Source organism: Limanda limanda, chromosome 12, assembly GCF_963576545.1.
Source record: "Limanda limanda chromosome 12, fLimLim1.1, whole genome shotgun sequence".
NCBI classification, from domain to species: Eukaryota; Metazoa; Chordata; class Actinopteri; order Pleuronectiformes; family Pleuronectidae; genus Limanda; species Limanda limanda.
The window spans coordinates 11,194,943-11,479,822 of record NC_083647.1 but is presented as its reverse complement, the minus strand read 5'-3'; the positions used below and the strand labels follow the sequence as shown (position 1 = coordinate 11,479,822).

Here is a 284,880-nt window from a genome sequence, read left to right as displayed (position 1 = left end):
TTTCATCGTCGTCTTCTCAGCTGTGTGTGTATTATGTGATTCTCCGAGGCAACTATTACCAACAGCTGTGCTGGTCAGCACTGCCCCCTCTTCAACGATCCTTTGTTTTAATTATTCAGTGTGGGTGCAGAAGGTGGATGTTCTGGTTCTGGGACTCTTAGCGACGTTCACTGCCGTGTGGGTTGTTAACAGGATCTGGTACGGTCCTGTCCAGCGTCTGTGTCACCCACTTTTCCGCCTTAAGTCCTTCACTATCACCCAGTTGCCGGGCTTCAGGCCATGAAGTGGTCCACTTGCCAGTTTAGGGAGTGCGTCTTTAACCTGTTTGTGGATGGCAGATAAGGCAGAAGAGAGATTTGAATAATAACGTCGCATTTCATCTTCAAAGAGAATTGTTGAGGGCAATTGTCTTTTAACAGGTCCAATGCCCCAATATTTTCTTAATTATTTTAGTGCCGCACTAACAAATGGAGTCCCATTTCACTGCTGATTTTACTTGGGATTCCCCATCTGGGAATAACTTCAGTGATCAACGCTTTAGCTACGGCAGCTCTGTCTTTCAGAAAACATATAAACTATAACCAACCAATATTTTTTCCCCTCACTCGGTGTTAGCTCAATTAAATCCATCTTCGATCCTTTTAAAACATGATCCTTCCCATGCATTTACTTTGCAAAATGAGGAAACAGATATTTTGGCAAACAAGGTTTCTCATCAGGGCCCACCCACACCCCATGTGTGTGTGTGCAACCACTTCTCTTCCAAAGTCCACGCTCTTCAGCTGTTGCTCTAAGTTGAAGTTCTTGTAGGTCAGCCGTGGGGGTGGTGGGGTCGACCTGTAAGAGAATGTGTGAAGAAGATAGAGCCGGCGAGCAAATGCTTTTGCTGCTACATCCTCCCTGGCATTTCCTTGTGATACTTGGTCATTATTAGAGGTGTGAGCATCACATTTACATACTGCATCCTGTTTGGGGAGGAGGACAGCATCAAGGATCTGAGACACTAGAGCATGATGTGCAATTGGTTTGCCTGATGGTGTAAGGAATTCTCTGTGTTTCCAAATCGTGCCAAAATCATGTACTTTACAAATGCATATCTACTGTCAGTGTAGATGTTAACCCTTTTCCCCTTAGCCAATCTGCATGCTTCAATGAGAGCAGTGAGCTCTGCTGCCTGTGCCGACAGGGAAGCAGGGAGAGGTCGTGCAATCAATGTATCATGTGCTGCTACCACAGTCAAACCAACTTGATTTGCTCCTGTGTCTGAATTGCGGGACGCTGATCCATCCACAAACAGTGTAAATCTTGATTCTGCAACGTTGTTTCCTGTAAGTGTGGTCTGGGGGAACAAACTTAGGTTATTGTTACTATACAATTATGTTGTTCACCATCTCCTTCTGTTGGAAGAAGAGTAGCTGGGTTAAGAACATTACATCTTTTCACAGTGATGTTAGGCATTTCCAACAGAATAGCATGTTATCGATAGCATCATACACATAGCATTTGGGATCAAGTTTTGCTCAGAAAAATGCTACACGTCTCTGTTTACCCCCCTTGATCTGAGTAGCACTGATGTCATCTACTCCCCCTTTCTTGTCATCTGGTTGTGTGAAAGGTCGGTCATGGTCGTGTAGTCATAAAGTCGAGGTCATCTGTAGCGTCAGTTTCAAGTCAGTGAAAGCTTTCTCCGCGTCATCAGTCCATGTCACTTTGCTATATGCTTTTAAGCCCGTGTGCGATTGCGCTGAGGGGCTCCTCGAGGACAGCATAGTTAAAATACATTCATAGGAATGACATCACTTATTTCTTTGTAACAGTTTTAGGAATCTTTGAATTACTGTTACACTATTAGGGGAGAGGGAATTGCCCTCTGCTGTGATCACATGCCCTAAAATTTTAACTTGTACATTTACAAACCTATACTTTTACAAACTTATACTTTTACGAACCTTTGCTTTAACAAACTTATACTTTAACAAACTGCAGTTTTTCAGGCTTGCCTTATGTCCTTCTGCATTTAGATGTTTTAGTAGAGCTACAGAATAATTTTCACAATATTCTTCAGTTGGAGCACAAATCACTAATCCTTATATTGTCAACATATCGTAAATGTGCACTTCCTGGTGTTATCTTTAATGATCTTAAGCTTTTTAGTGCCTGGTTGTAAATGGTCAGTGATTCACAATAGCCTTGACGAGGCATGTGAATGTATAACTTTCTCTGTTGAACTCAAATGTAAACCAGTATTATATGTCTTTATCAATTTAAAAACTGAAGAATGCATTTGCCCGATCAACAACAGAGAATCATTTATAATCCTTCAGAACTTGCTAAAGGATTGTTTTAAGAATTTGGAACCGACGAAGCGCATTGTTGTACTGCGGCGTTGACAACATACAAATTTTGGATGAATCGCAAATCATCAGTTTGTGTTTTATCAAAAATACTTTCCACCGGAAAAAATCAGAGTGTGCACTAGTAAATCCTTGCAAGGAACAATTACACCTGCTCTCAATTGAGAGTTGAAAACTGGTGTAATACCATCGATGGCTTTCTGTTACAGTAGATATTGTCAGATCATGGTGTAATAACCACAGGTTCCATGTGTTAATTAAACCCACATCATGATTACCTCTGAGCCCTTAAAATGTTGTTTGTATAAACTAAATATGCATGTGCATATTGGGCTTCTGTATTTGTGTCTGGTACCATTTAAACAACCTTGAAAGTGTAAATAACAGATGTAAATCATTTTCTAAACACTTTAAAAAATTGATTTTACTTAACCACGGGATCTGATATCTTTTCCCAAATGTCAGCATTGACACATTTTTGTATCCACGGTCGCAAGTCTTGCCATTCATCATTTTTGTTTTTGACAGCAAGTCATGTGAGTGTGAACCAGGAACATCAAAAAAGGAAAGCATCCTCTGAACATCTGTGAAGGAACTGAGAGGGTGACTACAGTAACAGCACATCTATGTTCTTTCCAGAACATGCAACTTAGTGTTGAATTTTCTTTCACACTACTTTCCCTACAACTTATTTTTTCAAACCTGCATCTCTCCCTTTGTGTTTGAGTGCAGTGAAGTTTAAATCTTTTGGATGCATATACGTGGTGTCTGTTCTTAATGTGACTGAATATGCCTTGTCCACTAGATCTTTGTCGATTTGATGTGACAACAGATGAGCAAAGCTTCCATTCATACGCATATAACAGTGAAGCAGCATTACACTTAATATTATCTCTTTCCCTAGCACTGTGAGTGTGTGCATTGGCATATTAGCATAATCATCTCATTGCTATTTAAGCTATGTTCCTATCAGTAGTTTGTCTTTCTTCTCTAAAAAACAAAAAAAAATCATTTACTTCTATGATAAGTGTTTGTGTTTGTGTGGTGCATTCACCCTCTTGATGTGTGAGGTGTTCCTCATGGTCTCGTTCTCTGCTCAAAGATGCTGGTTCCTCCCTCTCCTCCATCCCCGCCTCGGTTCATTCAGCCTTGTAATTCATCAATCAATTTTTGTTTTGCCCAATGTCCCTTCTCTCCACAGAGAAAACAAATGTCCCAATCATCGTTTCCACATGCGTCCCCCCTCCTTCCTTGAAATCCTCTTCTTCTGCATCGCGATGTACCTATGAACATCTTCAGTGAGGCTTTATGCAGATCAGTCTCTCTTTCTTCTTCTTATTCGCATGAACTGTATGTGCTTTTATTAAGCTCTTCCTGAGTCCCACTTGATGCCTGTACGTTTTAACAGGCTGGCAACTTCAGGTCACTTCAAGAATTCGCGATTCGGGCTGGATCCTGTCCCAGTCCATATAGCCCACTTGTCTGGTGCGAGGTGAAGAGAGGAGTTATGGGTCTGGAACGTCATTAGCTGGAAAAGGTTGTTGTGGAACCTGGGCTCCTGCCTGTGGAACATCCGCTTCTGGTGGAGCTTGGTGTTGTTCTGGTTGTCGTCTTGTCGGCGGGGAAGAGTCGAGGTCGGGAACCTGCATTTTGAGACACTGAGACATTTGTGAGGTGTTAACTGTCCCTGCCAGTGTATGTTTTCTGTCCCTATGATGCAATTCTTCTAACCACATTCAACATACATTCCTATCTGCCTGAAATTTTAAATTTACTTTTCTGGCCTAACTTACTATTTCGTTCTCCTCTAGATTCAGTCTCAGCTGTTTCAGCTGTCTTAAAAAACTCTCTCTCTCTCTGGAAACCCACAGTCTCTCATTCCTCATTCACACTTGAAACAAACTTAGTGCTTTGTCACCATAGTTCTTTCACATGAAGTTCACATAAGGATTACTCAGTTCAGTTCCATAATCCAAATCTTATATTTTTCATTTACCTATGTAAAGAATTTTTTTTAAATTTTATTTTAAGTAGTTACCTTAAGTCTTCAATCAATCTCCAAAACGCTATCGTAAGGAGCAAATAGGAAACTTGTTAATATAAACATCATCTAAATAATGTAATACCTCCAATATTATATAACCAACAGTAATTTTCTCTTGTAATAACTTGGTTGCTGTTAGTTTCTCAATTCATCTCTTTTTTTTTTTTTTTTTTTTCTTTTTTTTATATCTTTTTTTTTAAAATACACCTTCAAATATTCTGCCTCACCAACACAAATCATAGTGCCTTAAAGAAGTTCTCTACATGCGCGCGTCTTCGAGACTTGTTTCACACAATGCAAATACAACTCAGTATTATGTCCTCTCTGTGGTTGTGTTATTTAACAAACTCGTTTTTTAGGTACCTCGTCAGTCTACCTTCCAGGTTTCTTCTAAACCTTGGTTAAAAATTTACAGGGCTTTCACCTGTCTGGAGGATCCCGATTCCCTCTTAGACCAACTTCTCTGTAACACTATGTTCTGCTTGGTATATATTACACTTGAAATCTCAGATTCTCACCAGATAGATCGCAGCGCTGAGACAATCCGGCTCGGGTCTAGGTCCCTGCATCTCACCCGTGGGGAGGTTAAGGTTGGAAACTTTTTTCCAAGATGATCAGTCAACCGTAGACACCGAGTCCAGATGCGTCCAGACGTGCGATCCCACTTCTGACACCAAATTGTGGTAGAATTCTGGAGATACAAGAGGCTGGAAACAACAAAGTTATCTACGTGTATTTAATAAGGGGCTTTCTGCAGAAAGGATCAACACAGGGAAACCGCAAGGGTCTCAGAGTGAAGATGCAGAACAGTCAGATACACAGATCTTATATACCAGGGGATAGGGCTGTCTCTCTGAGCCAATCCAGACAGGTTCCCATAGGTGGGGGAAGGACAGGAAACTAAACAAAACAGCTGATTCACATGTGTTTCCTAAGGTGATTATAAGAGATACACTCCTTCCTTTGATGGGTAATTAAGTCGCAAAAGGTCTCACTGTATTGACGTCATAAACAGTTCCCACCAGAAAACAGCTCAAGTCATCAAACATCTGTTGTATGTAAATACAAGTCATACAAGTCTCTTGAGAAGCTTCAAACACTTACTGTCCAAAGACGGCTTGAGCCGGAGCGGAGGTGCAGATCATAAAGAATAACACAGCGGGGATGAAGGGTGCTTATGGAAATGCTGGGGCTAAAACAAGGTTCCGGAGACACCGTTTACTCAGCCTGCCAGCATTAGAGCAGTTGGCCGCTGGTTCCTCTCTTCCTCCTCCTTCCTCCTCCTCCTCCTCCTCCTCCTCCTCCTCCTCCTCCTCCTCCTCCTCCTCCTCCTCCTCCTCCTCCTCCTCCTCCTCCTCCTCCTCCTCCTCCTCCTCCTCCTCCTCCTCCTCCTCCCAGCGCGAGGTGCCGAGCTTCGTCCCACTGAGGGAAAAAGTGAGAGGCCACAGAAGCCGGGCATGTTCTGACTGTTTATGCAGTGGCACCAAATCAACTTTAGTATTCCAGAGAGAAATTTATCTGAGGTGTCAGAGTCATGGGTAAGCAGTATTTTAGATTTGTTAAAACGGGAAAGGGGTTCTGCATACCAGTACATAACCTCTGACTCGCTTGACTTGATACTGGGAGAAAACTGTCAGGTTTACTGGAGTGTGAGGCCATGCAATGCGGCTGGTGATAATAAGTAATATGTGTTAGAGCATCTTTGGTGTGGGATCATGGCATTATGTAAGACAGCAGGGCTTGTGCCAAACTCTAACAGAGAGCAGAGGAGAGATTCAGGTGCATTCAACTATGAGCACGCAGCTCTCCTCTCTGCCTGCCTTACTTGGAAATAGTTTGAGTCTGTTTACTCCAATAACAATCCTAAGCCGGGCCATTAAAAGATGGTGGGTAGTAAAATGTTTTTGGGAAAAGTTTTAGCTTTCATGTTTACAATAAAACATAATCATGAACTCAAAAAGCTTGAATCGCTAAAATATCCTGCGTGGGTTCACTGGCACTGGGCGATTACATAATTCAGTTTAGGCAAAGAAGGAGTTAACACGTCTGAAGTGAGCAACCTCAGTCTGAACCACCGTGCCGGCTGTGGGACGTTTCACATGGGGGCCGCAGCTCAGCTTTCAAATACAATTACACATTCGTGCAAATTATACGCATTGTGTCCAAACCCATACCCAGTAAGATCACTTGGAAAAATATTTGATCCTGACGTCCTCAAATGAAGACAAATGACTTGATTAGGAATCACAATAAGGTCTCGTTTTCCTCTCATTACCATTGTGCATGGGTGCAGAGTATGAAGTAGAGAAGGAACCGTTTTTGTTTAAATAAAGTCAGGAATCTGGAGACAGTGAGAAACGTATGTACGTTCAGACAGGAGTCAGAGAGTGGAAATAATTGTTCAGAAAATATGATCAAAACAATTTTATCAAGTTCTTGCTTCTAAATGTTTAATTACACTGTGGTTGTGAACTTTGACAATAAATAAAGATGGACGACACGTCTCCACTTCCTCCCACTATACAAATACTGCCATCTTGTGCATTTGGAGCCAGAGGCCGTGTCATAAATTACTCACTAATCACTAAACAGTTCAATATATATAGGTTCGCCATTTCTTTACCAATGTTTAGTGACCTTTCAAATCCCTATATAGTGCACTCATTGCTTCCCATAATGCATCATGAAAAATAGTGTACAACCAATGGTCACAAGCCGAGCAATATCTACCATCATGCATTGCTCACGGGATGGAGCGACGGGAGGAGAGAGAGCACACCAATCACAAGTCAGTCTCAGTCATCAAGTCATCAAATAACTAATTCAAACCATCTAATCAGAAACAACAACACTCAGCCACATTGTGACATGAACTATGTAAAATGACAGCAACTGTCTGTGGGGAAATAGTCTATGATGTGTACTTTCATGTCCTATCCAGTAATACTGATGAGATTGAATTTAAGGTCTATACTATAGCGAGCCACCAGGGGGCAATCGAGAGGCTTTGGATTCACTTTTGGGAGCCATCATGTAGGACATCCTGAGATACAGTCTATAATTGCATATTTCATCCCAAGAAAACAGGGTGTGCTTTAGTAAATGTCTATCTGCACTTGAAGAGGAAATATGCTCTCATCAAGTCACAAGTGCAGTTTCACATTTGGGAGGCGCATCGCTGAAATCAGTCAAGTGCCATGCGATGACTCAGAGGAAGAGGGAGCTCTGCTATGACTCAGATTGCTGCGCACGCACACAGGTGGCTTTGGTTTTGTCAGCCGGTGCCTTTCCTGTGATGAGGAGACACCAGCGATGAGAGGAGCATCCACGAATGTCCTCGCCCCGCCCCCACTAAACCCACCATCATGCACAGGCCAAGCTCCAGTAGGCAGATCAGGGGAGTCAGGAGTCCGGGTGTCTGCTCCAATTCTCCAAACTAGGATCACATAACCGAGGAGAACCCATTAAGCAAGTCCTGGACTTTGGCTGACTCCCCAGCAGCATTGGCCCCCTCATCATACCCCCCCTCCCCTCCGACAGCCACCCTTCTCTCTCTTCCTTTTTACTCCTCCCATGAGCACTTCCATCCCCCCACCCCCCCAACGGCTGGCCTGCCAGGAACTAAGATGTATGGGCCTCTGCAGAGAGCCGCCTCCAAGGTAGCACTTCTTTCCTCTGCCAGCAAAAATAAGACATTCTGCTCTCTCTCTCTTTCTCTCTTCCAGCCCCCCCCCCATCCTTGTCTCAACAATACAACACGTCTCACAGTGGTCAGAGAGCTGCCAGAACCAGCAGCCAACAGCTACACTCGACTTTGCCCCCTTTTTCCCCTCTGGTTCTGAATAAAAATATACTTTGCCCAGAGAAAATCCATGGAGATCCAGGTTGAGCGGCAACGTGTGTTCTTTGAAATAGGTTGCTATGTACACACTGGAGCAGACCACTTGTTGCGTTTGTTGTTGTTATATTTCGGAGATTGGAAAATGACATGGGCTACAGAGCATCGGGAGTTGGCCACGTTTTTAAAAAACAGACAGAAACAGTTCAAGATTGCACATTAAAAAACCCGTCCAACTATCTTTAGCACCGTGCAAAAATATGGGAAGAACAAAACGAATTTTGGCATGAGGATGAAGAGATGGACACACACACACAGACACACAGGTTTGAGCAGCTGTCCTTATTAGGACTTTGCATTGACTTCTTTGAACAGCCCAGAAAACCTAACTCCTAACTGTACCTAGGACCTCAGAAATGCCTCTTTACGCTATGGTCCCCATGAGGTTTACTGGTCCTGACAAGGTCAGTGTTTATACGTGATAGGTCTGAAACAGGTAACAAAAATGAGAACACACACACACACACACACAAACGTAAATTTTTCAACTTTGCTAACTACTGATGTGGCAATTTTGGTTATAGTTATTGATTAAATTATTAATCAGAGTTCCACATTTGTAGATAATAATTTAAAGTGACTGAATAGTGGGTTAGGGTTAATTTCCTTGGTGTGTGGATACAATTTTATCTTATCGTATCTCTAACAGAAGTGTGACTGAATCTTGTGCTTATTAAATATTTTCTTTGATCATCACACAAATTTAAAAAGAAGAAAAACAACACGTCATTTTAGGCTAGAGCAAGTGGAGATGCCACCGAATCCTTTTGCCTTTAAATGATCTTAACGACCAGCTCTGACCTATAATCAGGTCGGCATCAAGTCGTTTAATGTCTGCAAATACGACAGACTTTTACATCCAGCGAGTACGTTTCTAATAAAAGATCAGAAGGCACTTATATATTTGACAACATCCATGCAGCACGGACAATCTATAAAGCAAATTGGCGTAGTGCGGTGTCTGACATCTGTCTTTGTACTTATAGGTCAACAATTGTGGGGCAGACCAACTTGAACGTATTGAAGTGTGAAGGTCCGCTGACGTAATGGATACATCTGCATTTTCAGGGCCAGTGTGAACATGTGGACACTGGAGTGCAAGAAGCACGGCCGCCTGCGTCCTCCTGACTGGCCCAGCTGAGAAAACACTCCTGGCAGCTCCACTCCACAACATAAAAACTGAATTCCTTCAGTCACATCTCATGGTACTCATTTGCTTTGGCCTGGATCTGACATCACACCTACTCCTCATTTCATAACATACTGCGAAGGAAGAGTTTAACGTGCAGTACATCACGGGCTGATTTATGTTGAGTCGTAAAAGGTAGTACGGATCCTGATGTAGCATGTAGGCTTTTGAGTGAGAAATACAAGGTCGTCAAGATATTTTTGCAGGAGAAAAGTGTACTTTATTACGGCGGTTCAGTCATATCCAATTCCATCAAGTGAAATGATTGACTTGGGTAAATGCACTGTGGTGTGTTAGAGGACAGCCAAGATGGGTTTTATCAAAACTCAGCCGCAACACATGACAGGAGAAAGTCAGGAATCTATTTTCCCCAAATAACCTGGTCTTCTTTTCTCAACCTGGGGACGGGGTTGCCTGGCAAACAAATTATTAAAGCTGTACAACTGAATAGTTTTACATCAACAAAGGGTCCAAGGATTGTAATCTGTGAGGGATCACTCACACAGATAATTGTCACCCATCTCTTTGCTTCCCCTCAGCTTGAATGTCTCGATCCTTTAGACTTACTGATTTGGTTTTCACTCTCAATATTCTTCCAGTAGGAAGCTCAGATAAACTCATTGTAGGCTAACTGCCCCTGTACAAAACAACACTGACACATTTAGCAAACAGTCATTGTACATAGTAGAGCATTTAGCTGCTAACAACCCAGATATTTCCCTGAGGTGTTGGTGGAACAAAAAAACAACAGAGCTGAAAGGGCAGTAATTGTGTTGAGTCGTGGGAAGTCCGGAATGAATGGAGACCTATGGAGCTCTAGTTCTAAAAAATAATGTTTATGGTATAAAAAAGAAACAATGTTTTGTTTTTTACCAGTTATATCGAAAACAGGGACATTTATATAGTGAAGTAGTGGCGCACTTTTTTACTCTACTTTTCTTTTCGGTTAAGAATTTAGTATGTATTTTACCACAAGATACTATATAACATCCACCAACATCCGAGTGGGGACTATAGCTAATAACAGCACCATGACCAGTGAGCAGCTGTTATGATAACCAGACTAACATTTGGCTATCATGCATCAGATTCTCCTGGTGCTCGCTCAGAGGCTCATGCAACTTCATTCACTTTCCTTAAACTTCTAGTGCCAACGAGGACGAGTGTCCCTTCACAATCAGCCATAAATCCTCAACTCACCCATCAGCATGCTATGGGCAGATTGCCCTCTTTGTAAGAAGAACAAACGGACATTAGTGCTTTTCTTTTATTTCAATCCTAATTTTGTATTTACCTCGTGACTTCGCTCTACGTGCATTGACGCCAATTTCAGTAAAATGGCATTAACAGCCGGCTCTGTTTGAAGAAAATACAGCTGAGGCTCATGGGAATGTCATTATCATATATGAGTTTTCCAGATATATGGTCATAAACCAAAGTCTCTGACAAAAGGATATTTTAGATGAAAAGTTAAAGGATCACGACAAATTGTAAAATTTATTAGCTATGGGCCTTGAATATCACGGCAACCTATAATAAAAAGAATATAAAAACAAAAACGATCGGGACTGTGGGGAATATTCACAGACGAAAACAACATCTTTTAGCAAAAGTGTAAATACAATTTATTGGACGTGCAGTTGGACACAATTTATCACAAAGCTGTGGTCAAAGATATTTTCAGAATTACAACATATAAATGATTTCCCCACACATCAAGAGAGGACAAATGTCTGTAGCTGGAGAAAAGACTTGATAGAGCTGAAAACAAGAGTTTGAATGAGCCCTGATGAAATTTGCTGTAGCTTCAGTAATTCTTTAACTATATCTACCGCTTATCAAGGTTATACATTACGTAGGAATGGGATCACACTATTAGAAACTGACATTATTGTTAATAGCCATGAGATCTTTTACTGTACAAAGGGGGAGAATACAGATTAATTTAATGCAGAAGCTCAGACACAAATCATTGAACTGAAACAACATATTGTAAGAGAACCACATATGTTAATCACTACTAATCTTGGTCCTTAGCTTTTATCCTCCATGCCTCTGTTTCCTAACAGCTCTGGGAACTTGTGGACGACCATGTCCCTGCTCATAAAGCTTGTGTGGTCACACAAAGTGGTTTAAATAGCGTGACTGAAATGTTAACCATTATCCGGTGGCCTTATTAAAAAACATATGATATGATGATTTTAAAATTTGTATGAAACACTCATCAAATCATAGTTTGTCGATGAGAACAGGCTCTATTGCCAAGGTACTTATTTTCACAGATTGTTTATTCTTCTCACATTGCAATAATTAGGCTTGTGTCAATTTGGCCTTTTCAGACCGCATTGGGGGATAGATGGGATTGATACAGAACAGAAGAGCTGGAGAAAGAGCAAAAGCATGAGCTGGGACTCACTGAATCCTCAAGCTCTGTCTGACAGAGGAGGTAACCAAGGCATGGAGCTTTTGTTCTCAGCCAAAAAAAATGGCGATCAATAATTCTAACAGATACATTTGAGGTTATGCTACTTCAAATGGTTTGAAGGTTTTTTACAAGGTGCTGAGCAGTCTGGCTTTCCTAATGTGGGACTCCTGAATTTGACATCTGACATCTTCCACAGTCTTTGTGAGGTTGTTTCCATTTGGTGAATACACCTGAAAGGGATGATTTAATCAAAATAAAAAAATTAAGCCAAATATAAGTATATTTCTTTTTAAATATTTTTTTAAAAAGAGCCTAGAAAAGAGAGGAGAAGGATACAGAAAGCTAACAGGACTCTTGGTTCACCACATTTCCTGGAATCCCGCTCATGCCAGAATTGGAAAAGAAGGAAGACATTTGTTTAGCACAAGGAGCGCTAATTTGCTAGAGTGAAAATTAGACGTAAGCAGACCTCGTTGCGCGGCACGCCAACCACAACACACATGGGTAACGATGCACTCCCAGTGAGGAAACAGCCCGAGCTGGACCGAAGGAATTCCACAAAGGCCAAGGACATTTATCACTGGATGTAGAAACGGCTAAACATGAGAACGGTCTGATGCCAAGGGGCGAAAAGTGCGTGCGGCCAAAAGTGTTGATTGAACGGGTGGGGGTTTGAGGAACAGGACAAGGAAGTAACTCACTTGAAAAGGAAATCGAAAAAAATCTTGAGGCATATTTCACTTTGGCAGGTCCTCACCTTGGTAACACAAGAACGGAGAAGCAGCGGGAGAGGTTTTCAAGAGTCTGGCAACGAGGCCAACCAGGCATTTGCTGACATTTCATTTGCATTCGGACTGAAATTCGAAATCCCTTGGATCGCACTCGGAGCCGCTGCATGTCATGTAATGCGGTCAAATAACTGGTGATGAAAATATTGTGTGTGATTATCTGGCAGTCGCTCGTGTCTCGTAGGGTATTTAGAGGCGTGACAAAACGGAGACATATCTTCACGTAGATACTGCGTTTAGGTCTCGCTGACCTGGGAGAAGCAACTGCTGCCCAATTTTCCGGATAAACTTGGGACGTCTCTTCAGATTCAGTTGGGAGCAAACAGATAAAAGCCTTCCATGTGGCATGTTCTTTTCTGGCTCATGCCTCTGCCTCGCTGCCAGAGACCTCTGCTTAATGGAGTGGTACAGAGCAGACCAGGGGGAGTAAGTGGAGACACTTTTTTGTGGGGGGGGGAAACGCTGAACATGCAAGAAGGAAAACAGTCCTCCCAAATGACTGTGATGACTGGGGGACAGAATGTGCACAGATCTGGGTGAGCGGCCAAGCCAAACAACCCGAGGGGGTAAAGGGGAAGCCGCAGCCAGGAAGAGGGGAGTTCAAATAACATATATGTGGAGGGTGGACGGGACAAGGCGAGACAAATGCCATTACAGCGGCGGAAAAAAAAAATTGAGAAGCCTGTAGAGAGTTGTATGAGTGTTTCCTCTGAGGAGGGGATCAGGGTCTATTTGCACAGCGATATGGAGCCACCTGTTTAATGGTGCTTAACGTGCACAAACTCAAACATGCTGCACACGCGAACTTGCCTGCCCTCATGTGAGTTGCGGTATCTCTACCTCGGCTTTCCCTCTTTTTCTCACACACACACACACACACACACACACACACACATGATGACCTCCTGGGTGCTGTGCTTTCTGCACTACGGCATGTGCTGCCAAGTCACACAGCTTGAGCTGCAGGGAGGTCCAGAAGCCCAGCGGGAGATGATACGTGACAGAGAGCAGGCTCTGTCCGATTCGTGTGTGTCGAGTTGGAGGAGCCGGAGTGGATACTCTAAAAAAAAAACGTCTGTGAGCTTGCGTGAAGGTATACATTCTGATAAGTGGCAGCGTGGTTGGGCAATTACATACGTGCCCATGTTTGTTTCTGTGGAAGGAAAAGGACGCGACATCTGATATCCACATGGCTAAAACCATTTTGACCACGTTTTGCGGCTTCATGGGGCCTAAGTAGCGGGCCGGTAGAATAAAGAGTACAACAAGAGACACACAACGTCTGCGGCGCTCTCTGTGTTGGTTTGTGTGCGTGTGTGACCGGTTGCATGCACATGTGTATACAAACTGTGCCTGGCTCCACCACAGAGGCGGGGGGGTGGGGGAGAAGAGAGAGGCGAGGGCATTTTATGCGCGTCACGCTGCATCGATTGCCCGCTCCGAACTCTGAAAGTGATTTTCTCACCGTATCTTGGAGGAAATTATTCATTAGGCCTCGGCCCCAGTTAGGATCGGGCCAACATGGAATAAGAAGCAGCCACTCACCCCGGGCTGGTGGATTTGGAGCGAGCACCAAGAAGAAGGGGAAGATGGGAAGCAGCCCATGAAGGCTGTGATGGGAGGGAGGGGGGTGGGGGGGTGGTGGATGGATGCAGAGCGGTAGGAGATGGAGGGACGGAGAAGGGGGAAAGGGGAGCCTCTGTGGCTTTGAGTCAACAGTACAACAGCTCCCAGACAAGATTGTCTTTCCTGGAACACCACAGGGCCACTCAGCACGAAAGAGGAATAATGCGACGTACTTATCTTTTCAAAGGTCATCTTGAACACATCTTTGTCAATTGTTGCAGTATATCCTGTCCCAGTGCTGCAGCCTTCAGGGAAGCTTTTGCCAACACAACGTAGTTTCAGACGACGAGTACAATGTGGTCGGATTCGTATTTAAATCAGGAAACTCAAACCAGAAACGCAGCCACTGACTGACACATCACTTTAGAGGCTTTTCTTTTCAGTTTTCTCCCTCGTTTGATCGCTTTAACACTAATCTATCAGGCTGATCAGCTGGTTTTACTTTAGACTCTGCATGATGTGTGCGAGCTGCGTTTTGTGGCTGGGACTGTCAACATGACATTATTAATTAGACTCCCTGTCATCATATTGCATTCCGTTTACCGTCGAACATCGGACGTTCCCTGTTGAGTTTTCTGACCTCGTACCTCTGTCGTCCCCAGTGTTCGGGTGGAGGAGATACACCCATGTGATGTTGAGCAGCTGCAGTCTCTAACTAAGTTCACATCTAAATTTGATGAATAACCAACATATGAGCGCACATACTTTTCATTATTAAACCACAAATGTAACCGGACAATGTGTTTCAAAAGCTTCAAACCACTGGTGTACAAAGACATATCAAGATTGATGTGATCATGGAGGATTAAAGTGTCTTTTGTTTTTTTAAATCAAACCAGAGTTAATATTTATTTCCCCCCAGCGTTTTGCATCATTCAATCTTGCAATGAAATTCTATGTCTTATTATGTCCATGTGACAACTTGTCAATGACACTGTGGTTATTGATCAGACTCAGAATGATGTTTCAATGTTGTTTTCTATGGAGGGGAATGTCTGTCCCAGTTCTCTGAAGCACATGCAGGGTTATTTTACAGCCAAGTCAAGAAACCAGCCATAACTCCAGATGTCCCAACAGTAAACTCAGTCAAGGTAAGATAAAATAAGATAAGATAAGGTAATCCTTTATTCGTCCCACAGTGGGGATATGTGCTTATCAGTAAGTTATAAACATGCAATACGTCATAATTGTAGAGGAATGTAAAGGCCACCGTATTTTTTACAGTAGCCCAGACTGGACACACTAAACACCCTTTGAGTTTTTATGACAACTGAAGCTCACCACAGGTTCTCTTTCATGTTTGGAAGGGGAGGGTCAGGTGAGGGGTATTCAGCTGCAACATGACACTTCACCACTAGATGTCACTAAATTCTACGCATCGAACCTCTTCTTTTTTTTCCTTATAGCCCTTATACTAAGAGTAACTAGTTATTATTTGGCAAAAGCATCAAGCTTTCAACTCCAAATTCTCACCAAGTGTGGATGAGGTCACGATGGACACGGCTTAAAGACGACTTCCGTCTGGGACGTGTCAACATCCTGGAGTGACCCATGGACATCAGTGCTGATAACAGATAGGAGGGTCTGATTAATGTGGAATGTAATGTGATCTTAATGGAACAGAGGAGTGTTGAAGATAACCAAGGCTCCTCCAGAAGTGGTTAGAGCTGCAGGGGAAAGAGAAAAAGGATGTGGGTGAATAGCGAAGAGGAGAACCAGCACAGATAAAAAAGGGAGGCCTGGATTACATGTAAAGCCTCATTACTCAAACTCCCACTCGGTTTAATAAAGTATGAGGCGGAGAAATGGAGTGAAAATGCAAACGTCAAAAGCACAGAGCATGTAGTTGTGCATGTGTGTGTAGCCGTGTGGGTGTCCATGTTTTCCACACGACCTCGTGCTTCAGCTGAAGCTTGTAATAAAGAATTATGAATTAGATAAGTGTCAGTGAGCCATTGGTCTGGGAACAGAGAAACCATCACGACCACACTACATCTAAGAATGTGACTTTCTGCCCCCAGATTCATCTATCATCTTGTAAAACCATAACGGCCCATGTGTGTGAGCACATGTGTGTTTGTGTGTGTGCGCCCAAGAGTTTCCACTGAGTTCCTGACGTTAGTCGGAGCCGTCTTCATGTACCTCAAAACCCCCAAAACGTGTTAAATGGTCAGATTCCGGATGCGTGATGGTAATTTACTAGTTATGTGTCGCAGCGAGACAGTAAAATCACACGTAATTTATCGTCCTGCTGCGCTGAAGTGATGTTTCTGGTGATGTGTAACTTGTTTACTGATATGTCTGAGGTTTGTAGCGCTGCGTGCGTGCATCATCTACACTTCCAATCACTCTCTGTCAGGAAATCCATCCTGAAGCATTGGGAGGGAACCCCCCCGTCAGACACGTGGCCTCGATCAGAGCGAGCTGTGCCATGACATCATTGTCACATAATCGACTCTCATCGTCCACTACTCTCTTCCCTGCTTTGTTGTCAGGACAAGTGAAGGCCGCGGGTATTGAAGTCGTCCCCTTTCACGTGATTATAGTGCTGAGTGTGCGCTGCGATGTTAAAAACTCTGTCTCTGGATATTCTGTTCTCGTTAAAGCGGATCCGTGGCAGACAGTCGGACTCTTCATTTCAATTTATTAATGGAAAATCATGGGATGTAACGTCTGCTCTTCTAGCTGACACACACACACTTGTCAACAGTCATCATAAATCCAAAGCACTTCTGCCTTTCATGCGGTGAAGCTTAGCATCCAATAGTAAGTAACCATGGCAACAAATGATCAAATTAAGTCATCAGGAGAAGATGTTATTTCATCCTCTTCATCATCAAACACATCATGTTAAAACAACCAGTGAAACTTGTGTGCTATCAGTGCTGCTGCTGCTGCTGTTGTTGTTGTTGTTGTTGTTGTTGTTGTTGTTGTTGTTGTTGTTGTTGTTGTTGTTGTTGTTGTTCTGCATTCGCAGCCATTCCTCGTGTAGTGAGGCTGCGACGATACTCTGAGCGAATCACCTCTCCAGGACTCGTTCACAAACAGCAACCACATGCGGCAACATATAATAAGAAACATGATAATAACCACAGGCCTGATGGGAACTGTGATCTGACTCAGTCCTGGCGGCGCACTTCCATGTTGTCATTGTTCCGTTCAGTTAACCATTCCATGTTAATGTGCTACTTCCTGTAGAGATGTGATAATGGTACATTGAGTGAAGAGTGAATTATTATTTTTTATTAGATGCTACTTCATACTTCTATTCTTCTACATTTCAGGGCCAGATGTACGTTTGTAGTTGTGATGCAATTAATTTGACATTTATACTCACTTTCCAGAATAAGATTTTGTACGGTTACTGAGAATTGTTCCTTGTCATTAGTGAGTCATCCTCAAACAGTTCTAGAATATATTGTTATTTATTTTGTTTGTGAGCTGGACCTTGTGTTCAGAGCGTTTAATAAACAGTTTATGGTGCAGAGTGAAGATAAAAAATGACGTGTTCATCCTACCTGGTTTATCTGCAGTGAAGATTTTTTATATTCAATGTTTTTCATAAAATGAAACCAGATTTGCTTTATCACTGTTTGCATGTGTCTCTTATAATGGAGTTTGAATGATTTACTGACCTGAAGTTATTTTTTCATACATTTTGTCACACATGACCATCTCCTCCTCTCCCCCTGGTGCTGTCCCCCCTTCTACGGAAAACAACACCAAACTGGTGACCTTCACACTGAGAAAATAAGGTTTGAACAAATATATTCGAATCGTTCAGACACACAGTCCACATAAGTCTTTTAAGATTTTTTATTCAGCTTTCCATCAAAACCATCCCCACCCCCTGACACTATTAGGCAAAGGCCCTGTCACTGCATCCGGGGCTTAGTGCTGCCTAAAACAGTTTGATTGGTTTAAAGACATAGAATGAAGCCAAAATGCATTCCCCCCCCCCCCCCCCTATAGTAGAATGATGTGGGTGCAGCAAGACTATACTATAGTAGCAGCTATGCCAGACTCATCCAGCTGTGGCAGTGGTGCAGCCATATCGCCATCCCATGAGCTTTACCACTGGAGACTCTAGAACGGTGATTATCTAGATAACAGTATATTTAGATATTAAAATACTGAACAGTTAAAACATTCTAAATGTTGAGTGTAGCACTGTAGTTCACTTTCCATGACACTTAAAGGGTGTGCATTAAAGTTTATCGATATTATTATTAGTTTTCCTTGGGACATTCAGACAGATGTTCAACTTTGGGGGACAAAATGTAGGAATAAACACTTTCACGATGTAGCAGAGAAAAGAAATATAGCTTAATGAATAAGCTGACAAGCGATGGTCAGGCTGGAGTCTAAAGATGGTTCAGATGTTTGAGAAGCCTTGCCTTATTTCTCAAGAACTGAGAGTCTTTTCAGTTCATCGAAAAACTTTAAATCACAAGGGGGAGAAAAGCGGAAGTTGGGCTGAATAATTAATGTGTGAACAAAAACGTTTACACCAAGATGTGATCAATCATCCGGTGAGAAAGTGAATGCCGAGCGGGGCAGCAGATTTTTTGTGTTGTAAGTTCATAGCGGCTGATTTGGTCATAAATAAACAGCTGTTCCTGGAACTTCTTCTGATGACTCCCAGATGAATATAACTTGAACAAAGAGGATAAATTGTTCTGTCTCTGAAGCATCCGAGTCGGCTGTACTATACCTTAGTAGTGATAATTAGTCCAAGCAAATGCACATTACTGTGGTCGGACTCACTGGGACACAACACAGGCAAACATCAACAACATCCCAGGATTTATAGCTGGATACGTTCAAGCTCTCCTCTGTTCCTCTGCGTTCATTACGCATCGTGTTGTTTCCTGTTACTTACAGACTAATGAATCCCCAGAAATCAAGCTCTGATTCAAGGTGACGAGAGAGAAGAGGCAGCGTGGGAGGACACATAGATCCATATTTCAGATGACATTATTCTTAATCACAGGAAGAGAGCGTCCACCAAAAAAACAAATCCCTCCAATACATACCCACAAACCACCGAGACCGCATCCTGGTGTTTCTCAAAAAATTGGTTAACCTGGTGACAGCGATGTGCACCGCCACCATAATACGTTGTAAAATTCCTGAGGCCGGCGGTATCATCTATCAGGGAGTGCGGCACGACAAAGTAGGAGGCGAGGAGTGAGGTGAGGTGAGGTGAGGTGAAGAGAAGAGGCAAACACAGGAGGTGGTGGAGGAAGAGGAGGAGGAGGAGGAGACCTGAACCTTGCCCGATGCTGCTGGGTAATATCGGTGCAGCTCGGAGACACATTATGTAAGAGGCTGGGTGTAATCTGGAAAACAGCAGAGGAAAGGAGGGCAGTGAAGTATCTTCTTGCAGGAGGGACTGAGTGAAGCTTGTCGTACCGCACAGGCAGACAGACACACACACACACACAGGTTTAAATTCACAAGTTTGAAAGTCTCAACAATAACCTGATTCATTGCAATTAAGCGGATGTATATATATATATGAGGTGTAACCCTAACACCCAATCTATCCACGAGCTGCCTCTGCTCCCTGCTCTCCCACAGTTTAAATCCCCCTGCGGAATATTGGAATATCACTCTGACATACACCTACAGTAAATCTTCATATAAACACACACACACACACACTGACTTACTGATGTATAATTCATTCCCCATTCAATCCCCACTCAGGGATCTAAGGTGATTGCTTTAGCAGGGCAGCTCTCCCACCACAGGCCTTCCCCCACACGTACTCACAGCAGGTAAATCAGCCAGACGTATTTATCACAGGGAGCTCCAGGTTGCGTGTGGGATGTCTGAGGCATCGGGAACAGGACATGACACAGAGTTTATATATTCTAGGAATTACTGTTTTTATGCAGAACACCACATGTTAAAGAGGTTGCCCTACATTCAGTACTTTCTACTTCAATATTTTTTATTTTTTATTTTTTATTTTTTATTTTATTGTATTGTATTGTATTGTATTGTATTGTATTTTATTTTATTCAAATATACCGGCTGCTATGACAACTTAATTTCCCTTCGGGGATGAATAAAGTACTCTATCTATCTATCTATCTATCTATCTATCTATCTATCTATCTATCTATCTATCTATCTATCTATCTATCTATCTATCTATCTATCTATCTATCTATCTATCTATCTATCTATCTATCTATCTATCTATCTATCTATCTATCTATCTATCTATCTAAGCAGACAATCGACTGTTTTTCCTTTTCATTAGCAGAAATATTGATTTTTAAAGACAACAAAGGATTGAACTTTATGCCAAATAAATCCTGCAATTAAGTCCCTATTTTTTGTTTTGCTCTGTAGAGAAGGTTATGTTGTTACCCATGTCTATTTGTTTGTTGATTTGTAAGCAAGATTACGCAAAATGCTTCTGCACGGATTACCATGCACGTGTGTCTTTTATCATACTGCAACAGGGCATCACACTTTGGCCGAGGATGCCAAGGCGAAGGAATCATCAAAAGATCCAACTGCTTCCTGCACAAGCACCAGGGACGTGCTCCACTGTCACCAGCAGGTCACAGAGGAGGTGACCCTGGACTCCAATAACCAGCAGCAGATGAGCCGGCACAGGAAGACACTGCAGGAGCACAGAAAAAGACCACAGCGGGAACTATGTTTGGAGAGAAATGTTTTTTCTGCGGCGAGGTGGATGGGGGGGTGAGGGGTCGCTCTATGGTTTGTTTTCAGGGCCTCGGCAACAGCCCCGCTGCTTTCCTGTTTTCTTTCCTGGAGGAGGTCTCAGGTTAATGGGGACAGATAAAACATGAGAGAATGGACGCTTCTCTGGAAATCCCTTTCATTCGTCCAACCTCAAATGCTCTTTATGTCTAAGGATGCCAGAATATTAGTTTGTCAGTCAGCGAGTGGCAGGTTTCCAAAGTCAACGCAAGAAGACAGATCTTATCGATTTAAGTGTAAAATATTTGGAATCTGTGTTGGAGCTGTGGTGCACAGGTCAAAGAGATGACACACAAGCCGGGGATGACATTGATCTTGGGAGCCAGTAGGTGGCAATCTTCTCAGCAGTCCTCAGCCAGCACCTGCAGTCAGACACAGATTGCAGAATCATGGCCGACCCATCTGCCAGTAAACAAACAGTATCCATGTCATCTCACAGTGCAGAGCTGTATCAAATAGCAGCATAACGTTTACAGAAAAAACACAACCATTTTATTAGTGGGAAAATAGTTAGGTTTGCGGTGAAGGACATTTCTGAATGAGATCTGCTTTGCTCATACTCCCGGCTGCCTACTATCATAACACGAAGCTGCCATCAGGCTTTTGAATTACCCTCCCCACCGAGCATGACATGCAAAGACTCTAACCGAAGGGCCGCCGGGCTCCTTCTGGCATCGGTGCACGGGACATTATTTTCATATTGCTGATTTTTATCAGAGTCGCCGCCATTGTTGTTGGCCTTTGGTCTGTGCCTTTCATTTCCCGGCGTCATAAGACTGATCCAAAAATGATTATTACTGCAGCAAGGAGGAAATTAATAAATGTCTGGGGAGGAAATTGGAGTTCCAGACAGTGTAGGTACAATGTGATACACCTACGTGCATGTAGTGACTTTTATTGTAGCAATAAATGTATTAAACAATTAATGAGTCGGAATTTGTGAAAACACGAGAAACTGAATGTGGTATTTTATTTATTTGTTTGTCATGTATTGTGTGTTTTATATTCAGGAAGCACTTTGTAACTTTGTTTTGAGAAGTGCTTTATCATTAAAGATAAATGTTCTTTTCATTAACATTATTATTATCAACATTATGATTTTGATTATATTATCTATATCATTAACATTATTATTACCATTACAATAATAATTATTATAAGTAGCAGTAGTAGTATTTTTATTTTTTGTGTAATTATTATTATTATTATTATTATTATTATTATTATTATTATTATTAATAATCGTATTATTGTTATTATTATTAACTTTCCTAGCCACAGAGTCAGTTGGATTTACAAAGGACTTGTGCACTGAGGATGTAATATTCTGAAAAAAAAATAAAATAAGAAAGTCTTGGCTTGTAAAGGACACAGACTGAAGTCCAACAGTTCCCATGTCAACAAACCACTGTTCCCAGTTGTGCAACAAGGTGCAGCGCGGCCTGCTGACAGATGCTGAGGAGGGGAGCGTGTGATTGGTCCGTCGCGGTGGGCGTTTCCGCATTCCGCGCCGAGCTGTCAGCAGAAGCTGCGAGTTCGAAGACGCGGGGGGAAGCGGACCTGGATAAAGCTGCTGAGTCACTCTCTCCTGGGGGGGGGGGGGGGATCCACGCTGCAGACACCGGAGGGGACGCGATGCCGTACATCATGATCAGCACGCAGATTCGACTGGTGCGTAAAACAAGCGCGCCCGTGGAGGAGGAGGACGCGCGCACCGGCCGGAGACTCGGGGATTTATTTATTGCTCCTTCTAATAATCAGAGTGGATCACTGCAGATTGTAGATGTGCAATGTTCTGCAAAGAAGAAACAACAAACAGTTGCAGGCTACAAGCGGTGCAAGCTGCGTGCGTATGTTTGTGCGAGTGACTGTGTGTGAGTGTGTGTTTGCTTTGGTGCCCTAAATCAAAACCACATGTTGCCCAGTTGTCGGCCTCTTGCTGCTGCACGTTCATTCTGCAGCCTGCACATGGAGCAGCCTAATTCTACAGCCTCTGAGTATTGGATCATCTATTTATAGTCCGTCCAGATAGGAGAGATTATGGTCTGCCACAGAGCTGCAGGTGTACACTCAGAAAGATGCTGCAAGATATACAGGAGGCAGATTGTGTTACACTATGAGCTGTGTGGTTAATGTGTTTAATATCTGTCTTTCAGGAGACTGGCCCGACAAATGTGGGGGATGAGTTCTCCGATCCAGATGTGATGCTTTACCTGGGAGCCAGGAAAACAACCGTGCTGGGAAACAATTTGTGAGTATTGCCAGTCAGTAATTGTAGTGGGTGTTCACACAGTAATTGGGCAGGTAGCTGCTAAAATGGGGGCAAATAGATATTAATATCTGTATATAAAGATGGACGACGCATCTCCACTTCACCCCCACTATCCAGAAATTAGGCAAAAACCTCCTGGATGTGAACGCTGCCATCCAAACATAATTTAATTTCAAAGGTCACCATACACTTCCTTTAACATTTGTGAGTCTGTCACAGCTGTCCGTTGGAATGTGGCTCTCAGACCCAATTGGACGGGCTTGGTTTGAAATGATATCCGGGTTTGAATTGGTTTTGGTCGAGTTGGCTTGGGTTAGGGTTAGGGTTAGGGATAGATTTTTTTTACACTCCACATGCTTTTATTCTGGGAAACATTGAGCCCTGTTTTTGTATCATCAAATAACTAAGTAAAACCAAACGTACTGAACACATTTCAGCTTGAACAAACATCAATGTGATAAGAACTACCTAAAATGACAGAAACCATCTTTGAGAAGAATTTATCCGACGTGTATTTTGACTTTCTGGGATGGAAGATGCAAGATTTATGAGCTACACTGCAGTCAGCCACCAGGGGGCAATTGAGAGGCTTTGGCTTCACCTTTGGGGAGCTGTGCTATCGTCCATCTATTTATACAGTCCAATGATTTATATCGATCCTTCAGCTCAGAGTTTCATCCACAAAATCACTTTAACGTAAATGTCTTTTAAACGATGAAGAGTTTCCATCTTTATTTGATTAATTTTTGCAAAGCATAACTCCCACCACCATCCCACAACATGGAAATAGTAAACCATAACAGCACTTTTCCAAAACGGACCTCCACACACAGAGAACCGACTCCCAGGTGCACTGTAAATGTGCTCTCACCGAGCTCCATTTCCATATTTAGGCACTTAACGCTGGTGATTCTCTCGCTTTTGGCAGAAAACGTGTACATATTGACGACAGCTGAGATCAAGTCACATGGCGCGAAGGGGGGAAAGAAACCTGGTTTGCAGGTCTGGCATAAACCACTCAAGCTGATAGAACACAGATCAGGGAAGTGTTGTCATTGGCAATCGGATTCAACTGTTGCTGGGAAATGAACCAAGGTGTGGGAGGAAGTGAACAAGCAGCAGAACAACTTACAGCGTTCTACTCTCCGAGCAATGTTTACTGACAGACCCGAGAAATCCCACATCTGTGGAAAGAGGAGTTACTTTGTGTTTATGCTCATTTAGCTCCGAGTACCATGTGGACGAGCCGCCACGTCTCGTGTTGGACAAGCTGGAGAAGATCGGCTTCCGCGTGCTGACGATGACCGGGGTGGGACAGACGCTGGTGTGGTGCCTGCACAAGGAGGCCACGTCCTTTTGAATGGATGGATGACTTGTGCGGAAACAGCTTCTATTTTTCAATTTTTTTCTTCTAATGTTTGTGTTAACTTTGGTTCTCTGCTCCGTGTGTGTACCACTGACATGAAACTTACTGAGCCAAGTCAGACAAAATATCTTAAATTTGAGATTATCCCAGACGCAAGGTTCCAGATCACGTTGGATAGTTGACGTGTCAGGGGGAACACCGAACTACATTCCACAGATTGTATGAGGCTATTTGTTCATGTTGTTTGCGGTTTACTCCTGATGACTGGGTTTAAGTTTACGGACTGAGGGGGCAGAATTAGATCTTAATTAAAGGAAAGACTGTAGAGTCATGAAAAGGCCTCACCCAGTACATAAAAGACTAATAGATAGGTTTGTACTGACAGAGCTGTGCAAGGATGATTTTGTAAGTTTGTCATGATTTAATGATATGATATGGTTTGCTTGTATAATTAAAAAAAATAATGAATAAAATAATGAATCCTTCTAATATACTCAGATAACACTGTTTATATTTATTACTCTTTATTATTGTGAGCCCTTGCACCTGACAGGGATGTTGCATGATCAAACCTGCAGGCACACAGAGCACAGGAGTCAGCCAATGAGAGCCAACAATCGCTGGGTGGTTTGGTTTCAGAAGCAGCTCTGCCAGCACATGTCTGGGGCCAACCCCGGATCACCAAACCAGAAACCTTGCCAGTGAGCTAACAACCAAACTTGAGATCTGCAGCCTCACACATGACTTGGTGACCACAGGGATTCCATTCATCCTTTGACTACACTGATATGGCTGCTTTGGTTGGGACAATCTACGGAAATTGCGGAGGAGGAAGAGGAGGATCATATGAAGTTTCTAGGAAACTCTGCTGCAGTTGATGATAGGGCAGAGCATCCTGGTTCGCATGCAGCACAAGCCACTGTGGGCTCAGGGCAGGGTTGGTGGTAAATGTGTTTCCTGTAAGTGTATTTCCTCTGTTGTCATTTGGACAGAGTTTGTGTGTTTCTGGGCTTTTTTTTCTCACATTGCCGGGATATGAAAAAGGGACACGCATTAAACCAGTCCATGTGATGAGGGGATTTTGCAAGAGGAGAGGAGCAGATGTCTCCCACCACACCACTCCACAGCTGGACATTGTGTAACAGAGCCACGGCGAGGCGGAGGAAGGGGTGGTAGGGAGATGGATGGCTGGCTCAGATGTTGCAAAGCTGCCATGCGTCTCCTAAATAACACAATGACAAGAGAAAGCGCTGCTACGCAAGCCCAAAAGACACAGACACCATTCCACCATAGTCCCCCAAGGAAAAGGAAAATTAGACTTTGGATGAATAGATGTTCCACAGGCAGAGGACCTTGTTACAAAGCCCAGGGCGACCACAACAGTCTGGCACTGTAACGTCTGACCTAATGTGGGTCACAGAGCGGTAGCTTGTCACTTCGGAGAGCATAAACAGGAATAAGGCAAATCTTCTTGGTATCGGTTGCATAAGATTATTGTGAAAGAGCTTAAACAGTAACTAAGATGTTATTTGTTGAGGTCAGTATCATAGGACATAGGACAGATGGTTTTGAAGAAGGTGGCATGTTCTTCAGTTGATAGAGAAATATTGAAATGTCTCAAAACAAGTAAACTCATCGGTGAAGAATCAAAACTTTATCAATAGGTGCAATAAATGCCTGAGGGGAAATATTCAAGTATTCCTGAGATAAATGTTATCACAAGGTATAAGCTGTTCATTCATTATTCCATGACTCCTTCCATCAAAGTTTTTCAGTTGCTGATTGAAGCAGTAGTTCTTGATTTTCCGTAGAAAAATGTCAATATTCTTTCTCAATGAGAGTTAGAAGAAAAGATAGATAAGACTTGAAATGTCTGTCCATTCGATCTTAAGATGGAGCCACATGCAGTGGTAAGGAGGAGGACGCTTGTGCCAGACTGCTTCTTGGCTGAGAGCAGTGATTTTCCCAGAGTCTCCGCCGGTTGCCTGGCAAACTCACGGTGACAACGAAACTCCAGTAAACAGCTCAGCACCCAACCTGCTGTCAAATCTCAACTTTTTATAGGTTGGTTGTTAATCAGATTCAACAAACTAGATAAAGTGCGCTACTTAATGAGCTTTAAAGATGCTGGTTGGTGGATTTAGTATCTTTGGGTTTCTAGTTCTAACTCTAACCCTTTTTTCTCTCGATCTAGATATATGGTGTACTTCAGGGGCTGTTAGGATCCTTTGTGGATTGTTTAAGTTGAAGGGTTTTTAGGGTCACAAAAGAAGTATCTCACAGAAAAAAGCTGAGAAAATAAAAATAACCTTGTGACCCCCCTGGGACCCCATTGAAAGGTCTTGATCCCCAGATGGGGAACCCCTGATGCTCATCATTTTGTGCATGAGATGCAGAAGGCTGCTCATTGGTGACATGCAAATATAATAAACACTATGCAGCCATGAATCTGTCGTTTCATGGGAAATGATTTCTGCAGTTTAGATTACTACAACCCTCAAAATTGAAATGAAGTTGAAATAAAAATCCAGACAACGGAAAATCATTATTTTTACATTGCACTTGGTTGGCTGCAGTGATGAGGTAATGAGTTGTCACAGTTAACCAGGCGATGGCTGACAGATGCAGATTACGTCATTGTACCGCTTTGATGAGTTGTAGTGTTGCAGGGCCAATCTCCTCTGGCTCTTTTACAACACAGTGAACAAAGACTAAACACTCGCTGATGCCTTAAATCTCTGAAGGTCTTATTATCACAAACTCATTACAAATCAGCAACACTGCAGTGGATGTAACCATGTTATATGGTATGATGCTGCATGGGCCATAAGGGATTACTTTAGAGCTTCATACTGAATTGTAATAAACGGAGTGAAGACACCACAGTGCAAACTCCAAACTTTGAATTTGGCATGCATACAGAATATTGGTACAATATATATCACAAAGTGTGTCGCAAAAACCGGAGCAGTCCTGATTCAACCCTGCAAGCTGAGTGATGGAACCTGTCACTCTGGGACCACACGGCTGAAAACTCATTCCTGACAATGCTTTCCCCCTCCAACAGAGACAGCAAGGCCTCAGCATAACAGCAGTTATCTTCAGTCTTACCCAATTATTAATGTCGTACAATAACCAACGAATTCATTGTACTAATGATTTACAAATGAAGCTTATAAAGCTTGTCTTTGTAACGTTGTATTTCATTTAAATGTGAGTTATTCCCTGTGAACGCTGACATTACCTTGACTTGATAACTGGAGCCTGAAAGCACAGTGGTGATGTGTGGAACGTCCTCAGCAGCGCAGCCATCTCTCAAGCTTTTGCAGAACCCATGAATTGGTCGACTTGTGATAAAAACCACAAAGTGGAAAATGTTTCTTTTTAGTAATTAAAACATATTTATTTTACCACAGTGTATACATACAAAAACTAATAACAGAACACATGGAGCAGCTTCATGAAATAGTTCATTTAATTCAGGCTGGTCCCCGGCTGGGTCGTGCTGTGCTACGACCGGACACCCTCGTCATCGTCATCCTCTCTTTGCATTTGTGCGATGAGTTTCTGTCGCTCCGCGGCCTGCCTCATCCTCATCATCACCACACTCTCGTAGTCGCGCTCATTTGTCAGGGCGCCCTGCAGAGGAGACAAGGTAACACAGAGAGGTCATTAAAACATGGAACATGTTCAAACCAATGCAAGTGATTAAAAGCACATACAATCTTTGTGATATTTCGGACAGGAAATTAGGGTACAACATAAATAATTGTGCGCAAGATTCCTAGGATTATAAAAAAAACATCTCAAAAGTTTGATATGGATCATTCAAGCTAAAATATTGAATGACTTTGTGTTTTGGACTGTTGGTCAGACAAAACACCCAATTTTTGCATTTTTCCGTTACATGTCCATGTCTTTTAGACCGCACAGCTTCACTTTCTAACGCAGACGGACTTTCCATGAGTCTCTAAACGCAAGACGAGATAACCCTGAAGGCAGTGGAGTGGCCCTAAATCTAACTTCAAGGAAAATGTCTAACGAGCTCTTGCACAAGCAGCGGGTCACACAAAAGTGAAATGTCTGTGTTCATTCTCATCACAGCGGGGACACGGAGCAAATGACTCCACTGTCACCGTCCAGCGTGTGTTTGTTTTCACGACGGAGCGGAGGAGAGGGAGGAGAACTCGGACGGACGATCTTGTCATGGACGCGGCGGCAGGGGTGAACGTGCATGAGACAGCGGCCTGCAGAGCAACTGTGACAGGGTAATTCCACTGCCTGAGGTCATTAAAGCCCAAAATGGGGGCTGGGATTAAACCTGGCAGTCTCGAGGCTTCTCACTGTGTGTGTTTATATGTGTGCGTGTGTGATTTCTACGAGGGGCTTGAGCTTGCATGAGGATGGCGAGATATTTTCTTACAGTGTGTGTGTGTGTGTCTGTGTGTGTCTGTGTGTGGTGGTGGGGGGGGGGGGGAGACCATTGTGCCAATTTGAAAGGGGGATGGCCGGGGGTTGTGTCCACAGAGTACGCCACTGTTTTATAGGATTATATCCAGGAAGTCTGCCGGGCCAAGGAAGTGTCTCTTTAATAAGACAGTGAGCTGCAGGAGAGACCGAGTGAGTGTGTGCATGACGGACTCTGAGGGAGAGAGAGAGGGCGATTTGAGGAGGAGAGGTGGGTTTCTGTCAGTGCACTCGCTGAGCTAAGGCATCTGGAAAACATCACGGGGACTCCAATGTCCATGTGCTGAGAGAGAGAGAGGGTAAGCATGGAGGAAGAAGGGTGGAGAGGAGAGGGTCGGCGAAAGGGGAAGTTACCCCCCCAACTCCCTCCCTCCATCACCCAAACCTGGATTGAGGAAAGCGGCTATTATCATTCCAGTAATGTGAGCTCAAGCCCTCGGCTAACGCATAACTATGGAATATCACGCGAGCGTCATTAGGTAAATAAGTGATTCTGATTCTCGCATCTTCGAATTAAACAAAACACAAGTACCCAACTAAGCTGGTAAAAATGCCCTCATGTCCTCAGAAGGTACCACATCTCCACGCTGCCCTGCCCTCTATTGGTCACTGCAGTGAAATGCACCTGAACACTCACTAATTGGTCTGACCTATTCTCCACCCGGTGTGGTCACGGGTGGACTGGCCAGTGATGTGGGGGAGCGCTGAGCATTAGCAGGTGCTTTATGGGCAGGATGAGGGATGTTTCCTTGCCCCGGGTGTTAACTTACAATGTACATGTTTAGCCAATGCATCACTCTGTAACCAAACACTCGCTGTGTGTATGCATGCGTGCGTGCGTGTGTGTTGCAGTAACACTGGGGCCCAGACTAAGTAGGAAACCGCAAAACACAAACAATGGGCCCCCGTACAAAGCCAAGAGCGGAGGGTACAAGGCCACCGCAGAGGTGGGATAGTAGTAAAACACACACAGGCACGCACGTACACACGCACACAAACAAACTCAGGATTAGCAATGTGACATCAGCACATGGCTAGGGCTCTAAACAGCACATCCCAGTCTGACCCCAGGCCAGAAATGACATCATGAATACCAGCAGTGCTGTGAGTCAGTCAGATAGTCAACAACACACACACACACACACACAGCAGGAGGCATCTCGCAGTGCAGGTGGCCACTGCGCTCCCTCAGCATAACTTGTCCTATCAGCTGCATATTACAACATTCTTTTATGCGCTGTTGTGTGAGACTTAGTGTGAGTGTGTGACTGTGTGTGAGCACGAGTGACGGAACACCGAGCGGCGTCAGTGCTTCCTGGTAGGAATTTGATAGATATCTGGTGCTCAGCCTGAGGGATGAACACGTTTCTCTCTGTTTAGGATCATTTACACAATCAGCAAACATTCCAGTCTTCATCCCTGCATCTCCATTCATTACATTTGAAGATTGATCGCTGAACCTTCACTGGAAACAATCATTAATAAATGAAATAAAGCTAAACTCCCATCTGCCTTTGCTCATTCAAAGCTCTTAGTTAACTGGGATCATACAAAGGTCACGATTACTCTGACTACCCCCAAAGGTCTGCTGGACTATTACACTGTTTTTGTTAGTGAGGAACAAAAACTACACTGAGATTAAGGCCCAAATCTACTTCCTGTATTTAACCCTTTACAAGCACGTGTCCTGCCAACATCTGGTTTCTGAATGGAGACTGGACGAGACCTCCTTTTTATTTGACAGCAAAATCCTTGAACAGGAAAAACTCTGCAGACATAGTCCTGGTGAATACATTCACAGATCACTGATTGTGACGACCACAATTACACGGGTCGATTATTTTATATGGAAGGGGCAGAATTTAGTTATCCTTGAAACTACACCAGGCAGGATGTTTAGTGCATTTAAATAATAAATCTATCATAAAAATAAAAATCACAAATCCAGCTGCAAGATAAAAAAAAGGGACACTGCATATTTCCCTATTTTCACAAACTGAATATTAATATTTCCGTGGAGCAGTGACAACCACCTTGAGCTAAAACCCATGTCAACAAAACAAAACCCTGAAAGAAGACAATAGAATATATGTGTGGACTGCAGATTCAGCAGAGTAGCATATAAAGGTGAAGTGTAGGAGAAGAAAAAGGCAGCGAGTGAGTAGATGTGAGTCTATGTATGGAAGTGTATGCATGTGGTTGTACGTGGTCATGGTATTGGCCGGAGAGGAAGCCTATTGGACAGGGATGGAGTGCCTTTGGAAACTTTTTAAGTAAAGGAAATAAACAGTGAAAAGAGAAATGGCAGCAAAGACCTGAACTCCTGGTGCCCTGGCATTTCTCTTTTTGACGGATGAGCTCTGGGATCCTGGACTAGGGGAGGTGTGGGAGTTCGGCCTCTTTAATATCCAATAATACGCCATTGTAAAAGCAAAATTATGTCTTTCACGTCCGAGCCTTCCGGGAAAAGCCCTCTGATTGCAAAAGATTTCCCATTAAAACAAAAAGGGGCCACGGGACTGGTAAGAATGCAGCCTGAACCTTGGAGATGTCAAAAATAACTCAGGCATTATGAGGGGAAAGAAAAAATGAAAATGAAATCAAGCTTCCAAATACAAAAAGGTCTGTTCTCTTTGAGTATATACATATGTGTTCCCATATTAACAGGCATCCATATCTACAGCGTTAAATGTGCAGAGCAAAGCTGCATATTTTGAACTTCAAACTAATCTGCATACATCACAGCCATGACTTAACAATAACTAATGATTCCGTGCCAAACAACATACACATACATTCAGTTCTTAATGAGCGCTTAATTCTGCTGCATAGAGAGCAATAGTTCCACTAAATTATATTTAATGTGTTTAACAAAGATATCAAAACAATTTTAAGATTTCTCTGTATAACAGCACAAAACTGCTATTGTATCTGTCCTCTTATATTTTAAACAAGCAGAAATAATTTCTTTCACAACCTTGCTGGCACGTCGCAGAATTTTTCTTCAATAGAAGTCTGCACGGCCTCCCTCCATCTCTCCCTGGCTTACAGATGTGCTTTCTCACGCTCGAGGAGAAGTACTTTCTAACGGGGTTCGAATGATGAATTAGGTACTAAATTGCAACCGTTTACATTGTTCAATTCCCTGCAGAGGCTCCCTTCAGACGCCGAGCTGTAACCTGGGAGTGTTCCCTGCCACCGACGATGTTGTTCAATCACTCACGTATTTACGTTACTTTATTTCTTCATCGCTAACTCATACCATCTGATTTGGGTTGTGCATTTGTGAATCATTACATGGGTGACAGTGTTGTAATATGTTTAACTGTGTGCTTATGGTTACAATTAGGGCTCACTTTATCACTACCTTTAGCATGGAATGGTCCTCATAATACTTGGGTCTTTTATGATGTGTATCATTTTCTTTTTACTATTTTAGTCACTATTTTCTCTTTATTCCCCTCCCACAACCTGTCTTGTTACAGTTATGGGGTGGGGTTGTTGTTGCTTGTAATGCCCTGTAATTATTGTAAAATCACCAATAAATAAATGCATATTTTCTTACCTCTATTGGACATTTGATGGATGAAAATGACAAGAGAGGGGAAGAAAGTATGACTTCTTAGGTTTTACACCCGTAGCCCACCACAAACACCATGTGATACGTTACATAATATATTATATTATACTTTAAGTACTAATTGTCAACAATAAAAAACTGCTTGCAAGACATTTCAGTTACATCACTCCAATAATTATCCAGTCTCTTTTCCTCCATACTGTGTTGGGTTTAATGTGACCTTTTCGTTTTGATTAGATGTGCTGTGTCTTTCGTCATGTGTGGACGAGTCCACACTTGGTTTCCTGTAACATCACACCTGGACTTTGTCTGGTGTCAGATCTCTGTCATGTGCCAGTCATGCAGCTGAGTTTCTACTCTTCCTCTTTACAGCCAGGCTGCCAAGTTTCATTTGGAGCGTGTTCAAAAAGCCCGACACTGAGTCATAAGTTTGGAGCCAACGGTTACAATGACGACAAACTACTAACTTGGATGTTGTCAGAAGAATTGATGGAAAGACATTACAAAGAGAAGCTACTAGAAATTGTCTTTAGAGACAAATACAGATAAGAACAGTGGACTGAACTAAATTAAATTGTCTGGTCTCATGGGTTTTCATTCTCTTTTCAATTCGAGGCAGAATCTGCTTTGTACACTATGTCCTGTGTTTGTCGTCACTGAACAATGTTTTTTATATAAAAGAATGGGACAGTGTAAATCTAGTCTAAATGCTGGCTGTCTAAGGGCCTCGATATAGCGGAAGCTGGAGAACACACAACAAAGAGACAGAAGAATATCCACCAAAGCCTCAGTTTGGGCTTCTAGCGCCAGTCAAAGCAATATCTGGAAACACTTTTTATCCTGCAATAACAAAAACATGCAGCATCCCAGATTTCAGGCCCAGCATAGCTGCATCAAACCACACTGCCCGCTATGGTCAGACCTTAGAAAAGAGGCTTACACAGAAATCCATCCAGGGCTAAATGCATCAGCTCGGAGGCTACATAGCATGACAACACAATGAGCAGAGTAAGCCCAGCCTCGGTGAGACGGCAGGTCCTGTGAGGTCATTCCCAAATACCGCAGATAACATGTGATCTTCACCCTAATTGTCTTCTAGCATGAAAGCCGTTTTGTGGTCGTAGGTTGATATTTTTCTCCGAAGAGCGATGTTCAAAATGATCTGTTGCAGGATTGAGTAAATGTTATGATAATTTCATTTGCGTGAGTAATTGTGTCTGGTCTTGCAGACTGCTTTGGCACTGGAGTACAGAGGGAGAGAACAGGAAAGGATCAGACGGCATGTCTGTTGTTTATTGGATCAATTTGAAAGGACTGGAGGAGCAGTGAAAGACATGATTTGTCCATTTCCTTCACACCCTGTATTTTCTAAGCCGAGCAAACAAGGGGAGGCATTGGGACTGTAGACAAAGGGAACCCCAGCCGTGTCCTCCTTTCTCTTGGAACACAGTGTTTATTGTGAGATATCCAAGTGCGACGGCATTTTAATATACTGTCTTTACATATACAGGGTTGTTGAAGATTGCATAAGCTGTGTGTCACTTTAGGGGCTGCATCCTTCAGAGGCTCCTGCAAAAGTGCCCTTCCATCCCCATGAAACGAAGTCTCGGACGGGTGGATGCTTCTCAGGCCAACCAATCACAATCAAAGGGATAATGGCGCCAACAAGCGATGAGACGTCCGATGCTTGACTTTTACGCTTCAGCTCAACTGAACAGCTAACGGTACACAGGGTGACACCAATCAAGGAAATCCTCACGTGTGGAGCAGACCGTCTCATTTCGGTTTGACCTTCACAGCTCCTGCAGTCCCCAAAAAACAGCCTCCTTCGTGGGCGGAGTTGACCTCGTCCTCTGAAGGAGGCGGACCCCCCAATAGGAACACAGCTGCATTTTAAAAAAGCATCTTTCTACATAATATCAATAAGGGCAATTTCAATGTAAGTGGCACTTGCTTCGAGGGAAAGCACAACAAAGTGCTCTAACCCTCTTATTTTAAACACAAACAAATTCCATAGACATGAAAAAACGTTTGCTGTTGCGAAACAATTTCCATTACTGTATTACTATAGAATTCCAACGGCAAAGAGAACACGTTGGAGGCATGCGAATTGGAAAATGCAACAAGTTATCGTTCTTGTGCAACCAGCGTTCCTGTTCATACATGTCTGTGCGGGATCGTGTGCTTTGGTTACATAGAGCAGCAGCTATAGGCCTCCAGTCAGGCAGAAGGGCCTATGGAGTGGGGCGGACTCAGCAGCTTTAGACAAGCAGACAGTCGGCAGGAAACCAGGAAAGCAGCAGAGCATAGGGACAATGACATGGAGATTAGAGATCAGTTAACCTCCTCCCCCTGGACGACCGTGTTGCTTGCTCGCTGACTATCACTTCCTTTTTTTCCGTACACATCGACACCACAAAGGCAAGAACACAACCTGTTCTAAGTGCACTGACGAACCAGTCAGCGCTTGAGAAAATGAGCTGTGCACATTTCTGGTATATAGTTCAAAGGAGTTCAATCGGCAGCTCCTGTGCTTCCCACAGGTAATGGGTGCAGCCAGCAGGGATTGCATTATCCTTTGTGACTAAACGGCCGGCTCACACAGCAACCTGGATGATGTCATCTCATGGCAGGCAACCAGTCTGAAGTGGAGGTGACAGCGAAGTTAGACTGAGGAAGTCTTGAGGAGAAAGAACTGAAGAAATGCTTCCGACCAGGTGCCTTAATGCTCTTGTACTCTGACCCCACCTGCCTTATCTCTTAGGCAAAGAAGACTTTTGCCAAGCGTCACACCTGGAGGGTTCTACACTGCAAGCGGTAGTTTGACAACAGGAAGGATTAGCAAAAAAAAAGGATCAAGTGTCCAATGACCCAGGCAGCAGTATGAACACAGGTAAGAAACAGCCTCTTTGCAGTTACAATGGAGTGAATCAAGTTAATGTGAAAGACGACTCTGCCGTGTCCCTGAGGGAAAGGTCATTCTCAATAATGTTGTTTGTCTGTTTCAAGGCTGCACAACGAAGGCTTCCCTGTAACAGCTCAACAAGTCCCTTCATGTCAAGGACAAGTTTGTCAGGGTGTACAGGTAGAAGCAACCTAGTTTCCTGACAGAGACGTGTGTGAGTGAGTGGGATTCAAATATCCTGTATTTGCTCAGCAGGACAGGTAAGAATCAGCTCATCATTCTTTATTTATTCCTGTGTTAATTCTATAGAAAACTGCATGAACAGAAAACTGCTTCATCTCGTGACTCAAGTCTCCATCAGACAGATTCCTCATCTGTGTTAAAGATTGACCATTTATGGCAGCGTTGGGAAAGATCATTTAAAAGGTGTTTCTCGGCCAATCTATTTTAATGGACTTCTTTAATTTTTTACTTGGCTACGGAGGGCGTTTCCTGAGCGTGATACTCACGGCTCAAACCCCGAGACCCCTCCTTGGCCAAACTGACATGTTGGAAAAGGAATGCTGTTGTGTCCACGCTCTCCAATCTCCCGCTGCTACTAAAGTGCCGATAAAACCTTTACAAGCTAACAAAACCTGTTTGCTGTAGTGACTTACAAATTTACAGAGAGCATGTTTCAAGTCATGAACACAGACCTAATGTGGGCCAAGCTGTTTGAGACCATAAAATCACAGACACTGAGCAGATTATCTAATCGGCATGCCAGCGCTGATGAACTGAGTTCTGTTTTACTCAATAAAATGATTATAGGTCACGAAATGGAAAACGTTTTGTTTTTCTGTATTGAAGTTTGACTTGAATTTCGAATGCTATTTTATTGTTTCATTTTTACCAGAGTCTTTTTGGCAGAAGTGAAATTTTAACAACCTACAATCCCCAAACTACGTTGCAAACATGAGATTTTTTTTAAACATAGTGGCTGTAGCATGATAATATTCATGGATCAGGAATATATCATTTTTTCTGACTTCCACATCCAGAGTCACTGCATAACTCTCACACCACAGCAAAGTAAACTCACTGCATCCCAGCTATTTGTACTTCTCAGAAAATCACAAACATGTGTTCATAAGTAAAGTTATCATGGTGATTTCTGAAAGAAATTACAGTAAAGCCTCAACCTCCCAGAACTCAACATGAAGAGACACAATTACCATTTGCGAATCTGCAACTTTTGTTACTGGAAGTCTTAGGCAAGCTAATGGACTTCCTTTGCAGGATATGCGGCAGACCACACCTGCATTTATGGGAAAACTGTGAAAAGTAAATATTTAGAGAGGAAAGCTTCAAAGCATTGTTGGAACATCCATCCGCTGCCAAATAATACTGAACTTCCATTAAACCAAAATCAAGTGGAGCAAGTGCAATCTCTAAACAATAGCTGCCGATTCACATAATAATGATACAGGCCAATGCTTACATCTGGTGCAATATAACGTGACAAGCACAGACCTGCTTCAGATTCTAGCATATGAGGGAAACCTGGATTATCAAAGGTTTATTTATTCTCTAGCGTCATATTATCTACCCTCACAGAAAATTCGTTTTTTTAGACTCACATATGTTCAATTATAATTTCTCCTCTTTTTGTTTTGTTCCAGATGGCAGTATGCTCTTAAGCTTCACAACTTCCTAAGGAATTATTGTTGATCAAAGGAGGAGATACAAAAGGATACAAAGACTTTTCGGGACCTATAAAAACGGATACATTTAATTATTTAAGTCTCTCTTAACCAGATCTCCCACAATGCCGCTGAGAACATCATTATACAGAAAGCAATCCTCTGCTCGTTGGCCCAGCAGGAACACCAAGCGCCGTGAGTCTCTGTCCGTCAACATGATAAGCCTGCCGCTCGGTGATTTCCGCCATATCACACATATTGGCAACGATGCCCACACAGACAGCTTTGGGGACCTGTCCTTCCTTAAGATGGGCCACAACCTGCTTCTACAAAGCTCCCAGAGCGAACAGAACCTCTTCCTGGCCTGCTCTCCTCCGCCAAAGCCCCCTCGTCTCAACCTGGACGGGACAGACGGTTCGGAGAGCCCTAACTGGTCTGCTGGTCACCACGTCAGCTCCTCCGAGAGGAGGAAGAAATGCAGCTCTATGCCGCTGCTGGACAATGATGAAGTCAAAGTAGACATAGCAGAGAGGGATGGGTGCCAAAGAGGGACTAATGTCGCTTGCGGACCAGGTCGGGGTAGTGTTAGTTCTGACAAGGATGTAGACTCCACAGATATCTGGGAGAAAAATGCTGGAAAACAAAAGGAAGAGGACAATGGCTTTTCTTTCAGCCTCGACTTGGGCCCGTCAATCCTGGATGACGTTTTACAGGTGATGAACAAGCAGCACAATTAGACACCACTGTCAACAAGCATCAAAGGAGGGTTTAACGACATGAATGGAATATAAAGAGGAGATCCAACTCAACTTGTTCTGGGGTACACACCTCTGAATTTATGGACAATGCTATATCCTAAAGAGATGATATCGTTCACATTCACTTGGAGATGTATCTCTGATTTCATTAAACTGAGGAATGAAAAATAAGCTGTGGAGAGAACTGACAACAGCAATGTTCCGATGGACGCAAACTAACACACTGGAAACACTGATGGACAGGAAAAAGAATTCTGCCTTTTTTCAGCATTTTATTAAAACGTGTTAACTGTGGATAAGATCATCACAGCAAAGTTAATATGAACATCTTTCTGTCAAAGGAACCAGATATGTGTGCATCCGCTGCGGAACAAAAGGTTAAACTAAAGAAAAGAATAAGTTAACAACACTAAGTTAATGTTCACCTTAGTTTTACCTCTTGCAGAGTTAGACACAATAGTTAGGTTAATAATTGAACCCTGTCAGATGAAAATGTCCAACTCCAAGTTGGACATTTTGACCTCCTTTTACTTCACTCCTTCCTTTGACTTTGTGTAATCCCCTTAACCACACAGTACTGTGCTGAAAACGGCTGTTAAGACTTAAAGAGTGTTGTGTTTAAGAAAAGAAAAGCTGCGGCTACAATCCAAGGTCCTCGAGCTGTGATGTCTTGGCTCTTGGCGTGCTTGCCAATCTATTGTGTGCGGAGCGCAATTTCTCCTCCGCACGCATCCCAGAGGCCCCACTCAAAGGTAGACCAAGGTACCCCCCATCTCTCATTCCCAACAATGCAGTGAAAACAAACACTTAGCTCTGCTTCCAATAAAAAGCCAGGCAGTGGTGGCAGGTTGGGCTGCAGACCAAGCCAGGCCACAGGTCCAAGACCTCAGAATAAAAAAAAGCTAGGGCAAACTGTTTTCTTAGCTGCAAATCGGAGTCCGGAGCTCTGGTGAGTGGCACACGAGAAGGAAAGTGGTAAAGGGATATGTGATACTTCCACATATGCAGGGGGTGTCGAGGGAGGAGGACCAGAGACATCCATTACTGCAGCACAAGTCCTGATGAGGGTTTAAACACTACCTTCTGACCAAACACAACCCTCACACGTGAAAACGACATGCTTGCATCTCACATAAACTGACACACGAGTGAAGAGCAGCACAAACGTGTACGAACGTGTGGTCAAGCGAGGATTTGTGCAGACAATCTATGTCCATTTTTCTCCCGTCTGGACAGAAGAGAGTCTGTGTCTTGGTAGGAGGTTGCCAGGGAAGGCTGTGGGGCAAACCCAGAACCAGTCAAATTCCTAGGCGCCCAATGGATCGCGCCGGAGAATACATACAAAACCACAGTTGTCTCGGTTCTAGCAATAGATTCAGAAATCTATCTCTGTCTCAACAGAGACAGCAATGTTTGTGGGTACATCTGCACTGTATATCTGTTTTGGCATCTTCTATTTTTAAGTGGATATCATTGCCCCTGTTCCTTGTATATGTTGTGACAATAACACATTGTGAAATCTTCTTTTTTTTTGCATAGAATTTTTTTTACGGTTTTGTATTTTGGGAAAGTAAAGAAAAATATCTTTTAAATTGCAAGATTGGTGGTTTTGTGGATTGGAGTGCTCGTGTTAACATTTTAAGAACTCGTATGAGATTGTTTACACACCCTGGTGGACCGAATTTATTTGGCTTTTTAACCACAACAAGCCACTGTGGAAGAAATAAGCCTTGTCTGTCACTAATAACTAACTGTTTCTGGAGAAATTATAGCCTCAGACTATCCGACACTACGAGCAACATAATATTATTTTAAAGTGAGGAAACACATAGGCCTAAATTAGACAGGCATGTCAAGCTGGATTTCATAGAGTCGCATTGGTACAGTAAACCAGACTCTGACACAACTGCGGGCATTTAGTGCACTGAAGCTCAAAGAAGTGAGACTCAATGGCTAACCAGGGTGTGTCTGCAATTTGTTAGGACTTTTCTGTACAGATAAGCATAAAGAGGTGTTCACAGAGGTTATATAGCTCAGTTTACCACCAGCTACAATGGCCCTTAATGAACAAAGCCTCATTCATGCACAGGAAAAAAAGAACGGCTCTCAGATAGCAAATGCATCCGCTAAGGCTCAAGAGTCCCCTTATAAAAGCACTATAAAATTCAAAATTCATTTGGAACTGCACCAAGTTGCACAAACTCATAAATATTAGTCCCTTAAATGTGCCAGAAATAATTCATCAAGATTAATGAATTATTCTCTGAGCGACCATGGAAAAATTTGAAAAAAATCTTCACAATGTTAAAGAGAAAAACATCCTGAATCTGCCCCCTGATCTGGAGCTGCCTCAGAACTTTGATGGGTTCTTCCTTTGGTCATGTCCAACCCCTCCGCAAGTTTTGTTGGAAAGTTGTGCAATCCTTCTAACAAACGCAGATTAAAACAGAACCTTACACAAGGGTGAAAAAAAAAAAGCCTTCAACTTTTAAAAACATATATATGTGTTTTAAAGGTTTTGGTATTTTATCTACTTCAGAAAGAATACATTAAGGAAAACCTTTTATACAATACCCTGTACATTTATTGCTTTTGCCTTTCTTCGGACAAAGAGTCCTTGGCTGCCGTGAGAGTGTCGTTGACACACGAGCCCTTGGTGTGAAGAATCTGATGGACTAAAGCTCAACAAGACTTCAGTTGCATGACTGATGTGAGAAGAAAGAGCCTGTAATTGAGAACAAATTATCTTGTCTCCACTACACAAACTGGTTGAGCTGTGAAGTATCCCAATCCCATCTGTTACCGCTTCGCTGTCTTCAAAAAAGCTAAACTTGCTGTCATAAAGAATACCAAGAAGCCCTGTCATCTCACTGAAGAGAAGCAGGTTATGTATTTTGTCAGGTACTAACTTAAAAACTCAAATTATTGTTTTGGTAAATAAGAGATGTGTCTTCGGCTGTAATTCAAATGGGTTCCCAAAAAAGGAGGTTTTGAGAAAACAATGCTCCCTGTATCCTGTCAGAATAATTCATCACACTGAAGATGGTGAGAGCAGAGCCGGTCCACAGAATCGACCACCCACACCAGACACATAATGAACTGGGTTTATTTATGTCAAACAATTATTGTGGAATTCCAACCACACACTTATCACAGCAGGCATTTCATTCTGCATCTAATGAGAAAGTGCAAAACACAAATCTGTATATGTCAAGGTATCTTCTACCAAGGAGTATGGGGGCCACTTAAAGAGAAACAAATATTGGAGATTAGAGTTGTAATATTATGAAAAACAAGTTGTGCATTTATAATAATGAAGTTGCAATTTTACAAGAATAAAGTTTGGATTACCATTACAACAATATTATTGTTATCATTATCATCAGGACTCTGAAAAGATTGTGTAAGCCACATTTTATTCTAAAATAAAAAAACACACACAGACTTGGAGGAAATTGATCTTTTCTGGAGGATTGGTAGTAATGGACTGTATATAATTGATATTATATTATATATATATAACTCCTAGCTGCTTATTTCTTAATTTTTTTTTTTCAACAAGGAATTAATTTTACTCTCGAAATCCTACTTTTTGGTCTTTATTAGTTCCATTATACAAGGACAAAATATCACCAACAGCTCCAGCCTCTTATATTTTCTGTGTATCACTCTCAATAAACTATTCAATCCAACCTGTCACACAATATTAATATTAGGAAAATATTTCCTGCCTTTGCTTCTGGTCATAGTTAAATACCGAAGCTGACTGGTCTGCTGTCTGGGGGTCAGGCCAGGGTTGAATGGCAACATCATGGCCACATACAGTGCATCTCTTCCAGAATCAGGGGCTATTTTAGGTGAGAGTGCACTTTTTCGAGCACCAGCAAACTTGTGGACGGGAAAAACAATCCCAGAATAGCTGATCTGCAGCATCTGGTCTGTGTCGTGACAAGCTCACGATGACTCTTTGGCTCTGGATGGAGGAAGCATGCGTATAAAGCTCAAATGTTAATCCTTTATGATAGATTCACTTTAAATAATATAGGCTATGCTAAACTACACAATAACCCTTGAATCAAGACGCAGTGATTAATGATCAGATCTCCGGGGGGGACGCAAACATGATGTCTGGCAAGAGAAAGCAGATGGTTTGATGCTTCCAGGTCTGAGACAGTCTTTGAAATGAGATATGAATTATTAGTCAGACTCTGTGGAATCCATACAGTTGGCCACATGTGAAATCCTATTTTGATGCAGCAACTATTTAGAGTGCTAAGCAAAAACAGGGCACCAACATGTAGTATTCGAGCTACAATAAACATTAAAAAAACGTTCACCGTGACTCACTCAGATTCACTGAGGTTTGACAATGATGAACAACTGTTTGCACTTCTTTAAAAAGCCTGTCCATTTCCTGGTCAACAGCCTGCAGAAGAAACTTGATCATTTCCCAAAAAAGAGCAATGGGAGCAATCCTGCACGGTGTGGAAGATGTGCCCCCTAACCTTTTTTGAAATGTTCAATATCCATGGTGAGACAAAACTAAGTGCGCAACTAGACAAGCAGAATAAGAAGACAGCCAGCTGTGTTCCTCAATGTCTCCGTGAGAGCAGTCGAAACCCATCACAGCGTAGTTAGTAACACTCAAGGTCTATGGACCCCGACATCTGGCCCTCGCTCCATTAGGCCCCTCGCATTGGCCCCTCGCATTGGCCCCAGATTCATTTATTAAGCTGGAACTGAAGCCGAGGCTGAAGTCACTCGTGTGCATCTCTGAGCTCCCTCTAGTGAGACCCTGGCTCTCCGTTTGGATTGACAGGGTTAAAGAAGCAAGTCCTCGGCCAAGCTGTTCCTGTGTGAGTGCAGCTGGCTGATGTGGGGGAGTGATGGAGGGCTAGACAACTGGAGAGGGATTTGATTTTTATGTCCAGATAGACAGCGAGCACATGGACCTCCAAGGCTCTGGCTTCTCATTACCCCTATCTCTCTCTTTCTCTAATGCTAATGTCTACACTGGTTCAGCCAATATGTCACGTGGGGCCAGTTTAGCGAGAAGTATTCTTGCTGAGGGCTAATGTGAAAATTACAGTCGTAGTAATGTTTTCATTCTCAGGTGCAAGATGAAGCAATCAACTTTGGATATCGGCGAGGCAACCCGGGTTACCATAATAACATTTGAAGAGATTAGCGTGACAAGTCCCAGTGCGCGGGCCGAGTCTCACATACTAACCCGGACAAGGGGATCTGAGGGGTGAAACCCAGTTCAGCAGCAGCTCTGGAGACACAGATAAGTAGAGGGAGAGATTCTGCTGATCGACAATCCCCCACACAGACAGATCACAATATTGGAGAAGTTCAAATGAACACGGTGGAAACAAAACATTCCCTCATACTAATCTAATGACAAGAAGAACTGTGCAGATTTCCAGTGCACGTAGCTGAAATCAGACTAAATTGTGAGGATTGGTGTGATGGTTATTTTCGTTTTGGCGTGTGTATATTGGGCACACAGAAAGTCAAGACTGCGATGTGGACTATTGGGATTTCTAAATCACATGAGGCAACACATGAGGAAAGTTTTTAAAGTAGTTGTTCCTCAGCATTTCAAAGCTGTGTAGTTAAGTGCCGCAAACATTTGGTCGGCAGAAAGTAAATCCTTCAGATTTAAAAGAAGCAATCACATGTTCTGAACTAGAGGGGCACTCAGAGAGAACATACCTCTGCCAAGAGGGAAACAAATCTTTGATCCATCACTATGTTTGGAACTTCTTCATAGTTCATCTTGATATACTGTGTCTTTGACCATTACAGATTATGAAAGCTGCTAGTACCTTACTGAATTTCAAATCGCAAAGGTTAATAAATTGTTGCCAGTTCCTTCCAGTGTTTGTTACAGTACAGTAACTAAACAGAAATAACCCCCTTAAAAATACTTATTTTAATTTACAAAATCCATATCCATTATACTGATCTCCACCACCTGCCTTAGCCCATAAACCACACTTCCACCAGGTTTAAATAAAATTGCTTCTGTAGTTTTTGTGTAAGCTTGTTCACAGACAAATGGCAAAGGAAACATAACCTACTCTGAGAGATGATAAATGATCAAAATGAAAAAAAAGAATTTCTTCATTTTTCTATCATCATTAGGAGTATAACCATGCGGGCTAACTTGCCCCAGTGCAAAGATTTGAAGTATTCAGTCTCGTGCCAGTCTACCATTACTGCATTCTGTTTCTCCTGCGTTGCTATGTGAAGTGCAGCATTCCTGGCTTCTCCCAGGTCAGGTCCTGTTAATGAGCGGCCGACCAGAGGCTGTGGGCCGGTGCCGGGCCAGCGCCTCACCACTCCAAAGTAAATAAATTGAGGTCTATTCCACCAAACACATTGTTCTAGGATCGATGATGGGAGTGCAAGCGCCGGGGAAATATTTGCGCCAATGATGTGAAAATAAAACCTCAGAGAGTTTACATACCTCTCTTTGTGGAACAGCGTTTTAGGCAATAGTATTTGTGTTGGAAGTGGTGGACATTGTGAGATTTTATAACTTAGTGTCAACATGCTTTATGAGACAAGAATTCAAGACTCTAATGCATTTTCAGTGTAAACTGGTACCTGTGTTGACATGAAGTTTCCAGGTTGAGATACTGGAACAATAACCTCAGGCTGTCCTTCAAGCCACGAAATCTTCAAGGGGTTTTCATTCAGGCCACTTTCATATTTCACAGCCATCTCCTAGGAAACATATAATAATCTGTCAGTTTAATTTTAAATAATTTATCTCACAATATTAGCTCAGTAAAAAGTCATTCTCTTTCTTCTGGTATGTGTGAAGGCTGCATCGTGCCAGTTTTAAACGTGGGTATTTGTACAGGGACAGTTGGTAAAGCATACATATGAAAAACACATGCAGACAGAGTTGAAATATAATTGGACCAACTCCCAGAGCAAAGCTAGAGCTTGGAGATGGGCAGGAAGAGACCGCAGACCCTGCACCCAGGTCTTGGTAGACTGGCATTAAAGGATTCCTGGAGGGAAACCACATACTGTGGTGAGGAAACCACAACAGAAAAGTACACCATCAGGACAGAGGCCCTGAGGATCCAGACAGGGGTGAACAAGAGACAGCTCACGTCCTTTCGTGCGATGGTTTGAATCAGCACGAAGTTCTCGACACTACAGAACGACCCAAACATCAGTTAAAGTCTCAGAGTTTCTCCTGAGGCTGGGAAGTCTCTGACAGGTGTCATTCTAAGGACGAATCAAACTCAGCAGGTGACCAGAGACTTCAGGAAAGTGATCAGTCAGCAAATATGTTTTCATGCAACAATCTGGTTTGGATAAGATTTTCATTGTGAAGAAACAGAATAAAGACAGAGACTGAGGAAAAGTTTGGTACGTACGGCTGCTCTTGTTGTTGCAAACTCGACCAGAGCGCTTCCCTTCTTCTTACTCGAAAGAATCACGTTCAAAACATCTCCATACTGGAGGTAAGAAAAATTTCAAATTAGTATTTCCTTTCACAGCACAACCGATAACAATGAAAACACAAAGCATATGCAGACAAGAAAACTCAAAACACTGGTGAATACAAAAAAAACATTAGGATTCAATATGGGTTTGGTTATTACACCTAATCTCTAATTGGAGGGTTTGTATGTTTGGGAATGAGACAGTAAAGCTGCAAAGAATACTCAAGTAACATCAGGCACTAAGCTGAGACCTCTTGAACTTTTTGAAAAGAGGCTATAGAGGCAACACTTTATCATCATTTGAACTACTCCCTGCACTTTTGACAACACTCGAGGCTGGAAGTGGATGTGCCTCTCATCCAGCTCCCGGCCACAAATCAAAACAGGGAGGAAAGGTTGGCCAACAGGCCAATCAGAGCGCAAAGCATCTCAGCCATTCCCTGACCTCTGTTAAACTCCTAATGGGCTTTGCCTCTGTCCAACAGAGATGAGGATGAAGGCTAGAAACACGACTAAGCAGGAGAGGCAAAGGAATTGATCACTGTTGAGTACAGTCATTAGCAGAGCAAAGGGAGTTTTTTTTTTTATTTCCTTTGGTTGGGTTTCACCTTAACCACTGTCTTTTATCAGTAACCTCTCTCTTCCCAAAGCAGAGGCTTGGGAAGAATAAGTAGGATGTACGAGACCTTGTTTTTGAGTCTTGTTCTGTGAAACTGGAGCTTTCTGGGAAGTGGAAAGTCCAGGAAAGCTCATGCTTGCTAAGGACACTCTGGAGCAAGCCAACAGTGACAAAGGAGACTCTCTAAAGGCCTGTGTTTCTTAAAATATAAATATCTTAACATATTTTTTTTCCCCCTGAAGCGAAGATGTATTATTTTGGACGGCCAAAATACACAAGTCTGCACACGTACGCATGCACAAGTGTACACATGCCATATTTGCTTTCCCACTCCCACACAGCACTGGCTTTTTAAACCATTAACTGTCACTCAGTGGAGCTTGATATCTTAAACTTTTTTCCAAAAATTTGTTCCCTTTGCTTCAAGGAAACAACACTTTTCCAGTCTTCACTCCCGCCTGCACTGCATTGATTGAGTGCGTGCAGAGGAGAAAGTAAAACGCCTTTTTTCTGGACAGTTTGACGTCAGTGACACTTGCCCTTATCCACATGGCAGGCAAACCTATGCCCCACCAAAAGCCCTTTGTGCGGGGTTGTAGCATAAACTGGTCTTAGGTTGCATGAGAAGAGCACATTTCCTAATGCCTCCCTTGGCACCGCTTAATCACCTGGTTAAGAGGGGCACAAACACTGGCGTGCATGGCTTTAAAAGGGCACTACAACATTGCCCTCAGCACTTTCACTGCAACAAAACTTAATGGGCCTTGTTTAAAGGAACGAATAAAACAATCTGCAGCGCTGATGTCATGCAGACCTCGAACGTGGCCGGACTCTGCAGGCAAGGTTTGTTACTGTGGAGCTCTGGTTCGGGACAGTGAGGATATAGAGATATAGAATTCTAACATTACATATTATATTAATCCTTTCCTGATGTAGAGGATTGAAAAGGGAAAGTTTAATTGAGATAGAATTCATAGATTTAATATCCACAGGGTTATAGATTTTTTTTGTTAATTCAGTAAAAAAGTAGGGTTGGTGAATTGTCTCTAAAGCACTTTTTATCTTATTGGTTGAAATTCTCTTCACATCCCGATATCCTTCAAAAAAAAATGTTCATTTAAACATATAGTATTTTCGATGCAAAATTACAGAAAATCCAAAATTCCTGTGAAGTGGTCCTGTTCATTAAACAACACAAAGTCCAGCAATGTCCTTCTAATTCAGAGATATTAAAGGAATAGCTACCTCTAGTAGTCTCAAGGTATATATTAATAATGAAGCCTGACCCTAAATGAAAACTTGATGAAAGTCTCTTGTGTGGAAAAAACAGAGTCCTGAAAGTAAGGGGGTTTTGCTGTATAAAGATCAGTAAGACTTTAAGCAGTCTTCTTATTTGTACCTTATGTAGAAGTCTCATAAGAACTTCTTGAGAGTAGCCTCCATTTGTCTCGTCGTCTTTTTTGCACTTCCACTTCAACTGGAAAGAGACAGAAAAGGAGAGGGAGAGGAGAGGTTATTAGTCCTGAACACTCTCAAGAGCTGAAGACGCGCATGATGATAAATTATTACAGATCAAACTCAGCGGACGAGACGGAACAAACATGCCATATGACACAAATTACACAAATTACCAAAACCATCTGGGCCGACTGGCGCTATGGGAGAGAGACGTTGTTAAGCTGTTGGAACATCACCCCGGCACCACCTGCGAGACCTACAGTCAATTTCCATTCATACTGAGAAGGAGCTGCAGCGCTAGAGAGGTTGAAATCTGACACATGGACTCCTGGACACGGTGACTCACCTGCTTAACCGTAGCACAACACCAGACACAATAATGGCCGAGTAATCCAAAGCAGTTTGATGCCCAAGGTGCTCGGTGGTGGGCAGAAGAAGAGGCAGTCCTCCTGGGGAATGGGTTTAAATCTGAACTGTGTTTAACCTATTTGCTTGTGTAACAGTGTCTCTGTGATTGTTGCCATATTGCACTATGTAAACGCTGTAGTAAAAAATACAGTGCAACCTGGGTTTTTTTGCTGCGTGCTTGGAGTCCGGACAGAAGTTCCCGTACTACTTAAAAAAAGGGAGATTGTGCAAGTTCTTGAATCCATTTAAAAAGCCCAGTAGAGTCTCGCCAACATCAAACTAACTGCTCGAAGTAAAATGATAAATGACAAGCAGTAAATGTTGATTCAGCTCCAGCATCCTGCTCACTGTCAGAGAAACTGGATTTCTGGGAATGTCCACGTCTATGCAGCACCCTTTACCAACAATTACACTTTAAAGTGTACATTCTTCTTCCAGCAGCAGTCTCCTCTACCCAGCAATAAACATCCTACCCATTAATCTTTGAGGAAGATGTTATATGCATGATGTGATGTCTATGGTTTGAGCCTGCAACACTGGCACGTCGCTGTGTTCTCCTGCTACTTTAAATAAATATACAGGCAAAAAAGTCATTAGTGGACATAACCCAAACTGCTCTCTCTGCATTTGATAGTCACCTACGTAATAAAAATAAAATGTCAATGTGCTGTCTCGTGAAAAATGTACTGAAAGTTGATTCTGGGAATGTTGGATTTCATGTTTTGAAGTTAATAATATTGCTGAGGATTTTGTATCTAAAATTCCCAGAATTCTTAAGGAACTTTTAAATTAAATTACTGGGACCATTTTTTAAACAAAAGCCAGAATTTGAAGCAGAGACAGGAAACTCAACAGGGAAAACAAAACAAAAAAAACGGTTTCACGAGGTTAGTTAAACAGTAACACGTTATTTCTCAAGAAAAATTGGATGTTGTTATTTGATGGAGGAATTTTGTTTCATATAGTTTGACATAGACATGACTTGTGATACTGTCAGTCTCACGGCTGCTGTTTGTTTTTATAAGTGAACACACAAACGTCAGCTGATACACTGCTGCACTAGATGGCTATCAAATTTTAAAACCAGATTTGTCTAGAATGTCTAAACACATTAGCTAACATCCCCCAGTGTACATTAATATGCGCAGGCTCTGCTATTTCCAGGAGTTAATGTAATAAGCCCTCCCCTGACATGGTTACAGGTCTCCTGACGACGTTCTGGCTACTCTGGAGGAATGGGCGTAAGATCACTCTGGTGAGAAAGCAGCATATGTGGTCTCAAAATAATGAATTACAAATGTCTACAGTTCTATCAAAATCCCAGCAGAGGCTTTGCATGCACTTTCACTCAGATGGACCAGTTCCTGCTGAATAACTCCCACCACTGCCGCTGCCACCACTACCACCGCCAATCTTTCAGCATTAAACTGCAGGAACTGCAACCCTCATCCCAACCTCATCCACTGATTGACAACATCATAGCTGAAAGCCTTACCTTCAATTTGGGCGTCACACTGCTCATGGAACATCTCTGCACTCCTGGGTCTGAGACGTTGAAGTGAAAAGACAAAGAATCAATTGTTTGGCATAAGAAAAGATATATGTCACTCATGGCAGTAATATAAAACTAGCTGTCACGTGGTAAATGTATGGCTCCGGCTGCAGTCCTGATCTGCTGAGTGCCTCTCAGACAGAGCGCTGACCCAGGGGAGGGCTGGGGAGGCCTGACTGCGTGCAAGTGGAAGAGACTCAAAAAAATGTGCTGACTATGCATGAGTAATTGTCAAGCCACAAAAAGGGATCAATCAAGGGCTAAGACTCAGTATTTCCCTTAAATACCCACACTTCCATAGCCCTATTTCATTTAATGAAATGGAGAGATAAAGGATTAAATGCCAAAGTAGTATCGAGAGGTTAAAAGTTTGATGGACAGTGCGCGTGTGTGTGAGAGAGTGAGTGGTGCTTGGCATTCCTACGTTACCTTGCCAAGTTTCTTTGGTGCCAAGACACTAAAATAGACCTCCTCAAAGGGTTTTAAAGCAAAAGATAAATTAAAATATACAATCAGTCACTGTTATTGTTTTTTTATGTGAATGATATTGGGTCAACCACAGGGTGCCTGGTGACTGCTGCGGTCGTACTGACACTGTAATGGTTGGGAAACACAGGGGTTCACTCAAGTGACGTTTCAGGGTCGTAAACTACTAATACCCCCGGTTATATGCCTCCACATACCAGTGCAGTTTCCATATTTCGTTTCCTGATTTATATCCATTCATCACTTTTGACCACTGACATCTAATCAGCTCATCTTTGAGTCCAAGTGACAACTAATCAAATGTTGAAGAAATTCCCTCAAGACAATCATATCAAATTCAAGAGGCCAAAAACATGTATTGTGAGGCCACCGTGACCTTGTCCTTAGACCTTTGACCATTGAAATCTTATCAGTTAATCTGTGACTTCCCGTGAACATTTGAGCCAAATTTGAGGCATTTCTGAGATATTAAATCCAAAGGTTACACATGTATTTGAGAGGTCACAGTGACCAAATTCTAATCAGGTTATCCATGAGTCCAAGTGAATTGTGCCAGATGTAATGAAATTCCCTGAGGGCAGTCCTGATATATCCCCATTACAGGAACATGAGGTCACTGTGACCTTGACCTATGACCTCCAGGCACCAACCTCTAGTTCATTTGAGTCCAAATTAAATGCTTGTGCCAAATCTGAAGAACTTCTCACCAGCCAATTTTAAGATATTACAATCGAGAGGACAAAAATGTGTTTTGTGAGGTAACAGTGACCTTGACCTTTGACTATCAAACTCAAAGTCATCCTTGAGTTCATTGGAATCCTTGTACCAAAATTGAAGAAATTCCCTCACGGAGTTCTTGAGATATTGTGTTCACATGAAGTGGACGGATTGACAACTTGCGGGGCTGTGCTAAACTACAACAGAGTGAACAGGGCTAAATCTTGGAGGTGGGCATACTTCTCTGAGGGTATTCTCCCGTTTGCTGAGCTTCCTTCTCCCTCTGGATCCGCTCTCTGACGCGCCTCTGTTCCTCCACAAGCAGTCTGGATCCCTCCTCCCTTAAACGGGCGATCTTGCGGAAAAAGAAAAACACAGTAATGTGCACCTACAGATTTACAGGTTTTAAGTGACAAAAGAAATCTGCATCTTAACTCTTCATCAGTGTCATTCGTCACCTGAGTGGTCAATGACACCCTTTCTGTGCTACCAGGAGAGTATGTGCAGACAACCTTATTTTTTCAGGGAAGTCAATAACACCTTGAGATGAGACAGAAAATGGAATAGTGCCACCTACTGGTTACCCCCTCCTCCCAAGGCCCGTGGCCACATTATTTACATGAATTTAGAACATTAAGCACGTGCCATGACTCTCCAAGGAGGCACGCAGACCATTTTTATTTATCATTGGCTTCCTGAACAAAGCGCATCAAGTCATGCAATATCATCTAATGGGTTTACTGATAATTATGATATGGCAGTGCAAAAAATGCCTTGCACGGACAGGGCCTCTGATCTCGACCCAAGTCTTTAGTAGATTTCTGCTCAATCAGAAGAAAGTATTTGATGAAGAACAGAATAAAAGCACCTGGGCGTCCTTCAGAATTTCCTGGATGCACTGGAATACTTTTCTCCCAGTGCACAGATAAGGCCGGTAGTAAAGTAAAACAATGATTTAGAATTTTCTCACTGGGAAAAGTGTGGCACAATATCATCTTTCATATGGTTTCTATTAATTCTCTTACCTCTTCTTCTAGTGTTCTCGTGATTTGCACCGACTCGGTCTGAGCTTCTGCCTTTCGCTCTCTGGCCTCCAAGTCTGTCATAACAGACACAAACACGCATGCACACACACACTGAATATCTTTTCCACTATCAGAAACAGACAAAAACAGCCTAAATAACTCAATTATTATAACAGCTGCTTGTATTTTATTCCATTCTGGACGATCCCTGTCTGTCCCTATCATTATAAAAACCTCAGCCCTTGTTTTGTTAATCCTGGAATGCGTCTGACAAAAAAAATCTAATTTAAATATAACCCATTACACTACAAATACAAAACCCACTTACAATAAAAATCAGTAAACCAAAAGCCAAGAGATGAGCTAAGATTTGGAAAGGGACTCACCAAGCTTCATTTTCTTTCTCTTATCATCTAGTTTGTTGTTTCTTTCTTCTGCTTGTTTCTTGGCAGCGCAGATCTTGTCATAGGCAGCCTGAAAAACCACATTAGACACCGGGATGAATTGTGGCCATGTGTGCGTGTGTGAGTGTGTGAGTAAGAGTCTGAGTGTGTGTGTGTGTTAGCACTTTTATGAAAGATTGAGAGGTATCTACGGTCTTACCTTGGCAGGAGCATCAGTTAGCACCTCGAGGGCCTGAGACAACTGGTGGAAGAGATCAGCTGGAACAAAGTTAGACGAGAAGAGTCACACGATTACAAAAGTGAAAAAACAGTGGATTGTAGGTTTCTGTATACCGTAGACTTCTGCAGAGTATTAAATGTATAATATGAGCAAGAATTCAGAAATAAATGTAATATTCATTGTATTCAATCTATATTTGTATAGGGATAAGTACATAGTATAAAACAATGATGACACATAGCACATTATTTATAACTAATTGAGTCCAACAATTTAATGGCCAATGGCAATATTACAATTTTCCAGCAATATTTATGTCTGAAAAAAATTGGCAATGATTCCTAAGATGTCGTTATATGTCTTAAGACTATATAAATAAAAGAGAAAAGACAAATATAAACAAATACATAGAACTTTAATCCTTTTTAACACAAAATGTAAACATAAATGTGCATCTGTTCAGTAAAAATCGGTTTGCTTCCAGAAGCTGCAAGGAAGGGTGATGTTAATGTGACGAGAGTAAAGAGTCAAAATAGTCAGCATGATGTCTTCATGGGACACAGGTCTGAGATGAACGTGGACATTTTACTCTTTCAAAGGTTCCACAAGTCTCACGAAACCTTTTCCTCCAGTGACACAGCCACACATACACACACAAACCCTCCGCCTCTCCGTCTATCCTCCACATCAGAGCACCTCAAGGGGCCATCAGCGCAATCACAACTACCACGCAAAGCTCCGACTCCCCAGTTGTCATCCAACACACACACACAAATGTACACATACGGGGTGACCACAATCCCACTCCCCATCATACAACCGGCTCACTACTGCATTATACTAGCCAGGCATAATCATTCACTTATGGGAGGCCTAACAAACCGATAGTGTTACTCCCTGGGGGGAGCGGAGGTGCACACTAACAGGAGGCTCTGGAGATCGTGCTACCAGCAGAGGTGGTCACGTTACCTACATGCATATAATGGGCTGGAATGGAATCCAACTGGGGGGGAGACCTGCCATGCCCAATAGGCAGCTCAGAGTGTCACAACATAGGGGGTTGAGGAAAATGAGGGATATCGAGGGGGGTGTCTTCAGTCACTGAGGAATCATGACCCCCAAGTCACCTCTTACATGCATGCAACCTTCCCCTGAGGGGCAACAAGTCCCAAGTCTTGCACCGCTCTCGTGCGATGCAGACCGGGTCTGTACATGCGCGGGTTCAAGTGTTGAGGCCCTCCAAACCACTTCTTTTCCATTTCTGGGAAACCGCCGACCCCCTGCTTTTGTATTATCCCTCTGAACCCCTCAGCCCCACCAATTCCCCTGTTTTTTTTCCTGATATAATCAGGAATTGTCTGAACCATCCAGTAACCACATAAACCTCACTTGAAAACATGCCTCATGACCAGCCTTTTGTCCAAGGTGCCTTTTTTCCCTCTCCCAACAAAAAAGCTACATTGAGATTTCCTGGCCCAATTGTTGACATGCCGGCTGGCAACAGGCCATGGAAGGACTCCCAAAGCCAAGCAGATGGAAACCATGGTGGTGATGGTGGTGTTTGACTGGTCCTGTCTTGCTAGAAAGCGACATGAGACTTGGTTAGACTTCCCTCAAAGTGTCTGTGTCTTTGCTCTCTGCAGGGTTGCTGAGAATGCTACACTAGAGGCTTCATTTAAACTAGATAATTAACCCAAATTCTCCAGAAAATAACAAAGATTGCAAAAACAAATCCTAAATCTTCTTCCAGCTCTTCGGTGACTTCCAGACGTCTGTGGCTCATAATGGAGAGAAGGTGTAGAGACACATGCATCAACTGTCTCACTTACCTGCTTTTGGGTTGTCTGGGTTCTTGTCTGGATGGCATGTAAGGGCTTTCTGTCGATAAGCTTTCTTGATCTAGGAGAGAGAAACAGAAGAGACCCTAAGGTTATGAAAATGTTGATGAGAACAAATCATCCACTTTACATCCACACATATTTTGCTTATGTGAAAGTTAAATTCGTATTCTCAGTACTGATTATTTTACTTCCGTCTCCCTCGCACAGAAAACCAAAATCTGAATAAAATAATTGATGGTCACGTCGAAATAATAGCTTGAGTCTGCAATTTTAGAGATTGTGTTGTTTGGATCGAATCAACACCTGAGCTGATCCTCTGCTTTGTGTTTGTTTGACGTGTTGTTAATGGAGCCTTAACCACAATGGCACACAATGTCCTGTGAATTAAACCACACAAGAATCCAAAACCATTCTCAGGCCCATGGCCAGATTGCAAGATAAATGTGGCCCGAGTTGCAGCTGCATTTTTGTCCATCTTTATTGTAACTTAAAAAAGAGTGCTACAGTAACATACAGAAACAGAGTGCCAGTGTTTACAAAAAACTGAGAAGAACACAACCAATATCTTAGGCAGGAGGCCAAAACGATTGGGGACAGTTCACAGAACCAAAATGGAAAAACTAAACAATACTTTGGAGTATTGTAATGACATATGAGGTTGTAGTTATAGAGGTTTTTTACTCCAGGTCACTGCTTGGAATGTTAAACATGCATTTGTCCTTCTAGAGACCAGTTAATGACAAGATGGTTTTCATTAGATCTTCGCTCGTCAGGAGAAAGAGGGGAAGCAGGAAAACCTTCTTTGGAGACCAGAGGGGGGAGCAGAGTGCAGCGATGAAGCTGTCTGCACACAACCTCAAAAACACACACGTATGCATTGCATGCAAAGGATTTGGCACACACATCCCCCTATACATCCAAGGCTCAGACACAAACACACGCAGACCCACTGACATATACACTTTCTCACCAGTCTTAATCAGACATGCAAACGTTCGGCATGTTTTTTGAATACAACCCCCTTAGAGCAAATCAATCTCCTGCCAGCATGCTACAAGCGATAGAATTTGCGAGCTCCCTTCTTCAAGCCTGGAAAACATTTGCATTGGACGCCTTGTCCATGAGCGTTGTTTTGCACAATTTTATCCCACGCCTGCACGCCAAAACAAACAGAGCTGACTTCACAGCGGAGAACTGCATGATGGTGTAATCCATCAGTGTCCAGGCCTTTTTGACAGCAACTCCAACAAGTCTCCATGACAGTCGAGACTTAGACCCATTAGGCTGGATGCCCATAGTCCAAGGTAAAGGATCTGAGCCTACGCATGATTATGTAAAGGCTGCAGTGAACCCCCTGGAGATTATCATGGCTCAGACAGCTCTTAAATGTCACAAGTCCTATTCTTCTATCTCTTCACCATCAGATCTTTCTTTCTCATTATAGTTCCCACTGTAAAGAGAGAAGGCTTTGAGAGAATAGACATCATGAAAGGATATTTGGTCTTGCTGCTTGGCACACAGAGCCTTCCTACAGTTGGAGAGTTAACACGAAGGGCTAAGGGCTGCCACTGAATACATGCGTAAACCTTTATTCTATGGCCCTTATTTTAACCTTGCCCTCTACTTTTCGCTCTTTATTCTGTGTGCTCGGCTCGCTATCATAGTTTTCTCCAGAAAGACTTCTGCTATGGTTCAAAGAAATTAAAACTGAAGTTCAAGTTTACTGCCATTCATCCATAGACAGAACAATGAAAAAAAGGCGAGCCAACTTAACTGGCAGGTGATGGTAACAGCTGGAAAACTCCTGTCTTATACAACCCAGTCAGTGCTTTGACAGCACATAGAAAAAGGATGGTTTTAAGGACACTGTGTGTTTGCAAAGTTAAGTTCTTAAACTAAAGTCTTATGTGCATTTTAACCAATGACATTAATGAAAGTGGACGGAGACTTTTGGTTAGGAAAAGTGAAGACAATGCAAGAGAGCCTGAAAATGTTATTCTCTCTAATAACCAACAGAGGGCGACTCCACTGGTGCATAAAAGAAGTCTGTTTCTACAGAAGTCCATGAGGGTCTCAACCTCTGATTTCCAGTCTGCTGCAAAACAGATTTTATCGAATATTTTTGAATTGCATGCTACAGAGATTTAAGTTTTTCCTTTCACTGCAAGCAGGTATTGGTTTTCAATTATTTCCATATGTTATGAATATCAATATTAATAAATCCATAAAACTTGAGTGCTGTAATCCGTCTCTGCATGGTTAAGTGCAGACTGGATTCTATTTTATTTTTTAAGTGTGCAGGCATTACCTCCAAACAATAATGTAATTAGACAAAACTGTTTGCACCTCAATGCTTACACAAGCACGATTAAGAAGTGTGTGAAATGTTTATACCATGCAGAAATGAATTTAAAGAAGTGGACTGGCTGACGAGCAAAGCAGAGTATCGTGGTACACAGCTGTGAAGATAATCATGTATAATTGGAAATAAAACCACTGCTATGGTCTTTTAGGAGGACACACTGTGTCCTGAACTCACACTCACTTCACTTCTCACGTTCTTCATCACCTGCAGCCAGCTGACGAGATAAACATGTCATCACATCTGCTGTAAACACTGCAGATGTTTAACCTTGCCAGGACAAACGTCTGACCAGCTGAGATGTTTGACAAGTGGGACCTGTCATCGTCAGAGCTGTGGCCATGTTGCACTTCATCATATTTGTCTCATTGGGTTCAGTCAAAGCTGAAGTTTACACACATGCTGTCTTTATATTTCACTGGATTAACTTTCCTCCCTTTCTCTCATGCTCTTTCTCTCTATCTGCTCCTCTTTGCCTTTTCACTCCCTCCAGCATCCTCCACGATATCTTGTCCCAACTGTGCTTCCAGTGCTGTTTTGTTAAATAATACATGATTACTCCCATCAATGCCGTAACACGCAAGCCTTAATTGATGCTGGAAGACCCTGAAGCCCTTTGGTCGTACAGACAAGACGCCAGAGCGGGCCAACTGTTGAAGAGGTTAGCACATGTGCGGATAAGAGTTCTAAGATCGAGTGGCATCTTTCTAAAGGACTCATCCAGGGAGGCAATTTGTGCAGTTCACCATGACCTTTCAGAATTGGCTCTCGATGAAGAGAGATGGAGAAAACCATATAAGACTTGTGCTAAAAGAAGAGCCTACAATTCTGCTCTGTCTTATTTCTCTTGCACATCAAACAATTCTACACTGTCAAGTGCCAATTTTTCTTTTCTCATATCCAAAGCAAACTGAATTGGAGAAATCTCAGTTATTTCCCACACTTTAGTTTGCAGGAGGCACCCAAAAAAATGTAGGAAAGACTATCATATTGCAGCAGCAGGCCAACAGTAGACTAATGATAAGTAACATGGCCAAAAACAGACTCTCTGTGTCGCCCTGATCACTGCCTGCCACAATCTTAAATGCACGCCTACATCTTGTCCTCATTAAACTACTCTTTGGTGCCAATTACAGTTGACAAACTGGTCCTGGTGCAGCCGCAGCACAGCCAAAATAGGGCCCCTAGTCTGTGTGGCTGATTAACTGCCTAATCTGCTATGGGCCCATCCTTCTTAATTACAACACTCTGCTATTTGCGGGACATTATCAGCTGGAGATAAACTGATAATTATAATAATTATAATAATAATAAAAATAATAGGCACAACAGGGAGATGGTAGGAGATGAGCAAGGATGGAGGTAAAGAGGTAAAGAACATATTGAGGAGGAGTGAACTAAAAGCACTAAAGAGAAGCAGAGAGAGGTTGGGATTGACCTTAGCATTGGAACCTGGGGAAACCAACAATATGAGCCTGTCAGAAATATTGTATATAGTGTGACACAATTTTTCTTTATAAGGTTTATTTACATCATAGATCATATTTGTCTGATATAACTGTGGAGCACAGCTCAGTGAATTCAACATTAGCCACATGTGTGACACCATCCGATGATTAAAGACCTAAAACAACTGATGACCGCAGGTTGCATCACTGATGCTTTGCCCCAGTGCACCATGAGATGCAATGACAATCATAGTCTAGAGGCCGTGGCTCAGCCGACACTCACTGGAATAACTCATCAGTGGGAGACATGAGTTCACAATCCACTGTAAGAGTAGGAAGTAAATCATCCAGACATCGAGCTGCTGCTTAGACAGTAACACACCAGGTACACTACAATTTAGGAGCTGAAGGAACCACAAGGAATGTTGTGTGGTCTTGGGTGTTGACAGTGTTTTACCAAGAATCTGTGGTAGGTAAAACACACAAGGCAAATACTACCCAAACCCTGCTGATATGCATAGGCACAGCTCTCTACATGCTGGCTAGCCTTCAACGACAGTCTTCCTCAGCACTACAAAGATAAAGCAAATCCCACTATTAAAGCATAGGCCCAGACAAGCCAGTTCCCATTTATCAGACAAGAGGAAGGTCACCAGCATTGATAATAGAAGGAGATGATAAACAGAACCAGGAAATGATTCAGAACGCAAATCATCCACGTCAAGGCAATGTTTTACAAGCTGCGGTATACAATCTCAGAGATGTTCTTCCCCTTACTCGGAGATAAACAAGATGCTTGATAGTGGTGGTGGAGCAGCCGGCCAAACAACTGGGATAAGTAGCCCATCGGATGACAACCGTCTTCTCACACTTGATTGGTTTTTTGAGCCCCAACCGCAGAGCTCAATCACTACAAACACACTCACACTAATAAAACCCTGCTATCTCTGTCGACCATCACCAGACCTCACAGAACCAGCCTCCTACATATTGGTGCCTCGGTTCTTCCCAAGCCACAACCGCTAACTTCCTCCAGGATAATCCTCTGGGGAGGACAGGACTTTGAAATCCAATTAAGAAATTAACTTCCTCCCTCGTTTTTGGCAGCAAGTTTAATTTCACTTTTGGAAAATGTGAGAGGTGGTTGTAGGGAAAAAGATGGATTTTCAGGACATCATGAGGATCTGCTCTGTAGCTGAGAAGTGATATATAGAGGAAGATTCTCAGGAAGACTCCTGGACTCTCTCCTACATACATTTAAAATCTATGTAGGCACAAAATGTAATTCAGGCACTCCAAAAATGCTGCGTCCGGTATCTGCAAGTACACAAATCTACCAATACATTGACTCTTTATATCTTATTAGTTTCACAGAGAACAATGTTATTTTCATTTTCCAAGGAATCAGATCTTCCTCCTAGCCACTCCAAATCTGAAAGAGTACCGCCACTGGCAAGTACTGTTTTTGAGAGGAGCAAAAAAGAAATATTCGCTAAATATATCATCAAATTGACAATATTTCATACTTAAAAGTCAACAGTGATAATTATATCGTAAGCAGGACTTCAGTTTCGAGGGCTGGCAATATGTAAAAGGTCTTCTATTATTACAAACTGATGCTGCACTTTAAAAGCTATCTAAAGGAAGTCATTGTAGTGTTTTCCTACATTTAGTTTTGTTATTATTCAGTTATGACATTCAAACTAGATAGAAGTTTCTTGGAATTCATTCTTTGTATGTATTTGTTTTTCAAATAATTTAACCGTATTATAAACTATACAGGGAGGCGGTAGGCTCAATATTTATTACACACCAATACTATTTGGAATTTATATTGAGTACAAATTGCTGTGGGCATTAGAAACAATGCTATGAAGACATGTGCAGAATCAGTGCTGAAAAACTTTATGCACAGACAAATATGTTGGCATATAAATTTCCAATGTAAACAGCTGATGTTAAAATATTTCTTCTTAGACCTTCACATTACATAGCAGACATGTGGTGCAGCTATAGTACTGCAAACCGCTTCAGGTGGCACACTGTATATGATGAATTGAGAATTTTACTCAGGCTTCCAATATGGACCAATGCAAATTGCATGTTTGTGGCCAGAAATTAACACTGTATTGAGGAATTTTAAGTATACCTTTATGTAACTGACTCAAAAACGTTGATCACAAGGGCCTTAACTATTCATCTTGTTTTTGGAAACAATGGAACAAATCTCTGATTTAATCCCTGTACACTTAAGATAAGATAACAGTCAAAAACAGACATCAGTAAAAGCTAAAGGCCATATTCCACATTTTTACTTTGATACACTTGTACCAGGGTTTTCATCGGATCAACTTCAAATTTAGATGAGTGTCATCACAACAAGATGGAGATAAAAACTGACTGACGGATTTTTTTTTAGTCACACGGTGTGACCGTGGCGTGGCGTCAAAGTTTGATTACACGCCATGAAAACACGATGTCCTGGCCATTAAAACACGATTTTCCTAGTTCTAGTTTCATCTGTATACTGATACGGACCTTTGAGTTTGAAATAAAGCTAAAGCTAACATTCGTCAGAGACAATTCAGATCAGTGTGCATGCAAAGGACTTAGCTGATGCACTGACGCCGCTTAGTGGTGACGTGAGTGTATTGCATGGTTTTAGCCGTTAGCCAGTTAGCCTGACTTATACTGCGCTCCCTGGAGTCTCAGTACAACTGAACATTTCAGGTCCTGGTTTTCTCACATTGCATTTCCGATAACTCAACAAAAAGACCCGTGCGTCACGTCATTGTGGAACACACCATTCAAACACACACTCCAGGAGGCTCCGTGCTAGCGAGCTAGCATAGCCTCCTACCTGCAGAGACAAGGTGTCCTCACACACAACGTCATTCAAACCTTTAACCCAGGGAACCACCTCTTGAAGGCTCTGAAGTGTCTACCCTGACACCTGCAGCTAACCCCACCCAACCTACGCTGTGTTATCTGACTAGCTTCACTGCTAACCGGCTAACTTGGGTACCTCTTTCGTAGTAGCGGTGATGTCAATTCCGAGTAAACCATACAGGTCCATCTTCAGGAGGTCTTTGGCCTTCCCGGACATGACTAAAGGACGGACAGGTACAGAACCGACACAGGAAGGAGAGTAACAGGTGTGAACGTGCTGTGAGCGTGGGGCTAATGCAACTGTTGTTGTGGTTGGAAGTGACGCACGAGTTTGACGTCATGAACTTGCGCCTGCACTGCATCATGGGAAAGGTAGTCTTTGTCCAGCTGCTTCTCCTCGGGCTCAAATTAACTTTTAAAAGAGTGTTTTTATATAAGCCTGAACTATTTTTAAAACAATTTCAAACTCTAGTTCATATTGTCATCCCTCGTTAGAGATTGTTCTACTCAATGATATGACTCTGATTGTACAGTATGTGTCCTGCCTGACATTTTTTCATTCAAATTCATAAACATATTTATTGTATAGTCACATAATTATTTTTCATTTGCAAAGCTCATATTCACAAATCATATGTAGCCTCATATGGCTTCAAAAGCAACTTGCAGGCTTAAGATACCAGTGAATTAATGTGTCGGAACATGATGATGAAACTTTGATTTTTAAAACATTTTATGTTTATTAGCAGGACTGTGACTCCTGGAGTCGTTTTGGTGAGATAATTTTTGCTTCTGCGTCTAAAACCGAGTGACGGGAAGTGATGTAGCGTGAAGGAGTCTGGAGAGATTAGAGAGCATTAAACATTGATAAATATAGATCTCAATCCCAGCTTGGAGAGCGAAGAGGTTGAAAACGGACAGGTGCGACATCATCTGCTCTTCACCGTCAACAAGAGGAACAACAGCACAGTGATGTCATGGTATTGTTTTGTTGTTTTTGTTGTTGTTTTTGTTGTTTGTATATATTTTATTAGGAATATCTCAGTATTCCCCAAGAGTGGCCACTGGCCTTTATTATGTTTCCACATAACCCATCCATACATACTGATCAGTCGGAAGCTGTCAGAAGGTTGACTACACTTGCATGAGGCTTCACATTTTCTGCATATCATGATAACGGGGTTAAGGCTCAAAATAGCTTATATCACTGGTTTATATACTTAAGAAAATAAATGTGCCTATACAAGGGATAATTTGATTAGTATATTTAAATCATCTTATTCATTTAACTGAAAACCAAGCTCATATTTAAGGACCCGAGGCACCAGTTACCTCTTTTACATAGTATTTAACTTTTTTTTTATGTTAAATTGGTCACTTGATTGGAGGATCTGCAGAGCTGAATTTCTCAGTCATGTGCTCATCTTATCACAGCAGTGATGAGTCAAGGATTAAATCAGGGGCCATAAAGGGGCCACAGTTTACTCACAGGGGCCAGTTATCCATGCATGGTTCCTGTCTCGGTCCATCCTTGTTTATTGTTAGCTCTATAGCTTTGAGAAAAGCCACACGTCATTGAATATACAGTATTATGAAAAATGTTCCTCAAGGCACATTGTGAACTTCAAATAATGACAATTTGTTAACTTTTGACATTCTGTTAGACTTGTTAGTAAGTGACTCAAGACTTTGGAAGACTATATATATTGTATTATGAATATCTCAGTATTCCCCAAGAGTGGCCACTTGCCTTCATTGTGTTTCCACAAAACCCATGCACATGGTCAAATATGTTTACCAAGGCTCCCTCCAATCCACACATTAAAGATTTGTGTCAGTTTGTATTTAAGTAATGATCCAACAGCATAATACAAAGAGTTCTCTTTTATTTTATTATTGGAAAAGACACATTTACTCTAAAAAAATTGTAGTATTATGTTATCTATTTCATGCATTTCTGCCAGCATGGACAGCTAAATTCATACATTTGTAATTAGCCAATATCAGCAGAGGGCATCCTCTGGTTTTATATTGCGGGCCGCAGGGCTCCACCTTTGTTTACATCTGACTCATGGTTCAGCTTTGTTCAAGACTTTGGTTTTACCGCAATAAACCGGTGGAACTTGTGCCAATGATGAAATGTAAACAGAGAGCTTTGTTCTAATCAGACCATCTTTTCCTTGTCACGGTTGTCACTATCACATTTAATCAAATATATCAAACAAATGCTGCAGCACATCCTGAAGAAACCCAGTTACTCTGAAAAGAGAACATGCCCTGACGTGTCTGCTTGCCTTTTCTAAAATCGAGTCAGACTATTAAAGCAAATGAAAAAGGTCCACGATATCTGCAAACTCTTTTGAAATGATATCTAAAGTTGTTGAAAAAGATTTGTCTCCTATCAGGGTCATCATCCTTGGAATCTTTGTGTACATACTGGCACATGTAATGATCTATCTTTTCTATCAGGACTCCCATGACATCCCAGTAGGGCTAAATCCTGTGAACACTGCACAACCAACTCCCTATAGAGGCTTTGCAGAGGGTTTGGTGGATTAAGGGTCAGCTTCTGGCTAAAATCCTGCCTGAAAAATCACATGTTGCATGTGCCTGTATGAACAGTAGAACAATAAATGGAAATAGGAGAATGGTGTTTACTCTGACTTTAAATATTGAGGGTTTGATCCTAGTGAATATGTTGGAAGATCCTGTTTGACACACCCAGCTAAAGCCTGGACTACTCATGATGAGTTCATAGTGTTTGCTCAGTCTCACTGCTCAGTTTAAACAAAACAGTCTCTCGTGAGGCCACTGTTTTAAATGCGAAGCTCTGCTTATCTCTGCTGCCCTGCACATCCTTTGGAGCTGTAACACTAGGAGGCCATAGTAACGATTCTCTCTGTTTTTCATTAGAAGCCTAGTTTTTCTTTAACTTCAGGAACAAAACCTTTTATGGGGATGCCACAGGGGAGCTAGGCAGTTTAACAATACAAGGGCCATGTAGTATACCTTTGTCTGAGGCACTGAAACTCTATAGCAAGCTAAATAGCCTCAAGTCACACGGTTCCTCAGGTTCATAACAAAATTTACAGATTCAAACAAAAGTTGTCATGGAAGTTTTCTGACAATTTGAGCTCACATCAAACTTAGAATAAATCTAGAGAGCAGGTTAAAGAAAAGGCAAACACGGTGGAGAGCCACAAGAACCACACTTTTTCTGTTGTTTCATAACAACTTATTTATCTCCTCAGGCCTTGAGGACAAGTGCCAACAAATCGAATGAAGATAAGAAACTCTTAAACTTTGAATTTTTTTCCGCATTGCTGGAGCGTCTGCTTCACACGGAAACATTAAGTCTCAAGTCCAAGATAATCGAGAAAAAACAAATGACTGTGTGCTCTGTTGGTGTTGTGTAGGAGAGAGGATTTCACATTCCTAGATCCTTGAAGCAATGAAAAACAGATCAAAGAATTAACATTTGGTCTTTATCCCAGTGTCTCTATATTTTGTCTGGATTCTGAATTCTGACCTTGAATCATTCAAAGGACATTCATGAATTAAAAGTTCAAAGTTAATGTGTGGAAGTCCACTGAGAGGAAGAAGGAACACTGGTTTAGTTTAGATTTGGTGTTAGAGAACTAAAGTATAACACAATGATTAAAAGGCATTAAACGTTAAAAGGCCCCAAAAGGCTACTCGCAGGAGTTGACACTGTATGCTCACCCTTCAGTTATTGTAACTGATGAAGCCACATTCATTTAAGAGTATAATAGGAATATATTCTCTGTAATCGTGTGACATCTTGTAAATTCAGGAGTTGTCTACTGACTTCAGTCATGAGACTTGTTTCCCTCCATCAGAGACGTTCATCCTGAGTTCAGATTCAGATGATGGGATGGGGATGTGTGAGGAGGGCCCATCCTTTTTCTATACTGTCTATGGCCCCAACCACTGGCTGCTTACATTCAGCATCACAAACAGATTCAAGCTGCTCAACAGCAAGTACACCAAGACCGGAAATCAGCCCGTACTACCTACAAAATAAAAGAACATTTGAAAACCCATTTATTTTCTATTTCGTGTGATTTCATATGTTTGATAATCCCTTCTGAAATCGTCTCAGTGCTAATTTAGCCACAGAGAGGCTAATGTGTTTGCCAGCTTCTATTTTCAGCTTTGTAGCTTAGCTGTTTTATTTATTGTGGACTGTTTTTATGTTTACATTATAAAGTGCAGTGTGGTTATTGCTGTGTGAATTTCTGATTATAATTTTTCTTTAGCTACTTAGATTAATTCAGTTTTCTTCATACGACTTTGATCTAACTTGTAATGTTTGGTAATGTAGAACAGTCAAATGCCATACTACGGCTGGTCAATAAAGCAATACCAGTAATTATCGAAATACATTTTTCTATCAATAGAAATATAAGATTCAATATATGTCTATGTATTGCTTATGCTTTGTGCAAATATAGTGTGAGAGTATAACACATACTTAATCTACTGCAGATTCAATTTTTAAGCTTGAAGAAACTACAAAGTGATATTTATCTTGATGTAATTTTTGGCCATATCTCCCAACCCAATGCCGAACCATTTAGAAACACATTTAGCTTCCTTACCTTCTTAATATATACTTTTTTTGTCTTTCCTTGTGTCTATATTGTATCTTTACTTATTTTGACTTTGAGTTACATGTCTATATATTCCTCTGCCCTTTTGCTACTGAGGACGGAGAAGGAATAATCATACTTTTGCATCAAACGTGTTACGCATGGGTTTTATTCTGAAAATCCCTCATCGGACGTCTGAGCTCAGTGACGCTGCCTTGTCCGTGTCAGTCTCTCCAAATGAGTGAAAAGCCCAGGGGCCGTGACAAATTTTGAAAGCGGAGCCATCCTCCCTGCAGCTCAGCCAGAGGTTCGACCCCCCCCCCCCACACGGTCCATCCTCTGGAGGGTGAGGGGTCGTGTGGATGCCCGCAGCGCACATCTCCCCAGAGGACGCGTGTGGATACATGGAATAAACTCAGGTGAGGGGTCGCACTCATCCTATGTGGGATCGATATCGGCGGGACAGTGTGTTGAGACGTGACATGTGTAGTGGAGCCGATCATCCGCGGTGTGGTTCTATTTATTTCTGGTGGTGGGTTTTACGCACCACTGCGATTTGACTGGTCCGGTTCCGTCCTCTGGTGTGTGCAACAAAACAGGAATCGCAACGCAAAATAGCGATGTTGACCCGTTTATGTCGCTGTTGTGTTCGTGTTGTGTTATTGCTGTCACATAATGCAGCCTGGCAAAGTCACAGCAGTGTTCCTGTGGCTCAGTCTTGTCCAATCTGGAGGTGGTAAGCGACTGTTGCCTCACTGGAGACAGGATGAAGGGGAGACTGGGATGGAAATAAACTGTGCAGCAAAAACAACACTTCTACTGATGATGGCAGCTTTTAATGCCATGTTTGGATCATGTGCACCTATGTCACCTATGTTTTTATCAGCGTGCAGACGTCCTGCCTGGATTTAAGGAAATAACGGGAACTAACAGCATTCCAGTAGATTCCTCCCCAAAATAAAATGAGCTTGTGGACTTTGGTCACTCCCTTACACAGCAGCGAGGGGAGGACGGGAGGTTTGGATCGAGTCAAATGAGAACCAGATGTTTTAATTCCGCAAATACTGTATGAAGATTTATGGTGTGGACAAAGCTTGTGAGTAGCTGTCTATAATTACCCAGTCAAGACAACAACACATGATCCAGATGTTCACATGGGTTTAAGGTGATAATTGTAGTGCTGAGAGGTTTATGGCTAATGTCAAAGTAATAAATATCTTCATCTCATAGCTGCTTGGAAATCAGTGGAAAACAAACAAATATATACTGCATGAGATTTAATAAACACTCGGTCTATTAGTTTGTTTACTCATTTATAACATACACAGCACATCTGCAAAATGGGGACAAAGAACTGTCCCCTCTTTGCATATGTTTTGCATATGACAGGGAGAAATCGCTGGAGATGTTTGTGCCTGTTCCTAAGTGTTGGTGCTGTACAGTAGCAGTGGGCCGCTGTGTGGGCGGATGGACCAGAGGACAGATGAGTAGGCTCTGCTTGTGTGTGCAGTGAATCAGCCTGCTATTAGCGGTGCATGTGGGAGCACTGGCAGACACCGATGAGAGCAAGGGGAAAGTTGTTCATATTTGAGGCAAGAACAAAAGAAAAAATGCAACTAGCCCTTGATGTTGCTCGGCATGCGAAGTCAAATCTTGTGGAATGAAATTTCCAAAGAAGATCAGGAGCTGCCACGCCACCGTGTTTGTCATGAGCTAAGTTTCCTGTCCCAGGAAACCACTTCCCTTTTAACAAGGACACAAACACACACACACACATACCGACACTCTTTAAGTGTCTTAGTCATAACTGTTACTATGCAGGAAATCGAATCCTTCCAACAAATACTCCCAGTACATTACCAATAAACCCCCAGAATCTTCTCAACAGTTTGATCATGTTGTGAAATTTCTCGAGATTACAATCGTCCACTCGCAGCTTTCTGCTCCCTGCTCACACTGAACATGACAACACAACATGCTCCCGAGCCACACGGTGTCGGAACAATTGTCATGGCGAAACTGTCTCACCAGGCCGGACGGGAGCCGGGGGAGCGCCCCATCCCCATTTTGTGAACACAGCGCTTTGAAGAGAACTGAGAAGGCCTATTGTAAAAAAAGAGAATGAAAAGGACAGCATTGTCTGTCTGCTTGCTGCCACGGTAACACACTCACACTGGGAGCAGGATTAAATGCAGCAGCCTGAGCTGACAAATGTCTTGCCATAAGATTTGAGGATTTTACATTAAGTTAGAATAGAAATCCACTTAGTCTTGGTTTTTAACAAGTCGCTGCTTCTGTTCCTCGAGAATTCATATTTGAAAAGAGAGGGATGCTTTTGCAAACAGGTTGTAATGAAGCAGGGTGCTGAGCTGAGCCTTAAGATGAGGAAAGTTATAAATCCTTCCAGTTTGTCTCTGCGACCGACCTTTCCTCAGAGCATCGTGTTTGCATGCACTCATCACTCAGTGCCTCATCTGTATATCCCTCCCCTGTGACAGGAGTGCAAACAGGAGACAGGAGAGGAACCGGTGTCACTGTTCATCTCTGCAGGGCCAACTAACATTACAACCCCAGCACAGAGAGGCAGCACTCAGAGACTTTTGGAGAAAGTTTTCTCCTTGCTTGATGGTTTTATTAGTCACACAGTGAGTGAATGTGCTTACACTTGTTGGCTGAATTGTTTTACAGGTTGCTGCAAGAGTGGACTATGTCCTCTGGGGAAACGCCAAAAAAAACACAACTGCGATCAATGAGCGCATTCATGACAAACGACAGATATGTTTGTTGTGATATTCTTTTTTCTCTTCAGTGGTTTCTACGTATGCACCAGTGTTTATTTGTGCTTAAGTAAAGACTTTGAAATACATTTATGTTTATCGGGAATTAGGAAAAACACTGTCCAGGCAACACTGAGCTCGGCTTTGTGCCTTTTTGAAGAGCAAACAGCGATTCTCTTGTCTTTCAAACAGGATTAAGTAGGAATGTTTGGCAGCGCGGATGATGACTGGATTGCTGACACATATTTAGCTCATCTACAAACTGCAGGGCTATCATTTCCCTTTCTGTTTTCCTGTCCGATAAGGTCTGGTTTTGACCTGCTTCCTGTGCTCTGGATAACATTGACGACGTTGTGTACTGGACCAAAACAAATTATCAGTTATCAGTGCAAACAGACGCCATCAGTGCAAAACAAACAGAATTTTGTGGAGGACGACTGCTGAAAAGATCTATTTTCATCTGCACCATCGATTTTATATGGAGATGGACGACCAGTCTCCATTTCCTCCCGTTGTACAAAAATGAAACCAAAATATCCCGGCTGCCATCTTGTGCTTTTGACGTTGTTTGGAGCATGAGTCTGCACAGTGGTAATCATGGTCTGGGTATCAACGTCCCGCCAATACCCGAGTTTGACCAATCGCGAGCCAGTCTCAGCTGTCAATCAAAACATTTCACCCCATTTCTATGGCATCAAATAACTAAATAAAAAAACAAACTTAACAGAAAAACTCAGCGTGATAAGAACTACCAAAAATGACAGAAACAGAAACTTTGACTAAATCATTACATTATATAATCTAACCTAACAACATATTTTCTCCTCTTTCCTCCACAGTCCCACCAGCCATCATGTCAGGGAAGTTAGATGGGAAAAAGAAGTGGGCGGCGGTCAGGGATCGCCTGGGCTCGTCGCAGGACTCCGACCCCCAACAGGAGGCCAACCTGGAGAGCGCCGACCCAGAGCTGTGCATCCGGCTGCTACAAGTTCCCACTGTGGTCAACTACTCGGGGCTGAAGCGTCGCCTGGAGGGCAGCGACCAGACATGGATGCTCCAGTTCTTGGAGCTCAGCGGACTGGATCTGCTCCTGGAAGCCCTGGACCGGCTCTCGGGGCGCGGATGCTCTCGCATCGCCGACGCCCTGCTGCAGCTCACCTGTGTCAACTGCGTGCGGGCGGTCATGAACTCCTCTACAGGGATCCACTTCATTATAGACAATGAGGGATACATTCGGAAGCTGTCACAAGGTTAACTACACTTGCTTAGAATTGTTCTGCATATCATGATAATGTGGTTTAGGTTCAGATTAGCTCATAAAAGATGTGGCAGAGATACTTCAGAAAATGAATTTTCCAGTACAAGGGATAATTTGGTCAAGATATTTAAGTATGAATTCAACTTCATTATTATAGGGCGGAGTCACCAGTTACCTCTTACATAGCATTTCACTTTTGGATTATGATAAATTAGTAAATTGATTGGAGGATCTGCAGAGCTGAATTTATCGGTCATGTATAGGATGAGAACATGACCCATCAAGGATTAAATCAGGGGCCATAAAGGGGCCACAGATTACTCACAGGGGCCAATTATATTTCCAATATCCATGCATGATTCCTGTCTCAGTCCATCCTTGTTTACTGTTAGCTCTACAGCTTTGAGACAAGCCACACAATTTGTTCCTTGTTCAAGAACATTGTGTACCTCAAATAATGAAGTAACTTTTTGCATTCTTAGTATGGATTATTAGTAACTGACTAGTTTTTGAAGACTATTAACACATGACAGGGGTTTTTCCAGTTTCAGCTCGGGCCAGTGCCCCCCCTGGCCCTGCCCTAAGAGCCACCCCTGGCTCACACCGGGTTAATTGATTTTAAGGTTACTTCAGGACATCCTTTAATAATGTATCATCACAGTGTGTTCTGAATATTAGATTTCCCCAAAAACAGACACAGAAATGCATGTTTATCAACAGCACAACGCGCAGAGGGCAAAGTTCAGGATGAGTGTCTGAAAGTCAGGGCATCCTACTTGAGTCCAGACACAAGGAGGCAAGAGCAGGGAGAGAGGCTTGTATTGATGTGTGTGTGATCCTGATTCTCCACAGCCCTGGATACCTCCAACACCATGGTGAAGAAGCAGGTGTTTGAGCTCCTCGCAGCCCTCAGCATGTTCTCTGCAGACGGACACCGCCTGGCTCTGGATGCCCTGGACCATTACAAGGCAAGATGACACACCCGTGAAAGAATGGTTTTATTTGAAAAGTGGGATTTAGTGCTCTTGATCTGACACCCTGTTCAGACCTGTTTTTTAAAATCCATCTTGAGTGATCGGATCAGTGTGAAGGAGGACCGCCTACTCAGCTGACATCATCGGACCTGCTACAGTTTCACAATGAATTGAACATATTCACTGCCTGATGAGATTGGACTCTCCAACTCCTTACCGATCCTTAGATCCCCCCCATATCTCTCTTTTATACTCCCTCTTTGTCACTCACCTCCTCTCTTCCCCAGTTTTCTCAGATGGCCGCCCACCTTTAGTCTGGTTCTGCCAGAGGTTTCTCCCAGTTAATGAGGGAGTTTTTTCTCTCCACAGTCACCAACGTGCTGGCTCATTGTGGGAACCGTTGGGTTTTCTCTCCAAACTTAAGGTCTTGACCTTATTATGTTGTGATTTGGCTCTTAAATTGGACTGAACAGAATATCTCTCCATGGACGTTTGTATGAAGCACTTTGTAACCTCATTTAGATAAGTGCTATACAAATGATGTTATTATTATTATTATCATTATTATTACTCTTCTCACTCTCACACACACACACACATCTGACACATCTGTAAACTCAGACTGAATAAAAACAGCATATTTGGTCTCTGCAAACAAAAATGACTAATATGATTATTTGCATATAAGCGGGGGAGTGAGATCCACCCACAAGTGGTCACAGGAGACACATCCAGGAAAAATGTTAGTACCAGGTCTGAACAGGGCCTTAGATCATCAGTGCGGCAAATATTTGTTGGTAGGTTGTGCGCATAAACATTAACATTCCTGCAGAATCACAGTCTCAACAATGATGCTTAGATGATAACTCTCCCCGGCCTTGACTTCCCTCCTCAGGCCGTGAAGACGCAGCAGTATCGCTTCAGTGTGTTCATGAATGAGCTGCAGGCGACAGATAACGTCCCCTACATGTTCACACTCCTCAGTGTCATCAACGCCATCATCTTCGGCACAGACGACCTCAGGCAGAGGGATAAGATGAGAAAGGAGTTTATCGGTGGGTGCTCTATTTCACAATTAGTCATTGGTCTGGTGCGAGGTCACACAGTGGGAAATTGTGGGCACAACAGAAGTGTTTCCCCCTCGCTGTCCTGGAAGTGGAAAAGCAGAGGGGAAATCAGACGGAGGTCTAATACAAATATGTCTGCCTCTGGGTCTGTCTAAGAATAGGTCTAATGACCTCATTCTCACTCTGACAAAAAGCCAGCAAAGGAAACAAACCTCAAGTGTAGAGAGCATTGTGTGTTCACGCGTTTTACAATATCGCATGACATGACTATTCAACACTGATTAAATGACTCTATCAACCTCCAAATCTATCTGCTTTCCCCTTATCCCCTGATTTATTTGCTGCTTTACTGACAATTAAGTGAATATATTTGGTTTGTGGACAACAACAATATTTTCTCACATTTTATGGACCATCAATCAATTAATTATTCAAGAAGGTAATCAACAGATTAATTGATAATGAAAATAATTCTTGATGGGAGCCCTAGTGGAGGATCCCAGTATGTTCGGCACAGAAACCAGTATGAACTTCACAGTGATGGTGACGCCCAGACTTGAACCCATGGTCTTTTTCGTGTCAGGCCAAGATGTTAACCTGCTTGAGAATCTACCGCCATTGAGATATTTTGCCAAATCATTCATAAACCCTCTGACTTTCATAAACACTTCTTCCACCACCTTGGACCAATCACCCGTCTGATTGGCCACTCCTCCCACTGTGATTGCTCACCTGTGAAGAAGTAACATATGTCACTAGGCAGAGATGTGTGATGGCGTTTTTCAAAAGATATACGATCCTTAAAAGTGAGAATTGAGTGAACGCAGAGCTGTGTTTTTTCATTGTCCCACAGGGCTTCAGCTACTCGATATCCTGCCGAAGTTAAGGTGAGCCTCACTTCTGTTTGTTCACGTTTTGTTTTAAACCAGATTTTGTAGAATAAATTAAATGTGGCATTTGCATTTTAATAGTTGGAGCATGTAATCCCTGCCAGTAGGGTTGTTGTTTTAGGAAAAGGTGTCTGTAATTTGTCTATCAATTCTCAGTCATTTGAGCAAAGGTGGTTGCTTCTTGAAAATGGCTTTTAAATGTGTCTAGCTGCGCGGTCAGTGATGTGTGTGTGTGTGTGTCTGTGTGTGTCTGTGTGCTGTGCAGGGAGCAGGAGGATGAAGACTTGATGATTCAATGTGAGGCTTTTGAAGAAGCGATGGCTGAAGATGAGGAGGAGCTGCTGCGGGTGTACGGTGGCATCGACATGAGTGATCCCATGGAGGTCTTCACTACGCTCTTCAACAAGGTGGGAACTGACTTCATCACAAGGGGCGACCTGTTCATTCTCGTGCCCCTCTGAAGGTCCCAATTTCCCGTGTTGTGAAGTCGTGGTTCCCACTTCAGATGTGTTCCTGTGCTTGCAAATTGGATTGAGGAAAAAACCTGGATGCTGTAAACATAATGTTTCATATTTATGTGTTCAGAGCAACATCTTGACTGATATATATATATATAGTGCAACAGGGATATATTAATCTAAAATGTATGCAAGTTCATTATGAAAGCATCTTTATTTGCTAAAAAGTCTGGGTTGGGGATCTTGTGAGTAAAATTTGACAGGTTCCCATTAAAAGCTATTATTTAAAGCTGATTTTAAAACTATCAGTGATGTCTGAAACTGGGCAATTAGGGTTTCAAGATATTCTAAAACTTTGAGTTGTCCTCCTGACGTGGCATTCATGTGAATTTTCTCATTAATGCTGTTTCTTGGACTAAGTTTTTATGCAACTGACCAACAATATTGTAAAAGGAATGACTAATGTGTGTGTGTGTGTGTGTGTGTGTGTGTGTGTGTGTGTGTGTGTGCCCGTAGGTGAGCAGCTCTCCAGCCTCTCTCCAGCTGCTCTCCATCCTGCAAACACTGTTGGTGCTGGGTCCCGACCGCTCTGATATCTGGCTGGCTCTGGAGGCTATTACCAACAGAGCTGTGCTGTTGGCCCAGGACTGTGAGTCAGCACCGAAACAACAAAACATTTACTATGTGGGTCAATAATACTTCGGAGAGGCTAATGACCTCCTCTGGCAAATTAGATCATAGCGATACAATACAGGCTGCTGTGCCAGGCTGGTGACACGCCGGCTAAAAGCTTGTAATTTAGTAGGAGAAGTCTCTTCAGATGGGGTTTATTAGTGTGTGTGTGTTTGTTTTTGTGCTCCAGCCCAGATGGAGTCCTGTGAGAAGATCACCCAGCGGCTCCTGTTCTCCAAAGGTAAGAGCAGAATGGGTCATCACGAAGTGGACGGGCAGAAGGTCGGCGTGGACAAGGCTGTGCAGACTGGGCTGGAGGAAGAGAAGCCAGTCATGATCGCTGCGTCCTCCCAGAAGACACTCTGCGCCGCCCCTCCACCTCCACCTCCTCCCCCAACACCTCCTCCTCTTCCCTTTGGCATGACCGGGCCCCTGCTCTACCTTTCAAACCAGTGTCCACCCCCACCGCCTCCTCCACCACCGCCACTACCTGGAGGGTTTGGTGGACCTCCGCCACCTCCTCCCTTACCCGGCATGCCACCTCCACCAGGCGGCCCGGGCATACCTCCTCCTCCTCCTCCTCCTCCTCCGCCGCCCTTCCTATCAGGAATGGGCAGCGGGCCACCGCCACCGCCTCCTTTACCTGGCATGCCACCTCCGCCTCCTCCCGCCCCAGGCATGATTGTGGCCCAGAGCGTCCAGTCCTTGGGGTGCACGGCGCCTGCCAAGATGTACCGATGCCCCACCCTCAGGATGAAAAAGCTCAACTGGCAGAAACTCCGTACTGTTACTGGTGAGTTACATTCTTGTGAAAGCTCATATCACTTTTTAAATCAGGGTGTGCTCAAGCAGGCAGGTCAGTGAGTGACAGACGGGTATGCAAGCCAAACATTTAATGTGGTTTGTGTTTATTACACCCGAGGGCCACGGACACTGTCTTTTTCCCATACAATATTATGTATTGATGGCTACCTGGACATGAAGAGGATTAACAAATAAGATGGAAAGTGTTCCACAAACAAATTACCAACCCCTACCTTTTTAAAGGTCCAGTGTTTAGAATTGAGTGACATCTAGTGGTGAATTTGAATGTAGCGGAATACCCCTCCCCTTACAAACATGAAAGAGAACCTGTGGTAAACTTCAGTTTCCCAAAAATAGCAAAGGTGTTTAGTGTGTCCAGTTTGCACTATTGTAAAAAAACAAAAACATGGTGGCTTCCATAGAGAGGACCCGCTCCCGATGTATATGTAAAGGTCCATTCTAGTTTACAAAAAACAATTCGTACAATTTCAAATGAAACCCACTAGTGAAAACATCAATAGGATAATTTTCATTATTCAATTTCTTCCAATAGATCCCTTTCACCTAAATCTTACACACTGAACCTTTTTAAAGTTTATCAGACCAGTATTTTCATAAGGTGTTATTTGATGATGCTGAGGGAACATCTCTTTCAAAATGAGATTGGGGCGTCGTTACAAAGCGGCAAAACGCAGATGACAATCTGTATGATATCGGCTGTGTTCCTATTATTTGAGAAGTACTACACTACCCACAATCCTCAGGTGGGATAGGTCCAACGTGTTGAAAATCACTACAGCAAGGATACGTTCAAGAAGAATTGGAGGAAGTTGTTATTTGGTTTATGGGTTGGGTGTTTCCTTCCCCCTTAAAATAATTATGTACACACTACACCCTTTTTTTTTTTTTTAATATAAGGATTTTCTGAAAATGAATGGGGAACTTAAAGTGAGATGTCACTCTTATGCTGTAGTATGCCTACGCCCCGACATCAACGAGATGCCAGAGATATATCAATAAAATCTTGATTCTACCAAATTTGGTCAACGGTAAAGTTCTCAGTGTCCTCATGATTCTGGATTTAAATATGTGGACTGAAACTGGAAGCACTTAACCACAGCACAGTACTTCTAGTTTCTCCTTTTTAAAGTTTATCAGACCAATATTTTCATAATAAGGTGTTATTTGATGATGCTGAGGGAACATCTCTTTCAAAATGAGATTTGGGCGTCTTTACAAAGCGGCAAAACAAGCTGGTCACAGGTTCACTGTCTCTCTCCACACACACAGATGGTCCCTCCATGTGGGCCTCGGTTCAGAAAGAGCCTCCTCCTCCGGAGCCGAACTACAGCAGTATCGAGCAGCTGTTCTGTCTCCCGGTGACCGAGCACAAAGACAAGGGGGCAGCTGCTCCTGTCAAGAAGGAGGCTAAAGAGGTGCGCTTGGTGAAACACTCGACCACACCGCTCCTCAGAACAACAAGCACACCTGATTATCAAAGCTGAATAATCAATATGTCTCTCTGCCTCGTGTCTCTAGATTTCATTCATTGATCCAAAGAAAAACTTGAATTTGAACATATTCCTGAAGCAGTTCAGATGGTGAGATATCACATCATTTTCATGTTTTTTGGAAATATATTTTAATTTATTTTACAGCTCACTGTGTTTGATAATCTCTCTCCAGTAAAAATGACGACTTTGTGGCCATGATTCGGAATGGCGACCGGACTAAGTTTGATGTGGAGGTGCTAAAGCAGCTTCTGAAGCTTCTACCAGAGAAGCACGAGGTGTGTTCTCGCAAGACTTCACCGATCCCCCCCCCCCTTGACAATGACATTGCCAGTCTGAGTCACTGTCTGCTGCCTTTATTTCTTTTCAAAATCTAGATTGAAAACTTGAAGTCCTTCCAAGGAGAAACGGACAAGTTGGCGAGTGTTGACCGCTTCTACACCTGCCTCCTCACTGTGCCATGGTAACTGTCATCTCCAATCTTAGTTTGATAATTATGTACGAGCTGTAAACGTGATGTTTCTCTGCCTTTCACCACACTGGGCTCCATACTTACTTGCCTCTCTCGCTCTTGTCTCTGCAGTTATCAGTTGAGGATTGAGTGCATGTTGTTGTGCGAGGAGACTTCGTCGGTGCTGGACATGCTCAAACCTAAAGTCAAGCTGGTGGAGGAGGCCTGCCAGTGTACGTAAAGCAAACCTCTTCAGCTGTGTTTCACTCATAACTAACAGAGATCCACAGTGTGTTTCCAGTTGTAAAGATCCCATTCACTTTCTGAATAGAGATCAACATTTTTAACCATAATAACTGCAAGCTACGCAATAATGAAACCATCGTATATGCTCCTGTAGTGGCCACAAATCTGTATGATATCGGCCGTGTTCCTATTATTTGAGAAGTACTACACTACCCACAATCCTCAGGTGGGATGGGTCCAACGTGTTGAAAATCACTACAGCAAGGATACGTTCAAGAAGAATTGGAGGAAGTTGTTATTTGGTTTATGGGTTGGGTGTTTCCTTCCCCCTTAAAATAATTATGTACACACTACACCCTTCTTTTTTGTTATACAAGGATTTTCTGAATGATGAATGAAATGAATGGGGAACTTAAAGTGAGATGTGACTCTTATGCTCTAGTATGCCTACGCCCCGACATCAACGAGATGCCAGATATATCAATAAAATCTTGATTCTACCAAATTTGGTCAACGGTTAAGTTCTCAGTGTCCTCATGATTCTGGATTAAATATGTGGACTGAAACTGGAAGCACTTAACCACAGCACAGTACTTCTGGTTTAATTCATGAATTAGTCATTCACAGTAAATTAACAGCTGTAACTATTTCCCCAGCTCTCAGAGCGAGCACGCTCATACCCAGCTTCTGCAGGCTCATCCTTGACGTGGGGAATTTTCTCAACTATGTAAGAGCCTCTTCTCTCCTCATTCATTAATTAATCAAGCTGACATTTAAAGTGAGCTTGCTTTTTTAAATATATTTTTTGAAATCATCTGTTTGCTTCCAGGGGAGTCACACAGGGAACGCAGAGGGGTTCAAGATCAGCTCCTTGCTCAAGCTCACAGAGACTAAGGCCAACAAGAGCCGCATCACGCTGCTTCATCACATCCTGGAGGTACATAATGACCCAGTTCAGACCTAGAGATAACATCTGACCTGAGTGATTCGATCTCAAGGGGTCAGCGCTGTGTTCAGGTCTGAACCTCCACCACCACCACCTCCAAACCACATTTTGTTTGTCATGTGGCTTCCTTCTATTTTAAAATACTTCCTGGGCCACATATGAACCTCCTACTCAGCTGATGTCCTCTGAACCTCTTCAGTTTTACAATAACTAACACATATTTGAACGCTTCTCAGTGACCATACGTTGATTTGTTGGTGGCCACAATATCAACACTGACCTCCACAAAATGATTGATACTTTCTTAAATTGGTAAAAATCTTTGTTCATAGCAGATCTGCGTGCAGCTCATTGATTCATTCAGCCCTTCCTGACTCCCTTCGCTCCTGACAATACACACGTCATCCAACACATCTGTTAACTCAAGTTATCTAGAATCAACCAAATTTGATCTTCAAAAACACAAATGATGTACGTGATCATTTGCATATAAAATGGGGAAGTGAGATCCTATCACAGAAGATTCAGGTGTGTGAGCAGACAATGCTGTCCACTTGCCATTGGATCTTTCAGGACGGATGTTGATACCAGGTCTGAACGGGGCCAAATTTGCTCACCTGTTGTTTTCATTAGTCATAAATCTATTTAATTACACTACTGTCTCGCTTCTTTTCCAAAGGAGGCAGAGGCAAACCATCCGGAGCTGTTGGCACTGCCAGACGATATTGAGATCTGTCAAAAAGCAGCAGGGTAATGACACCTCTCACTTTCCTTCCAGCTCATATTCTCAGTGGTGCACAACAGACACATGACAAACGCTTGCACCTTGTCCTCAGAGTGAATCTGGACTCTGCTCAGTCGGAAGCCAGTGCCATACTAAAACGACTGAACGATGCGGTCAAGAAGGTCTCCGTCTCTACGGAGGAGGTGAAGGAGCAGTATGCAGAAGCTCTTCAAGTAAGATGACGGTTTTTCCCCTTCAAATTGAGCCAAAATGCATGACCCAGTTATTTTTGGCAGCCGGAGCCACATTCCAAACACCGCCTTCTTCTTCTCTGTTCCAGGAAAGCGTGGAGGTATGTCGAGCTTTGAACGAAAGGTTCACTGACATCGACAAGCAGAGGAGTGAGCTGGCCATCTACTTATGTGAGGACGCTAATCAGCTGTCGCTCGAGGAACTCTTTGGAACCCTCAGGAGTTTTCGGGAATTTTTCATCAAAGCATTAAAGGTCAGGGAAGATGCTTCGTTGGCATCAGTCATTCTGATGATACATTTATTACCGCAATCAAGTCTTACTCTTCTGCACGGGGGCGGTGTTGTCTTTGGATCACAGGTATCATTATACTGAGAATCTGATAAGTGTTAATATTTCACAGTAAGTGGTGAGTGACATTCTATTTTTTTTTTTTTTTTTCGTGATGACAGGAAAACAAAGGGTGGAAAGAGCAGGCGGCCAAGGCTGAGAAGAGAAAGAAGCAACTGGCAGAGGAAGACTCCAAGAGACAGAAGGGAGAGAACGGAAAAATCAGTAAGTTGCAAACAGCCTCCGTTTCTCTCACCTCTCCCACGACGATGTAATTTGAACTTTCACCTCTCCCTTTCCAGTCAAGAAAGTCTTCATGCCAAAGGACGACGGCTGCATCGTCGACCACCTCCTGGCGGATATCAGGAAAGGTTTCAGCCTCAGGAAGACCAGGCCAAGGTGCGATTCGGAAAGCCTCCCTTCTAGTGAAAAGCGTAGGGATACCTGCCAACCTGGTAAGGACAAGAGAGTGTGGCCGCCATCTGCAGTTCCCAGCTCCGCCACCGAGCCACTTAACTGCGAGCCACAACACTGCCTTGTCTTGCTTTTTATTTCTGCCCTTTTGTTTGTTTGCTTCTATTTTCAAAACTGCTCTCATCTCGCTAAGCTAGCTCCATCGCTCTGCTGCTTTGGTTGAGCTATATTACCCTTCGTTTATGCAGTGCCTTCTTACTGTAATGCATTCCATCCACTCTATTAATATAATCCCATTTCAAAAATAATCGTTGTCTCAATGCTCCCTCCTTCTCCCGCTCCTCAGGATCAAGTGCCAAGCCTGCAGACGGAAAAGCCGCAGAAATAGCCATCAGTTCCACTCCCAGCAAATCTCGGATAGAGGGTCGCCAGGTCAGCAAAGGCGAGGTGAACGGCTTCATCAGCCCGTCAGAAGAGACGCCAGCTACTCCGCAGAGGGCCACATCAGACGGAGCAGCTCCACCTCCCAACACACCCCCAGTAGAGCTAGCCGCGACCACGCAGGCCCCCCCAGTAAGACCTGCGTCGCTGCAGAAGGCCCGGCCCCCAGAGACGCCTTCGGTGTCTTCACAAGCTACAACACAACCTCTGGCTCGGGTTGAAGGGTCACATCAACCAAGTCCCCCAACAAATGGCTTTTCATTGGATTCAACCGACACCAGCATCCTCAGCCCGTCCTCCCTCTCAGACTCTGACCTGCTGGAGGCTGTGTTAGATGGAGCTTCCAGCCTGGCACCTGAGAAGCTGACACCCGGGCAACCAGCGGACATTACTGTGAATATTCAGGTCAAGGAATCTCCTTTACCTAGTACAGATGTCAATGTATCACAGAGCAGTGAAAGCAATAAAAATGGAGAAGGGGAAACTAGTAATAAAACAAGCCATTTAACAGAGACTGTCGGGAAAGAGAAGGGTGGAAAGGAGCAGGAGTCCATTGTCGTTATAAAGTGCAGCCAAGACCAGGCTGTCAGTCGCAAGATCTCTGAACTTCAAAGCCATTTGACCGCCTTCGAAGAGCTCATTGAGGGGTCTGACGTCCCAGATGGAGTGGAAGCACAACACCGGCCATTGGTGCCTGAAGAGGTGCCTCTATCCCTGAAGCCCGACGTAAAAAAACAGCCGAGCGTCTTTAAACGAAACAAAAAGAAGAGTAACCAAGGTAACTCCTCCATTAACTTCAATAAACATCACTTTTGGAATGCTAGTCTCTTGACGTGTCTTAGAAGGAAATCCATATTTGTTTTGTTTTTACTGCATTTCGCATTTTACATTTTATGCATGGGCTATTTTAGTATATGTTCCTGAGTGGGTTTTTTTTGCATGATTTACATTCAGTTTTATATTAAAGAGTATGGATGCCTTCTTTAGCAGACTTTCAGATTACATCAATACTGAATGGATTTCAATGTGTGGTCAGTTTTGTTTGAATGCTCTCTCCGTTTTGATCCTCTGAAACACAAGGCAACAGTGGGAAAGGACACACTAAACATAAAAAGGGCTGTGTGTTGCAGTGAGGTAGGTCAAAATCGATGGGATGGCAAACTGTAAGCAGGACCATCATCCTAATGATCACTGTCGACGCTTTTTTCACATATAACACGTCATTTTGTGGCTCTAACTGGAATCAAGATTTCATTTGTCTGTGTTGTCCGGCTTTTTAACATCTGCTCTTTCTCTCTAAAACCTTTCCACACGCAGTGGTTATCAAACCTAAAGCTTAAGGCCGGAGATTTACTTGCTATTTAGACACATGTTCGCATAGATGACAACATGCAACTTGAGTGCAATAATTCACATACTCGCTGTGTAGTATGCATGTTACTGGAGTGTCCACTAGAGGGCTCGGTACAAGACTAAGATCGGTGTATATACACCTTATGGATTTGGATTTTGCCAATAAAAAAAAATGGCGACACCGGATGTCAAATACTGCCCCTACTGTTCATGTGTATACTTGCATTGTGCTGACACAGCGCTAATTTCCAAGGATGTCCACAACCAACACACCAAATGGATGCAGGATGCACAAGTCAGCCATGACACATGCAGCTAAAAGCAAGTCTATCTCCGGCCTTGTCAGGTGTCGTCAGTTGATACTTATGTCCATTAAACCTGGGGGGACATATTAACATTTTATATGTATATAACATTTTATCTCCTTTAATCAATGATGACGTGATCTTCTTACATCAGTGCTTTGGTCTCAAGCAGCCTCGCAGTTTGTGGCGTCTCGTGAAGTCATCGTGGACTTCGTTTCATGAAAGCCTTTCACTTCTTGTTTCTCATATTTTCTTGTCCATTTCCTAAAATAAGCAGCTGGAATTGTTTTGTTTTTTTTCAATTCTTTTAATCTTCTTACAAAATCGTGGGCTTCCTGTAAAGGGTTCTTAAATCTGATTGTGATGGAATATACTGTTTATATATGGGCTGTAAATACATTAAAAATGTTTTTATAACTTAAAAAAAATTTAAGGAGATAGTCATGTCTGCGCGTAAAAGAATTGTGACAAATTTTCTTGGCCTTTGAGCCAACAGTTTTATGTATAGGTCTGAATATGACTTTAAAGATATTAAAATATTTGACTGGTATATTTTTTATTCCATTTATTCATTTTAGCCTTTGTTTCCCCAGGTGACTCCGGAAAAAGGAAATCGAGAGGAAAAAGAAAATGTTAATTTTTCAGTGGTGTTCTGAAATGGGAAACGAAGATATATATATTTTATTTCGTGAGAGACTACATGAATATCGACTGCCTTAGAGAGGATGAAGAGGTCTTTCTTTTGTGATCTGTCTTTCCAGACCATGAAGAGTAAACATCAACATCTTGGTTCTTCACATTCTTCATCATTTCACTTTATGTAAATGAATGTGATTCTTGTGTAAATGGGTGTTTTTGATTCAGAGCTATTCAAAAAATAAGACTATTCTTTGTATGTTTTGTAAAGTTGTTGTAATATGCATGTTTTGTTATCTATCATAAGCTCCAATTCAGTTTCAGAACCTTGAGAGAGACAGATTCAGTGTTGGTGCCAGATATTTACTGTAACTCATAAAAAATATAATTTCTTTGTATATATATTGTTCAGATGAAATCTTAACAGTAATGCTGGGGACAGCATATGATGGATTGTAAGTTTTAATGTGAAGTATATTTTAATAAATTGAATTACTTTTGAGTTGTGTGGTTTTTTCAGCCAGGTCACACAGATGGCAGTAGTGAGAATACAAATCCAGTTTATGCTACAGAAATAAAGTCATGCTAACATTTTAGAAAATCTAGCATATTTAGAGAAATACATTTAGATGTTTACGTCTCCATTGGACCCCTGACAGTGGCTGTGATTAAACAAATGAAATCATATATATGTGACCCTTTTACCGCAATAAAGGTGTTTTCAAACTAAATTATCAACAAACTTGTGTTTTCTAAATATTTTATGAAATTTCAGACAGTGATTTATGCAATGTATTTCTTTTATTGACAATAGCTTTCAACTTTTACTCTCAAGTCTTTCAATTAATCACTTTAAACTCTATTAATGAATTGTATCTACAATTGAGCAGTTTTATTTTCTAAAAATATGACTTTCCTACACATATTTAATCACGATGGACGATCAATTCATAATCAAGCAGGGTTGAATGTCCAAAATCTGGCCAAGGGACCAAGTACATAAATGGTAATTTTTATATTATAAAAATATGAATATATTTGTATGTAAATACGTATAATATAATAAAAATAATACTTTACATATTTATATTTATTTATTATGAGACTGATATTGACAGACAACAAATTAAAGTATAGATTGTTAATATCTCTTTATATAATATGACTGATATAAAGTAACTAATTGAGATAATTAATTTTGGTAGCAAGTAAGTGTGACCAAACATTTTTTATAAAAAGAAGAACTACATTGCAGCTTTTACTTTCTGCCAGGGACACAAACATTAGCCGGTGAAACTTCTCCACTTTCCCTCCCGTTAAGTCTGTTTTCCCCGGTGACTCCGCAGCCTTGGAGACGATCTGCCCAGAGATCTGTGCGCCGGGCTCTGACATCATCGCCTCTGAGGTTACAGATATGGCTTGGCCCCCTCTTGGAGACGCGTTAGTCTTCTCGCGGCGGACAGACCACAGACAGCACCGTCATGTCTCACACCTGGTCAACGAAAGACCACAAGAACTCCGGCCAGCCCGCCGCCACCGGGCCGCAGAAGCGAGCGCGTAACGACGCGGGGAACAAGGTGACGGTGGTGCTCGGCGCGCAGTGGGGAGACGAGGGCAAAGGGAAGGTCGTGGACTTGTTGGCCGTCGAGGCGGACGTGGTCTGCAGATGTCAGGTAAACGTTTCGGATCCGTGGCTTCAGCTCCGGGGTCCTTGTCTGTGTATCATCGCTGCTGCATGCCATTTTCTTTTTAGTCTGAATGGAACCTGTCGCCGACTGGCTGCTGGAGCGCAACAGGTGCTCAGGGAAAACACTTGTTCATAACTGAGTAACCTTTCAGACTACTACAATGAGACACGTTGATTTGGCTATGTAGGCTACTCATAGACATAGATGGTGGAATAGGTGCCAAATTTAGCCAAATAGGTGCCAAGTTGTGTAAAATGGTGCCAAACTGTGCCAAATGTCGTTATCTTTCCAGTATTTATGCACAAGTGCAACATTCAAGCCTGAATCCTCTGTTCATTATTCTACCCATCTCTAAACCAGCCTGATCACAAAGAGATTACATGAAGCAAGATTTGATCTTTGTGGCATTGAATTCCCAAATCCACCGACAGGTCAGGTTCTGTCCACTTGCAGTGAGTAACATAAGCCCCCGGTCAGAAATCGTAGGTCACTGCAGCCCCAGGACACAGTGTGCCCTGCCAACAGTTGCTGTGTTGTTACTTTCTCCACTGACAGGACCAGTACCCTGTGTTCTGGAGGCTTGAGAGCCCCACCCACCATGCTGGAGAGAGGTCACATTCTCAGGCTGGCTGGATATGTGAGAAGGCCAGGCCTTAGGAGGGCGGGGGGGGGACACAGAGTGCAGGACCCACCAGCGACCAGCCAAGTCTGTTAAAATAGCAGTGAATTGGGGGAGAAGAGTGTTGGCTTATCAGCACCTCATGGAAATAAGCAGGACAGGTCTTAATGTCATCTGTCCTGTGGTAGTAACATCATGTTGTCTTTCATTGAAATGTCATCAGAGCACTGACTCTACCACATGCTGCTTTGATTTATAGGGAGGCAACAATGCAGGACACACAGTGGTGGTGGATGGCAAGGAGTACGACTTCCACCTCCTCCCGAGTGGAATCATCAACCCCAAAAGCACATCACTCATTGGTAAAGGCTTCGATCTTTAGTCCTTATATACGAGAGAGCGAGAGGTTTTACTCAAAGTCAACTCTTCCTTTTACTCTTACAGGTAATGGAGTGGTCATACATCTACCCGGCCTGTTTGAGGAAGGTGATAAAAATGACAAGAAAGGTATGTTCAGAAAGGAAAACACTCACTGCACTCATGTAAATTGAGATGATTGTCGCTTCAAATAAATGTGATTTCTGTTCTCTGACCAGGTCTGAAAGGCTGGGAGAAGAGACTTATTGTCTCAGACAGAGCTCACCTCGGTATGTACTGTTTAGCCTTTATAAACAACATATCTTATTCAAAATGTGTGTTTGTGTGTGTGTTATTGATTTGTGTGTTATCTCTCGCAGTGTTTGATTTCCACCAGGTGGTGGATGGCATACAGGAGAGTGAACGACAAGCACAAGAAGGAAAGAAGTAAGGATATAGTAGAAAAGTGGTGTATTGATTTAGAGATTGACGACAGTTTTGCCATAAGATAAGTGTCGCACAAATATTTCTTCACAAATCGGCAATTATTCTCCTGTGATTATTACAACAGCATTGGAACAACCAAGAAGGGAATTGGACCTGCATACTCCAGCAAAGCTTCTCGCACTGGCCTGCGTGTGTGTGACCTCCTGGGAGACTTTAAGGACTTCTCCACCAGGTCGGCATGACGGGACAAATGGTGATAAAGATTCCTCCAATATACACGACTGTGACATGATACACAATTTCCATTTCCTTCCAGATTCAAGAACCTTGTCCGCCAGTATCAATCCATGTATCCTTCCTTGGAAGTTGACACTGAGGACCAACTGAAAAAACTCAAAGTGAGCATCAACGAAACATGAATGAAACAATGAATTGATGATTTATCGACTTTGCCTTGAACTGACACAACAAAACATTCTGCTATTTGTGTTGCGTGCAGGAGTACGGTGAGAGATTGCGGCCGATGGTGAGAGACGGGGTCTATTATATGTACGAAGCTCTTCATGGACATCCAAAAAAAATTCTGGTTGAAGGGGCCAATGCAGCTCTGCTTGACATCGACTTTGGTAGAATCAGAAACTATAAAATACATTTCTAGTCATCAGTGAAATGTGGATCTGCTTTTGTGGATCTGGGAATGATCTGCATAACATATTGAATTATTCTTTTTAGGTACTTATCCTTTTGTGACATCATCAAACTGCACCGTGGGCGGGGCGTGCACTGGTCTTGGGATCCCTCCTCTGAATATTGGGGACGTGTACGGTGTAGCAAAGGCCTACACCACCAGAGTGGGAATCGGAGCGTTCCCCACAGAACAACTCAACGTAAGGGCCGGATGTATAGTTCTGATATTATTAAGACATCTATCCCACACGCTATCACATGACATATTCTTTTCACCGGCCCTCTTATTGTATGAAGGAGGAACACATGACATGTTATGTAACTTGATCCCATGATCAACTTGACTGTGATCATGGGACTGATGCACGGAAAGCAGGGCGGGTTGGACGAGAGTGTTCCGTGTGAGCCGGCCGAGTGCAGCTGTCAAATTTTGTGCGAGACAGGCTCAAACACTCTTTATGCAGGTCACATGTTCACAGGGGATAAATTTAGGGCGAGAGTCTGGGTTCAAGATATATTTACTGTGTGTGCCGGGGTTGTGTTACTTGTCACACACATGGGTCAAGATGTCAAAACTGAAAACTATCTCTTCAGCACATGTCGTGTTTTATTGTACTCAACTGTTTATAGAACCCCAGATCATGTGTATTTTTAGGCTCCTGTGGGACATTATTCAAGTGCATGAATGATAAAGTTAAGAGGTTTTTTTTCCGGTTAACTGTAGGCAGACGGAGAGCTGCTGCAGACCAGGGGTCGCGAGGTGGGCGTAACCACAGGAAGGAAGCGCCGCTGCGGCTGGTTGGATCTAGTCATCGTCAGATACGCTCATATGATCAATGGCTTCACAGCGTGAGTGACTTTAAGAGAATCATATGGTCTTTTGTCAGTTTTTTTGATATTGAAGCACATTTATGCTACAAGGATGTTTTTTTATCATAAAATGAGAAATAAACTTGTTCACACCTGTTGACCAATGACATGTGACTTTCCCTGCAGCATTGCCTTGACAAAACTTGACATTCTGGACGTGCTGGATGAAATCAAAGTTGGAGTTGCCTACAAACTCAATGGAAAAAGAATTCCCCATTTTCCAGGTGATTTAACAGAAGAAACTATGTGCAAAAATAGAAAAAGAGCATATGCATCTGCCAAGGCCCAACAGTCTCCATATGAAACCATATTTAAAGGCACTTCCTCTGGATTATTTATCTGGATCTGCACCAAATTGTGCACACTCAAATGGCAGTCCCCTAAACATGCCTGATTTTTCAAGTCAAGATCAGTGAATTAATCTCTGAGAAATACATGAAATGTTGAATCACAGCCCTATCTCACAATGACCCCTGAACTCACATATCCATCTGACTTACTTGATGACATGAGAAATAGTCAGTCTCAAGACCTAGCATTGATTTAAAGATTGTTAATAATCGTTTTATTTTTAATAATAGCCAACATGGACGTTTTGCAAAAAGTGGAAGTCGAGTATGAGACCTTCCCTGGTTGGAAGACGGACACGTCTGCAGCCAGGAAGTGGAACGACCTCCCCCCCAAGGCACAAAACTACATCCGCTTCATCGAGAACCACATCGGAGTTCCCAGTGAGTTTCACACAAAATAAGCATCAAACACCAATGAAATTGAAAAGAATGCTGGAAAATATTTGTATTTTCCTTGAAAGCCTACAAACTAAGATAAACACTCATGATAAAACTAGACGATATCCATTAGGCGCTAATGTTTTAAATACCAGAAATAGCCTTTTACATTTTTTCTCACTTTTCTAATCTTTCTCTGTTCCTTTCTCTCTCACCAGTTAAATGGGTCGGTGTTGGAAAGTCCAGAGAGTGCATGATCCAGATGTTCTAGAGGGAAAGCTTCACCTCCACTTGATGGAAGAACAGATCGGTGGCATCTTTTCATCACCTTAAAATGATTTTATCTTTATTAAATAAAACATAAATAATAAACAAATCATCTATTTAGCCTTTAAGCAGTGTTGTTTTTTTGTTTCAGCCAAAAATCTCTTATTTTATTATTACTACTAGAGGATGTAAGTATAACACAGGTGTCAATAAAGAGCCATGTCACCAATTTAACTGGCACCTGTATTTTCAAATAAAAATGAATTTATCCATGGTAATCTGTAGATCATTCATCATAGCGTTTGTGTACGTGTGTGTGTATAAACATGATCAGTCAATGCAAATACCACTGGTTTGTCTAAACCAGTGGTATTTTTTAGCAATCTACTCATAAATTTTAAAAAAAGTATATATAACAAGTACTGTGGTATCTAACTAATGTACCATAGTGTGCACCATAGTATTGTTAAAAGCTAGGTTGGAATTCGTGTGCATTATAAATAGAATAAAGCTACTTTAAAACATTTTAAAACACCTCTTTAAATGATTTTACCTCTTTTATTCTGCTTTTTAAAGAGTATTCATAACAAATTGTATACTTTGCCTGTGTCACCCTGTAGGTCTGGGTTCGGGGGCTTGACCTCCAGCCCTGGGTGCGGGGTTAGTTATTTACTGAATTAATATAGTGTTAACTCAACTGAACTATATTGCTATAAAGTTATTTAAAATGTCCTTCCTCTATACTTCACTACAAGTAAAATACCTGCATGACAAATCTTGCCTAAGTCAAAGTACCATAAGTATTAGCAGCAACTTGTAGTATTACAGTAAAATACATGTGACTTTCCTCTGACATATTATTATGAATAACACAATTAGATGACTAATACTGAGGCATCACCAGCTAAATCTGAGGGCTAGTGGGATGATAAATGAGACTGGAAAGAAAAAATAAACAAAGTTCTGATAGAAATGTGTTCTCAAATTTGAACAATAATTTGACACAAACCCTGTTAAAAGTTAAGGGAAAGAAAATGACTAGTGGCTGGAGGGTTTTAACAACTCATAGACAGGTTAAATGTGTCCCACACTGTGATTCTTGTAAGGCTTCAGAAGCCAAGGTTGGACACTCCTGGGTTATTCTCTAACAATAGGTATTTAAAGAATATTAAATCATCCAGTATCTAAAATCCCAAAATATAAAAAGTAAGTTTTAAGTAAGTGTCAAATATATGTAGTAAAGTAGAAAATACAATGGTTTTCTCTGAAATATGTTTCAAAAGCAGCATAGAATGACACAGACACACACACATAATAATTAGTCAATCTTCTTCCTGTGCGTAGTTTCTCATTGTAACGAGCAGGTAATCCCATCCTTATTTTTTATATACTGCTTGAGTTTGGCAGGCTGTCGTGTTGGCAGGACTTCAACAACCTATTCATTGCACAATATCTTACACTATGTAAATTTAAAAACAAAAATAAAAAAATCAATTAAATGTAATTATTTTTTTTTTAAATTAGCACGCTTCCTGTTTGCGTTTTTCCAATTGCACATATAGCCTTTTTGTGAAGATCGGTCAATGTTCCAGGGGTCTCGGGGCACCGTTGAGTCATTTTGCCACCTCCATTGAAAATTAATTATAATACGTAAATTTTCACCACTTTTTAATTTTTTGCATGTTTTGGTAAGAGTTTGAGCATGTGAAAGCCCTCAAAAAGCCAATTTAAATAAATATGTCCAAAAAAATGCACTTCACTTCCATGTCTTCCACTAATCTCATGTTATAGTTTTTTATAATCAATCAACAAATACTCCACAGAAGTCCCCACAGCCCCTGAACGCAGCATAGAGCGGGAGAAGTTTAATGTTGAGCCAGATTTCCCTTTCCGGCAGAGCTGCGATCCGATTGGCGTATATCTTCCACGTGACAATTAAGAAGGCGTCTGATTGGCTCCTCTCCGCATCCGGTACCCTTTTCCCCGCAACAAACAAAGTGTAGAAGTGTGACGTACCTCGCCACTTTGTTTTAGCTGCGAAAATGACGAAAAGAGCCTGTCCGTTCCCCGAGACCTTCTCCTCCCAGTACAAAGTACACATCCGACAACAGGAGCTCAACAACCTCGGCGTGTTTGGGAACAAATACCGGCAGGAAACCTACGGTGAGTCCGAGCTAGCGACGCGAAATGTTTGTCAGCGCCGCCCCGTTGTTCATCTTCCAAAATGTCCTCCATGTGTTGACAGCGATGGGTCTTAATGTGTGTGTTCGTGTTCACCAAACGTTTACTCGTCACACAACTAGTGTTGTGTCGTTAGTTTGACACGGTTTGCACGGCTAATGGCCTCGGAGCTAACACTATGAAGTTAACATATAGTCTGCGGTGAGTCACGTGTGCTTGTCTCTTGTCTTTCCCCAGAGAAGACAAAGAACTTGCTCTTCATGGGAGCCAAGGCTGTGATGGGCAGACTCTGGACCGGGGAGGAGAAGACCACCGAGCCCCAGGCAGCAGGACCAGCGGAGACCCCCTCCTGTAGCCAGACCCTGCTGAGAGGACAGACACTGATCGGACACGACGGGAGACTGACGCGAGTCAACGCTGCGGCAGGTGAGAGAGACACAGGTGGAAGGGGTTTACACAATCTGAGCAAACTGCATGGACTCATCTGGACCCGGAAACACTGGACAGCAACGTGAGAGAAAAGTTCTGATGAGTGAAACCAGAACTTTGTCATAGTCCCGATTCCAGGGGCCTCATCCTTTCGGGCACAGCTAGAGAAACGCTTCAGTGGGATTCATACAATAAGAAATATAATAAACTGGCACTCGGTGATGTGCATACCTCCAACAAGGAGGCACATTATTATTTGGATCTGCAATAAATATCACTTTCAAGGATCTAAGTCTCCTAAATAGACGGCTCGCAGTTTTGCAATGTTTAAGAAAGTGAAATGAAGTGCTGGACCAGCCATTTTGGTAAAGATCCATGGCACATGTCACATCCTTCCACTACACGTTGTTGAGTCCGTTTCATAGTTTTGCGTAATCCTGCTGACAATTAGACAAACCAGCAGACATGGGTGAAAACATAACCTCCTGGCTCCTACAAAAGTACAAAGACGTGAGCGCAGTGAAGTGACTGATCTTAGAATCGAGGTGTTGCATATCAAAATAAGTATTGGGAGTCGCATAGAATGGAAGTAGATTCTTTGGAGTAACTGGGTCATACACACTCTCCTTGCAAAACATAAAGTAAGAGTATCCAGCAGTCTTCAGGGAACAACCTAGTGGAAATGCTTTGTGAACCATGTAAAGATTGTGATTATGATGGCCATCAAACAGCTGACGTAACAGTTTGACCACAACTTGTTCTGTAATAGATCACAGAAAAGGGTGCACCAAGAAGTTCATAATTATACCCAAACTTATTATGATGTTGTGGTTAAAATCATATCAAGCAATGACGAACCTTTTCTTTGATTTACTCCATACAATATACTTACTATTCATTAAAGGATCTTCACATCTTTTGAAGTTTATTAATAGAATGCTCGCACTGCCAGATTCACATTGGAAACATTATTGGTCGCTGTAAAGATTCCTTCTTCTAGCAAAAATCACGGCATGTGGTGCTTTATTGGGGGAGAACTTTTGGCACAATAAGTAATATGACACTGAAAGCTGCTCAGCACACACGGGATGTGTCTTTCAAAACTGCTGATTCGAATTTTCTCGTCTGAAATCAAAGGGGGTCAGGACACCAGAACACTTTCTTTTCCCAAAATAGCAGCTTTTAGAGAAGCTTGGAAAAGGGCAAATGGTGCCTCTTTCATTCCCACTCCTCATCGCAGACCAGTTTTTGCTCTGACTCTGGTGAGACAAAATCTCCAGTAAGTGTGTAACTGACTGACAGCAGTAGTTTTAATTGTCAAGATCAGGTCGGCAAGTTCAAGAGTAATGTGGAACTGTGGATCAGTTAAAAATAAGTTGTTGAAAACCAGTGTTTATCTCCAATATTCACTGTGGAAACTTTTTAAATTTCAAGAATTCTGAAGAAAGTCTGGTGTAATTGGTACAGCAGCAGCTCTCCTGGTTCAGGAAGCCGGGGATCATGGGTAATCTTCACTGTTCAGTTGTTTTTCAGATAAGTGAGTGGGACATCTCAGTCAGAGCTCCAGTGAAGACATTGATACGCTTTGTTTTTCTCGACATGAAAAGCATTAAATCACAAGCAGACACTGAGCCGAACAGAATCAGATGCCAGTGTGTCTGCAGAGGGCGCTGTTACTCAGCAAGTTTTTTATATGGTGACAAGCCAGTGTACACCATACCCCAAAACAAAATGTGTTTATTGGTTTTTGCTTTTTCCAGCAGATGTCAGCATTGGCAAAGGATGATAAGTTTTGGCTTTAAACTGGGTGCTTTGCTAAATGCTAATCCATTGTGCCATGTGGCTGTGAACCTTGTGTCTAGGTGCACCTGTGGTCCCTGCAGGCTGCTGTGTTTGTCAGAAGAGCCAAGGCGCCAGGACTCCGTGCTCCCAGTGTGACCGTCCAGCGTGTTCCTCCTGTACCCGCCAGTGCTCCAGCTGCTCCAGCCCCTGCTGCTCTGTCTGCACCATCATAGAGTGAGTCACTTGGGATTGCCTTGTCACCCCATTTCCCAAAGCACCTCAACATTGTTGAATTTCAATAAATGTTATCTACATCAATATAACTGCCAACTTTCAGTTGACCCAAAAACCACAGGACACACCAAACTTCTCCTTTTTATTACTAGGATTTTCTTAATCATCTAATCCAGGCAGGAAAATATTGTCCTTAAACATCACGTCACAAGCCAGAATCCAGCTTCAGGGTTTTTTCCCTAGACGCCAAATAATCGGAAGATGCCTTTAACCTGAGAGACGGTGCAGGGGTGCTGAGGTTAATTAGGTGTCAGTTGGAAACAACTTGCTTTGACAAAGCCACAACGTGTTTAAACACAGGCTGTTTTTCATCTGTTCTGCGAAATAATTTAGCTTGAGCTTGAAATCCATAACTTTACCTTTAGCAATGTTATTTTTTAAAAGATTATTGTATTATCCATTGTGTAAAATCATCTCAACAGTAAATAGTATTTCATGCTGTAAAGTAAACACAGTAGAGTAGAAAGTACAATATTTCCTGTTGAAATGTAGAGGACTCATTTCTCTAAACCTTGGTTCCTTATCATCTTTGGCTGCAGGGGCAAAAGTTGAAAGCACAGTTCTACAGGTGAATTTGAAGGTGAAAGCAGTTGGCGCGAGAAACTATTTAATTGAGTGTTTCTTAAGTAAGACGAGGCACCTCCCATCTTTCAAACCTGCAGGTTGGACTGAGTTACTTACTTGGAAGATCTGTTCATGACGTCAAAGTTTAGGTCAACTTACAGTGTTTATGTATCATATTTTTCACCTGTAGGATTCAGGGTTAAGGTTATGAGCAAAAATTTGAATATAATTTTGTTAATACTTAATCGCCTGAAACCAAGAATCATGTCTTTGTAATCTTGGAATAAACCCTTTAGATCTGTATTGCGTCCCCAGAAAGGACAAATGACTGGCTCTAGCGAGTGCCTCTCCTCCGTGCTTGGGAGAGAAGTGAAGGGTTTTCAGTTTAACCACTAGATGCCACTGAATCCTAAGCACTGGCCCTTAGAGAGTGAAACCCCAACTGGGTGAATGTGAAGTCGTTTTGAACAGTGTAATGGTCCAACTTCTCTAAAACAATTTCTGTCGGTTAATAATCAATGATGATATTGTATAATTAATTGAATAACTTTTTTTTTTATCCTCACAGTTACAGCGGACAATATGAAGAGGTACTGTGCTGCAGCTGCTCGACATAAAGGACTGATCAGGAGTTTATGCTTGACGATGTATCTAATGTACATGTAGTTAACTCACATAAGATATTACTAAGATTACATTTTATACCTGTGCTGTTTTTTTTAACGATATGATCCAAATCTTTATTGTATATGTGTAAATGTATTCCCTTTTCAAAATTAACTGAAATAAACTTGAACCATTTTGTACACAGTTGAATGTCCTTTCTTTTGAGTTCTGTCATCAATTCATACGTTTTATATACGCTGTATGATTAAAGATTCACAAAAACTTTATTAGTTTTGTAATAGAATTATTACAATAAAATTATTACAAAACTACTAAAACCCCTGAAAGAGGACCAAGTGGTCTCTGTGTGTGTGGATGCACCAGCAGATGGCAGCACACTCCATCTACATCCAGTCAGGCCAATTCACAGAACCCTGCTCTGTGTGTGGATGGACAAATTAATCTCTCTATGCTAAGGAGGTACTTTTTCAACCTTTTACTTTTAAAGTGTGAAAGTTTTGTCTCGGCTTGGCAATGATAATGAAATTCCAACCCAGCCCGTCTTGCGCTGACCTTGAGAATCCGCTATCAAATTTATTTATTAAAACAAGATGACCCAGAGGTTGAGCGGGACTGGGGCATTCGCAGCAGACAATTTGGCTACAATTATCCCCGCTGGACACGACCTTGAGGGTGTAGTCATCACTTTGTCTTGGCTGTGGCTCGTCACTGATGATGACTGCTCTCAGGGTCAGGTATTGTACACTGTGAGTAATTGTTCTTGGTGGCACATGTCCTCAGCGGTCTGCTCTATAGAAAGCCGTCTCGTAACATGCTGTTATAGATATTAGCATGGATGAGTACACTTCCTGGAGCTTATTGCATGTGCGCCTGTGAGCTGTTGAGTCACAGCCCCGGCTCAGCGGGCCAGTTGTGGCTCTGTCGGTCTGTGGGGAGCTCTGCAGTTGGTGTCCGAGGGCACCACTTGATTTCTGGCTCAGCGAACAAGACAGCTGCTGGCAAGCGAGGCGTCAAGTTGTCTGCACATTTCTTGATAAGGCTTTAAGGAACATGGAGTAAAGATTTGTAAAGAAGACACTTTTAAAATTGCAAGCCAATTTGCCCTTTGGATCCACTTTTTAAAAGGATAGGAGTTATTGGCTAAAATCAATAGCTGATATGCAGAATATTAATCTGGAGCAGATGTGTTGCATTATACTATCAATGGTTCTTTTGGGGTTAAATCACGGTAACCTTAACATCTCTGGGTTTTAAACAGTTGGATCATACAAAACAAGATATTTGGAGATATTATTCTGGGCTCTTAAAACTTGTAAGGTATTTTTATTTTGAGAATTTTGTTTTTTTTACTAGGGCTTGCCATTAGTTGTAAAGAATATCAATATACTTTGTTAAGTAAACAAATAAACCAAAATGAACAAGATTAAATTACAAGGAAATGTTGGAAATATCTGATGATCCATCTTTGGTGGTGGATCTGGGATTTTTTCAGCAAATTCTCATATTTATTGTTAGTGAGTGACTAGTTCTTTTGTTTTTTTCACTACATAGGCCAATTAGATTTCAGCTAGGGCCAGTGCCCCCCCCTGGCTCTGCACTTGGATCTGTCCCTGGCCGTCTTGTTTCTGCATTTTAATCCATTATTCCAGAATCACCTAATAATTAAAGTAAAACATGAACAGATAAAAAAACTGTTTCACCAAATTAGGCTCGTAAACCGGTTAAAAGTTTTTTGTGTGAGTGCATATGTGAACAGAAAATAAACGAGTCGTCACTTTTTTCTGCACCAGAGTCAGATGGAGAATCCTTCAAGTGCTTTTCAACAGTTTGTTGTCATGGTCTGAGTCAGATACTGTGAATCTGGCTTGTGACGATCTAACCGTTCAACTAGTTTCCTGTGACCCACCGTTGCATCAGACCTCACATTAACATCTCTGGGAAAGTAATTTGCAGAATGTCAATGGAGAAAAGCCTGCTCCGATCCCATCCTCATGAATCACTCTTCCATTCATCCTCTTTTCCTTCAACTTAATCAATCAAGGCCATTGCATTAAAGCAGCAAATATCAGTGGCATGACTCCACCGTCTTGACCCTCTCCTTACTCTGAAAGCAAAACGTTTGAAATTAGACTCTAGCCGCAGGACATTACACAGGTGACATTGCTGTATGTCATCCAAAATGTTCACTATATTAATCGTGGACTTATTAGAGTAAAGGATGCTGATGCGCAGCCTCTCCTCCCCCTCTGCTCTCGCTTAATAAGGATGTGATGGGTTTATGCACCTTCAGAAACAAGACAGCTGCAGCTGCCAAGGTTTCTCACCACATCCCCATCCCTGACACCCAAAGAGGAGAGAAAGAAAAAAAAAGGTCATGGTGTGCTTTCTCTCACCCCCCGCCCCATGAATGGGCCCTCCTCATCATCCTCTCCCTGCTGCATGCATGGCCCGCATGTCTGCGAGGAGAAGGGGAGCCACACAATTGCCCACAGCGCTCCAGACAGGACCAACTGCGGCCGGCCAGCGGGAGCACGTGGCTTTGTCTTTCCCCCCATTCTTCTGGGGACCAGCTGTGGTCTGAGCGTGGCGAGCGTCAGGCCCAGTGATGCTGCTGCTATAAATATGCGTCAACCAGTGTGAGTAAGTGACAGCTGTACAGTGGACCAAGGACACACTGTCTTGGCACGGTCAGGGCGAGCCGCTCCAAAAAAGGCAAAACCCAGTATACAAGGGCACCAGTTGATATGTATTTATGCACATGTTGAAATTCACACACAGTTCACATGTGGGTTGCAGGTCGGGATTAAGAGCGTAAATGCTGCTTTACGTGTGAATGATTTGTGAAAGCTGGCTGTAACGGACGCTGGCTGAGATTTATTTTTACTCCAGACTATTAGTTTCTTCATTGAGAATCCAATTATTATTGTTTGTTCTGGGCAGCAGCCTGGTTTTCTGAAAGTCATAAGAATGGCTCCTGCAAAATTAAGTGGATGATAACGTATGCATGTGTTAATACACAGACAAACTACCCCTGTGTGTGTGTGTGAGTGTGTGTGCACGCGCATCGTCTGTGCACAGGCGCGTGTGTGATTGTGTTTGTGTGCCCTTTTCAAGTGTGACCACCTGTCTTTTGTTAAGAAATAAATAAATAAACACAGGCCACACCAGCTGTCCCTGGCAGTCCGTCCCTTCAGAGGTCAAGGGCTCCCACCGCTGGCCCTGTTGAGGTGGTGGACACTTACAACTTTCCTCTCAACTTCTCTGGAGTGCCTCTAAATGCACACACACACACCCGCACACACACACACACACACACACACACACACACAGAATCACTCAAAGCCAAAGGAGCCCGGCTTTGAGCCTCAGAAAAGGAATGTTTTATTACACCATCGAGTTACACTGCACATATCGCAGCTCGTCACCCTGCAGCTAAGCTCTATCACATGGCCCAGACTTTCCATGTGAACGTTTTGGTCCATAGTTAACACACACAGACACACTCACACACACACACACACACACCAGGCCCCTGGATCCTGTACGGCAGATGTGAGATGTTGCTGTGGATGTGTACAGTGTGAGGTGTCCACAGCACGGCGGAGCGGCCCTTATTTATCGCGGGCGAAGCTGTTGCCAGGGCCGCTCCGGGTCTTTATGAATGATCTTGGGAGGACATTGTTTTCTTTATGTTGGAGCTGCCTGGCCAGCGCCGCTGTGTCGTCTGTTTGTGCATAAAGTACGTGCTGGGGAGCCGCGCCAGACAATAGCCTGGCTGAACTACTACCCATGCACACAATGGAGTGGTGGGATGAGGCCGAGGTTTGGGGCCATGGTTTTGGGGGCTGTGGGGGCAGGGGCAGTTGGATGTGGCCCATGTCTATATGGCGTTCCCAGAACGGGTGAGCTGGGCCTAGGGGGGAGGGTGGTGGGAACCCGAGCACATCCCCATTGGGATCACGTCGCGGAGCAGCTGGATTTCTTTCATGGTGCAGCGGGGAAATAATTAAAACTTCTCCCTATTGAAAGTGTCCAGTGAATTGGCATCAATTAGACCGGCTCGTTTCTAGCATGTCTCTTTACGTACAGATAACACAAATCGTGTGTAGCTCAGTTGCTGTAAGTTGAGTTTAAGTAATAATTACATTACAAAGGCGGCTCTGTTACCCCAGGTTTATCTCTACTACTGGCATCAGCTATGGAACAATGGGAGCTCATCTTGAAATCACTCCGTCCTTGAGCTCAGTTTATGGTTTCAGAGGGATACGGCCTGCAAGACCAGCAGTATTATCACATTCTGTTGTCTCTGTACACATTGCTGTGCTGCACGCACACACACACGCACGCACCCACACACACAGTCTGCCTGATTGTTGCTGCGGTGTGTCAGACTAGTCTCCTCTTCTCAAGTATTTATGAGCGTAAGAACATGCTTCTGTTGTACCGATCATCCTGTGTCGTATTAGGTGTGAATAGGGGTTGGAAATGAATGAATTGAGTCCACACAAAGACAGAAAGTTGTTCCATTTAATTCTATGCATAATCTTAATAAAGACCTAAATCAAGATTGTCACATTTCCACAGCACACACACACACGCACACACACACACAAGCACACTCCAAAGGCGCAAACAAAGAAAATGCACATACAGTTATAGATCAAATTAAATCGCCTCAATATCTAAGCAATGTCAATTCTGCATAAAGATTGTCCTCTAATCTCTACACCACTAATACTGAAGCAATTGATTACTATAAAATATACCTTTCTTATTAAAAAAATTATATTAAAATCTAATGGCACTTCTACAAATTCTATTAAAAAGATTTTTCGTTTGACATTTAGAAGCTTTTTGTCTTTTCTTTTTTTTTTTTAAACCAAATTAAAACAGAAACAGTCAAATGTTGCACAAGAAGCAAAATGCAATAATAAATATTTCTCATGATTATACACAATTTCACAGTTGTATCCTGCAGAGGACAAAATTCCAGTATCGGTAAAGTCATTTTTTTTTTTTTTACTTAAAAAGATCATACAGCATGAGTTAGGAGAGCACGGCCCTCAGTCGAGAGAGGCACCGTCTCCACAAAAGTCAACAATCAAAATCTCAGTGTTTCACATTCAACAGTGACATTAACTGAGGAACATACTGTTAGTTCCCACTAGCACTGGCTTCTAAAAGAGCCAAAACACAAATGCTTGTCTTCAGTTTAACAAAAATCCAAAACAGATTTAGTCACAGACAAAAAAAAAAAAGGTGAAATGAATCTCAAAACGTCGATGTAATCTCTCTCAAAGCAGCAAACATAAATGGACTTCCAACTTTCAGTTTGTCAGGATTTACATTTTTTTGATATGGTAGAATTGAAAAACAGGAACAACAGCTGTGAAGGGTTTCACATTAGTGGGCGAGCCACTGTAGCTGGGATGAGAACGTTGACGCCGCCGTCGAGGGCAAACATGTACAGTATTGAAAAAGGCCTTCTCCAGATGCAACACCTATCCGTGTGTCTACAAGGCACATGTGGTGATCATCCTGGAGGTATAAATAAAGACGGCAAAGAATAATAATAAAAAGAAAGAAAAGACCCTTCCACTTGTCATTAGTTTGTCTGATCAGCTACCTCTGTACACATGTACATTAGAGAATCAAGTGATTTTTTAACTTGCACTTCAGAAGAAATGAAACAGTGACAATCTACATTCCTGCGATTGGATTGAAATATACATTATTAACACTAATGCGGCATCTATATGTCTCCGACACAAGTCTGTTGTTCTGATGAATAACCAAAGTGATAAACGTGTCGTGCGAACAACAGGAGTGTTTGTGCAAGTAAACGAGGAGAGCCAAATTACAAGCAATTCCCCTTCAGCTCTGTTGTCGATGGCAACTCAGGGATGTTGCTTGTAATAAAAAAAATAAATAAAAAAGGGTCTGATTTCTTCTCGACTTGGGTTTCTCCACTTGAAACCTTTGCAAACGCTCCGAAATCACATGTGAATTTATGTTTTTGTGTCCTGAAAGAAACCTTGAAGAAAAACGACTCGGGGTGTCTCTGCTGAAATGAACCGGTGAAGAGCACCTACGTCTGACCTCTACCGCAACTTTTTCTTGAAAACAATACTCTGATATTCTCTCGATAGATGTGTGCAATCGAATCGCCGTGGTACTTCTGCATGGAGGGGGAACAATGAGGCGTTTATCTACTGCGTGCCGGGACGGGGCGGGGGTGGGGGTGGGGTGAGGAGCTGTTCTTTGATGCCTCCGAACAATACACCTGTTTACAGTCTCCTTGGTTTCTCCCTTCGCCAAATACATTTCTCACATTCCAAGGGCTCCATTCAATACAGAAAAGTGCAAAGAGAGACTTGCGACCGGCTTTTCTATCCCCACAGCTCCGAGAGAGAGAGAGAGAGAGACACAATGATCCCTTGAGAACTACCTGGGACTTGGTGGGGAGGGAGTTGGGGGGGGGGGGGGGGGGGACGGACAATGCCTGTATTGTCTCGTTTCCATAGGTAGCCGATGCCGTATCAATGTGGCTGTACTCGTGAACCGCTGTTTCCTGTGGCAGAACAGCAGCGCTTACTAACTGCTCTGATTTGTAGCGAGGTGGAGTCCAATCAAGTCTTTAAAAAAAAAAAAAAAATGGAGGAAAAAGAGAGAATGAACCAAACCCCCCCCCCCTCTGGAAGACGTGACACTTTTAAGAGGCCGTGTCGCCTCGGTAAGACACCTGACTCTCCTCGACGCGTGATGTCAAACGGGAAAACAAACAAAGTCTGATAAATAGAATATATATTTACATTAAATATACAAACAGTAAGAAATAGCAGCCTAGACAATAGTGTTGAAACTATACGCATGCTAAAAACAAGTGCTTCTCTATGATCCATGTGACACATCATAAACACTCGACAGAGGTTTCTACACGGTGTATTAAAAAATACAATTACAGTAACTTGATTTGCACAGAGAAAATAAACAGACAGCCCCCAAATACCAGTTAGTGAGTACCAAGATCGCTACAGGCAAGACGTGGCGTCTCTCAAGCTCATAGAAACCAGAACTACAGCTACAGTAAACCCTGAACCAAACTAATAAATAAAATTCTGATCAAGTCTTCTCAGGACAGAATAGACAAATATCAGGAACTTTTAGCGCCACGCCTCCTCTCGAGAACGGACAGAAGAAAATCCACTTCCCGCCCAACAGATTCTCTCGAGGACGAGCGCCGCCAGAGGCTCCAACTTCATCAGTAGTAATTTAGACGCACGTACAGTAAGAATAAATGTGGAGAAAGTTAATTTCGGAGAAAGAAAAAAGTCAGTAGGTTCGGTCACGCGGCACATCTCTGACGAACAGACGGCGCCAACATCTGACGAAAGCACCGAACATCCACCTGTCTCCGTCTTTCCCCTCCCGGCCTGTGGAGGCTCGGCCTCACACACCACGTCAGCGTGCCCTTTAGATGCCATACCAGGAAATAACAAGGTAATTTACTGGCAAATATTTGCTTTTAATCCAAACACGCCAATAAACATGTAACTGACAGGAGCTTGATCTACTTTTATTACATTCTTGTAAAAAAAAAATGATTTAATTAAGGACACGCTTGGATGGTTCCAGTGCAGACGATTACCTTTGTTATGACCTGGTAGAGGGAGTGTGACCCAGATTTGAAGGCATGATAATATATATATCATTCTTGTTTTTAGTAAGTACACTAGGTTGAAGGACTTCAGTAGGCACCAGTGTTACAGGCATCAGCTCCCAACTAGCTCTCCATCCCTCCGCTGCTTATACAACTTTTTCTTTTTTAGTAGCAATTCCAAGGCCGTGTCATCGATATGTGCTCGCTTACATTAGTAACTAAAAGAGCTGTTAACTCTCCCCAATGCAAAAAAAAGAAACATGATGATGTAATGGTCTGGGCCTCTTGTTCTAAACAACATAAAACTGCAGTTGACTTCATTTCAACCAAACATAAAACTGTGAACAATAATATTAATCATACTTCCAGTAGTCAGACTTCATTAGTTTTGCTGCCTTATGATAGTTTACTTGTTAGAGGACTAAACAAATCCCAAATAATAATAAATAATAATAATAATAATAATAAATGTAGAAGCTTTAAAAACAAATCATATATTGCTACTCACGGACGGTTCTGATCTCCCATGTGCACAAAAGTCTCACCTACTCTAAAGATTGTATTAACATATGTTAGCATTAGACATCAATACCCAGAGGGTAAAAACATAGGGTGTTTTTTTTCTTTCTCTCACTAAATAAACTCAACAGATTGACTTAAACAGGGCAGAAATAAACAAGTGCAGTGTCTGATTTGTTCATCGTCGCTCACACAGATCCAGCTTGAATTTCACAGCACCCATGTTGATCTGAGCAGCCTGTTCACCTTCAACAGCGTCGGCACAGTAAACAGCTCCTGCCTCAGAAGTTGCTACATCTTTTTAGACTTGAGAAATGCCACATGGGGTTAGAATCCAAAAGATATGTCTCCGACAGACTGCCACAAACGTGTGTATACTAACAGGAGAATGGTTCAGTACTTGTATTCAGTGTGTGAAAAGACATGTTCTGTCTTACGCCGTGGCACTGGGTGAGAGGCGTTTTATCCGATGGCGAGAGTCTTGACAAGGCCACAGTGAAACTTCCTGATGTGGCGGTAGAGGTCCCCGGACTGGGTGAAGCGCCGCTCGCACCACTTGCAGGCGTGAGGCTTCTCACGTGTGTGCACTACAGCGTGCCGACTCAAGTTATGGGAGTACTGGAAGCTCTTGCCACACTGGCCACAGGTGTATGGCTTCTCGCCAGAGTGTGTGCGCTCGTGGCGCTTGAGGGTGTACATGCAGGAGAAGGTCTTGTTGCACTGCATGCAGGTGGGGACCGAGCCGTCCGGGGACAGCTTGGAGCGAGCGCCTTCCTTCTCGCGGAAGTGTGAGCTGAGGTGCAGCTGCAGCACGTGGGGGCTGGGGAAGACCTTGCTGCAGAGGGGGCACACACACACCTGTTGCCCCGGGGGCAGCAGCACGCCGCTGGAGGTGGAGATGTCTGAAGAGGCCAGGTCGTCCTCCTCCTCCTCCTCGCTGTCCCCCAGCAGCCTGCCCCTCCGCTCCTCCAACGCCCTGCCCGGGCCGCCCTCCCTCCCTCTGCAGGCCTCCCCCTCCTCGTCCATCAGGTCCTCCTCCTGGGAGAGCAGGGCGGCTGTAGAGCCGTTGTTGCCTGGGAAGAGGGCAGCGAACCCTGTCACCACCGAGCTCCTGGCACTATTCCCAAAGCGCTGGCTCTCAGGGCTCATCGGCTCACTGTCCTCCTGCTCTGACAGCAAGTCGTGTTCGTCTTTAACAAGTGGCTCAATGCCCTGCTGCTGGCTGTCGAGGGCCAGCTGTCCCGAGACGTAGCAGGGGTGTAAGGGATCTCTGCTAGACAGAGGCTTGAAAGACAAATCCAGTGCACAGTCCATGTCATCCGAAGCCCGGGACCTCTGGGACAGCAGGACGGTGGAACTACTGACATCAGCTTTTGTTTTTCCAGCTGTTTGGACGCAGGGCTCGGCCTCTGCTGACACATAATTGACACTTACAAGGTCCGGGGACCTGCCAGAGTGACCGTTCGCCTTCTGCCTGCCCCGTGTAGACCTATCACAATCTGTGACAGCCAGCCTGAGTTCGCTGTTGTCCATGTCAAACTCTTCCGCCGGGGGGGCCCTGTGAAGCCCCAGAGACTGTGACTGGAGCTGTCGCCGGAGTAGCTGCTTACTGTGCAGCTCGCCATCCGAGGAATTCTCCCTGTCCAGGCAGCCGAGGCCCAAACCCTCGCCAATCTTCTCGTCCAGGCACGAAAGTTCCTTATCCTTGAGCTTGCCTTTGCACACTTTCACTATATCATACATGTGGAGGTAGCTGGCTGCTGCCAGGACATCCTCCACTGGCAGAGTGTTGAACTCCAGCTTCCCCTCATACATAAATTCAAGGAGCAGACTGAAAGCAGGGGCTGTCACAATGTCACTGTTGAGATGCACAAGGTCCCTTTTGTCTTGCTGGTCCCTGTAGAAGAGATGGAAGTACATGCTGCAGGAGGCCAGCACGGCTCTGTGCGCTCGGAAGCGAGCCTCGCCGACAAGAACAGTGCAGTCACAGAGGAAACCTTGGTGACGCTGCTGACTCAGACACTGCAGCAACTGGCGGCTATGGTCTGGGAACTCCATTCTTCCTTCATAACCTGGTGGGAAACAGGAAAAACAGGATGGTGGATGAAGGAAATGGAGCCGGTCGGAGGAGCTCGCACATCGGACACGAATACAAGCTCGAAGTGTAAAAAAAACAGAGAAATTAACTTCTTCCCGAAATTACGCGTGATTTTTAAAAAGTACAGGAAAACACAGACGGCATGCTTTGAATACAACTTCAGAAAACCCGTCACAATTTTAAAACTCGATCCAGGTATATATTGGAGAAATGTCTACATCGACAACTTTATCGAACTTGGGTCTCCCCTCGGGGATGCAGGCGCTCACCCACCCATGGCCCCCCGGCTGCAGGCGGGTCCGCGGGTCCAGGTCGGGCAGCGGAGGAAGTCAGACACACTTCTTGAGCTGCGCCTCCGGAAAAAAAAATGTGATCGGATGGTGACGCACCGGTGCCTCTCCGAGCGCACACACAACAGCGGTGTTTACAGAACAAGCAAGCAGCGGGACTGGGAATGATCCGACCCGTCCATCGCAGGGGGAGGAAGGGAGAGAGAGGGAGGGAGGGAGGGAGAGAGGGAGGCCGGCGTGAAGATCAGGAGGAAGAAAAAAAAAAAAATAAGAGCAGCGCAGAGTGAGTGAGTAAACTGCTGCTCTGTTTGCTAATTACACTGCAAGCTGTGGAGTCAGCTGCTCTGACATCACCGCAATGGAAACGCTACCTCCAGCTGTGCTCCGCTTCACGCCATATGTTCAAACTCCGGAGCCGTGCGCAGTCACACACAAAACAGACACACAACTCTCCAAAGGGAGCGAGATCCGCGAGTGATAACACCCGACCCAACTTTAGAAATAATAATAATAACAATCCGCCGATCGGGTCGATTGTTTATCAGCTGAGAAAAGCACTTCCATGATCGCGGATGGGGGAAAAAAAGAATGGAGCCGCGGGGCCTTTTTACGCACCGCTCGGACACACGCACACAGCTGGGGGTGTTTCTTTAAAAAGGGGCTAATTCCAAACAGAAAGGGCAAATGGGGAGAAGAGAAATAAACAGTGGATTTGAGTGATTATTAAAAGTTTGATAGGCACACACACACACACACGCAGCGGCTCGCGTTTGCCGTGCGGCGATTTTTACGCACAGAAGTTGGATTATTTTGAAAAGAACACACACACACACACACAAAAAAAGAAAAGTTGCTGGACGGAGGGATCCGAGGGCGAAGCACACCCAGCTCCGGGTCCGCGGTGTGGAGTGGACGCACTGCTGGGATCCTGTTTCCAAAGAAGCAGCGGAGAGCAACTCCCAGCGAAGAGAAGCCAAACTGCGCCGAACGGAGCGAACGAGGCTTTTTACACTTTAACTTTCGTTTCCTGCGTTTTTAAAAAGCGCATAAACCACCCTGCACCCGTACTCACATGTGTCTCCTCCCGATCCGTCGTGCTGCTCCGCCACCTACCAGCCCGGCTCTCCTCTCATGATGTGCGGGCCAGATGTTTCCGCTGCTCCTGGTCGTTTCTCCGAGCTTCGGTCCGAACCCTGGCGAGGCAGGCTGCTCTCTGCTGTGTGTCAGGCAGGTTGATCAGGGCACAAATCTCGCGATAGCACCGCGGCCACAATAAAGTTCGCTGGTGGTGGTGGGTGGTGGTGGTGGGGGTGGGGGTCGCTCCGGGAATTCACACACAGCAGCAGCGGATCACTGGGAACATCTATTGGCTCTTATCGAAACACCTGTCCCTCCATCCGGGGGGGGGGAGGAGGGAGTGGGGTCAACCCTGAAGTGTGGCAGAGTGAGAGAGGGACACATGTGGATAAATGATAAATGATAAACAGAGGAGAGTTAATCTTATCCTTCATTTTATTTGATTTATTTATCATAAAACACACCTCTTCAGACTATACCTTGAATAAAAAAAATTCAAAAAAATTACTAACAATTTTTGAAACTAACAGTTTAGTAGCACTTAAATGGCACTTGCTAATAGCATTTTGTAGTTTTGCTTTATTTTTGAAGAATTTGTACTTTCTTGATTCCTGTTTGTTCTTGGTTTGTACCCTCGAGGTTGAATGCACTTATGGTAAGTCGCTTAAGCTAAATGAAATGTAATGTAATGTAATCATTGTACTCATTGTATTGCAGTACTTTTAAACAGCTTGTACTGGAAATTTGCAGGAAATGTTTTTTGAAATAAAGTCTGAAATCATTTGATAGCGTTTTCTGATAAAATAAAAAGTTAAATACGACTTTCCGTTTTCCTCAGATCTGTTCGAAGATAATTGGATATTCAAACTCCACACCCAAATTCGATTACTTAAAAATTCCTCTCAAAAATTTTGCTTTGGTTGAAAGAAACACGTTTTTTGTGTCTTAAAAATGGCTTTTGGTATCCAGACTGATAAAAGAGCCATAAATCAGGCTTTGTAGGTTGGAGGGCGTCTCTTGGTAACTTTTTAAGGCCTCTAATCCTGCTTTGGGTTGTGGAATTCCCTGGTACCAAATCACCCTGTGCCTTTGTGTTGTTTTTTTTTTTTTGTCTTGAGACAGGGAGGGTGATTTCTGAGATCAGACAAAAAAAAAGGGCACACATTTTGCACATTTTTGAGACTTTATTCAGAAAAAAAAAAGAAAGAAAAACACACACACGGTCCTCAGAGTCTGTTCTGTGATTGTTAAAGCCAGGGATGGTGGCACGGTGGAGAAACAGGGGCTCGGGGCTGCAGCTGCTCATCTCGTGCCCCCCCCTCTCACCCTCTCACCCTCCCCAGTCCCCCTTCAAACCCCCCCCCCTTCCCTCCCAACTGCCTGGGTCACCTTTGCCCTGTGTTCCAGCTGTCGTGTGTTTTGAAAGGGCCATTTGCAGCTCCTCACAGCCTTCTGACACAGAGGGGAATGAGCAATGTGACGGCAGGCGGCAGACACCGGTCAGAAGGGGCCACCGGCTAGATTCTTATCCACTTACTGCTTTATTCCATTTTTAGGCCGGTGCTGTTATACTCTCACAGAGGTTGGATATCTGCACCCTGGTCATGTCCAGATGATCATGACCAAGACTCGGTGTCATGCTCTGAAAATAAAAACCTCTCTGTATTTGGTCTGAACGCTGGATGCAAGGAGAGAATAAAGTGTCTTCCTGTAAACTAAAATAAATACATAAGTGTCTGATGCAAAATTACCATTCAGCACTGACACACTATGCACTATCCATGCAGGAGCAGCGATGTGGATAAGAATAGGAGCAGTGGCCCTGTGTTTCACTGGCCCTGGCAAACGGAGGCGCCCAGTAGAGGAGGGGTGTGTGTTCACAGGGCAAGACAAAGCAGTGGTTGTGCCTGGGGACCGTGGCCTCAGAGAGAGAGGCTCGGCACGGTGAAGGTTCTCACACGCAGGAAAAGATAGAGGAAGAGAGAGAGACGGAGAGAGAGAGACAGAGAGAGAATGAGAGTGGGAGAGTGGGGGAGCGGGGAGAGAGAGAGAACACTTCCTGGAGGTTCATTCTTCCTCTCTGCAATCATCAATGGCATTCTCCCCCTGACCCACTCCTCTCTCAGACAAACAAAAGAGACCGCATTCCAGTGTAGCCTGACCGGCCAACCGGCCAGCCATCCAACCACAGTCCAACCACATCACTCTCCCCAACAGGACCCGAGTCTCATCGTGGGGACGGGCTTAGACTTCTGAGGACACTTGCCAAGCATCCTGGTGCTTTAAAAATCAAAGGAATCCTCTTCCACAAGTGTAACCCACAGCAGATGTTCAAATAAAGTATCCCTGTGTGTTTGTCCTTTAATGGCTATTGTTGTTTACACATCTGAAGATGCTGTATGTCACTGTCACGTTCCTTTATTTGCACGATATTTTGTATTTGGAGAAATACATGCATCTACCAACTCATTAAAAAATAAAAAAATATATAACACTCACATCTGAGCAGAGAACATGCAGCTGGACCCAGGGGAGGATAAGCGTGGGTTAGCAATAGGACAGCTTGTCATTTTTACACTTTGCCTTTTGTGCAGATATAAAAAAACAAGAAATAACATCTTAATTAATGAACTTTAATGCTAACTGTTCCGTGGCTTATTAAGCTACGCAAACTGGCAGCTGGTTTCATATATATATATTTATATATATTTATTTTTCTCACTAACAAGTGATCTCTATTTATTTAAGTAGTGTCACCTGTCAGAGCTTTTCCAATAGAGGGCGTTGAACTTTGCACAAATTGTTGTTGACTTTGTTTACATGTATAAAAAGTATCTTTACTCCTCTTTCAGGTTATTTGTTCTCCACATACGAGACATAAAGAATGTAATTGCACGAAGATGCTCAGTCTTGAATCTTTCGTGCTGCCGCTGCAGAACAGCTGGACAATACATCCTGGGAATTAATGTGACATACAATCAACATTTTTGCTCTGCAGTTGCTGGGAGATGGCTGGAGTATTGGTCAGACCCCCCCACCCACCACAGCCTCCTCTTCCCTATTATGGCCCCTCTGTGTCTAATTGTTGCGACTGCATGTCATCTGCTCTCCTTCAACATCCCCCTGTTCGGCTCGGTCATATTCTGGACAGATGCTGCAAGTATAGACGAGAAAAGAGATCAGATAAGTGCATGACAAGAAAGACATTATCTTTTCACGTTGACCCTTTGAGCCTGTTACTTTTGCTTTGAACCTGGAAGACAACAGGGCAGGCGTTCCCGTCACCAGACCAGAGACAGTCGAGGAGGAGGAGGGATCCCTCACTCAGCCCTGGTTGTATGACAGTAGCAGCTCGGCCAGGCTGATGCATAGTAGCAGTGAGGGAACACGTCACAGTGTGAGTGACAAAGAGGAGAAACAACAGCAGAGGAGGCTGAGCGAGACGGAGGGCAGGGGCCGAAATGTTTTTCATCACAGAGAGGGAGCGCCGCAGCTGTCCTCCTGCCTTCCGGTTCTCCTGACATTATTCTTTTGTTGTTGTGCAACTTTTCACAACAATGGCCTTGCAATGTTTCGTGTTTCACATGTTTGCAGATCACTGCACAGCACTGATTAACCTGATGAGCTGGACTGTCACGCTCACAGACGTCATTTTCATTCTAGAGTCTTATCTACCGTCTAATATTTACAACCGTGTAAACCATGACAAATCTTGCAAGTTGATTGCAGTGATAAGGATATATGAGGATTTCCGGGACCTGTTATGTGAAGGACCTCCCAGTTAGAATTTTTTTTTTTTTTTAACACATTGGCCTAATGATCTGAGGGCTTCATTTGATACGGAGGATCTCTTACTGAGCCGGCCTGTCTGTACCTGTTCTGAACTGGTTTAATCCTGCCTCCCTGCCAGGAAGTCTGTGGCTGTAGATGACTGTTTATCTCAAAATAATCCGGTATAAACAGCAGAGTTACAATCTGATATAACCTGATATTTTTCTTAATGCTTTTACATTTCCTTTTACTGCTTAATGAGGACCCAAGCTACATTCATTATATCTGTTCTGGCTCTTTGTACCTTTGTGTTGCCGCATTTTCATCTTACAGGAAAATTAATTATTGACCCTGGGAACAATACTTTGACAAAACAATGTCTACTCAAAGTCCACTTACTACTGTCTTTAGATTTTTGGGAGCTTATCACAGTGATTGATCCGTTATCGCTGTAGTGATTTTATTCCATCTCCTGATTAACGCAGTGTGTTGGAAACCTCTAGAAAAATAACACTCCACCAAGCTAAAACAGATGTGCCTAAGTGCCAAAGAATTGTAAAAGTTAATTTATAAAGGTTTACTGTCCACAAAGGAACAAATCTAAAGGTTTGTAGTTTACTTGGTTTTCATTGAAAATGTCAATGACCCTTGTGATGTTCTTCTGTCAGGTGTCACAAATAAAGCAGCAGACACATGCGGCAAAGTGCTAACGACATGCAGCATCACATCCATGACTGCACCATTGACAATGGTGACTTGTCAGTTTCTTAAATACATTTGAATACCATTTAACTAGCCTATACAGGGCTATATGCCAGGTCCTGTAGTGACTTCATTGTTTTCAATGTGCAAGACCAAAACCTTTGCTCCTTGACAGCTGAGCAGCTTTGACATGAGTTTAAGGCTCATGCTTTAGTCCAACATGTGCTTTTTCCTTTTAGTAGTTTTCAATATTTGACTCTTTACTTACAGTTTTAATCTTAATTTTTTTAATGCGAGCCACTTGGAATTGTTTCATAGTGAATGTTATATATATATATATATATTTTTTTTTTTTTAGATCTCAAGTACTCTGTAACTTTAACTGTTCATGTGCAATTATAACTAGATTATTTGCAGATACAATTTATAAAACTATATGTCCCTATCAATGATTAAATGACTTTTGCTAGTGTGTTAGATATAATATAATTTTTAAGGGTAATTCATTTAATAGTAACTGATTCCAGCTCCTTGAAGGTGGATATTGTTGGTTTTCTTAGTTTTATCTCATTGTAAACTGAATGTTTTGGGATTGAGGACAACTGATCAAATGTAACAATCAAATATCAAGTGGACTTGGGCACTGAGGAATTTGTTCCTATTTTCTGACATCATGGAGACTTCTGTGTTGGTTTGCTCAGCCTACAGAAGAGCTTCAGGCTTGTTTCCTCATACCTGCGGCATCTGGGTTTGCAGGAGCTGCTTTAGAGAGACAATTCATCATGACGACTGCAAGGAAGCTTCACTCGGATACTGTGATGGAACTACTGTGGGCAAAACAAAAAAAATCCTAGCTCCGGAAGTGTCACTCAACAGGAGCCCCATAGGACATCCAGATCTGAATGGCCCATTTGAGCACACATTTTCAGAAAGCCGGAGCAAGCAAAGGAGAGAGTCTGTGTCAGAAATCTCTCACTTATCACTGTACAGTCCATTATAAAGTGAAGTTGCCATTTTGAAAGTGCTGTACAGATATTTAGTGAAACTTTATACCGTGCACTCATTGTTTCCCACAATGCATCAATGGTCACTAACCGAGCACTATATACCATAATGCATTGCCCTCCCACCAGAGAGATGAAGGGAAATAGGGCAACAGGAACAGCCCAACATGTCGTAGTTATGTAAAGTCGAGCACGGCAACACATCATAGAATAAAATGAGACAATCATGTTTATTTCTACATTTAAACATCATTCACCATGTTTTATCTAAGTATTTATACCAAGCAGCAGAGAAAACTTATTTTCCTTTGCTGATGAGCTCAGTATTGTCGCGTTCCATTACACATCGACCATCGTAATGATGTCACACCCGAGTAACCCGAGTTGATAGCTTTCCAGATGCACCGGAACAATGTGTACGTTAGCCAGCTAGCCATTGTTAGCAAGAACAGTTCATAATATGCACTACGTGGCATTTCACGCATACTAACACTGTAGTAAAGTGTCATCAGACAGTAATTGGACTGTACTATGCATTCGACACATGTCCCACATCACACATTTATGTTTAAAAACCATACATTTTTTTTGAATAAAATCGAAACAATTTAGAACTAGAATCAGAAAGTAAACTTGCAGCCAGACGAACCTTTAAAGGGAGGATTCCCACAAAAATGAAAATTCACTCATTATCTACTCACCACTATGCTGATGGATGGGTGGGTGAAGTGTTTGAGTCCACAAAAGGCTTTTGGAGTTTCAGGGGTAAACAGCGTTGCAGCCAAATCTAATTCAATAGAAGTAACTGGTGACTGATTCTTCGAACAGAAAAATACAACAGAAAAAAACATGAAATTCCTAAATGTCCTGTTATCCTCACGTTTAGGGTGAAAACATGAAGTAATTGATGCTTTTTCGAGTCGAATCTGAATGCCGGGTTCTTGCGGACACTTGGATTACGCCACAGGAGCAGAATCAAGGCATTTTCTGTTTTTTTCTGTTTGAAGAAGTGGTCCACAGTTACTTCAATTGTATTGGATTTGTCTGGAACACTGTTTACCCCTGAAACTCCTAAAGTGTTTTGTGGACTCAAACAATTCAATAGTGGTGAGTAGATAATGAGTGATTTTCATTTTCGTGTGAAGTATCTCCTTAATGTAACACTGCCCATATAGTCGTCTACATAGAAGACAGTGCTAAGGGGTAAAGTAGGGGTTGGTGGATGGGTGGCTCATTTCAGACACCGCCAGTGGGTCTCATAGTTATGTTAAAAAACCATGAAAATGTTTTGAATAAAAGTGGACCCAAACAATTAAGAACAAGAATCAGAAAGTGAACTTGCAGCCAGGTGAACCCTTAATATCTCCACTTCCGGCAGTGACTTTTTAAAAACAAGTCTATGACCTCATGTGATTGAGGAATTGTAAAAAAAAAAAAAAGAGAAAGTAGAGAGGATCCCCCTGGAAACCACACTGGAGTGGCTCCCGGACGCCATTGTGGCTCCAGATAAAACAGCGCCGGGTTCAACGGGGCCACACGCAGAATGGGCTCCTATAGAAACACTGCAGGGCTGGGGTGGGTGTATGTTTTTTTCAATGGGGGCCTCATGAAAGCCTCCACTACTACACCCGAGCGAGCGGCGGTGAACCGGGCGGGCGCTAGGACCCGGGGAGAGCCGCGGGCGCCACAGAGGCATCGCAGCCGGAGCGGCAGGCAGGGAGGTGTAGTGGAAGAAAGGCGAGAGAAACGGAGTCAATGAGAGACTTCTGTCCAGGTTGTTGAAGGAGCCACCGACTCCCAGTCCCGACACGACCTCTCCGACCATGACCCGGACGCCCTGTTGAACCCCCCCGCGCAGGTAAACCCGTCCGCGTTCTCCTCCAGCGCGGCTCAAACCAAGAGAGAGGCCGACGGCTGAGACGGGGTAGGTCCCCATTGTGCTTCACATGGGATGCGGTGCTTCTCACCCGGGCTGCCCCGCTAGGCCCCAGATCCTCTCGCTGCTTCGCTCACCTCGCTGCGCCGCCGGAGGAGCAGCAGGAGGAGGAGAAGAAGAAGAAGTTGTTGCTTTTCTCTCTCTCTCTCACACACACACGCACACACATGCGCGCACTCGTCCCTCTTAGTGAGTTATCGTTGTTTTTGTTTCCCCCCCTCCCTCCCTCCGCCACACAAACAAACATCTACATGCTAACCGTCATTAGCTAGCCATCATTGTTTTGGGAGGGGAGGGGAGGGGTCTAGGGGGGGCTAACACCACCACTTCTAGGGCAACACAGACCCCCCCCCCGGCCCATGCCCACCCACCCCAACCCAGGCCATATAATATCTGCAGTCCTGCTACTTTAATCCGTGCTAGTTGTTATTGATTCACTGGAGCCAGGAGGTGAATGAAAACACAAACAAACGAGCTCGACTCCAATTGTTGTTGTTGTTGTTGTCATCCACCACCACAGCGTTTGTTTACTGGTTCGAGTGAGTGACTGTGAGAGGCAGTCACTCACTCAGTTTATACGCTTGTGCTTCCCTGCCTGTTGCTGTAACACTGCTGCACCCACACACACACACACACACACACACACAGTGACACACATCTGTTGTTGTGACTTGTTGTATCTCTCCCTTAAAGAACCTCTTTTCACTCACAGGGAGGTCAGAAGGGGGAAGAGAAGGTCACGATAGGGCTATTTTGAGTCCATCTCGACCGATCATGTGGTTTCCAGTGTTTCGGTGATAAGGTTCACCCTCTCTTCACTTCCACTGGTGACAGCTATGCATGTTAGCGCTGAATCAGGTTAGCCTGAGTGGTTCTTTAGAAAGTGGCGTCATTTTTCGCTGGAATCTTATGAAATCGGCGCCTCTGACGTAAAGTGTAATCATGTGGTACTGATGGTATTACTGATGTTATTGTCTGTTTGTCTCCATCTCTCAGGGATTTGCATTTGCATGTACAGTATGGGGAAAGGGAACATTGTCCCCAGGCATGCTGCACCGGTTTCTGCCTTTACTGTCAAACTGTGTTTATCGGTCATGAGACTACATCTGTCCAGTGTGTGTGCAGGGGGACGTGCCATGTGACCCGTGGAAGACGCAACAGCGCCGGCGTCATGATGCAGCCAGTGACTGCTCGGCTGTCCCTGTTCTATTTAGAAAATACCAGTCGCCTCCCACCCGATCCCCTCGCAGCTCCATTGACGCAAATGTGCCACCAGTCGCATGCAGAAATCCGAGGAATGCGGTTTGAAAGTTTGTCCCTGTACACACAGGCAGACTTATGGTGACCACCACAACCCCCACTCCCCCAGCCCTCTGCCTCAGGAGTTTAGATGTATTGTCACTGAAAAGCCATGCGCTTCCGATGACTGTAGCCCACCGCGTCACCAGCGCATCACAGCTGTGTTCTCGGGAAAACTGAGGAGAAGTAAACACTTTGATTTCATTCATCTTGTTTGCTGGTTGCTCCACGCTGCTAAACGACCAAGTGATTTCATTTGTAACAGAGCACAGACTTCAAAGTCTCTGGAGACAGAAGGAGGTTGTGACGACTGGTGTTTATTCATATAAGTCCGACTCTAGCTTGTCTGCAAACAAATACATCGACATGATTCGTGTTTGGGTTTCTGTTGGTGTCATCACAGGATTAAAGCAGTGAGCCCTCTTGGCTTTCAAGGTTACCAGAGCCGTGGTCTGGTTTTTTAGCTGCCACTACCCACAATATTCTTATCACTGGCGATGTGTTTTCAGGGAACTTGAAAGAGGAACTTGGCAGCGAGTAGTAGATCTGACTAGAAGTGGTTCCATTGTCTCATTACAACACGAACCAAATGTGGCTTCAGGAACCGTTTTGAGGCAACAGGTAAACATGTTTGGTGCTCCCGTTTCCTCAAATCTTAAATATCTAAATGTAATGTTCTATCTTTTGTAGCCACAAGCCAGCTGCTGACATAGTTGTTTAACTAGAGCGCCTGCAGAAAATAGAGCAAAAGCAGTCTTGTATCTTATCGATCTGCGATGAAGGAAGTGTGGCGATGTTGACCTGAATTTCTGCTTCCTGCCCTAAACTCAGTGGGACTGTCTTCTCTGGTCCAATGACAGGCTCGGTGTGTGGCATCTCGGCTGCATGACACTGATTTGCATCGAATGGGGTTCGCCCCTGGAGCTGGAGCCAGAAAGATGAATGATTGAGAGCTGCACTGACAGCAGGGCGGGCAGGCAGGCGGGCAGGCAGGCGGTGGCCCAGAGGCCTGAGGACCATGTGACCCGCTGTCAGGGTATTGGGTTCATTCAGTGGCTGCTGGCTGCAGCGCTGGCAGCGGCCCAGCTTTTCCACACAGGCCGCAGTAGCAACAGGTCGCTCCCATTAAAACAGCAGCGCTCTGTTGTGGCTCCAGAGCCGGTCTTGTGCATGTGTTGCTTTTTTGGCTGTGGTGCGCATGCTTAGGTTTGTTTGTGTGATGTGTCCCGATGTGTGTATTATGTGTGCGTGCCTGTGTCACAGAGGACACACCAAGATGCCGAACGGATCCAACAGTTTGTGTGAACCTTGGTTTGAATTGCATTCAGTTTGCTTTTTCTTTTTCTTCAAATCCCTCGCTCCAAGATCCTTCCAACATCGAATGTGTGACACAAGCACCACAACCCCAGTGCAATAAGCAACAACAGTGAGCAAAAATAAACTCCTGCTCTCCTAAACTCACTTTTGCTCATTGATGGAAGCGGGCAGAGGCCGAGAAAGACGTGTTGATCGCACACTCGCAGACAGACTCACTCGAGCCTGGAGCTGTACTGATATGACTCGCAGCCTGTCAATAGTCACATCCACTTCCTGTTGTTGTCCCCACCAGTAGGCTGGATGGGGGTCACTCAAACAGAGCTCCCTTTTGATGGCTTCACTCTGACGGAGCAGCGGCAGGCAAATTGATTTCAGTTGATGGTCGGATATCGCCTGGTGCAGTATGTGACATTTGTGTGAACAAGCGTGGCAATTGATCATTCTCCTGCTTCCCTCCTGCTCTGAAAGCTGTATTATATCCTAAAGAAGCTCTGAATTAATGAAAAGGTTGAGTGTTTTGGTTACAATAGCCTGCAGGTTTCTTCGTATATGCTGCTGCTGCTGGAATTCAGCCCTGTTTGGTTTACCAGATGACTGTCAGTCCAGTGTTATCCCGTCTTATATCATAAACTCTCATTAGAGTGTGAGCAGGTATACAGATGAGATGGCTCTAGTTTTCATTTGTCTCTCTGAAGACCTTTTGACATGGTCCCTATAATGTGACGGCAGCTTTTTTCACATCTGTTTTGTGTGAGAAGATTTGCCCAAGTTGTTGTTCTGGACACAAACTTCCGCACCACTTCCACCACAGGTCATGGTGAATGAAAACCCCAGCACTCAGGGTTTGCGGCGTGTAAAAGAGCAGTAAACAATGCACTTTCTACCCACAACTTCCCCAAATCATTACTAAAAAAATCACACATTCAGGCCCATTCAGTTGCTGTTCTGTTTCACTCTGGAGAGTCTGAGTAAACCCACGTGAGAATACAGAAGGAGATAATTCAGAGGGGTGTTGGTGGTGGTTTTTTCTCTAACACGTGATGGATGTGAAACCTGAAAAAAGACAGGAATACAAACCTTTCAGAATGTGAAAGAGGTTTCATAAGACACTGACGAATGACGCCTGCATTGATGTGCTGTTAACAAAAACGAATGAGCTCTGCAGCATAATTTATGTCCTGCAACCTGCACGCTGAGCCACCCGTCACCCGGAGATGAATCTAATGTTGTCAACGCGTCTAATTAGAGAATACCTGCTGCATTCTTCATATTTGAAAAGCAAACTCCAGAGATTGTCTGGACATTTTCCAGTGTTCACAGAGACTTATGACAGCAGCATTCTAGTAATCTATAATGTGTTTCATTATCAAGTATTTGTTAGGCAAAATCTTAATTAACATGACTTAAGTGGTCGAGTAATATAAATAACTTCATTTGAAACTCTAAACTATTATTTCATAATAACAGAAACATCTGTATCATACTAAAATATATATTCTGAGCAATATGTACAAGCACAGGTTGATGAGTTTTTATGTTTGGAGACTGCTGAGCTCTATCATAAAGACTAAATATGGTCATAAATTAAAAACATAGGGAAGTTAATCAAAACGTGGAACACTTAAGTGTTGCTCTGATCAGGGAAAATAGCGATTTGAAAATCCTTTTGTGTTCAGACATTTTACGTCGGACTTTCAGTCTCGTTTGAGTTTTAACCAAAACAAAAGTCTACAAAGTCTGCTGCCCCCCCACCCTCTTAGAAACTCGTATACCTACAGCAGAGACATCACATTCATCAAACGTTTCCAAATCACTTACATTTTCAACATTCCTGACACTTATACCTACAGAGTAAAAACGCAAGAAAAAGGATTTGGTTACAGAATCAACATGGACAGCATTTGTATATGATTTTAGGAAAGGATCCAACCATAAGCTGTGCAACTGCAAAATAACTTCAATCATTTTGACATTATTGGATGACTTTATTTTCTAACTCACTGCTGTTCTCATCACGAGTAGAAAAGAAAGCTCAGTATTTCAGAAATGGTTGTGTTTTGTGAGAACAGCATGGAATTTTCCAATACGGGAAACTTTATTGTAAATGCCAAAGACCGCGGCCTTACACAGATATTTGACCTTGCAGCGGTGCAGGTTTCACATCTGAAAGGGACGGCTCTGTGGTTTTAGCTTGTACTCCTCTAACTGGGCCATAAAGCAAGAGGATCTTCTCAATTCCACTGCCTGTTGACCCGAGGGTTAATATTCAGACAAGTGGAAAGAAATCTTTTACCTCAATACGGGCCTAATTTTGACTCCTCTTCAACTAATAGGTTACCACCATTGAGAAGTCGGCTATAAACCCCAGGACCCCGTCTCCAGGCTCCTGCACAGGGCTGCGTGAAGGAAGCGAAGCTGTGTCTCTTCCTGTTGGAAACCTGGATCCTCAACCCTGCCCACCATCATGACCAATGTGGTGATCGTCAAGGAGGGATGGCTCCATAAAAGAGGTAAATAGACAGACAGATAAATCTTTTGCGTTGCAGTTTGATTTAATATCTGCTGTTAAGTCTTGAGTGTTTGGTGTTTTGGAATACATCTGCACTTGAACCTCGAAAAGATCATAACTGAATGCACCTCATAATTTGATGTTCCTTTGTGCAGTTTACAATTAAATCAAGATGTTGTAGAGTCATAATCACCCTGTGCACGTGAAACCATAACTCAGAAATATTCCGGACTGACTGCAGGCAAAGAAATACCCCCGAAATACGATAATAATGTACTTTTTGTTTGTAATCTCTTGTCAATACCTGTCGGACTAATGCATTTAACCAATTCTACTTGGTTTATGCATTCAGCACATGCATGGAAGGTTTTATCTACAGCTCTTTTGGGGCGTTAATTGGAGTACAGTATAATGATTAAAATGTTTCGACTAGTTTATCTTCATTCCTGGCATTCTTGGATTAGGCAACAGTTTACTGTAGTGTGTATTATATTAAAATAAAAGCTGCAGAAATGCCTGAGCTCAATCCCAGATGTCCGTGGGGATTGATTACTAGTTGAACCATATTTGAACAGCCACAGATCTAAAGAGCCACCCAGTTGTGGAGTCCCCAGTGGGCCCCATTCAGCTGCTCTGACAGTGCTTGTGTGGCGTGGTGTGGCTCTGTGTCGGGCGTGAGTCCTGTTGTTTGGACGAAGAGGCATTCCTCACATACCTGCTGGCTTTGAGCAGCTTAATGTGTTCATACTAACTCTGCCTTTCGAACTGCGACTGGCTCACGCAGCCCCACACCACCACCACCACCACCAGGGGCAAAATAGGATCAGGAATTTCTCCAAAACCGCTGAAGGGCGCCCAGGCCCAGTGCCAGAGATCCAGGCTTTTACTGGAAGAGGGGAAACCGAGGCTCTGACTGAGGGGATAAGGTGATGGGAGCAGGTCACCAGGAGAGTTCCTTGGGACTCTATGGGGGGAACAGAGTTCTGCTGTGGTGTGTTAGCCACCCAGCCCCTCCCTCCTTGAGGCCTGGCCTAAGAGCATAACAGTCTGCTGTTTTAGGAAAGGGTCAGTCAGCCTGGTTGGACTCAGTCGGTCGGAGGCAGACACACCCTGGTCATTCCAGTGAGCCTACGGACTAAACATTGGTTGCTGTTTGTGTCTTATCAGCAAAAGTTCTATTTAGTGTTGACCAATGATAAAAAGGTAGAAACCTTGTTAAGACCTTTATCAAATCAATAATCCTGGATTAATGATAAATCATCTGCATCTAAAACTATAGCGAAAAAATATGTTTTTGTCTGCGTTAGTTAGTTAACAGGATCATGCAAAATCTTGGGGAGGGGTTGGGCATTACCCCAGGAAGAACACATTACATTTTTGTTTTTCACTTCCTTTAACATAGTGAGATAATTGGTTTTTCAACTGTTTCTTTGTATTCTCAGAGAAGAGTGTGTCAAATTTGGTGCAATCAAAATCCGGATCTATTGAATTTAAGTGAGGTTTCATAAGGAGACTGTTGGGCCTTGGTGGAGGTTTGCACTCTACTGAGTGTCATTCTGGTTGTGTTGGAAGCAGAACCATCATTTATTTGGAAGAAAACGTGTAAAATTTAATTTGTGTTGCATTACAGTCAAAGGTTTAGGCTAAAGTATCATTCATTCTATGTCTGTTCATTTATATATCAACAAAATTGGCACATCTTTTTTCCTTATTTTCAGCCGATAAAATAATTTTGACCGAGAGCCTGTGTTAAGTGTAACTATACCAGAAGTCAAATAGTGACCGTTAGAATAACAGTTGTTGGCTTGTGTGACAGTACATGTGCATGTACACATACACACACAGACAAACTGCTAGCAGTGATAGCCTTCTAGTTGTTTCACACACACACACACACACACACAGCATGCCAACTCACTATTCCTGAAGGGAAACAAACAAACAACCCTTCAGGAATAGTGAGTTGGCATGCTGTCGCAGCCCAGCAGCTGTGCCCTGTGAAATGTCACCCAGAGCCGCAGTGTTTTGATTGGAGGGCGTCCGGCTGCCTCCTTGACAGGAAGGCTTTTAGTGTCGCGTCACTGTCACGCAGTCTTTGCCCCAGAGTCACGGCACAGAAGGTGAACCTGCAAGTAGCCCTGTCTCTGTGTCCATCAGCTCGGCCGGGAGCCCCCCCCTAAACTGCTATCCTCCCATGATGCACCTTTCGTTAAATGTTGTGCGTGTGTGAGTGCGTGCGTGTGTGTTTGTGTGTGATGGCGCCACCCAAGTGACTCACATCACCATGTGGGCGTAATAATAAATGGCTTATACCACTTCCAAGTGTGTTCAGCCTGCTCATTACTCCCATGTGTGCACTCAAAACACAAATTTAACGTTTTCAAAAGGACGTCCCTCCATATTTCCATCAACATTGTGCGTGCGCTCCACGGAGATGGTCCCGCTCCAAACCATGACTTAACAAAAGCGAGCACAGTCTAAAGTGTTACGTCGTCTAAAGTGTTACGTCGTCCTCCAGTGATGCCTCGTTTAATGGTTTTATGGTGAGCTTGTCACCGGCTGCAGCTCTGGTGCCACAGCTCACACACACACACACACAAGTACACGCACACACTCTCACTTTCGCTATTTGATTCCTGTCTGATTACTCATGTTCAGAATGCTCGATAAAGAATCCGTAGCAGCCATTGTGCCTCATTATTCCCGCTAGCCCCCCCAGTGGAGCGACTCTGTCATTAGAGCTGCAGATTCTTGGCCTCCGAGGGCTCCGTACATTTGTTCCAGACAGACTGCACTCAGTGAAATGATCTCATTCTGAAGGACACACCTTGATATTTTCCTCTTTAAGCCTATGTGCTGCAGTAATGTGTCTGGCTCATGGACACTGTCTGCGATGTGTTGTTGTGACGGTTATCTTGGTTTATCTGTTTTTGGAAGGACAATTTTTGGAATGCAAGACAAAGTCGCTGAGTAGGACGGGAGTTGTGTGTGTGTGCGTGTGTGTGTACGTCTAGAAATGCGTATGCAAATAAGTGCGTGTGTATTGACAAGTGCAAAGCCTATTTATTCAGACGTTACGCTGCCAGCAGGACGTTACCCAGCGCCCTTTTACGCACAGACCACATCGCAAGTACAGCCCTGCATAAACACTGTAACTCTGTTGTTACTATCACAACCAGTTGTTATACGTCCCCAAATGATACTTCCCTTTTAGATCCGTCACAGTGCACCCACACGCTCTGAATGTGCCTACGGCCTCTAGTGGCCACAGAGGCCGAGTAGCATGTTATTTCTTTTCTGCTAGTGTGTTTTTCCATCAAAGCCCGAGCATCATCAGACATCAAAGAGGCAGATTGTGGGTTCCCTAGTTTCCAGGGAAGCGCCGCGGCCAAGAACCCAGTGAAGCTCGACAGAACAGCGCTCGCTTGTCCTCCCCTCTTCCCTGGCCCTTGTTTGTTTGACTCATTTGCTCCCTGACAAGTATAAAGAGCCGGCCCCCTCGTTAGGCTAACGAAGGCCACAACAACTGTTGGATTTGGGTAGCACGCTCAGCTGGCTCTGACTCATGAGGGGAGGGGTGCGGTGAGAGAGGGAGGGAGGGAGAGCGGAGAACACAGCAGTATGAGATAGCGAGGGGGAGATAAAGGTTGTGGTGGTGGGTGGGGGGCGGACACAGAGCGACAGAAGTTGAGCAGCGACTTTGTGATATTCCCAGAACATTGCTCAGTGACCCGGTCGGCCTCGGCAGAGCGGACGGATGCTGTGTGCTGCACAGAGCCTCTCGTGGTTCGGTTTGGAGAGCATGAGCTGATTTGCTCCTTCGCTGGTCATGTGCCTGAAGGACGCCCCATGCTCTGCTCCTCCAAGCAAGACCCTGTTGGTGGTCCAGGAAAGTGCATGAGACGCAAAGCGGGAACAAGAGAGTAGGGCGGGGGTGTGTGAAACACCACACACAGTGGTCCATGTAGGGGAAACCATTTTTCTTTCAGCTCTTGAATGTTTGGTCCTTGTGTAGTTTTGTGTGGGACGTCTCCGTAAGGGAACACGTTGCGTGTTTCAAAGTAACGGACCCACCAGATTAAAAATGTCTCATGATGCTGCAATGCTGACGGTCTCAGGATCCCAGCAGGTTGACTGGCTGCCAGCTCTGCTGCCGGGCTCGCCCAGGCTCCTACACATCCCCTCATTATGGCTGTCATGGGCCACACACTGCTGCAATACACAGACGCACATACACACATGATGTACTGTGGAAGTGGAGCAATAGCTCGTCCCTTTTGCTGATATTTTCAACTGCAGTGTCACAATCAAGTCTTAAGGGCACGTCAAATAACACTATCCTTTTATATACTACTAAAATGTTTGTTATTTATCATCTAAATTTTTTAACTAAATGTTAGAGTAATTATAAACAAGGTTCATTACTTATTTTGAGTCATTTTTGGTTTTAGTCCATATAGGCAAGACTCTGGACATCCATCTTGGCAACACCACCAGGCGGCTACTTCAGGCCAACATGACCTGTGTAAATGAATGGGGAAAGAATCATAACCAGTTCTATACTGGACTTAATCCCCAAATAAAGGACAAAACCCTTAATACCTGTACAACACATGCACAAGGTTTCAATTGCATCAAAGCAGCGACACCATGGACGTAAAGATGTAAGACATGACGACTCCCAAAAAGTGAAACTGCAGCCTCGTGATTGCCACCTGGTGGCTGGCTGCAGTATAAGTAACAATTTCGGTCTCCTCCATGTTAATAGAAGTGATAGAGTTGTAGGAAAATATTTCTGTACTTTCTTTAAATGGCCACTAAATATTATATAGATTGTGCCCAACTTTTCAAAAGTAACAAATAGCACAACTTATGAAACTACATTTAGTCAACGTTCCGTCTTTCATTTTCATATTACTGCAGTCAATCATGTATTCAGCGATTCTCAATTTTTTTATAAGCTTCTATTAAAATATGTAGAATCAAACAATTAAAGAACAAGAAGGGAATTTAATGTTATTTTATCTACATGTACAGGGAATACATCAGAGATTACGAAAAAGAATTTAAAGAGATCAGGTAAATTAGGATTTAGTAATTATTTTCATTAAGTAAAAAGTGAAACCTTCCTGTAATTTATATTTTTATTTTTTAATAACCAGCCTAAAAAGTTTATGGGTAACAAATCAGATGTTGGTAGCAAAGTAACCTGTGCAAACTAAAGTTAATTTAGTAGTTTGACCAAAACCAACCAACAAAGCATGTTTTACTTCTTACAAAAGATAACTTTTCATCAGTTAACCCCAAATTTTCTGGTGAAAATGTCATCTAACACCAAACTGATGAACAGCAGTGGAGGCTGAGATGCTCGACAGCTTGGGTGATGTCGCCCCCGTAGGCAGCGTCCAGCAGCAGAGGGTGTCACGCCGGGACACCAGCGCCCTGGCTGGGGGTCCGGCCGTCAGCACAGACCCCCTGCTCTGGGTAATGGGAAGCAGTCTTCCTGCTAAATGTGGTGGAGAGAAGTAAATGAGTGGGGTGCAGCTGTCGGCAGGCCGGCTGGCTGGCAGCGCCGCTGGGACCAGGAGGCTGAGGGAGGTGGCACCTTCACCGCTCGGCTCCTCCCGCTGTGTGCTTACTTTGCTGTGCCGAGTCCGCCTGTCCTCCACCACTCTGGTCCCGCCTCCGTCACTGTCCTCCCCTTTTTTTGTGTCTCTGTTGTTTCATCTCTGTCATTCCTCTTGTTCTTGTCCATTCTTAACTCCTACATTCTTCCTCTTCTCCTCTTCCCTATTAACTCCACCCGTCCCTCCCTGCCTGCCCCAAACAGCTCACCCACTTTCCATCCTCCCCCACTTCCAGCGCACGCTCCCCACCCACCACCCTGTTGCTAGGATAATGACCCCGCTGACAACTAAAACCCACGGCGGAAGCGGCTACGGACCAGCAGAAAGCTCCCAGTCTCCGACATCAATCACATCACTGGCACCTCTTGCCGGTTGAGGGCGGGTGGGGAGATGGAGATGAAGGGGATGCTCAGTGTGCAGACTGAGAGCTGACTGTAGGTTATGATATACAGGGTTCCTACGGTCATGAAAAACCTGAGAAAGTCATGGAATTGTTAAATGTTTATATCCAGGCCTGGAAAAGTGCTTGAAAAAAAGAAGGAAATTTGTTATATTCATATTCATGTCGTTCATTTACGCTGAGTTTTAAATAATTCATATGCTTTTAAAAGAAGTACGCTCAAACTACAAGCAGGCATACTCTCTCATACTAATTGAAAAGTTCGGTGGGGAAGCAGGCGGGATAACGCACTCTCATTGTTATAAATACTACATTTTGTCACTTTTTCATGTGTACACCGAGATCTCACTAAATGTTTGGTCATGGAAATTTGGTTTAAAGTCATGGAAAAAGTCATGGAAATCCATTGGTCAAAATGTGTATGAACCCTGGATAAATATCCTCCACATCAGCTTCCTCTGGTGCTGAACATTCTTTTATTCAGATTCAGAAAGTTTCATCACACTTTCAAGAGGAAGTTGGTCTTTACATCGTTGAGCAGCTGGAGATTGTCTTCCTCTCCAAAAATAAACGGGATCCTTTCTTTAGTCTTTTTGGTCGGAGAGTGTTAGATCCTACACTGGTCATTGAGAGTTCATTGGCACTAATTTGCCTCTAAATAATGTGTGTTTATTTGTTTGCCATGCAGTAACCCAGTTAACTAATCCATGGACTGCTTGTTTACCCAGGGAGAGGGGGGGGGGGGGCAAATCTCAGCCCCAGTGTGGCAGGGGGGGGAACTTCCCACAGTGTCTCTATGGTAATCAGCAGGTGTCACTCACCACGGAGAAGAAGTGAGGGCTTTCTTATGAGCGTGAGAACGAAGGGCAGCCTCCACCGTGCCCCCCCCACCCCATCCCCCTTTACTTTTTTTTTTTTTTCCTGTCGGGGCAGCGGCAGCGACCGCGGTGACAGAGAAAAGGAGCGAGGGATAAGGGCGAGAGACAGAGAGGGCTACATCGGAGGCCAGGGCCGCCCTTCCCCACAACCTGTTGCTGCCGCTGCCAAAGCCCTGGCAGTGCCCCCCCCCCCATCCAGCTGCATGGGAGAGAGAGGGGCGAACAAAAGAGGGTCGGACAGGAGGGGAGGAGGGGAGGGTGCTGGAGGACATAAAGAGACTTGGTAAAAAAAATGAAGGAGGCCGAAGCCCCCAGACAGTTTAGGGTGGCACGTCAGCCTGGCGTCGCCTTATATGGGCACAGCGAGCTGGGGCACATGGGTAGTTTTGGGGGCCCGGGGATGCACGGGCAGCCCGGCTTCTGACCTCCTGCGGCTCACAGCAGGGGGGTTTGGTGTAAGGGGCGGAGTCTGTGGTTGCCAGGGCTCAGCAGTGACCCCCCCCCCCCCCCCCCTGCATCAGGGAGCCCCCCCCCCTCTCCTCTGGAGCGGGCGGGCGCACGGTGGCTCATTGAGATGCAGGGCGCAGGGTGGCAGGCCACAGCTGCAGCCCGCGGGCCGAGCGCGGCAGCAAAGGGCCGAAGGGACGGCGGGGGGGGGGGGGGGGGGGGCGGCTGAGGGGAAAACCAACAAAAGGCGCAGCCCCCCCCCTACTCCCCTCCTCCCTCGCTTTGGAGTTCAGAGTCCCTAATCCTCAACCTCCGTCTAACCCCCCCCCCCCCTCATCCGATTCTCACCACTCACATGCCACAGTTCACGCAGTTACCACTGGCTCCCTTCCTCTCATCCCCGAGCTCTGAATGGCCAGAGAGGGACAAAACCCAACAGCAGACCCCCCCACCCCCCCCAGGAAGTCCAACCTCTGGGTGTAGGCACTGAGAGCCGCGTTTTGTCTGACCCTCTCACTGTCTGTCTGTCTGTCTGTGTGTGTGTGTGTGTGTGTGTGTGTGTGTGTGTGTGTGTGTGTGTGTGTGTGTGTGTGTGTGTGTGTGTGTGTGTGTGTGTGTGTGTGTGTGTGTGTGTGTGTGTGTGTGTGTGTGTGTGTGTGTGTGTGTGTGTGTGTGTGTGTGTGTGTGTGTGTGTGTGTGTGTGTGTGTGTGTGTGTGTGTGTGTGTGTGTCAAGGTGCCAAGGTGCCAAGGTGCCAGATAACTAAGGGGCAATACTATGTTTTGAAAGTGTTATAAGTCTATAAGATGATGGGACAGAAAGGGGGGGGGGATGCAACAGAGCTGTTGGTTTGACAAGACACTGTGATGATGAATGTTGAATGATGTGTGTTATTAAATCCAACATGCTACAGCAGCTGGGACCTCAGCATTCCCGACGTTGTCATGTAGAGACGGACAGAACGAAACGCTTCTCGGAAACAGCCACTAACCTCTGTAGTCTCTCTCTCTCTTTCTCTCTCTCCCTCTCCCTGATGTCTAAAGCATTCCACGTTTTTCTCTCCTTTTGTTTATTGACTCCTCAATGAGGCTGTACTGTTAAAGCCTCTTAAACCAAGTTGACTTGCAAATGGCTTCAGCGTCGAAAGGAAGCCCAAATAGATGTTTTTCTTGCTACATTCTCTTTAAACAGGTAAAACTCATAGATAGGTTAAGATAGTTTCACAAACCTTAAAGACACATACCTGAGATCAAATTATTAAACTAAAGCTACGGTTTGTCATCCTGGAAAATCGTTCAAGAGCAGGTTACATTTTGAAAATATGCAGCCGCTACATCCATGTGCAGGCAGGTCGGTGTGTGCCATGTGCATCAACTGATCATTTTATTTGAATGAATGATTGCTTGTGTTATTACAGTCCTATTAAGGCCAGACACCAGCCTTTATTCTTTTTTTTCTTCAGTCAACCTTTTTTATTGAGCTCTATCAGGATTAGGGTTGCAAAATTCCGGGAATATTCAAAGTTGGAAACTTTCCATGGGAATTAACGAAAATTAACATGATTAACTGGAAATGTTGTGGGTAATTTATACTAACTGTATTTACCTTGTCATATACAGACATAAATATAAACATTTTGTTTTGTCATAGGCTGATTTGAGCCCTGAGGAAACTTTGGGAACTTGACTATATGCTTCTGCATCGTTGTGGCATTCTAAAAATAGGTCTTTGCACAGTATTTGCAAATGTACACAGCCTTTCCTTCTACATTGGATGGGGTGAAATGTCTCCATACATGAGATAGTGCACGTGGCATTGTTCTGTAGAATAAGATGAGAAAAAAGTTTGTGAAAAAACACTAATGCAATGCCAGAGATATAAATAGTTAGCCAAACAATTGGAATAGTCTGTAAAAATATTTTATAATTGATGGATAAATGAATGGAAATAGGCTAGATGAACAGTCCAATATTTTCCCCAGTGATATCATCGAAACTTACCTGACTAGTCCTGCACACTACAGCAGGCCTCAATCATCCCTGCTGTAGTGTGAAGGATTCTGGGAATTATCTGTGCATGTGATGGAAGAATGCACAGTGGAGGGTTGAAATCCAACGTGCAGCGTGTGCTGCCTTCCATACATCTTTAAAATAGAGTTTTGGATTATGTTTTTATTGCTCAGCGTTTAATTTGCGTAGTTTTTTTTTTTTTTTTTTTCAAAATTCCCCAAATTCCCAAGCTTAACTTCTTCATCTTCAAATTTACCGGAAACTTTCCACCCCTTAGCAACCCTAATCAGGATATGAAGAGGATTTCAACGAACCAGATAAATCGTGTTTAAGAAATCACGTACAAACCCAACCTTTTTAAATACAGCTCTACAAACAAATCTCCCACTATTCAAACCACTCTGGGGGGGGTTACCCTTTCAGATCACGCACCAGTATTTTTACCGACAGTGCTCATGCATACGCAAACAGACATGCTCCACCGTGTACAGCTGTGGTTGAACCTGTTCTCTCAGCGTGTGTGTTAAGGGGATAGAGGAGGGCGTGTCCACGGCGTGCCGGAGCTGTCCACACACACAGGGCCCGGGCAGCAGTTGGCAAATAAAGATGAATTCTGTTGTGTTTGGCAGCGGTTCTCCGTTCATTATTTTCCACTTTGCCCAGCGCGCATCCCAGACCTCAGCAGCTGCTTGTCATGTAAAGACACTCTATCAGGCCCTGACAGCTCCTCCCATACACACACACACAAACACACACACGTACGCACTCACACACACATTATGCATTGCTCATACACACTTCACTTGCGCTCGCACCCCCCTACGCGCAGTCGTACATATGTGGGGAGCATATGTAGTGATCTGTCTCACTAGCGCTCCACTCAGCACAACTCTTTGCACACTGTGTAGCTTTCTCATCCCCCCCGAGTTCTCTCATCTCTCATCTGGTGTCAAATCAGTCTTCCCGCTCTCCGCCCGTCCTTCCCCTAATTTGGTTGAGTTGAGTCACATGTGCGCTGTCACACTTTACATGTGTTAGAAAAGCATTTGATTCAGGGACCTTCAGTGGATGCTTCCTCGCGGCGGCAGAGCGAGTCGACTCTGTTGCAGTCGATACCCGACACTCGAAGCAGGTTTTTTATCTAATCTAGGTTGTGGTCACTCTGTCTGTTGGCGAGTTTCCTGTTTTGGAGAACACGTTGACATCAAAAGAGTTTAGTTTACTGGAACAGCGTGTTGATGAAGTGACTTAAAAGCAGAAGGCTGTCCTCTGTTGTTCTGTGGCCCCATTGTCTCCTGTCAGCAGTCTGCACTGTTTCTCACTGTACACAGGATGCATTGGAGTCTATTCTCCAAAGCGTCAAAGTCAAGTCCTATCTCCTATCTATCTACTTGGAGCAACTATAAAGACAGGAGTTTTGAGAAATATTTAGCGAATAGATTGATTTTATTATTTGTGCATAATTACCTTTATAATAAATTCTGTGCTCACATTTAATCTCCTGTTCGAGTCATTAAAAAAACAAAATTACAGCGAGCAAATCTGTCAGTTGTGGGTTCTTGTCTTGTCTTATGAACGACACAGCGTGAAAAATAGAACCGAATAAAAGCAGAAGAAGGGGAACTCGATGAAAATGGGAAGCTGACAAGGGTCATCTGTGTTGCTTTACTTTCTAAGGGTAAACTGTTTGTGTGGGGGGGAGGGGGGTTGAGCTTCAGAGTGGTGGAGACAAACACACACACACACATACACACAGACAACCGGATGTAGCTGCTTCCACTGTTGTCATGTGACCAGTTTGCGGTCGCAGACGAGGAAGTTGCAGTGTCTAGAAAGAGGAGGCACTGGCTAAGAATTTTAAGGTGCAGAAGTGGATTTACATATCTGTGGCGGTCATTTATTTTCAGATTGTGTGTCACAGTGATGAAAAGGCACAAAAACAATTTAGCCTTTTTTACAACCACGTGTGAAAAATGTGTGTTAATATCACAGTGGGGATGAAAATCTTACCGGTTTCACGTGATCCCTGACTGTTAGTTTAACAGTCCCAGTCTTTAATTACTGGGTGATTTGGTTGATACTGTAACAGCACAAGCTGTTTGTGCCCTGGCTATAGCTAGCAACCGTTAGCACCCACTGCCGCCAAATTGCAAACCTTTTAACGAACGCTGATATTTTGTCCTGAATCAATGTCTGTGCTTAGCGAACGAGTTCTCAACCTCTTGCTGCTTTAAATGTCATCAACTTCTGACATTTTCAACTTCTGACAACTTCTTGTATTACTGTATATATATATATGCATATTTATTTCATTCTTATTTATTCAATGTATTAACTCTTCAATGCATCAAGTCTTTATTGTACCCTCGGCACCATTGTAAATGAGGGTCTTATCCCTCAATGTGTTTTCCGAGGCTTAAATAAATATTCAATCAACATCGGATTTGTTCATATATGGTTGTATTGTTCTTACAAGTGTGAGGGTGGTGAGCTATCATTGTCATCTCCCCCGGCGACCATTTGCCAGAGGCCGCCTCAGTTTGGAGAACATCTACCAGCACAGTACACGTCACACCGTGCGCTGCTGCGTCACAAATGAACACCCATGCTAATTGTGATGGGTGCTGTGCGTCACTGGAGCTGGCAGGCAAAGCTCACCGACTTCCACACTGGATGTTGATTTAATCTGTTTTACACACAAACACCTCTCAGTGCCTACTAGACACTCACACACACACACATTTAAGGACACACAAGCACATACATGCATTCACATCTCTTGAGATCAGGATCTGCTATAAAGAACATGAGGTCTTTGCTCAGTCTGGAAGTGATTTGCCGCATTCCTGCCGAAACCAAACCAAAACTGAAGTTTAGCGTCTCTCGACCGATGAGAGTGCACGCTGGAGCCCTTTGTGTGGTGTCATGGTGTCAGGTAGGGGCCTCATTATGCTGCCTCTGCATTGTGCACATACTGTCCTTTAGTGTGTGCTGGCATGAACTATAGCTGGGGGATATGGGTCAGCCAAAACCTGACCACAGAGCGAGGCACCAGCTGGGGCCCAGCTGAGGAGAACAAGGCTCAGTTTGTAGACTTTCTAGCTTCACCCGGAAGGATTTAGGCAATTTCTGATTGTGTCAAACAGACTGTTGGTTCAATTCCTACCTTAATGTTGTATGAGTGCATGTGCTCTTAAATATACAACATATAACAGGTCTTCATTAAATTTCTAAAATGACCTATGACATATATTTTATCGACTTGTGAATTTTCACTATTCAAACCTGCCTCTAACAATGTTCAAACCCAGAGAAATCCCTAATTTTATTCAAGGCTTTAAAATCAGTCATATCCGCTTTACCCGTGGCTTTGCCCGTCTCTTCCATAACTTCCGGGGGAAAGAGGAGGAAGGGAAAACACACTCTGCTAGCCAGTGAGCAAGTTGGCTGTTTTTATCACGATTAGCCATTTACCGTTGCTGCAAAACATGGATAAAACTTGAATCCGTTACCTCATCAGTGAAGGTAGACTCCCACGACCCCACGCTGCTTCCATCATCCATCTGGGTCTTTTTTATTGTTTTGATTGAGAGACCCCCCCAAGGCCCAAAGTTACGTATCATACTTTTAAAATAAACCTCTTTTGTGCTTTGATTATTTCATTTTTTGAACCAATGATGTCTGGAAGATTCCACTTTGCTGAAGTGATGAAGTCTGGTTCTCTTGAAGGCTTGGGATAAATAACACTAAGCATGTGGATTCTCTGGAGACCGCCGTGCATGTGTGGGTGACTGATGTGTAAGTTGATTGGTGAGGCTTGTGGTTTAAAACGGACAAACAACTCATCACGATAATTAAATTACATTGAAACAGGCGTGAGGGAAATGCACCAAACGTACTGCTGCCTGTGTGTATTTTTTTCATTAGATAGGTACATCCAGTTGTTGGGAGGTAGCGAGAGTGGCATTCCCACGATGGGGAAGTTGAGCAACTCACTAAATGAGCTATGTTTGTGTTTGAAAATACTTAGTCTGCAGATAAGTAGACGAAAAATTGACTCCAATGCCAAGATGAAAAATAAAATAATACATCAGGAATCTGCTGTGGATTGAGGACTGTATAGTATGTTGTGCTCTGGGCCAGATGTTTCCTACTACTGTGGCAATCGTCGCCAGCACCTTGCCAGTGACGGTAAATCAGGTATTTTTTAAACTTTGGAGTTTGCTTTGGGTTTAACGGCCTGACGCCCCGCTGGAACGGGATGTGCAAACAGCCGGGTTCATGCTGCTGCTGTGTGTGGTCAAGTTTGCCAGAATGAGGGTTTTCTTTTCTAAAGCCTCCTTTTCCTTTTCTTCTTGCCTTTTTATCTCAACTGAGAAAAGCCATATGGAGGATGTCCCATTAGAGAGCAGGAAGGGGAAGTTCATAATTCTGACAAGTCTGGAGTGACAAATATTGAAAAGTGACAATGTAAAACATTTGCCATCACTTTAAATATTTTATAGTAACATACACTAAGCTGCTGTTTGGTCAGACTGATCTGTTATCAGTTTCATCAGTCACAAGTGAATATTTGAAGGAGGGCAACAGAAGCTCATATTGACACCTCTCCCCTACACACACATCACACACACACACCACACTTCTGTGTTGGAGGAAATGGGGCAATTAAGGACAGCTTGCCACGACTCTGCATGGGGTTAATATGCAGCTCCGTGATTAAAAATAAATTACACTTTTCCTGTATAAATATTCAAGTCCCACTCCGCTGTGTGCCACTGCCTTGTTATGGTATGTAAGCTATTTTTTCTCCCCCCGTCTGCACAACATCTGGCACAACATTTTCTGAAGCATCACCGGAATAAATTGGGTTTCGTCTGCCTAGGAGAGTTTTATTTGTGTGCTGCTGGTTTTGTGTAAGTGAACGGGACGGACATGCGTGGCTTGAGGTTATGGGTGTTGTCTGGAAAATGGGAAATTGTGGAAAGTTTTATTGGAAAAAATCGATGCAACTTTGGCAAACATGATGGTGGTGGTACAAAATAATTGATAGGGAAGAGACAGAGAAGCAGTTGTGGTGGATAGAAGGACATTAACAGTTCCAGCATCCGTATTGTAAAAGGGGAAACTCAACCAAATACTCCTGCATGAATGGAAAATAGTGTTATGAAGGTTTTTGTCTGACAAATTGGCCTCAAGTGGTGTCACTTGAGCCAGCATTGCTTTGGGCTGAAGATTACAAAGTTGAAAATTTTAAGAAAAATCTGTGGGTGTGGAATTACAAAAAGTAAGTTTGACAGACTTATAAAAAGGAATATGGAATATTGAATGGAAGTCTCACCAATATGTGCATTTGACCAATCCTGAGCCAGTCTCAGTTGTCTATCTTGAGTGTTCACCCTATTTTAAGAACTACCTAAAATGACAGAAACTGTCTTTGAGAAAATCATATTTGGCATATAGTTTGACTTTAATAAAATGTCTATGTCCCTTCCACTAACATGAAGAAGGCGGTTCATATGACCTATACTGCAGCCAGCCACCAGGCGGTCAGGTTGATGCTTTGGCTTCACTTTTGGGGAGCCGGCTTGTTGTCCATCTTTAAGACACCCAAATATCAGACTGAACTGTCTGCAGGCTAGTTGCATTATGGGTAACCTAGACACCAGGAAGAAGAATGTGTGGAGTTAAGAAAAACACTATTCTGATTCTGCTGCTGTTCTTTTTTCATTGTTTGTCTGTAGTTCAACAATGTAATAGAAAGATGATGCTTAATTGTTGTGATACTGTAATAAGACTTTTTCTTTAGTAGAACTTTTCTTTTTTCCTAGGAACATTGATTAAATTGAATCTTAAATTTGAATTCACGAGTTCAAGGAAATGTTCTGAGAAAGTTTTCAGAGAGTTTGAATGTTACCCCAGAGTCTACTCTTTCAAGTGAAGGGGAACAGACCAGGAGAGAGAAAGGGTCCCGACTCAACTCAACCAACCATTTGTCGTGCAGCTGACCTACACCAACAGAGAGACGGTGACAAGATGGTCATTTGAGGGAGCGCCACTGCACAGCATAGTAATTAGACTGCAGGAAATGGGTTGCAGCTCTGGGAATTAACACCGAAAGTAATGGAACGACACCGCTTTGCCATTAATCATGAAAACACAATATAAACAAAGCAGTTGTGCATCGGTGTGAGGTCTCTCAATTACTGTGTAACGAGTTGTTTAATTTTGCCCTCCTGTTTCTCAGTGGTCCTTTCTCAATCTCTTTCTCATATCAGGAGAATACATCAAGACCTGGAGGCCAAGATATTTTCTCTTGAAGAGCGATGGTACGTTCATTGGCTACAAGGAGCGACCGCAAGATCCTGACCAGCTGGAAACCCCCTTAAATAACTTCTCCGTAGCACGTGAGTATCTGCTTTGAAAACAACTTTCTCCTCCTGTTTCTTGGCAGCTTGTTTAACTCTTGTTTTAATCCTGGTTCTGGTTTTACCTGCATTGTGGTTAACAAATATGTTCACCTGCTTGTTTTGATTTCGTATGCCTTTTGCATCATTATTAACGGAAAAAACAAAAGTCATGCCAAGTGCCAATGAGGTAATAGAATGAATGTGAATCACCTATAATATGATCTAATCACTCTATTATTCTATTTCATTATGAATGAATATGAATGATTATGATTAGTGACATTAGCGTTAAGTTATAGTTTTATCTCGGCAGCCTCACTATGGTTTTCTTTTAGCACCGCTCCAAGGCAAAGCTCTGTGCATGTAAAATGTCAGTATCCTGACATTAACATACCTGAATGTCATTCTTCTTAGTATAGCCATTTTCAGAAATGCATAATTCCACATAATATCCGCATGATTTGGTCCAGACTGTCTTTTTCGGGAGTTTCACTTTAACACATGAACAACGGCGCAGCAGAGTCTCTGCTCAGACGTGTCACAACTAAACAGATATTTCAGAAGCGTTCAGTTGAGAGGTGACGCAGGACTTGATTTATTCATTCGACTGCTGAAATCATGTGTTTTTGACGAAATCACATCGACTGACTGTTATCACCAAAAGCTCTCTTGACATTTGTATAAGATATACGTTTTTTTTTAGGTTTGCTTCAAATCAAATATTAGAAATGTCATGAAACATGCCCACTGGCTCTTTTCTTACATGAGCTCATTCGGACATCATCCAGACTTGTAACTTGGGAGCTGGCCGAAGGAACTCAGGAGAATGTCTGGGGACTTCACTTGTACATTTGCGTTAAAGCACCTCTGGAGATTGTCTGGAGATAATAAGTTCAGTTCAGTGCAGGTCTGAAGCAGCTTTAGTCTTCCCCAAACTCTCTGTTTCTGCACTGTGACAGAAGCATTTCCCAGAGCAGCCGTGCCCAGTCCGTCTTCACATCAGACAAAGTTGCTATGATAAGCTGTGCAGATGACTGAACACAGCAATTAGACGGCATACTGTTTTGTTTAACAAAACGTTTCCTCCCCGACACTCTTGAGTTATCGTGGTTATTAGCCGCCTCATTTCAAGTATTCATCTGGGCTGCGTTCGGAGCCTCTTTGCCTCCATCAGCAGTGGCTTTGGGTTCTTGTCACCACTACAACCCCGCCACAGAGGACGCACATGGCGCGTCAGCCGCTGACGGAGCCACTGCAGCTGGATTACATATTCACCCACAATGGAGACATGTTGGATCTCAGTGGTGGTCCACTTGCCTGTCCTCCATCTATCAGACAGAGGCCATTTTGTGTCACGTTCTGACATATTTGCTGACATGTTTCATTTGGGAACAGATGTTAATGCGAAGGAGGTGCAGATGGAAATCTCTGCTTTCTAAATTCCGTTATTAGACTGCTGTGAGGAATTGTTTCACGAAACTGCTTACAAGACAATTACTTCCTGAAAAAAGTAAGATAATTAAAAAAAAAAAAAGGTTTTTAAAAATGTTAAATCAATAAGGAAAAGTAAAACTGTCACTCATTTGTTTAAAGTGTGACCTAACTAATTTGCAGGCTTTGCAAGTTTACCCATAATGTTTTAATAAAACAAAACTTCAATTTGATAAATATAGTAAATTTGACTTATTTATTTAAATATAGTTTTATTTCCACATTGTGTCTAAGCATATTTGAAATTTAAATAACATGAAACAGATTTGATATTAGAAACCCATATTAGCAGATTTTAATGTTTTAAAGAAGATGACAAGTTAAGGATCTGAGTTGTTTTCCTCCACCAAAGTGCACCTGTTCTTTTCCAAATTGGCCGACAGTGTCTGTTAGGGTGGCAATAAAGATAAATGGCTATAACTGTGGGTCTGTCTTTCCCTCTGCTCCCCTACACACTGGTCTTTCTCCCCCCCTCCCCCCCTCCTCCCTCCCTCCCTTGCTGTGGTCAGAGTGCCAGCTGATGAAGACGGAACGGCCCAAGCCCAACACATTTATCATCCGCTGCCTGCAGTGGACCACTGTCATCGAGCGCACCTTCCACGTGGAGACCCCTGAGGAGAGGCAAGCGAGGAGCACACACCTCTCAGCTCACAGCAAAAACACAAATCATTTACACTTTCTCCTGTTGCTACAAAACAGTTTAGCATTTTAAGAGATTGTCAGTTTTTTTCCCCTTACAAGTGGGTTTACACTCACAAACATACACATTTAATCGTTGTTATGCACTCGCACAAGGTCTACTGGCTATTGGCAGAACTCACACACTTGAAATTGCCTTCCTGTTGATAAGAAGACAATTATGTGATTGGGCTGCGGGGCTCGCATGATGGCAAATGGGCTGATGTAATCTTTTTTTCTTCTGCTGCCCGTGTCTCCCTCAGGGAAGAATGGACTAAAGCCATCCAGACAGTGGCTGAAGGTCTGCAGAAACAAGAGGAGGAGATGATGGACTCCTCTCCAGACCCCATGGACATGGAGGTCTACCTTACCAAACCTAGACTAAAAGTGGTACGGACAAATCATGCTTTCCTGTTGTTTCCTATGTTGTCCTCACACTAAAGTTTTTTTTCAAACACAAACTCCTAAAATATGTCCATAAAATGAGTCTGGACTTTTTCCAGAGTTTGTCTTTCACATGTGAAAATGTAGAATGAGATTGTTAATGCCAGATGCGTTAACAACAATAGGAACAGTCGGGCGAGAGTTGGCACCTGGATGCAGCATGCAAGAGGCAGAGCTTATGAATTCCTCTGCAGAAATCACATGTTTTTCATCAAACTGACACCACCTCCCTTCTTTTCTGCAAAAGTTCAAAAGAATATCTCCTTTTCATCCAGCCTTTTCGGTATTGTTCCAGTTTCATGTTCGTTGCCTGATAAAAATGTCATCAAGATGAGATGAGATTACACTTTGTCAGAATTATGTTTCCCATAAATGAAAAGCTCCAACACCTTTATGCCTCCTCTCCCTGAGTATGTCCTTCTCCGCCAGGTTGAGCATTTATCTTCTCTGCCACCCTACTCTGCTTTATTTGCATTTAAACCACCTCAGCCAACCTACTACCTTCTACTTCCCCAACATCAGCCGTGGTGGGCTTAGCACCAGATAGCATGTCCACCCTCTTTCACAACCCCCAAACATGTCATGACAAAAAGGTCCAAGGCCACCGGATTGGATGTCCCTCGCACAACCATTTTCAACATTCTCCTGAGTGCCAGGGTCAGAGGTTAACTGAGACACAACCACATATAGGCCAAACCATTAGAGGAATGGAAATTGCACGGTAGGTGAAATAGTGCCTTAACCGCTTTTGTGTTGTTGTCAGTCGGATTGTGTTTCCTGGCTAGTTAAAGGATGAGGTTTGTTCATGCTTCTGTTTGTAACCAGATGCCACCTTCTTTCCTCTTGCCTTCCAGACTATGCATGACTTTGAATACCTCAAACTCCTGGGAAAAGGCACTTTTGGCAAAGTTATCCTGGTAAAGGAGAAGGCCACAGGACGCTACTACGCCATGAAGATCCTAAAGAAGGAAGTGATCGTAGCAAAAGTGAGTGGGGGCCATTGAGCAAGTTAAACACTATTGGGAGGGGGACATCAGTGGTGTGTGCTGTGACTGATAGCTACATCTTTAGCCATTGTGGGAGTTGTACAAACACTGTGTGGCTTTTTTTTTCCAGGATGAAGTGGCGCACACACTCACAGAGAACAGAGTCCTCCAGAATTCAAAGCATCCGTTCTTGACAGTAAGGAGCTCATCCATATACCTAAACCAAACCTTATTCTAACTCACAGAAATCCTCTGTAGCCTCTTCAGCACAACCCAGCAGCATCCTTTAAGAAGAAAAAGGGCATTTTCACCAGGAATGTTCTGAAGTGCTGTTCTTACAAAGGCACTCTGCAACACTGGACGTTCTTTTCTATCTGTTAACCCTTACTCTGAGTCTTGAATTGAAAAGCTCCTCCAAAATGTTAGGTACAAGTGGTGGGGGGAGGCAACACTTAATGCATGTGCTCAGTGCAATGAAGTGGACCCGTGTTTGCATCACAGCAGTTGTTAAAAAGCCTCAGCACACTGGACACACTGTGCTGACGTTTTTCATATTTCGCTTTTCATTTGATTGTTGTGTTGAATTTGTAGCTAAAAGTGCAAAACAAGGTTCGAAATGTTCCAAGTTACGTTAAACTCCACGGTTAAAAGCAACACAATGCTAGACTTGCTCTCGGGTATACTCAAGCTCCCCCTACAGGTGGAATGCCTAATTCACTGTTTTAAATACGAGTATCGATCTGAGCCTCCCCATGCACAGCAAGCTGTCAGAGAAGAAACCAGCATCTTTTGAGGCCAAATAATCTGATTAATGCAATCAGTAGAACAGTAGCATACAAGCTAACGCCGCAAGCAAGTAGCTGACGCAGTTATCCATATCCGAGTCTCAAATATCTATTGAAATGAAATTATGATGATAGATTAGCGAGTCAACAACTTGACTTACACAGCCAAACGTTAAACAAGCAGATCAGCACAACATAGCAAACAAGCCAAAGTTGCCATTAGCTCTGATATTTATTATTTTTCAGTTTCTTACTCGCTCCCTTTCTCTTTTCCTCCTCTATATTTCCTCTGACAGTTCCCTCAGAGGTCTGCCATTATGTCCGTACTGAGAATGGCCACTAGGGTTTCTTATAGATGGATAGTGTGTGAATTATGCTGTAAAGCAGGTTGTATTGTTTCAGCACGGTACACCAGAGTTACATAGTGCAGCTCCAGCTGTCCAGGGAGCGCTCTAACAAAGACACGTATGCCATTCTCCTATTACACATGTGTGTACCATCAAATGATTTTGAAGCTGTTATTTCAAGGTATGAAATCTACCTATAGTGTTGCTTTAGAGGACATCTTCCTCTTGACTTTGCTGGAAACATCACCATGTTCAACTTAGAAAGTTGTTTTTTTTCTGTCGGCAGGGATTGAAATACTCCTTCCAGACACATGACCGCCTGTGCTTCGTCATGGAGTATGCCAATGGTGGAGAGGTAAACCATTCTAACCATTACTGCAATCGCACATCTGCAAATAGTCTTGAACAAGTCTTTCTCTCTTCATTGGTCCTCTTTATCGTTATTGTCAATCTCCCCTGTTTCTCTCTCTTCAGCTTTTCTTCCACCTGTCAAGAGACCGGGTGTTCTCGGAGGAGCGGGCACGGTTTTACGGTGCAGAGATAGTGTCGGCGCTGGACTACCTTCATTCTGAAAGAAACGTGGTCTATCGAGATCTAAAGGTAAAAGGGACTTTCTCTCATCCTCGCTGTCAGCCTCTTTTGCTGCTGCACCCCCCCAACACACATTCAAACTCAAACAAACATCGCACACACACACACACACATACACACACACCCTTCCTTCCCTTCCCTTCATTACTCCCCTGGCAGGATATAAATAGGGTTTGCCTCCATCCAAAGCAGTTGCAGTGGCCAGGTCTTATTGATCTGCCTCCTCCAGATCGGTCTCCCGACCTCACTGCAGCTGGAGGGAGGCTTGGCCCGGTCAACTCTAACTGCAGTTAGGCAGAAATAACCTCCAGTCCTCTTGAAACAGATCGCCACGGCCTCCCTTTATAGTACGCATACAGTGTTGTCGGGGGGGTGGGGGGAGTGATTTGTGAATGACGTCATGTTATAAGCTGGCAATTAAACACTGTTAGTTAGCAGGGAGTAAATGATATCCACATCTGCTAAGAATCAGAGAATAAAAGAGTTTCCAGGTTTCAGCTCCTTCTTTTTCAACATTAATCTATTTATATTCTCACTTCAAGATGATATCAAAGATGGCTGCTGCAGACTGATAGGGCATGATTGGGTTTAGGAGGACTATAGGGGGTTATCAGTGTTGCAGTGGCATCTGTGGGCCTCCTACTTCCAGCTGATAAAACTATACCAGCCAGGTCAGCACAGCACTCGCTCCCTCCCTCTGTCCCTTGGGGTTTACGAGGCAGGCTCCCAGCCTGCTTGGGTTCTCCTGAAAATGCCAGGGTAGCAGGAATGGAGGATGTGCTGACTCTAGCCGGGCGCTGCTGGCCACGTGTGAGCTACAGCTGCCAGGTGACTTTAACTGAGAGAGGGGGGAGGGAGGACAGGCCGATATTAAAAGGCCATGCAGCCTCAAGTCATGACACTGCATGATGCACATCCTTTAGGCCATTAGGTCACTGCCTGTACTTCAGTTCACTAGGCAGATTTAAATTTACTTGTGTAAATTCAAATGTTTTTATTTGTACATTAAGTGGAAGTGCCTGAAATACAAAAGACAAAATAGGTTTAACATTTTTTTTAGATTTAGACAGAAAAGTTAGCATGTCAAAAAAGGCTGAAAGAGTCAGAGTTTTCTCATTGAACTCATGGTTCTAACATAGGCTTGTTCTACTTTTAATGACTTTTTTTTTACCTTGTTACATTTTTGTACAACTGAAGAAATCCCCAGGATGGATTGGTTAGTTAGGTCATTTGCACATGAAGATCCATTTCTTTATCGAACTATATATAAAGGAATCTCTGTCACTGTGTATTTATTGAGATTATATCTGATTGGCTTCAAAGGCTGTGAGTGTATTAGTGAAGAGCCTAAGAAGTGCATTGTCTTCCCAGTTACCCTCTACGCTGTCACCCTGTCACTATTAGTGCAGCAGAGAGGGGACATTACTAAGTCATGGCAGGTGTATCGCTGAGATCCAAAGAAGTACAGGGTTGAATGTGATGTTGTTTGTATGATTCTCTCAGGAAAGCGGCAAATTGGTTGAACACAACCCAAGCTCCCAGAGGCACATTGCAAGTGGCCAGTGCACTAGTATACAAACATGAGAGAAAGCTTAAACTCCTCGTCAGATGGGAAGCAACAATGTGTCATTCACTTTAACCGTGCTTTATTATTTAGGATATTATGATTCCTATTATATTGAGTGCTGAAGCCTGTTTCTTTGTAGATTAGTAAATGTATATTCCCTTCAGCTTCCCACAATTATTTTCTTGTTAATTCCCATGAGCCACTGACTTGTTTTACATCTTCATCTGATTTGATTCTTCTTCCTGTTTTCTTCAGCTGGAAAACCTCATGCTGGACAAAGATGGACACATAAAGATCACAGACTTTGGTCTGTGTAAGGAGGGGATCGTAGATGGTGCCACCATGAAAACGTTCTGTGGGACGCCAGAGTACCTCGCACCTGAGGTAACCACAGAAGTGTTTCTTTCTCTGTGAAAAATAATTATATATTCCTATCTTACGTCAAAGTCAGTTCTCTGTAGGTGTGAAGAGATCACTGCTAAATCAAAGGAGAATCCAACAAGCTAAGTGATTTGCCACCTTGAGCCAACAGAACAACTTAAAGGTCCCATGGTCTACACTTTCTGGTGTTTTTGTTAGAGCCTGATAAATGTATCCTCATTCAAATTGACATTTCAATTTCTATATATTTGGTTGTATTTTTTTAGTTATTTGAAAAATAACAGGAAAAAATCTAGCATAAGATTTTTGCTTTTAAGTACCAAAAAACATTTTAATGTAGCTTTATATGTCTCATGTACAACTGTGTAGTGGATATCACGGGTCTAAGTTCACCTCAGTCGAACTCCACGTGAAGCCATGCTGCGTTTCCTCAAGCAACGAATGTTTTATTTGCCCCCTTGCTTGCACATATTGTCCGTGAAGGAAAATGTTTGCCACTGAAACATTTGCGTATGTGATACAGGTTCGTTGTGCTTTTCTCTGGAGCTGTGGCAAGAACAGTTCAGTCAGCCAATCAGAGGAGAGGCTAAGATCGAATTAAAGGATTTGCAGATAAACACCCATAGAAAACCAAATTTTCTAAAAAGTTGGATGGTGGGTGGGGATGAGCTGGGGGGCAAAGCTGAGGCTGCTGACTATCACAGCTTTACAGAAGTTTATTTAATATGGCATGTGTGTGTTCTACATTGATTGGGCACTTTAATATTACAACAGTATTTGCACAGCACCTTGTCTAGCATGCAGTATGTGTTCTCTGACCACAGTGGATAAGAAGCATGTGGAAGAAAGGGCAGCTGTCCCAGAATGCCTTTCTAATCTCCATCTAAAGTCGAGTTAATGAGTGTGCCGTGTGCCGAGGGCAAGGCAGCCTGCTCTCGTGTTTGCTGTTTGGGGATGGGTGTGGCGTCTCCCTGTTGCGTGCAGGTATGACAAGTGTTGGAGTGGGCCGTGTAACACGATATTCCATTGTGAGTACGGTGTGTGTGTGTGTGTGTGTGTGTGTGTGTGTGTGTGTGTGTGTGTGTGTGTGTGTGTGTGTGTGTGTGTGTGTGTGTGTGTGTGTGTGTGTGTGTGTGTGTGTGTGTGTGTGTGTGTGTGTGTGTGTGTGTGTGTGTGTGTGTGTGTGTGTGTGTGTGCGTGAGTGTTTGTACGAGCCCCTTTGCCTGTTGCCATAAAAATGTTTTCCGGGAGAATGGTGTCCGTGTTGACACAGTTGCCGCATCGTTGTTTTTAGCCTCCATTTGGAATTTTTTGTTTCTGAGAGGAGGGGGTTATTGGTTGGCAGCGCCTCAGGAAATGTGAGCTTCTGCCCCTGGGGGGGGGGGGTGAAAAAAGGAGAAAACAAACATTGCTTACAGCTGTTGTGTGGCACAAGGAGAACCACAGCTCCCACTGCTGCCCAGGGGATGCTTCACCTGACCTGGGCAGAGCTAGAGCACACAATCCCACTGCCTCACAACACATACCTGTCAGTCATCAGCACCAGGCCATTCACGCTGGCCTAGTATGTGAATATTTATCTCCCCACACCTGGACTAACATAAAAAAAAAGCAGTTTACTCTCTGCACTTGTATAAACCCTTAATTTTTTTTCTTCCTGAGTCCTCCACCTGTCCACGCCGAGCTCTCCCCAGCCCACTTTGCTCCTCCACAGAGAAGCACAGTCGATGACACCTCCAGCCTCCACAGCAGAGAGCAGGGAGACATCAGGGGGCGTTACCATGGCAACAGGGTCGCTGGCGAGCTTCTCTATGGAGTGCGGGCCAGGCAGTGTTACAGGTTGTTCTGCAGTAAACAATGACCTTGTTGTGTGTGCTGCACAGGAATGCTGTAACGTCTGGGAATATTCCACCCAGAGCAGGGGGAGAGAGAGAGAGAGGGAGAGGGAGGAGAGACCCAATCTGTGAAAAAAGGCCCGACCAGTTTCCCTCTGGAGGAAGGAGAGGGACAAATTCACTTTGTCACATTTATTAAGCAGTTACAAGAAGAAATCATTATTGGCTGTGGGAATTGGCTTTTAGGGAATCTGTTAAAAAAAATGCAGACAGGTTTAATCTAGCCACTGAAACTGATCTGGATTCACAAGCTTTGAAGATTAATGGCTGTCAGTGTGAGCAAAAAAGTGCAGTGTACAGAGTGCAGCTCCGGAGCAGCAGCAAGTGTTTGTGCTTTTATCCTCTCTTCTCTCCTCCCTCTCTCCTCCCCCTGTGTGTGCTCCTTTGGGGCAGTGTAACAGTATTTGGGGCTGGGGCCCAGGCAGACAGGGAGGCAGGCAGGGAGGAAAGAAGTCCTGGTTACGTATATGAGGGATGAGCTTGGCTCCTGCGCTCCTGGCAGCTTCACAGCTGTGGCGCTCTTCTACATATATGGGGCAGCTGCAGGCCCAGCTGTCGCACGGTGTGAATCACACGACAGCAGCGCTGGAAATAGAGCCGGCCCAGTAATCCTAGCCCCACACCGGCTTCACGTTACTCCCCCTGCCCTCCTAGTCCTCCTCCTTGATGCTCACCACTCACCGCAGCGCCAGGACAAGTGCCCACAGACACATGCACAGCTGCGTGCACATGCACACACAGTAGTTTTGTACCTTTTACGGACACGTCCATCTGTTTTCCAGGACCCTCTCTCAGCCTGTGCACTGTTGTGTCCATATCTCATTCTATTAATCCGCCCACGTCTTTTTGCCTAAGCGTCTATTTTTAGGTCTAAATTGCTTAGCATCACGCTGCTGGAGGTTTGAGAGAACAGACTGTTCTCCTTGTCTTGATTTCACCTTCAACATCCGCTTGGCAAGGTAGAATCCAGTACATGTCCCCAGAGACCTTGGGACAACTCTGCTCAGCAGCACATTAGTCATGCAACAGGTTGCACTGTTCAGTGAGCACAGCACCGGATAAGTTTTTCTCGGTAAGAACTGCCAAGAAAAGTCATCCTATGGAAATGATAAGACTAAATATTTTTCTAACTCTGGTGGTGTTCATGAACCTGTTTGTTTCCAAGACCCCAGTGTGTGTTTGTTGCCACACTGTTGCTTATTGAAGTGACGCACACCTCTGCTGCTTGTTGATCTGTGTCTATGAATGTGTGGAGAGGCCTGCGGTGATTAAATATGCAGGGCTCCAGGGGAAACTCTATCCCAGCTCCTAATGTGAGATGTGAGTCAGTGCTGGCTGTGGCTGCCTCAACAGCCCAGACCAGTGGGTGAGAGCAGATGATTCTGTTGGGTGGGTGGGGTGATGGGGGCAACCCAGTTGCTTTAGGGTTCGGCCTAAAGAGCTGCTGTCTGCACAACGTTGTAATGCCCAAACACAAGCTCATTGCTTGAATCATATCAGCTTTTCTTCACCTCACTCAGGGTTAGAGATTTTCGCCACTGACATTGTTGCCTCAAGAAGGTTCCTGGTTCGGATTCTGGTTCAACCTGGGTCCGTCTGTGTGGGGATTGCATGTTCTCCCCGTGTCTGTGTGGGTTTTCTGCAGGTACTCTGGCTCCTTCCCTTGTGAATGGTTGTTTTTTATGTTGATATGTTAGCCCTTTGGTGCGCCAGTGACCTGTCCAGGGTGGCCCCACCTCTCGCCCAATGACAGCTGGGATTAGCTCAAACTGCCCCCTCAACCGTCAAAAGGACAAGAGTTGTAGATATTTAATTAATGGATGGATAAGTGTATCATAAATAATGGATTACCTTAATTCTATTCCCCCTCAGCAAGAAGTTAGAATAGCTCAAGATCACTGAATAAACCTTCACCCCCTTCCTCGTCCCCTAGGTGCTAGAAGACAACGACTACGGCCGTGCTGTGGACTGGTGGGGTCTGGGTGTGGTGATGTACGAGATGATGTGCGGCCGGCTGCCTTTCTACAACCAGGACCACGAGAAGCTGTTCGAGCTCATCCTCATGGAAGACATCCGCTTCCCACGGACGCTCGGACCCGAAGCCCGCTCGCTGCTCTCTGGCCTTCTCAAGAAAGACCCCATGCAGAGGTGAGCAACATCCGCCACCCTTCCTCTCCTGTAGCAGATCACAAACCTGAGAGTCAGTGCAGTGGTTAAACAGTTTTTTTCTTTTGTGTCTTCCAGGTTAGGTGGAGGGCCCGACGATGCCAAGGAAATCATGCAGCACAAGTTTTTCGCGGCAATCGAATGGCAGGATGTTTACGAGAAGAAGGTCGGTTTCTCAAATCTTCGTGTCGCCATGTTTCTCACTCATTCTCTTGTGATTGCCAGACTCCCAACTCAGATAGCAACCGTCCCTCAAGGGATCAATAAAGTTACGTCACTCAGAGAGCCACAGCCGAGACAATACCGATTATCATCAGACCGACAACTGTTGCCAAACTCAGGGACTGTGCAGATGTGCTGATATGTTTGTCTTGTCTCCTCTCCAACAGCTGGTCCCGCCATTTAAGCCTCAAGTTACCTCGGAAACAGACACGCGATATTTTGACGAGGAGTTCACAGCACAGACCATCACTATCACTCCACCCGGACAAGGTAAGACCGACACTCAGACACTCAGACAAACAGAATATCAAACCATCAAGTGGTGCTTCATAGCAACGTGTGACAGGAGACCTGCTAAATGGACTGAAGATGAATTGCCATCAAACTTGTATGATACATTTCCCTCCCCATGAGGCTTTATTAAAAATGAGAGATTACACTTTCAGTTCACTCAGACAGAACGCAAACTTTATTTTTGTTACTCAACCACTGATCCTTGAAATATTGCTTACTTAAGTCAGTGTCACTGAATTAGATCGTAGTTATTAAAAAATAAAATAATGATATCCTTTAATTTCAATTTTACATTAAAATATCAAGTGTCAGGTTCATGAGAGAAACAATTAAAACTCAGAAAGTTTGGGTTTTTCCCATCTGGACACAAATATTCCTCAAATATTAAAAAAAACATTCTGTGGGCTTATGTAGCTCCCCTGGGAGCAGTCTGCCCTCTACTGGAGAGCCAGCGCCACAAACCTCACCATGTAACCAAATGCATTTGATAGCCACTATCTGTGGAGAATACATGGTTACAGGGAGATAGTAAAATATATTAAAAAAAAGTCTCACTAACCAATGAGGATATAACGTCCAAGCATACAAAGCATTCACTGTTAAATTCTAACAGTGAAAATAAAACTCTATAACATGCTGTTATGGTGGTTTCTAGCTGATTCAACAGTTAGTTCAAAACACTGCGTCTACTATGATCGAATTTAACAAGTGCTTAAACTCAGATATATAGTTAAAACCTGTCCAGTTAAATCCAGTATCCCAGTTTGCATTCAATTACATTTAGTTTATTTTTGTATAAAACCACTCACAACGTGTGTTATCTCAAAGCACTTTACATAGTAACAGGAATTCAAAAGACCCAGAGTTAGTGTGAGCGGCCATCTGCTTTGACCGGTAGGTTGACGGAGAGAAATGGGAGAGACCAGAAACATCTGTGTACCTAAGATGATTAAACAACTTATAGATATAATAATCTTAATAATAATAACAGCAGCCATTATAGAATCATATATATATAATTGTGATAATGATTTTCATTTTGATAAGGTCTCGAGTCAGCTGTACCTGCAGACCACAAGTTAATTAAATGCAGTACTTTGATATAAATACATTCGAGAGAGGGCGGACTAAATCAATATATACTGTAATTATCCAAAAAATCAATTGAGACGTTGGTTTCTATTTCTGTTCAATCCATTTATACAAAACACCTCATGAAATTATATAAAACCTAATTTTGCCTTTAAAACTGTCTATCCACCTCTCACTTGTCATTTCAGTGGTTTATTAGAAAGATATGTTAAAGGGAGAATTAAAGAGAAGTAAACCGATGCTCTATGTTGTCATGTAAGCTATGCTAACTGTTCTTCCTGTCTGTCCCGTACAGAAGACAGTATGGAGTCCTTCGACAGCGAGCAGAGACCCCACTTCCCCCAGTTCTCCTACTCTGCCAGCGGGACGGCCTGAACAACTCTCAAAACATTCCTCTGGTCCCACCGTCGCCCTATCCCCCCCCACCCCACCCCACTCAACCTCGCCCAGCAACCCGCCCGACTGCACTCTCGAAAAACACACCGGGGGGGCACGAACACAGCCCGGCCCTCCCAGCGTTGTCTGCAGATGCCGTCGTTGGATGCAACTCTTCCCGTCTGAAAGTTGTGTGATTTACAGAGGAGGAGATACAAAAACACCAATGTTACCATTGTAATTGTGCGTGGCCTCTGAAGACCGATCCCAGAGAGAGAGAGAGTTAACACTATCCTGCATTTCCTGGTTGTTATGCTGTATACTGAGCAGGCGTCCATACACCATAATAACATGGGAAATGTATCTTTATGCACAAATTAGGCCACTGCTATAAATTTTGACCATTTGGACCATTTTATAGCAAACATATTTGACAGTTTTAAACAGAAACAGGCATACTGTCGACCAAAACCACCATGTGAGCAGAGGGTCTGTGTGTGAGCGGGTAGTTTCCTCTTTACGACTTCTGACCAATTCAAACAGCATTCAGACAGACCGAGACATTTCCGGTTTCTAACATGAATGTACCGTATCAAAATAAAGTCAACCTTTCTGCACACTTGCATGTTTGATTCTCCTAAAGAGAGGAGAGGAATTTCTGTTTCTTTTTTACGTTTCTACTTACTCGATGGAAAACTCTTCCACCAGTCAGTCGGTCTGTTGAATCGTCATCCCGCCGCAACTGGATGGGTCTGATCAATCAATTGTGCAATACGGTCTGATGTGAGGAGTGACAGACACGCAGAGAATGCAGAGTGATTAATCATTAAGGTAGAAGGCCGGCCTGCCCAGGACGCCTGTTGTTACCTGTTCAAACATCCAAGTCCCTGAGAGACAGACCTCCTCCCTTCACAGTTTCCTGGTCAGCGTAACAAATAAATCCTCCCCCTCCCTCCCTGAATTAAGTGCTTATAGTTCCTGATGCCTTTATATCTGGACGTTCTGCTGCAGACGGGGCCATCGCTCAGAAACTCTTCTCCTCTGGGTTCTCCTCCATGTACAGAACAGTATTGGGTGTTTTTTTTTGTTATTATTCTCCACCACCCAGTGCATTCGCTGCAGCCTCAGTGAGGTCACTTAAACAAAATACACTTCTTTAGGAATACTGTGTTAAAAAAACTGGGCTTTACGGGGGTAAACACACACACACACAGTCATCTTTTTGAGTTGCTTCTTTTCGGGGGGGGGGGATCGCCGCCCCCTTCACGAGCTTCTGAGTTTATTTATATGAGACCAGCGTCGACTAAAATGAGTTTTACTGTGCCAATAATATGCACTTTGCTGCCCTAAAATGATTGTATTTGGACTCTTTATTTGTACTTTATGGTTGGTAAAGACTAAATTAGCTTCTTTTATAATGTAAATTCAAATGTGGATAAAAAAACAAATAAAACTTTGTTTGAATGATTCTCCCCTTTTTACAGACGGCCAAGGCTAAACTGAGACTCATGGGACGAAACTGTTTTGGTTTTTTTATTATTATTATTTCAAAGTGTACAAGGAGGTTTCCAAAAGTGCTTCAGTATTTTTTACGATGACAGATAATCATTTTTCAAAAGTGCATCATACGTTATTGAATGTAATGGTTTTTACGATTTTTGTGTTCACTTTCAATCATTTTGCAAACATCTTGTTCAGTTTTGTTTTTTTTCAATCTGATTGTTACTTATTCCTATGCACACTCACCCTTTGCTGCCACCTTCTGAAAATAGGGAAATGCATTTTATACTTTTTATTTCAACTTTTTTTGTTTTGTACCTGCCCTCCCGTTTTTCCTGAGACTGAGGACACCAGCTTTAGTAAAACAAATAATATAAACTTTGTACACTGTTTTTACTTGTCTCTTTCAAATTGCTGAAATAAAATGGTCTTAACAATACACTGTGTCCACTCATCTTTTACTGTGAAGGTGAAACCATTATCTCTACCACTTGGGGGGGACTGGAGCTCTGGGGTTCACATTGAGAATTATCTCACCCATTATTAGGGCCCAAGCACTGACAGGCACTGACAGACAGTGAGACCCTATTGAAATTGTAAGGATTATTATTATTATTTTTCAGGCAAATTATTATTTTTTTGAGAGCTTTAACATGCTCAATCTTACCAAAATTTGCAGGTAATTAGAAAGTGGTGAAAATTGACTTTTCATTTATTTTCTCTTATTTATTTATTTTTTATTTAATTTTAAAAAGGGAAGCTGACTTTAAATTTTTTTAATTTAATTTAAATTTGTATTTTATTTCTTCATTTTTGTTTTTAAATTGAATGAGATATTGTGCAATAAATAGGTGATTGAAGTCCTGCCAATATTAGGGGTTCAGTTTCTTGCAAAGGGCCCTTCAGTTTGTAGTATTATTGAGCTGAATGAGCAGCAGAGAGACTTTGATTAGAGTCTATAAAAACACGTTTATTAGTTTATTAAACAGCGATTGCAAGGAGTGATGGGAAATAATAATATCCATGTCTTGTGCAGCCATGTTTTCATTTTCACACAAAGGTCTATTAACACCTCCTCCCACACCTCCTCTTTTTTTCCCCCTTATTAGTACGACCCATCTCAACAACACCTTGAGGGAATTTCTTTAATTTATTTGCCCTAAAAGATGAACTGGTTATAATTTGGTGGTCAAAGGTCACGATGGCCTCACAAATCTCTTTTTTGCATCGGGAATGCTTGAGAATGCATTTGGTACAAATGTTCACTGAGACTGGTGGATTAACTGATTATGTTTCTGTGGTCAAAGGTCAAGGTCACAGTCGCCTTACAAAACACACAACACATTTTGACCAGAGTCACTCAAATATGAAGTGATTAGAATATAGTGGTCAAAGGTCACGGTGACCACATATGAGAGGCATACAATTGCAGGGTGTTTTTTATGCAACAATAATTTGAACTTTATTGTATTGATACTTTATTAAACATGTCATTGCAAAATACTTTACATATGTAGCCTGGGCGTTTCCCCTCTGGCGCTAATGTGAGAGTCAACATTGTTTCTCTAAACCAGACTGGGATCACACCCTGCAGACAAAACACAGCAAAGCGTGTGTGAGATGTGTTCCAGCATTCAGAGGCTGTGACGGTGTCTTGGCCCTGCTCTCCGCCTCTGCAGGACTGCTCAGGTCCACGTGTGGGGCCCTGCAGCTGGTCTGAGACGGGGAGAGATGTGTCCCCTGGGCCCTCGGGCAGATGGTACAGTCTCTGGAGCAGATGTTGACACCGGTCTGTCACCGGGCAAGCTGCAACGCACAGCGCCACACAGCGGGACCGAGGTTTTTGGCTCACCTGACAACCATGCCTCACCTGACTCCAGCTGCACTGGCCAACACTCACCACAGAGCTGGGGCTGCAGATCTGCCACCGGCCTCCCGTGGGTGATGTAGTGTTGTGCTGCGTGGAGAAAGTGTCACTCACAAGCAGCATGCAAGCCAGAGCACATCTTCTTTTTTGCACTAGATGCATAAATATTTCCTGTTACAGTGTTACATCAAAATATAGAGTTATTTATATCTAAATATACAGTGAATAACACAAGTTAGGCACTAGTACTCCTGTTGAAATATGCTTTTTGAATCTAAAGAAATCACAATAGAAAGTAAAAGGATTTTTTTCCAGACACACGTGTTTATAATGTAAATGTCTGCAACTCAAAATCAGTAGCATGTCCCTTCTGTTTCCCTCTTACATTGCATTGTGATACTCTTGTTATCTTGTATATTTGTACTTTAAACTATAGAGAAATATTCATCTTTGTTCTCTTCTGTCCCAGATGTAAGAGTGCAGGATCAGCTGTAAACAGACAGCTGTGCTCATGGACTTTTCAGCTTGATTGATCCTCACTCACTGCACTTCCTTTCTGTTACTGCAAGAAAAATGTATTTACATGTCACAAAAGGGGAAATTATAGGCAGAGGAGAAACAGAGATACAGTACAGAGCAAATTGTCTTTGTATTTCTTCACATCATTATACGCACAAAAACAGGAGGAAATACTTTTTCTCCCTTTAATTATTTAATCTTTAACTTACTACTAAAGCAAAAACATTAGGGGGATGAATTAGATGAATGGAGGGATGAACGGGGACGATGGGAAGCTAATATAAAAGACACTGTGGCTGAATTGAAATGGCCCTCACTTTAAAAAATGTTACTTGTGCTGGAGATATACGTGGTAAATCGGAACTAGAGCGCCATCCAGCGGTGATCACGCTTATGTGGATTCATGTAACATCCCACATCTGACAGTAGAGTTTTTGTTGGGATGTAAATGGGAGCAGAGAATTAGACAGACTGAGAAGGCCCTTGTGCAGGATGCATTTAAATAAACATATAGACATATTTTAATATAATGTAACAACTGGTGTCAAACATCAAGAAGTTCACACTATTTGAATCTCAAACTCACTCTAACTGCTGTCCGCTTTGATTCAAAGTAGAAGTTTGATGACTTTACATTCGATTGCTCTAACTTTAATGTACACATGTTTCTGTCTGATAATATGAAGCGTTAAATGCGGATACAACCCAAGATAGTCTATGGAGAAGATGCACCACCAGAGCAGCCAATTCTTATACAAATAGTAATATGAATATTAATATATTCCAACTGCTATAGAAGACGTGTATCTATATATTTCACACGCCACTAATGTTTACTCTCTCTCTCTTTATATATATATCATGTATGTATATGATTTTATATCTTTTAACACGTGCTGTTTATTTCTGATAATTGTTTTCATTATTGATCCCTGTATTGTGTGTGTGTGTCTATGTCTGTTGCATTTAAATATTTTAGTTTAGTTTGTGTGTGTGTGTGTGTCTTCTTGTATCTATTACTGTTATTAGATATTGACTCTAAATGGGATAAATAAAAGTAAAATAAAATAAGTATTACATTGTTTTTTATTGTCACACTTATTTATCGTTATTTTCTCACTTACTAGGTGACCTATGAACCAAACACACAGCAGATTCGCTGTTGTGTTAATATAGACGTGATTCTTCTACTCATTTTACAGTGAGTTTATTTTTTTTTAAATGCACCGGGAAACCAGTCCGAGTGAGACCTCTCGCTCCGCCTCCCTCCTCTACCACCTCTGTGAGCGGACTGACAGGACATGTCGAAGTGACGTCATCGTGTCGGGAGGAGGCGACGGCGGAGTTACGGCCGTTTGACAGAAGAAGAAGAAGAAGCAACAGCAGCAGCAGAAGAAGAAGAAGGTGATGAAGATGAAGAGGAGGAGGGTGTGAATGGGTGTGACCAGCGCTTACCTGTCCGGTGCTTCACCTGGAGCCGTCCGTCGTGACTCTACCTGCCGCTCGTCGAGTGTCCTCCTCCGGCCGTGAGACGAGGACGTGTGGTTTCCGTCCGGATCTGGACCCGAAGGTGCGTCCGGGCTTTTTCTGTTTGTTCAGCGAAACAACGTCACTGTCACCGACATTTACAACAATGCTGCTGCTGCTAACTTAACGTGACGAGACGTAGCTCTGAGGCCGAGTCGCGAAGTGTGTTGTTCTCCGCTGCTGTGTGGGTCTCTGGAGGTAATGTTCAGGTGGCCAAGGTTACAGGAAGTGAGAACCTGGGGAAGTTTGAAGTTGGGAGCTAGTGTGGTGTTGTGTGCTCGTCCCTGTTGACACATGTAAACCCGTCTGTCTCTACCGTGGCTGACTCACCATCACAAACACACCGTGTCTCCAGACTGGTTGTTTAGTTCTATTACGTTAGGCAGGATCTGAATTGGTTGGATGAACAGGTTTAACTGGGGCTACATGGTGACTTCCCCTCTCTAATCCCAGCATTGAAGCACCGGGGAGGACAGAGTTGGTGGACTTTGGTCACTAAAACAATACTGAGGTTACCACTACATATATCCATATCCATATGCTGCTTATGCATTGTGTAAACACAGTGAGGACGTGTAACACTTCATTGATCTACTTCAGGTTTCGCTGTTTCTAAAACATGTATTTGCTCTGCTGATAAAGAAGAGTTTCAATCAATAAATCAATCAATCAATCAATCAATCAAATTGTGTTTGTATAGCCCATATTCCTAAATCACAATTTCCCCCACAGGATTTAAAAAGGTGCGACATCCTTTGCACTTAATCCTCAATATAAGTGAGAAAAACTTTCTTTTAATAGAGGAAAGAAATGTAGAAACCTCAAAGATGGCCTCAAGTGAGGGATCCAATAGATTAGAACCACAACATTCACTCAGGAGCCAAAATCCTCTTTTGGACGTTTATCTTTATTTCATTTTTAGCCTTCACGTCCAGCCTTTCATTCAGGTTTTTAAAATTTGACCTCCATCCCTCTATTTTCTGTATTGCTTCTCCTCTTGAGGGTCGCTGGAGCCACTCCCGGCTGACACTGGGCAAGAGGCAGGGTACACCCGGGACAGGTCGCCAGTGTAACACAGGGCCAACATGTACAGACAAACAACCATTCACCGTCAAATACACAACTGTGGACAATTCAGAGTCTTTAACAAAACTAATCCCACTCTTTGTGTGTTTGGACTGCGGGTGGAAGTCAGGGGACCCAGAGAAACCCCACACAGACACGGGGAGAACATGCAAACTCCACATAGAAAGACTCTGAACTTAAGTGCAGTGCTGGCCACCACACTGCCCTTTTTTTATTTGTCTTTGAATATTATTATTGTCTTTTCCCCAGGATGCTAAGAAGATCCTGACTCGTGGCCCCAACATGAGTGTGACATCATGGTTCCTGGTGAGCAGCTCTGGCACACGCCACCGGTTGCCACGAGAGATGATCTTTGTCGGCCGGGATGACTGCGAGCTAATGCTGCAGGTTTGTGTCAATCTGTACTCTTAAGGGAGAGCGTAGAGGGAATGTGTGCGCTCACTTTCCTGAAGCCTGCGTTTACACAGCAAACAGCGGCACACTGTCGCATGAACCCTAACAGGTCTTTGCTATAATGTGTGAAAAGATGCCGTGGATGGATAGCATTGCTCCTCACTCATATCTGACAGGACAGCTCATCACATAAATAGGTGGAACACCAGTGGGAGGTTCATGGCATTCCTTGTGTGCGTGCATTTCTCAGTTTGTAACCTGGTGACAGCTCCTCCACACAAAGTTGCGTCTGACAGCCTTTCAAGAAGGGACCTAAAACATAGCCAAAGTATTCTTGTTGTTGTGTGTTGCCTTCCATGCTTTGTCAGTTATAAACACAATTTCTTTGTGGTATTTGTATCAAACTCTCCCTCCCATTTTCTCCCCGTGCTACATTTAGGCCGGTGAAAGAGGAATGCTGCCTCAGAAGCGGTTGTTTATGCTCTCCTCATTCCGTGCGTTATGCTCAGAGAAGCCCAGCCAACCACAGCGGTCGGTCAGATTGAAAAGTTGCTCACGTCCTCATTTAGGCGTCGCCGGATTCAAGGAATAAACCCTCAGCTTCTTCCAGTCTGAAATGATGCAGACCTGATCCACTGTTGCTCTGCTCGAATGCTTAGGACAACTTCCTGACTTGGAACACGATTAGGTTTCGATCCAAAATAGTTTTTAACCCTTTAATTTGTAGGTTTCTCTCTGGTTTGTAGCTCTGTGCATTTTTGTCCATTCAAACCTCAGTTACATGTCTGTAACGAGAGAATCCTGCTTGGCTTGAAAAGCAGAGATTGAGTCTACGTTGAGTCATATCAAATGGCATAGCTGTGGGCCTCTACTTGAATGTTTGGACTTTCCATGGCAAGTGGTGCCTGATTACTGTCTGTATCTCTACGACCAATATCTATTCTTTAGTTCAATGGTGGATTTTTTTTCCCCCAGTACCAGAGCAAATGTTTTCTTTCTGATAAAGGAGGCAAAACACAGCTAAAGCTTGTTGAGTAAGGAATGTGGAATTCTAAAAAGCTGTCACTCAGTCGACCTTATCAGTTGAGTAAACTGATAAATTCACCACTTCAGCCCGGGCAATATTCTCAAGAAGTTCTTTGGAAGTCCACTGATTGATCAGGCCACTGCTAATCATTGAACCATTGCTGAAGACCCACTTCTTCCTACTGAGTTTGAGACCTTCATTTCATCTGTCATTGTCCAGTATTTTAACCCTCAATTATTCATCATGCTTTTTTTCTTGCTTTTGTATTTCTATTTGTTTTTATACAAAATGTTCTACTCTTTTACACTTTGACTTGTTATATTAACAGTGCATACAGAGAGAGAGTTGTAATTTGGTGAGTGAGTTAGGAGGTCACCTTCACTCTTGGTTCTGTGTGTGACAAGGACACACTAATGAGCAGAGAGGAGAGAGTGAGTCAGCCTGAATCACTTGTTCGGTTTAACTGATGAAAATTGGATGTCAGCATATTTTTCCTCTATTTAATGGCTTGGGTGTTGGTGGATTATCACCATCTTCACCATCATCTCTTGCTTTGTTCAGACGTTTACATTGATCTCAAACAGAGACGAGTAGTTCATTCCTACACTGGAGAAACAGACAGTGTTTGATGTTTTGTCTTGAAACATTATTGTAAACAAATCCAAAGAGAAGCCAATTGATTGGTTGTTGATTTGTCTGTCCATCCACAAATAGATGAATTGACTAACTTGCTTTACTCTTGTCTCTTAGTCTCGCAGTGTGGACAAGCAGCACGCTGTGATCAACTATGAACCGAAAACAGATGAGCACATTGTGAAGGACCTGGGCAGTTTGAATGGGGTGAGTGAGTCCATCTCTAGTTTCACCCCAAAGTGATAAAAGCTCCTGAGCTCCCTGAAGGCTCCAGTCTTTGTGCCAAAGACAAGAACGGTTGGTCAAACAGTAGAAATCAGGAGACTGGATTTTCCTGCCAGCCTGGATCCTCTTTTTTTCTCTCTTTTTCTCCCTCACATTCTTCCTGGTCCATGTTGTAGCCCCCAATCCCTCCCTTCTCCCCTCTGTTGCCACCTCATTGCACCATTATCCCAACGAAATCCAGAGTTGAGCAGTGGGAGAAACCGTGCATTGTTCTCACAGAATGTTTCTCTTGGCCTCGGTCAATGCAGCCAAATTAATCAGAGCAGAACAGTGCACGGACCTGTAACTGAAAACCAACATGGATGTGTTTTCTCCTCAATTATCCTCATTGAATCTGGGTACACAAAGTCTGTTCTTCAAACGTTCAGCTTTGTCTTGCTTGATGTTTACAGATCTGAAGATAAAACCTAGAATGTCTCTCCTACCAAATACAAGTTCAGGCAGAAGATGATCAGCACCGTTGCATGTTTATTTACACCTGGCCATCACCAAGACGGTCATTACATAACAACTTAATCTCATCAGAGATTTAATGTGTTTGTGGATTAACTTTCAATGGGGAAAGGGCCAATTGCAAAGCACCTTATACCACAGTACATGTGAGTGCGTGCCACAAGGAATTAAGAGAGCCTGTCACCTGGGAGTCAACCCGTTTACTTCATTAACAAACAGTGAAAATGATTTTGGCTTCATGTTGTGTGTCTTTCTCTTGCAGACATTTGTGAATGACCTAAGAATCCCCGACCAGACGTACATCACCTTGAACCTCTCCGATGTGATTCGATTTGGTTACGATATCCTTCACATTTTATGATAATTTAAATTATATTCACATATTTGTATTAACTGTGAAATGATCTGTGTGATTCATGTAAAGCAGACGTTCTGCTCTTTGGTTGAAACAGTTTTAGTTGGTGATTAGCAGCCAACGCTGGAATGAGCCAGTGGTCAGCAGCTGTTTCACTCGCAGATTTTTTGCATTGTTTTCCTCCTCTGTGGTCTTTCAGTCCATTGGCATGTTAATCCCCTGTGGGTTTTCAGTCAGGGGTTTTAGATTATAGTCAATTGTGAACAGAAAATCTCCTGCACCCTTTGACCCCACAAAAGCAGGGAAAAAATGAATGGTGAAATGTAGGTTGGATAACAGGGGGAGAGCAGTTCAGACTGTTTTCAGGAATCAGGAAGGTTGTCCACAGGATAGTTTGTGATCAGAGCTGAACACACAAATGTGGGTCCTGTCATGTGATGCTGCACATGTCAAGGCGTGGAGTGGGTCGCTTATTTGAATTATTGCAGGTTTTTATTGGTTATCTTTTTTTCTTCTCTTTAAGAGAGGAACATTTAACAACCTTGGTAGAGAAGGTGTAGAGTAGACATTAACACAGATTCAGTAAAAGGAAACCTAACTTCACAAGTCTCTTTGCCAACAATCTTCTCTAAACCAGATACAATGAACTGTGAATATATAAATAGACACATTATCACATTGTTTTATAAAAAGTGGTGTTCTTTAACTCATCCTGCACATGCTCATGTATATATCCTGGAGAGGAGTCAACACAAGGTCCCAGAGGAAGCTCTTAAAGTAAGTAACACTTACAGTCTGTTCCTTAACCCCAGGCTGGCAGTGCCGTAATGCCTTTTAGGAGAAACACTTTCTATGGATCTCTGTTTAATGATAAAGTATAAGTAAATACATCCCATCATCGACAATATCTTTCTTTAAAATCTTTCCCTCTTTGTCAGATAAATTCACAGTGAATGAACAAAAAAGAGCAAATGCTCTAAAAAAAACTTCATCGGTAATCTGGGGACTTAATATTTGCGTGTTAAAAGCTTTTTTGATTAATTTTACATCATGATCGAATGATAGACATGTTATGTAATATGTGTTGACCTCAGTTGGTTGAGTTTCTGTGCCGGCAGTCTTCACTCCTGTTGATGAGCTCTGTGCTTTAAAACTAACAGGAGAGCTGGAACAGATCTTATTTACTGTGACATCAATTTGCTTATCTTGAATATTTTAATGTTTTTGTGTCCTTGTGTGCAATTCAGTATACTTCCTTGTGTGTTTAAAAGCCAGATTTATCTATGCATGACTATATCATGATCTGCTTAGCACTGTTAAAGTTCTTCTCATTTCTGTCATTTGAGAAAATGCTTGGTTTTGCAAATTGAATACAAAAAATATAATGCAATTTTTTCAATTGAACAGAAATATTGAACATTTATAATTTCTCAATTAAAGGACAAAACACAGTAATTGACATGTCTGTCGATGTGCCAGTTGATTTTTGAATGAAGCTCACTGAGAAGTAAATGTTGAAGCGTCTTCCTCATACTGTGTATTGTGTCTGAGGGCAGTTCTATCTGGAGTGATTGTTGTCAGAGGCTCCCTCACTTCCTGCTTCCCTCCTGTGTCCTTGTGCAGCATGAGAAGTACACCAGCCAGTTGCAGATCGGTGTAAAGGACCTGGAGGCCAAGACGAAAGAAAAACATCAGCTCCAGTCTTCAGAAAAGAGCAAACACTCTCTTTTCAATGTCAAACTGCAGGACAAGGCTGAGCGAAGAGCCCACTCACTCACAGGTAAACAGCTTCCATTCATACACACGCAGACTCAGTCATAGCGAAAAAGAAAGTTTTCTGCTTGCACAAATACATTAATTGTTCTTGCAGCCTCAGATGAACTGATAGAACCTAAGTGGATTTGAATTCCCTGTTCACACACTGGGAAGAGGAAGTCTTTGTGGCTCCGTGTCCTGCATGACTTTGGCGGCAGATCTCTTGATAAGGCCCCTGTGGCTTCTTTTATTAAGAGCCTCCCTGGTGTGAGATTAAGACGCCATGTGAGCTGAGAGGCTAAAGGTACAAGCCTATGGAGTCAGTAAAGAAATAGATCTTGAAATCCCAGAGTTGGCAGGATGATCGCACATGACTCAGGGCTCGCCAGACAGGCTGAGGGGTGAGGAGTTAAGGACAAACGGTCTTATCTCTGTCAACCATTGCTGATAGCTGACCTCAGGTGGGGTGCTGCTGACACTGGTCCACCACGTGTCGTGTGAGAATTAGAAAGTTGGGGGGGGTTTGGTGCCAACTTGGCACTTCTGTCCTTGTAGGCTGAGGTGGATTTGTTGCTGTTTATGTTTACAGTCGCTCTTTCACACTCTTTTTGCCCTGAGCTGTACTGAGTAAATCCTGTTGTACAGTTTAGGGGAACAGTCGGACAATTGTTAGTCTGAGGGAAGCACTTTGTGAATGAAGCTCATTCACAGTTCCCATTCCAGCTGTTGTTGATTTAGCAATTCTCGTGTTTTCTTCTCCATAATCGCCCTTGTGAGCTTAGAGGGAAAACCACAGAATTGTGCTTAGAATAGGACATTCACTGTACTCGGCTCTGACTGCCTTATAAATGTGTCTTTGAACTGTTAAAATCATTTGCCTTGTTTTAGTAATGTGTTTCCTACTAGGATAGTTGTATCGCCTGCAGCTTAGAGCTAAACCACAGTGATCCACTAAACCTACGACCGCAAACTCTTTGCTGGGCACATTCACAGCTGCAGTGTGACTGCAGCCTTGCCCTGTGTCGTTGGGACCAAGTACACGTGTGAGATGATGACACTTACCGCATGATAAATGTACAGTGTCAACAAGATAAGGCAGTTTTCATAGTATGTGAGAGAATATAAAAAACGTTTTTCACATACATTAGACACTGTCCCTCACAACCGCAGCCTTTGCTCCCTGTCTTCCTTTTTTACGACTTCATATCTCTGGGCTGAATCTGTTTGACTCGTACCCTCGACATAAATGTTTTGTGTACTCTGGATGGATGTTTTATGTCATTTAGATTTTTGTACTTTTATAATTGTGACCTCTATATTTGTACAGGGTTTACCCCTCATAATGTCAGGTGGAATTGGCTTCAGCCCGCCAACCCAAACCCCTTGATCCTCAAAGGATAAGTGGTGGAGATGATGAATGGATGGGTTGATTTATTTTTATGACTGTGCATGATTTCTATTCCCAAACTACTATGCAATGGACGGGTGCAAGGATTTTGAATAATACATAGCAAAAATACCATCTTCGATTATTTACCCCTTCCTCACCTCCGTAATTCTTTTGGTGTACACAATAAGTGGCCCTAATGCTCGTATTTTTTTCATTTCCTCAAAACGTATACAATCCTAGCACTGCTGCATTTGCTGTGTATATCCCATTTTGTGCGATCTTGTTTTTCCCTGCAGCTGGGCAGGATGTGGACTGAGTCTAGTCCTCCAGCTGTCCACAGGGCAGGGACACTTGTACCAAGTCTGACTCAGTCAGTCCCACCCGACTTTGCCAGGACCTGGGGCTATTCAGTATTTACTAAAGGGACACTAAATGTATGGTCCAGTTTTCTATACATCAGGACTATTTGATTTAAAATATCCTGAATTCATAATCCTTATTTTGAAGGAATTGCTCACGTTGTCACCTACTGTCCTTTCATAATATCAAGTTTATGTACAAAGCTTACCCTAAAAGATATCTAGTGAATGGCCATGTATTCAGTACATTAAACATATTGGTTAACTGGTATGTTGATATGTCCCATAGTAAGAAGTGCTCATGGTCATTTCACCTTGTTACATCTTGGGTCCTTGTGGTCGTATTTGCTCATAGTCATTACCAAAACAAAATTCAACATAAAGCACTATCCTCAGTCCACTGGCCCTGTGACGCTCACTTGTGTTTTCCTAAGCTAAAAGCAGAGGCTTGGGTAAGGGGAAAGGAATTAGTAACGTGCCCTGCTGCCCGCCCCAGTCACTCTGTTGATGTCTTATTGTGTGTGTCCAAGGCAACAGTCGTGCAGTGCTGCTGATGCTTAGGATTGTGGAGCGTCCACATTAAACTCCACAGAGGTTGTTTAGCTGAGCTATCAGCAAACCAGCTGCTCGACACCAGTTCAGAAACCTTATCAGAGAAATGAGCCTTCATTACCCAGGTTGCACCTGTACAGGAAGTTGAGTATATACCGAGGTCAGTGCGCAAACTATCTGCAAACTATAGTATCACTGTCAACAAAAATCCTCAGGTTAGATTGCCTGGTTATCCTACTGTCTGTATTGTATTTTTTTTCTTTGAAGATTAGGATTAGCTTCATCCTGACCCACACAGGGAGGATTATGTTTTTGGTGGTTTGCGTGATACAGTGTGTCCCTCACTACTCTCTCTGTGTCATGGGAATGTGTGGGAATTGTAAAAAGCCCAAAGGCTTTTGATAGTGTAACACTTATCTTCTGAGCTCCTGTGTTGTCTTATGTTTTTGCAAGACCTAACATAACATAACACAACAATGTTTTATCGTGTGACTTACATGTATTTACATACAGAAGTCTGTATAAATCCAGTTCCTCCTTGTATTTTGTCCCTCTGCCTAATGTGTGTTTGTCTGTTTTTGTGTTTGTCTGTTAGCTACCACCGATTCTCCGATATCCAAGCCCACTCCTCTGTATGGCCAGCCGTCGTGGTGGGGGGAGGATGAGGACCCTGCCAACAAAAAGCGAAGCAGAGGTGGAAAACCTCCAGAACAGGAGTCTCCAGGTCAGAGAATGTATCTTGTATTTTTACTGTTATGTGCACAAGACCATTACTAAATGATGACATTTATAATAAAGTGTTTCAACCTTTAAATCAAAACTTCTACTATAGAGTTATTTTTCTTTAATTGTTTTGGATATTCCCATGTCTATGAATTAGATTCTAATTTGTAGTGACATGTTTTTCTATGGCGCTGCTATCCGCTGCCCTTTGTGGGTCACTGAGAGATGGATGGTGTTAAGCCCAAGGCAGGTTTCTGGCTGCCAGTTGTGGATGGTTAGCCAGACCATACCATGCCAGGGCATTGCCGGTCTGCCTCATGATGGATTATGAACCTCTAAGCTGCTGTGTGGGTGTGTCTGCGTGTGTGTGTGTGTGTGCTTGTCTCATGTTGCCCTGGTTGATACAGATTATTCCTGCTCCCCGCCACTGGACTCTGAGCTCATAGTGATATTTGGCCTCATAGACCAACTGGCAGATTTGTTTTTCAGTCTAACAGCTGGATACATTGTTTTATTTATGGTTCCCAGTTTCAGTGATTGTGTGACCGTATCATCCCAATCGAGCTTTAAGAATTTTGTTTGTGAGGATTTAGAGAATTACTCTGTGTAGCTATAAATATGGGTTTGGAAAGGGTCTAAAAAACAACTAGAATTCACCTATTGTACATCTGCACTTAGTAATTAATGCTTAAAGGGTAATTTCTATAATTAGCAGATTGTAGATTATGTATAGAGATTACCAATGATTGCTGTGTGTCTCATATTTGTGTTTCTTTTCAACAGAGCATGGTAAAGATGTTAGAAAATATGAGGTCAACGGTTCTCTGTCCGAGAGTCACGCCAAGTCCATCTTCTCCTACCGCCGGGAGCCCAGCTACTTTGAGATTCCTACGAAGGAGTTCCAGCAGCATCCTCCCAAAAAGCCTGAGTCGCAAGTGCACGAGGTTCCCACTAAGGACACCCCCGATCCCAGCCAGTGTGTCCCTTCCACCCCCACACCTCCCGTGGTCCAGAGCCATGCTTCCTTCACCATCGAGTTCGATGAATGCACACCAGGTAAAATGAAGATCAAGGATCATGTGACAAAGTTTTCTTTCCGCCAGCAGAAAAAGCTGCCCTCTACGGAGGTTGTTACCACACCCACTGAGGTGATTTCAGTTGAAAGCAAAGTTGCTGATTGGCTGGTCCAAAGCAATGCTAGCATGATGAGGAGGAGGTCACAGGCTGAGGACACGTACAGCACAATCAGTGACCCGTCATTTCTGAAGAACACTAAGGGTGAGTTCCTTATACAGGCTGCATCCTTACTAATATGTTTTCATTTTAAAACAGCCTTTTATAACTAAAGAGATTTTCATCCAAAAGAGTTTTTTAGTAATCCCCATCCATACAAATCGGTTGAAAACGCATATCACTTGACACTGGGAATGTGCATGCTGGTTGCTTACTTACATAAGCAAATACTACAAACAAGAAACAATAATGGTGAAAAGTAAGACAGGGGATTCATTTTTTGGGACCAATGACGAGGTGGTACTGTGACTGACTGTAAGTGTTTGCAATGTTATGCCTTCACTACTTGTAGTCGGAAATGAGTTGACTGAGAAAAACCAAGCAGGAAGCGTATGCAGGTGACCGCGTCATTGTTTCCAAACATCTCTTTTTCTGTCCAGCCATACGACAACGCAGCCCTGGAGTTTTTAAACTCAACAGGGCCAGCGGTGCTTCATAACTTCTTCGTTTTAGGCTCCCGAAATCTCTAGATCAACTAGTGTGGATGGTAGGCATAAACGTAGCAATAGTGATGTGTTTTAAAACTAGGACGTACTAGTATGGATGTAGCCACAGTTTGTGTTTCTGTTTACCAACACCTGCTGTAGTTTCTTAGTGGGTGAACTGACTTGTTGTCTTTCCATCATCAGCAAACCCCCGTGAAGATGGCACCCAGAGTGATTCAGGGGATCCTATAATCAATGGGAATGATCTTCTCCCATCAGAACATCGAACGGTGTCCCAGGTTTCTCCACAATCTGAGAGAAGCCCCATCCCACAACAGCTCACCACCCCTGACTCTGAGGAGCCTTTGTCCTCCTCTTCTCCAGAGTCCCAGTCCCTCTCCAGTCTTGAGAAGACTGAGCCACAACAGGCTTATGTCATTGAATTCTTAGATAACAACCCAAGAAAAAAACGCTCCCAGTCGTTCACCAATAACTCTTCCCCGCCTGAGCCCTCAGGCCTCAGGGTGCAGCAGGAGAAGGAAAGGAAGAGCCCAAGCCCATCTGCCGAGAGACAAGTCTCCACCACCCCGCCAACCCAACGATACACCGTCCCCCTGAAGAGCCACGCCTCACCAGGTCCCCAAAGAGCTGGCTCATTACGAAGGGAGAAGACAGAAGACCGAATCAGCACCAACTTTTCCTCCCGCTCTTCGCCTTCAGTCCCGGCCAGGCCCTTCAGAAGTGTGGGCCGGAGATCCAAACTCGCCCAGGAATTCACAGCTGAATTTCAAAAACAGGCAAAAAAGGTCCTTTCTTCCAATTGGGAGAAAACTACATCTAGTTCCCCTCCAGCAGCGAAACCAGAGGCAGTTGTAAAATCACAGGCCAGTCCCCCTCCCCTTAATTCGACCTACCAGCCACAGACTTCCTCTCCGATCCACAAGCCTATTCCCCTCAAGGCCCCTGTGATGCCCCCAGCGTCTCACCTTGTGGAAGTCAAGCGCCCCCTTCTCAGCCCCAGAGCCGAAGAGGACGACTGTCTGAGTGATGCAGGAACTTACACCATCGAAGCAGATATACAAGATAAAGAGCTGGAAGAGGCACGGAGCAAGATTGACAAGGTGAGTCTTTCAATCTCTTTTGTGTTCATTCTAAAAGAAAAGTTGCTGTGACTAAAGATTGCATCATGTTCCTTCAAGGTAATAAAAGCTGGTATTACAATTCACCAATGTCTCATGGAGAAGTCCAACTTTCTCCATCCATACACTTATCCACTTGCGATGCTTTGTTCCTGACAGGTGTTTGGTGTTGTTGAGAGCCCAGAGCGAACCAACCAGAGAGAAGCAGAAACATCATCAGCATTTAGGCCTCTTATTGGGCAGGGCAGGGAGCAGCATAGTCTGAGTAGCAGTGGGCAGGTGAGGCCAGGGACAGAGTCTGGTGAAGGTAAACAGTCCTGCTCAGGGTGGGATCTGTTGATAAATTATGTCAATGTCGGATCTAAAGACAATGACTCAATGCGTTTGGTCAGTAAATCATAATTGTCGCACAAATCAGCGTGCACTGCTGTCCTGATTTGCCCTCTTGGAATTTTGGTTCTTTTTGCTTTCTCTAATATGATTTTGTGATTTCTTGCAGTTTCTGGGTTCCCTCTTTGGTTCTTCTCTCTAACCAAATACATGTTTAAAAAAAAACTTTGTCCCTCATAATTTCTAATGACCCAGACTGATGTTTGATATCTTCTCTGCTCTTAATATTAACATTGTTTCCTACTCGGGGAATCATATGGTTTTACCTGCGCTTTCTTCAAAATGTTGTTTCTTCTCTTTATCAAACATCTTGAATAAGTTGACTGTTCTCTCATGCAGGTTCAGCAAGCAGCTGCAGTGTTACAGGGGGCTCCTAAGTGGATGTCTTGCTGGGCCAGCTTGGCAGACAGCTACACAGACTCTGGCCCCTCGTCTGGCCTCTTTGACATCCCTTCCCAGATGGAGCTGTCAGGAGGGGGTAAGCGTCCGATAAGATACGATTCTATTTGAAATGATAATGAGAAACCCTGATAAATATGAATTATATTCCGTTTAAACAAATGTGGTTAATATGCATTAAAACTCTTCCACTTCAGCACGAGGTACAATCATCAGCAAGGCCTCTCTCAGCCGCAGCTATGACAGTACAGACTCAAGGGCTCGACGCATCCTGCCCCAGGTACCAGTGGGGGAGAAGAGTGACGTAACAACTCCCAGCATTCATGTTCATTATGACCCCCATTCAACATTCGATGTAGAAGAGAATAGCCTAGTGGGCCGTTCGCCAGAGGATGGCATTCACAGGTTGTCAGTGCAGGACGAGGTAGAGCCTGACAGCCTGAGTGACGCCAGCAAGTCCAGTGATGGTTCCATCATAGAGCAGAGGAGGAGACAGCTGTCGGACTCAGAAGAGAAGAAACGTGACGAGAAGTCCAGACTCTCAACCAAGCCTACATCATTCTACATCGAGTCAGACGAAGCTCCGTACAAACCAGAATATGGAGGCTTGAAACCCAGCACGCCCAAGGCTGAGAACAAACTTGCAAACAAAACTTACTCAACAGTCACCATGACCAAACAGAGAGGTAACCAGGACTTTGGAAAAGTCAAACCCAGCGCATCGGCTCCTATCCTGAGCGAGAGTGCTCAGAGTCCAGAGTACAAAGAGGCCAGGACAGTATCTCCATTAATCAGACAAGAGAGCTTCACCAAGGAGCGGCCTAGCAACCCCAGATTACCCAACATCTCTAGCCAGTCTGCGCAGAAGGATCCCGACTCTGAATTATTCCCGAGAGCCTGCCATCAGGACACTCACTCTTACCTGAAAGAGACGGAGGATGTTCTTGCTGTTCTGGAGGCCAAACTTAAAGCAGGACAATCAGAAAGCACTCCCTCTCCAGTAATGGACTCTCTCTCTGCGGAGTCTGATGTGGATACCTCCAGCACAGTCAGCCAGCATAGCAATACAACCAAGCAAAACACACTGACGAAAAAACCCTCTGTTGTTGGCCTCCATAGGGAAAGGTCTTCAGCCAGTATAGCGAGTCAGGACTCAAACCATCAGCCCGTGTTGTCAGAAAAGCGTCGTCCTCAGCGAGCTGACAGCAGCAGCAGGACTGAGTCTTTCAGGAGGCCAGTTGGACTGAGACGTAGTGTTGGCAAATGTGGTTCCACAGACCTGAGTGATGACCCTCAGAGCTTACCTTACTCTGATCAGGAGTCTAACAACTACCAAGCCCGCAAAAAATACACCATGACCCATCAGAAGGAGGAGGCAAAGCCCACCAAAGTGTCTAAGCCCTTGAGTCGTACCAACAGTTTGACGGCTCCGAGACCCACCAGGGCATCCATGCTGCGTCGCGCTCGCTTGGGAGACGCCTCAGACAACGAGGGCACGGAGACGGACAGGCTGTCCCAGGAGGCGGCCAACATCCAGGCCAAGCAGCCACAGGAAACCAAGAAACTCACCAGGCTGGATATGCTGGCGATGCCTCGTAAGCGGACGGGCTCTTTCAACACGACCAGCGACACCGAGTCGTCCTCCGTCCCACAGGGCAGGAGCTCAGGATTCTCCAACCGCAGCACAGAGTCCGGCGGCAGCTCTGTTCGACGAGCTTCTATTTCGGGAATAAAGTCAGTGGAAAGGCCACAGAAAGAAGTGCTCAGCAAGACTCCAATCACCCGCGGACGTTCAAGCAGTGCCAAATATGCCACCAGCACGGCAAGTGAGTATAACACAGACCCTCACACATACCTGTCTTATTTAAAGTCAAATATTTTTACTGTCATAACCACTGTGTGTTAGTATAACTCATATCATAGAAAAGACGTACAAGGTCTGTCAAACTGTTGCCGTGGTGAATGGGTTAAATAAAAGTCCTTGATAATTTATATTTTAAGCAATATATCCTAGGCTTTCTATTTTCTATATTTTCTATTTTGTGAAAGTGGGAATTGATTCTGGACTTTAATTAATAACTATAATACTAACATTAATCTTAAATACTTTAACTTAAATATTTTCCCTTATCTCCACAGTGTTCTCATGCAGTTTATGATAAATAAGACCTCACCTTTATTTACAGTCATACCATGAGGATATTGTGGACATGTTGAAAACGTCGTTCTACTATGTTCCCTGTACAAAACGAATTACTGTGTGGTCTGGTACTCAGCTGTAGTACTGTGGACTTCCACAGCACCTTACCTGACTCTTCTGGGAAGTTTTTTGGTGACTACCTGAAATACCTGGTGGTGATTTTCTGTCCTTTATTCTTTGACTCTCGCCTGTTTTCTTCCTCTTCTTCTTCTTTACCCGCCCTCCTCTGTAACTCAAACCAAATCACGACGCCAAGGCTCCAGGAGGCGGCAGCAAGGCTCTGACTATACCTCTACCTCCGACGAGGAGTACGACTCGAACCAGAGCACCCCTAAACACAAACGCTCCCAACCTTCCTCAGCTTCCCAGAGTCCACGCAATCAGACTCGGTCCCTGCCGGTGGTCGCCCTGCATCCGAAAGCCAGCGGGAAAGATTCTGAGGGGGAGAACCACGAGGGAGACGGTCTCCAAAACTGGTCCTCACACAGTGCTCAGATTGCACGGTAAGACAGAAGATAGATTTAATTTGGTTTAACAAAACCTTTTTTCTGTTGTGGATTCTCCCTACCCTGTCTAGTGCCCCTGAGCAAGGCACCTTACTCCCCCAACATCTGCTCCCCGGGCGCCGTACATGGCTGCCCACTGCTCTGTGTGTCCTGCACCAGATGGGTTAAAAGCAGAGGTTACATTTCCCTCCTTGCATGAGTGTGCTTGTGCATGTCTGTGCATGTGTTTGGGACAAATAAATGTATCTTAATCTTAATCTTAATCTAATATGTTTTCTAAAGGTTATATCAGTGTGTTCTTGACATGAAAGGTGATGTCACTCCTGCAGCCTTTACAGCTTCATATTTGAGTCAATGTAAGATTTGACCTATACATGCGAAAATAAAATATGAAATAAAACAAACTTAAAAATGGTATATAACACAAATAAAATGCTCTGAAGAAAATAGATTAAGTACTGGAAAGTAGGATTTAACAGTTTAACAATTTCTTCTGTTCCTGATATGGTACATCTTTGTAAAGAAAGAAACGGTTTTACATTCAGTGGAAAATGTTCTTATAGCTGTCAGCCATCTTCCTAATAAATGTTTGCTCCCTTCTAGGTTGAGTCAAGACCTTGCTAAAGACCTCGCTATCTTGGCCAGAGAGATCCATGACGTGGCGGGGGATGGTGAACCACAGAGCGCTGGAGCGGAGAGCAGCACGCCCACGTCCACTGTGACCGCTCACGAACAGGTGCGTCACAGTGGATATCTCATACTTGGTGCAGTTGCTGATTCATGGCACAGAGGCATTCAATCCTTATTTTTTAATTAACTCAGACAGAGGAGGATTCTCTTTCTGTCACAAGCTACACTACAAAGAGGAAGTCTCTCTCACTGCTTTATATGCAGGTTCCTAAATGCTACCAATTGTTGCTACACTGTTCCCCAAAATGTTCACTAATCAGTTACTTAGCATAGAGCAGTACATCATGGTTTTATCTCTTTTGTCTATCGCTTTATTTATGCATCAGACATGAAGTTTGTCTCTTGGTCTGTCTCTCTTACATCGTGACACTAATTGTTTTGCAGCTTATTCAGCGTATTCCAGAGGCTGGTTTGAACTATCAGAGAGTTCCACCAAGTTCTGCCTCGATGAGGGAACCTGAGCCGAGCTCCAGGGACCTGGAGCAGAACGGCAGGGAGGGAGCTCGGAGCAGTGACGAGGTTTGATACAACATGCTGCTCTGCCTCGTTGTTACCACCACTGTGATGGGAGCATGGACAGATCATTCTTTATTAAGTTTTTTTTCCTTCCGTTTTTTCCTCTAGCTCGTTGTGGACAATCTGATGCTGAACCCAGTGACTCAGATCATCGTGGCCATCAGAGAAAACACTGAGCAGCTTGCTGATAAAATTAAGTAAGATGTAAACAAACATCACACTCATGAACATCCTTCATTCCCATGCTTAGTCCAGGTTTGATGAAAAACTGTATTGACCTTGTCTAACAGCCAGATGGCACTGAGCCAATAATCTTATTAAATTAGTACAACCCGGTGAGTCCACATACAGACTCAGTCTTACTGACAGAGACAACAGAGATTTAATCTTCTAAGTAGATTAGACGCTGAATACCATAAACATTTGTCTTAGAAAATTTCCATCGTTAGCTGTACCCTGTTTTTTTTCACCAAGGTTTTATTTGATCCAAAAATAACCAGACTTCAGAGAAGAAAAATGTACTGTGTTAGTGCCCACCACTAAAATGCTCTTAGAAGGTCTTGTACATCAGTATTCCTTAAATGAAATCAATGTGTTGGACACAAAAATGCGGATTGTTCCTTTTTTCAATTTTTTTAAAAGAACTCTGTAAAGCAACAGCTTCCTAACAACTGCTGTTGTACACGCAGGGTACTGTTCCAGGACAGGGCGGATATCTGGGAGCAAATTGAGGCAAAGATGAACTCTGACAATGACGTTCCTGTCGTCAAGACCTCCAACAAGGTCAGTGATTTTTTGGGGGGATGACCTTAGAACATTTTCAAGTGAAATGCACTTTAAAGAATACTTTGTATTTGAGCTAAGTCAGACATTTGTATTTCAGGAAATCACATCAATCTTGAAAGAACTCAGGAGAGTTCAGCAACAACTTGAAGGTTAGTGACACCATAGACAACATAAATATATATACAGTACATATAATATACACAAATTCTGTATTTCTGTGTCATGCCAATGCAGTTGGTCACCACTAATTTACAAATCAATAAAACTTCTTCTAGTATTCAATTTAAAAATGTGGAGAAAAGGGAAAGAAACTCAAAAGAAATCCAATAATAGAAAGTTTACATATTACATATCTATAAATTTAAGACGGAAATAATCTTTTCTGTGTAAAACTTCTGTATAATAATATTTTTGTTTGTTGCATTTCTCTGTCCAGTCATCAACACAGTCATGGAGCCCGGTGGGCAGCCGGAAGCATCGAAGGCCTCTTCCTCCTCGTCTGGAGTTCGCCTCTCCAGAACTCCTTCATCGCGAGACTGGAGAACCGTCCATTCCATCTCTAAAAGAGGCGGCGGCCCGAGGCCCAGCGAGAGCGTCCGGAGAGCGGCGGTGACCCCAGACGATGTCAGACAGGGATATCTAGTCTGAGGTCGCACACGGCCCCGAACTTCAGCTGTGGCCTCGCACAAGCAGGTGTCCGGACATTGTGTTCAAAATGAAAACAACAGGGAGGATGTGAGACTAGATTCACAGAACCGTACCTTCCTGCACATGCACACATACACACTTCTGCACTATGAGCACTTCACACCTACACAGCACTGTAACCCACGGTGCCTGACGCCCTTACAATCTACTCATTTACAGGCTGACACATGCAGTGATTATTTGAGGAAGTATCATACTCCTCCCCCCCCCCCCATCTGAAAGTCCTTGAATATTGACTTAATTCTCTGTTAGAGATCGTCCTCATTATTTACCAATGATAGGACCAACATGGCTGATTTTAAAAGCTCTATGTTATTACTTTGTGTAATTGAAAACCGACCTGAGCTAAATCAACTCAGGGAAACTTATTATCAAATCATACATTTTGTGTTTAGTGATATTTTGAGGAAATAGAACATCTTCTTCACAGATGTTAGTGACCCGTGTTTTGTTTACTCCGTAAACCCATTGCATTTCCTTTATATATTTTCTCCATTGATTTTGTCTATGTTTGCCAGTTTTCTCTTTATAGACCAGATTTTTGGAAGAATGTAAAAAGTATTTATTAGGGGTGTTCTGTGACACACTGGTATTTTGTAACCGAGTCAACATGATTTTGGGAGCGAGCTGGTAGACCAGCCCATCTTACACTACACCGTTAACACCAGACAATCTATTGTGTATTTATTCCGTTATTTCCCTTCTGTTTTTGCTCGGCTGGAGGTGAAAACCCCTCAGGAATGTGTCTCCAAGTGTAGGCTGGAGCTGAGTTCCTGGTTCAGTCACCTGGCAACCATAAACTCGGTGGCTGTAAAACACCAGTAGTCGGGATTTAAGCCCCAAGTGCTTCTGAAAAGTGTGTTTTTATTGTGTAAAACACAGTTGGAGGGGACTTGAAACGTGTGTGTTGTTGTGTTGTCTTCTGTGACTGAAGAGGACAGTTTCCTTTGACAATCATAAAACAATCTTCTTTGATCGAACTCATCATACACTACATCCACCAATCAGAAGTGACCTTGTGACTCCACGCCGAGGAAATGTCCAATCTCATTGGTCCTGTGACAAAAGTAATGTAATGACAACTTGTGTGTAAATCAGATCATTAGTTTCGTTTTGTATGTAAATATCTGAAGATTTGTGTAGATCAGACAAAATTACCTCTCAGTCTTTTGCCGTTTGCACTAATGTAGAACAGCATCATCCCCTGGACCTGATGTTCTGCCAAAGCCTTTAACTCTCCTGCGTGTGACAGATTGTAAATATCTGGTGCCGTGGGGGTTGAAGCGAGGGGGAGAAGGGTGACCCAGTACACCAGCACGTTTTTAACTTCCCCAAACTCTACATGTGATTGTAATTGGGAAATACCCACAAGTGCCACAGAGCTGTGTGGGGACGACGTTTCATGCAGCCCAGCACAGTGGTTGTTTACAAGCTCCGGCGAAGCTGAATGTCTGTCCTTCCTCGCTCCAAGTAATGCTGCTCTTCATCGGTGGGATGGTGTTTCCACTTTGTTGAACTTCATCTAAGCCCCAGAAAGTCAAAGAGACAAAGATTAACTCTGCGTCTCATGTTTTGATAGTAACTTTCTGTTTCCCCTCCTCCTCCTCCTCCTCCTCCTCCTCTCAGAATGATTTATTGTTAGATGGTATTTATGTTTGGATATTTGTGTCATTTGTTAGATGGTGATTGCAGGTTTGTTTCTTTGTTATTTGAAAATAAATTTGATGAGCAGAGCTGCTTTCTCCGACTCTTTCACATCTCTTCTATTTACTCACAACACCTTTTTTTTTATATATACGTGAGCCTTCGCAAACCTCAAACCCAGAAAGGAAAATGAAAACAGGAACTGTGCAGCAATACGCCGAGCAGCAGAGGCATCACTTCAGCTCAGTGTTGGCTGAAAGCTGAAGAGGGAATAAGCTTATTGTTTTCAGCATCTGCTTTGTGTAAGTTGTCTTTTCTTTACATACTTAAAAAACTAAACTTCCACTGAAATTTAAAACTATTTAAACAGGCAAGATGATAATTAAATCTCAATGTTTTTATTTCCTCTCTGACATGATAATTTCCTGCTTTCGCCCTTTAACAGACGAGCAGTGCATATAAAGAAGAATGTCTACGTACAGAAGACTTGATGACGGTGATGTTCAGGACAAAGGGGTAGGGATCCATCAAACCATCACTAAACTATTTACTGTTTCATGTGCTACTTTTCTTACTTAGAAGTGTTGTTCTGTTTAACTGTTAGAAGTCCACCAGCTGTGTGGTACTTGTTGTGCTCCTGGGTTGTGTGTCCGTCCTGGGGATTTTAATCGCCGTTGCCGTCCTGGAGAGACCCCCGCCGCCTAAAGATCCCAAGACACTTCCTGAGGACACCGGTGGGAGCAATACTTCCACAGACCAGTGCAGGTAATGATCCTAGTGAAGCTGCTCAGCCACTGTGAACATGGCTGAGAACCAAGAACAGCCACCAGGGGCTGATTCTAGGAAGAGCCAAGGAAAAATACATTTGAACAAAAATTGAAAATATTTAAGTATTGAAATACTCCATATTATAAATGCTATACTACATTCATACTATAAATGCAAATGTATAAAATTCATTGGATGAATATTATTGGATAGATGAGTTCAAATGACTTGCAGCATGGATATCAAGGTTAAAAATAAATGAGAACAATTGGGGTCTAGTATTTATGATACAATTGCCAATTTCTTTAATTAAATGAAATTAAACCACTTTATGTCTCAGGTTTCTTCACTTTTTTTGAGTCAGTAAGTTCAGAGCAAAGAAATCTCCAAGTGAACCCACTGAATACATTGCAGCCACATCTGCTGACTTCATGAGTCAAGATTAGTTTCTCTTAATTGCAGCACAATTTTCTCCAATTCAATTTCCTGGGGATTCAAACACACACCCACACACACGTCCTTGTCTTATATCCCTCAGCATGGCCCTCGTGGAGAGCATTCCCCAACATGTCGAATATAAATCCAACGTGACGCGTGGGATCCCTCTGGAGCAAGCCTGGAAAGATCTTATCACCATGGCAACGGAAGAGGTTCTCGTGGTCTCCTTCTACTGGACTTTAACTGGGAAGGACATCAACATCAACTCCTCCTCTGACATTCCTGTGAGTAATCAGACAAAGGCCAGGAAACGTGAAAACATGGAACCTTCCCCCAGGTGAGTGGGTTTTCAATACGCTGACTTTGTCCTCGGCAGGGAAGGAACATCCTGAGAGACCTTGAGGAGTTGCCCTCCAGGAACGTGTCTGTCCGGGTGGTGGCCAGTGATCCCTCAGTCAGTACCAACTCCACCGATTTAAAGGTCTTAGAAGCGAAAGGTTTGGAACCGATCCTTCTTATTCTTCCGCTCTACATTCATTGCATTAGGTGTTTGAGTTACAAAGTATCAACTTGTGGATCTCTGTAGGGGTTCAGGTGAGGAGCGTGGACTTTGGCCGCCTGACAAAGGGCATCCTCCACAGCAAGTTCTGGATCGTTGACAGGAAACACGTGTTCATCGGCAGCGCCAACATGGACTGGAGAGCTCTCACTCAGGTGAAACAGAAGAAGACAAACGTGACACGCCTCGCTCTCCACAAGCTCACACACCTGTTAGTTATCTGACTGACATCCTGAAATGATGGGGACCTATTTGGAACTCTGAAACCAGTGATGGAGGAAGTACTGAAACAATTTACTGAAGTAAAAGTATGAATAAATAAACAAACACGCACTTATGTAAAAGTACCACATTAACAATAGTGAGAAGGTTCTTTCTTTTGAATATACTTAAAGTAGAGTGTGGACTTTTCACTGATTTGAGGCTGTGATGTTGCTGCTGTAGAAACACTTTACTCTCGTTGATTATATTTTGAACATATCAAAAACAATGTGAACATGAAATGTAATGCATTGTAAAACTGTAGTGGAGTAGAAAGAACAATTATTTGCTTTGATAAAAAACTAAATAAGACATACAGACACATCAGACGTGTACTTGAGTACAGTAATGGAGTAAATGTACTTTGTCAGCACTGAAACATGAAAGTGACAGTTTACTGTTTGACTCTGCAGGTGAAGGAGCTCGGAGCAGTCATATACAACTGCTCCAGTGTAGCTCTGGACCTGTATAAGATCTTCCAGTCTTACTGGGTGATGGGACTGTCCAACAGCTCCCTGCCTAGACCCTGGCCCTCAGAGTTTGACACTGACATCAACAAACAGCACCCCCTCCTGGTGGAAGCCGACAATGTCTCCAGCAGGATTTACCTCTCAGTGAGTTTCCCTTCCTTATTCCTGGTTACTGTTTATCTGAGGGTATGTTGCTATTTACACTGAAATTACCACACAGTTACATTTTCAGCCAACACCGTAGCCGAGACTCAACTTGTTTCCACTCTGAAATAAAGTTCAATAAAGGAAATGTTTCAGGAAGCGTTAGTCCATGTTTTGTTTTCCCTCCAGGGTTCTCCACCAGCATTCTGTCCTCCCTCAAGGACACTGGACCTGGAGGCTATTCTCTCCATCATCACAGAGGCCCAACACTATGTAGATGTAGCTGTCATGGAGTACTCCCCCACCACACGCTTTTTAAAGCCCCAGAGGTAAAACGTAAGGAAGACATCTATTCTCCATGCAACTCTTTTGCTTGATTTTGTCTCTCTGGATTCTAACAGATACTGGCCCTTCATCGATGAGGCCCTCAGGACGGCTGCATTCGAGAGGAGGGTTAAGATCCGGATGCTGATCAGCTGCGGACGTACCTCTGATCCGGCCATGCTGCCCTTCCTTCAGTCCCTGGCGTCACTGGACAGCCCTCGCCCTAACATCAGCATTCAAGTGGTAAGACACAACGTGACATAAATGCTGAGGGAAACACTAAATCCTCACCGCTGAATTTTTGCCTATCTCTTTTGAATGTGGTTGTGTGTCTTTCCAGAAATTGTTCATCCTGCCTGTGGGAAACCAGTCTGATATTCCCTACGCCAGAGTCAACCACAACAAATACATGGTGACAGATAAAGTCGCCTACATCGGTGAGTAACAGATTCACTTCCGAATTTCTATTTAGACACACTTGTAGTTTGACTGAGTTAAACTCTGGTGCACTCGGGTGTTTAGGTTGTTCTTTGCATGTGAATCGGTTAATAATTGACCAGATAACGTTGTGTTTCTGCCACAGGTACGTCCAACTGGTCAGGGGACTACTTTGTCACCACAGCTGGAGTGGGGCTAGTCATTTCCCAGCATGCTCCTCACGCTGTATGGAGGACCAAGGCCCTGCAGGGGCAGCTCAGGGCGGTTTTTGAGAGGGACTGGTTCTCTGAGTTTGCTGTGCACCTTGACGACCTGGGGAACCATCCAGACTGTGCATTGTCAACATGACACAAGACTGAAGCTCCACAATAAACACAATGAAATCATTAATGTTATATTTTAACCGATCGCTTGATGTCATATCATCTATGTTTTTAACTGTATGATTTAATAAATTGATAGACTAATAACTGTTAACACGTATTAATCATTCAGCAGTCCTCCAGTGTTGACTGATTGTTCAATGTATGATTACTAGATATACTTTTTAATTATTAACATGTGTAAATATCTGTGATTTCTGCAAATAAACAAAGTAAATTTGAGTTTCCTTTTACCTCACTGTGTGCTGAATGCTCAAACATCAGTATTGTTATGGTTGTCACTGTGACTGTGACAGGACTTTATAACCAGACGGTAACACCAGGATTTTAACCTGATGTCCTCAGCTGCAGCTTAAAGCAGAAAACATGGATAACAGGTTTTGTTAGTAACACAAAGAGACACAGTTACACTTATTTTGCATTGTCCTCATGCAGAATTCCCAAGGAAAGAAAATCACAAGAATTATAATTTTAAGGTTTTGTTTAAAAAAAAAATACAATTTGGTTTTGATTATTACCTTGAGTGAGAAGGTTATGTTTTCACCCATGTTCATTTGTTGGTTTCTTTGTCAATAACCAAGATTGCACAAACACAACCGACTTGATTAACACAAAACTTATTGGAAGTATGTGGTATAGGTCAGGGAGGAACACATACATGTTTGATAGGGTGTTTGTTTTTATTGACACATTCACAGCTTTGCCTCTTAATGAAAACAACATGCATGTTTAGGGATCTGATACCACGGAGTGTGTGAAGTTTGGTGCAGTTTGATTGACTGCTGGGCCTCAGTGGACGTATGTGCTCTACTAAGTGTCAATCTTTTTGTTTTAATATTATCACGAATAAAATGACTTGACACAATATGATTAATATGTGCTTCTTTTTAATGCTATAAAAACTAAATTACATCTTTTGATCGAATAACTTGTTCTTCTGTATTAATTTTAGTTTTGTTGCAACCACACACAATATTTTTATAATGATATAAAATAGTGTTCACTGTCAGAAATCCCCCTCAGCAGTATGATTGAGGCGTGTGCCTGCTGGTCTTCCTCCCAGACAGCAGGTGGCGCTGTGACCAAACCCCCTCCCCCGCTGTGAGGGCGCGGGGCGGGGCTCCGGCTTGTGCAGTACGTGTGCTTCCCAGCAGTTAGCTTGCGGCTAGGCGAGGCTCTAGCTGAAGTGAGAATCATGGTGCTGCTTGAAAACGACGCGGTAAGAACCTCAAATCCCCTGTGTGGACTTCACTCTACTGTGTTGACTGATGGCGTCACACACACGGTCTGTGTTAGCTGTCCGGCAGCTAGCAGGCTAATCCCATCAGCGGTAGACGAGCTATTCGTCCAACCGACTCATTAGCCAGGTTGCTAACATTAGGTTGAGGCTAACGCTGCTTTATAGTTGGGTTGGGATCTGTAATGTCGCTCAGTTACTTCACTTCCTGGTTTATTGATAGTCTCACGCTGGTGTTTTATGTTTAAAGCTCAGTAGAAACTACAGAGTCTCCTTTGAAGCTTCAGTTTAGGACGTGGACCTACATGTAGGCATCGTCAGTGAAACTTGGAGTTGGCGCAGGGACGTCACGTAAGCCAATCTCAGGCATATATTGCTGACAGAATAACTGCTTTGTTGTGCTTTTCTGATTAGCTTTCTTAAATACTATCTGTCTAAAACTGATACCTTCCTGTATGGGTGACCATGTGACACAGCTTGTTAATAAACCATATTTAAAATCCTTTTAACCCCTTAAAAATACACTGAACACAGGGCTGTTGTATTAGTGTCAACTAGGTGTGAAAAACTGGGTAATAGATGATTAAACGTGTCCTCTCTTTGTTCTGAGATCAGCCACAGTTCATGTCATCATTTGTTATATCTACAGTATATTTCCGATATAATTTCTGAAATGAAACTGGAACATTAAGATGAGCCCTTTTCTCTGTTCCTCAGTTCCTCACAGAGCTCACGCGACTCTTCCAGAAGTGCAGAACATCCGGCAGCGTCGTCATCACACTAAAGAAATGTAAGTGTGCTTTCCTCCACGCTGTTGTCGGCCATCATTCATGTTATATGGGGAAGGAAGTGGGATGAGCTAATGTTGCGTGGTGCTTGTCCACTATGACCAGATGACGGCAGGACCAAGCCAGTGCCCAGGAAAGGAAACACGGAGTCGTTTGAACCCGCGGACAACAAGTGTCTCATCCGAGCGTCTGAGGGCAAGAAGAAGATTAGCACAGTGGTGAGTTTATATATGTTTATCTCATTGAATGTGAACGTTTTGATCTGTTGCTCTTAATGTTTTCCACGAGGTGTTAATGCTGAATTTTCTTTTCTTGTGATTTCAGGTCAGCACCAAAGAAGTAATCAAGTTTCAAATGGTAGGTTGAGCTTGTGTCATGTTTTTATTGTTAAGACGTGATTACCTTGTGACTCTGTTCTCCTGATGAAATAGAGAATTGTATTGATCGTCGTCTTTTGTCTCGTAATTGTTTATCTTGGATGAATGAGCCACTTGTGTGACTAAATCATCATCTCCCCCCCCCTTCAGGCGTACTCCAATCTCCTTAGAGCTCACATGGATGGACTTAAGAAGAAAGACAAGAAAAGCAAAAGCAAGAAAACCAAAGCCACCCAATGAGCAACAGACTCTTTAAAACATGACCTTGGTTAACCTACACTGGCCTGTACGATCAGTGGGGGGTAATGGGAACAGCCTCATTCTACACGATCACCCAGGGCCTCAGAATCACTGTTCATCCACCCGGCGACTGCTTTGATAACACGCCATTGTTTGCATGGTAACGTCTCATCCCTGGCGGTTCGGTGCCATCGCTGATCTGGAACAGGATCCGTGAGGATGTCTCGAAACTCATAGCAAGACGAAGCAGGTCAACCGTCTCCGCGGCTCCAGCTTCAGGAACCAGGTCATCAGCAGCTGTGTCACCTCTGGAGCCCAATCCACGGAGCCTAATGATTAACTGCCTTTCATACTATTTAATTGTTAAACGTCCCTATTTATGTTGTATTGCAGACTCACCTGTGAGCTGCCTTGGCATGTTTCAATTCGGCTATTTCTTGAAGGATTTTAGATTTTCACGTTATTAAGATTATGTTTTTCATGCTTTGAAATGTCAGCATGAGTCCTCTGTGATACAGAGCTAAATTTAATAAGGTTTGTTTTTATTTTGACAAACTTCGATGTATTTCATCTGGCTGGATTTTTCGGGAGGAGATGAAATAGTATTTTACGTTTTTTTAAAAACATTTTGTAATAATGGGCCCCCTTGTTTTTGAACCATGTCATGCCAAGCTTTCAAACTGGAGGGAAATAAAACGTACAGTATAGCTTCAGTTAATCTTATTATTTGTAAGTATAAGTGTATGATATCATGATTGAGTTAAACAGCACAAAAAACAAATAAAGTTGTAGGTTTACTGAAAGTCCTTTTTGAGTTATGAATACAGAGACACAGTACTGGCTGTAAATCTAATAATAATTTCAGTTCACCACAATTAACAAGGCAGGTTGAGCCGCAGCCATGACACTCTGTTGCCTCGCCCTGCTCCCGAGTCCAGGTCTCATGGAAGAGGACCGCAGCAGAAGTTGCGTTCAGAAATAAAGTGCATTGTTAAAACTCAACGTGTGATTATTGTTTTTTGATCGAACAGCAAACAGTGACTGTGGTAAACATGAGCGACGTAGAAAACGAGACAGTAAATACAGTATGTACAGAGACACATTGCTGTGCTGAGACGTTGAGGGAAGCAGAAGAAGAAGAAGCTCATAGCGCCGTGTTGCTCCTCTCCGGTCTGTCCCGCGGGGAGAGGGTGAGCTGGTGCTGCCGGCTGCTCTCCTCCTGGTAGCCCTGCTTCATCAGGCTGGTCACATACTGGAACAGGGTCTGGATCACACACAACACACATGCAACTGGATCAGGCTTCACATTAGGGGAAAGACGCTACTTCGTGAACATGGATTTTAATAGACACTCTTGTCTGTGTCTCTACGCGATTAGTAGGGACAGTAGAAATATGTTAGTATATGTTTGGGGGATATCAATTGGGTACCATATGAGACGTGATTAAAGATACAATATGTGATGATCAATTGAAATAAAAGAAACTAGGCTGACAAATGTTCTAATGTGGGATTTGAGAAATGTGACTCCTGGACTAACACCATGTTCTAAAGCTATCATTTCAATGAGACTTATTTTTAATAATCAAAAGAGTGAAGTGGATTAAATCAAAATTATGAGCATTGAAGATGAATTTGATGTTGATGCAAAAAGTTGAGCACATTTAAATTCCAAGAGAGAAACCACTAGGGAGCAGTAGAGTCCATTAATCGAAACAAAGAACCAAGACATACAGAAATGTAACCTTAATTTTAAAAGTTACACACACACAAATATTTATATATATATATATAAACACTATTTCTAATTGATAAACAAAAAACAAATATATGGTCTCATTCACTTTATTTTTAAACTGTATATATACAAATCTTATTTAACTCTTAGTCTAAGGTTTTACTGTTGATTCCATGTATTTATTTATTTGTTTCTACTTTGTGGTCTTAATTTGTTTGTGTGTCTCCAAATTCACATCCACACGCTTGTTCCACTGCGATCAAGCCAGCTGACACTCGCGTCTCTGTGGTCAAATCAGCAGACACAGAAATTGTACTGCGCGCATGTAGTGACATTTATGGTAAACGCATCCAAAGCGTTTTTTCAAAATAAACTGTTGACATGGAGCATATACAAAATGCATGATTGAAAAGGAAATGGATTGGATTATATTCACAAAAGGTATATATCGTCTCACGTGTCATTTTTATGAATAGCGTTTTGACTGTCAATTTAGAGATTTTACAAAATAAAAGTCACACATTTTTAGCTTCAAGTATCTAATTTCTGGATATTTCAAAGTACTGTAAAAACCCTTTGATCAATAATTCCAGAGAGAGACTGATATGCCTGTGTTCAGGACCCCTCAAACTATCAATGTACTGGATATCAAACATATTTACTGTATAGATTAAGAGATTTTCAAAGTAAAGTCCAACATTTTCACTGTGGAATAGATCATTTCAGGATACTTCAAAGTACTGTAAAAACACTTTGCTCAATAAGTTCAGAGTGAGACTGATATATCTGTGTTCAGGACCTCTCTGACTACCTACATACTGAAGATCAAACATTTTTATGTATAGATTTTGAAATTTTTCAAAGTAAAGTCCAATATGTGTACAATCAAATCAGTTCATTTCTGGATATTTCAAAGTTCTATAAAAACACTTTGCTCAATAAGTTCAGAGAGAGACTGATATGCCTGTGTTCAGGACCTCTCTGACTATACCTACATACTGAATATCACACATTTCTACTGTATAGATTAAGAGATTTTTTAAAGTAAAGTCCAACATTTCAACTGTGGAATAGATCATTTCTGGAGATTTCAAAGTACTGTAAAAACACTTTGCTCAATAAGTTCAGAGTGAGACTGATATGTCTGTGTTCAGGACCTCTCTGACTACATACATACTGAATATCAACATAAAAGAACATAATTACTGTATAGATTTAGAGATTTTTCCAAGTAAAGTTCAACATGTGAACAATCAAATCAGTTAATTTCTGGATATTTCAAAGTTCTACAAAAACACTTGGAATGGAAAATATCGCTGTTGGACAGTTACATATTCCAAGAAAAGGGACTAGTCAAAGAAGTGGGAATAGAAGCATATCAGTTAATGAGCAAAGTGTTTTTATAGAAATTTGAAATATCCAGAAGTGAACTGATTTGATTTGATTGTACACATGAAAATACCTACTTGAAGCTAAAAATGTGTGATTTTTATTTTGTAAAATCTCATAATTGATACTGTCAAAATGCTATTCTTAAAAATAACACAGGTAAGACAATATTTCCCTCTTGTGAATTTAATCCAAGAAATTATTTTTCCATTTTGCATTTTGTACAGGCTCCTTGTCAACAGTTTATTTTGAAAACCGGACGTAAACCCACATGTGTTGTTCCTCTAACTTGGAGTACTCCGTTGCTCCGTTGCCGTCCCCTTTCTGGGTGGTTTGGATGCGTTTACCATAAGTGTCAGTATATGAGTGCAGTAGAATTTTTGTGTCGGTTGATTTGACCACAGAGATGCAAGTGTCGGATGGCTTGACCGCAGTCTTGTTCCACACAAAATTGTTCTTGTACAGTGACTGTAAAGGTCTGTTAATGTCTCTCTGTTGAATCCGGCCTTATAAGACAATTATAAATGATATAGCCTCACTCTTATATGTGTTTTTCCACATGCTGTGACTCCAGTGTTGTCCATTGTTGTAAATGAAAAGGTACATATCTAATAGTTGTGTGGCACCACTAAGGAGCAGCAGTGTTATTCCAGTGCCTCTGTATGAATAACACATGAGTGACATGACGTGATGTGACAGAGCAACATGCTCATGTGTGGTTCGGTGGGATGGAACCGGTCCCTCGAGCTGGTGCTGCGCAGGTATGACACACGGCGCATCACAGGGACGTGCACGGCTCTGGTGCTTATGTCAGCCACGAGCCGTCGGTGCTGACGTGCCGGCTGCACACATCAAGCCCATTTACCCACAAGTGCCTGTTGAAGTGCCTGCGTAAAGGAGATGCTCGGAGACGCCTCCTCTTACCTTCCACGCCTCCTCCAGCTCGGCTGTCCACCTCTCCTTCAGGATGGGCTGCACGGCGCAGATGAATTCTGCTCCGACGTACTGGAAAACAATCATCGGAGACACTTTGATGACATTGCTTGTGCCGTGGTTACTATGGCAACATTCAGTCACTCCATGGCTGACACTGTTATTTGTAAGAGTGGAGTGGGTTTCATTCAGCTGCTGTTCGTTCCCAGTAAAATAACGAGCTGCAGGATCAGATGGAATCAGAACACGTGTACTCGGTATATCAGGGTCTTACACTGTAATACTTGGGAGGGGCGTTGTAGTGATAATGGCTTTTCCCCAGTTCCAGAGCCAGAGCCTCCAGTCGCTCCGGCTGGTCCAGTCTCGCCACGCTTTTCTCGATGAACGACATCACCCTGGAAGAAAAACCATTCACAGCCCGATTGATTCTCCAGTTCATCATGAAGGAGCTCACACGCCACCAGGACTCTGTGTTTGCAGCCTCACAAACTCAAATGCCAAGAAAAAGAAACAACATTTATTGTATATTTATAAGGCAAAACCAACTGATTGCACGATAATTCTCCCCTGAAAACATTGTTCTCTGGACAAAACACAACAGGATCAATTCCCTTTGTTGCTTCCCAGGTGTCTCGTCGTCTGTCTGGTGTGTGTGAGAGTTTTGAAGATGAATTATTGAACAAAGTACAGTTGTTTTTTATCTCCCTCTTCTCTCTGTCTCCCTTCCTCCATCTGATCATGGCCGAAGAGTCGCTTGGCCTCTGTGTCTTCAGGTCCTCGGGCAGTAATTGACTATTCTGTCCTTGTGTGTGGAGGAACACAGAGAGGCCCGGTGCACCCTGGGAAACAACAGATAAGTACGTGTGACACTTGCAACGACCTCTCTCTACAGCGGAGTGGTAACTGATACCAAAATCATACAACTAGCTGAGGTGTTCGCTCTGCCAGCGTGTGCGACGTGGTTTTATCATATTTTGTTGTTCCACTTGGATAAAAGCCTGATCAATAAACTCCATTAGAAGAGTCGGAAGTTCTTTTGTGCCATAGAGCTCCACAACAAGCAAAAAGAGAAAATCACTTTGCTAATGCACTTCATTATGTTCCTTATAAAGTAGTAGAGTAAATCCTGTGTGCACTCTCCTGTATCACCGGTGATTCCCAACCATCTCTACCGGTATCCCAGTGTGCACAGGTACCAATTTTGGTACCTGTGACAACTTTGTTTGTGTGCAATTTGTTGCAGATCCAAATAAACTGTGGTTTCACAAGTGGACTGTTGTGCCTTGGTCGAAGGTTTGTGCTCTAGTGAGAGCCATTCAAGTGACCTCTTTACAATAATACACTGGATCTAGAAAATGCCAACTCACATACTCTACCATTACTGACAATATCCCCTAAATTCATTTGTCATTGCTGCTCCCTGCATCTCTATCGGACATTTTCCATTGTACAAAAACTTGAAACATAGACACACTTTTCATTATGTTACAAACTGTTTGTTCTCATCATTGCTGTAAATGCTGTTGTTTTGTTGATGTTTTCAGTTACACATTGGGAGAGGGATCCCTTACATCTCTCTGAGGTTTCTAAATTTCTTTCCCCTGCTAATAGTTTTTCTTTCCTTACTCTTGTTGAGGGTTTAAGAACAATGAATGACGCACCTTGTTAAGCCCTAGGAGACAAATCGTGCTTTAAAAAAAAAGTAAAGATCGTCCAGAGCGACATTCTGATTGGTGGTTAGGGTTTGGACCAGGTGACTCCAGATCAAATCAATGTACATTTAGCCTGGATTAAATGCTGGGCCACACCCTGTGGCCTCCCGACATAAAAAAAACAAAGCAATAGTAAAAAGAATGGTTAAAATGTCCAACTCCAAGTCCTAATAATACAAATAAAATGTTGGCCGGGTACAAACAACTCCAGGATTATTGTCCTCTATTGTAACAAAACCCAATTTTATTTATAACTTACAGTGATAAGTCAGAAAAGTCAAATTAACACGTGATGATGTTAATGGGCGAGTTTTAATAATGTTCGTTAAAATGTACAGAGCCCCGTTGTTGAGGGAAATTCGTGCACCTTATGTAAAACCAACACAGAATGCATGATTGCTTCTAAAGATTTATAGAAACAAAGTCAGAAACTGAAAAAGTGGTTTTAAAGGATTTGGTAACAATAAAGAAAACATAAGCCTTGTAGTTTCAAATGTGCTTAGCAGCTGGATGGTCATTTATGACTGACTGTGGTACTTTGACCTTTCAGTGTGAGCGAGACCACAGGGTGGAGGGTGTTGATACCCCCCCGACCCTGTGCTCCCCACAGAGCTGTGTTTTCACTGATTCATTATGTGCTGTGACATGCAGGCGCTGACTGACCTCAGGCCGTGTGCCCTCAGCTCCCGGCTGGTCCGCAGCCGCTCCAGATCCTCCACATCTCGGAACAGGAAGAAGACGTCCTTGCACTCGGGATGGGTCTCAAACAACCTGTTGCCAAGACAACAGCAGCACGTCAGGCAGCCATCCGTGAGCCTCTGAGAGAGCGGCCTGTCACAATCAGTCCCACTCGGAACAACAAACCTCCCCAGCCGAGACGACACACACACAATCCCGAGAGTTTCACTCACACAACTGTCATCCTGAGTGTGGATGTGCACATTTCAGCTCATTAACACTGCGACTGATGGCCTCTCTCTCACAGCCCCACACTCTGAATGGAAGATCTGATTGTGCCGTCCTGATCTGATTCTGTTTCTTCTTATCGTCCCTGCCCTCCTTCTGCACCCAGCGGCTGCCACTCCCCACAGGGGCCTCCATGAGAGAGGGTCAGGAAATACACATCCTGGAGCTTTAGACTGTCTGAGCCGGGATGGAAATTCCAGCGAGATGGAGCCACTGCGTATGTGAGCGTTTTTCGTGCTCTGATTCTAACCTCAATCCTTCTCCTGCCATCCAATCAGAGAGCCTAGGCGTCTCCAGCTGTGGTACCTGTGATTAGCGGAGCCACCGGGATGCAGTCGCCTCCTGTGGATGATGTGAGCTGAGTCCAGCCCCCACTGAGACGCTGAGGGCTCAGCAGGATGACAGGTGTCGAAGGTTGTGATGTGAGAACACGAGCAGCTTCATGATTTCAACCTGAGCTGAGAGCTGCTGGTGATGGAACTCATTGATTGATTGATTATTTCCTGCAGAGCCTGGTGCACAACGTCAGTCACATCCAACACAAACAACCTGACCTGAGCTCCCAGGACGCTCGGCTGTAACACTGAGCTGAACTGATCCATAATAAATCAGGATTTAAATACTCCAGGGTGATGCAGCTCATACAGAGGCTTATATTGGATGGATGGATATATACAGTAGTTAGATAAATAGATAGATAGATAGATAGATAGATAGATAGATAGATAGATAGATAGATAGATAGATAGATAGATAGATAGATAGATAGATAGATAGATAGATAGATAGATAGATAGATAGATAGATAGATAGATAGATAGATAGATAGATAGATAGATAGATAGATAGATAGATAGATAGATAGATAGATAGATAGATAGATAGATAGATAGATAGATAGATAGATAGATAGATAGATAGATGGTTAGATGGTTAGATGGAAAGATAGAGAGATAAAGAGATAGAGAGATAGATGGATAGATAGATGGATAGATAAATAGATAGATGGATAGATGGATAGATGATAGATGGATAGATGGATAGATGGATAGATGGATAGATGGATAGAGATACAGAGATGGATAGATGGATAGATAGATAGATAGATAGATAGATAGATAGATAGATAGATAGATAGATAGATAGATAGATAGATAGATAGATAGATAGATAGATAGATAGATAGATAGATAGATAGATAGATAGATAGATAGATAGATAGATAGATAGATAGATAGATAGATAGATAGATAGATAGATAGATAGATAGATAGATAGATAGATAGATAGATAGATAGATAGGTGGATAGATGTATGTATAGATAGATAGATAGATAGATAGATAGATAGATAGATAGATAGATAGATAGATAGATAGATAGATAGATAGATAGATAGATAGATAGATAGATAGATAGATAGATAGATAGATAGATAGATAGATAGATAGATAGATAGATAGATAGATAGATAGATAGATAGATAGATAGATAGATAGATAGATAGATAGATAGATAGATAGATGGATAGATAGATAGATAGATAGGTGGATAGATGTATGTATAGATAGATAGATAGATAGATAGATAGATAGATAGATAGATAGATAGATAGATAGATAGATAGATAGATAGATAGATAGATAGATAGATAGATAGATAGATAGATAGATAGATAGATAGATAGATAGATAGATAGATAGATAGATAGATAGATAGATAGAGAGAGAGAGAGATAGAGAGATAGAGATCGATAGAGAGATAGAGATAGATAGATAGATAGATAGATAGATAGAGAGAGAGAGAGATAGAGAGATAGAGAGATAGAGAGATAGATGGATAGATAGACAGATAGATAGACAGATAGACAGATAGATAGACAGATAGATTATATGGCTAACTCAACAGGCAGTCTCACCATGTTTGCTCCTCTGTGTAAAATCTGTTCAGGTTGACTGTGTCTTTCTTTTTCTTCTGTGGCACAATAGCTGTGAAATGTGCTTTCTCACTGTTCATCCCCGTCGCTCAGCACCGGCTCCATTGATGAGACAGAGGGGGAAATTGGCTGCTCTCGCTCTCTCTCCCTTTTTTTGTCTCATCCACATCTCCACCACTCTCACAGAGCTTGACTGTTTTGTTCTTCTGTGTGCACGCCTCTTGTCGACATGGGCGCACATGCAAGCATGCGTGACATACTGTGTGCAGACAATTTAGCAGCCTATATAGCTCAAGAGGAATTTTAATTGGCAGGGTTCAGACGTTCGATTTGACCCTCGTGAACGGAGAGCGTCCTGTGTCGATTCACCAGAGGAGCATCTCCTCTAAACAATAAGGTCTGTGAAGTTGGGAGTGAGCAGCTGATGAGAAGCAGGTGATTCCCATTTGTTCGTTGCCCCGACAGCCTGGTGGTTTCGGAGTGACCCTGACCCACAAGAGGCCCATAGATTTCCAGGCTTACACACTAAGGTCACGCCCGGTCAACGTTTGGGGTCAGCTCGGGGACACATGGCAATAATTGGGCTCGAAGATACAGTATGTGCCCGGTGGTCTCTTTACTCAGCAGCAGCCCGAATGTCTGCCAGCCTTTTTGTTTATCACTAGATTGGCTCGTTTGTTTTATGTGGCCAGCGCCAAAGGGCCAAAGATGTTTACCCACATGCACGAAACAGCATCATCTGCATCATCATAATTGATAAAAATGCCTTTTCCTGACGGCTATAATGTCTTTAGTTGTAGGACACAACGGCAGACCTGGAGCTGTGTGGTTATTACGTAACGTTGTGAAGACGAGATATGAAGTGATGAGGGGGGGAGGAGAGGTATTGTGCCCCCGAGCCTCCAGTGGGAAGATGAGGGTCAGGAGGAGGTGGAGGTCGAGGATGGAGGTGAAGGAGGGATGGGAGCAGGCTCTGGTTTGTGCGTTAAGGTCAGGCACTGAGGCGCCGCGCTGGGGGATCTGTTTAGACCTTCAGGAGACCGGAGGTTTCACACAGATGAAGATCTAAGGTCAAACTGTGCAGTCAGTGTTCCTGCTCCTTTGGCTGCAGATCAAGATAAGGAGCCCTTTAACATTTGTCTCTTAAAGAACAAAAATACCATTTTTGTTTCCTGAGTTTCTGCCTCATCTCATCTTTTGCACACAGTCACAGAAATGGAGGGTGAAATGGATTTTTGGCCACGAGGTTTTCTCTCTGCTCACAAACTCATATTCGGGCCATTGTAACATAAGCCCAATGCATAATGTGTTTGAGTTTTTGGTTCTGTTTTCTCTACGTAACTTTAGTATCCTTAATATAACAGCTAAATATTTTATATTAGATGAAGTATTATTGTTCTTGCTCTAAAAATAATTTTGCACTGTCCACTTCTATTGGTATGACTATTTGCACATCCTCCATTGACACTTTACATCCATCCATCTACCTTTTTGACTGCATAACTTTAGGTTGTGTACTTATATGATGTGTACTTTTATGTCGTCCGAGCACTTATATGTTGTGTTACATGTTGTGTTACTTATATGTTGTTTACTTCTATATTGTGTACTTGTATGTTGTGTTACATGTTGTCTGACTTGTATGTTGTGTACTTGTATGGCACCTCAGTACTTACACGTTATCTACCTGGATCTTATTGACTGCGTACTTATATGTTGTATTACCTACATGTTGTGTGACTAGATTGTGTGTTACTTCAATGTTGTGTACTTAGATCTTGTGTTACTTATATGTTGTCTACCTATATGTCAGAGAGAAAAGAATTCAACCCTGTGTATTTCCTGTTCATATGGCATATCTCTCCCCCCTCTCTCACCCCCCCCCCTCTCTCCCCCTATCTATCTATCTATCTATCTATCTATCTATCTATCTATCTATCTATCTATCTATCTATCTATCTATCTATCTATCTATCTATCTATCTATCTATCTATCTATCTATCTATCTATCTATCTATCTATCTATCTATCTATCTATCTATCGATCACTCTCTCTCTATCTATCTTTTGAGACTTTATGGAAATCTATTGCCACCTAATGCCCTCATCATTAATCCACTATAGATTTATGGAGAGGCGGAGGACTAGTGGCAGAAACTTGGACTATGGGCAGAAAAGGTCTCTGGTTCGACTCCACAGAGAAACAAAAAAAAGACGAACCTGGATTGATCTGTCCAAAAATCCAAGAGGATTCTCCCTACCCTGTCTAGTGCCCCTGAGCAAGGCACCTTACTCCCCCAACATCTGCCTGTGCATGTCTGTGCATGTGTGTGGGATAATAAAAATGTATCTTAATAAATATATCTTCCCTCGTGTTTTTCAGTTTGTGTTGTGAAACCAACGCAGTGTGGGTGTGGAGCTTCTCACCGGACGAACATGATGATCCCAACTTTAGCTATGTCGTCCCGGATAACTTTCCACGACTCCTTGATCATCTGGATGTGACGCTCGCTGGGATGCGGACGCGCAGCAGCAGCATCCTCCTCCTCCTCCTCTGGGCTCCTTTCCCCAAACTCCGCTTTTGCTGCCAGACCTGAAATCGCGCAGCCCATTCTTCATAAAGAAAAACAAAGATAAACAACCAGGAGAATGTCACAGTCCGGGCAGGAAAGAGGAGGAAGGCTGATTGGTTATTTGGTTTCAGAGGAAGCCCGAGGTTGTTGCATCTGGTTGAAGTGCGCGACTCCACTGGGGTCGGTGACTGCTCCTCTGGTGGGTATCACTGATCGGTGAAGTCACGTCAGTAAACACACAGACAGGATGTAAGATCGGGAGATTTCTTTCAAAATAAAAACCCTCTCCACTTAGCCACTTGCAGAAGGCACCGGTCTTTTTTTATTTTGAAGTGCAACCCACCCAGCTTCCGGTATTCACATATGTGTTTCAGGTTGCCTTGATACAGCATTTGATTCAATTCACACACACGTACACGATTTGTCTCTCGTTCCATCAACACTTAAAAAAAGACCGTTTCATCAACTCAAACATATGTTTTTTTTAATTCAAGTTATCAATTCGGATAATGTAACTTGATTATTTTTAATTCTAACCAACTGTATAAGTTAGTTCAGCACTTTTTTTTGTATTTTTCAGTGTATGTTATTAAAAACAAAAGTACTGAAGTGCTAATATGTATTACTGTACATTCTTACCATGGACTGTATCTAAAGATTGATGAAGAGTCTTCCATTTGAGAATCAACAGGACACATTCCCTCCACGTAATGTCAGGAACACATCAATGCAACTCCTCTCATACCGTTTATAAAAATATGGAAACTTTTAACCAGTTTAATAAGAAGTTGTAGATCTCACTCTACCGACCACAGGACAAATGGATGGAAGTTTAAAGAGGACAAGGACAATCAACGGACACTTGACCATTTCTGTTTTTATTGAAAATACGGGAAACTTCAAGTATGAAACAATCATTTTTTTCCTGTAGCTGAAATTTAAAAAGTAAAATTGTTACTGCTCAGTATTTACACAAGGCCACTCTCTCCCAAATATACAGTTTCATAAATAATATCTAAGAAAATATACAACACGTTGAGAAATTAAAGCTCCTGTGACCCAGTATGTGAGGACAGTTGTAGAAGCAGCTACAGTAAAACGTGGAAGCCAGTTACTGCGGTGACGGCATGCGTTCAAAGACTACAAAAGTTAAAAGGAAACTGTCTTTGGTGTTCGGTCAGAGACCCTCGTCCGTGAGACGGCAGAGTTCACGCTGAAAAAAAAGATCAGTCTGTGTTTGTCCACCTCCACTTCGCTTCCTGACACTCCAGCTTACAGTTTACGTGGTCACATGATAATAGTGCTATAGTGACTATAGCAGGGATCACCATCAGTGGGTGCATATAATAATAAAGTAGGACCTAATCTTTAACTGATACAGGAAACTATTTACACATTTTTTACATAAAGTTGAAAATGTACAGTGCAGGTAAATACCCAATGTACAAATAATGCAACACACCTTTTTAAAGACAACAAACTTCCCTCTCATAAACCCAACAAATAACCAATAATGTCCCTTTCATGTTAAACACAATTCATCACCGAATGTCTCCTGTACTAAAACACTGTGCGGACAGTAAGCTGCATTCTTTTAGGGGACAAGATGAAAAAGAGGATGTTGAGAAGCATTTGATAACTGGCAGCTGTTTCCTGATAATAGAAATAAACATGATTCACGCGTTCATCAGCTTAAACTCTGGAACTTCTCCCGTAAGCTTTTCACTAGATTACTCTCGGACATCTTCCCTGAACTGAAAATGGAGGACTTCTCTGCACAGCCAGGATCCTCCTGGGGGAGGTGGTCCGGGTCTTGGAGTTTTCCTGCTGTGCAGCTGCTCCTCACAGGATCCTGGAGGTTCTGCACTTCGTGGAGGGGAAGAGACCCGATGTGGTCCAAGGAGCTCCACCTGCACAGCAGGGGCTGAAGCCGTGGCTGGGGCCAGTCCTCTACGGCTGGACCTTCTTCACAATGTGTCCTGTCTGTCAGAGCTTTGTGAAGGTCTGAGGAGCTGCTGTACTTGTGTGAGCAGCCGTTACACACGCTGCTGCAGCACTCCAACATCCCCATTGTGCAGCTACCCGTCACTTTGGAGGAGTGGGTGTATTTGGAGCGAAGTTCTTGCACGTCCGGCCAGTGGAATCTCTCCGTCTGTGAGCTTTGAGGGCAGGTGTCTGAGCTCTGGGAGATGGTGGCAGAGCTGGGGGTCTGGACTGGGCTCGGAGAACGCACTTCATGGATGACCATCTGATCCGAACCAATCAGGGGCAATCTCAGGCTGTGTTTACCTGTATACACACACAAAAAAAAAACAAAAAAAACATACAGAGAATCAGTTTTATCTACATGAGAACAAGTGATAAGTTACTGCAAGAGAAAGCAATCAACAGCCTCCTGTTTACCCTTTTTCCTCAGCTGCAGCCTCTCCTCGTGGACAGCGGGGGCGCTCTTCAAGCTCTGCTGATTGGCCGTGTCTCGGTTCCTCTGAAACACCAGAGGCTTGTTGTTCTTGATGCGTTGGCTGTACTGACGAGCCAGCTGGAACACCTTGTTTTTCATCTTTCCCATGTCTTGCAGGATCTGTTCCTCGTCCAGACTCGCTCGGAAGCTGATGATCTTCGGCAGCTGGTTGTGGTTCAAGTGGTTCTTCTCCTGGGACGGAGGAGTTTTGCTCGGTGTAGATCCGCCCTCTGTCGGTGGAGCCGTTGTGCTGGGTGATGAGACCGAGGAACTATCTGAGGCAGGGCATGTTTCAGACTCTTCTAAAATCGGAGGCGTTTGTTCGCTGCTTTTAACATCTGAAGTATCGAAGCTCATATCCTGTGCTGCTTCCAATATCGAATCATTCACTTTCTCCTCTTCTATCTGCAGGACGTCCTCCTGCATTTCCATGTCTTGCCAAACCTTGATCATTTCTTCTGAGCTTCTGAACTCTTCTTCCTCTGTGGTTGAGGCTTCACTGATGCACTGTGGTCTCGCCATGGCCTCCGCTGCTCTCTTCGGTTCGGTTTTCGGCCGAGTTTCAGTGTTTCGACTCTTTTCTAATCCAGGAAGGTCGAACACGGACCAGGAAGTGGGCCGGTTCCGAGAGAGGCCCTTCCTGTGCACCGGGACGGCCTGCTCCTGAGGAATGCTGTTCAGCTGTCGGCTCAGGTGTTGAACCAGACCTGCCGGGATGTAGGAGAGACTTTCCCGGCGCTTGATGCTGAAGTTAGCATCCTGGTGCTCGGCATCCTCGTAGTAACTCCTGATCTTGTGGATGAGGAGACGATCTTGTTTGGAAAGTGTGGACTTCCGTTCTCCTTCGATGAGGATGTCCAGTGCAGGGTTGTGTGCAGGCGTCGACAGGTCGACCTCTGAGGTGGTCTGAGGCTCCGGAGTTGAGCTCTCCAACATTTGGGTCTGCTCCTCCAAGTCCATGCAGGCCGAGGGGCTTTTGAAGACTTCGTTTTCTGCTGGAGGAGAGGGACAGGCGAGGGAATCCAGGTCCTCTGACACTAGGCTGCTCCGTCTGGACAAGCTGTGGATGAATCGCTCGGCTATCACGCTCGCCTGGTCCAACACGGACGAGGGAAGAATGCTTTTGTGGTCCAACATGTCCTCCTCCTCCTCTGAGAGCTCCCCGTTCGTCAGTACACTCGCCTCCTCCACTTGGAGACAAGAGGAATCGCTCCCTCCTTCTTCTTCCTCCTCTCCAGTTTCTCTTGAAGTATCCTCAGTTTCTAGGGTGTCGTCGTCTTTTTGAGGGGAGGACACAGGAGACTCGGGACACTGGGAGTCCTGCACCTCCGGCTGATCCCTCCTCTTCTCTGGAGGGACGCAGTCTAGAGGACAGATCTCCTCCACGTTGACCTGAAACACGATAGGAGTGTTTACAAAGTAGCATGTAATGAGCAAAAGAGACATAATGACAAGGCAAGCACTCTCCAATCTCCATAAACGTAATGGACCTTTTCAAAGTCAACCAGACAGTTTAATCCACAGCAGCCACAATTTACGATGCATGTGTTTTGTCCTTGGGGACCCACTGGAGCTTTATGACAGTGACCTGTTTCTATGTACAACATGTCCGTGTAGTAAAAATTGCAATGACACTGTGACTGCATTTACATTCTGGTTGCTAACACCTCCTCGCTGCACCATTTAGGACGCCCTTGGAGAGTTTAACGGTGAGTACGATGATGTCAGAGGCCCTATCAGCGTCTGTGATATCGGCCCCCCCGACATTGCTGGCTGTGCTGATGTTGCCCTTGTCGACCATTATTCTAAATGTGTTTCCAGTTGTTGCCTGCTCGTGTGGTGTGCCTGCAATTTCTAAAAAGTGCAGCTTGGGGCTGTGTGGTGGAGATAAGGTTAGAAAGGAATTACAAACTCTACTCTGTTCAGGTGCAGAGAATCATTAGAGCAGCACCTGGCCTCCAAATCAAATGTTGACCACAGAGCTGCGTGTGTGTGTGTGTGTGTGTGTGTGTGTGTGTGTGTGTGTGTGTATCTTTGAGAGGACTCTTTAGCTTTTTTTTCAAAGGGGTGTTTTGGGCCAAAGACTTGGTTTTAGGATTAGAGTTGGGGTGAGTTTGAGATTTAAAGAAAGTTCCACGTTATAAAGTCCCTCATTAAGACCATAATTGACTGGTTCAAATCGCGCCATAAGAAAAAATGAAACAATAAGTAAGCTAATAGAATAATTGAAGAAATGTGTGTTAAGACAAAACATAACAATAAATCACAGCAACAATAAATATAATAAATAATATACTTTTTTTTGCGGTACTCAAACTGATTAAGACCACCTAACATTAAGGCGCCATTATGCCAATGAATGTCCTCACTAAGATAGAAGTACAAAGCTGTTTGTACGTGCGCGTGTGTGTCATTTTAATTTGCATGAAAACAAAGTCTAGGCATAATTCAAATAGGCCAAATAGAAAATAACAGCTGAAAACACACTGCAAGATTAATGTCATATTAAAGAGACAATAGTCTAAACCCTTACAACACAATTACCTGTACTGAGGGTATAAGGATATATTGGCATAATGTTACACAGTGAATACACATTAGTGTCATATCTGACCTCAGAGACTGTGTGGAAATGATGCTGAATGGATGTGTGGACACTAATTGCGGACGGCTTTGTTAACTACCTGTGTAGTGAGAGCTTTTTTAATAGCCTCGTCCACGTGATTCTCCTCCTGCCTCCCAGTGTCTGTCTCAGCTTTCACTTCAGTCACAAATCTGTCGTGATCGTCCTGAGAGCAGAAAAACAAATAGAAACACAACAAACACGCTAACGTTTAATGTTTGAAACAGCCACTACAATAAAAGGGTTTCAATTTAACCAAAGTGGATTAATGCATAATTCAGAATAAATACTGGTATAATAATTGACCTCAACAAAGAAGGGGGAAAGGGGAAATATGATTATCAAAGAGCACGCCATAATAATAATCATTTAATCAGATGCCAACATTAAGCTTTGAAGTCAAATTACATTCAACATGGCGCCACTGGTTATAATGCAAATGCAGGCAATGGTTTCAACAGCATGAGCATCGACATCCATCATGTCCTAAGAACACAATTATGAAACACAGCACACAATTACTGGAACTACAGTACACAGATGAGGACAGACACAGGAGCCGAGTGCATGCACAGAGGGACGACCTTCAGCTCCACAAGCAGAGACATGCACCAAGTTAAGTTACAACCATTCCTTCTTAGATACCAGATTAGGAAATTCCATGCACTTCAACATCAATTTGACAAGAGGTATTAATGTGCACAGTGCAAATGGTAGCAGGTGTTAGTTGGTTCTGTTTGTGAAGTAAAAATAAGCGAGAGGGACGTGAGCGAGCGTGGGAGAAAGAGTGGCAGGGAGTATTGGTAAGCCGCCGGTATGGAGGACAAAAATGGGAAACCCGTGGGTGGCAGAAACCCTCACCGTTGTGAAGTGAGTAGAAAGCAAAGCCCTGGCTCTAAAGTGCCAGCAGGAGATGGCTGCCAGCACTGAGTTGGCAAAGTCGGCTACCTGGTCATCTCCCATTAGTATATCTTCCTTGTAACTCTCCCCCTCCTCCTCATCCTCCTCCTTCTGCAGCTCCAGACCCCCCTCACTGAGTGAAGAACCCAGTTTCGGGCCAGTGTCAGTGGGACTAAGCTGCTCCAGAGAGTTCCTTCTCGGGATCAGATCGTCCACACATGGCCTCTCAGCCTGAGGGTCATCGAGACCGGGGTCCAGCGTTCTGACACTAGCGGCTGGCTGAGGGGTGCGCCTATCCCCCAGCAGTGCACCCTCACTGCCTGCATGCTGTAGCGTGAAGTCAAAGACATGTGGTTTGTTATCGCGAGGCCAGTGCTGGAGCATGATTGTGATTACAAAAGAGCTGTAAATGGGATGTGAGATATGATTTTCCTTTCTTCAGGCCAAGTCAAAGTATGTTCTGTGCAGATTAGGTTTTTTCTACTTTCAAATGTTTTGGTTACACTTCTTTTGGGATTAGAATGGAAAGTCTGAACTGCTGAATCAAAACTGGATAAACCATATCTCACCCCAGCACACCGACAAAGTGTTGTGCTTACATAAGAATAAACAAAAAGCTTATCGGAGTTTAATAAAAGACAGCATTTGGATTTCCGACGCTTACCTTCAGCACAGCTTCATGGAGAACAAAGATAAAGAAGAGGGGGAGAGATAAACAAATGAGAAAGTCAGAATATCACAGGACAGAATAACCTGAACACCACACGGGTCTTATACAAGCTCCAAAAGAAGGGAGTGAGTGAGACGGTTGTTACTCTGGCCCAGTCTCAAAGGAGGTCTTGTGATTAGATAATAACAATTAGAAACATCTTCCTCTCAGTGGCTTAGACTGGACATGATTCAATTAGCCAGGATGTGATGAGCCACTCCCTCACCGATATGGAAGGTTGACATGGACATTGTTTCTTCATTACACTGATTCCAAAAATTGATCTGGTCTGGGAGCAGAGAAGAACTGGGGACGAGGAATACAGAGGTTTTTCTCTTTCATAATGGCCAATTATAGAAGATGAGAGCAGGAGGACGCGCAGATCTGAGGCCGAGTCGGACTATTGAAAAGAGCTTGTGTATGACAAAGCCTTGGGCCGATGTGCAATATAATTAACTTCATTATGGGGGAGGCCAGTGGAGACAGGGGGGGGCGAGTGTGTGTGGTCTTTTGATCTGTTCTCCAGGTGTCTTTGTGGGAGAACAAAGCGAAACTGCAATGGAGATGAAAAAAGCTCTTTATTTCACGGAGACATATAATAACCCCAGTTAGGAGGTAGCTGGATAGCACCATGAACGAGGATCAAACTGAACGGTGGTTAATACGTTTACATCCATACTCCATGTTCTTTTAAAAACGCATCCACTCTGCTACGGATAAGCCTGGCAACCACACTACTACTACTTTAGAGCCGCTAAAACTGAGAAGTTTGAAAACGCTCCTGGCCGCATGGGGCTGCCTTTGAATCTGGACAAGCAGAAACAAAGCTGTTTAGACATTCTGAGGTAGACAACTGGTATAGACTATAAAGAAAATGGCGGTTTCAAACAAATGAGTAATATGGATGTAGCCAAAATCTGCCCCTTTGTCCCCGGAATTCCTGAAACGGAGATTGAACGTCCACTGAACCTCACCATGTACCAACCTTTTGTGCTTCTCAGGATTCTTTTTGCAGGCTCTGAAAGGGGAGAAATTGGAAATGACAATTAATGATCAACAAAATAACTATAGAACTATATTGAACAGATACAAGAAGGACTTTACGGATACAAGATCGGGTGAGAACTGTTTACCTGATCTCCTTCGCCCCTTTCGTCCTCCCTGATGGAAGTCGTCCCCCCGGCAGGACTCTGCTTTATTCAGCCTCTCAGGACTGTAGTGGTACTTTCCTAGATCTGGGCAGTAGAAAAATATGTCATTACACTTCAGAGCTGCAATTACAAAAACAATTTTCTCCCAATAGTCGGATGTGTTCTGGGCTACGCCTTCCTGGTAAATTAAACAGCAATATATATTTACCACTGAAAATGAACCACCCTTTTTTTTGTGCCAGGCATCTTCTGTTGCCATGGATACTGTTAAAGTGGTTTGTGCATGGCTAATGTTACCATATTTGTGACACTTACAGTTTGAGTTGTCCAGGATGGCATCTTTTGCCTTTGAAGAAAGAGGCAGTGTGATATGATGAGAGGCAGACCTTTAGCTTTCTCTTTCTCTTAGGAGAAAGGGCATCGTTTTGAGGGACTCTTTTTTTTACCTTCTGGGGGACGATGGTGTTGTGGTTCTCAAGAATCAGCCTCTTAATGTGATGAGCCCAGAGACGCTTCTCCTCTACTGACTTGGCCTGAAACAACGAGTACTTGTGATTTAGAAAGTCGTTCTTCACATTAAACAATAGAATAGAAACAAGCTGGCACTCAGTGTATTTCTCCTCCGGGTCCCAACATTCTCCTCATGAAAACACATTCACATTCATTAGATCCAGGTTTTGATTTGGATCTGGACGCAATTGCAAACACTCATAAAACGTCTGTTTTTTTACGATTCCATGAATTATTCTCTGAGAAATCAACCAAAATATTGACTAAGGTCCTATTCAACAATGTTTAAGAACCCCCTGATCTTGATCTGCACCAAAATTGCAATGCCATCTTCCTTTTCTCATTTCCCTCCACAAAATGTTGTGGTAATCGGTTAGGTAGAAATGTTTTTGCGTTATCCTGCTGACAGGAATACAGAACTGACATAACAGTGGAAACCACTGTCTCTTAAGTGTTTAAGAAAAAAGGTTTGGTTAAAACTACAAATGGTGATATTACGGAAAACATCAAACTAATCAGGTTGTTTTCTGATCATTCTGACCAAATGATTAAACTGCAGTTGTACATTTTGTGTAACTGTGCAGCTGAGGGAAAAAGGTTGACAGTTACTGGTGATCCACATTTACCTGGACTGTATGTGGCTGCTTCGGATGCTTGAAATGGATGACACTGAAGAGCAGGGGATCCTTGGCACTGTCAAGCAGCATTAGGGTGGAGCACTGCAACCACAATTAATGTAGAGATGAAACTGAGGCTTCAGTCAACTTATTTTGCTACTTCAAAGAATATGTCTTTATGTTATAGATCTTAAGTGGTTGAACACAAGATATGATGTTGTTTGCCCTTCTGTTAAATCTATAAATCACCATTTACCTTCATCTACATTTCTTAAAGTACTAAATCATTAATGAGAGAAAATGAACCCTACCAAGATGTGGGTCTTATAGACAAAGTGTTCCCCTCGTTTCTTGGTAAAGAGGAGCATCTTTTCGAAGAGGAAGAGTGTGCGGGTGTTCTTCGCCCTTAAGACATGAAACGTGCCCTCCAGCACCAGCTCTCCATAGGTGGTCAGGTCAGGACCCTTCCAGTTGATCAGAAGAGACTGTATCTCCTGCAGATGAAAAATACACACACACACACACACACACACACACACACACACACACTATTAGCCATGTTCCTTCACCATGAAAGAGTATAAATGCCAGCACAGCGTCAGCTTTTATCTGTGATACAAGGGTAAAAAGAAAACTGAAGCTGCCACTTGATCACGGCTCACACCAAGAATATCATTAAAAATCAGTAATCCTCCCTGTAACACTAAATGTGAAAGCTGCAGATGTATACATTGATATCAAATGTGAAGGTTTGTGGATTTGCTTTAGAGAACATATGACTGAAGAGTCGTATTTTTAGAATATGTATATGTGCAAGAGAATGAAAAAAGTAGATAACTAATGCAAAATATCTATGGACAAATTATGTTTCGAAATGAAAATGTTTAGGATAATTTCATAATTTACTTTGGAAAAATAACTTGACTGAAAGTGTGGTGGACGGTGTGTGAGCACTTCATGACAAAGACGTATATACATCTTTTAAATGGCTGTTTGAATGCATGTGTGGAGCTCTGACCTGAACCCTGACAGCATGTTCATGTTTCCTCTTCATGTCATTGATGTACCAGGCCACTCCGGTCATGGTGTCGATGGCCTCCTGAACCACCTCATTTCCCTCTTCATCTGGGTCAAAGTGCTTCGCAATTTCCTTTAGAAGAGATCGGGGACAGTTACGACTTCTGACAGGAGGGTGACGCCACAGGGAACTAATTGAATCTCTTCCCAAACAAAGAAAGATGTGAATCCATATCAATCTGTTTAGCTATTTACCTTTGAAAATACTAAATGGCTTTTCGCCTCTGGGCCCTTAGATATTAATCAAATTAAAGAAGGGGAAAAGGAGACAATAACTCTTTGACTATATTGTTAAACACGCATTTTTCAAGGTGCAGTTATAAAAAAACATAATAACATTGCTTCATCATCACGCATTAGGGCTGTGAACTTCTCTAATACTTACAGTATCATAAATCTGAGGCCTGCAGGTGACGTATTGAGGAGAAGTCATGTTAAAGCAGTGTAACCAAGGAGACTGTTGTGTACCTGCAGCAGCAGATGATATTTCAGTATCCTCTGAACTGGCTTGAGCAGGAAGGAGCCCAAAGGGAGCGAGCGCTTCAGAGCAGCTTGTCGATCCATGAAGAACTTGGCTAAGGTGTTACTCCTCATGCAGTCAGTCAGTGCTGCCACAGAGCTAGAGAGCAGAAGACGAATACATGTATATGTTTAATAAAGGATGTTACATCAGATATCACAAGAAAAAGGTTATTTCAACTTAATATTTTCTAGCTTCTTACTTGGGATAGTTGGTGCAATACTGGGTATAAATTTCAAAGTATTCACTCTGAGGAAACACAAAGCAGACACACATTTTGATAACGTTCATTTCATTATAACTTTGATTAATTAAAGCCTTTAGGTAAGATAGAATAAATAACAATATATTATTTTAAGTAGACTAAAAATAGTTTAATTGTAATGTTATGAGGAAGATATACTGACCTTATCTACAAAGCATCTAGCTATGGCCACAGGGTCGTTCTCACACATATCCAGAGACTGCAGCAGTTCACTGAAAAGCAGAACAGAGAGTGCACGTTAACCAAATATCTATGTGTAGAAAAAACAGATGAAACCACAAAGGAAGGAATAAATAATGATTAGTGGCTGTTGTGAATAAATCAATGCTTATATTCTTCTACAGTATTTATTATTTTCCCCCAATGAGATTTGACACAAGTTAAGAAAAAATGCCACTAGAGGGCAGCATACACTGTTAAACAATAACCTTGACTTGGCAAGAAGGAACACTGGAATTCTCCACTCTGACAGTGCCATAAAAAACAGGATGTAGTCTGAAAACCTGACAGTTGTACGGTTGATTCATTATTTACTTGGTGTGACATCACCTAAACAAAATGTGCACAACTGAGTCACTGTTGGAAAATTACAACACATAAAAAAGAACATGGCTTCGGTTGACATAATCGAAATAATCAAACAAGCTTCATCACAATGAATTCCATCCCTTTAGATAAAGACTGTGTGCCTTATCTGAAAGCAATTGCAAGGAAACATGTTCATAATACAGTAGAAGAAAAGCACTGGTGTTGAGGTATGTTTCAGAAACAAAGTCAATATTTGTTCATACTGCAAGATTTACTCTGGTCACAAAGAATAAAATCCTGGCCTCTTAGCAATGACATACACTTATAAATGTGAGTTTATTGAGTATCAAGTGCTTTTGGGGCAGCAGGGGTTTGAATTACAGCAAAGTAAACTTCACTGCTAGAAAGACACCTGCAGTACGGTGATGGTTTACATGATCCCTGCAATGGTGAGTAAATCAGGTGACTGGGTTTGTTATCTTTTTGACAGACTATAGAAATACTAACCTCTATTATAACATACATTTGGAAAGCCTCCTGCAAATAGGCACAACTCTGTAGCAATATTAAATAAACATGTGGTACCTTTCACAGGCAAGGACAGACCCTTCTCCTCTGAAACTGCACTGTAAAAAAAACAGGATCGGTCTGATTTGCTAACTGAAGGATGACAAAGCTTCTCAATGCAACGTGACACAAAAGAAAAGCATTGTCTCTCTGTAAACTACAGTGCATGTCCCCTTGGATCCCAAATCTCTCCTCAGCTGACTTCAATTTAAAAAAAAAGAAGAAAAAAAAGATTCAGATCGACCTCATTAGTGGTTTGTGCTGTACAATAGCTTTGACATTACCCGAGGAATGTTAATGTGTTGTTTTATCAAGCGGCACGGACAGCAGTGGGCACTTGCTGATGTGAGATGATTAAATGTAAGACAAACTATGACCATTACACCAGCGTGTTTACTGTGGAGAGTGTTGCCCCATGGCTCCTCCCTGTGTCTGCTTTGACTCACTGAATGGATCACAAGCAGCGAGGGAAAGAAAAGGAGTTAGACGTCATGAATTCTCCACATTCCTCATATTATCGCAAATATGAGAATAGCAGAGTACACACACATCAAAGTGCACGGAATAGGAACAAAGTACAAGGAAGTAAGTACACCGATGACTGACCACAGCCCCTCTGCTCTGGGTATTGTCTCATCAGGTTGAAGGTACCTTTTAAGATGTAAGCTACAAAAATAAAAATATCTAGATGTTACGCTGGTTGGTGAGGGTAAACCCGGGCGGTGACGTACCTGTTGAACTCATATATGTCCTCTATGTTTCCAAACAGGGCACACACTTGCTCTGGTCGTATGGGGAGGTTGCTCATGTCGATGATGTGAGCCAAATAGTCCTGGGAAAATAGAAAATACAGTTAATTTCAAATCACTCCATATGGGTTACTATCCTTCAGGCATTTGCAGATTCCTACCTGCAGAGGGAGTATGCATAAAGAGAGACAATTTTCTCCTTCAAAACCATCACGCAGTAAATCCTCTGGGATGAATGATCACTTTTCACACAACAGTTGGTTCGTGCAGAGGGTTTATACCATTCTAGGTCTGATGTCATGGTCATAAGGCTATGACGTGAAAGATGTAGGTTGATTTATTCACAGCTACATGATGTTTAAAGGATCCTTTTAAGGATTTGTTCCAGTGACTGGGGGTGAAATGTGACTGTCTGGAGGAGGCCCCATTGTACCTTGACCATAAACATCAGCACAGCCCGTTCCCCTGCCAGGACCCAGCTCCCCACGGACCTACTCAGTAGATAAAAATATCTAAAACCACACATATTCCAACATCTGGATGGTTGCCCTGTCTCTCGGCCCACTGTGCACTGCCACACAAACCACGACAAACAAGTGCAGAGTAAAGGACAAGCGACAAACCCGTATGAACTCAGCGACTGTATAAAGAATCTACCAGTAAACAGCTTGTACACACCCCCATGCTCCCAGACGATGTGGTGCAAATGCACACAAGCACACCCAGAGACACACACACACATTTGCCAGGCAGCCCAGATTAAGAGTAGAGTCATCACGTCGCACTGACTGAATGAACTGCAGCCGGTCATGGATGGAGAATTTCACTGCAGCTGGAGCAATGCTGACTTGCAGTCAGCAGGGCGCCTCATAGTCTCCTATGGAATAACTCACCACTGTTGTTACACCATACACACGTGACCTTTAGCATAGCACGAGAGATTAAATGCTATATGTGGACCCTCCCAGCTTATAGTGCGACAAGCTTAAAGCACCAGAAACCCAGCTTTACCTGCGCAGGGCTAATGTGGGACCAATAAGTCGCATCCAAAATGTTTAACTAATTAAAAATAAATAAGATCAAGAGTTTAAATGGTAAGTGGTCTGTATCTATATAACGCTTCTCTAATGTTGAAGAACACACAAAGCGCTTTACAGAACACTTTTGCCAGTCAGCCACTCACACACACAGTTACACAGTGCGTCTGACTGGGATTAAACCGCCAGCCTTCTATTGAGTGGATGAACCTCTCTATCCGCACCAGTTTAAGTGGGGAAAAGACTCAAACATTTTGAATTTCAGCGGAGGATTGGCTCGATTGGCTCGTTGAAAGAACAATTCTGGGACAGAGTGAATTCTGAGCAAGGTGCGATACCCAAGTGTTATATTTTAAACTTGGGCAATATAACTAATGTGGTGCAGGATGAAGGTGAGTATCTGATCAAAATTCTACTCACAGCTGTGAGAGAGGCGACCAAGAAATCGCTTGATACGAACACACTCAGAACTGAACTAGGCTTAGATAGGAAATATTATTATATTAATAATATTGGAGATGGAAAAGATTATTTATTGTTTAAGAGTGAGAGGAGATACTATATTTACCAGAGAATTAGAACAATTGATTGGTTGGGACAAAAATCCTGATAAAGGTGAATTACACTAAAACCATTAAATGTAAACCCTCTCTACAGTTATAGTTAAAAAATTGTTTTACTTTTTTTATTTCTCATCTGTGTGTGTATATATGAATAAAGCAACAAAGACTCATGTGCAAAACATAAAATAGAGGGGCTATATGTTGGACTGGCTCTTTTTTCTGATACCCAATAGCATGATTCACATTCTTTTTGAACAATTCCTCTGGGTGTGACTGCACCAAGTGCTGAGATAGTATTTAGACATGTGAGACCAGCTGGGTCAAACAGCTGTTCTCTAAACTTTATTCTATGGATAGACAGTAAAGAGTGAGAGACTTCAGAGGGAGCGATTCACTGGATTGGACAGCAGGGTGGAAACATCTTCAGCAGCTGTTTCAGACTTCAGTGTCAATATCAAGGGGAAGCTTTGGATTACGATAGTTTGCTGAAATAACAATTCCAAGATGAGGGAACGGGTTTCACACGTCTCTGTTAGATTCAAGGCTCAGTGTGAAATTAAAATGAGCTGCATGGAATCGATTTGACTGTAGCCATACTGTAACATAAAAGGACACATCTGTGCTGGACACTATTCCCACCCTGTAGCCTATGGAAAAACCGATTGCTCCGCTTTCATTTGTGTTATTCTCCGTTTGGTGCAAAGATGGAGGTGTTTGTGTTGGCTGGGAGCTCCTGAGAGCTCAGGCTGGGCCGGAGCTCGCTGCAGGGTCTGAGTGAGCGGGGCCAGACCAGGCAGGGGCTGCTGCTCCCGTCAGCTAAAATAGTTTAAAGCAGTGGAAGTGTTTGTCCGAAGCAAGTCATTAATCAAACCGCGGCCAGCCGGCACCCCCTCGCCCCTGCAACTGCCAGACGCCAGCGCAGTCGGAGACAAGGTGAGGAGAGGTGCGAGCTGGTTTACTGCGAGTCAGCCTGTGAAATGCTTCACGTGTTAAAGACATTAACAGCAGAGAGTGCTTGACAGGAGCGTGCTCCTGTTTCTGTGCAACAACACGGAAGGTTTCTTCGTCTGGAACTTGTTTCCAGACTCCAAAAGGTAGAACAAGTGATAAGAGATAAGTTTGTTGAGGGGTAAAATCATTCCTGGCCCATTTTCCATGGGTCACATGTCTGAGATGAGGTTTCTTCTATCTCTGACAAAGATCATAGAGCCCAGGTTTCCTGCCATGAAAGACCTGCACTGTGTCCAAGCTTTGACTGTGTTTGAACTCCAGCTTTGAGCACGCTCTGTGGGCTACAGGCTGTAAATTTTCACTGCACTGTAAATATACAAAGTGCTTTACACAAATCACTATGACCAGATCATAAACTCCCCAGCCTTGGAAATATATAAACAAAACACATTGTCAGATGTCAGAAATATATTTTTGTCAACCGCCCAATTGGTTTAGAAAGCAGGGAATCAGTACATATCCTGGTTATAAAAGGAAAAAGAAAAAAAATTTAATGGATGTTTTACAACGCCCAGACTCATTTTTTGGCCACAAACCGAGTACACATTATTTGCTCTCAACAGCCGCTGAGTCCAATTCCCCCTATTTTGGCTGTACAAATTCAGCAAATCACCTCCAGAGAGTTCTGCAGACACTGAGCCACAGCTGTCCATTAACCCAAGGCAAACACGTGCTCCAAATGCACTGAATGCTGATGATTAACATTCTACAATATCAACCAGTGGCTCACAGTGAACTTGGCTGAAAACGGCAAAAGGAAAATCCAATTTGAGTACAGTCAGCATAACCCTGACATCCACTCACCTCCACAATGCTGCGCAGGTCCTTGACGTACATGCGTTCTGTCTCAATGATCTCCATGACGACACGGTCCACGTAGGTCAGCTTCGGGTTGGGCGCCATGGCGTTTGCGACGACAGGCGAGGCAGTGATGTGAGGTATTTGAGCGATCACCTTCCTGTTGGAGGCAGCGTTGTTGTTGTTCCACTGGTGGCTGATCACCCGGGGCTCCAGCCGTTCCTGCCAGCGGCCCCTGGAGCTTGTGAGGGTGGGACTCTGGTCCCCGGCCTGTTCGCCGTTACCTTTGGCCGGACTCAGCTCCAAGTCTATGTCCTCCCCGCACGGTACGGGGGGGGTGTTGGAGGAAGGTATTGCGATGGTGCTTCCGAAGAGGCTGCGACTGTCGCGGGATGAGTCTGAGGACAGGGTGGACACAAGGCTCACTGGACGTTCACCCTCTCCATCCAGTGGCTCCGCACAAAATCGGCTGTAACAGTCTTGGCCCAAGTCCATGTTTGCCTGGTCATGATTACTGGTGAGGAGAAGCGAGGAGAACTGAGGAGATTCTGGGACAGGAGAGAGAAACAAACACAGAGGCGTCAGAATTTGAGAGACACTGTCGTCAGTGAAAGAGAAATGGATATCTGTCTCCATCTTTCCGGAGACAATCTAATCTACCAACCTCATGGCTAATTGCAGAAGGTAAGTGCTTCATACATAAAATACCTAATAAAAAAATCTTTTCTCTCTCTTTTCAATCAAAGCCACATATGCATACCTGCCATGAAGCCTGTCTTCCAAGAAGCGACTGTTGCACTAAATATTTAAATTTGAGATAATTGTTGTGATATTTGTTGTTTCCTCTAGCTTGCAGTTTCCTGGGCTATACAAGGAATAATTGGGGTGATGTATTGTTGTTCTCCAACAAAGCTGCTTCATTTTACTTTTTGTATTTTATACTTCTAAACCAGATGCAAAAATACTTTGTTTATAGAACTCTACAGTAAACATTAATTTAGTTTTTTCTACAATGCTGTTACTGTCCAGACACACTTGGGTGAATTGTCTTCATGGTTGTCTTCTCTCAGCAAGTGTACACATAGCAGCGAGGCATGACTGCAGTGAGACACTGCCGAGGCACCAATCCAGACGAATATAATTCTGCAAACGTTCTAGCTACATTGACCAGACTTCTATCCATGAATCAATAAAAGCTGTGCGCTTTGTGTTTATTCTCCCAGGCTGAGACACAGAGGAGTGGTTTACAGTAAAAGCTTCAGCTCAAATCATTACTGACATGGCCTAATTGCAACGCAGCATATTCTATGGAAAACCCAGCCACTTCCTCTTGTTCTTTTGACTGCTGAAGGCTGGGCCTTGGAAAAACAGAGAGGGAAAACTAATGGGGAGAAAAAAAGATTGGAGAAAGGCACCCAGCGCTTTGTTTATATGCCTTCATTGAGCTCCGTCTGAATTTAAGAGAAATGGAATCCATATTCAGTTTCACTTCCTTCCTGACCAGATGGGGAATTTTCCCCACAAACGTTTCCTAAATATAAGAAACCATGCCGCTGTGTGAGAATGGGGCACTGAGTGCCCACTGAGCGGAGAGCTCTATTTCCTTTAATACTTAGAGGGCAAAGGGGTCAAAACCATTTTACCCAGCTAAAGAAATGGGGCTTTGTGATGAAATTTAACTTCAGACTAATAAACAGAAATGAAAAGGGTAGAAACCATCGTTAAGCTAAATATTAAGTTACGTCATTCCACTAAGTGCTACTGCTAAGTGGAGATGAAGAGCATAATTTCGTGTTGATAGCCAACAGATGTAGTTTACGTCACAAGCCGGAAAATCCACCAGTGTTGACATTCTTTAAACTAAGTAGATGTGAGTTAATGGTCAGGGGTCCACAGCTCATAATAAAAACCTGAAGCTGTAGTAAAAAGATATTTTGTCAATCACTGATTGATGACTGACTGAACTATCAGCTTAAAAAATAGTTTGAGGGTACATCGACTTAGCATAGACTGGTGCTGCTTTCATTCCCCTTCGCACCCTGAACGGATGTTCTGCTCAAAACATTGATAGGTTTAGTTTTTTCTCTACATGAAAACCACTTAATCGCTCAGACATGGAGCCAAAGAAGAAATTACCATGTGTGGCTGAAGAGGATGCTGTTGCTCAGTAAAAGTAACATGGTGCTGCTTTAATAAGCATACATAATTGATGTACAATGTCTCATATATATCCCATTTTATACAGGAAATAGAGTACAACCATTCACAGCTCTCGTAGGAATAAAGGCATAATAAAAGCAAAATATCTGATTTATAAATTCTTGAGAAAATTGTGACATTCAGCTATTTGAAGGGTTATACATCAAGAATCAAATTGCCCTTTTAAGACACACACAGACACACAGACACACACCTCTTGGCATCCTCAAACTTTCCATGAGTCAGGGCTGAACTCACGAGAGTCTTGTTCTCGCTGCACTACTTGCTCCACGGTCCAAACTGGGCTGATCCAACAACACAGTTCCCATGCACAACCTCACGGGGAGTAAAGGATGATTTGGCAACTAAGAGCTGACCACTTGAGAAAACTCGGTTTACGCTCCCTGACTAATCATAGGTTTGATCTGGAGTGTAGTGGGAAGCTATTACCCTCACTACACCACTATGAATTTGAATAAGGCTTCCATATCCTTTGTCACTTCTGTCTTTACTTTTGGTTTTGAGTTTCCACTGTGTCTGGCATGTGAAATTCCCTTCCTCCTTCCTCCTTCCTCCTACCCATATCTTTCCATAATACGCTGCTGTGCTGCGGACCGAAGTCCATGCCGGGTAAAAGGGAGGGGGGGGGGGGGGGCTAAGGACAAAATCAACACCATACTTTCAGAATATAACCTCTCCTGATGGCATAGAATCATTATCTTTTACCCCCTTATGCATATCTCAAAGGGGTGAAATAAAAGATACGATTTGCTGCTCTGAAATGACAACGTCAAACTTGAACATGCACTTGACTCCAGCCCCTGCTTAGCTCCAAAGCTTTGTTGACCACTTCAGATACAGGCTCCACGGCTGACGTTATCTGTGGCCGATACCACACCACATGTTTCAGGGAAAAACCACCACGGTGGACCACTCGCTGACTTTGTTGAAACGCGGCGTGCAGAGGAATGCAAATGACCTGGTCAACATGCAAGTCTGAGATAAGCCGAGCACACTGTCCCGTCATGCAATGCAAAGTTTTTCCATCCTGCGATCCACACAGACAAAGACTTGTGATCTGCATCCTTTACGACTCATGCGTTTTGATGCTGCGCTCTCAAAATACTAAATACCCAATCCTGAATCATACAGACAGTGTGAATGTCAAAGTGTCTGGTCTTGCTCAGTGTCTCTTCAGCATCTGCAAACACTTCTCACCGATCTCTGAGGGATCTGAAGCCACTGTGGTAAGGTAGTGCCTATTACTGTGCCACCCAGTTCTTAAATGTACAGTACATACAGTACATGTTTTCACTTAAATATAGCAGAGTAGAGTGTATTTTACCTGGTATCCTTTTAAATATATAGTAGTTGTGTTAATTTTTTATGTTTTGTATTTTAATGCGACCGAAACTACAGTGTTTACTTAAAGATATTTTTGTGAATTTACCATTTATCGATGGGATAGGATGCATGCATTAAAATGTGTGTGTTTCCTTGTTTTAGCCATTGACGGTAAAGACGGATGACATGACTGCACCATTGCCACCCCACTGGATAAAGTGTAGGTCATAAATCCTGCCTCCTCCATGTTAGTTGATTTGACCGGGGTACATGTTTAATACATTTTGTTTAGGTTACGCTTAAGAGGATTTCTGTCATTTTAGGTCGATTTTAATCACAAAAAATGCTTGATGCTATGAAATCTAAGTGACCCCTCACGATTGACAGCTGAGACGGACTCGTGATTGGTCAAGCGTGTGTATCAACGGAACCTCTGTACTGCAGCTCCATCTCCTGATCGCTACTGCTCAATGGTTAGAGGGAGGAAGTGCAGATGCATCGTCCATCTTGATTTACAGTCTTCAGCTGTCCTGATTTGTAGGCCTTCATTGGCTTTACTGCCGTTGGGGCTTTTGCAGTGTTAACAGTAATAAACTTGATGATAGAAATGGGAAAATGGATAAAAAAAAACAAAAAACGATGAACAGCGATTTTCTTTCCAACAGAAGAAACTTATCAAAAGCTCCAGCTGCTTTAGAGCAATTTGTTAACATTAATGTTAATGGAAGGAAAAATTGTTCTTGGGATTAATCGGTTTAAACCTAAATGCCTATTTAAGTTTTGGCATAACTGCAGTGAATGGTCTATAAAATTAAACTACCGTACCAGGGGCAGTGAACAGCTCACACTAGTTTAAAGCATCTGTTTTCCGCACAGCTACCAATTGACCCAATTGGCTGAGGCTGTCAAATATTTACTCACTACATCTGCCCTGTTGGTCGAGAGAAGAGAACTGTTCTTAATTCTCACATGTGAGGGGAGCATTAATTTACAAAACTTGTTTTTGTTAAATTATGATCTGAAAGCATTCATTTACAAACTTCTTGTGGCCCGTCTTTTCACACAGCTCAGTGGACAGACCTGTTAAATCATACCTCACAGAATAGTTGCGGAGACGGCTTTGTCCCCTTAAATATATGGTCCAGTGCAAAATTTCCATTTCGGAGTCAGAAACCACAATTTTACAGCATAAGTACACAGCCTTGACAAAACACAACACTCTCTTTGTTTCACAACTGCGTCAATACAGTTGTTAACTCACATACATAACCATTAACCAAGTCAAGGCTGGAGAGACAGTGTAGTATTTGGACTCAGTTAGTTGAATTTTTAACCTCAAGTTAATTTTGTCTCAACAAAGTCACCAAGAGTGTTAACTAAGACCATTTTATCCTTAACGGATCACAATACCTCACATTCCTCTGCGTGCACAGATCACTAATGTTGTTGCTAAAACAAAAATGGTTGGAATTCCAGGAAAAAAAACTCCCAACACCTCATTGTAATTCTTTGAATTCCAGTTTCCTGTCTGTTAAGCCGAGGTTAACATTTACAGACAAAGGTGTGTTAATGCTACGAGCATGACCTTCCCTTCTCTTTTGTTGACTCCCCCGAATCCAAATCCCCTGGACAGAGGCAGTGATGCTGTACGACAATGCAACGTTTGTAAAGTTAACGTTAAGTGATTTTATGTGAAGAAAATGTCCAAATAAAATAAAAAGTCTGAGTGTATGACTTCATTTGATGAGCAGCAAATGAGTGTGACAAGTGTATGCCAGGTGATTTATGGAAAAGACCTGGATCTGTTTCCCTGCCGAAAGCAGAAGGGACGTTCACTCATGAGGGGCTCGATGACTAAGCAGTCTAGAACTAATAATGTTAAGTCTACGCTTGCTTCCTTTTCAGTGTGAGCTTATCAGATGGTTGACAATGCAGACAGTTCATAAACTTCTCCGCCTCTGACATCATTGTTACGTGAATGACATGCAGCGCCTAATAAGGAGGTGCCAGAGGTGAACAGAAACTCAGAAATGGATACCACAGCACCTGGTTATTAACTTTTCCAAAAAGGCCACAGTCACGAGTATGACAGAGGTGATCTCTGTCTGTCTGAAGTACTTTGTGTATGAGATATAAAGCATTCTTTGTGTAATAGTTTTTTACATGCTCGGTTAACGACAGACACATTGAAGAAACAGGCTTCTTGCAGTAAGCCCCACAGTTGCTGTATGATTTAGCACACAATACTGATGCATCATTTTTTATAGCTGACTATCCCCACCTTCTTGAACATGATGAGCCCCAGCATGCAGCCGTGATGCAACTTGTTCGTTGTAAGACCTTGAGAGTACTTGACTCGTATTACCACATCAATTCATGCAAACCAGCTTCTATGCAGATAACCATGTAAATTCTACCCTGGACAAGCTATAGATTTGTTCTTTCACATTCAAAACCACAAACTAAGCCATGTGCCTGGTTTATCCAACTTGTGTTTCATACTCTTTACAGGATGGAGCTATTCAGTTCTTTGTATGCAGTCAATTTGAGTAAAAAATCTAGACTTATTGGAAAAATATATACTATAGCACAAGTTCTACACAGAGAGAATATAGATAGAATTGCCATCAACAGCAGATTACAATCAAGTTGACTTTGTTATACAAAGAGTTTCAGAAATCACCTCTTTCCCAGTCTAATGTGTCAGTCCAGCAGTGAGGAAAGTCCAGGATTAATTCCAAATAAAAAATTTCCAAGCTCCTCTCCAATCCCTCCTGTGACCAGACTTTAATGTGACGAATGATGAGTGTGCCACTCACAGTTCAAGAGAAGCGGTTTGCCAAAGAGACACACCTGCATGAGTATTTTAACAGGACTGACGCTAGGACTTACAATGTGATGTTGTGTCTGGCTGCTGACCATTCGTGATCAAACCAGAAAACAGAATAGAAACAGGAACAACACAGCGCATAATGATTCTCAGCATGCAAATACTTCTCCTACAACTGCAGGCGCACTTAGCATCAGAGAGAGAGAGAGAGAGAGAGAGAGAGAGAGAGAGAGAGAGAGAGAGAGAGACTGTCTCAGCAGCCCCTCTGAATACCAATTGATTGGTTTGCCTATAAAAATCAGCCGACCTGAGACTTTCACAGACATATAACTTTTGGCTCTTTTATCAGCTGATATTTCAATATTGGAATTTTTTTTTGGGGCACTGACCCCAATCCATATCAGTCGGGCGCTAGCTTTAAAAAAATTTAGATTATTTATATGCTGCCACTTGCATAAGTGTTCAGTAATTTCCTGAGTATATAAAACAAACAATAAGAGTAGGAGTGTAAGCACTGTGGGCAGAAAATCCCACAAAAAGTACAAGCCCCTACCTGCTCAGTTAAGTAACCTACACAGCCGCTCCTACCTTCCCACCTTCCTACCGGATTCATCCTGACTCACCTATCAAAAGGCAATAAATATGAGCCCATTGTACCATGAATCATATCTGACACAGGCTTGATCACACATGTACGATCAGGAATGATAAAACAAAGAACATATTGGTAACTTCAGTGATAAGTTTCATCATGAGTCATTTCTTGTTCTTTAGGTACCTGACACTGTCTTGACAGCTCCATCCATTAATTCCATCACCTTGGGCCATCTTTTTTTATAACAAGTGCTGTTAGTTTAGGAAAGAGCTACACAAGATGAAGTCTGCTCAGTACATTTTGCAACCTTTTCTTGCGACATACCCATATCTTACTTGGCAAGGTCTAAAGCACATTCTTGCTGATTTCTCACATGTTTTTCTTCACTATTGCATGAACAGAGTTACTATTTGTGGATTCACTGACCAGAGAAATTTCCTCTCCCACATTAAGACATGTAACACGATGGAAACTCCTTGTTCCTAATTGGCAGACAGAAAAAAACCCAACTTCAAACTGGCTCTCCAGCTGACCGCTAATCCGCTAACTTATCTTTCAGAGCCAAGGGCACAGTGTGTGACCCTGTTTCCCTCGGGGGATAAAGGGAGAATCATGTTTGCACTACATCTTAATAAAGGCCTTCCGCTCCTCAACATTCACTCCCAACTTCCTTCTTCCGCACCCCTCCACAACCTCAGGCCCCTAACCTCCCCCCACAGGGGATTTTGGGAGAGGGAGGTGGTCTTGTGCTGATCCCCATGAGAAAAACTCCTCCTCACCTGGCATCGCTGAATGGCTGACCCCCCAGGAGGGCAGGAGGCGCAAGCAATAAGGGTGCCGCAGAGGATTAGGCCCTGAGTCTTCACAGACCATTATCAAACAGCATGAGTCAGAACACTGGTGATTAGACACTGAAACGTGGATTTACTTCTTATCCGTTGTTAAAGGAAAGAATTCGGGCCACTTCAAGAGTTTTCTTTAAACTTTCCTTGATACTGTAGATACAGAATGATTTGATTTCTACCTGCGTCTAGCCTCACAATAAACCTTCCATCCTGTGTTAATAACTAGCCTGAGAGACGGTAAATAAATCACAGTGGACAACAAAGACTGACACACACACACACACACACACACACACACACACACACACACACACACACACACACACACACACACACACACACACACACACACACACACACACACACACACACACACACACACACACACACACACACACACACACACACACACACACACACACACACACACACACACACACACACACACACATTCCACACTGACAGTCAAGGTCAAACTGTTGTGCTGGGAAGTTTTGGGGGAATTCTGATGAGAGTCAATCAATTTCAGTCATCTGTGTGTTATTAAATATCAGAAATTCTTGTAAATGTTTTTTTAATGATTGTGTAAAACACAAAAAAGCAGCAAAAAAGTTAGGCAAGTCTTGCAAAGTACTCGCGTCAGGTTCTAGGACAAACACAATTTAATCAATCGACCCTATTATTTACGCATCAACAGAGACAATGGACAAAACCCGCTCTCAAGAATTAAATGAACAATATTTAACTTTGGCCGCTAGGAGTCTCTCAATCAATACAATAACAAAGACTAGTTTGATGACATTGTGAAGCAGCATGGGATCATGGGAGATGTCTTGTCAACCATTGCTGATGAAAATCTCTGACTCAGGCGCAAATCATGTTCAAATATGAGTATTTAGGTTGTATTCACGTAACGCAAAAAGCAGCAACAATGCATTACGAGTGACCAATAGAACATTGGATGGAAAATAAGCCAACTTGCTAGTAGTGTGTTTTTCCTTTGTCTTAGGTAATGTGCTCCTGAAGTTATATAAGAGACAGACAAAGCAACAGTTAAGAGGATATGATGCAACTAAAAGGCGAACCCAAAATACATGTCCCGTTATCTGCATAAAATTGAGGATTTGTCGGGGTTTGAACTTTTTTTGAAACATGACTTATTATGTCTTTAAAAAACGAGATGTTTCAAAGAGGCAGGATTCTCAATGTTACAAATTTACAAAACATAAAGCTCCGTTTTAATCCTGTAAACCTCCCCTGTGCCGGACCGTGGCTCTTAAAGGATCCAGCCGTGCCAAATGACCTCAGTGCAATGGCATGTGATGATCCACTTAAGAAACTCCTCCGTTAACAAGCCCCCCCTCCCACCACCACCTCCACCATCAAGAACCCTTCAGGCTGTAGCAGCACTGCCAGCTCAGGATCTATTCAAAACGCACATTTCCTCCGGACAACACACACCAGCTGGGCTCCGAGGTGCGAGTCCATTGTAAACTTTACCACCAGTTTGACAGTCTACAACCAAACTGCGCTCCTGTTAGCGCCTCTCTGCAGAGTCCACACAGGCTGGTGCGGAACAGCCATGTGAAGTGGAGGGAGGTCGGAGGGGGGGGTCACTTCATTTACTTCACATTTAGCTGTTTATCACATGCAGTGTTTTAAAGGGTGTGATGCTGCTCTCCCTCTAGTTAAGGCCTTATTAACACTTACTTTATTCTTGCTTTGGAACAGACGAGTTATGTTTTCGTCCTGCCATAATAAATTACACGCAAGAGCATTAATTACACAAACCATCTTCTGCAAAAACATGTAATTACCATCACAAAGCCATTATTGTGTGTAGCATCATATGTGCAGGGAAATATTTTGAGTGTGCTGCTTGCTTGCGAAACCATCAACCGAATGTTTTGTGGTGTTATTCAGGAAGACGATAAAGAGTTTTATAGATTCAAATGAGTTCCTAAGAGGTCATCGAACAGGAACAGCCGTGGCATAGAGCCTGTAACTAATGTGGGTAATCCACCTTAAGAGCTCTATAAGGAAGAAGGCCATTGTAGGAGCTGTAAAATGATTTACATTGAAATAAATTCTTTTGTGACGGGTACGGGAGCCTGAGCTAGACAATGAAATGAAGCACAGTGAAGGTAGGAGTTGTATACATTATATTACAATTGCAGCCATGTCATGTAATGACTTACATAAACCTGTGCAACTTGAGCAAGACGCTGCAAACATGGAGGACGAGGGACTCTCTGGAGTTTCAGCTGAGTGTCAGTGCATGACTTGAAACCTGAACAGGAGTGGAGTCAGGCTCACCTGAGGCTGCTGGTAATTAATGCTATGGGCGATTAAGCAGAGAAAGAGTTCCAGTCAAGAAGTTCCATTAACAAGCCCACTCAGGGACGCGGCCATCCCTGCCATCATCTGTCTGCATCCACAAGCCTGTGTCCACTGGTCTGGAAAAGCTGCAGTGAATGGAGATGATCCCTCAGTCCTCCCCCCAGAACCCCTTTAAAGCTGCTCAATCTGCACACGCAGCTACATTCCTGCCTGAGGTTAAGTAAGTCAGCAGGAACCCTTATCTTTGAGAGGGCCGCCTCAGGTCTACTGATGACTTAAGTTCCTATCACTGGATTGACATCCTACCACAACGTTCCAATTAGAAACTCATCAACCCCGAAACGGATATGCCTGGTGTCCACACTACTGCGGAGGGATCAAGCCGCTAAAAGTTTGAAACTCTGCTTGTCCTCACAGGCTGCATTTTTTCTGACACTCACAACCGCTTGCAGATTGGTTCTATGCAATCCCGACGTAGCCTCCATTTACTCGTCAGGCCCCTATCGCATGACCCACTTCCCAAGGAGGAAAACAACAGGCATCAGCCTCAGCTACCAGTGTAGAACACAACATGGATAATCAGTAACAAGCGTTGCTGACCCTGTTGTGCAGTTAAATTCTGCATTTGCCAACATGCATAGGAGATTATCTATTCTTCGAGCAATTCCTGTTCACACCGACACAAGCCTAGGTGGTCACAGGATATGTGTTGGTATGGACGGGGATCAAAACTGAAGTAGAGCAAAAAGGCTTCTGTAGACAGAGATGGTTTAGGTTTTAAAATGCTGTTTCCAAACAAGAACATATGGATGTAGCCCTAAACGTACATTTGTTTTGTTAACATTCATATATTTCACATGTGGGACACAATCATTATAATCACGCTGATTCACATTCCAGCATGGTCATGATAGTTTAACTTTGGTGGAAATTGTGATGGGTCTCATATACTTCTCCTGTCATCCATATTGGCCTGGAAAAGTATTTAGAAAGAACAATGGAAAAAAACACTTTCAGCAGCTGAGAAGAATACCTGGGTAGATCTTGGAGCACAGCCCAAACATATCCTTTTAGTGATTGGTGGTGAAAATAATCAAAACAACCTAACTTTCAAATCCCTAAGGCCCTTCAGAGAAATTTGTGCTGGAGTATAACCTTGTCATTGTTTACCTTGACCAGACAGGGGGCTTCCTTTCACCATGTGCATTCCTCCTGCCTGTTAACCGGTTCCAATCATCACCCCACGTAGATAGCGCACTACCAGCAGCCCTGCCCCTTAATTACCGCCCATCCATCCAAAGCAGGAGAGCGAGGTCAGTCACACATTAACTCCAACTGGTCCACAAACAACAAAACTGAAAGCTGCAGAGGGTGTTCCGTCAGGCCAGGGTGATTTCGTGCTCCACATCTGAGTTGCAAAATGAGTTGTGGGACTGTGATGTCAGCGCAGAATGGCCTTTAGAGGAAATGGACAAACACATTTTCATGAGGGCGGCACACGTCTCCGTAAGCCAAAAGCTTCTCCCGGCCAAGGCTGAACCAAAGGGACAGGCGTAGGGGAAAAAGGGAACCATTGACACATTGGTATTCTTCAGCCAAAGTCGAAGCCCAGTGCCAAATGTGTTCAGTGGAGAGAGGAGGCGTGAGGGGCGCTTGGGGGGTTGAGGGACAGAGCAGGCAAAGAGATACAAAGAGTCCCTGTGTCAATGCAGTGGCTCTGCGACTGAAGATAATGAACGCTAAAATAATATGTAATTTGAGTGGCCCCCAGCATACAAGGTCAGCACCGCTGGCTAGACTAACCATCTTGGCTGTCGGTGATTCTGGTTGGATGTGCGAGTGTTCAGGAGTTTTCAGTTGTATGAGGAGGGGGGGCGGGGGGTTGGCCAAGCTCCACAGACACACAAAGAGCCTCTCTGCCAGCTGGGACTGTAGGAGGGGAGTTCATTGCTCTCTCAGCTCTGCCTCGACATTTCCTCTATTCTCCAATTCCAGGGATTTTTCCATTCGCCTCTACTGTACTGTGCTTCTTCTGTGTTTCTTCTATGTTAGCGCAGTGTCGCAGCTTTCAACCAAACCCACCGTCGTTGTAGAACTCCTGCTCATTAAATCCCCATGTCATAGAACTGGTCAATTCATAAGCAGCAATTACCAAAGCATGGATTACACTGGTTATAATGGCATTGACCTTACCTTCCCCCATTGGGCCCTGGTGGAGAGCAGAGTGGGACCCCTCTGGCATGGCACTCAGGCCTCTGGAGCTGACAAAACAAAACATAAAGGCTCAAACACAACCCTAGCAATTTATGTCCAGACTTGGTAGTGACAGCTTTGAAATACTTCTCATTTGTGATGACCTCAAAAGACACTTTTGGTTTCTCTACTCATGTTTCGCTTGACTGACCCGGCTCATGGAGAGCAGAGACAAGGTCTTATATAAAAGGGAAATTCTTCTCATTCCCCGGGTCGCTGCTCTGCATTAGCTCATGCCGAGCACTTGGTAATGTATAGTGTAAGCAGGTTTGAGATATGAAGGGGCTGACTGTGATATAAGCTCATGCTAATCGGTAGAAAAAAAGGGAAGGAGTGAGAGTGAGTCCAACTTGCCATTAATGGGCACTTAAGAGATTTAGCAGCGACAAAGTAAACATTAATGGATTTGGGAACCTCCCACATTTTAGCCATATAAAAACGAATTACCTCCACCTAGAAGGTTATGTTTTCACTCCTGTACGTTTTTGATGGTTTGTTTGAGAGGTAGAATCTGCAAGAAAATACTCCTTCATTGGTTTGGCAAATGTTGCCACGCCACATCAAAACAAGTCTCTCATCATCAGTGTAACTGTCCAGTAAGATAACAGTTTCACGCCTGGTGTCATGTATTTTTCTAATCCCTCATGCCAGGCTCTGGTTCTATTAATGATGAGATATGTCCCCTCAGAGCCGCTGTGCAGCCACTTTTTCACATCACTGCCTCTCTGGCTCCTTAACATGAGAACTCGTCTCTGTGTGATTCCTAGTGAGCCTCCGGCCTTTTAGACATCACATTCTTGGGCCAGCTAGATCAGAGGAGCAGGAATTCTTCGGAGATTAGGATAGACATTGTTCCTAGTGCGTTTGCTAGCCGCTGTGCCAGACGGACAGTCAGGCCAGCCGAGCCCAGGCCAAGCAGAGTCCGCTGCCAAGAGGTCCGCCAATTAAGATGTGCAGGCATGCCAGGAGCAAAGTCACAGGGCTGGTTCTGAACATTAAGACCACTGGTCCCTGCAGCTGCAGCCTGGACTGACGTAAAACTTGTTTACTACACACGAATCTCTGCAGCCACAAAACCTATTTTTCTCTTCATCTTAGGGCAAAGCACACGAGTCAGGGAAAAATCTGTCCAACGTATCACAATGACATGAGTTTTGTTTTACTCGTACTCTGACTTTTGGCTTGGAAGGTCACTTTGATTATTACTGCCCGCGTTTTCAGACATTAACTCGAGAAAATTTGGTCTGGACACACTTTCAACAGGAAATTGTCTGGAACATTCGGACAAGGGAATGAGTAGCACATGGCTAGATCATGCAGGACATAATGTATAAATTCCGTGGTGGAAATCACATGTTTCTGGTAGCAGCACATCGACATTACTGTCGGCATTTATCCCCTTAACCTTTCAAATCTCTTCTTTCCAAGTTGACATCTTTGTCGACGTCTTCTCCCTGTATGATGCCTCTTTTTTTCCTCCTGAGATACTCGTTTTCTTTTTTTTCCAGTTTTGTGTCACATTTTAGAAACGTCAGACATAAACTGTAACTTTTCCTACTGTATTCTCACATACATTAACATGGATATTTTATCTGTAAGAGCAAAAGGGATAAGAAATGACTATATGACGTTGATTTATGCTTGTGCAGGTCTTCCACGATGGAGATTTCTCATAGCACCTTTGATCGAGCTTGGTTAATTGTTTTTCAAGTGGTGGGTTAGTTTGGGAAAACCCTTGATAAGTGGTATTCATGTTGAGAGGCAGGCTTTGAAATGGTCTCAATGAAAAGTGAACTCATAAAATCCTCTGATAATCCTGCTCTGAGCCCACCGTGCTTACGGACCAGACCACAACTATGCTAATCTTCCTTTGGTCAATGAGAGACTAGACTGGGAATAATGGGCTCAATCCTAGATGCACTGTAGACGTCTGGGCCTTAAATTTGTTTATCCCTTATTGAAGGTTGCAGGTGGTTTGGTCGGCGATAATGAAATGTTGAAAATGTCAGGACATTTTAAATCCGTGAAACCAACAATCGTAACACTTCTAGCCAGAATTCAACAATCGTAACTCAAGAGCTTTCCCCTCCTTGTTTGCTGACATACAATAATTCCAAATCCGTGTTTTCCTAGAGAGGGGGCACGGACAAATTTAAGATCCTAAAGAAAACACTAAGCACAGACCGACATTCATACCAAACTCACCACCTGTGCTTGAACTAGCTGCCATTTCAGACAAATGGGGGAGCATTTGGTTCCCACAGCTGATGACTGCATTACCCGCAGCATGAACCTCCCACATGGGAATCTGGAGCTTGCCCATTTAATTGAAGGCAGATGCTGCAAGAGCCAATCTGATGGTTATTAAAAGACCTGCAATGGCTCACTTCTTCAGATGGACTGATAAACTTCCTTGTTCCTCTAATCGCTGTGGCTTTACACTGATCCAGGCGGTCGAAGCCTGAATTCCTTTCTTTAAAACACAACAAACAGATGATTTAGGGGAGGACAGATGCTGACCGAGATACTGCGCTCATGCGAATAAAGAGAACATTTATACCGAGTCATCACCACGAAGCTGTTAAAAGACAAAATACGCACGAACACAGATCCCTTGAACCAAGACCTCAGGCCTGACACGTTCAAGGGAAAAGCTCCTCGGGGGTTGATGAATATCTGCAGTGTTTTTCACAACTGACAGACAGTCAAGGTTATAGCAAGAAGTGAAACCACTGAAAATGTGTAGAAAGGAAGCAAGAGAGCAACATGACTTCTGCTATCAGGTAGACATGTCACTTTCTCTGTCTCTCCAGGAAGGGATATACTGACACAGACAAGTTGGAAAGGATGTGACATCATATTTAACCAAGAAGACTGCTGCCAATAATGGAATGTATTTACATTTAAACCCTGATTTATTATTCCAACAGTCTCCAAAGAAAATACCTGTCCAGATTGACCTATTGCAAAGTGATTTATGTGCAAAACTGATGACGTACAGTTTGGACCCACAATCAGATTCCAAAAAAGGAACTGAATCAGCCCTTTGTGCAGAAATTAATAAGGCAAAATGTTTTCTTTGCCTCATGCAGATCAATTTGATGGGACGAGAGGCTAAAAATAATCCATACAATTGTTGCTGCGCTTCTCCGTCACAGTTAGCGACCTACCGCATCACGCCGCTTTCACTGCCTGTCCCAACAAGGCCCACGGGAGTCCGAGAGCATGACACAAGTCCTCTGGGACGTCTCTACTCAGACACGGGGGATCGGATTTCTTTAGGGACACCGTCAGTCTGGACGGATGTTTATGTTTAGAACAAATACAAATCCAATCTAGCCGGGTAGGCTGAGGTCCGGAGTCCTACGGGCTATCTAAGGAATAGAGTCTTTATTATTTCAGCACTGGTGCCGTGTTTATTCTTGCATGACCTCTCTCTTACCCTCTACCCTGACAGAAAATACCCCTTGACAAACATCTTTTCTGTGAGTGCCCTCTTTCCCACAACACTGCTGCAGATTGTCCACTGACACACAAGCCTTGAGAGACTAACAGCTTTTCATTCACTGGGGAAAACAATAAAGCCCTGACAGTCTCTCTTCATCTCAATTAAATACAACAGCTCCAACAAAAGGCGCAGCCCTAACCCGTGACTTCCCACAGGCGCGCAGAGTACGAGCCTCTTATTTTAGTCCGCTGCATTTTTCAGCACGTTTTTTAAGAATGGACAATAACTGATCCAACCCTATGAACACCCGCAGGGCACTGTGAGGAGTTATGCCCATATGGAGCACGTACACACCCTGGCCAAAATAGCCCTTAATGGGAGAATAATTGTTCCCCGCTGTGCTGAAAAGAAGGAAACAGCTATTTTCACCTCCACGCCAGTGACCTTTAACCACCAGAATGCTTACCTGGCAAGTGAGGTTGGCAAGTGCCATCTTATTTGGGAGATGATATGAAAACATTCCCAAAGTTTAAAAATCTTTAGTGTTGAACAACCGGGGGGTTCGTGGTCCTCCATGGCGTCCTGCAATGTTTGAAGGGGGGAATCAGACACCCAGCCTGGAAATAGAACTTTCAATGTGGCCATTTAAAGGTGCATTACACCACATCTGCAAACAGCTCCCCCGTGCCTCCGTGAAAGCTCCTCAACATCATAACAACAACAATTTAAATGGCACTCTGTAGAACGAATACCTCCAACGAAATCCCAACAGTCCACCAAATTGCACACACTCTTTTCAGACACCCATCGAAGTCTTGACATTTCCCTGAAATTTTCCAGAGGGGCAACACAAATGTCCGAGTCCATTGCTCAGTACATTTTCCTGAAATGTTCCTGCCAGCCGCCTAGTAAAGTGCAACAGGAGGATTTAAAGTAGGCAAGCTGCAGTGTTAATCACTTTTCAAACACATGATGGATGCAAAACTAAAATGAAAAAATAATTCCAATATCTCAGGAAGAAAAAATGAGTCAGACAGGTAGAGGATGCCTACAAAGATGTCAACTTGGAAAGATGGAAAAATTCGAAAGCCTTTGGTGTGCTGTAAACAAAAACATGTTATTTCTATGTCCTGTCACCTGCATGCTCAAGCCAGGCGACAACCCTCATCTGAATGTTGCAGACATTTTCCTCCTGCTGTGTTCTTCATGTGTTAAAAGACAAACTGGCAAATATCCTAAGCCAATTTTCATGAGTGAAAACAGTCCCCTAAATATCAAGATCCATGCTTTATCCCCTGGGAAATTGGGAAACAAATCCTGCAGTGTTAGGAAAGGGATAAATATTCCCAGATCCATCCCTTCTCCAGGTCACTAATTCATGCCAAATGTTTACGGGTTCTTTCTTGGCCCAGTCCCATACTTTTTTTGTTTAATCCTGCAAACAGAGAAACAAACAAACGGACAGGGGTGAAAACATAACCTCCTTGGCGCATGTAAACATTCTGACCTCCCTCTGGTGTCTGCTGAATCACTTATGGCACACACACTCTCTCAACTGTCAAACACAAACACACAGTGTCTACAGGTCAGGTTTAAAGCTGACCTTTAACTCTCACTGTGAAATCCGAGCTGTGACTTGCAAAAGCTGGAACTTCATGGTCCCTTGAGATCCTGGTATCTCCTAAGCGGCATTAAATCCGTGTTAAACCGCTGCACAACAAAGAAAGTGACGCCAGGGTTCTGCAGCTCTGCTAATTTTAATCACAGCTGCAGCATACCAAGACTCAGGAGGAAGAATCCAGGAGCCAAGTCTGTGATCCAAGACACACTCGGGCTGCTTCCTGTCTGGACCACCTGGAAGAGAGCGTTGTTCCTTGCGTCGAAGCAACATCTATCCTCAAAATGAAGTTCAGAGGTTATTGTGTTGACGGGTCAAGTGAGGTCAGGGGAGAAGAAAATGAAACTTTTCACTGGTAACTGATTGATTCCCGTGCCATTCTTCCCCAGCAGCTGGAAGGGGCGAAATCACTGACCTATGAATAGCCTGCATTTAAAACCTCACTATGTCTCACTGGGGCGCTCATTAGAAAAGGACAATCAGGGCTCCTGGGGGCCAAGTATGGACACCATAGGGGGCTGGTGGAGGGAAAAGAGGAAATGGCAAAATGATTCAGCCTCAGCATGGAGGTGAGTTTGTGGAGAAAAAAAGTCTCATTCCCCTAAAAAAAAAAAAAGACAGGAAAAGAGAAACTGCAGCAGCTTATCAAAGTCCAGTTCACTGAGAGAGCAAAGACAAACACAAGTTATCTGACTGAAACTCCTGCTCTCTCTTTCTTTCTCTCTCTCTCTCTCTCTGATGGACCTGCAGCCCGCATGTCTGAAACTACATAGAAATACACTCACATCCGTGTGCAGTGAATCCGATGAGGCTGTGAGGCTCATCAATGCATGGAGGTGCGTTTAGGTGCTTTGAATTTGATCCAAATTGGACAAAATAAAAAGGTTCTGTGTGGTGGTTTCGTTTGTTTGTTTTGCTGGATGGAGAAGTTTGACGCTAGTAAACTTCACCCCCTGTTCCTTGTGCTTAATGAAAAGCAACTGAACACACAGAGGAACATCCACTGTGTGTAGCTCCAGCACCAGAGAGCTGCTCGGACCTGTTATTTACCTGTTTTCCCCGCTAACCTTCACTCAGCTCACTCTTGGTGAAACTTATCAGAGGAGCTTCACGTACCGAGATTCGCCGAAGTCTTTTCCCCTGGTCCTCGGCGGATTAAAAAAGGTTTTCCCGGTGGGTTTCTTGGTGTGAAGCGTCACGTTACTCCGTCACTTTGTTCATTTCACATGATAGAAGCCGCTCACACACACAGACACACACAGAAACACACACACACAGGTCAGGTCAGCAGCTCGGACTGAAACTCCGCTGCTGCTCCAGGATGATGCTTCTGCTCGCTGCTGCTGCTGCGTTCACGTCCCTGGGAAATATGGGAACTTCAAGTGAACGCCTCAGGAAGAAAAGCGACAATCCTGGGAATCTGAGTCAGAAAATAAAAATATGTTGGTTTATTGCACTCTGCTCCAACTAAACATTCTGAATGTATTATTATTATTACTATTATTATTATTATTATTATTATTGTTTTATTATTATTTAGGCCCTGAGCACTGACAGGCACTGACAGACAGTGAGGCCCTATTGAAATTGTAAGGATTAATATTATTATTTTCCAGGCAAATGAATTGGCTTTTTGAGGTCTTGTCTTGTCTTATTTAATAATAATAATGATAATTATCTATATTGTTTTATTGCTGAGGCCTATTGTGCCTCATCTGGACTGGAAATGACAAAGAATACTAAATAAAGATATTTTGGGTTGGGTTATTTTATTACTTTACTTTCTGTCTAATGATAACACCATTTAAATAATGATTGTTGTTGGTATACGATGTATTAAGTTTAATTTATAATTACATTATGATTATGATTATTAAATTATCAGCAGAGTAGTAGTCCACTAGTCTGAAAAAAAGTCAACTTTACGAGGAGTAAATGAAGGCAACAAAGGAGCGCCTGTTTTTGACAGGCCAGTGTCATCTCTGTGAAAGACAGATGTGTTCCCACATCCTAACATCTGGATCACACCGCTTGGCCTTTTACTCCAGTATAGTTTAACAAACAAACCGAGAGCAGCTGATTATTTTTCACCAAAAAAGTATCTTTCCATGTGTGTGCGAACCAATGACAGGCCTGTGAAAGGACATAACAAACTTTCACCCTGACAATTACATTTATGAGGGTCAGCTCGGCAGAATGGTGGAGCTCACAATGGTGGGCTTCAGTGAATCAATTGGTGGGTGATAATTTATATGCGGCTGATTACAGAGAGAGGGGCGCCTTTGCTTTGGGGGTCTTTGCCCTCCTCCTGGAGACCCTCCCCATGAGGCCTGTGTTTAGAAAAGCAATGTGCTGCATGACTTCAGTCAGTGAACACAATGTGGAAATGGACATTTAATTGTTTGTCTGAGGCGTATAGGACTGAACATGCTCCAGTAAAATGTGCAGGTGAGGTGTCTCGATGATTATATATATATTTAAAATGAAAAGAACAACACATTATGAATAAGACAAAGATGTTATAATGCGCGAAATGAAGTTTAAGTAGCTTTTGGTCATTTGAAGTGGCTGCTAGGCTGCTAAGGCAGAAGATTTGAACATCTAACGAACCAATATCGTCATCTGCTGGTGTAAACATGGTAATGCATGTGCCCTGTGTGTGGGTGGCGTCTTCCTGCCAGTGAAACTCCAATGTTAATGTTAAAAGAAAAAAAGTAAAACATATATTCATGTTTTAATTGATTAACAAGCAAATAAATAAATTGTCAAACAAATAATTAAATATCAGTATCTGAAGGGTCAACACTTTTAAAAGGGAAGTGGTGATGAAAGTCGGTATTAGGATTAAATGTTGTTCTGCTGCTTGACCACACGGTCACAGGGGCTGTGAATTAGAGTTTAAAATGTGTTACTTTAGCTGTTTTCTGGTATGAGTTCAACATGGTCTCTCAGACCTTGTTACTGTGTTGTTAGAGGCCATAGTTGAACCTGCAGCTGCGATTTAGTCTACATCCAGCTGTTGATTCCTGTAGAGGTCATCCACAGGCAACCAGTCATAATAATCTACTTTGCTTTGTTACGTAGTTTTGTTGCTAATTTTGCTAAGAAATGTTGCTAGTTTCCTTTATTTGCTATTTGTGCCAGACTAGAGGATTTTCTGATCATCTGAGTAAGAGAGGGTGGGTGTATAGGCTGCTGGAAAAGCTACACTTGAAATTCCTGAGGTGTACCTTCCAATAACAGAAAACAACCTGTACTTATGTGGCCTATGAGGAGCTTGGATAATAGCTGTGTGTTACTGTAAATAAAAAAGGGAACTGTGGTCGGAGGGAGGCTGACGATGAGCAAAAAAAAACTTTAGCAGACAGGCTTTGTCTTATCTCTGTCTGGGTCTCATACAAAATGTGAAAGCATAAGCAGTTTGAAACTAGACATGCTGAGCACAGACTCACGGATCACTTCATGTGTCAAGTTTGTGTGCAAAAAATGACAGAGCGGATATTTGTGTTTTGGTTAGAAATATTAGAATCTCAGAGGTCACAGGAGAAAGAGCCTGCATGGTATCAGATCGGCTGTCTTTTATTTGTCTGGAAAATAACTGCAATTTGTTTGAGCTTAAGAAGAAAACAGAATGAATCCTAGCTGGACTAAGTACTGTTTAAACTAAGTACTAAAATGCATGATAAACCTTTGTGAGGCCACAATAACAAACAGTATTTATAGGTAAGTAATAAGTGGGTCGCCACTAACCAGATGGTGGTAGTTAGACCCCAGGCACCTCCAGTCAGCATACTGAAGTGCTCTTAGGCAAGATACCCAAATTGCTCCTGACAGCTGTGCCAACAGTGTACTATAGAAAAAGTATGTGTGACTGCGAATTGTACTTTATTTGTATATCACTTTTCTTTACAAGTAATAAAATGCCTTACAACAAACAATATGAAACTCACAAACATTTAGATTGATAATAATAAAGATATAACGCCATAGAAAACCTATGAGAAAAGCTTTTTTGTAATGAAAATATATCTTTAGAAGTGAGATAAAACAGGTAAAAATCCTTTTAGTTATAGCAGCAACAGCAATGAAGCCGAAAGTGTGTGAAGAACTGTGGAAGTTATCAATCACACTTAGGTGAATAACAACTGAAAACCTCCAGGAAAAAATGACCCTCTAGTATATTTTGAGTTATATTTTTATTTAGTATAAACATAACAATGCCGCTTACGTTGCAAAGAATCAAATCAGGTCATATGTACAAACATTTGATAAAATGTTGAATAATCAACAGGAAGGCTGCTTTATATATGTATCAATATGTGTTCAGCTTATTCTAAAAAAAACACTATGGAGAAATCAGACAAAAATAATCTTCTGAAGTAAAATATCACTTTCTCACAACTCTACGATTATGTACAACATTATGAATGAACTGTATTTGTAATCCAGTGTAACAGTGATGTATGAAACCAGCAAAGTTGAGAAGGTGGCGCAACCTCAGTTTATTGGAGGGATTATCATGTGACATTATAAATTCTGAAAACACAAAATAATCTGGTCTTTTACTTTAAAAAACAGACCAGCACGGACGTGCTGACAGTTCAGGCATGAAAACTGACTATTTTAAAAAGAGGTATTTTTCGGGCAACTATCAGATCATGTCATAGAAGCGACAGAACATTAAACTCAGAACCTATGGATGGACTGTATGAACTGTATGATATCAAGTGATAATCTAACTCCACACTAATGAAAATCCTCCCCTTTAACCTGAGTACACACAGTTTCCCACAACTCACTCCAACAGGTCCCTGCATTAAATACAAGTAAAAAGTCAAATCATAAGACGTCACATTTCATCACTGACGACACTCTGGCTCCGGTGTACATCACCCTTAAAAAAAAAAAATCCATTATATGGACGAAATAAAAACAGATCCCCTCCAGCATTCAAACTTAATTGTCGTCTCCTCTGTCATCAGCCTGAGTGTCATTCGTCACCGGGACGGGGGTCAAAAGTGAGGGCTTATGGTCAGATGGGCTTGGTGGTGGCGTTGTAGACCAGATGCTCTCGGTCTAATGAGGTGACCTGAGCGGTGTTGACTGGCACGCGGTGGTGCTGTACTGACTTCTTCTTTCCCTTTAGGAGGCAGTACACCAGGAGGCCTAGAAGGATGACGATAGCCAGACCCAGGACGGCAGCTATTCCAATGACAACTGTGGAATGAAAGAGAGAGCATCTTTGAAATGGGTAAAACTAAAGCAGATCATTACATCAAATTCTGCTTTGACCAACTCAGTGAACTGGAAATTTGCGCTGAAACTTGGATGAAATTATTGAACAGCTTGTACCCACTAGAAGTCAAACACCTGGTGGAGCAGATAGATTTTAGGGCAACTTACACCTAACTATTAAAGTTTATTTGACTAATACAAGGTGTAGAATATAAAAAAAAGGTTGGTGGTATACCTGGCTCGCTCTCAAACACCTGCTTTTCAAACGCTCCCTTTCTTGCGAATATGTCCTTTTCTGAAAGAGAAAGACAAAATATATTTTCATGAGTTTTTCGCAGAACACCACATGTAAAAAAAGCATTGAAAGAATTCAGTCAACTGCACTCGACTGCGGAGGGAAATTAATAACGTATAATTGTTTGGGCCACTTCCGAGCAACAGAAACAAGCCGATATGGTTAACTTGTTCAGGTGCAGATTTCTGCGTCCAGAAGTTGTGGACAATATTCGATCGAACTCAAGTCCAGCATTCACCCTTTGGCTCTCTTTTGTTCTCCACCAACCGGTGAGGGAAATATCAGGATCAGCTAAGAGCTTAAAGTTCACCAGTGTGTTGTAAACTTCGTCTTGTTGTTCCAAAAAACATCACTGATAAAACCAGTGACAGTGAAGCTGTGAGTCATGACAAATAAACAGGTTCCTATAATCTCAATAGAGCTACAAGCAACTCCATTGCCAATGCATGTATTAATATGATCCATTATGAATAGGGCCTGTAAAAACATGGATTAAAGCAGCTTTATGTATTAATAACTCACTGCATTTGCACAGGCTCAAAAAGTAAAACTACTTTTTCCCGTGCTTTTCCCCATGCATTTAAAAACTTTGTATATCAGTTTTGTTTCTGTGTCAGAATATTAACTTTTTCCCAGACATTATCCAGAGATCATGTCTCAAACGGCTTGAGTGAACTCCTTGTAAACTGTTTAACAATAAAACTATTTGAGAAATAACTGGAAGTTGTAGGAAATGGCGAAATCAACAAAAGGAAAAAAAAATGTTTATAATCAAGGGGAAATTTGGGCGTTGGAGAGGATCGGGGAAAAATATGCCATTGAGGAAACTATTGGTGGAAATAGGATTTTAACTTACCAGGATACAAATATTGGGGTAAAACACCTTAATATCAACCCACCTGTAACACCACGGCAAACTTTCTTGCAGGCTTCCTTAGTGTCAAATCTGTTCTCAGTCCCCTGGCAGCCGCCGTAGTTGAAGCGGAAGCATTCCTTTTGGATGGGGTTAAAGTACCACTTAGTGAGACTGTCCCTGCAGCTGCCTGTGTGGGGAGGCTCCGTGCAGCGCACTGTCAACGACAATAAAAATGAACTGGTAGGGTCAGATTGTATGCAGCGCAGCTCACAAGAGCGTCTATCATTTTAAAACGTGAAATTTTATGTGTGCCAGGGACAAATCTACTAAAGTTCAAATCACCTTTTTGCTCATCCACTGGAATCTGGAGCAGAACCTGAAACTTGTTGTCCACTAGAAGCACACAGGACGCATTGAGAGTTAAAATCAGTCCCTTATTATTTCTACATTTCTAATTCCACAAGTATGTATTAAGATAAAGTCTAGTTTGCAAAGTCGCTGCTTACAGTCTTCGCACTTCAGCTCATCTGAGCCGTCGCTGCATTGTGGTGTTTTGTCACACTCGAGGCCTGGATCCAAGCAGCAGCCGCTGGAACAGGTGAATTGCTCTGGGGAGCAGGGAGCACCACATGTTTCTCCTGTGGCACACAAACACAGCAGGAAATGTCACTGGCACCGCACCAGAGCCGTCACGTTGGACTGGCAACAATCAATTTCAACATTTCACCTCTTCATTCAATCTGCATAAAAGAGTATGCCTGCAAATGTTTCTTTGTCATTCCCTCTACAGAATGCTCTTCACATGCTGTATGATTGTCGGAACTTCCTTTCAAGGAACAAAGCATACCTAAAAGACTATAGTTCCCAGGTCAATTTTTTCAGACGCTTCACCAGGTCAAATATCCATCACAGACACGATTATAAGCATCATTAGCAACAGAGATTTTCATCATTTGCTTTCTTCTTGCTTGAAAAAAGAGGATGTGACAAACATCTGAATTCACGTACCCTTAGGTGCAGGAATTGGTAAACCTCTACCAGTTTTGGCACTTTTCTCTGAAAGATAGAACAACAAATGAGATTAAAATTCAATGATTTAAGAAAATGACATGTTGACACCATAAAAAAAACAATACGACTAATGTTATGTTGTCATTTTGATAAATATACATGTATATGAATACAATTTATTAGTTTGAAATTATGTATATTTTGAATATTAATATATACATTATTAAAATATAATACAAAACCAAGCTGTTTTGTTGTTTTAACAAAACTAGACTAGCTTTTCTTTCCCCCCCATGTTTCCATCTTAATCTGGGGGTCCTGTCCTGTTAGCTGATTTTGTTTTTGGTTAAATAAACAAGTCGCTTACTAACAATTAATATGACAATTTGTTGATTTTCATTTCCTAAGCTTTTTTGAATGTGCTCATACAAGGAACAATTTTTCAAAATATATTCCATTATGTGTGGCTTTGCTCAAAGCTATGTGCACCTCACTGAATCAGGAGTTGTGTATGGACGTTGGACATATTTGGAGCCAGAATGACCCCTGATTTAGAAAAACCCTAGATTTGTTACCTTAAAGCTATGCTACGCTAACCATCTCCTGGTTGTAACATTTCATTTGATTTTACATGCATGATGGTTTACATGTGTGACGTTCTTCTTATGGATACTGCTTCCCCGAGTGAGCTTAATGGGCTAAAAGCAGCACTTCACCTGTTCCCATTTTCACAATAATCACATTATATTGCAACAAACAAAAGCCAGATAACAAAAGATATAGATACCTGAGCCATGGCAGGCTTTGCTGCACTCATCCATGGACAAATAGTTGTTTAGATTCTCCCTGCAGCCTCCGAAGACAAAGGACTCACACTTCTCCGAGGCGGCGTTGTAATGCCATCGGACGAAAGCACCACGGCATGGTCCAATCTTCTTTGGGGCCATACATTGTACTGGTGAGACACAGAATAAAGGATCAGAAATGCTGCTTGTGCTTCCTGGAGATCTGCAAAAATATTTGTTGACACAGCAGAATTATGCAAAAACTGCTCAACCTATTTCCATGGCATTTGTTGGAGGTGTGGGGCATGACTCAAGGAGGCAGCCATTACATTTTGGTGCAGATATCGGTTCAGATGGCAGATCCAGTCATTTTCTTTTATACTTTCTTTTACATTGTGAAAAAAAGGGTGTTTTGCAGCATTTAGTTGATTATTGTAGAATAGATCTTGGCGGAATAACCCGCCCTGTTTAGGGGAGTGATAGTTATGAGTGTATGCAATGTGTGTACTAAGTATTTGCTCCCTGGTGTTAATCTGACGCTTAAAGTTGTAGGCTAACTAGTTTTCCTCAGAAATGCACTAAAATACTAATAAAATATGCATCAGATATCCTCACCGGACACTTAACAAAGCACCACAAATCAAATACTCCAGTCTGAGTTACGTCTCATATCTGACACCAACTTCAATGAGAAATTATTTTATATTTTGTCTCAACTTCCTTTTCTTTGTGTCTGTCTCACGAGTTTGCAGACACATAATTATATGTGTGGTTTTCCTGTATAGACAAATGCAACTGAGAACAAACAATAGATGATTCAGCAGAGAGGTTATAGAGATACAATATGTACTGTTGGTTGTCTGTATATGTGGCTGGTGATTCATTCTGTGCGCCCATGTAAAGTACACATATCACAATGCAAAACAACTACTGGAAGCTGCTCTTTTCATCACCAAGTTCTCACATTACTATCAAGTCATCTGTCATTTATGAATGAGTTAATTCAAACCGGTAATTATTGTGAAGTAAATCTGGCAGCGCCGCTCACAGCCATGCTCACGCATGAAGTACATTCCTAACTTCAATAAGGACAAAGGCTGTTAATCGGTAACTGAAACACCGAAAGCTTAGTGGTCTTTCATTGTCCCTCTGTCAACCAGAAACCAACAGATACAAACTTGGGCTTAAGAAAGTGCTTTCAAAAAGGAAAAACCTTTAAGACTTTCAATCACGTTTAATCAATACCGACGCGGATCCCCACGTGACAGGAGTTTTCTTGTTTGTGTAACTCAAGCTGAAACCAGACGAACAGGTTTTGTGGGGTCGGGGGTGGAGAGAGTGGGACGGCAGCAGGGTGGAAGTGAGAAGAGAAAAAAAAAAAAATCACACCACCGGTTGACTGAAGCTTTGCTTTCTGTAGAAACTGCAAATATAAAACGTGCCCAGTGACATTCGCTGTGGGTTCGTGGGTCGTGTGAGGAAGGGAAGTGAAACCACAGGGACGTATAAAATAAATAAATAAATAATAATAAAAAATGCTCTTCTATGAAAAAGACAGCAGTTTTCTTTTTCTGTCAACAAAAGTCAGATCTGGTTCAATCTTCTGATAAAACAAGCTTTTATCTCTCCATCATCTTCATTTGCTGTTGCGACATTCAGTCAGTAGGAATTAGGCCAACGTGCCTTGACAGGTTTGATGACAACTACCATGGAACAGCTCATGTGACAAAAACGCCAAACAATTCCAGGTAAACGGATAAACGGTTTGTTTCCTTTCCAGCTAAATCCTCTTGGGGTAATGTATAAAAAAAGTTGGTAATAACACAGAAATTCCTATTTTAAACATTAAGGAGAACATAAGGATTTTACAGTGTTTTTTAAAGAAATCTAAGAACCACGTGGAATTATCATGTCTTGCCTATGGCCCAACACTAAACATGAGGTGACTCATGTTTAATAGTGAAACTCTAATGTCACATACTTAACTTTGAGTCTATATTTGCAGAGAAACTAACGAAACTACAGCAGCCAACTCTGATATGAGATTTGATCCACAAGCTGGGATTTGCATGTGTGTTAGTTCGAGACATATTACTCATGTCCTGGTCAACAAGACGGACGATTTCAGAGAAAAATGGAGGAAAACAGATGAATGAACATGTTCAGATGATGTTTCTATCAGCCGAGACACTCACGCTCAGACTGCTCAGGAGTCAGGACCAGAACAGTGACCTTGATCGAGTCGGATTGGCCGGTCGTGTCTGTGACGGTCAGCTGGAACTTGTAAACCCCAGATGTCAGATTGGACACGATGATCTGGTCAGGGAAGCTGGTTTGCTACGAGGAATCAAAGAGGACAGTGATGCAGAATTACTACTTGTCCAAACTGGACTGTAGAAAGTCTGGCCTTGCACTGCGGTCCCGTCGCTCACCTCAAAGACTGCGTAAGTGTACGGAGTCAGCATTTGCCATTTGAAAGACTCAATCGCGACGTCGTCTTTGCTCTGTATGCCATTCAGTGTCACACTGTCCTGAGGTTGCACCACTTGGTCCAGGCCTCCGTTGGCCACTGGTGGACGGTCAGAATCATCTGGGGTGACAAAATTGGATCAGCGTACATCACATATAGACAACTTCTACAATAACTTAATGACACACAATGAGGAGTCGTTTGCAAACACAAGGTTGCAAACACAGGAAGAGGCAGAGGTGGAAACAGAAACCTGAACCACTACACCAGGGGCCATGGCGGCCTGGCGTGTGTGAACATGCTGAAATGAAGGCTGTTGCCCTAATTCCGTGGCCGGGGAACAAAACGTTTAAACAAAGAACATGGAAAGACAGGGAAACAGATTATTAGAAGACACTGACAACAGTAAAAAAGGATCCGAGCCAATATGATTAAATCAAGTGCTATGCCCAAATAGTCCTTAGGAAAACTTTAACTTAACTTTACAGATAGCTGACTAGATCCAGTGTCAAATCTTCACCTTTAACACATGTTTCTTTTGAAAGGAATGATTATAATAGAATCCACAATGATTCAAAGGGCTCCGTCCTGACAAACCGTGACATGCATCAATGTGGAGCAGTCTGGAAGTGGAGCCTGGAACAGTTTTGGATTCTTACTTGGAGCATTATCCAGTTGAAGATAGCTGTCATACAAGGTCTCCAGGATGTAGTTGGTGTAGCCCTTCTTCCTCACGAAGCGGCAGGCGTATTTCTTCTTGTAGAGGCAGTCGAACAGAAAGCAGGAGTTCACTAGACCCTCCTCAGGTGCCCGCTGCATGAAGGCGACGTTGCACCTGGGCTCCTTGCAGCAGGCGCTCACACAGTCCCGGTATCGGTCCAGCTTCGGCGACGAGAGGAACGTGGCTCCGGCTTTCACCGACTCGTCTGTGTCGAGGACGAAATCCTCTCGTCCGCCCTTGAAATTGGACAAACACTCGTCTCCGAACTCCTGCGCCGCGGCGAAGCGCAGCAGCAGCGCGGAGAGCAGCAGCACCGGAACCATCGTGTTAAATAGTCCTGGCTGTGTTGACCACTCACACAAAGATCACCTGGATGAGCAGTGGAGTCAGGTGAGGTGGAAAAAAACAACCGATCGATATGAATCAACTTCTCCGTGGTGGAGTGTTTAGGCCGGAAATTGAAAAACAACACTTCTCCTCCTCTCGACTGAACAACCTTCAAGTGAGTCTGAGGTGAATGTGACTTCCTGAGCTGCACCCGGAGGTGATCGGTTCGGTTCCTAGAGTCCGTCCACACCGAGCTGATCCTCAACGACCCTGAAACTGAGCCAAGACGATCCTCCGCTTTGATGTCGACAAAAAAAACCTAAACCACCCACGACATCGGCCCAGGTGACTCACCTGAGAGATACAGGAAGTGAAATTCCACTCCTGGCATGCCACTCCCTGATTACACTGAGACTGGCTGAGGTTTCACACTCCGCAGCTTCGTGAGTGGTGTCGATGTGTTCACCTCACTGTTAAAACAAGGACATGCTCACATATATACACTCATGAAGTAGCATGGGGGAAGTTCTCTATTTATTTTGTCATATTTCCCCTATAGCTGCCATGATGGATTCCCCCAGAAAAAAGTTACACATTATATAAGCACATTGTATAATAATATAATGAGACAAAAATGAAACAGCTACTTGGGAATAATACAAATGTTTTACCCAGGGTAATAGTTGGAAACATAATAAGATTGATAATTAAGATTGGTGTAAATAAAATAAAAATAATCACTTTGGTATTCCAGATAGATTCCAGGTACAAATTATGACCTTATAAGAAATGTTTAATTTTATTTGCTTTCAAGCAAATAGCACCAACATTCTCTAGAAAGACAATGGTGCATAAGAAACACTTTGATAAAGAGGTAAAACAAATCTTATTTGAACATAACTCTGACACATAGGCAAAACAAAGTAAAGGTAAAAGGGCAACATAAAAACTGGTGGAAGATTACCTGTATTCAGACAACATGGGAAGTTAGTTATTGCTGTTGTTGTAATGAGGCCAAAATACCCAAATAAAACGACATTTATCTTGCTCGTTTAAAAGTCTATTTATCATTTGCTAGCTTTAATCCAGAAGGTGGCAGTATAATCCCACTGAAAGGTAAGGACGAATCTTCTGGGGTGAACCTTACAGTCTATGGGGTGAACACAGTCTGACTCATATTTTCACATAATGAAGTTATGCGTTATATTGTATATGTGGGTAAGGTATATGATCATTAACACAAATTATCACTCAGATCTTGAGAAACTCAATGTTGTTGAGACAGGAAGTGGTACTGAGCTGATTAAGTAATCACATTGCAATCTTGACGTCACAAGTGTACCGATCAACAACCTGGGGAGAGGCAGGAAGTGGTGGCTCTGATGAAATCGTGATAATTTGCTGTTCTTATTTAGAGTGAATCATATTTACAAATTTGGTTAGGTGATGATGCCTTTGGGGGAAATGAGGGAAGTAACCGGATAATTAAATCTTCACTCAACACTGAAAACAAACCACCAGACGTCTAACTCATCCTCTGCATGTGTTTCCATTCCTCTGCCTTAGAATGGGTCACCCGGCCAGGTCTGAGGTGAGAAGGCCCATTGCACGGCTCCAGTCCACGTCCCTAGGTTTAGACAAGCCGGCATCGTGGAACCAAGTAACCTCGGACCAGGTGAATGAATTTGTTTGCCTGGAAAGGTGAGCTGCAGGAGCCACTCAATAATTCAATGTTTGTAACAGACGGTGCATCACTGGTGAACACACACAGCTACGGCTGATTGATTGAGTCCCTGCCAAAACAAAAAGCTGAACCCCATCATTCATATCGTAATAGGATCTGTGGAAACTCTGCGGCCTGTTGTCTCTGCTGTCTCACCTGTGAAAAAAAATTGGCACTGGGATGCAGAACTATGAATTTTTGACCTTGGGTTATGTGCCACTGTTGATGTTTGACTTCACAAACGGCTTCAAGACGTTTAAATTGACTTTTTAAACAGCCACAAACAGTGCTCTCCTAGTCATCCATTATGGATGGGTGCGTAACGGAGGACGCCAATTTGACTTCAAGGCTTATTAGACGTACACCTGATAATGGCTGTTATGAAAGGACGCGGTGGCTACCACACGAGAGGAACCCTGGCTCACCGGTCAGGGGGACACAGCCATTGTTGGAAGTGTTTGCAAAGACAAGAGCCCTCAGCATATCCAACCCTGTTGAGTCTGTCAGCAGATAAAAACTGAAGACACTTTTACTGAGTAAAAAATATATGGCTGGGGTGTTGGTATGAAGAGGTTTCTGATAATAGATAAGTCTTCAGAACATATGACTGGGGGGATTAGAGGAAAAAGACTAATGCACTTATAATCTTATTTTATTCGGGCATGTTGGCATATCTCCAGCCAGAGTTATAACCATATCTAAATTGCAGTGGTTACCCTCCTGACCTTTCTCCACTTTTTATTGCTGCAATTGACCTACGCTCTCCCACCTGCAATAGCAAGGAGGAAGAGAGCAAACCCTACACACACCCTGTAAAGTGTATGTGCACAAACACACACATGCATGCACAAACTGTCTCGCACAGAGCCATATCTCATTACCATCCTCCTGATAGTGCAGCCAGTGGGTGTTGCCAGAGGAGGAGGGAAAGAGAGCAAGACACTGAGCTTTAGAGAGAGAGAGAGAGAGAGAGAGGGGAAGAGGAGGAGGACAGGCAGAGAACCAGAGCGAGCGTTATAGAGAGGGACACCACTCAGCAACACAACAGGAGATCCGCATGGGAACAGCAGCTCACTGGAAAAGAAGAGGCACAGGAGATAAAGAGGCAGAGTAGAGGAGGTGGTGTGCAAGACATACGTGTCAGAGCCTGAGGATCTGTAAGTGTGTGAGTGGGTGTGTGTGCGTGTGTGTGTGTGTGTGTGTGTGTGTGTGTGTGCGCGTGTGTGCTCTCCCGAGGCCGTGGCAGCCATGGCATCAGAGCCCAGCGCCCAGTCCAGGGTGATGTTCCAGGCAAAGGACAAAACAGAGGAGCCGGCTCACCGCAAGCTGGGCAAGCTGACGGTCAAGTACAACCGCAAGGACCTGCAGAGGCGGCTGGATATCGAGGAGTGGATCGACGGACAGCTGCACCTGCTGTTTGACTGCGAGGTAGGGCAGGGCGGTACACTGTGGTGGGTGCCTGAGGAGGTGAGGGGCAGGGTGCATGGGAGGCAGTGAACTGCTCAGAGATGCCTGTGGTGGGCCATCCATCATGTGGGAGAGATCACAGAGACCTAAAGGAGGAGTGGGTGGCTCCTCTGTCGTGGCTGCAGTCTTTGGCTCCCAAGCCCTCATGTGTCATCATCCCATCAGATGGTGTTTCCCCACACTGATGAGATAAGACTTGCCAAGATACGATGTCTAATTACAGTCATTTGAAAGCCTGTTGCAACCCTCATGACTCACCTCTTACGTCACTTTATAAACATGGTTGCAATATAGTTTTACACAGCGTGAATAAATGTTATTTACATTCTAGGATCAGCAACAAACGAAACAAGCACCATGTAACTGTAACTGTGTGATATCGTAATAAAGAAGTGCTAGAGAAAGACAGAAAAAAATGATATTTTATGTTTGAATGCACAGTATATTTAGTTTTATAATGTTTTAATTTTGTGTGTGTGTGTGTGTGTGTATATATATACTTGTACATCTTTGTGAGGGCCATTTTGAGGTCAGAACTAACAGAGCAATGACATTTTAACATTAAGTCTTGCTTTTAGGTTTAGGCCATAATTAGGGTTTAGGTTAGATTGTGTGTGTGTGTGTGTGTGTGCGTGTGTGTCCTTTCTCTGTTTGCAGACATAATACTTACTATATATAATTGAAAATATATACACCTAAATACTCAAAATAATACTTTGATAGTGTCCCATGTATACAGGATGGTTTATGATGATAGTGATTATCAGAGAACTTGACTGTAAATAAACATAAATTCTATACAATAGGGTGTTGTATTAACACAGTACATGTATGAATAAAAGAGTTATGACATGGAAACGTGCTCAATATTACTATAGTGATCTTATTTAATGGCCTTATTTCACAAATGGTTTGTTACATATTTAAGGGGTTACAGCGAATTTAGCCATCTCCCACACACAGCTCAACTCTTCTGTAGAGTAGGACCCAATCCAGTTATGTCAGAGGCTCCATATTGATTCACTTGGCATTCTCTGAGGGGAAACCATGGCAACTCCAACCTCGCCCACGTGAGGCAGTGCAGTGCACACAGAGGAATTAGGGGAGTCTGGTGAGGAGCACTGGGCTCCCTAATGACGCTGCAGATCGGATGACAGCGCCGCCTCCGTCTCATGGCGGAGAAGACCAGAGTCAGAGTGTCTCTCAGTTATGTCTCAAACCAAACGGAGAGGAACCTGTTTCATGGTCGGCAGCCACCTCAATGACTGGTTCCCTCTTTCACTGCTAACTTGCCTTTTGAAATATGGTGTAAAGTGTACTGATGCTGCAGAGAGGGCATGCATGTACATTCATCTGACTGTGGTGATAGCTCAAGGGATTTTTCAAATATTGTGCAAACTACTTATTTTGTAATTGTAATTTATGCCTGTGACGGATAAAGAAGGGAGGAGTAAATTAATTGATTGGAAACCAGGACATGAAGATAACAAAAGCAGATCTGATGTCTTTTCCTGTTTATTCTTTTGATCTTGACCCAAAAATGTGTGATAAGTTCCATTTGTAGCCTTCCGTGCCCTGACTCTGACATAAGTGTTAATGTGCAGCACATGCACAGCGCAGATAAAGTGAATGTGCATGTACAATCTACAAGACTTGATATTTGCATTAGTCACTTGTGTGGAATCAGTCTTGTCCATGTGCACTGGCCACTGTAATGAATTTTGCATCGGCGTAGGGCAGGTATACTCTGTGTCTTCCGCGTGGAAGCATTTATAATCCCCCGGTGTCACCGCCTGAATTATTAAACCCCATCTCCGATTCATACAAGTGCTGCCTCGGTCTGGAGCGGCCGTCCTTTTTGCAAACTTCACACGCTTTGAGAAATGTGGGAAAAACTGTTCTCAATATACGTATAAATGGTGAGCAACATTTAGGCCTGTGTGTGAGGAGTAACTCAGAGCCTGGATCAGTGTTTCCAAACTCGACATTTACAGTGAATGCCTATTTTATTGAGATTAATTGGAAGAAACTTATACTTTATACCATTAAATTAGCTCAAGTTATAGTGTAACCGCAGCATTATTCTGAGTTTGAGTTTTTAGAATTTGTCCAATACTTTCTAGAATGGACAAAAGGGTTTGGATGGTTTGAAACCTCTTTTTCCTGTTGAAACTTTCCCCTGTCATAATGTACAGTTAATGAATATTATGATGTTGTAGCAGCTCGTGCCTGAGGCAGGAAAAGGGAAGGCTACGATAAGTCAAACACAGCTCAGGCATCTTCTCAAAATAGCAACACTTCCTGGGCATGGCTTCCTTTACATTGCAAATAACACAGATCCAATCTGCATGTGATGTTGATGTTTTGTTGATAAAAGGTCAGCGGATTCATGTGTATACGTAGAGAATAGATCTGTAAACCAAGCCTTTATTGCTTCACTTTTCTGGAAATAGCGTGAATTTGAGTATTTCTATTTGTTAAGCCAGTTAGGTTATCTTAGCTTAGCATAAACACTGTAAATATTGGGAAACTGCTAGCCTGGTTATATCAAACGATATCTCTAAAGCTTTTAAGCTTAAGGTGCGTTGAGACCATGGTTGAGACATGCACTGAACTCTGGAGATCCTCTGGAGTCATATTTGTATGTGTGAACACAAATGTTCAAGTGAGAGCCTCCGGAGTTTCTGCAGAGATTCTCTTTCTGGCCTCCTGGTATAAAGTTTGCAGAAAGTCTGAGGGAGCTGATGTAAGAAGACAGCAGGAGATTCCCTGTAGAATTCACCGTGAGCTAGATGGGGTGGTGGTGACGCTACTAACACAACACAGACCAAAAAAACTCTCTTGAAGACGTCAATTGAGTTTGTCACAAAAATGAATCCTGATTCACTGGGGGGCTTGAATATGAATATTCAGTTCCACAGTTTTGCAGCACTACAAGGCAGATTGACTGATCTGTCTTTGGGCAATTTTCGTAAACGATGGAGTTCCCTAAACAAGGTGTTACTCCAGTGCAACAAGACAAAGTAAATAAAATGTTAGGGGGTTGTGTAGAAGATACATTTAAATGATCACACTACCACTGTGCGTGCAGATAATCACTCCTCACATGATAATAAGGAAGTATTCCTTGATTTTAAATTGCAGCGGAGGTCATCTTATCTCGAAGTCCAACTGCATATTATTTAGACTGCATCTGCACTGCTGACTGAAACAGAGAAGCTCTGAGAATCACTTTGATATTCATGGATTCCAATATTAGTGCCAACATTCATTTTAGCTTCAGTCTGCTGCCTTTAACTTCAAAAAGTGCTGCTGAGACACTTCTGCCCAGAGGCCTCATTAAAATGCTATTTTCCTCTGACAATGAGGTTAAATCTCAACAGGCTAAGGATTTTGACTGTGTACATTGTGAACAGTAACTGGGAGGGCCGTGCTAGTGAAAATGTCTCTCATTGATATTCAGTGGTGCTCTGCATGGAACTGCAGTCACAGAGTGGGTTTAAGAGCAAAGTAGATAAAGGAGAAGCTTGTATATTTTTAAGTTTATCAATTTTTTACACTTAGAGCTCATGTAGTATCGGATTTATTCTATAGGCCTACTTGGTAGACATAGAGCACTATATAATTCTGAATACCAGCCAAAAATGGAGTGAACATCACCACAATCATATTGCATCAAATGAGAGCAGTTATTTATATATTTATTGATATGTACTGCCAAGAAAATACATATTTTGTCAGAAAAATCTGCGTTTTTTTTCCCAGTTAAGTATAAATGGCTGCCAATTATCATCCTAAAAATGCTTATGTCTTATAACTAGCTTTCAGATATCTGTATGTTTGTTTAATTTATAAAAAACTCTACTCTGTATTATTCTATTAATTATCCTATTCTTTAGTCACACTTCTTGTGTCTTACTCTGTTATGTATTTTGTGTGTTTGTTTTTGTGATTTCTCTTGTCTTTGTTTCATTGAGCTCTCCAAGACACATTCCAATCAGATCAGGAGATATGGCAATACAATAGTGAATCTTGAATCAAGCTGAATGTTCTAGACTAAGAAAACACTTCTGCTAAATTACTGCTAAAATGTTACGTAGGCAATGCTTCGTAGCTGCAACTGCAAAAGAGGCTGATAGAATATTCTGCACTTTATCAAGCACACAAAACCATACAAGTATAGTGCTGTATCTCACCACAGCCCAACAAATTGGAGGTGGTAAAGCAAAACCCACACAGAGCAGAAATGCACAGCATGGAGTGAAAAAAGAAACAAAGAGCCCTGTATGCATCCCACAGACATCAGCAGAATCACATGGGGTCCTCTCTGGCAGTGCGTATCAGTTAGAGAGGACACAGGGGACTCTGAAGGTGGGTCCATCTTATTCCGCCACTCAGCACTCCAACATTGATTAGTTCTCTCCTCATCCAGAAAGCTGCTCCATCCCCAGCAGCCATGAAAACTCCCCAACCGGATAATATTCCTCTTAAAAAGTGGCCCCGCTTGACAAATATGAGTGTGCTTGTGCTGACTCCTGATATCTTCAGGATTCGTACAGTGAGCACTCCTCATTCCCTCTGAAAATGTAGTTTATAGGTGTGGATAAGAGCAAGCGACATGAAGTGATTACTTTGCTATATTTTCTTTTTATAACTGGGGACTCTGAGCCCTCTAATATATAACAATCTTTACACAAGGTTACACAATCTTTGAGACGGAAACACGGATCACTATATCCCAGTCAATGCTGTCCACGGGTTTGTTTTATAATTCCCAACCCATCTGTGATTAAATATTCTTCGTAAAACGTTTGAAAAGGAGATACACTGTCAGTGATGTCTGAGCTACAGTGTAAATGCCAGCAGGATAAACCATCCATGAAATGTGATGGTGGAATGTGGCAAACACGGTCTCAAGGAGCCCTTTTGCCTTTGTGCCTCAGTGCTCTTCAGCTTGACTCATCATCATCTATCAAATTATTATTTGCAATTCTTCTGGAAGAAAACAGTATTCATTTCTGCAATACAACCTTCAGTATTAACACACACTGAGGTGATAAAAGTAAGGATTTGACCCTTTTTAAATTTGACATCCCAAATGCTTATATGCCGCTGTGCAGCAGAGAAATCCCTGTCATGTCACATCACATCCCGGATCACTTCTTTCACTTTCTTTTCCTTCTCAGTGACTCTGCTCACTAAGTCTTACCACCATGGGTGAATGGATGGCAAGAGGCCCACTTAATACAGCCTAATTTGCAAGAGCTTTTGAAGCATGCAGAAGGACAGACATGAACATTAAAGTCATAGAGGATTATTGAAAATATTCTGTTGCGCTTATTTCTCTCTTATATTTGCCTCTGCTCTCACAGGAGGAGGAGATCCCGGAGTTAGAGATCGACATAGATGAGCTCCTGGAGCTGACAGATGAAGGCCAGAGAGCCCGGCTGCAGGTAAAACTGTGCGAGTGCAAGTGGCCATAACATATTTATATATTCAGTCATTTACTAGCAGGGCTACTTAATGGAACTGGGCGGCAAAACGGCAAACAATTGACAAAGTCCAGGGGCGAATCCAGGGGTGGGGCCATGGGGGCACAGGCCCTAGCAGGAATCGGATTGGCAACTGTCTTGTCAGTAGTCTTGCTTTTATTCACTAGTTACTCTCTAACAATAATGCAATTTACAAAATGTTGTTTTCTAAGCTGTTTTGAAGAAAACAAGGCAAAACAACAAGGAACAATTTTCTAAATATATTCACTGGTGTGTGGCACAATATACAAGGAATTACTTAAATTTGCATCTTACTGAATCAGGAATTGAACATGGATGTTGGATAAATAATTGGCCCCTCTGTGTAAATTGTGGCCCTTTAATGGCCGCCAATGTAGAACAAACCTAGATGTGCCACTGCCTGAGACCCAGGATTCAAACATTCTGGCCAAAGAAGTTGCTCATTTAAACATCATGCTTCTCTGTGACACTTAGGCACACACCTGACTATTTGCTATGTGAGGTAATAGCTTAACAAACACTTGACCCTTGCTGGAATCCCATGTTTCAATGTTTGCAGTGAAAAAAGCAGTGTCCAGCGTTGTGTGTGAGCTTGTTCTTTTTTTTTCTTTTTTGTTAGGAGCTGTTGCAGGAATGCGGGAAGCCAAAAGAGGTGAGACCAAAAACATGCACGACTTATATGAAATAAAATAATCATTCAACTGAACTAAAGAAATACATTTTCTTTGTCCTCCCCACAGGAATTTATCAACGGCCTGCTCTACAGGATAAAGGGCCTACGTAAAATGTCAGGTCCCTTGAAGAAATAATTTTAGGTCAAATAAATTATTGGGACAGTGCGGAGCTTCTTTATCTTCCCATCATCCGAGGAGGTTTACTGTTGGGACGCCAGTACGTGGGGTTTACGTTGTGGGATCTCTTCCAGGGTCAGTATCAGTCTGACACCAGAGCAGTTGGGTTTTGAATAGATTTTCTTTATTATTATTATTATTTCACCTTCATGTATGGACTGCTAAAACATTTTGTTTCCCATTAACCAATAAAGCACATGAGATAAAAAGCTGTTATGCCTATTACTCAGACAGACTGGGTTTTTTTTGTGTAAGACTGTACATTTTCATTTGCCTATTTATGTACATAAATATTTTTGTTCTGATGACAGTGTTGTAAGTTAAAATAAAAATTGAACATTTTCAAGACAAGGCTGTTGATGAATTGTCAAAAGGGTTAAGTGTGATTCCACAAGCACAGGCGATCATATGACTGGCCAACAGGTATCAGAAATTATTCATCCTCCATTTACAAATAAATATTGACATGTCTATAACACCAAGCAGTTTTTAAAAAAAACATTTAAATATACTGTTACTGCTCTAAAACACTTTAGAGGAGGATGATGTCGTACAGTCCCGACTTTCAGACGGTATTCCCAGAAAACATGGGTGTGTTGTGCTTTCAGCGGTAATGGAGACAAAGGGGACGTTGACATGTCAAGTCCAGGAGTAAACACAGTGCAATCAGCAGCAGGAGGGTCCATTAAGTATGCGTCCATTATCCTCCTCATCCATTTCCTGTCTGTGGTGCGTGCATGACAAGGCCAGAAAAAAAAAAAGGCAAACACAGTAACGGCCTCCATGCAAACCTTAATGGAAACAAGCCCCCAGAGGAAAGTGTAATCATGGTTTCTCCTCAGCTAGACAGTAATGCATAGTGATGAAACTGCACTCTGGCCATCTCCCTGACACACACAGAGGGTCTCTTGGCCGAGTGGCTCCATTATAGTAATTTGCTATGTCCGACCCCCATTTCCACTTTTGCTTCTCTGACCTCCATACTGTAATGCTACACCTCTGACGAGACCTGCCAGACGGAGACGCTTTTGTCAAGTAATGATAACTTCAATCCCCAAAAAGATGCTTCAATGTTAAAAATAAAACTGCTTCCTCTCTGAGGCGTGACAGCGCTCTACACTTGTGTTTCCCTCCTAATGAAATTAAACACAAGGACAAGAAGGGGCTATACTCATGTCAGACTCACAGCCAAACATAGATTACAAGAGTGACTGCAGTGCCTGCCAAAAAGATAACAAAGCCCTCAGTAATCCTTTTATACCGACTCCTCTATGCTTCTTCAGTCTAGAGCTGACAGTAGGTCTGGGACAGTCCATCATTCCAGATGAGCTCATGACGTGTCTGCCTCCTCTCTCTGTGATGTCAATTACAAAAAAATTATGATAAAATGTGCAAAGAGAGACTTAGATGAGCCTTTGTTGCTTTTAAGAAGTGGGACAAGTGACAGAAAAAAACCTTAAAGCTTCTTATTAAGTTGGACAGGTGAGAACTTTTCTGTGTGCAGAAGCTGAATAGTTTTTTTTCCTGAAATACAAACACTGTCTACCAGCATCTGTAAGATAACTTACCTCTAATCTTATACATTACAGAAAAAATAAGAGCTATGTTCCACTTATTATATCACATATATATCCATTGTGTCTTTACCTACTCAATTAATCTAGATCAGTGTTTGCAATTACAGGACACAAATGCTGCTTTCCTGTATTTATACCATGTTGGACAGATAAGATGAGATACGTTAAGAGTTTAAAATTTGCCATTCTGCACTGCTTAAGATAACATTTAGTGTTTCTATCTTTTTTTTACAATAATAGGTCACTTAAGGCTAAAGCACAGCTCTAAAGATGATGACTGACAAGAGCCTGATAAGGCAAAAATATCTGCAACACAGTCCAACTATCATGTCTTCCTCTTCTTCTTTGGCGCAGTGTAGTTAGTGGTGCGATGCTCCATCCTGTCATATTTATCATGGCCTTCCCTGGGGACATAATGGAAGTGTAGATTGATAATTCATCACAATAAATAAATCATGGTCATGCTGCTTAACAGTATGGCAGCAGGCTGCCGACAATGTATCTGGGTCGTGGTATACATTCCAAATCACAGGCATCTTTTCTTTGGCTAAGGTTAAGATTTCCAAACAAAGCCGAGTGGAAAGCCAGAGTTTTTGCAGAGCATTTTTTTGTCAGTTTACCTGAAGCATCGGTTGCAGTAAAGGTCTCCGTCACAGGTGTGACAGCGAAGCGTGGCGTCTTGGTTGCAGATGCAGCACCATGGAAGTTCCTCCTCATCGCTGTCTGATGGCTGATGTGCTCCGGCCGCTGACGGAATCCTACTTTTTGTTTGTGAAGCCTGTGTTTTTAAAACACACCAGAACAACCAGGGATTAAATGTTATTCTGTCTAATAGTATAAATATTTTGAAATTGGCTGTTGTTCAGTACCTGTTTCTTTGATGCCTTCTTCTTTTCTGTGTTCTTTGGACCACACTGTTCTAAAGGAATGTTGTAGCCACTGGCCTCATCCAGTGCAGCTTCTTCTGAGAGCTGGAAAAGAAAATCTGAAAAATCAGTATTTTAGAACAATTGTGTAGTTCACATTACAAATAATTAAAATGGCAAAACAGCAGCCCCTTGTGGTCGTCCTGAATGATTTGAGTTTGCTGTCCATGACCTTTAAAAGGTGATATGTACTTAGTAACACATTCATTGCATTAGTTTCATTATCATCAATGTTAAAATATCAAGTTTATTTAGCCCTAAGTCCCACACCTGTTTCAACACTCTCTTCACAGATTCCTCCTCAGTCTCCTCGTCAGTATCTGGATGCTGGAAGTCCTCCATAGTAACTACAAATGACGTGGGAAATAAACATTGACAGGTTTCTGACACACAAGCAAATTAACACTTTAATCAATGCACAAATGATTAAAGCTCTTATGGTAAATTCTCATACTGATTTACCATTAATAGGAGATATGGTTAAGAGAGCAGTATGTACCTTTGTCTGGGTCCTGCCCCTTCAGCTGGGCCAGTCTCTTGGCCATGTGGAGGATCTGATCCTGGGAATGCTGCTCCGTCCTCAGCTCCGCCATGGCCTCCTCCAGCAGGCGGGTCTTCTCAGCCTCAAGCTGCTTGTTCGCATCCTGCTGCGCATCCTGGTTCTCCTCCAAATTCTCATCCAGTATTCCCCCCTCCCCCTTGTTGAGATCGTTCATACGCCCATCCTCATCTGCAGAGACAAATACAGGTCTTAGCCTATTTGGAAGGTCTACAGAGTAGCTGAACAAAGTCTCACATTTGTTGCCTGATTCAACCAACTGACAACGCAAAATTATTACAAAGTGATGTGGTCATTGCATAAGGCCTGTATAATGACTAACTGAATATGAGTGAAAACAGTGGCAAGAGTAAGAGCTTACTGCCCTCTGGATTTGACTGCTGGTCATCGATGGCAACTTCCTCTGTCATCTGACTGAGCAGATCATTGGCTAGTTCAGTCTGAGTCCTGCCATCTGGGGGCTGGTGCACCTGAACAGATGAGCACACAGATACGGTTATATAAAAACCATTTAAAGGGATTATGCAGGTTTTAGAAGGATAAATTGAAGTATATTTAAGAGCATGATAAATGAAATGTATGTCAGCTATTAGTTAACAGTTCCATGTGGTCTTGTTTGTCGTTTTATAACAGCGTGCTCATATCTGTATCATTCAGAAAGGACTACAACACACAGAGACATTTAAAAACTAAGTATGACTTCAAAACATTTATCTTAACAAATATTTCAAATCATGAAAGAAGAAGCATTTAATGAACATTTACATAATTAAGAACTACTGGAACACACTTGAGACCTAGTCAGAAATAATTGAATGTATTTAGGAATTTTTAAGACCTGAAATTCAGATTATGACTCAGCAGAAGCCCCGTATTTAGCATTTAACACAGAGCCTTGCTGCAAAAGGCATTTGAAGTTATAAAACAAGTATGGAGGGGTTGATCTCACCGGTGGAGGGGCTTGAGAAGGTGGAGGCTGACCCCTCAGAGCTGCCAAACGATCCTCCATATCCTCTGCAGAAGGCACTGGCCGGCTGGGAGCTTTCAGAGCAGCGAGGCGAGACTCGATCTCCTTCTCGGAGGGGACAGACTCTGAAGAAAAGAGTAAAAAGGTAAAAAATTACTTCTGCAAAGCGGTAAAATATTATTTTTACAACTGTGTGTTTGAATTTAAGTAGTAGCTGCTAACGATCTGATTGTCTTACTGGGTGTAGTGTCCTCTTTGAGCTTCTGAAGTCTGTCGGCAATAGCCTGATCTTCTTTACTCAGGCCTTTGGTTGGTATGTGACCTGCTTTGCTCAGTCGGCTGCCTCCATGTGCAAGAGGCTGCGTCGACGGACCCGGCTGTTTGCTCTCCAACGCAGCCACACGTCTACGGGAGAAATAGGATCCTTAAATATCACAAGGCTGCTGAGTTGACAAAAAAAAGAGAATCTCATGCACTGACTTTTTGTAGTTCTCAGGAGGAGACCATCTTCCAGCACTGTTCTGAGACTCCCCACTAAACAAAGGAGATGATGGACATGTAGGAAACTTTAAGCATCAGAAAACCACACTCATCTTATATCATCCTGCATGGTTTCCCCCTTTTACCTTGTCAGATTGCCATGGCACTGTTTACACACCTTCTGCTGGGTGTTGCCACAGCGAGGGACCACAGCGACGGACGTCAGGCAGCTGGAGCAGAAGGAGCGGCCGCAGTTCTTACAGCCCAGCTGGGTGAAGAGCACAAGGTAAATCACACTGTGTCCTCCCTGGCATGGCGTTTCACTGTGTGTGGCTGATGGAAGCTAGCACCCTTACCTCCTTCTTGAACAGGCTGAACTTTGATGCACAGCAGAAACACCGGTTGTCCATGTCGACACGTAGAGAGACTCATGTGACAGGCGGGTTTAGATGTTTTCCGGAACTACTATTATGGGTAAAAATGCGACTCACACTCTAACTACGATCATTCAGCAGCTAGCTAACTGTTTTCCAACCTGTCAGTGTCGATGCAATCAAACCCGGAAGTGAACCGGAAAATGCGTCGAGATACGTCAACATCCGTTTTCCGGTTTTCTCCCTCGACCAATCAGCTTTCGCCAAATTCTCTGGCGGTCCCCGTTCAAAACAGAAGATCTGACCGTTCCAAAGCGAGTCGCCCTGCAGCTTTGTACGTGGGGTCGAACCCGGAAAAGAGACAACAGAGGCTTGTAAACGGTATGAATAGATATCATTTTATGCTGCAATTGTTTTTGTGTATTTACCGTCGACTGGTAAATCACGCTGATGTTAAGAACGACAATGAAACCCATCGAGCAAAAGCGCACGTTAGCTAGCTGGTGTGTTAGCTCCTCACGTCACGGCCTCACTATCGTTAGCATCCCCCTCAGTCTCCGTAGTGACTGCACTGTTTGGTTTCTGCATGTTATGTGATGTAACAGTATATCATTTTACCTATAGGGATTTAATTTAAAGTCCCGTGTTGTTTCTGTCATTGTTATCCCCCTGTAAGTTATATATTGTATTATATTGCCTGGTATGTCGTGACTCCAAACCCATTTTCTGTCCAGTTTGTAGACTGGTGCACCAGTTTAAACAAAACAAACAAATAACAATAATGACTTTGACAATGTTTTTATCCTTCATGAAAATACATCACATTGTGCTTTACAACATAGTTAGACATTTTAAAAGAGGCTTCAAGTTAATGGAAATTAAAGAATAAGTGAATCAGTTGTCTTCACTCTAAAATGTCAAATAACAGTAAATAGAAGAAAGAAGACTTGATGTAATGTCTGTGTGTCTTTCCCCCCACAAAAAAATGTAGATAATACTTTGTTTAAAACAATGAAAATACGCAAATCTCCATACTGGACTAGCGAGGTACCAAAGAATTGTCTTGTGTCCTTGGTTAAATTGCTATTGCTATTATAAAAGGCACTTATCAAAAGTAACTGTTGCACTTGTTTTCTTTTTGTAGAGATCCTGTTTTCATTTTCACGATGGCAGAAGGAGGAGATGTGGAGTGGGAGCTGAGCAAAGAAAACATCCAGCCCCTGCGGCGTGGCAGAACCATATCAGCCTTACACCAAGCCCTGAGTCAACAGCAGGATGGACTCAGCTTGGCCATCAACCAACAGAGACAGTATGGATAAGCTTTAATATTTTTTCATCTGGGTTGAGTGATCATAACCACTGTTGAATAGTCTCAACAGTTTTCACATATCAATGAAGATTTTATGACTTTTTGTTTGTTTCTCTAGGGCGTTTGAGGCTGAACTGCGGATGTATGAAGGAGATGATCCGCTTGATGTTTACGATCGGTAAGCGAAATATGGAAACAGTAGAGTGCAGTCATAGGTTTTGCTCTTAAATCTGAGAGGTTTTATTTGTAATACTGATGTTCTGTCTTTTCCAGGTATATAAAGTGGACAGAGCAAACCTTCCCTCAGGGTGGAAAGGAGAGCAACCTCGCCACACTGTTGGAAGGGGTCGTGACCAAATTCACAGATGAAAATAAATATCACAATGACCCTCGATATGTTGACATCTGGATCAAATTTGTAAGTCTAACATTTAACCCTTGCCTAATTTTGCTATTTATACTTGACAAAAGAATGCGTCAGTAATAAATGTTTTCGTGTATGTGTATTGCGTGTCTTTAGGCAGAGAACTGCACAGAACCACTGGACACTTACCGCTACATGCAGGCGCAGGGAATAGGACTGACTCAGCCATCCTTCTACATTGCTTGGTCTGAGGAGTATGAGAATCAAGGCAATTGTCTCAAAGCAGATCTGGTCTACAAGGAGGGTTTCAAGAAATGTGCTGAGCCGCATGATAAGCTTCTACAGTTTCACAAGTATGGATCAATACAATACAATTTGAAATAGATAAAGGTCAAGGCCTGAAATGCAACTTTTGTTCCTTGTCCGTATCATCAGAGTTCACAATCCCAATTTACTGTCTTTTTATCAAAGGGCTCTGCAGGCACGTGTGTCCCGACAGGTGATGATGAATGTTGAGGACGGGGAAAGTGATGATGAGCCCAAAGAACCTGAGAGAGTTTCTCTGGTCGACCTCAAACATCGAGGGAAGAAAAAAGCCACTGCCCCCATCAACAGAACTGGGGCTGCAATCAGAAGTAAGTGAATACATATTTAAATGACACCTTTTTAATATTATTAGATAAGATGTTTGATTTCAGTCTTTGATGGGGATTTTTTTTATGGACAGATATTTCTGGAGGCTTGCGGTCACATGGCGCCCCAGTTTTGGGCAATGCTTCAAACAGCCGCATGGTTATCTTTGATGAAAATAAGACTCAAAGTGCTGGTCCATCAGAGCCTAGACACGAGTCCTGGATGGCTCCTCCCACTTCAAAGGCAAAGGAAAATGAGCAGAGACCAGAAAGATGGTGTGATGTCAAGGTATGAGACAAGCACATTTTACATTACTTAATTTAGTGAAGTATAATTCGGCCCTGTGAGTTTTAATACTTTAATGTTTTTATCCACCATAGATGCCCCAGAAGTCCAAATATGGACACACTCTTATGGCTCCACCGCCTCCCAAACCCACCTTCCAACCCTTTGTGGAGGAGTCAGACCAGCCTCCAACAATGTGAGTGACAACCAGAGTCTAACATTTGGATTCATTTCTTTTTTTATACATATGCAGGGTTATTTTTATAAGCACAACAGCAAATATTCTTAATCGATTATATAATCAAAATGGCACAGTATTAAATACACTTTTTGACAGACAGGAGTCACTTCCATTGATTAACAACTGAAACGTAGGTCAAGGTGATACCAACAACAACAGAAGGTTCACAACTCAACTCAAATGTGGAGACAGTGGTTTGCACTCAGCAATATACAAAATCCTGTGGGTGAAAATCTTTGGATTTTGTTCAGCAGACTGCAAAATCTTGCTCACTCAAGACGTTGGCAAACTTAAAAATATTCACCCAAGTAATCATGGCCTCATGATCAGAACTCGAAACATATGTGAAGGTATGTTAATGTTTATGCTGAAGTAAATAAACCTCATTGCATCAGTTTGCCCTCTTGTGGACATTATGCAAAAAAAATTGATATTTAAATGTTCTTTTGTGTGTGAAAGAATAATCAAAGGTAAGTATTGGTCTATTTTGAAGCAACTTATATTTAAGTGGATTTCTAACACTGAAATTAATAAATCAGCAATTTTGATAATTAAGTCAAGTACTTCCTGTTACAATCTCTTAATTTTTATGATTTGCTGCTTTTCTCTGTTAAATAAAAACCTGATATTTTAGGGCCGATGTTTGAACAAAGTTATTGCTGTGAATTTGTAATTTTTGCCTTTTAAAAATTATATAAATCTTTAAAAGGATAATAAATTGATTATTCAGTAGCGGGAACATGTATTAAGCCCTCTTTGTGGCTTATTTCTGAGATAATTCTTTTATTTAAGTGCATAATTCCTTTCCTCCCTTAGGACTCCGTGTAAGATCAATCCAGTGGTGAACACGGTTTTATCAGCACGTAAGCCGTGCAAAGAAGAAACTCCTCTAAAGAGGCTCCAGGAGCACCATCAGCAGCTGAGAGAGGCAGAGACGGGAAAGCCACAGGAGCAGAGCATGTACTGTAAAGAGCTGCTGCTCAGCGGCGCCACTGAATTCTGCTTTGAGGAACTGCGTGCTGAACGCTACTTCAAAAAGATGGCGCATGAATCGCAGGAGGTCAGAGGTCAAACGGATCAAGCTAATGCTGGGGCCACAAACTGAAGCATCTACAGAGACTCACCATTCGATTGGTCCATTTTTCACGGAATTTCCTTCATCTTGACTTTGTCTGTAGCTATCATGTGATAACGCTTTTGCATTTTGTGTGATCCTGTTGTACATATTTTGTGGATAAGAGCTCCAGTTTCTCAGAATAGTAAAAAGATAAAAGGGTTTAAGATGTGTAGAAACCTTTCAAGCTGAAGATGCTATTTTGGTTGGGTAGGATTCATTAAATATAGAACAGGAAGACAAGGAAATGGAAACTCCTGTACGGTCTGATCTGCAGCAACACTACTGAGTGTACGTGAGAAAACACTTCACGATTTCAACAAACAAAATCTGCTTCACAGTAGTTACATGGAGCAGTATAGAATTGTATTTTATTGTGTCTAGCTGTGCTGCAGAAACACTACTCAGTTGTTCCTAATTTGTCTCTTAGTCCATTTATCCTTTTTTTTTGCTGAGGCATTGTTAAGAACATTGCCTTTTATAAATACTGCCTTTTAAAGTTGTAGTTTTTGGTTTGAGCAGATTCTCAGCTCAGTACCACCACATTACAAAGATTTGAGCTGATTCAGCTGAGCTTCATGTCTCAACGTTCAATAAACATGTTACAATGTCTGCCTGATGACTAGTGGGATTGTTATTTGTCTGCTTTTAGGCCGAGGAGGATTGTAATAATGCACTGTCAGCAGGGGGGATGCAAGGGAAAGCGTGGATTGCGTTCCTGGTAATGGTGGTTGGATTACTAATGGGGCGTAAGGACAGTTTGATGCTGGGTGTAATCTGTCGCTGAAATTAAAGAGTCAACGTTTGCTGCCAAGAGTGAAAATAAACTGCAAGTAAAAGGTCATAAATGCCGTTATTGCTGTTTATTTTAAAGGGGTTACTTCATTTAACTTTATCACTGTGGGCGACACTTGAGTCTTTGAAGAAACCCCAGTATTTGGCAGGCATGAGACCTTTATGAACAAATCTTGCATTCAGCTGACCAGATGTTAATCATTGCCCAGGAGAGGTAACTTAGAGGCTCGTGACTTAAATGGTGTGAATAAACCTTAATGGCTTGCGAAGACAGGATCCACTTCATACACAGGCAGCTCACACTGACGAATGGCTGGCAGATAGGTGCTTGGCTCATTAGCAAGTGAAATCTCCCCTTTGCAGTTGTGGGCAGAACAGGACTGCAGCTTTTCCCTAAGAGGCCACTATCCTGATGTACTAGGACACGGTGCTGCTGCTTTTTACATGCACGTGGAGCAGTGGAGGAACAGACTTTAATCTCATACTGGAAATATGTCACAGCCAGCCAAGATCCGCTCAACTGGTGAGTTCCCAAACTGTCTACTTTAAATTTGGGCTTAGCACTTAAGAGCAGCTGAAATTCAGTGATAAATGATAGGCAACATGATGCACTCACACCATAATAACACAGCATAACCACATCATAATGCATCCTCTATAGCTCGCTATTTGGCAGGACTTATTAAAAGCTCATCCCATGAAAGCAAGCAGCCAGTGTCTCCGATAGCGCGTCAGACGGAAAATCCATAGCTCTCTCTCTCTCTCTCTCTCTCTCTCTCTCTCTCTCTCTTTCCCGCTGCAGCAGAGAGATGGAAGGAGTGGGCTACCTCTCCTCCATGTGCTCTAGGCAGGCCCTCAGAGAAGAGTCCAGCACTGTTACTCCGATAGACAGGAACATTCAGTCAGTGCTGTTGACCTATTTGTGCAGCTTTAAACATGCACCAGTCAACAGAGCCTTTTCAGACCAAGCTTTGACTTTTTCATTTTGTGAAATGCCCTTTGCTGCAACTCAGTCCAACACATGATTTTATTGTGACTTTATTGGGTTCAACTCTGCAGGCACAGAAGAATGAGACGTTTGTCATGATACTTGGTATGATCCAGCACACGATTGTATTGCATGATAATTTGGATTTAGACATTATTTTGACTTTAAGTCTTTACTATGACGTACATAGGGCTGCATACCTAGGGATGTAATTTGATGAGGCAGCATTATTTTAACATCATCTGGCGTATTTCCAAACTCCACCTGTATAATGCTCCAGAATTAGTATCATGTGTTGCAGCTAAACTCACTAAAAGGCAGTTGACTCCTTTCACGCTGGCAGTAGATCAGTTTATCTTTCTGTTTGGTCTGCTGCTTGCTGCCTTGTTCACCAGTAAAATGGATCTGTCGCATAGGTGATCTTCTCAGTGACTGAAGTGAAGGTTATGACTTACATCTCATTTGGTAAGTCATAATTTCACTTTTTATGATAGAGCTTTGACTTGATAAGTGAAAAATGTGACTTTCCATTTATAAATCGTGACTTGCAGTGTCATTGGTCTTTATCTTCTTTATCAGCTATGTTTAGTCTTATCTGGACAGATTGGGGCTACCAGACGTAACGTTTTTGCTGAGCAAGCAGGAGAATGATGCGAGTTTTGTTGTTATGTCTTCTCCAGTTGTCTCACTCCAACAGAGCCAACATAGATTTATAGGTCATCTGGAAATGTCAGTGGATTAAAGGAAAAAGCTGCATTTGCATCAGCTGTGTAGGCTGAGCCCTGATAACCCCTGGTGTAATCCTCACAGATTCACCCTAAACAATAGAGTGAATTGAAATGCAAATAATTAAGGCAGTTTCACTTAATGCATCCCCATGGCTTTCCTTTTAATGACACTGTGGTTTAAAACTATTCTTGTCATTGTAAAACCTTTTACATCCCAGTTTAATTGAATGGAGTGGTATTGTGTGTGTGTGTGTGTGTGGGGGGGGGTCCTTTGTGAAGTAGATCAATTTAAATAAACCCTGAGTGAACGAAACACATAGTTACAATGTTTCTCAAATGGGATAAACTGTTGAACCATACTGTTCAGCCACAGCAGTAAGACGCCTGACATTTCAACATCCAAACAGCCCACACCCAGACAGCTCACACCCGTCAAGGCATGCCTCTACACGACCACTGAAGGTGTATCAGCCGGGTAAGTAGATGTAGATGTTGACCTCATATCCTTTAATCCTGTAAATTGCAAGGTAGAACCTTTGCAGATGAAACTGGTTTTTCCATCACATCCCTCGGATGATTGATTGGATTGAGCTCAGGGGAGGTTGGAGGTCAAGGCAACTTGAACTCGTTGTCACGTTCCTCACCAGTTTTGTGGTGAGACACATTATCCTGCTGAAGGATGCCAGCAAGTCGTTCTACACATGGTCTGAAACAATACTTAGGTAGGAAGGCACATGTCAACATAACATCTACATGTATCCCAGGACTTAAAGCTTCTCTGCAGGACATTGCTCAGGGCATAGCAGGTAAACAACGTACACAGACCCTGCTGTCCATGGATGTGTAGGAAAATTATTAATCAGATTAAGTCACCTGCTTCCAGGGTCCAGGTCTGATGGTCATGTGTCCATTGTAGGTGCTTTCAATGGTAGACAGTGGTCATCATGGACATTCTGACAGGTCCGCAGCTACATAGCCCCATACGCAGGAAGCTGCAATGCACTGTTGTTTCTGATAGCTTTCGTGCTACAGCAGCTTTGGACCACATGGGCAAGCCACACACACACACATCAATACATCAGGTTTCCACAGGGTTAACCTATGGACCTTCCGTGGACATTTAACCATCTACCAGGTGTTTGGGAGTAAGAACTAACTGATCACTTACTGCATAATTTATTCGACCCCTTAAAAGGGTGCCAGGGGAACAAGATAATCATCTGTTTCTCACCAGTGAGTCGTTTAAATGTTGTAGCCAGTCAGTGAATAAAACGATGCTCTATTTTCTCCCGCATAGAGAAACAAAATATTGTATTTGCTTATTGTTTTGAAAGAAGATCTTGTCCCTCAGTGAACTTGTCATGAATGTAGACCTCGTCCAATAATTGACCTTTTGACCTCCGTCCACTTCTCCTTCACACTGACTGACCACAAAGTACATCAACAGCTCAGATCACACAGGACTGTGTTAACCACCACACTTTTTCATATGAAGACACAGATTACAGGATCGTTTACTGCTGCTCGCAGCCCTGAACTCAAAAGAAATCAGGAACATAATTCGTGCGAGGCAGTGGAATAAAGCCACGCCAATAAATATCTGAAACAATACTGCTGAGGATTGAGAGGGAAAGAGAGGGACTGGTCTCATCTGCCATCCACCCAACAGGGGAATCTGTCATTGTAATGCAGATTGGGTTCGGTGGAGCCTATATTCACTTGAGTTTTATTTGATGTGTGAGGACGGAGATCATCATTTAAGCCTGTTTAAGTGCCTGGGCCAGCATCACTCTCATATCACATGCCATGTATTACATGTATGCCCCAAATCTGGCTCGCTCTGCAAGCCTTTGCTGCCTGACTTGACCCTAATACATTTTCCTGCTTTGTGTCTGGTCGTAGCTGCTGTATGAATTATTCAGGAAATGATTGTGGTGGGAAAGAGAGGGGAATGTTTTGAGTCAGATTAATGTGGGTGTCGGACTGGGTCATTGTGACTTCAGTTTCTTGTGCCTTCGTCCCCTCTTGGGGTCACGGTGGTGTCCCAAACAGGATTGCACCCTAGGCAGAAATAGCCCCCCCCCCCCCATGCAACACTCACAATCACACACACAAAAATAACAACCCCTCCCGCCATCTGCCAACCCTGACCCTGTCATTGCATGGATAGTACATTTGACTGAACAGCAGCACCCTCGTGTTCTCCTGTCACCCACAATGCACATGTATAGAAGAGACAGGGGACGGGGGTGAAAGGTGTTCCAGGTGATCATGTGTAGAGGAGCTCTCCTTTCCTTACAGTCACTGGAAACCAGCTCTCTCACACACACACAAACACACACACACACACACACACACACACACACACACACACACACACACACACACACACACACACACATACACACACACACACGAATACACACGCTGCTATCAATTCCTTTGCAGCCCAATGAGGGAGTGGGAGGAGGCGGAGAAGGAGAAGGAGGGAAGTGATAAAGAGAAAGAGAGGGAGGGAGGAGTGTGTGTGTGTGTGACAGGGAGAGAGAGCGAGAGAGCAAGAGAGAGAGAGAGAAGGGGGGATGGAAGGATCTGTATTGGGCCGTGATACTCTCTCCTGGTGGATGCTGCCTTTCCTCTCCATGGCTTTGTGCCTCCTCTGTCCGTGTCCCCGGGAGCAGGCACCGGTGCACGGACCCGCACTCCGCCACGGAAGCAGGGGATGAACCAGCCCCAACAAAGAGCCTGGGAGATGGGAGTGTGCGCTTGTGCCTGGAGGGAGGAACGCATCAGGCTTTCCCAGGCAAGCGGCAGCCTGCAGTGTGCGCTCGCCTGAGAGCCAGCACCTCCTCATCGTTGTGTGTATGAGAGGGGGGGAAGCGTGTGTGTCCGCGGGGGAGTGAGTGCATGTGTGGATGTGAGTGAGTGTTGTGTAATAGTGTACGCGAGCGTGTATGTGCGCACCCTCGCTTCCGATCCTTCCCGGAGGAGAGAGGCTGTCCTCTTCACTGGACGCCAAGGTAAGGGGAATGACAGATACACATTTTTATTTTTTTTATATCTAACAATGATATCCCCCCCCCTTTCCACATCGAGGAGAGTGGGTTAGAGAGAGAGAGAGAGGTGGTGGGGGAACGAGAAACGGAGGCTTATCGTCATTGATAAGGAGCTGGCTCGAATCTACCGTCGGTGGGCATCAGCTGTGGTGGAGGAGGAGGAGGAGAAGCAGAAGGAGGTGGTGCTGATGTGGGGCTGATAAACGGGAGAAGGGAAGTCTCAGAGGACTGTAATTCTGTGATGGACTGTCTCTGAAACAGAGGAGCTGTCACCTTCTGCTCACCTCTTGTCCTCAAAAATCCCCACATCCTGTTCCTGCCGCCTCTGTCCATCTCCTTCTATCAAAGGATGAAGATTCAAACATCACCAACACGTTGTCTCCACCGAGATGCAGGCTCAGACTTGACAAAAACAGACTGTGCCTCATCCATGGGCAGGGACGCTGTTGTGCCATTGTGTATCTAGTGTGTGTGTGTGGGTAGGCTGAGCTCCCAGGTGATCTTACTGGTTCTACTGGTGTACGAGGATTAAAGCTGCTGCTGCTGCTGTGCACACACACTTGAGGAGAGATGGATGCTTTGGCAAGACAGGCCTGGGAAAGGAGAGCGACGGGACATGTTTCTGTGATAACATTTACTTTCATTAAAAAAAACAAGAGGCTTCGTTAATGTGGGATTTGACCTTTGAACTGAGGACTGTATCGCAGGTTTGCAAAGTCTTACTGCGAGTTGCTCTAATAGATGCTAAATCCCCAGAGAAAGGGCTAAACAAGATGTAAAGAAGTGTATCGATTTAAGATGTAGTTCACTCGTTGGATCCATTCGTATCATCTCAATATCCATGCATTCGCAAAAACTATTCTTGACCCCTTGTTTTGACTAAGAGACATGGCATCTTGCATAATCCAGGTATCTATCACACTTGTATCAGCACAGTCTGTGTTCTCCTAAGTCTGTTGATGATGTAACTGAGGCTCTGCAAATCTTAAATTACTGTGCGTCTGTGTCTCAGGTCGATATTCAAGGAGAAGGAGGGAAAGGGTATGTGAGGTGACAGGGAAGGTCCCTCTGGTACACACACTCACGCACAGCTGGACATCTGCCTCACTGAGGGGGATGTGCGCACTCCAGCGTCCCCTGAAGTTGTTCTTTTTTTTAAGAGGCTGTCTCTTGTCGCCCATCTTGCTTTCACGCTCCTACAGGCTCACAGTGCATCACTAACTTGCAGCACTGACTCCACCACATGTGCCGGGACACTGACAGGACAGGAAGTGATTGGAAGCCTCTCACACACACACACACGCGTGAACATAGCACCCAGGCCTTAAGTGGTACAAAACCATCACGTGTCCCCACGATGTCCATGATTGTTTTCAGGAGCGCTTGTGTCACATTCGTGTGTACGTAAGGAGGGGACAGCGTGCATTACCAGGTTATCATCGCCATCGGCCATGAGACGTCAAGCACTAAGGATTAAATCAGGCTCTGAGTCCAAATTAGGGCAGCGTGCCATGAGTCCCACTCTCTCGACTGATACAGCGCCCATGCTGGGTGACGGAGGAGGACGGCACAGCCGGTGCAGATTGATGCTGTAAAGGATCGCAGGTTAAAAATGGTTAGTGATTTGTCCCTCGGAGAGACACGCTGAGGCCTGGGCTAAAAAAACATAAATCAGAGCTTTCATAAGCACAGGCACGTACAGTAAAGCTTGCACTGAGGCCTGGCGCATCAATAAATTAGACCCAAGAGAGTAGAGTTGGGCACATACCATTGGTCCAGGCTGATCATATGTCTCTATCAGCGCAGCATCAAATTGTTCAAAGCACTTGTGAGAGCCAAGAGGATCTTTAATTAAACAGAGTGTTGGTCAGTGCTGCATTTCCTGACTCTATCCTTCAGCATACATATTCTTACACTGCGTGGAGAAGTCTGAGTTAAGAGTGTTTGTCTAGTGATGTGTCAGCATCAATAGAACATCCCATAAAAGCCCCAGGACACTAGAAGCACTGCTTTTACAATGTCATTATGTTAAGGTGCTCGGAGTAGATAGAGACTGTAGCTTTTACGACGCATTAATGTCCCCGTTCTTCGCCGCAGGGAAGAACAAGCTATAGTTTCCGCCGTCCGTTTTTTCCTCGTGCGGGAGAATCAGTGCCAATATGTCAGGTGACAGAATGATGTATGCGCTCCACTGATGCAACTGTCCTGTCCTCATTTCCCCTTCACCGTGGTGTGTTTACTGCAGACACCGCTGCCCGAGATGATGGAAAAAAGACGCTCCATCTTCAGAGTGGAGAGAGGGCCACTAAATGAGGCAACAAGACACGTGGAACATTAATGAGAGCTTTAAAAACACCCATTTACTTTTTGCACACTTCCCTGTGTGTTGCAGATTTAATTCACAATTGCTCAAATTGCCATTTTCCCATCTTTATACACTATATGAGAATATAATGACAATAACAGGGGCCTGAATACTTTCTGTTCCTCTCTGTCCTCTTACCTTCTTCCCTCTCTTTTTTTCCGTCCACACTCTGATTTCCTCCCCCACTCTTCCTCCTCCCATCGTGTCCTCCCATTTCTTCTTTCCTCCTGTCAATATTAACCCAGGACTGATGTGTACTCCCGCCCTTGAAAAACTGACAGGCCACATTGTCGAGCACGGGCATCACGTGTTGCAATGTTCTTTTAATCCTCGGGCCTTTCACAAGAAGATGACAGACAAGCTCTTTGACTGTTTGCTTTCTCAGTGCTCCGTGACTTCCAACCGTTTCTGACTTTAAGTACTTCATACAGAAGCCAGAGTGAAAGCCTACACATGACGAATCGCTGTGAGTTACTTGACATTTGAAATACCCCAAGATATGTCACTTTCAATGAACTCTGTGTGTGAATATGGGTCATCCCTGCCCAACGTTCCGTTTATCTAACCGAAATGCAGAATGTGAACATAATTGGCTGTTTTGTTGAATATTATTTGCATCATATAAATTATTTTTTATCATCCCTGCTCTGAACTTCCTTTGGCATCCTTTGGTACATGGCTGTTTTTAAAATCTAAAGTGAAACTAGTCCATTACACTCACTTCACTTGCCCTTGGGTATGCTCTACATTCTGTCCTTACCCCTGTGTGGAGCTTTTATCTATGAGACAGATACAGAGCACTAAGGAAGCTGTTCTTTAACCACTTCATAAAAGAACTGGCACAGTGCATCTTCAAATCCACTCTTCTCTTAGCTAGTGGCTCAGAGTAGCTCATTTTGCTTTGTGGGTACTGTATCCCATGTTTTCAGCTAATTGATTTCACAATGACTGATCAATGTCAGAAAGGAGTAAGTGTCACAAGAGCACTCCTGATTCTATGCAGGTATTATGAAGAAAATCAATCTATCTATCTATCTATCTATCTATCTATCTATCTATCTATCTATCTATCTATCTATCTATCTATCTATCTATCTATCTATCTATCTATCTATCTATCTATCTATCTATCTATCTATCTATCTATCTATCTATCTATCTATCTATCTATCTATCTATCTATCTATCTATCTATCTATCTATCTATCTATCTATCTATCTATCTATCTATCTATCTATCTATCTATCTATCTATCTATCTATCTATCTATCTATCTATCTATCTATCTATCTATCTATCTATCTATCTATCTATCTATCTATCTATCTATCTATCTATCTATCTATCTATCTATCCATTCATATGTCCAACCATCATCTATACTTCTTATCCTTTGAGGCCGCATCGCTGACATGTAGGCAAAAAATTTGAATAACAAGTAAATCAAGTAAAAGCATCTTATGATAGGTGCTGGATCAACACAACGTTTGAAAAAGAGAAACTGCCCACTCAGAGCTCGAGATCAAGGCTCCTCCTCAGGCTTCACACTTCTGACACATAGACACTAAATCAGACAAAACCTTCACACTCTCGTTTAGAGTCTCGAATTAACCAAAGCTGCATGTTTTAGCACATTTGGAGGAATGTATCATGCTAACGTCATGCTAACTAACACAACATAGCCTACAGCTGATTGGATGGGCAGCTCCTTACTTTTGCATTTCGTTCACAACCAAAGTAACATTTTGTCCTGAGGAGGCAATGCTCAAAATGATAAGGGATTACCAAAGTTATTATTATTCACCCTAAGGGGAGCACGAGTGTGAACCAAATTTCATTGCTCCCCATCCAATAGTTGTTGAGCTATTACAACATTAGCCGCCACATCTGCTAGCATGGCTAAAAAGAAAATCCACATTTACAACATGGGTGACTACAGATGTAGTAGATGTGTGCCGTTCTTCACCAGTCCTCCTATTCTATTCCAAGTGCTTTGTTGTGCGTGATGTATCAGGCCGCTAACATGAAATATGCATGGCAGCAGCGTGTTATTCCATGTCATTGAATGCAGCTAATTACATCAGTTGTCGTCTCCTATTGACAATCCCTCCGTGTCTGCAGAGGTGACTTCAGAGAGAAAGCAGCCATCGACTCCAATCATAAACACTGCTGCTGTTGCACTGTCCGGTCACATCCAGCGCTCATGTACCTCTTTCACGCTTTCAGATGGTGTGTGTGTGTGCGTGTGTGTTTCTTTACAATGCATGTGGAAGAGATGACCAACCTATCCCCCCCCCCCCCCTTTGAAAGGCAGTCTCATTATACTCAAAGGGCAAAACGGTCATCATAATGAAGCTGAGCAATCTCCCAGCCCTGCAGACTGCACCACAGAGTCCAAAAGCAGCAGTTACGGCCTCGATACTATGCCACTATGAAATAGATGTCGCCCCATGTAATTCAGAATAGCTGGATTATACACACACACACACACACACTCACACACACACACTCACACACAAACACACACAAACACTCTGACAGGCACAAAAAGAGGATTACCTCATCTCCATCGTCTCCCGCCCTCACCTCACTTTTTTGACATGAATCCTGTACAAAATAAACACACAGGAGGAGGAGAGGAGGGAGAAGTGACGGGTCCTAAAATTAGATCAGTGAGGGACTGAACACCGCACTAATCCTGAGCGCACTGTCACCTGCACACTTACTACATTCCTACATGCGTGCCACCGAAAAAGATAGAAGCAGAAATCGGAGCAAATAGTGAGGAGGGAAAAAAAATCGCTCAACAAGGCTTGGAGCGCTAGCGTCGAACAAATCCAATATCTCTCTTATCTCTCGATCCCCTCCCACTCATCCACAACTCCTGCTCAGGGTGATTTGTGCGTGAGAGGAAGGCGAGCTTGTCCCCTCTTCGTCTATCATGTTGTCTGTGGGAAGCATATGGATCGCCTGGTTGCATTTCTGCACGGCATGAGAGGCCAGGCCGCTCTGCCAGGTGAAGACATTCCTTCCAGTTGGGGGGTAAGGCTGTGATTGGATCTTCATTTTAGCTTGGAATAGGGATGGGTTTGTTTGAACACTCTGCAGAGACATCTATTCTCATATTTTTCACAATTTGCATGCTTCAGCATCTTTTTTTCATCATCAAAGTTTGCCTGTTAGTCACATCTCACAACCGGATTTGCTACAAACAGCTTTTTACTGATTTTCCGTGTGTGGGATTTTGTCTTTTTTGTCTCAGTGACAGGATTTGCTCGGTTTTTCAGGTCATGCATTTTGAGTTTCTGCTCCCGCAAAACAGTTGCAGAGATGAAAATACCCAGTGTAGCAGTGTTTTTCAGAGTGACCTCATCCTCTTTGGCTCTTCATATCCCTGTCAACAGCTGGCTGATTTTTGCCTCAGCACTTTGATGGATTCAAGACGAGCCTCTGAAGCATGGGGTCAAGTCCCTGCAGTTTTGAGGGATGTGACCAGAAAGTGTAATGATTCACTGTGCAAGTTCAGCTCCGCGCATATGTATCATCCAGTGAGCTTCGGGATCAATAGCACATTGTTATCAAGACAGTCATAAGCTTGCCAGAGTCAGAGAGGTCAATATGAGGCCAGTTGCATGTGATTAAAGCTGGTAAATCAATAATTGCATCAACTTCTCGATTAATTTTGCCCAGGCCTGAATCAACAAAGTATACGGGTGCATGTGTTGTAATATCACAGTGGTTAGTTTGTATTTCCAGAGTCTTCAGAGGGGAACAGTGGTCGAAGATGAATTATGAATACTGTAATAAGTTTTTATTCTGCACTGCTCTGGGCCGACGAAGCTCGATAAAGTACCACACAAAGCTGTCGTCCTGTCTGTGCTGGTATCACCCCATTACTGTTGGCAGTGGAGGACTGTAGCAGTTTGCATTTCACTCATGAGTAAATATTGATTGATCTACTTGTAAAAGGATACATGAGCACTATGTGTAAATATTTGTTCAGGCGATGCCAACATCTGCACTTCGAAGAGCTATCTTAGCAGACAGCAAAGGAAAAATACAAGAGATCACTTCTGTTTGCAACTTGTTTTTGCAGGCATTCGTTCTGCAAAAAATCTGCCACGATAGGTGTATAGAAGCATTTCTGTGTAAACTAGGTGCCTGTCTCTCTAACACGTCCATGTCTGATTGTAATCTTGGCCCTGGCTCCCCTCTCCCCCACCTCCTGAGAGCCCTCACGCCATAATGTCCCTGTCAGATAAAATTAAAGTCCTGCACAGCACCAGGTTATGTATATAAGGAGAGCACAGAGTGATACGCTTATGCAACGCTTAGCATATTAGCCTTGTGACTGAATTATCCTTGGAGGGTGACATCTCTCCAAGCAGTAATCCAACCCCCATCCCCTCGATTCCTCTCTCTCTCTCTCTCTCTCTCTCTCTCTATCTCAGCCTAACCCCGCCTATTTGTAATAAGGCAGGTTTAGCTGACGTGACCAGCGGCCTGACCTGCTTTTACCCTCCGGTGATCGGCATGGGTTAGTCACCAATACACCTCATGAAAGGGGCTGCTGATGCAGATTTGAGCCGTGACGGTCTGAGAGCAGAGGTGGAGGCAGGAGACGGCCGTCAGCGTGATCGCCTGCTGGGCTGAGGACACTTGCAAAACTCATTTTCTCAACTCCCACCATTTCACAGTGCATGATGGGAGATCTTATCTGATCATGCTCAGGGGCACCTCTGCATTGGCCACCTACAGCATGGCCGTCAAGTGCTACATGCTGAAATGAACAAAGAGTCTAGGAACACTGTCATCTTGCACATTCGGAGCTGGTCTGTGCAGTAGCAATCAGGGGATTAAACTGCAGTAGACAACTAATCAACAACAAACTTACCAAACAAATGATCACTTTAACAAATAGAGGTTGTCATAAAAATAGAAATTACAGAAATCTTTGAAATCTATTCTTTGAGAATACATTTATTTGACATGGACTCCTGTTAACTAGTTCATGGCCCATCCACTGACACAGAGGTGGTCGGCTTTATTAACTTAATGCAGCCAGTCACCAGATGGCTATCAAGACGATTCTGCGTCACTTTTGGAGCGCAGACAAATTATGTCCTCCATCTTTATATACAATCTTTGCTTAGCATGCTAATATCTGATAAAGGGACTATGGGTAAACACTTGGTGCACCTGCTGGTTAATGGTTTGACACTGAGTGGTGAAATATTAAAAGGAGTCATCCTTGAACCTGAAGGACAATTGCATCCTGAAGAAGTCGTATACATTCCCCCCTACAGCGTTGACATTGAAATCTGAATAAAGCAACAGTCCGTTTATTTGGGTATGAAAATTATTATATTTTATCTTTGGTCTAAACCTAAGTCTAAGTCAATGAGATTGTCATTAGATGTGCTGGTATCACTCACAAACAAAAGTATTGTCGCCTGCTGGGGAAAACACAGTAGTTCAACCGAGACATGTGAATGTATCCTTTAGCAACTTTGAAATCTATCGCAATTTTTCATTGCAATCCATCTAAAGTCTGCCAAGAGATGAGGCTTCATACTTAATCACAAAAGTGAACCTCATTATGATGCTATGGAGGGAAAGTCAGGATTGCCTAAATCAGCAGGATTTATCATCTGGGAACCATGAATGTCAGTACAAAATGTTTGCTTCCAATAGTTATGGAGCTAATTCAGTCTTGAGGAAAAGTGGTGGACCCACCGACAGACCCACCAACAGATTGGCATTTCCATCCCTGGAGCCACGCTTCCAGCTCTGCTATAGCAAGGACGTCCCCACATTGAGCTACACAAAACAGTATTAATACCAAACATGCAACTCAAATGTGAGGGATTATCTCCCAGTACAGTTGAGGAAATAAGATGTTACATGTTTAATTATTTTCCTACACATGAATGGGAAAAAAACTGAACATGCAGTAAATACTAGTTAGTGGCTGGCCAAATACATGACCATCCATCCAAAGATTAAGTGGTTCTCCTCCCTGCAATCAAGGGCACACAAGCTACTAATAAGGATACGATGTGGAGGGGTTACAGAGGGGTTTTTGAAGGATAGCCTGTAATGTTGTATTTGTGTTTGTATGCACATACATACACATAAGTGTGTGGGTATGTGTGTGTGCATGCGTGTGTTGTATTTGTCCTGCTAATGCACTGAAAGCCTGTGGGCGCTGGCCAACCCAGCCGCGTGCTCATCAGTGAAAGGGCTCCGAGAATGAATAAGCCTTAATTGACCAGATATCCTTCATTACACATGTGCTTACAAATCCATCCGCTTTCCTTGGAGCGGTTCTCAGGGGCACACGCTCGAGACAGCCAGCAAGGTCGCCTGGGACATACACATCCCATGCCCGGGATGTTGACATTTAAATAATTTCTCTCACGTGGAAGCAGATAATCTATTGTCAGAGTTTCATTTGAATACAGTGGTTTCGCTTATCTTCACATTTCAAGATACAGTCAGTTAAAAATACTTTATGTGACGTTGGAGGTGTTTTATTAAAAGCTGAATGTGTTTCTCTGCAGGGACATTTTGAAGTGGGCAGGCTGACGTCCTCGTGGACCTAAGGATGTTCCGCAAGAAGAAAAAGAAGAGGCCTGATATATCAGCGCCCAAGAACTTCGAGCACCGTGTCCACACCTCATTCGACGCCAAGCGGGGATGCTTTGTGGGCTTGCCAACGCAATGGCAAAGCTTGATAGAGAACCTGCGCAGGCCCAGACCCATGGTGGACCCCTCCAGGATCACAGAGGTGGAGCTGAGGCCAAGGAAGGTACACTACACCTTTCATTTACTAATCCTGTAAGCTTATCTTTAGAAGAAATGTATGAAGCTTGTTATGTCCTCTAGAGTCTAGTGTGTCTTATTGGATTTTAGTGCATGAGAAAACAGTGCTTCTAAAGCTCCTAAAACAATTAATGAGTCGTGCGGCTGAAACTTCCAGGGCATCATAATGTCATGTGACATCACAATCACAATGTCATGTGATATGACAATGCCTCGTGTAATGCACAACTAGTGTCTAGTGTGGCACGTCCCTGCAAAGCCAAGTAAAGCAGCTCACGTGTTGGAAGCAGCTGACCAATCACAACAGAGTGGGCCAGCTTGCCAATCAAAGCAAACTGGACTTTGATGGTAGTGGGAGAGAGGTAGTATAATTACAGGCTGAAAAGCAGAGCTATAGAAATAGACACTATGAACAATACAAACTAAAATATAAACCTTGATTTGAGCATAATATGTCCCCTTTAACTGATGAGAAATGACCTCCACACGATTCAACCAGGCCCCCACAAAGAGTGGACATCCAAAAGCAATTCAAACAAGCTTTTATGATACATAAACAGACTGTTTGTTGCATCGATGCAGGAAGTATCCCCAAGTGCCTCAGAGAGATGCTGTCTTCTCAGAAAAAGCCATAATCCTCAGATGACAGCGCGGGAGGAAGGCCGGCTCCCATCCCCATCTTCTCTATTTTCTTATCTATCATGGGGCTGGGGTAATGACCCTGCTGTGTACACTGACTGTACAACGTTGAATACTCAGAGGGGCCACAAGATTTATTACTTCATGCAGGCAATTAATAACAGTCCGTTGTGCCTTCCCTGAGAAGTCAAGCAGTAAGGATAAAAAAAATGCAGGTACAGCAAAGGAAACGCCAGTGAGTGATAAAGCCTGCAAATCTCTGGATTTCCACACTTCACAGAGCATATAGTGCCAATGCTGTTTATGACCCTGCAGAAAGAAAAAAAAGACGAGAGAGCACCAACATTTCATTAACACCACGATGTGATGAGTGCTGTGCAATATGAGAAGCATCACGTCAGCATCCAGATCACATGTATGGTTTTAATAGCATCATGAACTCACGAGACCCCTGTCATGCAAAAATGACACTCAAAACCATTAATTTCAAATTATTACAATTAATCTGTCATGACATCATCTCCCAAAATAGGATTTCTCACCAAGGCCATTATCACCCGTCGTTCTCTCCTCTCTGAGAGGTGCGACAGTAGGTGAGATGTCATCTGACCTCTTCCCACTGTGCAGATGTAATGGCACCGAACCAGGGAAACAGGAGAAGTTGTTGACTGGCTGTGAACTGAACATGACTCCACCCTGAGACTGACTAATGAGGCACCATGCACTCTCTCTTACAGTCGCAACACTAACACTGCTCTGGCAAAAGATCTCACGGTTTTCTGATCAGGTTTATACCCTCTGCTTGCCTGTTAATGATGCACGTCACGTCAAGGTCACATGAGCATTTATCTTTAATATCTGATGTTTGTAACAGAAGAACATCTGCAGAGCCTGTGTCTTTGTTGTGCCTGTGTTGAAACAACTTGTTGTATTTGTCAGTGTATTGTCAAAATTGAGGCCGGGGGCAAAAATATTTAAAGTCTCTCTTTGAAGAATGACAAAGATGTCCTTTATAGATCCTCAAGTCTAAATTTACCAACCTTCTGAGCAATGATTATTCCAGCCTCATTATCCCTGTCAGTCGCAAATATTTCTATAATGTGATCATAGCATGCGCAGTGTGATAAAGAGAAAACGCCTCTGCCTCTTTCAGACCATTGTGCGTGGGAGCATGATTGGTCATGGAGACTACATCGCAGCTATGATCAGCGACATGAACCGGCTGTCTGTGACCAGCTCCAACTCCCTGAGGAAGAGCAGCCCCTCGGCCCGGAAGAGGGCCCAGTCTCTGGGGAGGCTGGGGGAGGTGAACGAGGGAGAAACCTACCAGTATGAGGGTCTGACCCAGGACAACGAAGATGATGAGGACCAGGACCAGTGGAGGGAAAGGGCCAGGAACATTCACAGTGAGTCCAACACCCCTTATCTAGGCATGAAGAAGAGCATCACGCTGCAACCCAATGGGATCTTGCCAAAGGCTAAATCTACCTACGAAGTGAGCACCATGGAGGGACCCCTGTATCCGGCTCAGTCCCATAATATGCCGGTGCCGAGTTACGAGGCCTACATGAACTCCGAGATGGGCAGTCCTCAGGAGAGAGTGATATGGAAAAGAGATTTCCAGCTGCCAAGGGGAATGCAACCAAATCAGAGACCTATAGCTTGTTTCTACAGTCCTGCTATGAGTGTGCAGCAGCCCCACGGGGACCAAGGGACTGTCACAACGGAGCTGAGGCCCAATTTACCGATGTACATGCACCCACAGAACAGCCCCGGGAGGCCGTTCTCCTCCTACGACCTGAAGGTAGGCCTGACATCACAACAGCAATTTAATGCACTGATAATACATCACTTGTAGAATATACAATATATGCACATTCCGAATAATCATAATTAGAACTCGGCCTGTTTTTCCATTAGTACGGAATACATTAAAAACAAGTTTTTTTGACAAGAAACCATCAGGGATCATTTTCATGCTTAGCTTGTGGAAACTTTATAGAGGCAGCATATTGACTTTCTTTACATTAACAGTGATTAAAGCTCTGGGGTTGAGTATTTTATTTAATTCTGATGTTGAAATATGAAATGTGGGTTTAATGTGCCAGTGGGGGCTATAAAACTTGAGAGATGTTTGGCAAGATATCAGCAGGACGCTTGTGCACATATCTTCGCACAGGTCATATCAGGTGAGGTGGGGGAAGAGTGGATGCAGAGTGAGAGCGAAGGACTTTACTTATTTTCAGTTTCAAAGCAGGTCTTGAACCGCAGGGAGGTGGCCAACATCCTCTCAGCTCTTAATGTCCCTCACCTTGTTTCCTCTCATCGTGCAGGCAGAGTCGACAGTGAGGTACCACTCCGGCTTCCTGCCCACTGGCACAAGCAGTCCTCTGGTGGGCGGCATCCGGCCTCAGCGAACAGTGCGCTCCTCGGCTAGCTACACCCTGGGCCTTTCTCCTAACATGGGACTGCGACCCGGAGGGCCTGACCCCTTCCTCAGACTCTCCGGATGCCCCATCCCTCCTTACCCCAGGCAGGACAGTCCCTCCCAGCCTCGACCCTCCCCTACAGGCTCCCTAGCTACGAGTCCCCCCGGCACCTGCTCTCCTGCCTTTAGACCTCCGCAGCACCCTTCGCCCAGGCCTCCCCCGGACCCGCCAAAGGTGACCCACGAACAGTTCAAAGCTGCCCTGCAGATGGTGGTCGACAAGGGTGATCCGCGGTCTTACCTGGAGAACTTTGTAAAGATTGGCGAGGGCTCGACGGGGGTGGTGTGCATCGCCACAGAGAAGCACAGTGGCAGGGAGGTAGCGGTGAAGATGATGGACCTGCGGCGCCAGCAAAGAAGAGAACTGCTCTTTAATGAGGTACGGTAGCCTACTAGGAACAACGTGACACCAGAAAACAAGCACAAAGAAAAAAATAAACATACAATGTGATGCATTCTCAATTACAGATATATCTGAAAGCTCAGGCCTGGTGTTTAGCTTCTGACGTTAAAGGGATACTTTTTATGTGTGTCTGGATAAAAAAGAACAAATCCTTTTTACACATGGTGGAATGAGCTTTCCAAAGTTTGAGAAAATGAGACTGATGCAGTCATCTGGGTCTTCATATCTTGGGGTTGGAGATCAAACGTTTGAATAGCTAATCTGAATCATATAGTTGGGGTATTCAATTCGAAACACATATTATTTGTGACCGGTTTTAACGTGACTGGTTTGTGCTGCAGGTGGTGATCATGAGGGACTATCAGCACAGGAACGTGGTGGAGATGTTTAAGTCGGCCCTGGTGGAGGAGGAGCTGTGGGTCATCATGGAGTACCTGCAGGGTGGAGCACTCACCAACATCGTGTCCGAAACCAGGTACGAGCATCACCCAGAATCCCCCCATGGGAAGCTGAGTTTGGTGCATTCCAACTGGTTATGATATCATCTTTTAATAACTAAAACCACCACAAGGGGGTAGTGTGGTATCGAGTGGTGTGGATGATCCCTACAGCACAAAGACATCACTCAGTCCTCTGTTGTACTCCAGACGCTGCTCTTCTCAGGGGAGGAAATTATGAAAACGTAATCGAAAAACAACAGAATACGAATAGAAAGCAGGTTTTGAAGCTTCTCTCACATTATTCAGCAGAACATACCACAAACAGGGAAATAGTATCGGGCAGCAGTGGGACAATCGTCAGGGTGTGATTGTTTGGAGCTATCACTGTCTTTTTATGTTATTGACAGATGGCTGGCTCCGTCTCTAAAGGGCGACCTCAGGGTGAGATCACTTGACTCAGAGGGATGAAAAAAATCCCCTCCAGCCAGATGACACATAAAATGAGCCAGCTGTCACAGCCACTCCTTATCAGGGATTAAGATTGTCGGTATATTGACAGAACAATCAGGAGGAAGACTTCCCGGTTCCTTTGCTTTTACTCTCAGTTTGTGAGCCAGCAGCAAGGCAGGAAGTTTTTGTGTCTATATATTACAATAGTCGTAGTGTGGGAGAACCCATAATTGTATTACCTCATGCTACCTTGTTTTTCAGTGGACGCCCGATCTTGTTTGCTGTTTGCAAGCGGCCTCTGGTCTCATGGCTCTTGAACCTTTATGTTACACTGACTCTCATTAAAACTGTCGAGGTGTGAACATGTCTTTTTTTGTTAGTCACTCTGCTGTGTGGGAGTTGTTGTTGTTCTGAACCTTGCCCTCTTTATCGCTCTCATTCAATGTGCAGTGATTCATGAATTTTTACTTTCTGAGCCGCCAATTTGGTTCAACTCGTAATGAGGAAAAAGTGTAAAATGTTTATGTAGATCTGTTTTTCTGTGTGTGTGTGTGTGTTTCCCTGCAGGCTGAATGAGGAGCAGATTGCCACAGTGTGTGAAGCTGTCCTTCAGGCTCTGGCCTACCTCCATTCACAGGGAGTCATCCACAGAGACATCAAGAGTGACTCTATACTGCTCACGTTAGACGGAAGAGTAAGACATTCCTTCCCTCCCTCCCTCTTTGCTTCTTTCCTTCCCTACCTTCCCTCCTCCCTTCTTTCACTCCCTCCTTCCTTCATCAATTCTTTCTTTTTTACTATCTTCACAGTAAAGTCTTCTTCTCGTCCATTACAGGTCAAGCTTTCAGACTTTGGCTTCTGTGCTCAGATCAGTAAGGACATCCCTAAGAGGAAGTCTTTGGTGGGGACGCCGTATTGGATGGCTCCAGAGGTCATCTCCAAATCACCATATGGCACTGAGGTGAGGAGGCGCACATCCCACACTCCCATTAACAGTGGTGTTGTGTTCTCTGTCATGTTTAGCATAACGCAGCCAGCACTGACAGTCTGTTTCATGGTTTTCTCTGTGTGATGGTGCACCAGGTGGATATCTGGTCAATGGGTATCATGGTGGTGGAGATGGTGGATGGAGAGCCACCGTACTTCAGTGAAACCCCTGTAGCAGCTATGAAGAGGCTGAGGGATGAACTTGCTCCTACTGTTCGAAATGTCAGCCAGGTATGAGAACACACAACAAACTGGCATTGAACTGACATTTCCTATTAATATAGATTATTATAAAAACATTAGGATGGTTTTAAATCGACAAACATCCTGTTCTAAGCGACGACTCCTTCATAAGTTTGTTGCAACAGCAGATTCAGAGATGCTAGATTTGAATATATGTTTGTCATTTTGTTTTTTTAAATGGTTATCTTTTTCTTCAAATTTAGCAAGTAACCTTCTTCTAATTGTGTTCAAGCTGCATGATTAATTATTTATATACATACATGTATAGTGTAATTCAGCTTCCTCAAACACAGCTTGAAGCTCCGTAGTCCATAGAGAGTTGAGTGATATACTCCACTAGTTCCTTTCTACTTTCTAATTTTACAGTCTTATCTACTCACATTTCTATCTTATTGATCCAGGAATCCAACCCCTATCCTCCTGGCAGTATGATCAATCAAATGTATCAATCAAATTTTTATTGCGAAGCCCATATTGACAGCTTGCCCTGACAGCAAGTGACAGCTTGCCCTGTAGACAAAGTGGAAACTTTCTAGAAAAAACCTGGTCTTGTGAGGAGAGATATAAAGGGGAAAACAAAAAGAAAAGTAGATAATAAGAAAAACTAATGAACGCCTCAAACACAGCATGTACCTCAATTTTTCATTCTCGAAATTCCCATATCCCTGAAGCATAATTCATTATGAGAAATAAAGTTGCAAGTAAGCAAAATACCCAAGATGTTTACATATTTTAAAGATATACATGTCCATTGCTCTCTGGTCCAGATCTTCCCAGTTCTAAAAGACTTCCTGGATCGCATGCTGACTCGGGACCCTCTTGAGCGGGCCAGCGCCACTGACCTGCTGGAGCACCCTTTCCTGCTGCAGTGCGGCTCACCTCAGTGCCTGGTCCCACTGGTGGAGCAGTACCGCAAGCGCATGTCCCGCTGCTGACCCCCGTGGGGCTCCCGGTACACCCCCCCGCACCCAACCTTCAGTCTGACCTGTTCAAGCCCTGCACCGAGGTTCAACTCCTCTAGCACCCTAGCCAGCAGGAGATGCAGCTGCAGAGAAGCAGAGACAGACCGCCACAATGCTGCCGGAGCGACGGTGGCAGGACGGCTAAAGGAAGGCTGACAGACAGCGCATGGTCTCGGGCATGAGAGAAGCACTTTAGGAGTCAGTTAACGGCAGCATGCAGTTCCTCACCTTTCAACACGATATCGATCGGCTTCCTGAAACAGTCAGTGGGATTTGACACGACACAACATGGTGCATATCAACTGATTGCAGAAATCAATGTTCCAAGTAACTACACAGTATGTAATGGACACGCACTGCTCTAAAGATCCTTTATAATGTTCACAGTGGGCATTATTGTTAGCCATGAGAAGCTTATGAAGCTGTCGTTAGCCTCATTGTGACATTGTTATGGAAGGATACAGTTACCTCTGCACACTCACACACTCCGCTGTGGAAACTGGACGACGACCTGGACGGTACACTCCACGGACACTGACAGTAGACTCTTTGCATGGCCAAACGGAGGCACACCTGGCCTGATGTGAATGCTTGAATATGTACCACACTGGGATGTGAAAGACTTTTCACCTTTATTAGCATAATAAATGGGTAGACAAAAACCCAGCTGCTACATTGGGTCTTTGGAAAACCACCAGTACCATTTTCCTCTTTTTCTTATTTATTCTTTATTTCCAAAAAAGGTGTTGTGGGTTGTTTGTATGATGTGAACTTGCAAATAAGGTTTCATTATTACGTATGGACTTGAAACATAATAATGTAGATATTAAAATACTGAATATTAGGGTACCTTACACCTGCTGCTTCACTGAAGTAAGATATATGAGATGAATTTTACTTTTCTTTACAGAAATGTGTACAGTTAAATGTGTCTGTATGTGCATGTGAGCACATGTGTGTGTATGTGTATGTGTGTGTGTGTGTGTGTGTGTGTGTGTGTGTGTGTGTGTGAGATGACATCTCAGTGTTTGCTTCTGACACGGCCCTATTTGTATTATTTTTAAAAATTACAAGATGTGTGTTTGTCGCTCCTCGAGAAAATGTGTGTGAGTGTGTCTGCATTTTGTTTGCCTAGATAAAGCACACAGGCCTGGCATGTGATGCTGCAGGACGTCCACCTGCTGAGAACCACTTTGCACATAATAGTCTTTGTATTCTGAACACGGATACATGTTGACATGTTTCATGTATTTCTATCTTCTTGTGTGGATCATTCATGGGAAAAGAGAATTACATATTTTAATTTTGTACAAATCAATAAATGATGCATATTGAATCTGACAATTCACTTCATCCGGCATTTCGTCGTACATGCATGCATGAATGCACGTTGAGCATGTTTTAAAGTATTTATTAGGGTATTCAGCATGAATCATACAGAGCACAGTCACTGAATATCTTTAAGCAAAATACATACAATATTTCTTATAAACACAGAAACAATATCAAATACAGTTGGTTCCATCCAATATAAATCTCATATATGTAAAACAAAAATATTTATTTTTAGTAGCTCACAGACTGATATGATCTCATATATAGAATAGTAAAATTGTATGCAACAGTTAGCTTAAATTTCTTGTTCCTTTTATTAATAAATATCAGGGAAAAAAACTAATAAACTGCAACATTAGCAAAGGGTTGTTATTTGTCTCAATTAAATATACCCCCAATCAACCCATCTGCATGATCAGAAATTTAAGTGCTGTAGAAATGTCACTGTCCGGGCGCTAATCGAGGGTGGACTGAGACGAGCAGCTTTCAAACTCACACTTGACTCCACTGATGCTGTCGACGCTCGGCTGGCTGTTGACCTGCTGGTGCGTGTGAGAGAGCGGGAAGGTCTCTGAACGGGACATCCTCCCTCTGCCGTTGGAGGAGCCAGACGAGCAGTCTATCACCATCCTCATGAACTCCGGTGCCGTGAATCGACGCAACAGTCTGGTCCCCAGGCCGACGAAGCCGGGCGTGCGGCCGGGGATCTTCCCCGACTCCATCTCCCCTCTGGCGAAGAGTAGTTTGTTGTTTCTGCCGCTCGGCCCCAAGCTCCCCCTCTTCGGCTGCTCTCTCCTGCTCGGCGGGGCTGTGTCATTAGCCTCTTCTTTCTGGGATTTGACATTCTCCTCGAGTGCTATCGCGGGCAGACTCTTGCCGTTTGAAAGAGGTTTTGGCACAGGGACAGTTTTGTCGGCGTTGTTTGTCAGACCCCGGGTGTTTCCTTGACATTGCGTCTTGTCTATCAGGCATCTCTCATCCTGTAGCGAGGCTCTCTTTAATTTGCTGGCTGACAGGCTCATGTCACACACATCCCCCTGATAGGACTGCTTTCTGCTGCTCACAAGGTCCAGGTTAAACGACTTAGCTTTTCCCCAGAGAGGAAGACTCTCTGGTGTTCTCTTGGGGATTCCTTGGCTGACAGCTTTCTGGCTTGGCTCGGTCAGTGTTTTAGCCCCTCTTAGCTCCCTTAGCTGGCAGTTTTGCAGTTGTTTGGCAGTGAAGACAACGCTGTGATCCTCCTCAGTTCGGCTCTTCTCTGGCTGAGGAGGCAGAGCCCAGCTGTGCCGGAGGTTCTCTTCTTGCGATTGGCTCCTTGGACACTTGAAGCGGTTCCACAGCCCGCTGCTGTCTCCAATCTTCAGCTGCCTCTGAAATACCCCGGGCAGTTGGTCGTCATTATTCAACTGCTTGGAGAATCTCTCCAGAACATGTTTGGGGAGCTTGTTGGGCTGCCGGCACTCTCCCTCATCGATGGTACTCACATCAGCGGGCGGATCATCCGTGCTTACACCTCTCCTGCCCAGAAAGTTCAGAATCTGGATGCACTGGTTATGTCCGAAGAAGTTGGCCACCTCAATTGCGGAATGTCCGGCGTTGTTGGTTCTGTCCAGCCTCAGTCCCAGTCTTTTGAAAGCGCGGACCAGGAACTCCAGAACCTGACTGTGTCCAGCAAAGGCAGCGTACATGAGAGCGCTGTTGCCCCAGGCATCTGTGATGTCCGGGTCTGCGTTGAACTGCACCAGGAGCTTGACGACATCCAGGTGACCCACCTCGCAGGCATGGCTCAGGGATGTGCGACCATCCTCATCCTGGCAGTTGACATCTGCACCTTTTTCCAGCAGCATCCGGGTGAACTTGGGCCTGGTTCCGGGGTCTTGTAGGCAAACGGCATACATGAGTGGTGTGCGGCTGTTCTCTGTCTTGGAGTTGATGATGCGTCCATCCAAGGCATCCAGGATAAAACGTGCAAGGTGAACTTTGCCAGCATGCATGGCATCCAGGAAAGTCTTGGTACCAGAGCCCTGGCGTAAGTCTTTCGGTCGCATCATTCTCAAGCCTTCAAGCGCGCAGAGAGAGAAGGTGAAGAACGGGCTGAGAAAGTGTGCGGCAAGTCCTCTGAGGCTCTCTGTGTTGACAGTGAGTACGTTTACCTCAGAGTAAGACTCGGAGAGGAGCTGCCAGTGTTTTTATACCTCCCTCTCCACATGCCCTCCCCACGTTGCCAAGGAAACAAACGTCTGAGGACCATTATGCAGTGGCAGCCTCCATTCAGCCAAAGCACTCCCTGCCTGGAGAGAAAAATATGCTATTTGAACAGAATAATTACTCAAGGAGAAAAACATGGCCAGTGTTTTTCGTGTCAGGCCTGGCAGGTTAACTTGAAGGCTTTTTTTTCCTTTTTCTTTTACCCAAATAAACCTTCATTTAAATTTAGAAGAGGAGAATACAGCATTTTGTGAAACCTATGAATTGTGGATAATGTTACTTCTTCCAAGAGGAGAAGACCAGGCTTTGAGAGCAGGTTCCTTTTCCCCCCGTCCCCTTTATATTCAGCATTAACTGTTCCACCCATCATTTTTGCAGGTAGCTTGGTTCATCCACGAATCATTATATATTGCAACAAGTTTTGAAAAGGCTCTGGTGTGCTTTGCCTTTCTCAAGGTTTCATAATAATGACTCTGCCTCAAGGTCCCTTTTTGTTGTCATGGAAAATAATACACTTGATGAACTCCTATAAGCAAAGGGCAGACTTTGTTGTGCTTTGTTTTAAATAAGTGAATAAGAAAAAAAGAATAATTCTTGTGTTGAGACGGCTCTTTGTTAAAAAGTCCAGTTTATCTCAATGACCCTGTAATCACTTAGAATCACAGACCACTGTCTGAGGATATCAGTACCATTATCTGCTGCTTGCAGGGGTCATGAGCAAACTAACGTCAACTCATGTGATGATCCACTGCCCCTCTTTACATAACTGTTTACAGCGTAAAATATAATAGTGTTATGTTGTATTGGAGGATATACATCTATCCTGTGACAACGCCTGCCCGGTGTCAGGGCTCATGTGGTTTTCCCCTTGTGTGTCTGTGTGTCATCATGGAAATAATGATGTCCTGGATACACCTACTGTTGCGGGAATTACCACTGAGGTGGTTTTGACAGGTGTTTATGCATCTAAACTTTCCAGGTAGACTTTATATACATGGATAGTTGACATGTCTCCAGCTCCTCTCACTATCCAGAAACGAAGCCCAAATATCCCGGATACGAGCACCGCCAACTTGCGGCAAAGACCCTGGTAAAGTCATGTCGTCCAATTGTATATACATTCTACTGTGAAGGCCAAGTTTGAAAATAGGTGCTCAACTGTTTACATGGAATATTGTGATTTAGTGCTGTCTGGTTACCACCTGTGTGCAATCATCATGTTATGCATTTGTCTTTGTCTCAACAGACACTTCTGCTGTTTTAAAAACTAAACAAACTTAATACTTACAGAGAAAATTACGAATGGCAATTAATCAAAGAAGAAAATGTAAATAAACTAGTTTTACTTATCCCTCTCCAGCGAGGTGTTTCAATTACTATTAAAATCTTAAAGCAGTCTGTATTTATCTATAAATCAGTCTGTGTATCTACAGTATATGTTGACCTCAGTTGCTTTATACTCAATGACAATGTTATTTTTTTCAAATGCATTTGTCAGCCTTTGAGCAGTGCCACATAAAAGGTCAAATCCCTAGTAACCCAAACTTAAAGAGCTACAAACTAAAAGCAGACAAAGATAAGTGGCCAGGGTTTTATCATTTTGCAGGATATTGCTTTTGGACGTCCAGTTTTGTTTTTTTTAACAAGTTGGTTCTCAGTCAAGTTTGCATGAGGTCCAGTTTGGTTTATTGTGGATTATTTTTGGTGAAATTTATGAGTCAAGGTTATTAATCAGGTATTTTCATCCAGTTATAGGAAAAACTGCTGAAGCTTTGGACAGAAATAGACTGGGCACAGTGACGCATGCAAAAACATGTTTTTCCAGGTTAAATTTACTTACAGACCTTTGATATTTACTAAATTTAACCAACATTAAATGTCGAAAGCACCGAATTTAAAATGCTCTCTCGTCGAGGCTCGTGTGCGAAATGCCCTTTCACGCAGCTGTTTCTCCTCCACAAGACCAGAATTTCATTTTAATTGCTAATATAAATCTCAGCAGGACCAGAACAGAGCGAACACAGTAGAGGTGAGACAAACATAACCAGGGTTCCTCTTTCCTCACTGTTCACCAACTGGCTTCATCAAACCCTCAGCAGGTCCTTATACAGCAGCGGCAGCCGTTCACCCAATTAAACATAGAGGAAATTCATCGGGAGACAGACACTTTCACCTTCCGTCGTTCACTGGACGGAAGCTGATCTTGTAATACAGACATTTCTTTTTTATTATAGAATCAGACCAATGCCATCTTTTTATTACAGGGGTATATCACAACATCACTCTGGATTTAGCAACCCAACGCCTGGATCCACATGTGTTGTGTCCTCTGATGTAAATCCTCTGCCAATTTATATATACATATGCACATCTATGGATATGAACGATTATATTTAAATAATTTGAATATCATATAGAAAGTCACTTCCAGTGTTCAATAGATTAAATAATTACTTACTTTTCAACGTTCTAATTATCATCCCAGGGAGCATGTGGTCCTTTAATTTATCAATGTATGTGTTTAAAGTGCCACATCACATGTTTCTGACTATGAGCCTGGAGATGAAATGAAAATTCACCTTTGAAACTATAATTAATACATGATGGCTAGTTTCTATTCTTTGGCAAACTCAAAATCTCTTACATTCATGTTTGATGGAACAATTACTGAATTTCTTTACCTTGTTTGCACGGATCTTGTAGAAAGTTGCATCCTGACGATACAAGGAATGTGCATTTAATTCTGTAGTCTTTTAAGTAAAATGTATCATCACAGAGAGCATGTGGTCCTTAAAAGTTACGTTCTTAACAAATATCTATTGCAACCAGAGCAAAAGGGACAAGTACAAATACTAGTCATAGAAAAGTCGGCCTCTACTAGATTTCAGTCAGTGCTCGCTCATGTGTTCCAGTGGTGTAGCTTTGACGAGAAACCCGTTGGAAGGGTTGTGATGGATCCACTTCATGTATTCAGTGTGGCCTGCTCTTGCTAGCTTTTCCAGGATTACCAACCCAATCTTTAATTGATAAAACACAGTGCTACATCACATGTTCCTGACTACGACCCTGGAAATGAAATGAAAGGTCACCTACCACTATTATAATGAACACAGAACACAATTAAAACTTAAAACTGATTAGACTCTTTCTTTCCCGTCTGATAAACTTTCCCGTGCTCTGATAAAACCATCTAAAAACTAAGAATGAGTCGGCAGAATTACATGAATCAGCTAAGTGGTGCTGTATCACACGGAGGGTAATTATATAACAGATAAAACAGTCATCAAGTGCTGCACAGAGCTCGATAACACTTTTTACCAAGTGTTGCAGTTCGAATGCTTGAGGCCTTGAGCTGCTTTTACAGAGGATGGCCTACATGCTCACGGGAAGGCAGGAAGTTAGACTGTTGGCCCCAAGACTTCAGGCTACACTCCTGGGTATCTGTCCGAGGTGACATTTTCTGCTGCAACCTGTAAGTTCATAGAGTCCAGCTTCTAAAATCTGGTGTGGCTGTCTCTGTGCTATACATGACTTTATCTGATCATTATTTTTAGCTCATGGTGAGCTTGGTAATTATATTTTATGATGAATATTACTTCCCTGCTTAGACTGTGTGGTCTAAGTCATTTGCATTCATTACTTCACACCGAGGAGTGACAATTGATTTGTAAGAGTACTTAGTTATGATTACAGTAATAGCAGTATATTGTCAAAGGCCCAGAGAAATCATGATCAGCATGTTTCCGTGCTTGACATAAAACCACTGCGCCGGCTGCTCCCTGGCAGAGGAGAATGGACTTAGCAGGGATGCGGATGAAATATTCAGAATGTGAACCAGTCGGTACCATGAGACCCGCTAATTAGACACATGTATGCAATAAAGCAGATATGTCATGGTAAATACCTGATCTCCCATTCATTGCGGGCCAGGAACCACTTTGAATGTCTGATTAGGAATTAAAGCTCGTGTCAGGTTGAGGTGTTATCCACGGACCGAAATGCCTTAATTAGCCACCAGGGAAAATGCACTTTCAGAGCCACGAAATCAGCAAATCACTCAAGGTTCATTGAGAAACTAAAAAAACACACACCTGAGACAAAATTAGCGTTTGAGCACTGGGTAGGAAATGAAGTTCATTTGGGACCAGAATCAACAAGGTCCATTCACTGTTGCTAAATATGTTTTTCTTACCGGTGACTCAACATGCCCTCATCCTCCGCGGACTACTTCATCTTATGCCCCGATAATTGAGCACACCTGAGAATGACGCAGTTTAAACCATCGCCTGGAAAAACAAGAAGCAGCTCGTGGCCACCTTGGTTTTCCATTCTGTGAGCACATTTGCGACAAGGAAAATATCGGCAGCTGAGGCTGAATTAAACTAATCATGTTTGTGTAAGGGGTTAAGATGTTCTAGTTTATCAAAAACCGAATCCCGGCAAAAAGCAGCCCAACTTTTGTGTCCTTGCAGTGATGTAAGTTTCTAGCACAGGTAGCTCTGTCAAGATTCAAAATTCAATTCAAGAGTTTAAGCAGCGGAGGAGTGTGACTCCTCCGCTGCTTAAAGCACCGAATTGATGCATTTGTATCATAACAATAATGTGTCTCCGTGTCCGTTCAGTCTCTCTAATGCCCTTTGATTTGATATGCAGCAGTTGTTAGGTTGAATGGGGATTCGCCTTCCGTTCCAGGAAAGAAGCCGCAGCTGTCCCGCTGTCACCTTGTAACCATGGAGTGTTTGTATCATGGCCGCGGTAGACGCGAGGTCACTGTGGTTGTCCCACAGAGGAGAACAAATGTCATGGCAAACTGTTGAATCTTTAAATAAATGTCCCACCTTAATTAAAGCCGCATTTCTGTTGTCCTCTGTGTTCGTTTCCAAAGGATAATGTGATATTTTTCTTTTTTGTCACCCGACTAGAGGACAGAGAGCCTGGACAGAGGGAGGCTGTAGATACTGCTGGGCAGAGCTGGACAAGGGAGGATAATTACACAGAGTCACAGGGCTGCAGCTGAAGACCCTGACAGCACGCCATGAGCTGCCACTGAAATGCTATTGGCTGTGAGGCGGATCTTCAGTGCCTTTGCTCCCTCTTGCCTCATAAATTATCACCCCCGCTCAGGCAGGCTTCCCACAACCAGATGGTAAACAGGATTTAGGGGGATTTAATATCAGTTCTCAGACTCTTTTGGACAACAGGGAATTAGCACCTACACCGCGACTGGTCCGTGGCATTTTTGGAAATGAATGAAATTTGGGTGCTATTACTCTGCAGTAAATCATGACATCGAATTACTTGTTTATAGAGAGGAAAAGCAAATCTTATCTGTAAACTGCACAGCTGATCACACAACTTTATTTTGGCAGAGGTTTTTAGCCACCGAAACGGAATGGCAGCAATTGTCAGACAGTTGCTCCACTGCTTCGGTCTGGACGAAAATATCTCAGTTGGATGAGTTGTCATGAAATATACAGACATTTTTTTTTCCATTAATTCTAACGCCTTGGTGACATTTGACCATGGTATCTCTAACCATGAGCAGGTTAATGTGGGAGTATATTTGCTTTAAGATCAAATACCTGTGAAACTAATGAGATAGCCATAAACTTATTTTTTATGTTATGTTAAAAGTCACCTGCTTGAATAAAAAACTGTACTCACATCCAGTTACTTTCTTGCTCACTGCATATACATGTCAAATTACCTGTTTAAGGTTGTTCAAAGTAAAAATACGTAAAACTAGAATAGCACTCGTCAAGATCCATTGATTATTCGCTGGGAAATCAAGGGAAATGTTTATGCATATTCTACTTCACAATGTTAAAGAAAGTGTAAAGAAATCCTGAATCCACTCCTTAATCAGGATCAGCACTAAAATTGAACAGTTTCTTTACTGGCCCGTACCTCATCCTTCTACCAAGTATCACAATAATAGAGTAGTTTTTTTGTTAACATGCTTCAAACAAACGGACAGGGGTGAAAACATAACCTCCTCTGCAAACATAATAATCTAAGATAAAGCTTGCCTGCGACACTTTTATTGGAAATACACAGCACTGTCCCATTTAATCAGACATGTCACTGGTTTCCTGTTGAACAAAAGGACTCGGATCATCAATCGGTTTTACTGTGTTGAGCCGTCGTGCTGTTTCCCATGAGCCACCTGTACCCCCTCCTTAATCTGTGTGGTCTGATGGAAATTCCTACCGCGCAATGATGTGGAAGAGATTGAGGACCAGCGAGCTCCCTCTCCATCTCCCGTCTGACAGGCCCTGTTTGTGGCCTTGCGGGCAACGTTCAACTCTGACAGCTCAATAAATTGTACAAATGGATAACAAATGTATTTGTTTGACAGTCACGTTGTGCGGAGATGGGTAACACTGCAGCCGCACCTGAGTGAAGTCCTGCCACGTGGTCAGATATGCAGGCAAGACAGCAGCAAACGGTACGTTTCACAAAATTAAATTAGTGGGAAGTGGGAATTTGATGTTGTTTTGATGTTGAAACAGCAGAGTTGTCTTTGGTAGGGAACAGCAATGTAAATAAACTTGTATTGGCGACATTATGTATAAAGATGGATGACATGACGCCTTCATTAAAAGTG

At 43.1% G+C, this 284,880-nt stretch overlaps 19 protein-coding genes across 27 annotated transcripts; 12 read left to right on the top strand and 7 right to left on the bottom strand.

Moving 5' to 3' along the window:
- Positions 1 to 22,585: 22,585 nt before the first annotated feature.
- On the top strand, positions 22,586 to 25,199 carry gchfr (GTP cyclohydrolase I feedback regulator). The gene is made up of 3 exons (XM_061082605.1): positions 22,586 to 22,739; positions 23,225 to 23,319; positions 24,565 to 25,199. The coding sequence occupies exons 1-3, from the start codon at positions 22,704 to 22,706 to the stop codon at positions 24,698 to 24,700; spliced, it is 267 nt and encodes an 88-aa protein (XP_060938588.1). The 5' UTR covers positions 22,586 to 22,703; the 3' UTR covers positions 24,701 to 25,199.
- Positions 25,200 to 28,083: 2,884 nt separating this feature from the next.
- Positions 28,084 to 61,312, bottom strand: dnajc17 (DnaJ (Hsp40) homolog, subfamily C, member 17). The gene is made up of 11 exons (XM_061082760.1): positions 61,136 to 61,312; positions 54,289 to 54,358; positions 52,439 to 52,497; positions 52,222 to 52,309; positions 51,836 to 51,909; positions 51,051 to 51,165; positions 49,551 to 49,600; positions 47,589 to 47,666; positions 45,502 to 45,582; positions 44,714 to 44,833; positions 28,084 to 28,345 (listed from the first exon to the last, which is right to left on the bottom strand). The coding sequence occupies exons 1-11, from the start codon at positions 61,214 to 61,216 to the stop codon at positions 28,217 to 28,219; spliced, it is 945 nt and encodes a 314-aa protein (XP_060938743.1). The 5' UTR covers positions 61,217 to 61,312; the 3' UTR covers positions 28,084 to 28,216.
- Positions 37,466 to 38,077, top strand: LOC133015537 (cdc42 effector protein 3). Its single transcript, XM_061082761.1, has one exon. It carries the CDS (start codon positions 37,466 to 37,468, stop codon positions 38,075 to 38,077), a length of 612 nt encoding a protein of 203 aa, XP_060938744.1.
- A 4,615-nt stretch (positions 61,313 to 65,927) lies between the features above and the next one.
- On the top strand, positions 65,928 to 82,621 carry inf2 (inverted formin 2). Of its 5 annotated transcripts, none has more exons than XM_061082354.1 (23): positions 65,928 to 66,031; positions 69,229 to 69,639; positions 70,500 to 70,615; positions 71,517 to 71,676; positions 72,542 to 72,575; positions 72,844 to 72,985; positions 73,553 to 73,685; positions 73,899 to 74,501; positions 75,803 to 75,948; positions 76,052 to 76,113; positions 76,199 to 76,301; positions 76,401 to 76,486; positions 76,607 to 76,707; positions 77,377 to 77,447; positions 77,550 to 77,657; positions 78,346 to 78,416; positions 78,503 to 78,623; positions 78,731 to 78,895; positions 79,093 to 79,195; positions 79,273 to 79,425; positions 79,731 to 80,603; positions 80,906 to 80,959; positions 82,077 to 82,621. In XM_061082354.1, exons 2-22 carry the CDS (start codon positions 69,243 to 69,245, stop codon positions 80,956 to 80,958), a joined length of 3,801 nt encoding a protein of 1,266 aa, XP_060938337.1. In that variant the 5' UTR covers positions 65,928 to 66,031; positions 69,229 to 69,242; the 3' UTR covers position 80,959; positions 82,077 to 82,621. The 5 variants fall into 5 exon arrangements, with proteins under 5 accessions (XP_060938337.1, XP_060938334.1, XP_060938335.1 ...); XM_061082351.1 differs by lacking the exon at positions 65,928 to 66,031 and adding an exon at positions 66,640 to 66,708; XM_061082353.1 differs by lacking the exon at positions 65,928 to 66,031 and adding an exon at positions 68,150 to 68,257.
- On the top strand, positions 82,184 to 87,786 carry adss1 (adenylosuccinate synthase 1). The gene is given in 14 exon segments (XM_061082990.1): positions 82,184 to 82,216; positions 83,466 to 83,792; positions 84,686 to 84,788; positions 84,871 to 84,933; positions 85,023 to 85,073; positions 85,164 to 85,230; positions 85,355 to 85,462; positions 85,547 to 85,628; positions 85,730 to 85,856; positions 85,963 to 86,117; positions 86,642 to 86,766; positions 86,914 to 87,011; positions 87,369 to 87,518; positions 87,734 to 87,786. Coding segments are annotated over 14 exon segments (1,542 nt in total).
- Positions 87,787 to 89,771: 1,985 nt separating this feature from the next.
- Positions 89,772 to 93,838, top strand: siva1 (SIVA1, apoptosis-inducing factor). The gene is made up of 4 exons (XM_061082823.1): positions 89,772 to 89,945; positions 90,201 to 90,389; positions 92,255 to 92,408; positions 93,601 to 93,838. The coding sequence occupies exons 1-4, from the start codon at positions 89,825 to 89,827 to the stop codon at positions 93,647 to 93,649; spliced, it is 513 nt and encodes a 170-aa protein (XP_060938806.1). The 5' UTR covers positions 89,772 to 89,824; the 3' UTR covers positions 93,650 to 93,838.
- A 6,489-nt stretch (positions 93,839 to 100,327) lies between these two features.
- On the bottom strand, positions 100,328 to 105,432 carry zbtb42 (zinc finger and BTB domain containing 42). The gene is made up of 2 exons (XM_061082864.1): positions 105,299 to 105,432; positions 100,328 to 103,910 (listed from the first exon to the last, which is right to left on the bottom strand). The coding sequence occupies exon 2, from the start codon at positions 103,894 to 103,896 to the stop codon at positions 102,301 to 102,303; it is 1,596 nt and encodes a 531-aa protein (XP_060938847.1). The 5' UTR covers positions 103,897 to 103,910; positions 105,299 to 105,432; the 3' UTR covers positions 100,328 to 102,300.
- A 7,082-nt stretch (positions 105,433 to 112,514) lies between these two features.
- Positions 112,515 to 148,864, top strand: akt1 (v-akt murine thymoma viral oncogene homolog 1). 2 transcript variants are annotated; one of them, XM_061082785.1, is made up of 14 exons: positions 112,515 to 112,638; positions 117,666 to 117,842; positions 133,480 to 133,608; positions 135,612 to 135,723; positions 136,044 to 136,170; positions 137,079 to 137,210; positions 137,341 to 137,406; positions 138,629 to 138,697; positions 138,817 to 138,942; positions 140,756 to 140,884; positions 144,710 to 144,924; positions 145,021 to 145,108; positions 145,332 to 145,434; positions 146,846 to 148,864. In XM_061082785.1, exons 2-14 carry the CDS (start codon positions 117,797 to 117,799, stop codon positions 146,923 to 146,925), a joined length of 1,422 nt encoding a protein of 473 aa, XP_060938768.1. In that variant the 5' UTR covers positions 112,515 to 112,638; positions 117,666 to 117,796; the 3' UTR covers positions 146,926 to 148,864. The 2 variants fall into 2 exon arrangements, with proteins under 2 accessions (XP_060938768.1, XP_060938769.1); XM_061082786.1 differs by lacking the exon at positions 112,515 to 112,638 and adding an exon at positions 112,643 to 112,704.
- Positions 148,865 to 152,138: 3,274 nt separating this feature from the next.
- Positions 152,139 to 172,134, top strand: cep170ba (centrosomal protein 170Ba). Its single transcript, XM_061082517.1, has 19 exons — positions 152,139 to 152,381; positions 153,674 to 153,811; positions 155,595 to 155,684; positions 156,478 to 156,558; positions 157,291 to 157,347; positions 158,194 to 158,350; positions 161,222 to 161,350; positions 162,133 to 162,627; positions 163,272 to 164,188; positions 164,366 to 164,485; positions 164,936 to 165,074; positions 165,193 to 166,821; positions 167,452 to 167,698; positions 168,305 to 168,437; positions 168,776 to 168,910; positions 169,016 to 169,104; positions 169,597 to 169,690; positions 169,791 to 169,842; positions 170,130 to 172,134. Exons 2-19 carry the CDS (start codon positions 153,707 to 153,709, stop codon positions 170,339 to 170,341), a joined length of 4,881 nt encoding a protein of 1,626 aa, XP_060938500.1. The 5' UTR covers positions 152,139 to 152,381; positions 153,674 to 153,706; the 3' UTR covers positions 170,342 to 172,134.
- Positions 172,135 to 172,298: 164 nt separating this feature from the next.
- LOC133015637 (5'-3' exonuclease PLD4) lies at positions 172,299 to 176,025 on the top strand. Its single transcript, XM_061082883.1, has 11 exons — positions 172,299 to 172,347; positions 172,491 to 172,561; positions 172,650 to 172,810; positions 173,352 to 173,535; positions 173,628 to 173,748; positions 173,838 to 173,965; positions 174,485 to 174,685; positions 174,875 to 175,014; positions 175,087 to 175,252; positions 175,350 to 175,446; positions 175,593 to 176,025. Exons 2-11 carry the CDS (start codon positions 172,514 to 172,516, stop codon positions 175,793 to 175,795), a joined length of 1,449 nt encoding a protein of 482 aa, XP_060938866.1. The 5' UTR covers positions 172,299 to 172,347; positions 172,491 to 172,513; the 3' UTR covers positions 175,796 to 176,025.
- Positions 176,026 to 176,954: 929 nt separating this feature from the next.
- Positions 176,955 to 179,474, top strand: srp14 (signal recognition particle 14). Its single transcript, XM_061082592.1, has 5 exons — positions 176,955 to 177,049; positions 177,785 to 177,857; positions 177,961 to 178,073; positions 178,180 to 178,212; positions 178,383 to 179,474. Exons 1-5 carry the CDS (start codon positions 177,026 to 177,028, stop codon positions 178,470 to 178,472), a joined length of 333 nt encoding a protein of 110 aa, XP_060938575.1. The 5' UTR covers positions 176,955 to 177,025; the 3' UTR covers positions 178,473 to 179,474.
- A 142-nt stretch (positions 179,475 to 179,616) lies between these two features.
- Positions 179,617 to 189,758, bottom strand: xgb (x globin). The gene is made up of 5 exons (XM_061083389.1): positions 189,574 to 189,758; positions 184,908 to 185,015; positions 182,807 to 182,927; positions 182,524 to 182,604; positions 179,617 to 179,736 (listed from the first exon to the last, which is right to left on the bottom strand). Exons 1-5 carry the CDS (start codon positions 189,756 to 189,758, stop codon positions 179,617 to 179,619), a joined length of 615 nt encoding a protein of 204 aa, XP_060939372.1.
- Positions 189,759 to 190,576: 818 nt separating this feature from the next.
- LOC133015275 (pleckstrin homology domain-containing family G member 3) lies at positions 190,577 to 224,597 on the bottom strand. Of its 2 annotated transcripts, none has more exons than XM_061082437.1 (19): positions 224,394 to 224,597; positions 218,152 to 218,219; positions 205,812 to 206,353; positions 202,379 to 202,479; positions 200,695 to 200,764; positions 200,490 to 200,536; positions 200,236 to 200,386; positions 199,709 to 199,840; positions 199,002 to 199,184; positions 198,700 to 198,792; positions 198,010 to 198,096; positions 197,879 to 197,909; positions 197,546 to 197,647; positions 197,398 to 197,430; positions 196,368 to 196,378; positions 195,665 to 196,030; positions 194,865 to 194,969; positions 192,123 to 193,572; positions 190,577 to 192,008 (listed from the first exon to the last, which is right to left on the bottom strand). In XM_061082437.1, the coding sequence occupies exons 2-19, from the start codon at positions 218,198 to 218,200 to the stop codon at positions 191,407 to 191,409; spliced, it is 4,155 nt and encodes a 1,384-aa protein (XP_060938420.1). In that variant the 5' UTR covers positions 218,201 to 218,219; positions 224,394 to 224,597; the 3' UTR covers positions 190,577 to 191,406. The 2 variants fall into 2 exon arrangements, with proteins under 2 accessions (XP_060938420.1, XP_060938421.1); XM_061082438.1 differs by having other exon boundaries at positions 195,752 to 196,030.
- A 2,908-nt stretch (positions 224,598 to 227,505) lies between these two features.
- spint1a (serine peptidase inhibitor, Kunitz type 1 a) lies at positions 227,506 to 235,321 on the bottom strand. The gene is made up of 10 exons (XM_061082854.1): positions 234,589 to 235,321; positions 233,892 to 234,049; positions 233,655 to 233,796; positions 231,462 to 231,629; positions 230,672 to 230,719; positions 230,170 to 230,301; positions 230,006 to 230,056; positions 229,707 to 229,877; positions 228,748 to 228,807; positions 227,506 to 228,494 (listed from the first exon to the last, which is right to left on the bottom strand). Exons 1-10 carry the CDS (start codon positions 234,971 to 234,973, stop codon positions 228,310 to 228,312), a joined length of 1,500 nt encoding a protein of 499 aa, XP_060938837.1. The 5' UTR covers positions 234,974 to 235,321; the 3' UTR covers positions 227,506 to 228,309.
- A 2,624-nt stretch (positions 235,322 to 237,945) lies between these two features.
- ppp1r14d (protein phosphatase 1 regulatory inhibitor subunit 14D) lies at positions 237,946 to 244,830 on the top strand. The gene is made up of 4 exons (XM_061083059.1): positions 237,946 to 238,128; positions 243,540 to 243,620; positions 244,300 to 244,332; positions 244,421 to 244,830. Exons 1-4 carry the CDS (start codon positions 237,949 to 237,951, stop codon positions 244,487 to 244,489), a joined length of 363 nt encoding a protein of 120 aa, XP_060939042.1. The 5' UTR covers positions 237,946 to 237,948; the 3' UTR covers positions 244,490 to 244,830.
- Positions 244,634 to 249,586, bottom strand: zfyve19 (zinc finger, FYVE domain containing 19). Of its 2 annotated transcripts, none has more exons than XM_061083054.1 (11): positions 249,397 to 249,586; positions 249,187 to 249,308; positions 249,041 to 249,094; positions 248,799 to 248,965; positions 248,543 to 248,685; positions 247,955 to 248,063; positions 247,534 to 247,764; positions 247,305 to 247,381; positions 246,978 to 247,079; positions 246,729 to 246,886; positions 244,634 to 246,512 (listed from the first exon to the last, which is right to left on the bottom strand). In XM_061083054.1, the coding sequence occupies exons 1-11, from the start codon at positions 249,448 to 249,450 to the stop codon at positions 246,434 to 246,436; spliced, it is 1,296 nt and encodes a 431-aa protein (XP_060939037.1). In that variant the 5' UTR covers positions 249,451 to 249,586; the 3' UTR covers positions 244,634 to 246,433. The 2 variants fall into 2 exon arrangements, with proteins under 2 accessions (XP_060939037.1, XP_060939039.1); XM_061083056.1 differs by having other exon boundaries at positions 247,958 to 248,063.
- On the top strand, positions 249,257 to 253,972 carry bub1bb (BUB1 mitotic checkpoint serine/threonine kinase Bb). Of its 2 annotated transcripts, none has more exons than XM_061083058.1 (9): positions 249,257 to 249,326; positions 250,559 to 250,723; positions 250,842 to 250,901; positions 250,997 to 251,141; positions 251,244 to 251,440; positions 251,559 to 251,722; positions 251,815 to 252,008; positions 252,101 to 252,201; positions 253,063 to 253,972. In XM_061083058.1, exons 2-9 carry the CDS (start codon positions 250,581 to 250,583, stop codon positions 253,349 to 253,351), a joined length of 1,293 nt encoding a protein of 430 aa, XP_060939041.1. In that variant the 5' UTR covers positions 249,257 to 249,326; positions 250,559 to 250,580; the 3' UTR covers positions 253,352 to 253,972. The 2 variants fall into 2 exon arrangements, with proteins under 2 accessions (XP_060939041.1, XP_060939040.1); XM_061083057.1 differs by lacking the exon at positions 249,257 to 249,326 and adding an exon at positions 249,733 to 249,795.
- A 13,928-nt stretch (positions 253,973 to 267,900) lies between these two features.
- LOC133015927 (serine/threonine-protein kinase PAK 4) lies at positions 267,901 to 274,703 on the top strand. The gene is made up of 8 exons (XM_061083216.1): positions 267,901 to 268,104; positions 269,911 to 270,561; positions 271,091 to 271,624; positions 271,990 to 272,123; positions 273,106 to 273,232; positions 273,374 to 273,499; positions 273,622 to 273,756; positions 274,536 to 274,703. Exons 1-8 carry the CDS (start codon positions 267,901 to 267,903, stop codon positions 274,701 to 274,703), a joined length of 2,079 nt encoding a protein of 692 aa, XP_060939199.1.
- Positions 274,704 to 276,520: 1,817 nt separating this feature from the next.
- Positions 276,521 to 278,116, bottom strand: LOC133015111 (ankyrin repeat domain-containing protein 34A). The gene has a single exon (XM_061082244.1). It carries the CDS (start codon positions 278,114 to 278,116, stop codon positions 276,521 to 276,523), a length of 1,596 nt encoding a protein of 531 aa, XP_060938227.1.
- Between the last annotated feature and the right edge of the window lie 6,764 nt (positions 278,117 to 284,880).

What these genes read in the sequence shown, in the direction of transcription:
- bub1bb (XM_061083058.1), top strand. Translation starts at nt 250,581, where the DNA reads ATGGCAGAAGGAGGAGATGTGGAGTGGGAGCTGAGCAAAGAAAACATC. An exon ending in AAAGATGGTGTGATGTCAAG is followed by an intron (nt 252,009 to 252,100) that starts GTATGAGACAAG and finishes TATCCACCATAG; the next exon opens with ATGCCCCAGAAGTCCAAATA. An exon ending in TCAGACCAGCCTCCAACAAT is followed by an intron (nt 252,202 to 253,062) that starts GTGAGTGACAAC and finishes TTCCTCCCTTAG; the next exon opens with GACTCCGTGTAAGATCAATC.
- LOC133015111 (XM_061082244.1), bottom strand. Translation starts at nt 278,116, where the DNA reads ATGATGCGACCGAAAGACTTACGCCAGGGCTCTGGTACCAAGACTTTC.
- gchfr (XM_061082605.1), top strand. Translation starts at nt 22,704, where the DNA reads ATGCCGTACATCATGATCAGCACGCAGATTCGACTG. An exon ending in TCAGCACGCAGATTCGACTG is followed by an intron (nt 22,740 to 23,224) that starts GTGCGTAAAACA and finishes TCTGTCTTTCAG; the next exon opens with GAGACTGGCCCGACAAATGT. An exon ending in ACCGTGCTGGGAAACAATTT is followed by an intron (nt 23,320 to 24,564) that starts GTGAGTATTGCC and finishes ATGCTCATTTAG; the next exon opens with CTCCGAGTACCATGTGGACG.
- xgb (XM_061083389.1), bottom strand. Translation starts at nt 189,758, where the DNA reads ATGGGCTGCGCGATTTCAGGTCTGGCAGCAAAAGCGGAGTTTGGGGAA. An exon ending in CTGAGGGCACACGGCCTGAG is followed by an intron (nt 182,928 to 184,907) that starts GTCAGTCAGCGC and finishes TTTTTCTTCCAG; the next exon opens with GGTGATGTCGTTCATCGAGA. An exon ending in CCCCTCCCAAGTATTACAGT is followed by an intron (nt 182,605 to 182,806) that starts GTAAGACCCTGA and finishes ATTGTTTTCCAG; the next exon opens with TACGTCGGAGCAGAATTCAT.
- LOC133015637 (XM_061082883.1), top strand. Translation starts at nt 172,514, where the DNA reads ATGTCTACGTACAGAAGACTTGATGACGGTGATGTTCAGGACAAAGGG. An exon ending in GTGATGTTCAGGACAAAGGG is followed by an intron (nt 172,562 to 172,649) that starts GTAGGGATCCAT and finishes TTTAACTGTTAG; the next exon opens with AAGTCCACCAGCTGTGTGGT. An exon ending in AAAGGTCTTAGAAGCGAAAG is followed by an intron (nt 173,749 to 173,837) that starts GTTTGGAACCGA and finishes GGATCTCTGTAG; the next exon opens with GGGTTCAGGTGAGGAGCGTG.
- srp14 (XM_061082592.1), top strand. Translation starts at nt 177,026, where the DNA reads ATGGTGCTGCTTGAAAACGACGCG. An exon ending in TGCTGCTTGAAAACGACGCG is followed by an intron (nt 177,050 to 177,784) that starts GTAAGAACCTCA and finishes TCTGTTCCTCAG; the next exon opens with TTCCTCACAGAGCTCACGCG. An exon ending in AAGTAATCAAGTTTCAAATG is followed by an intron (nt 178,213 to 178,382) that starts GTAGGTTGAGCT and finishes CCCCCCCTTCAG; the next exon opens with GCGTACTCCAATCTCCTTAG.
- inf2 (XM_061082351.1), top strand. Translation starts at nt 66,681, where the DNA reads ATGAAGATTTATGGTGTGGACAAAGCTT. An exon ending in GGTGGAGGAGGCCTGCCAGT is followed by an intron (nt 76,708 to 77,376) that starts GTACGTAAAGCA and finishes CTATTTCCCCAG; the next exon opens with CTCTCAGAGCGAGCACGCTC. An exon ending in ATCTGTCAAAAAGCAGCAGG is followed by an intron (nt 78,417 to 78,502) that starts GTAATGACACCT and finishes CCTTGTCCTCAG; the next exon opens with AGTGAATCTGGACTCTGCTC.
- zbtb42 (XM_061082864.1), bottom strand. Translation starts at nt 103,896, where the DNA reads ATGGAGTTCCCAGACCATAGCCGCCAGTTGCTGCAGTGTCTGAGTCAG.
- LOC133015537 (XM_061082761.1), top strand. Translation starts at nt 37,466, where the DNA reads ATGCCGCTGAGAACATCATTATACAGAAAGCAATCCTCTGCTCGTTGG.
- LOC133015927 (XM_061083216.1), top strand. Translation starts at nt 267,901, where the DNA reads ATGTTCCGCAAGAAGAAAAAGAAGAGGCCTGATATATCAGCGCCCAAG. An exon ending in TGGAGCTGAGGCCAAGGAAG is followed by an intron (nt 268,105 to 269,910) that starts GTACACTACACC and finishes TGCCTCTTTCAG; the next exon opens with ACCATTGTGCGTGGGAGCAT. An exon ending in AACATCGTGTCCGAAACCAG is followed by an intron (nt 272,124 to 273,105) that starts GTACGAGCATCA and finishes GTTTCCCTGCAG; the next exon opens with GCTGAATGAGGAGCAGATTG.
- ppp1r14d (XM_061083059.1), top strand. Translation starts at nt 237,949, where the DNA reads ATGGCATCAGAGCCCAGCGCCCAGTCCAGGGTGATGTTCCAGGCAAAG. An exon ending in GCCAGAGAGCCCGGCTGCAG is followed by an intron (nt 243,621 to 244,299) that starts GTAAAACTGTGC and finishes CTTTTTTGTTAG; the next exon opens with GAGCTGTTGCAGGAATGCGG. An exon ending in AATGCGGGAAGCCAAAAGAG is followed by an intron (nt 244,333 to 244,420) that starts GTGAGACCAAAA and finishes TCCTCCCCACAG; the next exon opens with GAATTTATCAACGGCCTGCT.
- siva1 (XM_061082823.1), top strand. Translation starts at nt 89,825, where the DNA reads ATGACGAAAAGAGCCTGTCCGTTCCCCGAGACCTTCTCCTCCCAGTAC. An exon ending in ATACCGGCAGGAAACCTACG is followed by an intron (nt 89,946 to 90,200) that starts GTGAGTCCGAGC and finishes GTCTTTCCCCAG; the next exon opens with AGAAGACAAAGAACTTGCTC. An exon ending in GCGAGTCAACGCTGCGGCAG is followed by an intron (nt 90,390 to 92,254) that starts GTGAGAGAGACA and finishes CCTTGTGTCTAG; the next exon opens with GTGCACCTGTGGTCCCTGCA.
- dnajc17 (XM_061082760.1), bottom strand. Translation starts at nt 61,216, where the DNA reads ATGTCCGGGAAGGCCAAAGACCTCCTGAAGATGGACCTGTATGGTTTA. An exon ending in TCACCGCTACTACGAAAGAG is followed by an intron (nt 54,359 to 61,135) that starts GTACCCAAGTTA and finishes TCTCTCTCCTAG; the next exon opens with ATCAAGAAAGCTTATCGACA. An exon ending in GGGAGAATACCCTCAGAGAA is followed by an intron (nt 49,601 to 51,050) that starts GTATGCCCACCT and finishes TCAACGTCTCAG; the next exon opens with ACCCAGGAGTGCAGAGATGT.
- spint1a (XM_061082854.1), bottom strand. Translation starts at nt 234,973, where the DNA reads ATGGTTCCGGTGCTGCTGCTCTCCGCGCTGCTGCTGCGCTTCGCCGCG. An exon ending in ACACTTACGCAGTCTTTGAG is followed by an intron (nt 233,797 to 233,891) that starts GTGAGCGACGGG and finishes GATTCCTCGTAG; the next exon opens with CAAACCAGCTTCCCTGACCA. An exon ending in GGTGTTTGAGAGCGAGCCAG is followed by an intron (nt 228,495 to 228,747) that starts GTATACCACCAA and finishes TTCATTCCACAG; the next exon opens with TTGTCATTGGAATAGCTGCC.
- zfyve19 (XM_061083054.1), bottom strand. Translation starts at nt 249,450, where the DNA reads ATGGACAACCGGTGTTTCTGCTGTGCATCAAAGTTCAGCCTGTTCAAG. An exon ending in TCAGCCTGTTCAAGAAGGAG is followed by an intron (nt 249,309 to 249,396) that starts GTAAGGGTGCTA and finishes CTCTTCACCCAG; the next exon opens with CTGGGCTGTAAGAACTGCGG. An exon ending in TGAAGAGAGTGTTGAAACAG is followed by an intron (nt 247,080 to 247,304) that starts GTGTGGGACTTA and finishes TTTCTTTTCCAG; the next exon opens with CTCTCAGAAGAAGCTGCACT.
- LOC133015275 (XM_061082437.1), bottom strand. Translation starts at nt 218,200, where the DNA reads ATGCCAGAGGGGTCCCACTCTGCTCTCCACCAGGGCCCAATGGGGGAA. An exon ending in AAAGGGGCGAAGGAGATCAG is followed by an intron (nt 197,431 to 197,545) that starts GTAAACAGTTCT and finishes CTCCCCTTTCAG; the next exon opens with AGCCTGCAAAAAGAATCCTG. An exon ending in TTTCTACTCACTTCACAACG is followed by an intron (nt 194,970 to 195,664) that starts GTGAGGGTTTCT and finishes TTCTGCTCTCAG; the next exon opens with GACGATCACGACAGATTTGT.
- akt1 (XM_061082785.1), top strand. Translation starts at nt 117,797, where the DNA reads ATGACCAATGTGGTGATCGTCAAGGAGGGATGGCTCCATAAAAGAG. An exon ending in CAAAGCATCCGTTCTTGACA is followed by an intron (nt 137,407 to 138,628) that starts GTAAGGAGCTCA and finishes TTCTGTCGGCAG; the next exon opens with GGATTGAAATACTCCTTCCA. An exon ending in TGGTCTATCGAGATCTAAAG is followed by an intron (nt 138,943 to 140,755) that starts GTAAAAGGGACT and finishes TGTTTTCTTCAG; the next exon opens with CTGGAAAACCTCATGCTGGA.
- cep170ba (XM_061082517.1), top strand. Translation starts at nt 153,707, where the DNA reads ATGAGTGTGACATCATGGTTCCTGGTGAGCAGCTCTGGCACACGCCAC. An exon ending in ACTGCGAGCTAATGCTGCAG is followed by an intron (nt 153,812 to 155,594) that starts GTTTGTGTCAAT and finishes CTTGTCTCTTAG; the next exon opens with TCTCGCAGTGTGGACAAGCA. An exon ending in CAGCTTGCTGATAAAATTAA is followed by an intron (nt 169,105 to 169,596) that starts GTAAGATGTAAA and finishes TTGTACACGCAG; the next exon opens with GGTACTGTTCCAGGACAGGG.